This window comes from Pinus tabuliformis, chromosome 3_2 (assembly GCF_031772625.1).
Source record: "Pinus tabuliformis cultivar Carrire ecotype Pingquan chromosome 3_2, CPIR1, whole genome shotgun sequence".
NCBI lineage: Eukaryota > Viridiplantae > Streptophyta > Pinopsida > Pinales > Pinaceae > Pinus > Pinus tabuliformis.
The window spans coordinates 772,176,391-772,464,748 of record NC_142302.1 but is presented as its reverse complement, the minus strand read 5'-3'; the positions used below and the strand labels follow the sequence as shown (position 1 = coordinate 772,464,748).

At 38.8% G+C, this 288,358-nt stretch overlaps 1 protein-coding gene across 2 annotated transcripts; it reads right to left on the bottom strand.

Moving 5' to 3' along the window:
• Window positions 1-86,248: 86,248 nt before the first annotated feature.
• On the bottom strand, window positions 86,249-189,890 carry LOC149182905 (uncharacterized). Of its 2 annotated transcripts, XM_089416996.1 has the most exons (3): window positions 189,316-189,890; window positions 88,768-88,826; window positions 86,249-87,832 (listed from the first exon to the last, which is right to left on the bottom strand). In XM_089416996.1, the coding sequence occupies exons 1-3, from the start codon at window positions 189,571-189,573 to the stop codon at window positions 86,536-86,538; spliced, it is 1,614 nt and encodes a 537-aa protein (XP_089273122.1). In that variant the 5' UTR covers window positions 189,574-189,890; the 3' UTR covers window positions 86,249-86,535. The 2 variants fall into 2 exon arrangements, with proteins under 2 accessions (XP_089273122.1, XP_089273123.1); XM_089416997.1 differs by lacking the exon at window positions 88,768-88,826 and having other exon boundaries at window positions 189,316-189,458.
• Window positions 189,891-288,358: the final 98,468 nt, after the last annotated feature.

The following is a 288,358-nucleotide window of genomic DNA, read 5'->3' as shown; positions in this document are numbered from 1 at the left end:
CAAATGATTCTCGACCGAGTCATCCTTACCTCCTCTGATCACTGGTCAAATCTTCATCCGATGATTGTTGCGACATTGGCATTGTCCCCCCTTCCAAGTCCATCAAACCTACCAGAGGCAGACATTCCCATATCTCAAAGGCTATCATCCAAGTTGGATTGGATGTAGCACAAGGCAGAAAACTTCCCATTAATAAGGTCCTTAGAGCTATGACCTCCCCTTCCCATGTTTCTCCATGAAGTGGTTACCCTACAATTGTCATGGGATGGCTAGTCCTGCTAAAAAGCTAGCCTTTAGGAGGCTACTTGAACTTGAGAAGGTGGACATGATATTCCTTTAGGAAACCCTTTCTCTTGTTGATTAGATCATCCCTTCCCTTGAAGCACTTGTATCTAGTTGACATTTTCATGCTCTTGATGTCCGTAACTACTTTGGAGGTATTGCTTTTGGTTATAACCCTCGGGTTATCAAGCTGCACAATATTTGGGGGGGGGGATGGTATTATCGGGGCCTATGTCTTTTCTTCTGATCTTTGGAGGGTTTTGAGATTGATCAATGTATCTTCCCCCTACATTAATCAGGGTGCATATTGGGAAAATATCCTCAATACTTCATATATGCAAGCTGATAACATCATCTTGGGGGTGATCTTAATTTCTCCATTGGCCATGCAGAATCTTGGGGACACAATGCCCAGGTTGATCCTCTATCTGATTCCATCAGTCTTCTGTTGGAAGATCACCACTTTATTGATATTCCTATGGCTTAGCTCCAACCTACCTAGCGTAATTGAAGGAATGGAGAGGTTACGCTTGCCAGAAGGCTGGACCATTTCCTTATCAAAGAATCTCTTCTAGGTTGATTATCCATGTACAGGCAATGGGTGGGATCAAGAGGATTATTTGATCACTCTCCTATCTACCTTGAATTTGCAAGTGCAGATCGCAAGCCAAAAGACCCTTTTAAGTTCAACTCGACCTGGCTCAAGGATGAGGAGTATACCAAAATGGTCACTGATTATTGGAAAGCACTTCCCCTTGCTCCTGGACAGACTCTCACTAAATATTTTTCTAAAAAAATTCTTTGCCTCAAGCATAAAACAATTGACTGGGCTAGAGAAAAAAGAGTAAGGGATGATCACCTCCTTAATGATATTGAAATTGAACTTTCAAATCTAGTTGGAGCGGATGGTCGGGGATTTGAATCTGCTGAAGCAAAAGATCGTCTTATCAAACTTGAAGCAGAGAGGACCAGAATCCTAAAGGACAGAGAGGAAACACCATTTGGCTTCAATTTGGGGATGATAATACAAAGTTTTATCATCAATTTGCAAATGGTCAATGAGCCATTAATACTATATGGAATTTGGAGGATGATTCTGGACATCGGGTACAATCATTCAATCAACTGGCCACTCTCAGTACCACTCATTTCAATCGGCTCTACAAAGCACCACAAGAAGCTACTCTTGTTGAGATTATCAAAGTGGCAGGTTTGTTTCCTAGATTTGTCAACCATGAAGCTGTAGAGGATCTGATCAAGCCTGTATCTATGGGCGCATTGGAAGGCACCCTCAAATGGTTCGAGAAATACAAGAGCCGTGGACTGGACGGATGGTTGGTAGAATTTTATCTTTCTTTTTTTGAAGTAATTGGCAATGATCTACTTCAGGTTATTGAAGAATGCCGGGTAAGTGGCCGAATGTATGATGCTTTTAATTCAACCTTCATTTCTCTCATACCCAAATCTAACTCCCCTCAGACCTTCAATGACTTTAGGCCCATCTCTCTCTGCAATTGTATTTATAAGATCATAGCCAAGATTATTGCCAATTGCCTTAAACCTATTTTATCTGAGCATATCTCTCTAGAACAATTTTCTTTCCTTAATCATTGTCAGATTCATGAAGCTGTTGGTATCGCTTAGGAGGTCCTCCATTCCATCAAGATCAAGAGGCTCAAAGGTATGATCCTAAAGATTGATTTAGCAAAGGCATTTGATCATACTAGCTGGCTTTACTTGAGAATGCTTTTGACTCATTTGGGCTTTCCCTTAGCTTTCATCCAATGGATCATGTGTTGTATTACCAATGTCTCATATAGTGTACTTATCAATGGTTCTTCCTCTTCCTTCTTTCATGCTGAGTGAGGCCTTAGACAAGGCTTTCCTCTCTCTCCCCTACTTTTCTTGCTGGTCATGGAAGGCTTGAGTAGATATATATCCGAGGAAAAAAGATAGGGGATACTTCATGGCATTAAAATCACCAACGACTGCATTCTTAACCATCTACTTTTTGTTGATGATGTCCTCATATTCCTCTATGTATCGATTGGTGACAAAACTAAATTTTATTCTATCCTTAGATCCTTTTTCTTTACCACAGGCATGGAATGCAATGAACTTAAATTGACTTTGACTGTTGTTGGTTGTTCCCACAATGAAACACACACTTCTCATCAGTGATTTCCTTACACTATTCTCCCATTTGATGATGGTCTTAAATATATGGGATTTAGACTCCAAAAACCATCAATCCATTTTCCCTTATTAAAATGTTGATTTTTGTAGCTCGAGCAAGTACTTCTACACAAGCCTTGTGTCTAGGTGTGCAAAAGTCACATGGATTCTCCTTAGAAAACTTGCTCTAGTGTAAGAAAGTTGTTAATGTAACTTAGCCCAAGTCTAACTTAGGAAAAACCACATATTAATAAGTTGGCTTATTGAGCTAATAGAAACTCGGGAAAAGTAAAGTAATTTACTTTAGTAAGTTTAAATATTAGTTTTTGATCTCAAGTGAGGTGATATCTAATATTAGGCGTTAATCACTTTGAGATTAGGGTTAGGGTTAAGGATTTAGCTCAATATAAATTTATAAAAACAAGGTTGAGGAGAGGAGAAAGACACACTACAACATCACAAGATTGAGAATGACATATTAGTGAGCAATGTGTTGGGCCTGAGGGAGTGCAAAGAGGCTAGAGATCTAGATCTGTAAGAGAGTTTGAGCAGTTATCTAGGGAAAATTTATTGAATCGAATCCAAGTTATTTTATTATGTATTTTCTTAGGGGGGTCATTATCCCAAGATAAGAACCCACGTAAGTTCGAATTTTTAATGAAAAACTTGTTGGGCAAAAATCTATTTGTGTCATTGATTTATTCGTTCTATTTGCTCCATTGATTTTTGTTGTTTTATGAACCTAGCTGTGTGTTTATTCAAAAGATTAATGTTCTACCAAGAATTAAATATGGGTGTTATGTTTGCAGGAAAAATAGCCTTAGTATTAGGGTTTGAACATTGAAAACTGATTTCAGAATCACAGAAGCTAGGTTCGTATAGGATTGTTGGGGTCAGGTTTGGCTGCAATTATACGTGGATTTATTTATTTATTTTTTTAAGAGGGATGAGATTATAGACCATTTACTATACCACATGGTTGGCTGAAGAAAGACAAAATTTTGTTTTAAAGGAGGTGGCCTAGGAGGAGACTTGTGAGAAGGATCTACATGGAAACCAGGTAAAAGGTGAAAAGGATGAGGAGAACGTTGTTCTTTTAGGTCATGTAAGAAAGGGAAAGGGAATTTCCAAATTAAAAAAAGGAAAGGAAGGATCCTCTCATGATGGGAAGAAGGAGATGAGAAAATTCAAGTGCTTTCCATGTCACAAGCCAAGACATTATGCGAGCCAGTGTCTAAACATAAAGAAATACTAAGGAAAGGCACAGGTTGCAACCTCATCAAAGATTGAATATTTTGCACCAAAATTTGAAGAGGATTTCTCATTGGTGGTTTCTCATCTTTCCTGCACTCTTAAAAGTTCCTGATTTGGGGACAATGCATGGTTCATTGATAGTGAAGCACCTCGCCATATGAAGGGAATGAGAGAAGTGTTCCTTAGTGTTTTAGAGATAGATTCAAACATGCATGTGAAAGTTGGTATGAGTACCATACATGCAGTAAAATGGGTTCAAACAATGTTATTCTAACTAGAATCAATAAGATCTCTATTGGCAACAAAGGTATTATATGTCCCAAAGATGAAGACAAGCTTCCTTTCAGTTTCAACTCTAGAGGAGAAATTGTGTGATGTTGTGTTCTGGAAAGGAAAAGTATTCATACATTCAGAGGGAGCTACCCATGAGACAACATTAAGGCTTGGTGTCTGGAATGGTAAGTTGTTCAGCCTACAGGGCCAACCTATAGGTAGATCCAAAGGGATACTGGATCAAGGATCGATGTCAGTGATAGAGATTGAGTAGAAGGATCTAAAGGTTGAGTTGATTGGGGACTCTTTTTGCTAATATGGAAGATGGGAAATAGGCCTCTTCTAGATCTGTCAGAACCATTTGGTATGAGATAACCTTGATGGATGTTCAGGAGCAAGCTCCTAGGATCATGGCTGGAAGAAATAGGTCTTTAGATAAAATTCCAAAGAAAATAGCACATAAGTCTTCTAGTTCAAAGGGAGTAGCTATAACAACAGATGATGTGGTGGGATTGGAGACAAACCCAAGTGGAGGAGGTTCTTCTAGAAATACCTCCATCACTAAGAGGGAGTGGCAATTTTTATAGCTCAGGCGGGTACTTCTACATAGGCCTTATGTCTAGGCGTGCAGAAGTCACCCACATTCTCCTTAGAACACTTTCTCTTTTGTGAGCAAGTTGCTAATGTAAATTAGCCTAAGTCTAGGAAATATCTAATCTTGATCGTTAATCACTTTGAGATTAAGGTTAGGGTTAGGGACTTAGCTCAATGTAAATTTATAAAAGCAAGGCTAACGAGAGGATAAAGACAAACTACAACAATAAAAGATTGAGAGCAACATCTCAGTGAGCAGTGTGTTGGGTCCAATAGAGTCCAAATAAGTTGTAGATCTAGATCCTAAGTAATGGGGGCTTCAATCCCCCTCCCCCCTCCTTTGCAAACCCCAAAAACAAGGCCATATGCCACCTCACCTAGACCCCCCAACTGCACCCAACACAATGTACAACACGTGGGGGTAGTTGTGCGAAGAATATAACATATACCTAACATTCTCCCACTTTATTTATTTGTATACAAGGGGTCGTAGGAGTGCATGATCACATCCAAGGAAATAATTTCAATTGTTTCTCTACACCAAGAGAACTTCTCAGTCCTCACATATTTTGTTAATGAATCTGCAAATGTTTCTTCAAAGTGTCCCCTTTTCTAATAGCACCTTATTGTCTTCAATAATATATCTCACAAAGTGATACTGAATATTAATATGCTTTGCCTTAGAATGATAAGTTGAGTTCTTTGCCAAAAATATTGCACTCTCACTATTGCAGTTTATCCTTACAATTTTTTGTACCAACTTAATACCTGGCCACAATATTTATAACCATATTGCTTCCTTGCTTGCATGAATAGTCACTTTTTATTAAGCTTTTTTAGTTGAAAGTGCCACCATAGATAGTTTCTTGCTCATCTAAATGATTTTTCCTCCAAATAGGTTAAATACATCAACAACAAAGCCTTGTATTTCCAACACACTACCCAATCCCAGTCTTCCTTTGCAGCACAAACAATAACCAATAGTGCTATGCAAATACCTAAAAACCTTCTTTACTATTGTTCCATGCTCGTTATGTGGTTTTGACATATACCTACTTAATGCTCCCACTGCATGTGCAATGTCTCGTCTAGTACATACCATTGCATACATCAAACTTCTAACCGCAGAGCATATTCAACACCAGACATGTCTTATTCTTCCTCTTACGTCTTGGGACACTGATCTGCAGTTAAATTTACACCCATAAGAATAGGGACCTTTATTGGTTTACATTACTACATATTAAACCTTCGCAATATTGTCTTGACATACTTCCTCTGATTTAACCAAAGTTTCATCATTGCCCAATCTCTTTTAATTTCCATGCCCAAAATGAAATTTGCAAAACTAAGATCATTTACTAGTTTACATTACTACATATTAAACCTCTAAAATATTGTCTTGACATAATTCCTCTGATTTAACCAAAGTTTCATCATTTCCCAATCTATTTTAATTTCCATACCCAAAACAAAATTTGAAACGCTAAGAATCCTTCATGTCAAATTTATAGGATAAGTGGGTTTTCACTTCTTGGATGATTTCCTTGCCATTTCCAACCACCAACATATCATCCACATACAAAGCCAAATAAATAATATGATCATCAACTAATTTGAAATATACACAATGATCAACTTTACTCTTTGTGAAGCCAAGTCCCAACATATATGTATCAGAATTTTGATACCAAATCCTTGGTGATTGCTTTAACCCATATAGGGACCTTTCCAACCTGCATGTTAATGCTTTCTTTCCCTTTACTGCAAAACCTTATGGCTACTTCATGTATATTTCTTCTTCTATGTACACATGTAGGATTGTTCCCTTCATGTCCATATGTTCTACTTCAAAATCAAAAGTATCAACAATAGATAAACTAAATATGATAGAAGTTAACTTGGGAAAAGGAAAAAAAAATCTACCAAAGTCAATTCCATCTACCCGGGAATAACTTTTTACTACTAACCAAGCTTTGTATTTCTCTACTTTTCCTTTTTCATTCAACTTCTTCTTAAACACCCATTTGTTACCAATGAGATTTATTCCATCCAACAACTCCACTATATCCCAAGACTCATTTTTGTATAAGGCAACCATTTCTTCAACCATTTACTTTTTCCAAAGTTTTCCATCCTCTAAATCCATTGTCTCCCTAATAGTTCTAGGATCATCATTAGTAATAAACAAAGAAAATTTCGAACATAAATAAGGTAGAGGATATCTTACTGGTTGCCTCTTGAATTGATCTCCTCCATACTAGAGCATGTGATTCTTCTTCTTCTTATTCTTATTTTTTTGTAGAGTTTGATTCATCACTACTCAATAAAAACTCTATCTTTTCTGGTTTTTTTTCCCTTGGTAGGAATCCTTGTTTGACAACATCTTTGATTTCTCTATAATACACCTTGAATATACACAACCTTCCTAGTTTACGTGTTCCAAATCTTGTAACATTTAATACCATCTCCATATCCAATAAAGATACATATTTCAACTTATCTAACTTACCCCTATTCTTGTTTGGAGCATGTACATAAGCATCAAAACCGAACACCCTGAAATGTTTAAGGGAGGATTTATTAATAGTCCATATCTCATGTGGAGTCTTATCATCCAACATTGATGAGGGTGAATTTTTTACCAAGTAACACGCATTATCCGCTACCTCTACCCAAAAGTCCTATCATGACTTGGAAACATTGAGCATGTTCCTTTATTTCTCCATTAGTGTCATATTCATTCTTTCTGCAACTCCATTATGCTAAGGTGTGTATGGAGTAGTCTCCTACCTTGCTATAACCACACTTCTTAAAAAATTCTTTGAATTCATTCTAGCAGACTTATCCACGATTACTTGTCTTCAACACCTTAAATTTATTCTTTGTTTGATTTTCCACAAGAGCCTTAAACTCTTTGAATTTGTCACAAACTTCAAATTTCAACCTGAGGAAATAAATCCATGCATGTCTCAAGGAATCATCTATAAATGAGATATACTACACATAGATATACTACACATATTTACTCAGTGATGGAACAAACATGGGTACAAACACATCATTGTGCACTTATTTTAATATTACCTCTACCCTCACAACACTAAAGGAGAATCTTACCTGTTTTTACTTCCCATATAAACAATTTTCACATAAGTCAAAATATATAGAGTAATTAGACATATCTTCTATCATACCATTACCATGTATTAATTGAAACTCTCCAATATGCCCTTAGTAGTCTTTAATTCCAAATCATAGTCTTTCCTCCAAATATTGTAGGAGTTTATCCTTCTTTAGCTCCACTCTAATGAACAATGGAACTATTGCACCCATTATTAATAGTGCTTCGTAGTATAGCTTATACGGAGTTCCAATCTGAACTCCCCTCAACAATAACTTTGTTCTTTGAACCATCATTTGATTTTCCTTTTCAAACATTGTTTTTACACTTGCATTGCTCATCTTACTTACAAAAATCAAATTTGTGGCCAATCCTGGGATATGTAGAACACTAGGGAGTATTCTAATCCTTCAACTTGTGAGCTTCAATTGATTTTTCCTAATGTTGTGCTTCTATCTTCCAAGTCATATTTTAGGAAAACATCACTACAATCATATCTTTCATACCCGCAAAACCACTCCCTATGAGGAGTCATATGAAAGGATGCCTTGAGTCCACCAACCATGCCTCATGATCTACATGTATGCTTGAAAAAGCCAAATACACGTCATCTCCTTCATTTGAGGATGTTTTTACTTTTGTAGAAGGAACATCATAGATCCATTCTCTTTCTCAACTATTTTGGATCTATAGTGTTTCTTATAATGCCCTTCTTTTCTACATCTTCAACATACCTTTATGAATTTTCTTGAAGAATTAAGTCTTCCTCTAGATTTACATCTCCCACTTGAGGACTTATTTTTATTTCTATAATGGGAGTTTCCTCTTACAAACAAAGCACCTTTTCCCTAAATTTTCATGTTTTTTCAGTCTCATCTCTTCTGATAACAAGAATGAGACTATTTCATCAAAACTTAAAAGTAGTTGCATTACTACCTATGGCAACAACTAAACTATCCCACAAGTCTGGTAACAAACACAACAAAATAATACACTTATCTTTCTCTGAAATATTAATATCAACATAAAATATATGACTTACTACAATATTGAAGGTGTTCAGATACTTTATCACCAAGGCTCTATTCCCTATCCTCAAGTTATACATATTTTTCTATAGGAACAATTTGTTCACCGGGGACTTAAACTAATACAAAGTCCTTAACTTGTTCCACAATGCATTCGTCGTAGCTTCTCCTGAAACATTCGATAATACTAAATCTAATAGACATAATCATATTTTCCTCTTTGCCTTTTGATCCAACTTGATCCAATTTTCTATCGAAATCCTTGTTGGTGCAATATCTAGATCCATAATGATCCACTAATCTTTGTCCACCACCAAATATTTAATTTTCAGCTTCCATATATCAAAATTCTATGCATCAAATTTCTCAATCTCTATCTTTGACTAGTTCACAATTTCCTTTTACTACAAGAATCAATTCTACAGATCTCCCATTGTAACATGGTCTACCACAGGCCTAAGCCAAACCCATTGGCCACAAAAGCATCTCCTTGCAACTAGAACTGCTCCAATACCAAAGTAGGTCTTAATCTCATACAATTAATTATTGTAAATAATTTTTTAATAGTACAAAAAAGATGCAATAACACAAACACACACACATTAACAAATACATTTTACCTTGGAAATCCAAACTTGAAAAACTAGAAAAAAAATTCAATATATTTTTCTTTACAGTATTACAACAACACACACACACACAATGGCATCCATAAACCACCAATACATTTACCCTTTGATTAAAATAAAAACATAATTCCTTAATTGTAATCACAAAACCGCGGGATAAACAACCATGCGCCACAAAACCTCTAAAAGTAAAAACCATGTGTCAAGAATGAATGCAAAAAATCATCCTTTTTTTGGGGTTGTGACGGGGGGGGGGAGGGGAGTGGATTTCAATCCCTATGCTCCACCTACCCTCTACCCAATGCAAAAACCACCTCTCCATGCAAGGTACTCACATAAAAAAGTGTCTATGTGCATTGGATAGGAGGGAGGTAGGGCATGGATACTGGAAGGGTGATCTTCAAAATTTCCCTCCCACCATTTGCTTTGGACTAGCATCTAATCCAAAGCAAATGGGGAACGAAGATTCTAATATTGCATTTCCATCCCCCGTGCCTTGCCCCCCTTTTGATCATTGCATAAGCCACCTATACTATCCATGCAAAACTTACAAATTCATTTAAACAAATAATTATTATATATTATTAAAAAAATCAATGTTTTTTTTTTTTTTCCTTTTTCTCATGTTTTTCATGTGGTGGGGGCAAAGTTGGAATTCTTGGAGAATATCTAGGCACAAAAGCCTCATTTGTGATTCCATATGTATTCTTGGAGGGAATTTCAACCTTATTAGATCTTTGGATGAAAAAAAAGAGAGGGATTCAAAGGTTGGATGCAACATTTGCCTCTTTTGTGGAGTTTATTGAGAGGTTACAACTGGTGGGCGTGCAAACCCTTAATGGTATTTTTACTTGGAACAATACAAGCAGGGGAAACATCACGTGGTGATTCGTTTAGATTGCTTTTTGGTGTCTGAAGCAGTTATGGACAGGTATATTTTCATTGAAGCAACAATTCTTCCCTTGTAATAGACCCTTTCACTTCGAAAGTTTCTAACTTCAAGCCCCAGAGTTCGTGGAGAAAGAAAAAGAATGGCGGGGGGGAATTGATGTGAAAGACAGGAACAAGATGCATACCTTTCAATTATAACAAAAATAATTGAAAGCAAAGATTAAGTTGTGGAATAAGAAATATTTTGAAGGATAAATTGAGTTTGGAGGGTCAAATGCAAGAGATTCAGCAGCGCATGATCCTAGAAGGTCGCATTGCATATTTAGTGCTGGAGGAGGGAGTCATGCTAAACAAGCTAGAACTAAGAAGGAAACTGGATGAAACACTCTGGCAGAAAAAAATCAAGAGTTCAATGGTTAAAAGAGGGGAGAAGAACTCTAAGTTTTTTCACAAATCCATGATACAACATAGGAATTTCAACCAAATTTTTTTGCTACCGGAAGAGATGGATTGAAGAAACTTCAACATAATGAAATTGAAGATGAATTGATTGCTTATAACAAGAATGTACTTACTAAAATTTCTCACAATAGGAAACTAGCTATTAATAGAATTACCACATGCATTCCAAAAATTGTTAGCAAGGAGCATAATACAACTTTGATGAGGATGATTTCATTCCAAGAAGTGGAGGAAGTGATAATGGCAATGTATCAAAATAAAGCACCTGGCCTAGATGGGTACACTTCATATTTTTTCAAGGCGTGTTGGAGTTTTCAAGGAAATAAGATTCATGAGGTAGTAGATGAAAATATAAAGTTTCAACGAATGTGGGGAGGTTTGAATACCATGTTTATTTCTTTAATCCATAAGGCTAGAAAATCTGAAGATCCTAGCGAATTTCGACCCATTTCATTATGCAATGTAATCTATAAGATAATTGTCATTGTTATTCTGAATCAACTAAAACCATTTTTGAAGGCGATTATTTAACCATAACAAACCAATTTCGTGGAGGGTCACCAGATTTCAAATGAAATTATCATAGTCCTATGACATGATTAGCTAGGATTAATTATTACAGGTCCTTGATGCTTTTGGATTCTTCTCGCAGTGGATTTATTGGGTGAGATATCTTATCTCTACACTCTTCTTCTCTATTTTGATTAATGGTTCTCCTTCTGGTACTTTCAACCCATCTCGTGGGCTCAAGTAGGGAGATCTGTTGTGCCTCTTTTTATTTATTTTGGCAATGGAAGGGCTAGGTTTATTTTTAAAACTTCTTGTCTAGAGGGGCTATCAGAGGGTTGCATTTATTTGGTGAAGATATTCTAACGACACACCAGCAATTTGTCGATGACATGTGCCTATTCGGTCAACCTAGCCTCAAAGAAGTGAAAGAGGTTAGTTCTTTTCTTTCAACATTTATGTAAGCTTCATGTATGCTTATTAATAATGAGAAGACAAGTATTTTCATTTTTTAACTGTAAAGAATCATCAATGCCATTTAGCTCTAGTGCTAGAGTTTCAAAGATCCACTCTTCCTTCTAAGTACCTGGGGGTGCCTTTGGTTTTAAATTTGAAAAAAAAATCTTGTTAGTAAGACCTTCTTACAAAGCTTACCAACAAGATTAACAATCATACATTTCGAGCTTTGAATCTGGTTGGGTTATTAACACTTACCAAGTCAGTGCTTCAGGTTATTCTGATTTATCAAATGTCAACCATGCCAATGCCAAAAGCTATTTGGAAGAATTTTATCTCAAAGTGGAGAGACTTCTTGTGGTGGGGTTCCAATAAGGCGAAGAGGCTGCCTTTGGTGGCATGGGATACACTTTTCCTTCCAAAGATGGCTTGGGGGCTAGGTTTGTGTGAGCCATAAATGCTAAGTGTCACCTCAGGGGCTAAATTATGGTAGAAATGGGTGATAGGGTGAAATGAATTATGGAAGTAATTTTGATTGAGGAAGTATGCACCTCTCATGTCGTAGGACGAGATACTCAGATATGATTCGAACATCATTGGTTCGTTGTTATGGATGTGGGCTCAAGAAAATCAAGAGGTTATGAGGAAACATGCTTTTTGGGAGGTGCAAAATGGTGAATTGACCTTGTTTTGGGATGATGCTTGGAAACGACCACCACATTTATCTAAGCGATAAGACCTTAGTATTATGAAAATGTTTACAACTGGTTTGGGAGCTGTGAGGGTTATAGATTATTGGTAGTTAGAGAAAGATTCTACACTTTGACGATGGTGGATATTTAAGGAATATCGGTGTTAAATTGTAACAACAAAAGGCTTCATTTGACTTGTGGCTTAGTCAAATGGAGAAATTCGAATTTACCACATCATCAGGATGACTTGAGTTGTAGTTACTAGGAGTTACATGGCCAAGTCACTTAGTTAAGTCAGTCAATTTGAGTTTGTGGGTTAGAAGTAGAGTTGTGCATGACTTGATTGGTAACATTAGGGGAATTTTGAGGTCTAAAACGGGTCTCCTAAGGAAATTATAAAATAATAGTGGAAATGATAAAACCAGAATAGGTTACATAATCAAAATTTAGAGAGAAAAACAAAAAAATATTTTTCCATCTTGTATTTTCAACTTATCTCCCTATGGGTTTATTGAAATTTTGAGCAGAAACACTCAATGGATGCAGAATTTGATTCCTCATCCAAGGAGTACCCATGTTGCATCATTTCAATGAACCCTGTTACACGAAAAATGAGAAATACATGAAAAACGTTATTGCAAAAACATGTTTTCATGTATTTCTCATTTTTCGTGTAGCAGGGACCATCAAAAGTATGCAACATGGGTAATTCTTGTATGAGGAATTAAATTTTGCATCCAATGAGTACTCCCGCTTGAAATTTAAGTAAAACCTTAGGGACATAAGTTGAAAATATGAGTTGAAAAAGTAGTTTTATTATTTTATTATATTTTAATCTTTTCACTTTTTTACTCCAAAAATTGTGAATCATCTCCCATGGTTGACATCATCATCTTGAATCTTATTGGTTCTAATAAAGTTTATTTTGGTTGTACATTTTTCTTAGGAGGCCCATTTTAGACCTCAAAATTCCCCTAATGGATCTAGCAATCTAGTGGAGTTATAGTTAGTGAAACTCAGTGATTTGAGCTCTAGTCATGAATAGAGTCAATATGAGTTCAATTGAGTAGTTATAAATGTTGTTAACTCACTGATCTCTCAATTAACTATTCAATTTACTAAAAATAACCCTAGTCATACATGTAATTCAAATTGTTTAGTTGAGTAGAGGGAAAAGGCATAATTGTGTTTATTGTTGTATATTGTTGAATTTATAGAATTTGCATGTAGCAGGTGAGGAATTCTCTTGGTATTGCGTAAAAAAATAGGAGTTATTCCTATTCTTTATGAGCAAGAATTTCACAAGGAAATAGGAGGAAGCATGAGGCCTATTTTGGCTAAGTATTGGCCAGATCAGACTCGGGAGGAGATCAATATTGCAATGCAGATTGAGCTTCAAGGATTGAAGCATTAATTGCAATAGAGCTATATTCTCATATGATATAATAAAAATAGAGGGGTTTTTCCCAGTTGGGTTCCCTAATAAAAATATTGTGTTCATTATGGTTAATGATTACATGTGTTTCGATTGTATGTTTTCCTTTTCGCGGATTAGGTATAATATATTTGTGTTTATTGATCTCAGTTTGATTTCATTAGTAGCTGCAAAGTTTGAGTTATTTATACATGGTACTAGAACTATTGAAAACTATATAGAAACCAGATTCCTAATTATCTCACAAAGAAATTTCAAATAGAAAATTTGTGGTGCGGGAATTTTCTTCAATGTAGGAATAATGTCTTTCTATGGATTGAGGCTTGAGTATGCATTGGAGGGAACTTGGAATTTCATAGCTTGGAAATAAAGAATGGAAGCTATGTTGGATGACAATGGACTATTAGAGTACACACAAATTGATATTCCAAAACCAACAGCATCAAATACACAACAACTGGGTAAGTGGAAGAAAGATACTGTAAAATCCAGGAGGATTATCTTGGAGGGAATCAAAGATCATGTGGTTTTAAGTTTGCATGGCAAGCAGACTGCTTATGCAATGTGGAAAACCCTCATAGAGTTATTTGAAAGCAACAATGACGTTAGGAAATTGGCATTGACATATAAGCTCAGGAACATTCGAATGCAGAAAAATGAAACTATTATTCAATACCTACCCAGATTCACTCAGGTCAGAGATGAACTTGGAGTAGGAGAGACAGTGCCACCATATGAGCTTGTGATATTAGCACTCCTTGGTCTTCCAATTTCCTGGAACAACTATCAATATTTAGTTATGGAAGAGATAAGCTCCCAAATTTGGAGAGACTTTGGTCTGATTTGGTGCAGGAAGAGATTATAAGAAACACTAGATATGGAGTCTTATCCATATATAATGAGGAAGAATATTGTGCTCTAGTTGGAAAAGGAAAGAATGCCAAAGTCAAGAAGGGCCAAGGCAAGGCAGAATCCATCCAGAACCATGACAAGAAGAAAGACCTCAACAAAATTAAATGGTTTCACCACCATGAGTATGAACACTATGCAACCAAGTGTCCACATAAGAAATCTAGTAAGGAGCCCGCAACAACAGGAGAAGGATATGTTCTCACATCACAATTCGAGTTGGATTTCAGCCTCATTGCTTGCATGGAAATCACAGTAAGAGGGATTGAGTGGTACCTAGACACTGGTGCTTCATATCATATGATAGGAAATGAGTTCTTCAGCAGTCTAGAGAAGGACCTACAATTACCCATAAGTGGAGATGATGGGAGATATAGTACCAAAGGGATTGACAATGTCACATTTAAGAGGGATTCAGGCTCTCATCTTTACCTAAAGAATGTAATGTATGTGCCTGGCCTGAAGAAAAAAATAGTTTATGTAGTTGTACTTGAAGACCGTGGAGATTATGTGGTGTTTATTAAGGGGAAAGCTTATCTAAAGCATGTTATTATTGGACAAGTAAAACAAATTGGTGTTCGAGTTAAAAATATCTATAAGCTAGAGGTAGATTTCACCATGCATGCAGTTATACCTCCAGGAGTGAGGTGGGGTGATGTAGCGCCTTAGTCCCAGAGTTGAAAAGTTTTGGGCGGGATCCATAGGAGAGTAGTAACAGTTGCAATATACTCTTGGCATGGATCATTACCCTTGTTACAGGGGCCCACAATATTCAATAGTAGAAGGATCAATGTCAGTTGATGTAGTCAGAGCCTGAGCACTAGTTGCAGAGGCTAGTAGCAGTCAACGACTTAGGAGACAACTGCAGCTCAGAGACATAATTGATACAATATTCTGGATGCTTCTTAGTTGCAGTTCTTGCTAGGGAGTGTTAGTTGTGTTACAATACATTCCTCCACAAGAGAACGATTGGAGTTTTGCAGAACCCTTATCTTGACAAGAGGAAGTGTTAAATTGTAGCAAGAAAAGACTTCATTTGACTTGTGCCTTACTTAAATGGAGACATTCGAATTTTCCACATCAACAGGATGACTTGAGTTGCAGTTAGTAGGAGTTACATGGCCAAGTCGCTTAGTTAAGTCAGTCAATTCGAGTTTGTGGGCTAGAAGTAAAGTTATGCATGAGTTAGTTGCTAAGATCTAGCAATCTGGTGGAGTTATAATTAGTGAAACTCAATTATCTGAGCTCTAGTTATGAATAGAGTCAATATGAGTTTAGTTGAGTAGTTGTAACTATTGTTAACTCACTCATCTTTCAATAAACTAGTCAATTTACTAAAAATTAACTTAGTCATGCATGCAATTTGAATTGCCTAGTTGAGTAGAGGGAAAATGCATAATTCTATTTGTTGTTGTATGTTGTTGGGTGTACAGAGTTTGCATGTAGTAGTTGAGGAATTCTCTTGGGATTGTACAATAAAATAAGAGCTCTTCCTCTTTAGGAGTAGGAATTGTGCAAGGAAATAGGAGGAAGAAGGAGGCTTATTTTGGCTAAGTATTGGCTAGAGAAGACTCAGGAGGAGATCAATATTGCAGTGCATATTGAGCTTCAAGGATTGAAGCAGTCATTGTAATATATCTATATTATCATTTGATATAATACAAACAGAGGAGGGGTTTTTCCCAGTTGGGTTCCCCAGTAAAAATATTGTGTTCATTGTGATTGAATGATTGCATGTGTTTCTATTGTATGTTTTCCTTTCTGCAGATTAAGTATAATAAATTTGTGGCTATTGATCTCAATTTGATTTCATTAGTAGCTGCAAATTTCGAGTTATTTCCTTATCATGTCTCAAAGAAATTTGAAATAGCATATTTGTGGTGCGATAATTTTCTTCAGTGCAAGAACAATTTCTTTCTACGAATTGAGGCTTGAGTATGCGTTGGAGGGCACTTCGAATTTCATAGCTTGGAAAGATAGAATATAAGTTGTGATGGATGAAAGTCGAGTATTGGAGTACAAACAAATTGATATTCCAAAACCAACAACTTAGTGGAAGAAAGATACTGCAAAATTCATGCGGATTATCCAGGAGGGAGTCAAAGATCATATGGTTTCAAGTTTGCATGGCAAGAAAATTGCTTATGCGGTGTGGAAAACCCTCGCAGATTTATTCGAAAGCAGCAATGATGCCAAGAAATTGGCATTAAAAGATAAGATTAGGAACATTCAAATGCTAAAAAATGAAACAATTGTTCAATACCTATCTAGATTCGCTCAGGTTAGAGATGAATTTGGAGGATTAGGAGAGATTGTGTCACCATCTAAGCTTAGCATTCCTTGGTCTTACGAAGTCAAAACTATTAGGATTCAGATAATGGGAGAGACAAGCTCCCAAATTGGGAGAGACTTTGGTCTAACTTGGAGCAGGAGGAGATTAAAAGAAACACTAGAGATGGAGTCTCATCCATATCTGATGAGGAAAAAGAGTGTGCTCTAGTTGGAAAAATAAATAATGCCAAAGGCAAGAAGGACCAAGGCGAGGAAGAATCTAGCTAGAACCATGGCAAGAAGAAATACCTCAACATAATTAAATGTTTTCACTTCCATGAGTATGGACACTATGCAACCAAGTGTCCGCATAAGAAATACACTAAGGATCTTGCAACAACAGAAAGAAGAGATACTCTCACATCACAATTTGAGTTGGATTTCACCCTCATTGCTTGCATGGAAAGCACAGTAAGAGGGAGTGAGTGGTACCTAGAATCTGGTGCTTCATATCATATGACAAGAAATAAGGAGTTCTTCAACAACCTAGAGGAGAAGGACCTACAATTACCCATATAGCTTGGAGATGATGGGAGATATAGTACCAAATGGATTGGAATTATAACCTTTAAGAGGGAGTCAGGTTCTCATCTTCACCTAAATAATGTAATGTATGTGCCTGACCCAAACAAAATTTTAGTTTCTGTCGCTATACTTGAAGACCATGGATATGATGTGGTGCTCAGTAAGGGGAAAGCTTATCTGAATCATCTTTCTATTGGACAAGTAAAAAAATTGGTGTTCGAGTTAAAAACATCTACAAGCTAGAGGTATATTTCGTCATGCATTCAGTTATACCTCCAGGAGTGAGGTGGGGCGATGTAGAGCCTTAGTCCCAGAGTTGCAAATATTTGGGCATGATCCGTAGGACAGGAGTAGTAGTTACAGTATACTCTTCACATGGATCATTACCCTTGCTATAGGGGCCCACCGTATTCAGTAGCAGAAGGATCAGTGTCAATTGATGCAGCCAGAGCTTGAGCACCAGTTGCAGAGGCTAGTAGTAGTTAAAGACTCAGGAGACAATTGCAGCGTAGAGACAATTGATTCAGTATTTTGGATGCTTCGTAGTTACAGTTGTTGCTAGAGGATTATTAGTTGTGTTACAGTGCATTCCTCCATAGGAGAAGGATTAGGGTTGTGCAAAACCCTTTTCTTGCTAAGAGGGAGTGTTAAATTGTAGCAAAAAAATGATTCATTTGACTTGTGCCTTAGTCAAATGGAGAAATTCAAATTTTCCACATCAAGAGGATGACTTGATTTGCAGTTAGTAGGAGTGACATGTCCAAGTAACTTAGTTAAGTCATTCAATTCAAGTTTTTGGGATAGAATTAGAGTTGTGCATGAGTTGATTACTAAGATCTAGAAATATAATGTAGTTATAGTTAATGAAACTCGTTTATTTGAGCTCTGATCATGAATAGAGTCAATATAAATCCAGTTGAGTAGTTGTAACTTTTGTTAACTCACCAATATCTCAGTTAACTAAATCAATTTACTAAAAATAGCCCTATTCATGCATGCAATTTGAATTGCCTAGTTGAGTAGAGGGAAAAGGCATAATTGTATTTGTTGTTGTATATTGTTGTGTATAGAGTTTACATGTAGCAGGTGAGGAATTCAATTGGGATTGTGCAAGAAAATAAGATCTCTTCCTATTATTTAGGAGTAGGAATTGTGCAAGGAAATAGGAGGAAGCAGGAGACCTATTTTGGCAAAGTATTGGCCAGAGTAGGCTCAGGAGGAGATCAATATTGCAGTGCAGATTGAGATTCAAGGCTTGAAGTAGTCATTGTAATATATCTATATTTTCATATGATATAATACAAATAGAGGACGGATTTTTCCCAATTGAGTTCCCTAGTAAAAATATTGTGTTCATTGTGATTGAATGATTGCCTATTTTTCTATTGTATGTATATTGATCTTAGTTTGATTTCATTAGCAACTACAAATTTTGAGTTATTTCTACAATTGGCCCTTATTTCCCCAAGAATTTCCTTGGGAAAGTTTTCAACAAATTATCGGAAAGAGAGATATGTTTTTCACTGGATAGGGATATATTGCGCTGGGGTATGAGGCCTATTGGTATGTTTACTTTAAAATAAGCTTATTTCTTCCTTGAAGGTGATACAAGCCTAGAGAAAGAAATAATTTGGAGTAAGATCTGGTATGGAGTTCACTAGCTTAAAATTTGACGTTTCTTATGGTTGGTGGGGAGGCACAAGTTACTCACCTGGGACCACATTAGGAAGAAAGGTATTGAAGGGCCATCATTTTTTTTTTCTCTGTAATATGGCTAAAGAGACTATGGAGCATTTACTTAACTCCTACTTGTTTGTAGAGGAAGTGTGGTTCATTCTTTTATTCATTTTTGGTAAAGATAATCAAAATAGAGAGGGTTTAGTGTCATTTGTAGCTCAATGGAACTCTTCTTTGTTTAAAAACCCCATAGTTAATAGGGCTTGGATCCTAGTGGAAGGTTTTATTCTTTAAAATTTGTGGAAGGAGAGAAATGCCAAAAATTTTAGGGACAAAAGGAGAACAACAATACTTATTAAAGAGGTGATTATACAAAACATAAGAGGAACTCTTATTGTTATCTCCTGGTCGATCAACAATTGGAAGTTAGATAGTATTGAGGGAGGGATCCTAAAGAAACTAAGTCTGGATTAGAAGATTAGCATTCCCAAAGAAAAAATGTCTTAGGATCTAAATATTACATCAAACATTTCTTTCTCTCCTCCAGGGCATCGAAGGGAAGCCCTTATATTATTGGGTTTGGAGGTATTTTAAGATATTGTAACTCTTCAACCTTGAGAGTATTTATGAAGAGTTGTGAATCGACTAGTAACAATATGGTTGAGTTTTTGGTGTTGGAGAAAGGTATTCAGATCATTATTCACGAGTAGTGTTGTTTGTTACAAGTTGACGGAGATTCACATATTGTTATCTAGTGTGTACAACACTTATAAATGGACAACCTCCAGGAAAAATAGTGAAGAGTTTGTAGCTAGAAAAGGTATAGTTGGAAGCATACATGGTTTACTTCGAAATCTAGATTATGTAATAGTCTTGCATTACAAGATATCAGGCAACAAGGTTGTTGATTTCCTGGTGAATTCGGGCTGTAAATATCGAGATCATGAGCTGGATTCTAGTTGGCCTCTCATTAGCCTGGTGGAAGGAATGAAACCTCTTCAGTGTTTGTTGGAAAAATATAGGTCGAACCCCTATGGGGGTGTTATCTATTGGAAAATCAAAAAGGCAATTTTTATTTTTATTATTATTATTATTTACTTTCGATTTCATAGCAATCTTATTAACTTCTTTTATGTATTATTTTATATTCTTATCATCAAGAAACTACCAAAACGTAAATGCATGAAGATCAAAACAACAAGGACATAGGATATAGGCTTTCAGCCAGGGAAAAACCCCTCTCCTAGGGGAAAACCCAAAAATTCTCTTCTCTTCCTTTAGAACCAAATCAAATGAGACAACCAAGACCCTTGACCAAGACAAATACCTCCTCCAATCCACCAAGTTGGCCTCCCAAGATAGTCCTTCCAATCAACTTCTTTAATATTGCATCAAACAAAAAATTTAGACCTACTGCATTAGAATTTTGGCCTTATTGTAGACCTGTGATTTCGGCCTATTCCTACAACCCATAAACTTTCACATGTGGGAGAACAATAGAGAAATTCGACTCTTTTAGCTTGAAAAATGTTTCTTCTTCCTTTTCTTTAGTTTCTTCCTCCTTTGTAGCCTCTTCACACCTTCTTTTCCACTTCAAATTGTAGATCAAACTTCTTTCTTGGATGAATACTCAAATAGGTCGAATTGCACTGCTTTTATAGTCTTCCGGTGAGGTCAAATTCCGTCTATGAGGTCAACATGTCTTCTTTTGAGGCTCACTTGGTGGAGGAGTGAAAGGTGACACAATTTACATGAAAATAATTTTCTTCTTTGATACAATGAGCCCAAGAAGGGTCTTGTACATAATGACAAGGATAATGACTCAAAACACAAACCCTAGAAGCACGTAATGGGTGCTTTGACCTAGAAACATAATCAAATGAGCATGAAACCCATGCTTATACTTATAAACAAATTTTCTTTGACAATACTTCTTCTTTTTCTTTTATTTTCACAAATACATTATATCATGAGCTAGACAACAATTATGAAGACCGACACTAGTTACATTTTCAACACTCCCTTTTAACTAGGGAGGTATTCATAATTATTCAACCGATACAAGGTTGACCTCAATTAGAAATGTTCCAAGAAGAGTACAACAACATACGCAGTGCTAGATACCAAACTTCTAAGATATCATATCAAAGGTCCAAGTGTCAAGGCACTATTTCATGGATCTAGGTGTGATCATCAAGAAACCAATTCAAGGATCCAAGTTTCATTTCCAAGACACTCATTCAAGGATCTAAGACACTAATAGGTACTAAGGTGTCATCAAGGCAACATGCCACTATAGGTACCATCGGGCTACGACCCTAGTATCAATCCAACTGGATATAGATACCATCTAGGTCTCCTTGCCAAGACACCAACCCTCACAGGGATCTGGGTATCATCAAGTTCAAACACTAAAACGGAGCTCCATCAATTCCAAGATACCCTCCCACACCGAGATCTAGACATCATCAAGGCCAAACCACAATGTAAGATCTCAATACCAACTAGGTCAATACGTCCTCCCAAGTACCATGATATGGGCAACTTATGGTACTTATCTCTCCCTCTCAACCAAATCAGATATATCCACCAATTCAAACATGCTTCATCAAATATTCAAACTTCTCAAGGAGAGATCAACACGTCAACTACCATTCATCTCAACATATGGTAGCCTCATGACCCCAATTAATTTCAATATATTGGTTCTTATTATCAATATGCTAACACAATATCTGGGGTCCTCAACTATTCTAATGGAAGCTTCCTTCTCCAAATTCTCTAGTAGCACCAAACTCAACTTCATCATTTCTCAAAATAACTGAATCTTATTCGCAACACATTAATACCATCCATCAGTGGTGCCTTAGCTATTCTCTTATTCTTTTCCTTTATTGATATTTCCCAGGATCATGATCTTTCTCTTAACTATGGTGTATTTACATTTTTCTTCATCAAGCTCCCTCTCAACTTAATGGGATCAACAACTTTATTCTTCCAGCTACACAGGCTCTTTCTTTTGTTGCATCATATCATCGAATAACTTCAACCTTCCAAAACTTCATTTGCTCATATGAAAACAAGGTCACCATTCAATCATTATTGTAAACTTCAAATTCATCAAGGTTCTTGGAGTTTTCTTTTTCCACCATGCGCATTATCATCATAAGGTCATCATCAAGTATGAGGTAGGCATACCTCTTTACAACTATGTGCCTGCAAATCTCAACAACAAGTACAACCGAACACAAAAATATATATGTGCAAGAGCATGAAATTAACTTTATCAATAACATTTTATCACAATGAAAGCATCTAGGGTTATCAATAGTTCAAACAAGAAAATAAACCTTAGATATTCAAAACCTAAACCTTGTTAGGGTCTCAATTGTACGAACACATTTATACCAGGGTTATACTTTTATGCCTTGTACTCTTAGAACAACCTTTGCTAGGGTTTTGTCACAAACCTTAGATATTATTATCAAAACTTTGATATTCAATACTTAAATCATGTTAGGGTTTCAACCATACCTAGGGTTTCATTGTTCATGCCTTATGATCTTTTATCAACTTTTACAAGGGTTTTTTTATAAACCCTGTATACTATCACTAAACACTAAAAATATAGGGTTTTATTGTATGCCCTAGATACCATCTACAAACCCAAAAATAAAATAAAAAAACTAGGGTTTCACCAAAAAGATAGTTATTGCAAGGGTTGATTTAATCTAAACACCCTAACAAAAGAATCTTTATGATTCTATAACAAAACCCTAGAAATGATTGTACCTTCTTATATAATGGAGATATGCTACATTTTGTAACCCCATACATACCTTTTGTTGCTTCTATTTACAAACCTTCAAGGCATTTATTTGCAACAAGTTTCTCAAGTCTTCCTTTTGGAGGCTCCCTCTGAATCTAACCACAATCCTTTCTTCTTTAGAATATATCTGCAATCCTTCTTCCAAAGAAAACACAAGGAAAGGATTATAATCAAGCATAAAAAATAAAGCTAAACAGGGAATCAAAAAAATAATGAAATAAATAAAAAATACTTATCTTTTGTGAAAAGGTGGAAGCTCCCTTTTGATCTTGCATCAATCTAGTTTTCTAAGGGATTTCTCCAACTTATCAAAACAAATCAATATATTTTAAACAAAACTTATTAGATTTATCAACCCTAGAAATCAAAAAGAAATATTGATCCAAGACCTAAAAACAATAAACTATACTATAAGCGAAGGATATACAAGGGATAATATACCAAAATACTTAATAGAATAATTCTTTGACTTTAGAGTCCTCAATTTTGGTCTTCTTTGGTGGAGCTTCATCAATTGCAATTGTATCTTGGTCTATTTCTCTCTTCTTTTTCTTCGTATTTTCAGGACATTGGTTCTTATAATGTTCCATCTTGTGACAATGATAGCATCTTCATGATCCATTTCCATATGAGTCTACTTTTATCTGAGTGCCCAAGGATCTAACTTGATTACCAAGTCCTTATTCATCATACTCTTCATAAGATCATCATATATTACTTATTAAGTACCTGCAAAATTTATTGACAACTACCACCAAGAAAAATATACAGGTATGAAAGCATGAAGACAATTTCATTAATCTATGGAATATTTAGAAAGGAAAACTTCCTAAAGTTTCTAGATCCAAACCCTAGATTTCATGATGTTACCTTTTGAAACATCAACTCTAGGGTTTGAATCTCAAATCCAATTCTACCCTCATTAGGGATTGTTATTTAATATCCATCTATGGTTTATAATCCTATATATTCAAAAATATTCAACAAATATAAGACTACAAACCTTAGAGTTAAAAACATATAGCAAAATCCTAATGCATATTTATATATAGACCTTTAAAATAAAACTTCACAAATGAACATGTTATTTTATATGTACCTTATAGCAGCCTTCATCAATATTACTTAGAAATTAACACATTTAAATATTTTTAGAGTATTAGTTAATCTTCAATTATTATTAATGTTTATGCAGTAATAACAGTAAATAAAATAACACAGTAGACACAAGAATTTTAGGTGGAAAACCCCTTTGGGTCAAAAACCACTGAACGCTTTTCTAATAAATTATTTAATCTTCAGCCCCAACTAAAATGAAAGCAACAACTTCCTAGAATTCTAGAAAAACATTCTTCTCCAACTCCCACTGGAAGGACACCCCAACATTCAAGTTTCTTCAGTAGTCAACTAAATGGATGCCCCAACATCCTAGACCGACCTACCACCTTGAAGTGTTCACAAGGTCCAACCTATAGGCAAATTCATGCACCAGCCTAGCACCTCCATGCTACCCTATAATGATTGAAATGAGACAAGAGTGTGGATTCCTGTACCAGGGACAACGATCCACGATACAACATTATTTACAATGATTTTGACTGAACACCCAATCACACTATGACCTCCAACCCAACCATGACATCATCCCAACAGATACTCCTATACCTCCCAATAATGACTTTTCGACTCTAGGCAGATTGACTCTTTTACAATAATGACTCTTCCAACGATGACACTTTTACAATTTTACAATGATGACTCTTGGCCTTGACACTTCTTCACAATATACGGATGGCTATCATGTCTTCAAAGGATGTCCCGCTGCAATGCTTCCTTTGATTTGATACTTCTGCTCTTGAATTCTTGCTTGAAGTTGTACTTGAATTTTCTTCTACCAACATGCAAATTTTGCCCGGCGAAACCAATCCCAAAACAAAACAAAATGCCCTTCAACTTACCTCTGCCTGCAAAACACATGTAAGTGCATAATAATGAATAAATACAAATACAAATTACAATGCGTACCTAAAGTGTGCTTATCACTTTTGTTGTTGACTTGTTGCAACAGTAGAAAAAGACTCCCACTCTTGATATAGGCCTGGAATCTATGCAAGACTATATCCAAAACTGACCTAAATATATATACAATAAAAATTGATGATAAATCCTAGACTTGTGATGGACCAAGTTCTAAGTACAACAATAGAGACCATTCTATCAAATATGACAAGACAAGTAACATGAAATTACAACATCATATACATTTAGCATACTTGGTGTAGCATCAAGAATATGTAGCATCAAATGTGTAGTATCAAGAATAGGACATCCGAAAAACTAACTATGACATATGGAGACATAGAGATATAACTGAGACCATGTATATACCTACGTTGTCCTGCAAAAACATATGTCAGAGATGATACTCAAAATTCAAATGTAAACACTAATCATACATACCTTACCATAGGAGACTTACCCTTGACTGTTGATGTGTGGTCCTTACTGCAGTGATCCTTGAATGCATGCTTTTTATTGCCTTCTAGGAGCTCAATATTGAATCTATTGTATCTATGTAATTTCGGATCTCTAGGGCCCGAAATTTCGTCTTGAGGTAGCCCTATGAGTCATCTTTCCAACCCCACAGGTCTAATCAAGATTGGATTCTTCAAGAAAGAGTTATGCCCAATATCCCACGATGACCTGATTATAGGCTAGTTCAGTAGAGCGAACTTGTACGAAGTTCCATGTGTCACTGTTGCGACCTTCGGCCCTAAAAACCATACCCAAAAAACTAAAGTTCGTTCTCTTTCTGTCACTATTTACTAAATTTGAATCCAATGCTCAGGGAGAAATTTATGAGGATTTTCCCAATGTCACTAGTTTAACATGGAATACAGGAGCCTACAAAAACCCTAACTTCATCCATCATATCTCCGAAAATATAGCGAACCAAGATCTGAAATTCGATCACGAGGTTCATCAAGATTTCCAATCAAATGGGTTTTAGTTTCAGCTTCGAAAGCTTCGCAGAAAAAAAGTTACAGCGAAAATTCCACGATGACCTGTTTGAAGCCACAAAATCCCTACTAGTGGAGGATATGAGGGTCACTATTTATATGAATTTCTTGAGTTGAGAGGGTCCTCAACAAGTGAACGTTGGAGGGATTTTAGGAGCAAAAAGAAAAGATTATTAATTATTGGCTATTCAATGACCACAACCAATTATGAGTGCCATGCCACAACCCCACAGGGTTTTAGCCCCACTAACTGGGGTTGCTAAATTCAAACACGAATATCTCTCAAACCGAGAAGAATCACGTGGTGTGCCATATATCAACAAAAACATCTTGATGAGTAGAATCCATCTAGAAGATCCTTGACTCATAATAGAGTAATTCGTTAAGTCAAAATTCCCATGCAATATCGGGGTAACCCCTGGTGCTGCTTGGGTTGACATCAATGACAACCACTGATCAACAATCTCCCCCTTTGGCATTGATGGCAACACAAGTACTCCCCCTACGATCATGACACCTCTTCCTACTGCCTTCTCTCCCCCTTTGTTATGAATGGAAAAGGGTAACTCCCCTTGACAAACTATCATCCTGTGGGCCTGTACACACCTCCACTACTCCTTTCTACTTAGTTAGATAAGAGAGAGATTCTAATGAGAATTTCGGAGAATCCCAAGCTTTTGGCGAAGATACTCAAATGCTTCACGAGGTAATGGTTTGGTAAAGATGTCAGTAATTTGTTCCTTTGTGCCAACATATTCAAGATTGATATTCTTTTGGGCGACCTGCTTTCTAATGAAATGATATTTAATCAGAATATGCCTCGTTTTGGAATGCATCATAGAATTCTTAGAGATACTGATGGCGTTGGTGTTATCGCAGAAGGTGGGAATAGGATCATCAAACTTAACTTGAAGATATTGCAAGGTTTGCTTCATCCAGAGAACTTGAGTACAATAAGTTGCTGCCGCGATGTATTCTGCTTTGAAGACTGCTTTTTACTTAACCATGAGACAAGGCAACCACTTAGGTAGAACACTGCTCCACTGGTACTCTTACGATCATCAACACTTCTTGCCCAATCTGCATTTGCATAAGCTTGGATGACCAGATCATTTCCTTTGGGAAACAAGAGACCATATTCCACTATGCCCTTAAGATATCTAAGAATTCTTTTGACAACAATGATATGAGCTTCTTTTGGTGCTACTTGGAATCATGTTATTTTTCCAACTACCTTCATCACATCTGGCTAGGAGGCTGTCACATATAGGAGACTACCAATCATAGATCTATACAACCTTTGGTCCACATCCTTTGACGAATCTTCTAAGCTTAACTTGCAACCTGTTACCATGGGGTCAAGGACTAGCTTGCAATCTTCCATTTGGAATTTCTTGAGCATTTCTTTGATGTACTTGGTTTGATATATGAATATTCCTTTATCTTACTAAGAAATTTGAAGCCCTAAAAAGTATTTTAGTTTGCCAAGCATAGACATTTCAAACTCACTTTGAATTTTTGTGGCAAAGTCTTTACTTAATCTGTCATCACTACTTCCAGAGATTATTCCATCCACATATGCTTCGATAATTTTTAGGTTATCTCGATCCACTTTCACATAGAGATTAGTTGCCAGTGCTTCTGTTATAAATCTAATACAAAAATATATGAGAATACAAATATACCTAGAAATAATAAGATAGAAATAGGTAGAAATGCTTCTTTATTGATCAAACCCTTAAGATAGGGCAACATCGTACAATCACTCCTTAAGGAAGGAGAACACTCCACAAGCCATATGCTTGTTCATACAAAAATCCTTGACATCCCTCAATGGGGAGTCTCTAGCCTCTATATAGGCCTCATATATACAATACCATGGGTCATTACCGTGGTTCCCTCAATACCATCTATCTAATACAATGGGCTTATTACATTATTTCTAACTACTTGTGGTCCGTTACATGATACGGATTAACCACTTTATTTATTACTATGGCCCATCCCATTATTACATTATTCCCTTGGGTACCTCTCTCTGTACCCCATACTATCCCCTCTAGGTATACTACATTCCACCCCCCTTAAACATGTTTCGTCCCCGAAACATAAGAAGAACACAAATAATAAGATCTACTCAAAAGAGTAGTCCACTGGTACCATGCACGTGCATCTAGCCATCCGAGAGAAAGGTGAACCCTCGATCTGGCTAGTGCCTCGCTCACTTGAGATGGAAGTTGACCCTGGCGGCTCTTTTATGTTGATGTGTAGTAGGTGGATCGTCACCCCTCTCTATTTGTCATGTGGGGGTTGTTGTCCTTGTGGCTAATTTGTTGCCATCGTGTTGGTTGTTTTCTTGCGGGGTGATGTGGGTGGTGATATGCTGAAGTTTTAACCAACGGTGTATCTTTCTTTAATTCACCACCTAATGGAGCTTGATTGGTATCTGGTACATGTTGTGGCATCTGTTGTTGTTGCTTATCTTCCAATATTACTTCAACCACGGATTCCTCATCTGATGTATCTGTACCTGTAACATTTTCTGCTTCAGCCTCCTTGGACTCTACTTGTTTTTCTAGTACCTAGTTTGATGTTTGTGTTTGGTTGTCGACCATCAAGGGCTCATCATCTCATGTGTTAGTCCCTGGAACATCTTCTGCTTCAGCTTCCTTGGACTCTACCTATTTGGTGATGGAAATATCCTGTAATGTAATTTTCATTTTTTTATACCAGAGCTTCAAGGATTTCTTCTGCACATTAATATTGATAGTACCCACAGATTCCATCCAAGGGTATCCCAAAACAACATCCACATTAGCCATATCTGAAGCATAAAAATTAGAATGCAATACATACTTGTCCATAGAAACCTTCAGATATTTATAAACTTGCACCTCCTCATTATTAACCTGTGTGTACTCCATTTGTATAGCTGGAATTTGCAATCTTTTTGCCAAATTAACATTTATAAAATTTTGCTTGCAACTACGATTTATAGACACAATGATTTTCTCCTTTTGAATATATCCATTAACCTGTAATAAGGAGATACCAGTAGAAAATAACCCCTTACATGTGTCATTCCCCTGTTTTCTAGTATTAGACCATTTGTCCAAAAAGACTTTTTCAAATTCTTCATTTGAAAATTTGAATACCTGGGTGCCAAGTGAGTTCCACCATATGACAACCTCTTCTTTCAAAGTAAGCCATATGAAACTTGTCTAAGATTTCAGATGGTTTTTCTTAAGATCTTTTATGAATTCTTCAATAGTAGGACCATTATCTTTTCCTGTAAAAATAAGATCTTTGCTAGGTTTTTTTTAATTGGGTATTTTTTCGCAAAGAACCCAGATCTACAATTAGATTCTGCAAATGTTGCACCTGAACGTACAGATCTAATCTGCAACTCACCGCCCTGAAAAATGTCTGCAACACAGCTAATTTTTAAATCAATGATATCTCCCTCATTCGGACTCCAATTCAGCTGATTTTTTATTTTTATTTTTATTTTTTTTAATTAGGTATTTTTTCACAAACAACCCAGATCTGCAATTAGATTCTGCAAATTTTGTACCAGAACATATAGGTATGATCCACAAACTCACAGCCCTGAAAAATGTCTGCAACACAACTTATTTCTTGTATAAAAAAAATAAAAATAAAAAATGAAAAATAAATTCCGCTTTGCTCAAGAAAGTGCTCCAATACCACTTTTTATAAATCTGATCCAGAAATGTATGAGAATATAAATATACCCATAAATAATAAGATAGAAATATGTAGAAATGCTTCTTTATTGATCAAACCCTTAAGGTAGGACAACACCGTACAATCACTCCTTAAAGAAGGAGAACACTCCACAAGCCATATGCTTGTTCATACAATAATCTTTGACATCCCTCAATGGGGAGTCTCTAGCCTCTATATAGGCCTCATACATACAATACCATGGGTCATTACCATGGTTCCCTCAATACCATCTATCTAATACAATGGGCTTATTACATTATTGCTAACTACTTATGGTCCCTTACATGACAGGGGTTAACCACTTTATTTATTACTATGGTCCATCCCATTATTACAATATTCCCTTGGGTACCTCCTTATGTACCCCATACTATCCCCCCTAGGTACACTACAAATTCCTTTCTTGAATCTGTAATACTTCAACTATTCTTCTCCCCCTGAACATGTAATGAAATTGCCATCTTGTTCAAACTACCTGTCTTCCAATCGTAGACTTTGTGTCATATATTGTTGCATAGACTCCTCATCTTCAAATTTCTAGGAGTCGATAATCTGAATTGTTCAGAATAGTGTGTCATTTAACAGACTGTCTTGACTCAAGCCATTAACCGAAGAAGTTGTCGATTCCTCACAATCTGTTACGAATCGTGCAAGCATAATTGTTGGCACCTTATTGTCTTCTTTCTTTTCTCATCTTGTACTTGTTCATCATGTACCTGTTTTCCTTTCCAAATCTTCTTATTCTCATCGTCAAGCCTTTCATTCATGGTTGATTCCATCTTGTACCTGCAGTTACGAGCTATGTGTCCATAGTTATGACATTTGTAACATTCAATGTTATTCATAGAAGATTTCATTTGGTGTCTATCTCGTGATCCTGCAAATTTTCTTCGAAGGTTTTTCCGATAATAGTTGTACATGTCTGGAACTTCACAATCCCTAGCCTTATGTCCAAAATTGTTAGATTTGTAACATTTGACATCATCTCAAATGATCAAATTTGTTGATATTATGTTGAGTTTTGGAATATCCATTTCTGAAGGATCCCGTGGAATTATATTCATTCCAAACATACATGCGACATTCTACAGCTTTATGTCCAAACCTTCCACATGAATAACAATGACCATAAAAGATAGATTGGTACCTAGGAAGAAATCTTCTTCGAGGAATTGTCTTTCAAGGTTCTTCCTGCGAGTCTTGATCTCTTGATTTAGCTGAGAGATCTATCTTCTTGGTAAATTTTTCATATCCATCTTCTTTAATTGTCATAGAAGGACTCGACTTCTTTTCTATTTTTTCTTTGTAACCAAGACCAGTCTTGTTGCTGTATGATCATTGGTTGCTGATGAATTCGTCCAAAGTCTTTGAACTATTGGCGTAGTTTTGATTTTTTTTTTCCATTTTTTACTTCCTTTCATATAGCAACTATTTCAACTTCCAATGCTTCTCTTTCCTTGTTGTTTTCCTTTAATTCTTTCCTGAGAGATTCTTCAATTCGCTTGTATTCTTCAACCTTGATTTTAAGGTTGAGGAAATGTTCTCTTTTTGTCTTCAATTCATCTTCAAGAGTGTTGAAATGCTTCTTCTCGACTTTGAGCTCTTTGATAACCCTGATCACTTCGTTTTGAAATTCAACCTCAGTCATTTCTTCTTTGTCTCCTTCTTCGTCAGGTGCCTCTTGCTTATTATGCTTGTCCATGAACAATACTCTTCCATTGAATTCTTCTTCGTTATCATTGTCTTATTCAAATGAGGAACTATCTTCTTTGGTGAAAAAACTTTTCTTAAACCATTTCTTCTTGCCTTGCTTGTTGAACTTCCTAGGACATTTCTTTCCATTCGCAACAACCTCATTTTTGTGAGGACATTTGGTTGCAAAATGCCCGACCTCACCACAATCAAAGAATATTAATGGAAGTTTACCTTTGAATTTTCCTATACCTATTCTCAATTTCCGCGTGAAGTAGGCGAATTCTTTATCTGAGAGTTCTTCTTCCTCTTCTTCATCCTTACAACTGCAAGTTTTTGCTTTCTGAGTCTGCTTGTCCTTATTATTCTTCTTGGATGCGGAAAATGTTGTTTCTAAGTGAGATGTGCCATCCTCTTCTTCAATCCTCATTTCATATGCCATAAGAATTCCATGCAATTCATCTATGCTAAGATTGTTCAGATTCGATCTATCTTCCAAGATAGATACCTTAGGGTTAAATCTTTATGGCAAGGTTCTGAGAATATTTTGAACAATAATTTTCGTTTCAACAGGTTCTCCCAAACCTTGCAATGTATTTGTTGTTTCATCAACATGATGAAAGTATGCAGCAATATCTTCATCTTCCCTCATTTTGAGTTGCTCAAATTTTTCCCTGAAGATTTGAAGCTTTGCTTGTTTCACCTTTGAGTCACCTGCATATATATTTTCAAGCTTACCCCATACCTCTTTAGTAGCTTTGTAACTCAATACCTTAAGATAAACAAATTCGATAAGTCCACTCATAATAAGATCTTTAGCCTTTGCATCATATACCATATTTTTCTTACCCTGTTCATCTTGGGTCGGTGTGAAGCCTTTGTCAACAATTTCCCATACTTCGTATCTTTGTGCCAGCAAATGAATTTGCATTCTTCCACTCCAAAGTGCATAATTATTTCCATTGAACAAAGGAACTCTATTCTTAGTATACTCCATGATCTCCTTTCAGTTGTTAAACTGTTATTGAAGGAACCAAGATCTGATACCAATTGTTGGAAATGCTGAGAAGGGGGGTGAATCAGTATTCCTTAGTAATTAGCACTTTTAAATCTTTTCAGAGCATTAGTTAATCTTCAATTATTATTAATGTTTATGCAATAATAACAGTAAATAAAATAACACAGTAGACACAATAATTTTAGGTGGAAAACCCCTCTGGGTAAAAAAACACCTACCACTTTTCTAATAAATTATTTAATCTTCAGCCCCAACTAAAACGAAAGCAATAACTTCCTAGAATTCTAGAAAAACATTCTTCTCCAGCTCCCACTGAAAGAATGCCCCAACACCCTGGTTTCTTCAGTAGTCCACTGAATGGATGCCCCAACATCCTAGACCAACCTACCACCCTGAAGTGTTCACAAGCTCCAACCTGTAGGCGACTTCATGCACCATCCTTACACCTCCCTGCCACCCTATTATGACTAAAATGAGACAAGAGTGTGGATTCTCGTACCAGGGACAACGATCCATGATACAATATGATTTAAAATGATTTTGACCGAACACCCAATCACACTATGACCTGCAACCCAACCATGACAGCGTCCCAACAACGACTCCTATACCTCCCAATAATGCCTTTTCGACTCTAGGAAAATTGACTCTTTTACAATAATGACTCTTCCAATGATGACAATTTTACAAATGACTCTTTTACAACTTTACAATGATGACTCTTGGCCTTGACATTTTATTACTCTTTTACAACTTTACAATGATGACTCTTTGCCTTGACACTTCTTCACATTATATGGATGGTTGTCATGTCTTCAAAGGATGTGCTGCTGCAATGCTTCCTCTGATTTGATATTTTTGCTCTTGAATTCTTGCTTGAAGGTGTACTTGAATCTTCTTTTACCTGCATGCAAAATTTGCCCGGCTAAACCAATCCAAAACAAAACAAAATACCCTTCAACCTACCTCTGCCTACAAAACACATGTAAGTGCATAATAATGAATAAATACAAATTAAAATTACAATGTGTACCTGAAGTGTGCTCGTCTATTTTTTTGTTGACTTGTTGCAGCAGTAGACAAAGACTCCCACTCATGATATAGGCATGGAATCTATGCAAGACTATATCCAAAACTGACCTAAAGATGTATACAATAAAAATTGACGATAGACCCTAGACCTGTGATGGACCAAGTTCCAAGTACAACAACAGAGACCATTCTATCATATATGAAAAGACAAGTAACATGAGCTTACAACATCATATACATTTAGCAGACTTCGTGTAGCGTCAAATTTATAGTATCAAGAATAGGACATTCGAAAAACTAACTGTGACATATAGAGACATAGAGATATAACTGAGACCCTGTATATACTTACGTTATCCTGCAAAAACATATGTCAGAGATGATACTCAAAATTCAAATGTAAACGCTAATCATACATAACTTACCGTTGGAAACTTACCCTTGACTATTGATGTGTGGTCCTTACTGCAGTGATCTTTGAATGTGTGCTTTTTCTTTCCTTCTAGGAACTCTAGGGTCTGAAATTTCGTCCTGTGGTAGCCCTTTGAGTCCTCTTTCCAACCCCACAGGTCTGATCGAGATTGGATTCTTCAAAAAAGACTTATGCCCAATCTCCCATGATGACCTAATTATAGACTAGTTCAGTAGAGAGAACTTGTACGAAGTGCAACATGTCACTGTTGCGACCTTCGGCCCTGAAAACGATACCCAACAAACTACAGTTCGTCCTCTTGTTGCCACTATTTACGAAATTTGAATCCGAGAGAAAGTTATGACGATTTTCCCAATGTCACTTGTTTGACATGGAATTTGGGAACCTGTGAAAACCCTGACTTCCTCAAATCATATCTTCGAAAATATAGTGAACCAAGATCTGAAATTCGGTCACGAGGTTCATCAAGATTTCATCTCAAATGGGTTTTAATTTAAGCTTCTGAAGCTTCGCAAAAAAATAAAAATAAAAAATAAATAAATAAATTATATCAAAAATGCCAAGATGACTTGTTTGAAGCCACAAAATCCCTATTAGAGGAGGATATGAGGGTCACTATTTATATGAATGTCTTGAGTTGAGAGGGACCTCAACAACTAAACGTTGGAGGGATTTTAGGAGAAAAAAAAACATTATTAATTATTGACTATTCATGACCACAACCAATTATGAGTGCCATGCCACAACCCTATACGATTTTAGCCCACTAACTGGGGTTGCTAACTTCAAACACGAATATCTCTCAAACTGTGAAGAATTACGTGGCATGCCATATATCAATGGAAACATCTCGACGAGTAGAATCCATCTAGAAGATCATTGACTCATAATAGAGTAAGTTATCAAGTCAAAATTTCCATGCAAGATCAGAGTAGCCCCTGGTGCTACTTGGGTTGACATCAATGACAACCACATATCAACAACTTCTATAAGGTCCAATATTCTTAGCTAGTAGTATACTAGGACTAGTATATGATTTTCAAAGACTTCCTTCCTCCTAGTAGATGAAAATCCCTCGATAGATATTTATAAGTCAAATGATGGGACTCCTCTTTTCTTTATGATATTTGAATCTTCCTCTTGAATCCTTATGAGAGAAATTGACCTTCAAGCTACCTTTTTCCTTTTTCTACTTTACCTTAGTTATGATGCCATGTTGGAAAATCAAAAAGGCAGAAAGATTTTTGTAGAAATTTATAGGGTAAGTTCCTCAGACAGAACACCAAAGGACACCGCTCACAAACAGATCACAGATCAATACAACATTATTTTTTACGTGGTTAAAACCCTCAAAGAGGGAAACAGTCCACGACCTGAGCCAACGCAGACACTTCAGGAAATTTATTAATAAAATAATGAAAATTTACATAAGCTTCTCTCATGAACGGTTGCCCTACAAATGACCCTCCATGCTCTTTAAATAGAGATCATGGACCAATCGGGTGTCCAGCGATGGATCAAGTGTCGGTAATATCGAGAAGAGAATGAACCATCGGATCACTACACATCGTGACCGTCGGATTGCAAGTTACAAAAGTACATAGTAAAGAAACACACTTTACGTAAGTCTACACTAGACCAAGTTATACTTAACTATTTCCTATGTGTCAGAATATCCTAACATCTCCCCTTAAGAACAACTTGGGATATGATTGAAGGATGTACAAATATGACACAATAGGAGAAGGAAGGAGGCATTAGATCCTAATCCCCCTTAGTGACAACTTCCTGAACTCCAACCATAAATCAAAGTTTGGTAAACTTCACCTCTGTGAGAGCCTTTGTAAAGATGTCTGCAACTTGATCATCTGTTGAACAATATTGCACTTCAAGAACATGGTCGTGAATGAGCTTTCTCATGAAGTGCATGTGCAGTTCAATGTGTTTGTTGCGCTGATGTTGGATTGGATCTTTGCATAGTTGAATGACACTTTGATTATCACACCAAAGTGTAGTCGGATGCTGCTGCTGAAAGCCAAACTCTGACAGGATCTGACGAAGCCACAGGGCTTCCTTACTAGCTCTATGGCACCACGATACTCTGCTTCTGCTGAAGAAAGAGAAATGGCACTTTGTTTCTTGCAAGCCCATGTAATAGGTCTTGAACCAATAGTGAACACATAACCTACAGTAGACTTCCGATCATCAAGGTCACCAGCCCAATCAGAATCGGTGAAACCAACCAATAGAGGAGATGCTTCTACACTGTAATGAATCCCAAAATGAATTGTACCTCAAACATAACGAAGTATTCTTTTAGTTGCTTTCCAATGACTTTCATGTGGGTTTTATATAAACCGAGCAATAAGGCCAACAACAAAGGAAAGGTCAGGACGAGTATGGGTCAGATACAAAAGTTTTCCTACAAGTTGATGGTACAAGGTAGCCTAAACCTCAGGGGAAGTACAAGTGACTGAAAGTTTGGCTCCAGACTGAAAGGGAGAAGGGGCTGGCTTACTGTCTTCCATGTGAAAATGGCGTAGAAGATCACATGCATACTTGGATTGGGAAAGGAAAATACCTTCCTTGGATTGCAAGACTTTAAGACCAAGAAAATAATGCAAGTGTCCTAAGTCTGTCATTTCAAACTTCTTTTTAAGGCTGGACTTCACATGGTCTATAAGGTTCGGATTACTACCAGTAAGGATAAGATCATCAACATAAAGAACAAGAATGATAAGAGACTTTCCCACTTTCTTGGTGTAGATAGGATTGTCAGAATGACACCTAGAAAAGCCAGTTTCTAAAAGAAAGCTATCCATTTTGGCATACCATGCTCGAGGAGCTTGCTTGAGACCATAAAGGGATTTCTTAAGCCAACATAAAAGGCTGAAGTTTGTTTCTATAAAGCCACTAGGTTGTTCCATATAGATTTCTTCATGCGAGTCCCCATGCAAGAAGGCAGATTTAACATCCATCTGATGGACTTCCCATTTGAAAGAGGCAACAAGGGAAAGAACAAGGTGGATAGAGTTCATTTTGGCAACAGGGGAGAAGGTTTCAGTATAGTCAATGCCTTCAACTTGTGAAAAACCCTTAGCAATAAGACGAGCTTTATGTTTATCAACTTTTCCATCTGATCCATACTTGGTTCTGTAAACCCATTTGCATCTAACAAGTTTTCGTCCCTTTGGTAGAGGAACAAGATCCCATGTATCGTTTGCCAATAATGAACAATATTCTTCATTCATAGCTACGTCCCAATCTGGATGGCCTGAAACTTTTGCAAAGGTGTCAGGATCATAATTCGTTGAAGCTTGAGACGGTAAAGAAGAGGCTCGATTGCACTGAGAACGTGTACGTTGATGATTTGTAGTATCATCGCAAGAGCGCCTACTGCATTCCGAGTAGCTCGGACCCATTTTGGAAGCTGAGGAGCTGAAGGAGGATCCTGAGAAGGTGGGGGAGGATTTTCATCCTCGTTTTCATCATCTGAAGAAGAAATATTTTCAAAAGTAGAAGAGATAGAGAGAGGTGGCACATCCGCTGAACTAGGCTCGTAGGCCGATATATTTTCAGCAAACTTTACATCTCTTCTAATGATAACATTTTTGGACTTAAGTGGAATAAGTCTATATCCTTTGGCATCTTCAGAATATCCAACAAAAATACATTTTTCACTCTTAGGTTCTAAAGCTTTATGTTTCTCATCTGGAATATGGGCCCATGCTTCACTTCCAAAAACAAGAAAGTGACTTATATCTGGTTTAGTTGAGCTCCATGCTTCTTCTAGAGTGATATTCTTTAAAACCTTAGTAGGAGTGCGATTTATTATGTAATTTGCACAGTTAATTGCTTTTGCCCAAAAATTAATACTAAGTCCTTTAGATTGAAGCATACAATTAGCCATTTCCTTTAAGGTGTGATTCTTCCTTTCAGCTACACCATTTTGTTGTGGAGTATATGGAACAATATGTTGCATTTGAATTCCATTCTCAGTGCAAAATTTGATGAATTTGTTGTTAACATATTCTCCGCCATTATCAGATCTTAGCTTAAGAATTTGATGTCCAGATTCTTTTTCAACAAAGGCCTTAAAGGCCAAGAACATGTTAAATACTTCACTCTTGAGTTTTAAGAAATATACCCAAGTGTGTCTGGAGAAATCATCAATGAAAGTTAAGAAATACTTATAGCCAGAGAATGAAACAACTGGAAGTGGACCACATAAATCACTATGCACAAGCTATAAAGGGGCTGAGACGTGCCAAGAGGCACATTTTTCAAAACTATCCCGATGATGTTTTCCGAGTACACATTCGGAACAAACACCATCTTTGCAAGATACCATTGGAAGACCTGTCACCATATTTTCTTTACATAGATTCTGAAGGGAGCGATAGTTTAAGTGACCAAATCGCTCATGCCAAAGTTTGCTCACTTCATCATTATGAGCAACAAATACTAAGGGAAGATTTGATGACCCAAAGTTGTTAAACTTACACAACCTTGTAGAATCATCAGCAATGCCAGTAGCTAAAATCTATCTAGGATCTCTTAGGTCCTTAATTACAATATCGTGAGGTGAAAATTCAACGATTTTACCTTCACCTGAATGAGTTATTTGATATACAGATAGAAGGTTGTAGGATAAGGTTGGTACACATAATACATCATTAAATTGACCATTATCTATATGAACAATTCCAGTCCCTACAACACTAAGAGATCTATCATCACCAACATATATATTTTTGGTGTTACAATCATTTAAAGAAGAAAAGATGGCTTTGTTTTTGGCCATGTGATATGACGTTCCAGAATCAATGAGCCACTCATGAGAATTAGAAGAAGAAGATAGATTTAGTGCATATCCAGACCGAGATGTTTGACAACCACATGCAGAAAGTGCTATTCCTGAAGATGAAGTTGAAGTTGAAGAGTGCTCCAAATGGATGTTATGCTTCTTCATTGCTGCTTCCAATGCTTCCATCTTCTTAAAGCATTTGGATTCTAAGTGGCCATCTCAATTAAAAAAGTGGCAATGTCGATCAATCTTCTTCCCTTTGTTTTTATTTGCCTTATCATTTTGTTGAAATGATTTTTCATTTTGAGGCTGAAATTGCTTAAGACCCTTGTTTGGTTTAGGACCATTCTTTCTAGGATACGACTTCTTAGGATTCTTTGAATTTGGTTGCTGCTACGCAGCTAAGGCTTTCTTAGAAGAGTTTCCGAGATTAAGAAGACCAAGGTGTAAGAGTTTTTCTTGTTCTCTTATTAAAGAATCATAAAAGGCATCAAAGGAAGGGGACTTGTAGTCTTGTCCTTGAGAAATGAAGGCTTCTCTTGTAGAATGGAAGGTGGAAACAAACACAGAGTAGGCTGGTCCCAACTTAGTAAGAATGGAATAAATAAGGTTACCATCTTCTTTCTTAACCTTAACACCTTCCAAGAGAAGAATAAGGGTCTTGAACTTGGACAAAAAATCTTCAATGGAAGAAAAATTATTGGGGTTCAATGTAAGCAACTCATTTTCGAGTTGATGGGCTTTAAGTTCATTTTTAATTCCAAAAACTTTAGTGATCTGTTTCATTACTTCATTAGGAGTATCAAATTCTGCAATATGGAATCTAAGGTCTGGAGAAATAGACATCCCTATCAACCCACGTGCTTGATCTTGCCTATTTTCCCATTTGGATGCCTTATCTTCATCTTTCGGTTTGGTTTCTTGCCCTGAGGCTATTCTGTAAAGACCTTTACCTCTAAGTAAATCCACAATGTAGGACCACCATTGGAAGTAGTTGGTGCTGTCAAGAATAACTTGGCATGGACTTTCCATTTTAACAGAAACTGAAGCTATAGATGCTGAAACTAAGTGTTCTAATGGAAAGATCTCGAAAAATTAGGATGATTAAAAAAAAAATGGCTCTGAAAATGGCTTCCGGATGAAGAAGTTATGGCTTTTTAAAGAAAAGTTGTTAAAAAATGTCGATGAGGTGCGGGAATGTGCGGAAATGAATGATAATGTTATATTTTAAAAAAAATCTGCCCCCTTTCCAAACTTAATCTAATTAGCTCAACAAAAAGAAAGACTTGAACTCAAGACCTCTATTCTCATAAAGTAGCTTTGGATCAAGTGAGCTAGCTTAAAAGGTTAGTAATTTTTGGAAAAGAGGAAGGGGTTTTTTTTTGTTTGTTTGTTTTTTTTTGTTAGTCACTGAAGCTTTGGGGTGCGTGCTTACTTGAGAAAGCTCTTTTTTGCCTACAAAACAAAAAACACAAAACCCAACATGGACATACAAAAAAAAACAAATCTTACGGCTTGAAGTTAGCTTTAGCCGGAAACTAAATATTTTTCTCAATGTTTCTGATTTTTCGAGATCACACTAAGGCGCGACAGAAAAGAGCATACGCATGAGAAAAATCCTTCCTTTCTATTTCTGATTTGCCCAAATCGCACGAAGTTGTGGGGCAAAGAGCATACGCAGAAATGAAAGTATAGATCCGGTAATAAAAAAATCAAAGAGTTAAATGACCCGAAATAAACAAAGAGAAAATAACTAAAAACTGCAAATAAACACTGTATACCTCCGGATCTTAAAAATGACATAGCTAGGGCTACCAAAAACCTTTTCGCGTCAAACGAAAGGGGTTCCTCACTGGAATAGATGCTCCTAACACAATAGAGCAGTCCTCTCGGCCCAAAAGTAGTCAGAAACAGTAGATCTAGGAAACGATAGTCGGATGAAGTTCTACCGGCTTCAGATTTGGATCACCAATGAATGCGGCCCTCAACTTGGCTCTGATACCATGTAGGAATTTACAGGATAAGTTCCTCAGACAGAACACCAAAGGACACCGCTCACAAACAGATCACAGATCAATACACCAATATTGTTGACGTGGTTAAAACCCTCAAAGAGGGAAACAATCCACGACCTGAGCCAACGTGGCCACTTCAGGCAATTTATTAATAAAAGAATGAAAATTTACATAAGCTTCTCTCATGAACGGTTGCCCTACAAATGACCCTCCATGCTCTTTAAATAGAGAGCATGGACCAATCGGGTGTTAAGCCACAAATCAAGTGTCGGTAATATCAAAGAGAGAATGAACCGTCGGATCACTACATATCGTGACCGTTAGATTGTAAGTTACAAAAGTAGATAGTAAAGAAACACACTTTACCTAACTCTACATTGGACCAAGTTATACTTAACTATTTCCTATGTGTCGGAATATCCTAACAATTTTATTATCTTGATAATTACTTGTGATGTCTTAGCAATATTATTAACTCCTTTCGTGTCTTATTTTATCTTCTTATCATCAAGCAACTACCAAAACATAGATGCATGAAGATCAAAACAACAAGGACACAAGTTATAGGCTCTCAGTAAGGAGAAAACCCAAAACTTATCTTCTCTTCCTTTAGAACCAAATCAAATGAGACAACCAAGACCCTTGACCAATACAAAGACCTCCTTCAATCCACCAAGTCAGCATCCCATGATATTCCTTCCAATCATCTTCTTTAATACTGCATCAATATTGCATCAACCAAAAGTTTCGACCCTACTGCATCAAAATTTCAGCCTTACTCTGCCCCTGCAATTTCGACCCCTTCCTGCAACCCATAAACTCGCATGTGTGGGAGAACAAGAGAGAAATTCAACTCTTTTAGATTGAAAAATGTTTCTTCTTCCTTCGCTTTAGTTTCTCCCTCCTTTCTATCCTCTTCACACCTTCTTTTCCACTTCAAATTGCAAATCAAACATCTTGCTATGTGACTTTGTTGAATGTGGGCATTTGGGATCTTTCAATTTCTTATATACTATTGGGCGGGATATGGAATTAAAAACTATGTAACCCTTTTTGGTGATGAATTCAAAGTTTTTAAATTGCAAAAAAATATGTATAATTTTCATTTTAGTTTTAGATTTCATATTTTATTTCAAATTTTGTAATTAGAAAAATAAATTATTTTATATAGTAAAATGAAAATAGTTGAACATCTAAAAGAAATTGGAATTTTTTTTAATATTATATATTATTTTTTTTCACCCTCAAATGCACAACACAAAAAAAAAGCTAACCAAAATCAACGTTTGTTCTATAAATGTTATTTTTCTAAATGGTAAAAAAAGGTTAAAATAATAATAACAACAAAGTATGCCAAGTGAACATAAGGAAAAAAATTGTTGAAAAAGAAGAAACTCAAATTTTATTAAGTCTTCACAAGTAGAGGAAAGAGAAATGTATCTTGTTTACACAAGATCACATTCATAATTTAAAATCATGGAATACTTTTATAGGGGTTCGATATATGATATCATGGAGGGTTGCATCATTGGAATGTTAATTGTTGAAGATCCACATGATTGTCTCATTTAGATTGCAAAGGTCGTAAAATTCAATAAACAAATGAAGATGTTATAGCAATTGAAGTACACTAGTATGAAATAGATAAAAATTCTAGAGATGGTAATTAAAAACCATATTAACAAAAAGAGAAAAATCAAAGGTCAAAATATAATTCATTGTGGCATCGACCTTTTAAAATTAAAGGATGTTGACATGTCTGTAATTTTCATTTGACAAAGAGAGGAACTCTTCATTCTAGGTTCGCATAGATTATTAAGAGATTGTTTCCACAAGAAATACTTGCAAAATCGGAGTTTAGTGAACCCAGTTATGGATCTAGAAGGCTTTTAACATTTAAAATGGTAAGTATACATGTAGATTTAAATGGTGCACTTCATGATAGTAAGAAGAGTATGGATCATCCACATCTTCATCCAATCATTCATTTGAAGATAATATAAATTCTAATGGTTTTCCAAAATCCATGAGCTAGTTTAAATAGTTGTGTAAAACATTATCTATATCTATATATATATATATATATATATATATATATATATATATATATATATATATACTATGTTTGCGTGGTAACACTAAATGAGTGCTTTAACTTACATATGATCTTACAGGAAGTTACAAATCATTTCTATGTTGTTGGTTTATATGTCTTGATTATGAAGAATATCACAAAATGTCGTAATCATTCATTTTGAGTATAGACAATGCACCAATAATTTTAAGAATTAATTTTTATTCCATTCAATGTTTTTAAAAGTAAAATATTATTTCAAAATAATGTTGTGTTGAAGAATGTAGTTACGATAGGGTCTTCATAATCATTGATGTATTTATAATACTACGTAAAAACATGGAATAAATCGAAATTTTAAATTAGAAGAAGGAAAAAGAAAGGAAATCAACAAAACCACCTAAAATTAAAATCCATGAAAATAGCTCATACTCACATAAATAACATATTTACCATTAGTTACTACCCATCATAATTTAAGTATTTTTGTAAAAAATGGTATAAGGAACAAGATGAAAATAAATATACTTACCAAGAGTTACTACCCATAATTATTTATAGTTTCTTCAACACTTTAATAAATGTGACTAAAAATGAGAATGTGCAGACTTACTAGTGGTTACTACCTACCAAAATTTAATTTGCAAAGAGACGTGCCTCTTGGGCACCCTAAAATCACTATAAAAATACACTTGAACTTTTCATTTTTCACTTCCTTATCACGCACATATCTTCACATGTGGGAAGCAATCTAAGAAAGAGACCAAAGTTTCTAAGGAGCTAAATTTTTGAGACAGGCTAAGTTTTCAACATTGTGATCTCTACCTTCATTTCAAGGTTATTGGTTGAATTTTTGAAATGTGATTACTTGATGAAGATAAAAGAACTATAACATACATTCACAATTAATTACCACAATTCAGAAATAGTGTGTGTATCCATTGCACTATTTTTCAATATGCTATCAGAGCTTTGGTGAAGCAAAGAAGTTGAAGATCACATCTAAGCTTATGCAAGGACATGAGTTGATCTCTGTCTCTCGACAACGCTAAAGATCAAGGCACATTAGATTAGGACTCATATGCAAAAACAAGTTATTTTTGTTCCAAAAGCTATGGCCTCAAAATATATAACAGTGATAACAAGGGGCCAACTTACAATTACTTGTAGTTTATGATAATTGTAGGGGGCACGCAAGTTCACAATAAGGCAAGACATTGATCAATGCACTAAAGAAGTCTATATTCTTGAGAATTGTCAAATATATGAGTAAGCAGCACTTTATAAAGTCCTAATCTAAATTGTTGGCTTCAGGATCAAAGAAGATAGATCAAGTTCAATCCCCTAAATCAGTGTTTGCTAGAGTCTGAGAAACTTTAGGAATGAGACCGAACATCTGTGCATTTGTGGTGTGAAATCAAAGTTCTTCTAAGACCTCATATCTATCTCAGAGGACCAAAAGTCTTGGAAAGTGTCAAGCAATTTCAAGAAGTCGAAAGGTATATCATCAGGAAGTTTAGAAGCCTTTATTTCCTAGATATTTCATGTATCATTAGAGATCAATATGTAGATTGTGCATATGACAATCCAATCGACCTAGTATCTTTTGAAAATGCAACCCTAGGAAGAAGAAATCTTTGTCAACAAGCAATATTTTCTTCGATCTCAAGATTATGGAAAATTTGAAAGTGTTTGTGAGCACACTACAACGATAATAAAAGTTTGAAGTTTAGAGACCTACTATAGATGTCGATTAACCTCAGATTGAACCTTAGCCTCATAGTGAACCTCAATCTATATGAAGGTCGAGAGTCTTCTAAAATAACCTTAGAAAACTATTTGTTTTGGTGACTAGTATATATACTATGTTTGCGTGATAACACTAAATGAGTGCTTTAACTTACATAAGATCTTACAGGAAGTTATGAATCATTTCTATGTTGTTGGTTTATATGTCTTGATTATGAAGAATATCACAAAATGTCGTAATCATTCATTTTGAGTTTAGACAATGCACCAATAATTTTAAGAATTAATTTTTATTCCATTCAATGTTTTTAAAAGTAAAATATTATTTCAAAATAATGTTGTGTTGAAGAATGTAGTTACGATTGGGTCTTCATAATCATTGATGTATTTATAATACTATGTAAACACATGAAATAAATCGAAATTTTAAATTAGAAGAAGGAAAAAGAAAGGAAATCAACAAAACCACCTAAAATTAAAATCCATGAAAATAGCTCATACTCACATAAATAACATATTTACCATCAGTTACGGACCACCAGCGGGTTATTACAGGTGGCATGGTTTTCCTTGATAACAGTGATGAGTCAAACCGACATTCGCGGATAGCAGCCAGAGATGGCTGTCCTCACTGTTGGTTTGACACCTGAGTTTGATAGGTTTTGCCACCTTCGGAAAAAAAACATATTTACCATCAATTACTACCCACCATAATTTAAGTATTTTTGTAAAAAATGGTATACGGAACAAGATGAAAATAAATATACTTACCAAGAGTTACTACCCATAATTATTTGTGGTTTCTTCAACACTTTAATAAATGTGACTAAAAATGAGAATGTGCAGACTTACTAGTGGTTACTACCTACCAAAATCTAATTTGCAAAGAGACATGCCTCTTGGGCACCCTAAAATCACTATAAAAATACACTTGAACTTTTCATTTTTCACTTCCTTATCACGCACATATCTTCACATGTGGGAAGCAATCTAAGAAAGAGACCAAAGTTTCTAAGGAGCTAAATTTTTGAGACAGGCTAAGTTTTCAACATTGTGATCTCTACCTTCCTTTCAAGGTTATTGGTTGAATTTCTGAAATGTGATTACTTGATGAAGATAAAAGAACTATAATATACATTCACAATTAATTACCACAATTCAGAAATAGTGTGTGTATCCATTGCATTATTTTTCAATATGCTATTAGAGCTTTGGTGAAGCAAAGAAGTTGAAGATCACATCTAAGCCTATGCAAGGACATGAGTTGATCTCTGTCTCTCGACAAAGCTAGAGATCAAGGCACATTAGATTAGGGCTCATATTTAGCATAAACAAGTTATTTTTGTTCCAAAAGCTATGGCCTCAAAATATATAACGGTGATAATAAGGGGCCAACTTACAATTACTTGTGGTCTATGATAATTGTAGGGGGCACACAAGTTCACAATAAGGCAAGACATTGATCAATGCACTAAAGAAGTCTATATTCTTGAGAATTGTCAAATATATGAGTAAGCAGCTCTTTATAAAGCCCTAATCTAAATTGTTGGCTTCAGGATCAAAGAAGATAGATCAAGTTCAATCCCCTAAATCAATCTCTGCTAGAGTCTGAGAAACCTTAGGAATGAGACCAAACATCTGTGCATTTGTGGTGTGAAATCAAAGTTCTTCTAAGACCTCAGATCTATCTCAGAGGACCAAAAGCCTTAGAAAGTGTCAAGCAATTTCAAGAAGCCAAAAGGTCTATCATCAAGAAGTTTAGAAGCTTTTATCTCCTAGATATTTCATGTATCATTAGAGATCAATATGTAGATTGTGCATATGACAGTCCAATTGACCTAGTATCTTTTGAAAGAGCAACCCTAAGAAGAAGAAATCTTTGTCAACAAGCAATATTTTCTTCGATCTCATAATTATGGAAAATTTGGAAGTGTTTGTGAGCACACTACAACAATAATAAAAGTTTGAAGTTTGAAGACCTACTATAGATGTCGAGTAACCTCAAATCGAACCTTAGCCTCATAGTGAATCTCAATCTATTTGAAGGTCGAGAGTCTTCTAAAATAACCTTAGAATACTATTTGTTTTGGTGACTAATATTGTTGTGATTTGATTAATGTCTCAAAAGGCAAAGTCATTGGAGCAGATTGTTCTCAATCCTGAACATAATGATTACTTTGTCTAAGGTCGAGGACCTTGATTGTAAAGTGACCATGAGGAGATCATAACATGGAATAATCTTAAACATCATTGACGTTGTCTATAAAGGTCTTGGAGATGCCTGGATACTTTCTTGTAATCAAAAGCCTAGATGCATTTGCAATGAACTCAATCTTGATAAAGGTTTCTATGCATAGCATACCTTGTCTATAAGAAATGGTCCTAGCACAATCTTGTGATCGTATTTCTATCATTCCACTGTAAAAATCCATCTACAACAATGACCTTTGAAGGTCTGGAATTGAGTCCCTTAATCTCATAAGGATACGAAATGATGTCACTTTGAAAATGCTAGCAAAGTCATCCTTTGTGAAATTCTGGAAGACATTAAGAAAATGTCTCAGTTTAGATTGATATATCAGTCGAAAGTATCGTTATGAACCTCATGACAAATGCATGTCTAAAGGAAGAATTGATTGTTTGTTTATGTAGCATCGGATGGTGTTTTAGAATCGACAATTGTCAAAGAGGCTAAAAAACACTAGGAATCCATAATCGAGAAAAGGTTTCAGGAAAATCCACATAGAAATGCCTTAATTAATTAATAATTAAAGTTTTCCTAAGTCTAACTTCAAAAAAATGATTAATTAACATGAATTAATTGAGGAAGGTGAAATTTCTTTATAAACTCACACAGATCGTCTTGGAAATAATCTCAGCCATTGATTAAGTTTTAATCTTGGTCGTTGGAGTCCCACAGGGAGATTATAAGAAAAGGTCGATGGGTAGACGGAGAACACACTCAGTGTGTGAATTCCTTGGTAGATCAAGCTACCCAATTGCAAAGATCAAGCAAGGAAGAAAAGTTCGAGCTAGAAGGACGCACAAATGACACACTAGTGCAGATACTCAAATATCTGGACAGTTTGATTCATTAGTGCAGGTGTTTCAACAGGAGATATTGACTCAGAAATCGAGTAGCAAGTTTCAAAGGGGCAAATACAATGATTAGGAGGAAGATTTCTGGTTCCGAAGAGGCAACAAAAAGTGACTGAAGTATTCCATAACGAAGCTAGCCTAGAACAGTCGCAAGGGTCACGCAGAATTTTCTGACGGGTCGTTGTTAGGGACGCACGACTTTTCCCAGTATAGTTGTGAGTATCACGCGAGTTTTCCCAACACACCCACGCAAATTGTCAGAAGCAAAAATGACCTGTGCAAGGGTTGGACAGCTAGTTTTCAGAGGGAGACAGAGGTTGGGTTTACTTGTGGAGCGAGAGAATTTTCTATCTGAATATTTTTGTCATATTATTGATGATTGGATAGCTAGCTAGGTTTCCAAAGATTGTACTTAGATTTTCATTGTTGCATAATAAAAACCCTCAGTGGTTGCACTGATTTTCCCGCATTGGGTTTTTCTGGGGACTTTTGCCCAAAAATCATTGTCATTTGATGTGTGTGTGTGCTAGTATTTCTCAGTTCCTATCTTTTCTGCAGTATTTATGTTTGGTGAAGAAATTGCAATGCGATTAATTCGATATTAATTAGATTATTAATAAATTGTTAATAAGCTAGGAGAATTAATTTCTAGTTGCTGCATTTCAAGGGAATTTTCACATGATATCAGATCTTGTATGTTTGGCATGGAATAACATCTCAGAGGATTGGGAGGTCTTCGTCCAAGGCATATTGGGACGAGATACTCTTCCTAGGTGGGAAAAGATGTGGTCAGACTTGCGACGGGAGAGATGAGGTGATCTCTAGTAAATAGCTCCATCAATGGCAGCAACAACAAGGGTTCAAAAGGTGAGAAGAAGGAGAGAATTGGCCCTTGCATCAGAAGGTACTAGTCAGGGACAGGGGAAGAAGAAGAAAAAGGACATATCTAAGGTCAAGTGCTTCAGGTGTGGTGAGCTTCAGGTGTGGTGAGTTTGGCCACTACAATACTCAATGTCCTCAAAGGAAGAAGGACAAGCAAGAGAAGCAAGACCAGGCGGCAACATCTGCAGAGATAGACAAATTGTCCTCTAGGCTAGAGGAATATTTTTCCATGTTTGCAATTATACCTCAAGGAGTGAGGTGGGGAGATATGGAGCTATAGTCCCAATGTTGCACATAGATTGGGTAAGGTCCATTGAGGTATATTCCTCATGGATCATTACCTTGCTACAGGGGCCCACAATATTCAATATCAAGATGGATCAATGTCAGTGATGCAATCAGATTCCAGAGTGACAGTTATAGACTAGTCGCAGTCAGTTGTTAAGGAGCACAAAACAGTGTTGATAACAGAGCAGGAGGCTCAGTCGCAGAGTCAACAACAACACAAATTCCTCAGTGGACAATGCAGAGGTTAGTTGCAATCAGATGCACAGGAGACAGATGCAGCATAGAGATACAATTGATTCATTATTTTGGATACTTCTAAGTTGTAGTAGTTGCAATGACAACAACAACAATTGAGAGGGAGTTGTAGAGCAAATGCGTAGTTGGCAACTGTATAGCAGTGTCAATAGCAGCACAGATGCAACATCAAAGTTGCGCAGTGGTTGGTGGGCAGTGGCAGGTAGTCACAATGGCCAGACATCAGCAACATGTATAGAGGGTGATGCAAAGATAAGGTGTTGGAAGCAGTTCAACTCTAGAACACCTTCCTCGCAAAGAGGGAGTGTTATTTTTTGTAACATCGAATGGTGTTATAGTCTCGACAATTGTCAAAGAGGCTAAGAAACACCAAGCCTCCATAACCTAGAAAAGGTTTTAGGAAAATCCACCTAGAAATGTCTTAATTAAATTAACTAACAAGTAATTAATTTTTTCCTAAGTCTAACTAAGGAAAAGATTTCTCTAGAAACTCACACGGATCATCTTAGAAATAAATTCAACCATTGATTAAGTTTTAAACTTGGTCGTTGGAGTCCCATAGGCATATTATAAGAAGAGGTAGATCAAGCTACCTAGTTGTAGAGATCAAGCAAGGGAGAGAAGTTCGAGCCAGAAGGGTGCACAAGTGACACACTAGTGCATATACTTAGTGATCTAGATAATTTGATTCTCCAATGCAGGTGTTTCAACATGAGAGATTGAGTCATAGATCGAATAGCAAGTGTCAGAGGGGCAGAGACAATGACCTGGAGGAAGATTTCTAATTTCGGAGAGGCAATAGCAAGTGACTGAAGTATTCCATAGCGAAGCTAGCCCAAAACAATCGCAAGGGTCGCGTTGAATTTTCTGACGAGTCATAGTTAGGGATACATGAGTCTCCCAATATAGTCGCAGTATCGTGTTGGTTTTCCCAACATAGACGCGTGGATCGTCAGAGGTAGAAATAATCTGCGCAAGGTTTGGACAACTAGTTTTAAAAGGGAGACACAGGTTGGGGTTTGCTTCTGGAGTGAGAGAATTTTCTCTCTGAATATTTTTGTCAAATTCTTGTTGATTGGATAGCCAACTGATCTTCCAAAGGTTGTACTTAGATTTTCCGGGGACTTTTGTCCAAAAATAACTGTGTCATTTGATGTGTGTCTGCTAGTATTTCTTAGTTCCTATTTTTTCCGTAGTATTTATGTTTGGTGAAGAAATTGCAGTGTGATTAATTCAATATTAATCATAAAATTAATAAATTGTTAATCAGTTAGGAGAATTAATTTCTAGTTGTTGCATTTCAAGGGAATTTTCACATTGATGCCACACAATGTTGAATTAGTCATGGGAATTTAGACCTACAAGAAGAACCATAAAGCTAATGTTTTAGTCTAATGACATGTCTATTATGCAATTTGTGGATCATATCACATGCACATAAGGAAATTTTGTGACCTTTGCTTAGATTGAAGTATTGAACATATGTTTTCTTTGAAAAATGTCACTATGTCATGATTGTTGAAGGCATATTTGAAGTATACCTTTGAAGAAAGCCTACGTACTGTGAAAAATATGTTGAACTATCTCTTAAGAATCATGATGATATATTTGGAAACAAAGGGAGAAGTTATCAGAAGATTACCTGATCCCAAAAATATTAAGTTGTTGAATTGAAGAAGCTTGGAAATTAGCCCTGCGAAATCTAAAGATGATTCTTTCAAGGTCACTTAGTTGGCTCAAATATCTTGAGTTCAGAAAGAAAAGTTGGGCCCCTCTTCAAGCTTAGAAGTTCTAAGCCTTTCTTGATAAAGTCATTTGCAAACCCTGCACTATGATAAGTCAAGGACACAAATGACTAAAGACATTGAAGGTTTTATTGTAGAGAAAGTATTGATGTTAGGAAAGATATCTTCCATCTACTATTTAAGAATGATGAATTTATTCTTTGTACATTGAAATGAAGGCCAAGATCTTATGAAAAAAATACTACTACTATAATGATTTAGAGAAAGCATATCATCATTGAACTCTCTTGATTGATTATTGACAATGTTGGATATGTGAAGGGCATGTCAATTCTAGGATTCTGACATTTGATTATGAAATTGAAAATCTAGGGTTTGTAAACCCTAGTAAGCAACAAAATCTTGAATTGGTTATTTCCGCTGAAGATAGAAATCTTAGTTCATGCAAGGAAGATATGACATCATGATGACATTATGGATGAAGTTGATGCAAGAAGGCCAAGATCAAGAGGGAGCTAACATTCTTCTCAAAAGTTGTTCTTCCATGGCCTCCTAGTGAGGATTTGTTAATTTTAGATAACATGTTTTTTTCTTAGGTTAGTTACATCAATGTTCCATGATAGCCTAATTTATATTTCCATTTATTTCATTTGCAATCACATATAGCATTAGGACATTGATGGTAACTGAAGAAGGAACATAACCCATAAATGAAGAAGACAAGCCAAGACAAGAGAACACAAAAATTGGCTCAAGCAAGGGAAAAACCCCAAGATAGGGAAAACCCTTGATCAATATTCCTTATTATTAATATCAAGTGCTTAGCATAGAGAGAGTACAATAATTCTAAGTCAAAATAGACTTGCCAAATTGCAGATAAATAGATGGCCCAAAATTGCAATTATGAAGGAGACAAACTTTGGTTTGGTGTTGCATTGTTGTAGAAGCATGATCTGGTTAAGGTTACATTCCACAACTGTCTCACTTAACATCTCCAAAACATACATATATCTCTGAATCTGAGTATATTGTTGTAGCTTTCATCCACAGGTTAGGGCACCCAACAAACATGTGACAGTCCACATCATCCCACTCAATCTCCTCCAAACTTCCTCCTAACATCTATGGCTAAGCTTCTTCTACCTCTGTTCCAACTTTTTGTTGTTCAGGGCTAATTACTAGCCCCAAAATACCCTTGCGGCACCCTATTCTAGGGTAGGTAAGGCTTGCGGCCTACTTGTTCTTCCTTCTAGGGTTGCAGCGTCATGAAACAGGGTTGTACCACTTCCAAACCACACCAAAAACCTTCCTAAATCTTCCTAGAGAATGTGGTTGCCTTTTGCTGCTCTTCAGGACCTGCAAGAGATACAAAACCCATACAAAATATGCCCAAAATTTGCCTCAGACCCTGTGGTTGTCCTCCTTCAATTATGTGGCCATCAAACTAACCCAAATAGAGCTCAATCTTCCTTGCCTTGACCTCTTCTTGAGCTCACTTGCCTCAGGGATATGTCTCTCATGAGACAATGCACATAGATGAATCCAAATGAGGTTGGAGGTCACCTCTATTTATACAAATCGGTGAGGGTCAAGGGACATGACATTTGGGCTTCATAAGCCTACATGGAGGTGAGGCTGACCTTGATAATTTGCATATGAGTGGGCTTTATTTCAAAAACATATTTTTCCTTATCCAAATTTAGTGATCTTTAGGTCAATTTTGGTCCTCTCGAAAATAGGAATTCAATGCCACAATTATCTTCTTCAAATGAGCTGCCCAAAGTGGAATTTGGCCCTAGTTGCCAATTTTAACAAGATTGCATGTATTGAAGGTTGCCAATGGTTCTGACAACAGAAGGAGAAGTGGAAGAACAAAGCAAAGCTTGTGACAAAAGGATTTGTCCCAGAATCGAGATTTGAAGATTTGAGCTTAAGAGGGAGCAGGCAAATAAGAAAATTTGAAATATTCTTGTCTGTGACTAGAGATGAGAGAATAGAAGATTCTCTGAGTAAGAGGGAGATCATGTTTTTTCTCCAGTTGTCAAGACTTTGAAGAAGTCTCATAATTTAAGAAGGCCCTTAAGGACTCATGTGGAGAAACTATGATATGTTGTGTCAAAGAAGGGGCAAATAGATATATTAAAAAAAAAACTTAGGTTAACTTCAAAGGGAGCTCAAAATGATCACAATAGAATAGGTCTCAGATTAAGAGGGAGTTGGCCACTAAATGTGGTATTGAATTTATGAAGCCTGATGAAATCTTCTTTACAAAAGTTTGATGATGATAGGCAGCGGATTGGTTCTTTAATGAACTTGATATGAATATTTTCTTTACAGTGAATACATTAAATCAGATGAATCCAATGTATGATCACTGAATACTCTTGTGGTATTGCTAATTATTGGTTGAAGTATGTGGCAAACAATGAGCTTAGGTTGTTGGAATAATCTGACTTTGATTGGAATTAAAGTGTTGTCGATAGAAAGGCACATTTGGCAGATGTTTTTGATCAGGATCAACAATGGTTTCTTGGATGAGAAAGAAACAATCTTTTGTGGTAATTAGTATTGTAGAAGTTGAATATATGGGAGCCTATGCAATTTTGTTGTGAAGCAGTTTGGCTTCGGAAAATTTATTTCCAGAATGTTTGAGCAAGTGTTGGAATCAACCATGATATTTTGTGATAGTCAAAGCTACATGGTAGGTCGAAGCAAATTGGTATCAAGTACCACTACATTTGTGACATGGTGCAGAAGGGAGCAGGAAAGCTTCAGTACATCTCCACTAATGAGCAGACAACCGATGTCCTGACTACACCTATTTCTAGAGGGATATTTGTGCTTTTAAGAGATAAACTAGGACTTGTGGAACATGCCTCTCCAGCGAAGAGGGAGTAGTAATTTTCCCTGCATCATGATATTCTTCATGTGTCACTTGACCAAAATTAGGTATATCATCCCCGTGTCAAGCTTATCAGAATTAGGAAGAATGGTTTGAGAGATGATGTTCTTCCTGTGTCACTTCACCATAATTAGGGATATTATCCCTATGTCAAGTTTACCAGAATTAGGAAGAACGATTTGACAGACTAGACAACATATTTATTCTTCATGTGTCACTTGACCAAAATTAGGGATATTATCCGTGTCAATTTGACCAGAATTAGGAAGAATGGATTCATGGACAAAAATTCCTCTTGTGTCCATTGATGTGACCAGAGTTACAAATGTTATCCTTGTGTCAAGCACATTGATCATAATTAGGAAGAATGGTCTGATGGATAGGAATTTTATTATGTCATGTATTCTGACCAAAATTAGGGATGTTGTATTTGTGTCAAGTACATTGACTAGAATTAGGAAAATGGTTCTAAAGGCTAAGTTGTAGCCTCCTAGCATCATCTTCAGGTCTCTTTCTAGAGAGATTTTGTTTGATTGATGTCTCCTTGGTAGACTATGTATATGAGTACCGTGATTGTGAGGTACTGGTTGTTTGATGATGCTGGTAATGTTGATATTGATTTGATAATGATGCTAATCTAGTCTTGATATTTCCTTAGAAAACTTTTCAACTTATTAACATCTTGTTAGACATTATGAAGACATCCATAACTAAGAGGGAGTGTTGAAAAATGTAGCTATGACCAATCTTCATAATCCTTGATGTATTGATAATACTATGTAAAAACACGAAAGAAAATTAAATTTTAAATTAGAAGAAAGAAAAGAAAGGAAATCAACAAAACCACTTAAAATTAAAATCCTTGAAAATAATTTATACAAATGTGAATAACATATTTACCATCAGTTATCACCTGCCATAATTTAAGCAAGTATTTGTGTAAAAGATGGGAAAAGGAACAAGATGAAAATAAATATACTTATCAGGAGTTACTGCCCACCGTCATTTATGGTTCTTCAACACTTAAACAAATATGACTAAAAATATAAATTTGCAAACTTACTAGTGGTTACAACCTACCAGAATTTAATTTGCAAAGAGACATACCTCACGGTCACCCTAAAATCACTATAAAAATACACTTGAACTTTTCATTTTTCATTGGTTTATCACTCACATATCTTTCTCACACACACGTGGGAACAAATCTAAGAAAGGGGTCAAAGTTTCTAAGGAGCTAAATTTTTTAGACAACTTAAGTTTTCAATATTGTGATCTCTACTTTCCTTCATGGTCACTGGTTGGATTTCTGAAGTGTGATAATTACCATAGTTCAGAAATAGTGCTTGTATCCATTGCACTCTATTTTTCAACCTAATGAACTTTTAAATTACCCATGACATGCAAAACAACCAATAGTAGTGGCTTGTTAAGGAAGTCCTTGTATAAAGGTCATTAGTTCAAAACATTGACCTTGCAAAAATTTCATCCATGTTAAAGGTTGGTGTGACCCACAAGCCAGATGCAACTCCTAAATGATTTTGACAACTTAGATGCCCTCGGGTCACAATTTCTAAACCAAAAGGTAGTCCTGCAAGTCATAGACAAACTAACAAAAAAAAATGAACTTTTAAATTATAGAGTGATATGAACATGCATTATATATTGTCATGTGCTTGAAGTGGACAAACTAGCCATAAATGAGTAAACACTTTAGGGTTTATTTTATGATTTTTTTAAGCAGCAATAATTATATTTTATAACCCGATTTAAAGAATGTTAGAATTTGAATTTAAAAAAGAAAAGAGAAGGGGTGTTTCTGGTCATACTCCTTTTGATTCAATAGTTTTAAAAAAAAATGTTGCAATGATAGCCATTGTTAAAAATATAACTTTAAACAAACTCTATATATATATATATATATATATGTATAACCACTTTTTAGTTTAAATATTAATTTTAAAATTTTTGTGGGTTTTTAAAAGTATGCCTTTTTAAAGTCATCCCTCGAATATATTGTAAATTTAACCCAAAAAACACTTTGAACTTTTAAATTTTAGGATTAATTGTAATGTTTTTATAAAAAAAATAGAGAACTAAATAACTAATCAATAAATTTGTTAATGACATAGAAATTAGAATTCCATATCAAGAACCCCGCTTATTGTGTCTTGCATTTATTATAATATATAGTTTTGTTGAAGTCCATAATATGTTATCATCCTTTTATTACCCAAACATACTGATGCATGTTATGAACCTTTTCTTCACATAAAATTTAGGTATTTTAAAAAGTCCCCATTTTCCTTTAACGTCAAAATGCATTTTATCAGTTTGTTGTCGTGGGCAAATTCTAAGTTAAACAAATTATTTGAGAGGAGAATATATATTATTAATCGTTATAATTGGAATGGTATTTGTTTGATTAATTTTATTTTTAATGTTTATCTCCTCAAGATATGTGATATGTCAAGATAGGTGTGTGAGAAGTTATTTAGCCAAATCGATAATTATTAATGTTATTAGACATTTAATTATTTTTTTGCTGGATTCAAATCCCTTAGGAGAGATGCTCTAGTCTACACCAACTCATTTTATTAAAGATGAAATTTATAAATGTGGAGAACCATCCTAGAGTTTCCTCGTGAGACATCACTCTTGTGTGTATTAAAAAAATTATCGATTTTTTGGCAAAATAAATAGTGAAAAATCACGAGTTGAACAATAAAATGAGAAATTTGAAAGTATTAGCAAAATTTAAAATAAGAAAAACTCTATTTTAAGAAAAAATGTGTGATAACTTATAAAAATTACAAGGCAGCATGAAACCCTTTAGAAGTGGTGATGTTAATATTTTATTAAGCTAGTTCTTTTTGCAACAAATGGGAATTGAGAGGGAATGAGCTTATCATTGTAGTAATCCATTGGAGAACTAGACTATTGTTTTCATTGCAATCAAATAATTTTCCTTTGAGTGGGGATCAATTTCTAAATTTCTATTTACCTCTGGTTTATGTATTCTTAGGTATTTGTTAAAATCCCAACTAACCATCTTTTTTAGATTCAAAGCAAGGGTTTTCAAAGTGCATGTTGTTTGCCTCCAATTCTCATTTTTCATGGTTAATAGATTTATTTAGACTTTTTTTTTCTTACCAACACCCTTTTTTGGGTTGATATGTCAAAGGTTTTGGACCCATTTTGGCAATATGGTGACCATAAAGATGGGACAAATAAGTAGAGATTCACTTGTAAGCTATCTGGGTAGACCATCCCAAGAGGGGGTGGTTGAAATACCACCTTACTAAAATCCCAAGAAAGGAGATTGTGATTTGTACTAATTCAATCTTGAGAGCTATGCAAGATGCCCACCAAGCTATTAATGATAATGATAAAAAGAGGGAAGATTTAGTGGCTCTCAAACTTGATGTCATTAGTAGAATAGTCAGATGCTCAAAAACCACGTGCATTGCTAGGACTGTGAAAGTGCAAGGGACTCCACCAGTTCACCTTCTATGAGGACCCCACCTCTCTTTGTTCTAGTAATCAGAAAGAACCAAATATGGGAAACAACCATCCATCCTATGCACGTTTAAAAAAAGGAGAAGCAAGAAGCAAGCAGAGTTGTGAACTGGTCTATTTTTTGGAATATCATACCTTTGAGAATATCAAAGACCGATCCATTTTTTCAATCAACATATGATGTTGTCACCTACGTCACATTCTTTAGGTTTGAGTTCAGGTTCGGTAATGATTAGGTTCGATTTGAGTTTAATTTTTTTGATGAGGTTCGACATTAGTTTCGTCTATATACATTTTCCGTATATATACATATATTAACTTTAAAATGAAATATAGCATAAAATAGTACAAAATCAACATCAATAAGGATAAAAAATGTTATCATGGACTTGGAAACTATAAAGATAGATTACAATCTTGCGTTGTGACATGAGGCTACGAGTTTTGATCTGTCGACATGGTCAATGGCTATGAGGTTCAATGAGGTTCACCAAACCTCAAAAAAAAATATAAGAGGAAACATCTCTAGCTTGAGTCTCAACTATTGGTAGAGAAATAACACTGCCTTCACCTAATTGGAAACTTAATTTAGTTGCTCTTTCCAAGAGATGGGAATGCAAATAAAAAACATCTCCCTAATAAGCTTCTTGACCAGGTGGTCCTCTTAATAGAAGAGACATTTGTCAATAAGCTTTTGCCTGTTTGGAGAGATCATCATAAATGATTGTAGTATGTTGTTTTATGGGAAGGAACAGGGGAAGCATGCATGCTTAGCAAACCATTAGTAAATATTTTTTGTTTGGTTGACGGGGATAAGCTCGTAATGGGCTACTTGTATAAGGCCATGGATAGAGTCAAAGAAACAAACTGATCTTATTATTTGGACAAAGGCACCCTCTAACATGAAAAATACATAAAGATGTTCAAGTTGACTAATAGCCCATAGATCAAGATGCTCAATTGCCCATTCATGTAGCAACATTTGTGATCAACCTTGCTTATGCTTACCCATGTAACTTTGATTTCGATGGTGAGGTTATGTAGGGGTTCCTTACATGTCTTTAAAGGATGGTGCATGATCAAGAAGCTCGTAGAACCATCTATTGCAAGATGGTGATGTATAGGAACACCAACTATTTGGTTTTGACACTTTTGTCCAAGAAAGGAAGATTTTAATGCCAAGCAAGCCATTATAATATAGAATTTTAATTATATGTTTTATTTGCAAGTTAAATCATATTTTCTTTATTTCCTATTTGCATCCATAATGAAATGAAATGTAAGTATTATTTGTTGCAGATGTTTTGTGGATAAATTGCAATGCAAAAGCACCTATATTATGGATAGTTGTTGTGTTAGTGTTAACCAAACTTGTAACACTTTTATGAACCTCCCACATACTTATCACTCTTAAGATTTCTCAAATTTATTATGAACTTCTTATTAGTTATATTTTCAGCATAGAGGAAGATGATGGAGACGGGTCGGGAAAAATCGCGTAAAGGGTTTGGTTAGGGTTTTCTCTGAACCCTGCTGTTGCAGTAACCGCGACGCCCTCCGTTTACACCCGCCTCTACCGCTGTTACCGTCTACCTTATCCGTCGTAACTCTGTCTCCTTCGAGCTCGTAGCTCTTCGCCGAGGTGTTTACTGTGCCGCGACATCCGGTTACTACCTGTGACGGTTCGAAATTTATCCTGCACGGTCCGTTAACTGCAACCTGTCTTTTTCTCCGGGATTCACTACTCCCCGAGGTGTTCGCCGTTCCGAGGCGCAGCTGGCCATGGAGGATCTAGAAGCCGTTGATTATTCAGCCGACCCGCGGGAAGGGATCTCCATCTGGCGAACCCCCGATGCCACATCAGAAGGTATGTTCAACTCAGACTTCTCCGAAAATTTCTCACCGTTTTCGTTCGGTGAACCGTCGAGGACTCAGCCTGTGGTCCTTCCGGATGAACCTCCAACCTGGCCAGCCCTCTCTACACCCCCTCACTCTCCGGCAACCCTCGGTTTTGTCTCCGGCTGCCTAAACCCTAACCCTGGTTTAGATCTCCTGGCAGCTGGCTTATTTTCCCGACCGCCGCATAACCCTTCACTGCCCTCTTCCTCTGCCGGACTCTCGGGTTCCCTTGGTCCCTCCTCCGGAAGCTTCACTTCCGTACCCCCACTCTCGGGCCCCCCTTTTGTTTCTGGTATCGGAGACCCTGCCTCTCATCAGATCCCGGCGCCTTTGAATGTTACCGCTCCGCCCTCAGGTCGACCTCAGAACCTTCCCCCTCCGCGCGGCCCTAAAAGGAAATACAAGTGCTTCAAATCCAAGGAGGACGATATTTTTCTCAGACTGGAAGAGGATATACAGTGGGGAGAAGCGATGGATTTTGCAGATCGGGTCTTGGTCGGACGCATCAGGGGTCGCAGTTACTCGACGGCACGTTTGAAGACTTGGGCAGCTGAAGTTTGGGGCCATCATTTGGTGGACATCCCATTTGTGCAGACTTTCGTGAGGGGATGGTTCGCACTGAGGTTCGCTCGTGCTGACCACACTAATTGGGTTTTGTCCTCCTATTGGCACTTTGAGCATGCTCCTGTGCTCCTTAAGAGATGGACTCCATTATTTGATCCTGAGACAGAGCAGATAGGTATTGGACCAGTTTGGATTCGGCTCCCAGGGTTACCTCTTCAGTACTGGTCTGAAGATATTTTCAAGCGTATCGGTAATGCTATTGGCACTTACATGGGCTACGACAAATCCTATCAACAGACTGGCATGATGGCTTATGCCAGGATCCTCATCAATCTGGACACCAGGGGCGGGCTTCAAGAGCACATTACTATACAGTGGAGAGACTCAGCTCGCAAACAGATCATTGACTATGAGGGCATTCCCTATCGCTGCCGCAGGTGCCATAAAGTGGGGCATCTATACAGGGACTGCCCACTCCTCCGGAAAGCACCGAGGAATGACAAAGATGGAGGGGTCGACCCTCCCCTGGTCACCTCCCCTAAAGTGCATCCTGTACAGACTCAAGAGGTACAAATGCACAATCAGGATGATGGTGTACCCCGGAGCACTCCAGAGGACGCTGATACAGCCACAGTCTCCGCTGCACCTCCTCCAACTTCATCAACTCCTGTGCATCCAGCGACTCATCAAGGGGACTTAGCGAATACGGGTATGTCTATTTTTCCCCCCTCTCTGATATCTCCTGTTTCCTGCATATCATCGGGCATATCACCACTGCTCACATCTAGCTCTGCTCCTCTATCCACTATATCTCCTCCCGCATCACATCTTATTCACTCTCGCTCATCCCTCATTTGCTCCCTTCCACTCCCTCCTCCATTGGCCCCCCCTTTGTTGATCACATCGACCCTCGCATCCCTCTCCATTCAATCGACTCAGACATCTCCTCGATACTCGCTGCGATCCCGTACGAAAGACAGGGGTCTTGACGTCGTTGGTCTCGACTCTGTGAGTGCTCCTTCCTCCCTTAAGACCTCCCGTGGTCGACCCTCCCGCATTAGCAAAGCAAGACACACTGCCGATGAAGAGGTCGCCCTTGGGCGACAGCAAACTATCTTTAGGGCCCTTAGAGCAAAGGATGGCCCTCCTCCCCACCCCTCATGAAGATTCTATCTTTTAATTGCCGAGGGTTTGCTAGTTCAACCAAAAAACTAGCGCTCAGGAGGCTGCTCACTTCGACTCATCTGGACATTATATTCCTGCAAGAAACTCTCTGCTTGGCTGAACCCCTAATACACACCCTCTCCTCCTAGCTCCCTAACTGGACCTTCCATGCTCTGGATGCGTCCGGGCGATCCGGTGGTTTAGCTATTGGGGTCTGCAACAGAGCTGTGGATATTCGGAATTTTTGGGGAGGTAGGGGATACATTGGCCTAGACATTTTCGCTCACTCTGTAGAGAGGGACATTCGTATTATCAATGTCTACGGCCCTTGTACTGACCGTGCCAGCTACTGGAGATCCTTACTGGAATCTGATCTACTTCAAGTAGATAACATCATATTGGGAGGGGATTTAAATTTTTCCCTGGGTTTCTGCGAATCATGGGGACATATGGCATAGGTCGACTCCCTCTCCGATACCCTCTCCAACCTATTAGAGGATCATCATTGGGTGGACATTCCATCTGCTCGATTACAATACACCTGGTCAAATAACAGGAGTGGGGATCAGAGTTTGGCCAGGAGACTCGATAGATTCCTTATTAAGGAGACCCTGTATAACAGTCTCCCCAGAATTCGCCAATGGGTTGGATCTGGTGGCATATCCGACCACCGACCTATCTTCCTGGAGGCAGAAAGCCTTAATCACAAAATCAAAAGCCCCTTCAAATTTAATGCCTCTTGGCTTCAGGACCCCTCGTATATTCAGCTGGTCCATAATTACTGGCAGAACAACCCCATTAGGGAAAATGAGGAACTCTCTGCGGGATTTGTTAGAAAGCTTACAGAACTCAAGCAGACCACCAAACATTGGGCTCACCAAAAGCGCATCCAAGATAATCACACTCTGAAAGAGGCGGAACGGGTCATTGCTGAGTTTGAGGAATCATCATCTGGGACCTTCCCCACCCAGGAGAGCAAGGAACTGTATACTACACTTATTGCTAAACGCTCTCAAATTCTGAAAGAAAGAGAAGAAAGCTGGAGGCTAAGGAGCAGGGCTACTTGGCTCACTGAGGGGGACAATAATACTAAATTTTATCACAAATTCGCCAATGGCCGCAAAGCCATCAACACTATTTGGGAATTAAGGGATGATCGAGGCCACCCTGTTTCATCTCAACAGAACCTGGCCAGACTGGCCACTGAGCACTTTAGAGGTATATATAAAGCTCCTGGAGGCATTAATATCTTGGAGATCATGAGAGTGGCTGAACTCTTTCCTAGATATGTTGAACAGGAAGAGTCGGATGAACTACAGAAGGAAGTATCCATGGAGGAATTGGAGGCTACACTGAAATGGTTTAAAAAAGATAAGAGCCCTGGACCAGATGGGTGGTCCATAGAATTCTACATCGCATTCTTCGACATCCTGGGGAATGACCTTCTGAAGATTGTGGAGGATAGCAGAAGGAGAGGTAGAATATCCTCTGCTATCAAATCCACCTTCATCGCCCTTATACCTAAATCCGATGCCCCGATCTCCTTCGATGACTTCCGCCCCATCTCTCTCTGCAATTGCCTCTACAAAATCATTGCCAAGATTATTGTCAATCGCCTCAAGCCCATACTCTCGCAACACATATCCTCTGAACAATTCACTTTCTTGCATCAAAGACAAATCCATGAGGCCATAGCCACTGCTCAAGAACTCATGCACACCATGCAAATCAAAAAACAAAAGGGAATGATCCTCAAGGTGGATCTATCCAAGGCTTTTGACAGAACAAACTGGTTGTATTTAAGGTTGCTGCTAACTCATCTTGGTTTCCCTTATGGTTTCATTAAATGGACGATGAGCTGCATCACCGATGTATCATATAGTGTATTACTCAATGGGGAAGCTACTTCTTTCTTTACTTCAGAGAGAGGACTTAGACAGGGATGTCCTCTCTCACCTCTGCTGTTCTTGCTGATTATGGAAGGATTAAGTAGAATTATCACATCTGCCAGAGACAGGCATCAATTGACTGGCATCAAAGTCGTGGATAATTTCTACCTTACTCACCTGTTATTTGTTGACGACATCTTGATCTTCTTGAATGGCAGCATTGGGGACTCCACTTCTCTTCATAACTCCTTTCTTCTATTCCAGCAAGCTACTGGAATGAAGATCAATGAAAACAAGTCCACGATCACTATGGTTGGCTGCACTATTCATGAATCCGCCTATGCTACTCAGCGTTTTCCCTTTGCCATTTTGAATCTGATGGATGGAATAAAGTACCTCGGATTTAGACTTAAACCAACTGGGTACAAAATTGCCGACTGGTTGTGGCTTATAGCTAAAGTGGAAAAGAGGCTACAGATATGGTACCACAGATATCTCTCACGAGCAGGCAGATTAGTACTTATCAAAGCTGTAATTGAAGCCACCCCAGTCTATTGGATGGCCCTAGCCTGGATTCCAAAAGGCATATTGAATAGGCTCCAAAGTATTTGCTGCAGATTTCTTTGGAAAGGCCACCAGCCGGGGAGACTATTCGCCTGGGTCAAATGGGATACCATCGCCAAGCCCAAGCGATGGGGTGGTTGGGGCATTAAGAGGCTTGATTTCTTCTCCAAGGCATTGGCAGCCAAACTCGGATGGCGGCTTCTTACCTCAAATGGCCTATGGTCTCGAGTCGCATATGCAAAATACATCAAGCCACAAACCGTTTTGGATTGGATCTGTACACAGCATGGAACTAATCACCATATCTCCAATATCTGGAAAGCGGTCATTGGCACCTTACCTCTGCTACGTGAAGGAATCACTTGGCGTATAAAGGAACGAAAAGCCGTTCGCATTGGGATGGACCCGTGGGTCGGATGTGGAAATGCCCACAGGTTATCTGCTGATCTTATTAGATATCTTCATAACAGAGGGATTACACACATTAAACATATTGGAGATTATGCAAACTCCTCTTTCCTCCAGCAAGCATGGATATCCGCCCAAGCTTTAGAAATGCCTGATCAGTGGAAAAATGAATGGACGGAGTATACAAACGCTCTCACTCAAGCTCACATCAGGCTCACAGAAGGACCTGACGAGATCATCTGGGCGTTCGCTAAGCATGGTATTTACACCCCGAAGCTAGGATATCTAAGGCTCATGGAACCTTATAGGCCCCCGGATATACATCCCACCTGGAAAGCGCTCTGGAAACTTAATTCAGCACCCCGGACAAGATTATTGATGTGGAACATCCTTTTTGACAAAATTCCTACAGGCACCAATCTCATGAAGAGATCCTTTTATGGACCTTTTCGCTGCCACTTATGTCATAGGGCAGAAGAAAGTACTGATCACTTGTTCTTATTCTGCAGCTCTTCTCTTCAATTCTGGCAATCTCTCACCTCTCAATTCCCGCTTTTGAAAAATTGGCAAGGTAACAACCTCACTGAAGCATGGAATAACTGGTGCCATAATCACACTGGGAAATCTATCAACCTACCTCTGCTGGCCTGCTGGGCCGTTTGGACCGCACACAATCAGGCAATCTTTAATCTCAGAGCCCCTCACTGGCCATCTATATTACTCCATACGATTGCTGATTATAACATGTTACCTGAAGAGGATCCCCCCGCCCCACCTCGAATCATCAGACCTGTGCCCATCGACAAATCAAAACCATGGGCTTTCTTCGATGGCTCGGCCCAAGAAGCGGGCTGTGGGGGTGGTGCTATTCTCCATCTCAATGAAAGGCATTGCTTCAAGTTACAAATCAATCTTGGTAGAGGCACAAATAATTTTGCTGAACTGTGCACGGCCAAACACATCATTCACTTTGCTATCCATAAACAATGCAGACACCTACAGCTATTTGGAGACTCTAAAATTGTTTGCAATTGGCTGAATGATGCATCTCATTGTCATGCATTTTCATTAAGACACATACTTGATGAAGCTAAGAGACTGACTACTTCCTTTGAATCATTTGTCTGTCGTCACGTTTACAGGGAACAGAACACTGTCGCCGACCAGCTCTCCAAAGAGGCCGCGCACAAAGAAGGAGAACACTGGTTGATCCAGGAGGAAATCGACGGCATATACTACCAGCACTATCACAGACCTTTTGATGATCATATGGATGTTGGGCTATAAAGCCCACACTTTATCAGTAACTTTTCTGTTTATAGCATGTACATAGATACTGTCTAGACATGAGTTCAGCTCAAATCTTTTTGCTTATATTCAGCATATATATTCCTCTCTGCGAAGAGCATGGTCACAATTTTGATCACTGTCAGTCACACTATTTTTTTGAAAATGCTCCCTGCGTGGAGACAACTTGGTTTTTCTCTTCCTAGAACTACAGTTTTTGAACTCGACAGGCAATGCTGCCTCCATATGAATATGCTTCGGCATCTGCAAAATGTAATTTCTTAATATTTAATAGAAATTACGACTTTTTCCCAGGGGAAAAAAAAAAGTTATATTTTCATCACATAAATGATATGTTTTGGCCACCACAATCCCCCACTATAGGTGAGGCATCATGAAAAAAGTTTGATGTCGAACCCATTTCTACAAAATTAACATGTTGTCTTAGTATATAATGGAGTAAGGGAGGTGCTAACAGTGCTGGAAATCTTTCAACCAAGGGGGGTCTCCCCAATGTGAAGTCCCAATAAGACCTCGCATCGTTTGGAATAGGCACCCCATTTAGAGTATCAACCTAGTTGCCTTGTATTCTTATAGATTTGCCTTGGCTTTAGCTATCAGCAAGAGAGAGAAGTGTGTATGTGCCTTTGCGAAAAGCAAGTGTGTCTGGTGAATGTTCGGTTGCAGGTCTATCAAGGTTCTTCTACTATAGAGGGAGGAGAAGTGAGCCTCTTAAAAGAGAGGTAATAGTGCCACCCTAGTAGACGCGCACAAGCGAAAAAGAGAATCACCTAACATCAAGCAGAATATTCCACATAGATGCAATAATTGTTACAACCATTACAACACATTTTCAATAAGATAAGCACTAAAATAATTGAAATAGTTCAACTACTTTAGTACAGGTGAAAGCAAACATGAATCATAAACATTCACAGAACAATCTTACAAATATTCACAATCCATGCATGAAAACATGTTAGCCATCAGGCTTCAAGTATTAAGTAAAAGTCCCAAGATACATGTATACAATGAACATCACTAGCTCCAATAGTGGAGCATTGGAGCCATGACTTGCTCCCCAAAAGTACTGACTTTGTCTCTTTGATGCCTTATGGGAGAAGCCAAGGTGAAAAGTCTTTTGCTTGTACAATGAGGGTGTATATATAACAAATGAGGTGACCATTCACCTCCCTTGTGACTCTTGGACTACCCTCATGATTGTTTGACTTCTCCATGACTCTTTGACTTCCTACATGACTTTTCACATTACATGGATGACTCTTGGACTTCCACTTTTACAATACATTTTCCAATGTTGAATTACATATTCCATAAAATGATGTGGTAGATGATGATTGATGACATGACATGACACTAGTGACATGGACTGCATGATGACATGGCAGTGTCAAGTCACTCTTTGTTGTTGCTTCCTTTCTATCTTCTTGAAATATGGAACATGTTCTTCTTCTTCCTCCTCCTCATGACTTGAAGATAAGGAGTCTCCAATGTGGTCTTGGTCTTCAGCTATTGTTCCAAACCGATGTCCCTTTGTCTTCTCTTGATGGATCAACTTGTCTTTGCAGCTACAAGGGTATCTTCTAGCATGGTCTCCTTCTCTATCTCCTTCATCATCATCCTATCATGACATAATAGAATACATGTGACTGCAAACCACTCATGACAAGATGACATCAGTGTGATAAACCCGTAGCCTAAGATGCTTCATGAAATCACTTGTTAGGGTTGGAACTGGCGACTGGTTGGGTAACTGACTCAGGGATTGCGCATTTCCAGAGGCCAAGTGTTGGCATTATGATACAGGTGTTGTCCTTGATGGCAACTCACTCAAAGGTATGATACAGGTGTTGTCCTTGATGGCAACTCACTCAGATGACAGATCATAGTGCAGCAGGTCAAGAGCAAAGAATTAATGATCAGAGAGAGGTATACACAGGTTAACCTTGATGAAAGTGCGTATACACGCGAGTTAGCTGAACAAAAAGCACGTATACGTACACACGCAGGTTCACAGAAGGAAAGGCGCATACATGTTGGAAAACTAAGTTTTAGTCTGTGGTATTTGGTCCATGGTATTTTGGTATTGGTCCATGGTATTTGGTCTGAAGTGTTGACCCCAGGTATTGGTTCTACGTGGTTTTGGACCATGGTACTGAGAGAGGCCTAAACCTATATAAGGAGAAGATCATTAGGCCAAGAGTGAAGGGGTGTAAGTGATGAATATCTGATGAAGTGTGAGATCTAGTATGCTAGTTATGGGTTTATGATGATTTGCTTGAACTAAACCAAGGAGGCACCTATGCGGTTGATAAAGGTTGATGGACCGGGATCATGAAGACTAAAATGCATTATCATTATATGGTATGATCATGAATAGATCTGAATACTGACGCATGTATTATCCTTTATATTTTGTGTTCTGGGTATATCTGAAGTTGAAAATTGCAGCGAAGGTATAAGTAATTATTTTCAGATCTGTACGCAGGTTCTCTCTGGTTAAAGCGTGTATATGCGCTGGCTCGACACAGTCAAGTAGCGTATACGTTATGAGATTTGATATTTCATGTTGTTGTTGGTTCTAGTGATTGTTGCAGAGTTTTGGGCTCTGGTCTATGTTCTGGTGATTGTGTTTTGATGACAGGGTTACAGTGATTCAGTTGTTGGATGATTCAGAGATAATGATTGTATTGCAGTGGTGATTGTTTTGTATTTATGGATCCAGTCTGAAAATTTATGAAACGTGGTCCCTGGAAGAAAGGAGAAGGTTGTAGCCTTCTGTAGGTCAGCACCTACATACCAGTACATCAGCTAGTACAAGAGCTAAGGGGGTTGTAGCTCCCTTCCAGGAGAAGCTGGAGAACAAGAGAAGGTTGTAGCTTTCTGCAGGTAGAAGCCTGCGTACTGGTATAAGACTGCACCAATACAAAAATATTGTAAAAAGAAGTTTCTTATTAAAAGAAGATAGAGACGAATTGCAGCAGGTGGTTTTCACCCACATTGGGTTTCCACCTTATATCATGGTGTTCATGTGTGCTTCTTATGTGTGATGATCTGTTCTGTTTTACTGCACCTGTTTACTGTTTATGTGGTTGATAATGTTCTGATGCACTCACTAAAGATCAATTAACTGATTCATAAGTTTATTGGATATACACTAGTTGCATTAAACATGGTTGCATATACACGCCGATTGCCTTAACTGAAGTAGTGTATATGAATCTGATAATGGAAATAAAAAGATTATTGATTTGCTAATATTGATTCAGCCCCCTCCCCTCTCAATATTATTTCCAACAATTGGTATCAGAGCCGGTCCTTCAGAAGAAGCTTGATCGCTTGAAGGAAGATCCATCAGGATGAGTAATCACGAAAGAGAGGGATCCATCAGACCACCAATCTTTGATGGGAGCAATTTTGTCTACTGGAAGATAAGAACCACTGCATATATACAATCGCTTGGAACGGATGTTTGGGGAATCATGGAAGGAGGATATACATATCCATCAACAATTCCTACAGATACAGCAGATAGAAAGCAATATGAACTCAATGCCAAAGTTGTTATTGTCTTATTGGGAAGTTTCACACAATCAGAATTTGTCAAGGTCATGTAGTTCAAATCAGCCAAAGAAATATGGGACAAAATCATTCTAAGCTACGAAGGAGATGATCAGGTAAAACGTGCTAAGCTTCAAACTCTCAGAATACGGCATGAAACTCTTAGGATGCATAGTAATGAAAGCATAACTAAATACTTCCTACGTATAGATGAGATTGTCAATTGTATGAGGAATCTAGGTGAAGAAATTAAGGGAGTTGTCTTAGTTGAGAAAGTTTTGAGATCCTTGTCTGCTAAATTTGAATCCAAAGTGTTTGCCATAGAAGAAAAGGAGGATCTGCAGAAATTCACTATGACGCAGCTTCACGGAATCTTAACTGCTTTTGAGATGAGAAAAGGAGGACCATTAGAGATGAGAGAAGCCGCATTTAAAGTGTCAGCAAATGGAAAAGAAAAACTCAATGAATCAGGATACATTTTAGAAGAAGAATATGAGGTAAATTTTGTCAAGAATCTTGAACGGGGATCTGGAAGGTTCAAAGGTAAGCTACCTTTCAAATGCTTTTCTTGTGGTAGAGTTGGTCACTACGCTGCTAGATGCCCTCATAACAAAGGAAAGATGTCTGAAGAAGGTAATAGAAGTTATTATACTCATGATAAAAGTAATGACTCATCCAATAGTGATGAAGACATTAGACTTCTCATGGCATATGAAAATAAGGATGTAGAAATAGAAGAAGTTACCAAATTAAAAGAATAGTTGGAGACAGTAACCAGAGTAAGGGAGCAGCTGCAAGATGTAGTAAAAGATCAGAGCATAACAATTTAGAGACTTGAATCTAAGATCCTCTCTCTAAAAGAAGATCTTAAAGAATCAAAGAAGCAGAATAAAGAAGCTCTTGAAGAACAAGAACATGAAGTGCTCGAATTAAGGCAACAAGTGGAAGAAGGAAGAAAAGTTGAAGAAAACATAAGGAAGCAATATCTGGAAAAGGAAGAACAACATCAGGTTGAGGTAAATATCTTAAAAGGTAAATTAGAAGAAAAGGATAAACTGTTACGATTTCAAGACAATACTAAGATTTTGGATGATATTCTTAGTAGTCAAAGATCCCCTGCTATCAAAACTGGTCTTGGTTTTTATGAAACTGTTGAAGGTGAATCTAGCTCACAGGGAGAGGAAAGGAATTCTAATACAAAATCTGAAATGATCAACAAGGAGATAAGTGGTCAACCCCAACAGCAACCAAGGAAATCTTTTGTTCCTAACAGTGGAAGTGATAGACGATTATTTCCTCCGATGAATAATTTTGAATGTTATGTATGTCATAATCTTGGACATGTTGCAGCCAGATGTAGAAGTAGAATGGTTCAAGACCGTCACACAGAAAGATCATCACGTTCCAGGTACTTCAAGGGATATTGTTTTGCTTGCAATATGTTTGGTCACAAAGCCATTGACTGCTATAGGAGGAATATGAAACATGTAAGATGTTATGCATGTAACAAGTTTGGACATAAAGTAAGGAATGCAGGAGCAAAATTCGAACACCAAAGCAAGAGGATCATACATCATCACAATTCCAGGTATTGAAGAAGACAGAATTAGAGACAGAAAGATGTGGCATAACTCAGTTAGCTGACATAACAGACACAAGGGAAACTGAAAGTGTAGACCTTCAGTATTCCAATTTGCATACGTAGATATTATGAAGATAAGTCGTGTATATACGCGAGTTATAGGCTGCAGAGTCATGTATATGGAGCTCTGAAGAAAAGGCAGCAGAACAGACTCGGGAAATGGTTCAGTCACTGGTTGATGATGGCATGACACAAGTTCAGGGGGAGCATATACTTCAAATAATGCATTGATTGGCATTATGGTGAGAAGTCTTTGGTGATGATGCTTATGTGGCTAAATGATACATCTTGCTGGTTGGTCAAAAGAATGGTATTGCAGGTTACAAGGCTGGATGCTGATGCTTATGGTGCAAATCATATATGGTGTATGATAGTTGCTGATGACTATCATGGTCTTGATTAGATTGCTAGTCTTTGATTTGTAACCCCACTATGCATGGGATGGATGATGTAATGTTTCTTATTTTTGAGTCATGTATAAACTTTTGGTATATCCCCACTTGGTTGGGTGGATGAGTCAAAAATAGGGTATCCCCACTTGGTTGGGAGATTGATGTATGTATGAGTCTTTAGGAAGTTCACTGGCAATGTATAGAGTCATGTTATGCTCAGGGGGAGCATGGACGGATTGGTACATCATGGCATGTACAAAGGGGGAGCTCAATCAAAGATTTCAGCAGGTACTCAGGGGGAGTATGGACAACAGAATGTATATCAAGGGAGAGAATATCTTGGTCTGCCCTTTGCCCTTGATGTTAAAGGGGGAGAGTGAATTGGTGTGGTTGTTGCCATCAAGTCCAAAGGGGGAGATTGTTGGCATTATGATACAGGTGTTGTCCTTGATGGCAACTCACTCAGAGGTATGATACAGGTGTTGTCCTTAATGGCAACTCACTCAGAGGTATGATACAGGTGTTGTCCTTGATGGCAACTCACTCAGATGACAGATCATAGTGTAGCAGGTCAAGATCAAAGAATTAATGATCAGAGAGAGATATACGTAGGTTAACCTTGATGAAAGTGTGTATACACACAGGTTAGTTGAAAAAAAGGCGTGTATACATACACACGCAGGTTCACAGAAGGAAAGGCGCGTACATGTTGGAAAACTAAGTTTTGGTCCATGGTATTTTGGTATTGGTCCATGGTATTTGGTCTGAAGTGTTGACCCCAGGTATTGGGTCCAAGGTATTGGTTCTATGTGGTTTTGGACCATGGTATTGAGAGAGGCCTAAACCTATATAAGGAGAAGATCATTAGGCCAAGAGTGAAGGGGTGTAAGTGACGAATATCTGATGAAATGTGAGATCTAGTATGCTAGTTATGGGTTTGTGATGATTTGCTTGATCTAAACCAAGGAGGCACCTATGCGGTTTATAAAGGTTGATGGACCAGGATCATGAAGACTAAAATGCATTATCATTATATGGTATGATCATGAATAGATCTGAATACTGACGCATGTCTTATCCTTTATATCTTATGTTCTGAGTATATCTGAAGTTGAAAATTGCAGCGAAGGTATAAGTAATTATTTTCAGATCTGTACGCGGGTTCTCTCTGGTTAAAGCGCGTATACACACTGGCTCGACACAATCAAGTAGTGTATACATTATGAGATTTGATATTTCAGGTTGTTATTGGTTCTAGTGATTGTTGCAGAGTTCTAGGCTCTGGTCTGTGTTCTGGTGACTGTGTTTTGATGATAGGGTTACAATGATTCAGTTGTTGAATTATTCAGAGTTAATGATTGTATTGCAGTGGTGATTGTTTTGTATTTATGGATCCATTCTGAAAATTTATGAAACGTGATCCCTGGAAGAAAAGAGAAGGTTGTAGCCTTTTGTTGGTCAACATCTACATACTAGTACATTAGCTAGTACAAGAGCTAAGGGGGTTGTAGCTCCCTTCCAGGAGACACTAGAGAACGAGAGAAGGTTGTAGCCTTTTGCAGGTAGAACCCTGCATACTGGTATAAGACTGCACCAGTACATAAATATTGTAAAAAGAAGTTTCTTATTAAAAGAAGATAGAGACAAATTGCAGTAGGTGGTTTTCACCCACATTGGGTTTCCACCTTATATCATTTTGTTCATGTGTGCCTCTTATGTGTGATGATCTGTTCTGTTTTACTCCACCTGTTTATTGTTTATTGGTTGATAATGTTCTGATGCACTCACTAAAGATCAACTAACTGATTCATAAGTTTACTGGATATACGCTAGTTGCATTAAACACAATTGCGTATACACGCGGGTTGCCTTAACTGAAGTAGCATATATGAATCTGATAATGGAAATAAAAAGATTATTGATTTGCTAATACTGATTCACCCCCCCCCCCCTCTCAGTATTATTTCCAACACCAAGGTCAGGGACCGAGGCTTGATGTTGTGCAGTACGTAGTTCAGGATGGCCAGGGTCAAAGGATTGCGCAATTGAGGGACTCAAGGACTCAGGTTGGAGGCTTGAGCCTTGAGACTGCACAATGTGTAGTTGAGGATGCATGGGCAAAGGGACTGCGCAATTGAGGGACTCAAGGGCTTAAGCCAGAGGCTTGAGGCTTGAGGCTTGAGACTGTGCAGTGCACAGTTCTGAGGGCTTGGGCTAAGTAACTACGCAGTTGGGGAACTCAGGAGGTCAATCTTGAGGTTTGAAGTTGCACAATACATGGTTCAGATAGGAGAATATGTTGGGAGATTGCGCAATTGAGGGGTTCAAGGGCCCAAGTTTGAGGCTTGAGGTTTGAATTTGCCCAATGCGCAGTTCTAGAGGGAGAACAATCTCGAGGATTGCGCAGTTGTGCAACTCAAGGTGCCAGGTTGGAAGCTTGAGGCTTGACATTGCACAGTGTGCAGTTAAGGCTGACTGGAAGGCATAAATTGCACAGTTATGGAGCTCAACAGTCAAGGTTGGGCTCTGTGATTACGTAATGTGCAATTCCAAGAGGCAAGGTCAGAGCTTGAGGGTTAAGACTGTGCAATGTGCAGTTCAAGAACACTGATTGAGGTCAAGTTGCCCAGGAGTGAAATTTTCCAGATGAGTCAAAGTATGGAATCACTAAGCCAAAGTGAACAAGGACAAAACTGTTGAAATTTGTAACTAGGTTCGGTCTTCATAAATGTATTTAAGATGTACTTATCAAAAGAATGAAGAGATTATTATTATTATTATTATTATGACTTATTAAGGCATGGGTTTCATGCTCGGGTCATCATGTTTTAGGCCAAAGTCCCCATTGAGGACTTCTAGGATTTATTCTGAGTCATTAGAGACATTATACATTAAAAAAGACCCTTCTTGGGCTTTCAAATCATGTAAAAAGAATTGTTTTTAAGTCAAAAATGAATTTAGTCTCCTCCACACCAAGTCAGCCTGAAGAAGATCAAGTTGGCCTCAAGACAAGTAATTTGACATCCCTGAAAGGCTATAAATACAAGGAAGTTCAAATTCATTTGGAGCATCTCATTCTCTCTCACATAGTGCGATTTCTGAAGCTAGAAGCTAGAAAAGTGTGAAGTTGAGAAAGGGCTAGAAAAGGAACTGGAAAGAAGTGTGAGTTTCTGGAAGGAGATAGAAGACCTCAAGATCGAAATTTTGGGACAACTCTCACTCAGTTTTGAGGCGTATCAAGGCAGATCGAAATCTTTCTAGTTTGGTCCAAGTTGTTGCTACTACTGCTACTGAGTCGAAGCTAATGTTGATGCTGCTAGGTCGAAGTTGCTTTGGAAGGGTTATCATCTACAAGAAGGATTGAGGGCAGACTTGGTGTGGAGGAAGTCTCTGTCTGGGTCCAATGTCTTGGATTATTTCGAGAAACTATTGAAGGAAGAATTGTTGATTGGGTTTTCCCTTAGATAGGGGTTTTACCCTAGCTGTCCGCCTAAATATGTTGTCCTTGTGTCATTGTTTTGGTAATTGCTTGATGAACTAAAAGATAAAAGAAGAACATAAAGATAAAAGAATCACAAGTAATTATCTAAATAAGAAAATATTTATGCCTTTCTTATTTTCTAACATGGAATCAGAGCTAAGGTGAAGGAGGAAAAAGGTATTTTTGAGTATCTACTAGAAGTAATCTAAGAGTTTGATCAAGAGATCATATAAGGAGCTCTTATAAGAAAAGAAGCTCACTATCTTCAAGGACAATGTTGAACACAATAAAGAGTGAGAACAAATTGGAAGGAGCATCAAACTACAGGTCTTGGAAGAAGAGGATTGACCTCATTCTTGAAAAGAACAAGGTCTTGGATGTGGTCAAAGGAAAGATGAAGAAGCCTATCAGAGAATCCAGTGATGCAAACAAGGTGAAGTATAGAGAATTGGAGATATTGGCTATGACACTAATGGTAGAAAGCATAAAAGAAAATCTTGTCCCATACATTTCCAACATAGGCCATGCTCAAGAAATGTATGAAACATTGTCAAAATTATTCACTATCAAAAATATTGGTCAAGTAGCAAGCTTGAAGAATGAGTTAAGGACTACTAAGATGACAAAGGATGATACTATGGCTTCCTTCTTCGTGAGGATATCAAGAATTAGAGGTGAACTTCAACCATAGATGAAATTGTACCAGAGAAGGAGCTAGTAATCACTGCACTATTGGGATTACCACCTACTTGGAGTTCTTTTGCTTTAAGTCTCAATAGTTGGAAGTAAGCCCCTACCTTTGAACAATTGTGGAATGCTTGCACTCAAGAAGAAATGAGAATTTCTTTGGTATCCAACAACGAAGAAGAAGCAACTAGGGCGAAACTCCATGTGGGTCATCTTATTTATGGCAGCTGATATTTTTCTTGGACTCCTCTCATCGAGAGGTGTAGGATTGATCTAAAGATCATCTGATTCCGATAAGTATTCATGGAGTTATGAATTTATTTGTGTTATAAGACAATTCGTCAAGGTCGGTCAACAACCAAATAAACCCCACATGTGCTCAACGTTTTAGCATAAAAGAAGATGACTTGATAGTCTACACACACTTCTATCTTGATTTCTCTCCACTTGTCTTGGGTTTTAGTGGAAGAGAAATATAGGAGTGGACGCCCTAGACATTGGAGGAAAAGAGGCTGCCCTAGTCGTAGCAAAGAAGGCAACCCTAAACGTTGTTCTAGGGCAACCCTAACGCTATCCTAAAGGCAGCCCTAATGCTATCCTAAAGGCAACCCTAAACATTGTTCTAAGGCAGCCCTAAATGTTGTCCTAAAGGTAACCCTAAACGTTGTTCTAAGGCAGCCCTAAATGTTGTCGTAAAGGCAGCCCTAAACGTTGTTTCTAGGTATGGTTTAGAGCTACAAAGATGCATGGACAACAAGGCTATATAGTGCTGCAAAGATGCATGGACAACAAGCCTACATAAGTGATGCAAAGATGCATGGACATCAAGGCTAGATAGTGCTGCAAAGATGCATGGACAACAAGGCTACATAAGTGTTGCAAAGATGCATGGACAGCAAGGCTAGATAGTGTTGCAAAGATGCATGGACAGCAAGGCTACAAAAGTGCTGCAAAGATGCATGGATAACAAGGCTAGATAGTGTTGCAAAGACGCATGGACAACAAGGCTACATAGTGCTGCAAAGATGCATGGACAAAAATGACATTGTGACATGGCAGCAAAGGTACATGGTGCTACAAACTCATTGGACAACACAATGATGGGACAACAGCTTGTTGGGACAACACAATGATCAATGACATTGTGACATTGTGCAGCAGAGATACATGGGACATCTAGTATTTAGTGCAGCAAGTTCATGGTGTTGCAATAGTATGGTACATGGGACAACAACAACAACAAGGTGCAGCAAGCATAGTGCTGCAAGCACATTGGGACAGAAGTATGGTACTTGGTGCAGCAAGCACATGGGTGACAGCATGGTGTTGTAGTGGCACAAGGTACAACAGTGCTAAACACTGGGACAACAATGCAACATAAGGTGCAACAGTATGATGTGTACAACATGGTCATAAGGTCCAACATTGTGATGATGGGTGCAACATGGTGCAGTGAGGTGCAGTGTGATGACGAGATGTAGCACAATGATAGGTGAAGGAGTCACCTTGGAGAATCAGTTGAAGCAGCATGTCTTCAACTGATCTCATGTATCATCTTCTTAGAGATGATCTATTCTCTTATCTAGATAAGTCAAAGTGTTGACTTCTGTTGTAAATGTACTATCTCTCTCTCTCTCTCTCTGTGCTGAACTATTGAAGAACATATAAGAAGAATTGATCAAGGGTTTCCCCACATTGGGGTTTGTCCCTGGCTAGCACCACATCTTGTGTCCTCTTGTCTTGGCTTGTCTTCTGTGATTTATGTTTATGTTCTATCTGTAGTTTATTTTAATGTTGATGTGATTGTTAATCTGGAAAAGATATTGAGCTAACTATGAAAATCGAAATAAATTGCTCTAAGCATAGAACATACCTAAAATTAACACAAATGCATACTCTGCGTCTCACAAGAAAGGACACTCCAAGAAGTCAAGAGGGCCAAGAAGGAGGGTTGATATGTCCAAGATAGAATGCTACCAATGCCACAAGATGGGCCACTATAGAAGTGGTTGTCCTGACAATCCGAAGAACAAGAAAAGAAGCAGAGATCAAGCCAATGTAGAAAGATCTACAAAGAAGACTAAGCTCGAAGAACTGGATCTAAGGTCTAGTAATTTTATTTTTTGATTTTTAGTATTTGTAGGTTTAACATATTTTGGAAAAACAAATTTTTATGTCCTTAAGATTATAGGTATACCTCAAGATTAGAGGGAGCCCTCATCAACCTCCAAAGATAAGTATCCTATTACCATTTTCATTTTTAGTTTTCCTTATCTAGTTTTGTTTGCATTAAATACTAATCACATTTCTACTCTTATTTTCCTTGTTTAAGAAAACTTGTTGAAGACTCAAGGCAGAAGGCCTCACAAGACAAAGCATTACAAGGTTTGTTAAGAAATAAGAGGTATGTTTTTAATTACAAGTTTTTTCTCTCTTCATATTCATTCTTGATAAGCTATTACTAACATCTTTGTGTCCACATTTCCCAAATCTTAAAGATTTTTGATTGGGTGATTCATGATTAGATAAATCTACCCTCCTCATATCTTTGATTACTCTTGTGGAACCCTAGAAAGGTTCATTGTGAAAACCCTAACTTAAGGGTATATTGATGATAATGTGTGGAACCCTAGCCTACTTAGGATTATTGTTGAAGTCAAAAGAAAATGTTTGATGCTTTGATGATGTTATGCTTGGGATTTTGGTGTGATTATGGAAACCCTAACTTCTTAGGTTGAATGGTAATGTCTGAAATCCCGAACCTTTGAAGTATTAGTACTTTAGGGTTTGTTATGTTTTGTACTAAAACCCTAAATCATTAGGGTTTGGTGTGTAAGCAAGACTCTTATAATGTCCTAGAAATGAAATCCTCGACTTGTGTGTGTTTGTCTGATCAAACCCTAGTCTGATCAAAGTTTGTTATATGTTTAACTCATTGATATTTGTGTAGCTGGGTTTGACTAACACACATTATGATATCCTTTTGCATGATGACAGAATCTCAGATATATGAGTTGACCTAATTATTGATGGTCATGAGTCCTAGGTTTTAGAACTAAGCCCTAGTCAAGGTTTGATTTGCTAGGATGATAGTATTTGTGAATTCTAGGGTTTTGTAACTAAACCTTAGTAAAAGTCAAAATCTCTAATATATGGTGACAATGTGATAATTTGAGATCTGTATAAGATTGTTGAAATCTGGATTTAAGTTATGATTATTAGGAATTAGTGAAATCTAGGGTTTACATCAAACCCTAGTGGAAGCTACTCATGTTGTTGATGGAGCTGTGATTAGTTTTGATTGTTGAATCTCATGTATGAAATCCTAATGGGAAGTCTAACATATGAATTCTGAAATTGTTAGATACATTGTAGATCTATATTTCTTTGAATTGTTTTTATGGTTTACAATATGATGTAGTAGGGCATGTCATATCTCTAGAAGAAACATTGAAACCCTAGATGTAATGAAAGTTATTATGAAATGCTCAAAGTCTTGATGAAGTAGTCTAGGGTTTATGACAAAAACCCTAGCAAGAAGTTGAAGTGTATGTGTCTCTTGTGTGTAACTAAGTTTGAGTATTTTTTATATCTAAAGTTGAATGCTTCCATGATTTTGATATGATTAACTTCATGCTTTTATAGATTTGGTTGTACTTGTTATCTAAGTTGTGCAGGGACATAATATTCAAAGATGGTGAAGATGTTCGTAAAGTAAAGTTGATGTGATAAGCATGATGTGAATGATGATGATCATGACAACTCTGATGAGAAGGTTAGGATCCATGAAAGATTCTCTGGTGTCGTGGATAAGAAGAAGAACTACCTAAGTTAAGAGGGAGCCTCCATGAAATCTCCCTAGGTTAAGAGGGAGCTTAAATGAAAGAAATCTCCCTAAATTGAGAGGGAGCTTGGATGAAATGGACCTCCCTAGTTGAGAGGGAGCTTGGATGAAAGGGATCTCCCTAGTTGAGAGGGAGGTCATATCATAGTCATGATGGACACCTTGATAAAATAAATTGGAGAATGTATTTTGAAGGGCTGTTGTTATAAGAAAAGCCAGATCAATTTGTGGAATATGTTGTTGCATGAGAAGTAGGAAAGGAAGTTGTATGGTTGAGGAATCTTCTGTCAAGATTCATTTGGAAAGCTCTAAGTTCTGCTATGAAAAGTTGAAAAGCAACATCAAGCTGTTTGTAAGACCCCAGAGATTTGTATCTATTTATGTACATTTGAAAGTTTGTTACTGATTGGGGTTGTGTTTGTACAGGTAAATCTCTCGAAAGTTTGATAACATGTTTTACATGCTTAGAGTTGTTTATTAGTTTGATTGGGAGAGATTTGTTGCTGATCTGTTACCGATTGGAATAATCAGGAAGTTAAGGCTTTGTGTGTAAGACATTGCCTGGGAGGACATTGGCTGGAACTTTGTGTTGATGTCTAGTTCCCGAAATAGGGAGAGTGGCATTGGTCACGGAGCTCTAACCTCATACACACACCCAGATCCCTGGGTTGATGGTTAGTAAGTAAGCCTAATGGTACCTAGAGAGGCTGGAAGATTTAGTCCATCTTAGTCCCACCTGGATGGATTGCCCTAGTTATAGGAATCTAGTCCATGGCATTGCGGTGCCTAAAATTCTTTACGGTTCATGTGTTCTGAGATCTTCCTTGTACTTTACTGATCAATACCTCCCTAATTAAGAGGGAGTGTTGAAATTTGTAACTAGGTTCAGTCTTCATCAATGTATTTGATATGTACTTATCAAATGAATGAAGAAAATATTTTTATTACTAATATTATGACCTATTAAAGCATGGGATTCATGCTTAGGTCAAAATCCCCATTGAGGACTTCTAGGATTTATTCTGAGTAATTAGAGTCTTTGTACATTAAAAGAGACCATTCTTGGGCTTTCGAATCATGTAAAAATAATTATTTTTGAGTCAAAAATGAATTTAGTCTCCTCCACACCAAGTCGGTCTCAAGACAAGTAATTCGACCTCCTTGGAAGGCTATAAATACAAGGCAGTTCGAATTCATTTGGAGCATCTCATTCTCTCTCACATAGTTCGATTTCTGAAGCTGGAAGCTAGAAAATAACAATGTTGAGAAAGGGCTAGAAAAGGAACTAGAAAGAAGTGTGAGTTTCTGGAAGGAGATAGAAGACCTCAAGATCAAAATTTTTGGACAACTCTCACTTAGTTCTGATGTGTATCAAGGGATATCAAAGTCTTTCTAGTTTGGTCGAAGTCGCTGCTCTTACTATTACTGGGTCGAAGTTGTTGTTGATACTGCTAGGTCGAAGTTGTTTTGGAAGGGTTATCATTTGCAAGAAGGATTGAGGGATGACTTGGTGTGGAGGAAGTCTTTGTCTGGGTCTAGAGTCTTGGATTATCTCAAGAAACTATTGAAGGAAGAATTGTTGACTGGGTTTTCCCCTAGATAGGGGTTTTTCCCTGCTTGTCCGCCTACATTTGTTGTCCTTGTGTCATTGTTTTGGTAATTGCTTGATGAATGAAATGATAAAAGAAGAACATACAGATAAAAGAATCACAACTAATTATCTAAATAAGAAATTCTTTATGCCTTTCTGATTTTCAAACAAAAACTTGAGCATGATCACACACTTAGAACAATTGAAGACACATCATTGATCACTCAAAATACATGAACAACATACTTCCCTCAATGCTACGACATTGTGATGGCTTTCCCCATGTGCAACACTAAAGGTACACTTTGCGATGATAGTGACGACACTTGTGCAACAGTGCTTGAAACTTTGGAAATGAGTGTGAAACATCCCTAAATGATAAGAACAACTCATTATCACAAACACTGCCCCTTGAAACAAGCCAAAACTCCACTTTAAGCTAGCGACAATTCCCACGCCACTATTATATGAAACATCAGTTTGTTGTTTCTGGTTTGAATGGTACCAATACATAGCCTGGTTGATTGGTCTACTCTCGTGATTCGGATATCGATATGGAGTTTTTAGATTTTCTTCTGGCGAAGATGTTGTTGAATTGGTTATGGAACATTCACTTGGGATGTCCATTGTCTTAACTGCAACATCTACGTGTGCTGTTTTTTCAACTGAGTTGTCTTCTTGAGTTCTCATACACATTGGATCGGTATTTGTTGTTTTGTCATCAACTTGAATCCCTACATTTGATGCTTCCTTCTTAATAAGTTGTTGTACCTGGTTTTCTAACGACTTCTTGTCCTTTTTAAGTTTCTTAATTTGCGACAGTAATTTTTCGCTATGGTTTTTAAATCGAGAAACTTCTTCATTTTTGTCAACTTTGATTTTGTCAATTTCTTTTTGGATATTTTGTAATACCTTTTTACCTTCTTGAGACAATATTTTTGAAATATCTGAGATATCTTCTGGTGTTACTGAATTTGGTTCTAGTGTAAAATCTTGGAGTGTTATTTTCTTCTTCTTGTAAGAAAATGTTAAAAACTTTTTCTTAGTATTTAGAATCAAGGAACCTAAAGTTTCCATCCAAGGTAAACCCAAAATAATGTCCCCTTGATTGTTCCATAGGGTCTGAACTGAGAATTGTGATACAAATGTATAATCTTCAATGTTTAACTGTAAATTGGCTATGTCATATATTTTATTGCGAAAAAGGTCTAATTCTAATTTTTCAGTTATATTTGACTCTAGATTCACTAGTTGGTTTGTGATTTTAGGTGTTATATAATTTGCATCTTCAGCCAAAGAAATAGAAATAATAACATCTTTTCCTACGAGAGTTCCTTTAATGTTAAATAACGCTTTACCGTCTCTGGGTGCGGTTTCTAGGAATCTTATGGCCTTCATTTTTGTATTAGACTCCATTTTTGCTTCTTGGATATTAAATATTTTTTAAATTACTTTTTTTTAATAATTTTTTTTCAAGAATTTATTTATTTATTTTTTTCTATTATTATTTTTTTTTATATGATATATTCTCTCTCCTTTTTTTCCCTCTCTTTTTATATAATTTCTTCTTTTTTTTCTTTTTTTTGTATATATTCTTTTAATCTATAAAATATATTTCCACTTCTCTCTTATAAAAATCTAATATATATATATATATATATATATATATATATATATATATATTTTAAATATTCTCTTCTTCTCCTTCTTTTGTTCACTCTTTCAATAAAATTTTTATATAATAATAATTTTTTTTAATATATATATTTATAAATTATATATATTATATAATTTTAATTTATATATATTATAAAATTATAATTATATAGAATTTTATATATACTTTTTTGAGACCCGCTTTTCCTTTTATATGTAACTATATAAGGCTTATATAGTATCCCTTTTTATAATTATAATAATATTTTTTTTCTCAGAAAATTTGGATGAGATGTGACTATTGGTACGGTCACAATCTTCTCTTGGTACGGTCACAATCTTTAGATTTGTACGATTAAAATTATTTAGATCACACCTTTTTTCTCCAATGTTATCAAAATATCCTTTTCTTTTAAAATACCATGGGCAATTACCATGGGTTGTTTCTAAAACCTCGGTTAATGTTCTCCACGTAAAATGTAAAACTTACTACTAGTTTCTAAAACCACGGGCAATTACCATTGGTTTCTAAAACCACGGGCTTCTCCACGTAAAAAGTCTTAAATATACTTGAAAAGATTCCCGCTTAGCTTTATTATGCACTTTTTATCAATAATGTAAAACCTTTATATATATATATATATTTTATTTTTTTTCACTTTTTTTTTGTTTGTTCAGAATATATTATTTCCTTTCCTCTTTTTTTTTATATACCCTTCTTTATTATTTTTATTTATTTTTTAAATAGTAGCAAATGGCCAAAGACCTAAAAAATGGAGAATCTCCCAATGTGTGGTGAAACGCTTCAATTATGATAGCAACAAGGTTGATGATAGGTTGATAGCCAAAGGCCTGGTGATCAGCCAAACGTGGCTCTGATACCGAATGAAGCGAACAAAGTTCCTTCTATAAATTAATTATTCCAGAAAACTAGGAATATAAAGATATCCATGAGGATACAAATATTATTTGTTAAATATGTGAATAAGAATAAGAATGAATTGATTTACAATGAGAACGAGAGGCTTGCTTATATATCAAGCAAGTGTCTCTTCATGAAGAGTCATGTCCTATTAGACATGCCTCTTCAACCTAATTACTAGCTTAACTAATTATTATTTATTATTATTATCTTTTACATTATATTTATATTACTTATATATTTTATTTGTTACACATTCAATGTGCTTCGCTCTCCCTATTGGCATGAAATGGTAAAGGCCATCAATGAAGCCCCAAAAGGATACAAGGCGCCCAACTATGAGAAAGCTAGAACAGTGTTAGAAAGAGAAAAAGCTAAGGTTCAAAGAGCTTTGACATGTTTTACAAATAAGTGGGTAGATTCTGGGGTATCTATTGTATCAGATGGGTGGACAAATATTAGAAACCAACATTTGATAAATGTTCTTGGTGTTTCTTCTAGTGGTGCAGTATTTATTACATGTCATGACTCCTCCTCCAACAGTGCATCTGCACAAAACATTGCAGATCTCCTATTGCAATCAATCAAAGATGTTGGTCCGAATAATGTGGTTCAAGTGATCACAGATAATACAGCAAATTGTAAGGCAGCAGGAAAAATTATTGAGTGTACTCATCCACACATCTTTTGGTCTGGGTCCCTGGTTCACACATTGAACCTTTTGATGCATGATATTGTGAGGCACAAAGAATGTGGGTGGATTACTGAGCTTTACAGGAGAGGGAAGCAACTCATTAAATTCATCACAGTGCATACAAGGATAAACTACTTCTATGGCACTTACTCCAAGTTGCAGTTGCTTAAACTTGCAAAGACAAGATTTGCCAGTTATTACCTCACCTTTAGGCGGCTAGTGAATGAGACAAGCTTTAACTAATTTGGTGTGTGCTGAATCATGGGATGAAATTAACACTGACAGAGATGGTGCTAATGTAGTCAAGGACACAGTTCTTGACATTTACTTTTGGTCACAGGTTAAATATGTTTTGCAATTCACCAAACCAATTTATTACATGATCAAGTTTGGAGATTCAGATCGACTAGTAATTGGGGAGGTGTATGAGCAAATGGATAGCATGTTGGGGCAAATTAAATACATTGTTGAGCCTAGAGATATCAACTTGTACAATTATATTCGTGCAGAGGTGGAAAACCGATGGGAAATGCTAAATGTTCCATTGCATGCATTAGCATATGTTTTGACACCTAAATACTATCATTCATCATGGTTTTCAACACTAGCACCTGGGGGGGGAAGCAGGAGAAAACCACACCAAGATCAAAAGGTTCACAAAAAACATATGGCTGCATTGAGTAAAGTAATCCCTAATGAGGAGGAGGCTGCATTGGTATGGAGACAGTTGAGCAACTATACGCTTAACACTGATCCATTTGGGAGCATGCATGGAATTAGAGATCGAGAGACTTTTTCTTCTCTTGAGTGGTGGAACATGCATGGAGGGGTTACTCCACTTCTACAGACTTTGGCATTGCGAGTGCTCTCACAGGTGGTAAACACTTCTTCTGCAGAGAGGTGTTGGAGCTCTTATTCTTTCATCCACAGTGTTAAAAGGAACAGGTTGAGTTTAGACCGGGTAGAGAGCTTGGTTTATGTTCATTACAACTTGTGATTGTTGTCCCATTACTGTGAAGATGCAAAGTCTAATAAAGACCTATTGATTTGGGACAAGAATCTACAGGAGCCCAATTTGGAGGATGGAGTGTTGCGATTAGAGCAATTAGAGGACGCTCTTATTCAGGTATGTCCATTGTGGTATGAATTTTCCTTATAAAGCATTTCTCTAATTCATGTTTTTAATTTTTTTGTTAACCAGTGTTTTTCAATTTTTTGAGCGATTCCAGGATGATGATGATCGTGTTGATATGCCACCCCCACCCCCATCTGGTCCCTTGTTTCCTAGGTTCCATGGTTCAACACCAACAGCAGGGGGTTCTTCTTCATCAATTATAGTGCCACTGCCACAACTTCCACAGGCACCATCTTCTTCATTGCCACCACGTGGAGGCCCGCCACCACGTTCTCTTCGTGGTGGAAGGAGGAGAGATTAGTAGATATATTCACAATTTACTACTTTTGTCATAGATTACTCATTAGACTTGTAGGCTTGTGAATTTGACTTTTGAACCTTTTTTGTCTTGGCGGTGACCAAGTGACATATTTTGTAAACATTATTATTTGAATTTTGGACATGACAAATGTTGACAGTTGCTCACTTGCTAGATAAATCATAATATGCTCTATGTTTTATGTTTTATAATATGCTTAAAAATTTGATGTATGTTTGTAATCGCTAGAATATAGATGGTTGATGTACATACTAGTAACTACAATGGAATCATGGATGCCATATCTATCTTGATTTATGCAAAAATATGCATGTTTTCATGTCTTCTACAACTAATTTGGTATTTGGGATGTTTGTTTTGAGTATAAATGCAAAAAAATATAATATATATATAGCAGACGCTTCGCTTCCTAGATTTTTGGAAGATGACGCTTCCGCTTCCCCGCTTCCAAAAAATGTCCCCGCTTCGTGCAACGTTGATCAAAATTATAAGCATTTCAATCTCGAGAAGTTCAACCTTCCGAAAGCATCATTGTATGATAGGTTTGGCATGTGAAGTTGAAGTTGACACGGTGATGCCATCACAATTTCATGACAGTTCATCCAGCATGGACCTCATCTATGTTTTCTCTGTCATTGCAACCAGAATAAAAGCAAAATATCTCATCTATATTTGACTTTAATCTTGAGTTGTAAATTGTGAATGCTGTGCATCCAGTACTTGCTGTAAAAGTGGCATTCATAAGATAACTAATTGAAAGTATGAGTATGCTTTCTCCTAAATATTTTGCATAGATCAGGGGTAATTTCAACTAGAAACCTTCCGTAAAAGTACTGACACCGCTGGCCTGAATTTGTCTAGAACTAAAGCTCGCAATCTGTTTCACTTTCTGCATTAGTGTTCAGAGAGAACAGCTAATAGCATCCCTTACTGTGATCAATAGATAAGAAGGAAGGCATGTCATGGGGTGCAATCCAAACTATTTACCAAGAAAACAGTCGAAGTTGTGTCCAAACCTTTCTTGATAGACAATGTCATGACTCACAAGCAACACATGTATTTACTAACTCCAAAAATATATACAATGGTTGCAAAATTAATGAAGTGGTGAAAACAAAAGGAAGAAAATAGCCCTGGACTTGATAAAACACCCAGGAAAGAAGAAAGAAAAGACATACGGAAAAGGTTTGCTATGCAGTTACAAGATCAACTTGGTTGAATACATTTGGATCCATGTGGAGTCAACAGTGGCAAATCTTAGTAAAATCTATGTCAAATCAACAACGAATTAGCCTAATCAATCATGATTACAAGATCAACTTGGTTGAATACAATGGATCTATGTGGAGTCAACGGTGTCAAATCTCAGTAAAATCTACGTCAAATCAACAACGAATTAACCTAATCAATCATGATTTGACAATTTTAAATACAGAGTTGAAAAAAAAACAGGCCTCCTATCTCACCCTTTGAGATTATGTACCTCTTTTGCAGCCTTTCTCTGAGGATGCGTATTTAGATGCTTACCTCGTTTAGGAGGAGGTACCAGCAAAGCATGATTGGAATCTTCATATTGCACAGGCTGGTCTGGACCTGTTCCCAAGCCATGCAAGGGGGGAGGTAGAGGCATTCTTGCTTGGCCTGGTCCGTAATCAATTGGAAAATGTGAGAACTGTCCAAGTAGGTCTGGAGCCATGCAGCCCTCTTGTGGTACCTGAGCAGCTGCAGTACCTTCATGAGATAATCCTACATGCCAAGGGGCGAAGGGGTTTTGCTGAAACTCTTGAATAGCTGAGGCTTGAGGAGGGATCCTTTGATTGTTATCCTGGAAAGTTTGTATACCATTTTGAACTGGCAACCCCTCCAAGAAAGTGACCAAACTTGTGGGGTGATATTGAGGATTGTAGTTTTGTTGAGCCCCCACTGGAGATATATGATACGGATACTGCAATGGCATCACTGGCTGAATTGCAGGTTTTGTTAAAATTTGTTTTTGCTGTTGCTTTGCATGCATGTTCTGATGTTCTGCATTGTTTTGGTGAAGATCTTCATAGCATGGCTTTTCCTGTTGCCAATGATGTTGATTGTCTGCATGCAGGTCTAGATGTTGTTCATGAGATGTTGCATGCCTTTCTCCATGGATATATCTTGGATGCTTTTTCTGATGCGATTGATGGTGTGGTTTCTCAAATCCTTGTTGGTTCTCTTGATAGATATCTTGTGAACTATCCCCTGAGTTACCTTCATAACCCTGCTGTTGAAAGTGTGGCCAGTGGTGGTTGGACTGTTTATGATGTATTTGTGGCCTTGATAGCTGTTTCATATCCTGCTGCTGTGTGCCAGATGATCCTTTAGACTGGTTATCTCGAGGTTTGTCATCCCTTTCTTCTGGAAAGGTTGCAGATGTCACTAGTACACCCATAGGGTGAAACTGTAAAGAGTGAGCTTCTGACACGTGATGCTGCTGCTCTGGAGCTTGAAAGGAAGACACTGAAGGAGAGGGAGACAATACCCGAGGTTGTGAATCGGATTGTTTCTTAAGCTGAGGATCTGATAAATCTGGTCTAGCTTTAGGAACATCCTTCTCTTGTGCCTCATTTTTTTCAACTATAGGTTGAAGTAAATCCCAGTGTGTCTCATTTATATGTAATTCAAATTCCATTCTCTTTAGAAATGACTTAAAACAGTGTGGAGCTGCACAAATAAAAATTCCCTCTAGCATTTTTATAGTTTGTATATTTTGAATCCTTTCATCACACCTGAAACAAGTAAAAAAACTTAAAGATTAATAAATCAGAGTCGAAGACATTTTCACAGGAAAGAAAGGAAGAAATGCTGGTGGTTGAAAGTCACTTGATGGGCTATGCACTAGTACTTTGTTCCTTCCCAGAAAGAAAGAAAGAAGCTGCATTAAAGCATGTTTTTTGAGAAGCCATAGGCGTTGGAGGTAGTCACATACATGCAACACTTCTAATTGTCATGTACGGTGGTTTCAAATGGAAACATTCAAAATCAACACCCCCATGAATGCTCACAACATAAAGAAATCTGGTGCTATTACCATAAACCAACCATTAAATTGGATTTGGACATTAATTGTCTTGTGGATGAGCCAAAATCTCTGGATAAAATAAATAATAGAAGGGTCGATCCCAGAAAATTGTTGATGTGAAGGACATGATAATTTATTAATAATGTCCAATCTAGATCCTGAGGATCATATTCAAGGGAAGTTATGTACTATCCTGACAACAAGGGTCCAGCTAGCACAATAACCTTTCAGCTTCTGAAAATGTTTTGGCTCCCAGGCAGAGTTTCTGTCATTTTATCTAATCATTTGAACTAAAAGAGTATCTCTCCAAAGGATGTAAAATGTATGTATGAAATAAATCAATTGCTAAAGTGCACACTCAAACCAATCTTAATTATGATTCTGCAAGATATTCAGACCATGATAGTCAAGTATAGATCATGGAATGAACATAGACAAAGATTATAGAATGTCTAGTTGTAATCTCTGGATCATATTCTCGTGTTAATAATGCCAATTCTACTGCATCTCTTGTTCTGCTATGTAAATACACTGGTTTTTCCTTTTGCACAGATAAATCCACCAAGTGCAACACATTTATTGCATCAGAAATGGAAAATATTTACTATTCACTCAAAGGGAAAAAGAAAAGTATAAGCTTACAAATAACAGCTGAAATCACTCCTTGCACATGTCAAGCAAAAGGCGTGCTCACAAGGACTCTGTCAAAGCAAGAGGAAGATAGAAATAATGAGGTATGTTGCATAAGAACATAAAAATTGGGAGTGAACACTATAGAAATTCTTGTAATGATTTCCAAGAACAATGTATTTCAAATACAAACCAGAGAATGGTTTTTATTCTAAACTTGCATAATGCAACTGATTATAACTGACAAACACTCTTCCCTGCAATTCAGAAGATGCTGACAATAGAAAGATCTGAAAACACAGATAAGGGGCTAAAACAGAAGAAAAAGTCAAAGATCACACCAAAAGGATAAAAACTATGGCACCAAATTTCCTAGACAGGCCACAAATGGAGTACTAAGTACCATAAATTTAGTAATCACCACAAACAGAGTACCATATCTTCTTAGTTCTTGCTTGTATCTAGATGGCATCCTACAAGTAAATTTAGAAGGAAATAAGCTCTCAAAGAGAACTCCGTGAACATCCTACGTGCTACAGGTAAATTTAAATAGAAACAAGCTTCTTTGGATTAAGGTTTAGTTTTCTTGATCCTCTAAAAATCATACAAATGCAAGATATAACGGTGTAAAGTTCAAATCCAAATTAGAATAAAGGTTTCACATTTTCAAAGGAAGAACATTTGTTCCTGAAATATTTCAATGCTCGTTTAATGCCTAATTGTTTGGAGGGTACTGGTAAGATCTCTCTTGCTGAAACAAGTATTCAATAAGTTTGTTTCAATAAAAGGTGGCAAGAAAACACGAGGACGGACATAAGACTGACTTCAACTTCAAAGACATTCCCACAGAAATTAAACCTTTTATTTTTAGATATTAAATCAAGCATGAAATTCATTTGATTGTTGTCAATTCACAAAAACAAACTGTATCTCTCAGGTATAGCTGTTTTCAGATTATTGGAATTCTTGCAATCAGATTTCACTACCTCCACATTTCTGTTGAAAATGTAAATAGTATCGGTCTTCATATTTGTTGTTTGGCTCATGACATTATGTAATTCTTATGTACTTGTCAAAAGAAGAAAAGAAAAATATTGTAAAGATCAAAGAAAATTATTTTACAGCATGGGTTTCATGCTCAACTTATTTTGTCTCTAGGTCAAAGCATTCATTGCATGCTTCTAGGTTTGTGTCATGAATCAAGGTCTTTGTCATTATGTATTAGACCCTTCTTGGGCTTTTTATGACAAGAAAGAAAAATTATTTGTGTCAAAAATGCATTTTGTACCTCCTCCACCAAGTCGGCCTCATTAAGGGGATTCGTCCACACTTGAAGAATATATAAGTGAAGACTTCAACCTCTTGTGCTCTTAATCATCTAAGGTGAGATCTACAATTACTAGTGCAGAAAGAAGTGCAAAGAAAGCTGAAAAGGAAGGTCTTATCATTGCAAGAAAGGAGTCCAAGCGAAGAAGCAGCCCTAAAATTCTCTGTTTTATGTCACATGTGTGAGTTGCAGTGGGTAACTAGGGTTACCACAGGTCCGAGTTGTTGCAGGCCAAAATTGCAGACTATACTAAGAAGGCCAAGGCTTTTGTTTGGGAAACAATTTTGTGGTCAACACTTGTTGACTTGAACATCTTTGTCTTGTTTAAAGGAGATTGGTTGGAGGGCCGACTTGGTGGTTGAAGGAAATCTGTTGTCTTGGTCTTGGTTGTTTCACTTTGAATTGGTTCTACAAGAATATGAGAATTTGGGTTGGCTTTTCCCCTAGGAGAGGGGTTTTTCCCTGGCTGAGAGCCTACACACTGTGTTCTTTGTTGTTGTGATCTTCATGCTTTTATGTTTTGGTAGTTGCTTGATGAAAATAAGATAAAAGAAGATATAAAGTAGATAATAAAGCATAAATATTTCACAAGCTATTATCAAGATAAGAAAATATTTTTACCTTTCGGATTTTCCAACATGGTACCAGAGCTAAGGCCAACTTTTTAGGCAGCTTGAAGATCACTTAAAATGGTTTGTATTGACTGTGCATACTTGTTTTGGATACCGAATTAGTTGAAGAACAGATCTGAGTTAGAAAGTATATTTTCTGGCCTATTCTCGTGTGTGCAACAGTAAGGCTAGATCTTAGGCCACAGTCCTGTAATAAAAGATCGAAGACTGGAAGGAGATCCGAGGATTATGAAGTGATTATAGAGACCGAAAAGAAGTCTTCAGGCAGCCATCTCATTTGAGGACCGAGAAGCACAGTAAGAGACCTATTCCTGTAATAAAAATTGAGATCTGAAATCACAATTTAGAGAAACCGACATGAAGTTTCTCTAGCCTAGAAGTCGTCATCCTAGCCAGCGAAATCACCTTATACAGAGACCAAGGCTAGATATAGCCCCACTGTCTAACAAAGTATGGCATCTCAAAGAGATCTCAAGCCCGCATCTTTTGAAAAGTATTAGACCAATTTTCGTGATCATTGGAAGTCCTAGCTAAAGGGACCAATCTAAAGGAAGAGGCTGGAAGAGACTACAGGTGTCTCTGAATTCAAGAAAACAATAATAGATAACAAGCCTATTGTTGAAGGCAGCAAGACAAAATAAGACCACAAACTGGAAAAGCATTGTAAAGGTAGACCTAGTGTGAGGGGTGAAGTCATCTATTCCAGTGGAAGGATCTTTTCAGGCATTGAAGCTCTAATGAAAGTCTGTTTTGAAGAACCATACATGGCGTTTCTATTAAAGGCAGTTTTGAAAGAAGTCACAACAATCACATTGAAGAAAGTACCACTCTTGAAGACTTTGAAAGAAGTTCTTGAAGAAAAACATCAAGCATCTTGGACCAGTTTGAAGCTAGCCTATAAAGGATCTTGAAAACATTGTCATTGACATCAACAATTGAATGAAAAGTCTATGATAAAACCAATCTAGGATTTCAAAAGAAGATGGTGGATAGAATACTGAAGTCTTAAGACCCCAAAATGAGTTGAATAAATCCCTGAATGATGTCTAAATCTAAGCAAGAACAAGAGGGAGCTTCTTCTATTTTCAAGAGATAAATATTCTGTTTCCTTTCCTTCATTATATTATTGTTGATTTCATATCTAACTTTATTTTATTATTTAACTATATCCTTTCATGATCTCCCTGAAAAAGAGGATTGCAGGTATATTCCAAAGTCTATTCATCAAATATGAAGTCAAAAGTCTGTAGCTAGACTAAGAGGGAGCCTAGAAGGGAGATTTGAATCTTGAAAGAATTTTGAAGAAGAAGCCTTGATTCAGAGGGAGCCTCATATTAAAACTTGGAAAACCAAAGCACCTCCCCTATCTTGAAAAGTAAGTAAAAACAAAAGAGGTACGATCAATTAATGCATTATCATTGCTTATGAAGTATGTTAGGATCTTTACAATTTTCTTATATCCAAAAGACTATGAAAATGTTAGGGTATGAAGATGGCATAGGAATCTAGGTTTTTACATTGTTGAAGATTTTTGGTATCTAGGGTTAGAAAACCCTTGTTGAAACTTGAATTAGAAAACCACTAGAATAAGTGAAAATTGAAACCCTAACTATTTATTCCCTCTTATAAAACCCTATCTCTTGATTTTTTAGGGTTTATAGATAGAATCTAGGGTATATGATCAAAACCTAGCAAGGGTTGAATTGAGTAAACCCTAGGGCTTGAAAGTCAAAATCCCTAGGACTGATGTTTCCGCTAAAAGTGAAAACCCTAATTAGGGTCAGGTCATGGAATATCTATGGTTTGTAACTAAAACCCTAGTAGTATCCTTTGAAAACCCTAGAATGACAAAAATTAACATCATGCTCTTGTACATAAAATTTTGCTTGGTTGTGCTTGTTGATAAAAAATTGCAGGTACATGATTGTATTAAAAAGATGTAAGAACAAGACTAAAGTAAATCTCGTACTTAAGGAAAACGTCATAATGGGCATGATGGAAAGAGGGAGCTGAAGGAACACTGTTGGTATAGAATATGGAAGGAGGGAACTGAATCATGAAGGAAGAATTGATTATGATTGTATGAATATAACAATGATAGTCAACATCAAGTATAGTCTCCAGAAAGAATGAAGTTAACTTTGACAACTATAAATCAAGTTCGATCCTTGGGCACTCTGAAGCATGAATGAAGATTCATATGGAGATGGACCTTGAAGATGCTGATGAAGAGAAAGTTGTCACAATAAGGTAAGTCTAATGTTATATTTATTGTTGGATATCTGATTAACATGCTATTTTGTTACTTGGAATAATATTGCAAGAATACGTGAAGGATGTTAAGACAAGCCCAACATATGATATTTGACAATTATGAAGCCGAGATATTTTTCATCTTGGGACACAAGTTCGTACAATAACTAGGAGATCACTTTCATAAAGAAGTTATTATCAGCTTGAAGTTTGAAAAGAATCAATATAATCCCTTCATTAATGACAACATGAAAGTAACGTGCAAAACTGATGACATGAACCCTATCACAAATGTTAGAAGATGGCTCAATGATGTTCAAAAAGATCAATCTTTGATGACATGACGATGCAAAAGGAAGAGCCTATGTAGCTACTATTACTATGATCTCCACTAAAAGAATAAAGTAGTTGATGTTGGACACAACTCAGTTGAGAAGGAGATTGGATATATTCCCTTTGTGTGTGCAGGAATGTGTATATCCTCCCCGGGATAGACATGATTATCTACTTCATGTGTCATGCACTAGACCAGGACTAACAGTCGTACGTCTAGCGAAGGCCATGAGGAGAAAATGGGGACCGAAGAATTGAGTAAGCATTTGTGACTGGTACTCCTTGGAGATAGAAGTTCATTGAAGTTTGACCTTGATGATGACGAATTTGTACTAATCTATATACCATAAGGTTGAAGCGCCGACCAGATCATGAGGTTGAGTTGTTGTACCTTAGGCTAAACAAAGCCCGTATGATGGTACTTAGGGTTGGTACCTTGGTAGATGGCCTAGATGGTACCAAGATCTGTGTTGGTATCTTGGCAGGTAGCCTAGATGATAACAAGATCTTTGATTTGGTGTCTTGGCAAGTAGCCTAGATGACACCTGGATCCTTGTTGAGTTCGCGTCTTGGAAAGTAGCCTAGATGACACCTGGATCCTTGTTGAATTCGTGTCTTGGAAGGTAGCCTAGATGACACGTGGATCCTTGTTGAGTTGGTATCTAGCAGGTAGCCTAAATGATACCTAGAACCCTATTAGGGTTGGTGTCTTTGCAGGTAGCCTAGATGACACCTAGATCCCTCTTGGGATGGTACCTTGGCAAGTAGCCTAGATGGTACCAAGATAGGTTGATACCTTGGCAGTTAGCCTAGATGGTATCTAGATCCCTAGAATTGTACATGTTGTTTATAATACTTTTCTTATAAGAACTTTTCAAAGTGAGTATTGTCCTTGTACCGGTTGAACAATTATGAATACCTTCGTAGTTAAGAGGGAGTTGAAAATGTAACTAGTATTGGTCTTCATATTTGTTGTTTGGGTCATGACATCATGTAATTCTTACATACTTGTCAAAACAAGAAAAGAAAAATATTGTAAAAATCAAAGAAAATTATTTTGTCTCTAGGTCAAAGCATCCATTGCAGGTTTCTAGGTTTGTGTCATGAGTCAACGTCTTTGTCATTATGTATTAGACCCTTGGGCTGTTTATATCAAGAAAGAAAAATTATTTGTGTCAAAAATGTATTATGTACCTCCTCCACCAAGTCGGCCTCTCCTCTTGAAAAGTCAACCTCATTAAGGGAATTCGTCCACACTTGAAGACTATATATAAGTGAAGACTTCGACCTCTTGTGCTCTTAATCATCTAAGGTTAGATCTACAATTACTAGTGAAGAAAGAAGGGCAAAGAAATCTAAAAAGGAAGGTCTTATCATTGCAAGAAAGGAGTCCAAGCGAAGAAGAAGCGACCCTAAAATTCTCTGTTTTATGCCACATGTGCGAGTTGCAATGGGTAACTAGGGTTACAGCAGGTCTGAATTGTTGCAAGCCGAAATTGCAAACTATATTAAAGGTCGAGGCTTTTGTTTGGGCAAAAATTTTGTGGTCAACATTTGTTGACTTGAACATCTTTGTCTTGTTTAATGATTGGTTGGAGGGTTGACTTGGTGGTTGAAGGAAATTTGTTGTCTTGGTCTTTGTTGTTTCACTTTGAATTGGTTCTACAAGAAGAAGAGAATTTTGGTTGGGTTTTCCCCTAGGAGAGGGGTTTTATAGCAAGTCTGAGTTGTTGCAGGCCGAAGAGCCTTTGTAGCTACTATTACTATGATCTCCACTAAAAGAATAAAGTAGTTGATGTTGGACACAACTCCTTAGTTGAGAAGGAGATTGGATATATTCCCTTTGTTTGCGAAGGAATGTGTATATCCTCCCTGGGATAGACATGATTATCTACTTCATGTGTCATGCACTAGGCCAAGAGAAAATGGGGACTGAAGAATTGAGTAAGCATTTGTGACTAGTACTCCTTGAAGATAGAAGTTCATTGAAGTTTGACCTTGATCATGATGAATATGTACTAATCTATATACCATAAGGTTGAGGGGCCGACCAGATCATGATGATGAGTTGTTGTACCTTAGGCTAAACAAAGCCCGTATGATGGTACTTAGGGTTGGTACCTTGGCAGATGGCCTAGATGGTACCAAGATCCCTATTGGTATCTTGGCAGGTGTGAAAATTTCTAAACAGAAATTCTATTACTACAGCAATTGATTTATTTCACCTACTTATTATTCCCAATAAGTTATTTACGAAATCTCTTCAGTAAATATTAAAATAAATTCTATTGCAGATATCACATCATTATATAGAAATAAACATATGCACAAGAATCAATCACATCAACACAGTTATTTTTGGACAATTGTCCCCGGAAAAACCCAATGCGGGAAAACCAGTGCAGCAGAGGAGGCATTTTATTAATCTTCAGCAACAATCTCTTTTACAGAAAAATTTACATAAACACTAGGAGAAAACACCTTAGACTTTTCTCCAAGAATTTCTGACACCCTGGAGAGTTTCCTTACTCTACTGCGTCAGCCCTGCATCACTCTACATGGCTCTACATAGCTCTGGTCCCTCTCTGCGTTATCCCTGCGTCTCACTGATCTGCATCTCCCTCTGTGTTGTCTCTCAGAGTCCCTGAGTCACTTCTTCTGAGCTCCCCAGACAGCTGCTAATCCCCCTCTTCCTCCACCCTGCAACTCTCCCTCTGACATCGATCTCCTTCTCTTTGACAATCGATTTTCCCTAAGATACTGAGTATCTACTGGTGTGTCTCCAAATGACCCTCATGTCTTCTCTTATACTTTTCCTATTGATGAATCAACGGCCAAGATTAAGTCCCTAATCAACCGCTAAGATTAAAACAGACTTGATCCTCATCTCTTAGAACCTTCTCATCCTTATCTTTATTAATACCCATTAATATTTTTATTTTCTTAAGTTTAGACTTAGGAACCCATTAAAAATATTAATTATTTTAATAACTCCTCAACCGGATGGAATTTCTCAAAACAATTACTGGGTCTTGGAGATCTCGTGTGCTTTAGCCTCTCCTCCAAATTTCAAGGCTAGAGCACATCTGATGCTACCACAAATCAACACTCTCTCTTAGCGAGGAATGTGCTCTAGTAATGCTCCACTACTGAACATCACACTGATCCTTCCGCACCGGTACCTATGTTGATGCTTGGCCTGTTGCCTTACACCATCTTCACTGTTGCTCCTTGTACTGTTGCCCATGACACTGCCATTGCCATAGCTACATCTGTACTGCAGCTCCCTCTCAATCTGTTGCATCATGTTGCCCATAGCATTGTCACTGCTGACAGTTGCACTGCAACTTCTGATGCTTATCCATTTCTGTTACTGAAATGGATTCTTTACCATCCCCATCTTCTCCCTGAAATAAACGAACTTTGTTCTTCCTAGGGCCTTGGTGAGAATGTCTGCCACCTGTTCTTCTGTAGGAGTGTAGCTCAACTGTACAGCTCCTCTTTGGACACAGTCTTTGAGAAAGTGACACCTGCTATCAATGCGCTTTGACCAATCATGAAACACTGGATTCTCGGAGAGCTTGATGCAACTCTGATTATCACACATGATCCTAGTCGCATCCATCCTTCTATTGAATAGGTTCACAAGCAACTTTCTAAGCCATATGGCTTCGCACGAAGCTGTGCTCGCGACCATATATTCTGCTTCAGCTGAGCTCAGAGCTACGGATTTTTGTTTCCTGCACCACCAGGAAGCCATCACTGATCCAATGTTGAAATAGTACCCAATGGTACTTTTCCGATCTACTGAACTTCTAGCACAATCCACGTCAGTGAACCCACTCAGCCTGATGTCATTGCCTTTGGTGTACAATAGTCCATGCTCGATTGTTCCTTGTATATACTTGAGAACATGTTTGGTTGTTGCCCAATGCATTCTCTTAGGTTCCACCATGAACTGACTGAGGGTGTTGACAGCATAACAAATGTCTGGCCTGGTATTGACCAAATACATCAGGGATCCTATGAGCTCCCTGTACAAGGTGGGATCAACATCTTCGTATTCTGATGCATCATTCTTCTTCCTACGTCCTGAATCTCTTCAGGATTTCTGTAGCATATCTCCCTTGTCCAAGGAAGATCTCACCCTTCTGCTGCCAAACTTCCAACCCTAGGAAATAGTGCATCTGTCCCAAATCCTTCATGTCGAATTCTGTGGCTAGATTCTTCTTACAGTCATTGATGAGCCTGGATGAAACTGTCAGGAAGAGATCATTCACATATAATACTAAGACTAGAGGCTCATTCTCTACAACCAAATAGTAGAGATTGGGATCTGCATCACTCTTGACGAATCCCATCTTCTGCAAGTAGCCATCAATTCGACCATACCATGCTCTAGGTGCCTATTTGAGCCCATACAAGGCTTCCTTCAATCTGCATACATGAGATTTTTTCTCATGTGTCTCAAAGCCTTCAGGCTATTCAATGTATACTTCCTCTTCTATTACCCCGTTCAAGAATGTCGTCTTGACATCTGTTGGGTCCCTATAATACTAGTGATTACCCCATTACTATTGTAGTTATACCCCTTATTTATATTGTTGTGCCCCTATTACCCCCATATTGTTATTTTTGTGCCCCATAGAATCCCTCTATTGTTATTTTTGTGGCTTTATATTATTATTGTTAGGTCGGCTGGATTATATTGTGACTCCTTAGACTCCTATATATAGAAAGGAGGTTTTGTCATTTGAATCATCCAAGAATTGTTCATTTATGTAATGTAAAGGAGGTTGCCCCCTCGAAGAGGCTGAATTCTAAGGCGTTGATCTATCTTTTCTATCTTTTCTTGAGCTGGTTTCATAACATTTGGTATCAGAGCTTTGGATTCTAGGGTTTCGCTGCTCCAAACAGGTCATCGTGGCATTTTCGCTATAACTTTTTTTCTGTGACGTTTCAGAAGTCGCAAAAAAAACCCATTTGAGAAGAAATCGCGCTGAACCTTGGGTCCGAATTTCAGAGCTTTTCGCGCGATATTTGCGGAGATATGATCTGAGGAAGTTGGTCTTTTTGCAGACTCCTGAATTACATTCAAAACAGGTGACCTGGGGAAAATCGTCATAACTTTCTCTCTGGGGATCGGATTGAAATTTCGTAAGAAGGTACAGAAAGAGGACGGACTGTAGTTTCTTGTATGCATGTTTCAGATCCAAAGGTCGAAACAGTGACTCGTGGCACGTCGTACAAGTTCGCTCTACTGAACTAGTCTATAAGCAAGTCACTGTGGGAGATTTCACATAACTCTTCCTTGGAGAATCCAATTTGGGTCAGACTTGTGGCATTGGAAAGAGGACACAGAGGGCTACTACAGGTCACAAATTCAGAACTAGATGATTGGAAAGTACAGAGATACATCAGAGGCAATATCGAGCTCCTACAAAGTGAAAAAAGGTGTGTAGATTTTTTAAATTTTTGCTTAAGCTTGGTTTGAAAATTTATTTTGAAGGAATTCAAAGGGCATAGTAGAGCATTATTATCGGTAACTGATGCCCCGAGGAAAGAAAATGCAAACACCTAGTAAGGAACCTGAAAGCTCTAGCATGACTCATGAAGAAGAGGAAGAAATGCTACATGATATATCAAAATTACAAGAACAAGTGCAACAAATGTCCCTTGCACAAAAGGAACAGAATCTAAGATGGATGGTTTAAAGAAAGATGTAGAAGCTAAGATGGATGGTTTAAAGAAAGGTGTAGAAGCTAAGATGGATGTTTAAAGAAAGGCATAGAAGCTAAGATGATTGACGTGGAAGCTAAGATGGATGATTTGAAGATAGATTTGAAGACAGACATGGACGAATTGAAGATAAATATGAATAAGTTGCTACAAGAAATGGTCACTAATGGTGAAAGGGTAGTAAAGGAAACTCATGATGAGAACAAAAGAAATGTTAATCATGATTCCATAGACTCTAATGTTGGATCGAAGACTCACCATATTCCAAAAATCGATATGAGGAAGTTTGATGGCAAGGATCCCGCCACATGGATATTACAGATGGAGCAATTCTTCGATCTCAATAATGTGCAAAACACACAAAAGGTACGTATGGCAACTTTATATTTGGAACCAAATCAGTTTGTATGGTATCAATGGCTTTGCTCTCGTAAACAATTTATCACTTGGGCAATTTTTACGGAAGAATTGATAGCACATTATGAGGATACAAAAAGCAACACTTTTTTTAGCCAATTGATAAGTCTCAAACAAAAGGGTTCAATAATGGAGCACATTGAGGAGTTCCAAAAATTGAACATAAGGGTAAAAGATATTCCAGAGGAGCATAGGATTGATGTGTTCATAGGGTCTTTAAAGGATAATATCCAACATGATGTTCGCCTTTGGGAACCTGATTCATTAGAGAAGGCATTCAGGTTAGCAAGAAAAATGGAAAGCAAAATTATGGCAACCAGGAAGCATACCACTCACAACTATAAAGACGGAAGTGTTGTTGCCCCTAGTCTTCCACAACCTATAAGGTTGACACCACAACAATTGGAAGAAAAAAGAGCAAAAGGGCTTTGTTACAGTTGTGATAGCAAATACACTAAAGGTCATAAGTGTGCTGAGAAGAAATTATTCTACATAGATTGTGAAGAGGAAGAAGAAAAGGAGCAAGAAAGGTCAAAAGAAGAGGATATACTCCAGGAACAAAGCCTAGATGAAGAACAAATAAATCCGACCATATCTTGTAATGCATTGGCGGGAATTACCACTCCTCAAACCATCAAGATAGAAGGACAAATCAAGAAGAAAAAGGTAATAGTGTTGATTGATTCAGGAAGCACCCACAATTTTATTCATTGTAGGGTAGCAAAAGAATTGAATTGCTTCCTATATCCAGCACCAGAGTGTCAAGTGATGATTGCAAATGGAGGAACAATAAATTGCTCTGGAAAGTGCCATAATATCAAGCTATCCATGGGAGAATATGTATTGACTAGCCCAATGCTTTCCATTCCAATGGGAGGTGCTGATGTTGTACTAGGAGTCCAATGGCTACAATCCTTGGGTACAATAGCTTTTAATTTTCAAGAACTTTTCATGAAATTTTCTACGGAAGGAAAGGAAGTTGAATTAAGGGGTATTGCAGGGAAACCAGGAAAGATAATCAGCTCTAATGGTATGACAAAGCTTCTAAAAAAGGAGCAAAGAGGTGTAATTGCACAATTATGTTCGCTAGATGTTTCCACATTGGAATCATCTATTTCTCCAGATCTCCAAAAAGTCCTGGACAATCATTCCAAGGTATTTGAGACTCCCAAAGGTCTCCCACCTATGCGTGATCATGATCATGCTATTCATCTGATTCCAGGAAGTGTTCCTCCAAACATCAGGCCGTACAGATATCCCTATGTCCAAAAAAGTGAAATTGAACGTATGGTTGCAGAAATGCTAGAGGCTGGTATAATTCAACCGAGTCAAAGTTCTTTCTCTGCTCCAGTAGTATTGGTGCACAAGAAGGATGGATCATGGCGCATGTGTCCGGATTATAGGGAGCTCAACAAGCTCACTATTAAAGATAAGTTCCCCATTCCTGTCATTGATGAATTACTGGATGAATTGCATGGATCAATTTACTTCACCAAGTTGGATCTTCGTTCAGGATATCATCAAATCAGAATGAAGATTGAAGACATTCCGAAAACGGCATTTAGAACTCATGAGGGTCATTATGAATTTTTGGTCATGCCTTTTGGCCTTACCAATGCACCTTCAACATTTCAAGGTTTGATGAATTCAATTTTCAAACCATTCCTTAGAAAATTTGTGTTAGTATTTTTTGATGATATACTAATCTACAGCAAGTCTTGGAAGGATCATGTTGAACATGTTGACAGGGTGCTACAACTATTGGAGGAGAAACAATTATATGCAAAAAGATCCAAATGTTTCTTTGGAGTCCAGGAGGTGGAATATTTGGGTCATATTGTATCTCATGAAGGAGTTAAGGTAGACCCTAGCAAAATTAAAGCCATTAAGGAATGGAAAATCCCCACATCCATAAAGCATCTGCGAGGATTTCTTGGGTTGACAGGGTATTATCGCAAGTTTGTTAAGAATTATGGGAGAATAGCAGCACCTCTAACAACATTATTGAAGAAAGATGCATTTTCATGGACTCCGGAAGCAACAAAGGCCTTTGAACATCTTAAAGAGGCAATGTGCCAAGCACCGGTCTTAGCTACACCGGACTTCACAAAAACCTTTATTGTGGAATGTGATGCTTCAGGAAATGGAATTGGTGTTGTTCTAATGCAAGATGAAAGACCCATTGCTTTTGAAAGTCGTCCAATCAAGGGAAAGTTTTTAAGCAAAGCTATTTATGAGAAGGAAATGTTGGCAATACTCCATGCACTTAAGAAATGGCGACCCTACCTAATGGGAAGACACTTCAAGGTAAAAACGGATCATGATAGCCTTAAATACTTTTTAGAACAAAGATTATCCTCTGAAGAGCAACAAAAGTGGGTCACAAAGATGTTGGGTTATGACTTTGAAATCATCTACAAAAAAGGGAAGCAAAATGTGGTGGCAGATGCACTCTCAAGAAAGGATGAGGATGTGGAAGCATTGTTGTGCGCCATTTCTATTATCCAACCAGATTGGATAAACGAAGCAAGGGAGGAATGGAAGAATGACGAAGAAGTGTGGGCACTTATTCGAAAGCTACAACAAGATTCCAGTACGTCTGATACATTTAGCTGGAAAAATGATTCGTTATGGTACAAAGATCGCTTATACCTCTGTAAGAATTCCCAGCTAAAACAAAAGATTCTTATGGAATTGCACACTTCTCCCTTAGGAGGGCACTCAGGATTTTTAAAAACTTACCACAGGGTTAAGAAGGAATTTTTTTGGGATGGCCTTAAATCAGATATTCAAAAGTTTGTGGCGGAATGTTTGGTTTGCCAACAAAATAAAGTTGAAACAATTAAGACACCGGGTCTATTACAACCTTTATCCATTCCAAGCCAACGTTGGGAGGAGGTTTCAATGGATTTTATCACAGGTTTACCCAAGTCTGAGGGAAAGAGTGTCATCATGGTGGTAGTTGACAGACTTACCAAGTATGCACACTTTTGTGCATTATCACATCCATTTAAAGCCAGTACAGTTTCTACTGCATTTATGGAAACAATTCAAAAGCTACATGGAAACCCAAAGATTATTGTAAGTGACAGAGATCCCATTTTCACTGGAAATTTTTGGACAGAATTATTTTCTTGTCTTGGTACTCAGTTAGCTCATAGCTCATCTTATCATCCTCAATCTGATGGGCAAACTGAGATAGTAAACAAATGTTTGGAAGGATATCTTCGTTGCTTTGTATCTGATAAACAGACACAATGGGTCAAATGGTTGCCTCTGGCTGAATGGTGGTATAACACTTCCTTCCATACAGCAACAAAAATGACCCCATTTATGGCACTTTATGGGTATCAACCACCATCCATCACATCATATTTAAGAGAAAATTCTAAGGTTCAGGCAGTGGAACATCACATCGAACATCAACAACAAGTCCTCCAACTCTTAAAGGATAACCTCGTGTTGGCACAAAATAGAATGAAACAACAGGCAGATCAACATCGCAGTGAAAGAAGTTTTGATGTAGGTGATTGGGTATTCCTACGGCTACAACCATATAAGCAAATGTCCCTAAAGCAAGCTAAGAAGGATAATAAATTATCACCAAAGTATTATGGTCCGTACAAGGTGTTGCAAAAGATTGGTACTATGGCATACAAATTGGAGCTTCCTGCAGCTTCTCGATTGCACCCAGTTTTCCATGTTTCATGTTTAAAGAAGGTTATAGGCGACAAGCTCCCAGTTCAAACAATATTGCCAGAACTTGACGAGGAAGGAAAAATTATATTGGAACCGGAAGCAGTCACAGAAACAAGAACTCGACAGCTACGAAATCGATCAATTTCAGAGTATCTTATCAAGTGGAAGAACTTATCCGCTGAAGATTCCACATGGGAGGATGAGAATTTTATGCAGAAGTATCCAGAACTACTCAAGCGTTGAGGACAACACTTTTTTGAAGGAGAGGGGCATGTTGGGTCCCTATAATACTAGTGATTACCCCATTACTATTGTAGTTATACCCCTTATTTATATTGTTGTGCCCCTATTACCCCCATATTGTTATTTCTGTGCCCCATAGAATCCCTCTATTGTTATTTTTGTGGCTTTATATTATTATTGTTAGGTCGGCTGGATTATATTGTGACTCCTTAGACTCCTATATATAGAAAGGAGGTTTTGTCATTTGAATCATCCAAGAATTGTTCATTTATGTAATGTAAAGGAGGTTGCCCCCTCGAAGAGGCTGAATTCTAAGGCGTTGATCTATCTTTTCTATCTTTTCTTGAGCTGGTTTCATAACAACATCCATCTGATGAATCTCCACCCCATCTATGCTGCAAGAGATATCACAGTTCTAACAGATGTATACATGGCTACTGGGGCGAAGGTCCCTTCGTAGTCTATTTCTTCCTTCTGAGCATACCCCTTAGCCACAAACCTGGCTTTGTATTTCTCCACATTGTCATCTGCAGCATATTTGATCTTGTAGATCCATCTCGAACCTACCATTGATCTGTTCTAAGGCCTGGGCACCACTTTCCAGACATCATTCACCATTATAGAGCTATATTCCTCCACCATCGCATCCACCCATACTTGATGTTGAATGGCCTCCTTAAAACTGGAGGGTTCCCCAACCTGAGCTACTAAGGCCGGGTATCTGTCTGGCTGTTTTCGCTCCCTTTTACTATTCCTGGGTGCACCAATGAATTCTTCTGCATCCCGTAGAATCTGTCGGAGTTCCCAGCTCGTTCTTCCTCTGGTAGAAGGCTCATCTGTCAACTCTTCCTCTTCCTCTGATTCCTCTTGTTCTGAAAGAGAATTTTTGGTACTAGTTTCCGCTGGTTGAAGTGGTTTGACCAATGGCTCATCTTTTCACTGCTCTTCAGAAGGCATTTCTCGAGATTTTCTAAAAGCTCTATACCCCATGAACTTTACATCTTGCCGAACTACTACCTTCCTGCTCCCTGGAAGATGGACTCTATATGCCTTAGCATTCTCGCTATATCCTACAAGATATCATTTCCCTGCAATTTGATCTAACTTCTTCCTCTTCTCCTCAGGTATACGGCAATATGCTAGACTACCAAATATCCTGAAATGACTGACTTTAAGTGTCTTCCCGGTGAAGACCTTCTCTGGAGTAATCTTGCCCAATGCCCTATGAGATGTTCTATTCTGGACATAGACTGTCGTGTTGCATGCTTTTGCCCACAAGAATTTTGGCATATCCTGATCATACATCATTGCCCTAGTTGCTTCACAATAGTCATGTTCTTCCTTTCTGCTACTCCATTCTGCGACGGATTGTAGGGAGCTGTCCACTCTCTTCTGATGCCTTCCCTAGCTCAGAAATCGGTGAAGTCCTTGTCAACATACTCTCCACCATTGTCTGAGCGCAATACTTTTATCTTCTTTCATGTTAGATTCTCCACTAGAGCCTTAAACTCTTTGAATCGACCGTAAACCTCATCTTTGGTTTTCAGAAAGTAGATCCAAGTCTTCCTGGAATGGTCATCGATGAAGGTGACGAAGTATTCAACACCACTAAGAGCATTTGTGGACATCGGTTTGCAGATGTTTGAGTGTATCAATCCTAGTACACTCTTGGCCCTATTTTTACTTCTTGGAAACGCTACTTTGGCATACTTGTTCAGAGCACACCCTCTGCATACATCATCTCGTTCAGTACTAAGATCTGGAACTCCTGTTATAGTTTTTCTGAGAATTCTCGTAGCCCCATGGTGCAAGTGTCTCATCCTTTTGTGCCATAGTTCATTCAAATCCTTGTCTCCATTACTGCCTATCAATGCCATTGGTGATTCTAGTTGCAACTTGTACAACTTGTTACTTCTGATTCCAATCTGGACCTTCTTTTTCCAACTTGGGTGCTTGACGTATCCTTTCTCCTTGATGAAGAAAACGTCATAGCCCTTGCTTTGAAGTTGAGATACAGAAAGTAAGATCATCCCCAGTCCTGGCACATGCAGCACATTGGTAGCTTGGAACCACTCTCATGTTTCTGTTTGAAAAACTATAGTACCTTTCCCTACTGGAGTACACTTTGCCTTATTCCCCATGGTGATCTGAAAATTCATTCTTTCTTCCTGATAATCTGAAAAACATTCTCAAATTCCTGTCATATGCCAAGAAGCTCCACTATCTATATACCAAAACCCGAGGAGGCAGAGCTTGCTACACAAGCAACTTCTTCTTCCAATCTAGAAGCCAACATAGAATAATTGTAATTTTTGTCTTGTGCATTCTTTTGAAAATCTACACGAGTCTCCTTGAGTGGATACCTCTGCATCATGCTCCTGACCCATAATCGATTTTCCCTTCCTGTTGTTGAATCTTTCCTCTAATACCATGTGAAAATTTCTAAACAGAAATTCTATTACTGCAGCAACTGATTTATTTCACCTACTTATTATTCCAAATAAGTTATTTACGAAATCTCTTCATTAAATATTAAAATAAATTCTACTGCAGATATCACATCATTATACAAAAATAAACATATGCACAAGAATCAATCACATCAACACAGTTATTTTTGGACAATTGTCCCCGGAAAAACCCAATGTGGGAAAATCGGTGCAACAGAGGAGGGATTTTATTAATCTTTAGCAGCAATCGCTTTTACAAAAAAATTTACATAAACACTGGGAGAAAACACCTGAGACTTTTCTCCGAGACTTTTTGACACCCTAAAGAGTTTCCTTACTCTACTGCGTCAGCCCTGCATCACTCTGCGCAACTCTGGTCCCTCTCTGCGTCATCCCTGTGTCTCACTGATCTGCGTTTCCCTCTGCACTGTCTCTCAGAGTCCCTGTATCACTTCTTTTGAGCTCCCCAAACAGCTGCTAATCCCCCTCTTCCTCCACCCTGCAACTCTCCCTCTGAAATCGATCTCCTCTTTGAGAATCGATTTTCCTTGAGACACTAAGTATCTGTCGGTGTCTCTCCAAATGACCCTCAAGTCTTCTCTTATACTTTTCCTGTTGATGAATCAACGACCAAGATTAAGTCCCTAATCAACGGCTAAGATTAAAACAGGCTTGATCCTCGTCTCTTAGAAACTTCTCATCCTTATCTTTATTAATAGTAAATACCCATTAATACTTTTATTTTTCTAAGTTTAGACTTAGGAACCCATTAAAAATATTAATTATTTTAATAACTCCTCATCCGGATGGAATTTCTCAAAACGATTTCTGGGTCTTGGAGATCTCATGTGCTTTAGCCTCTCCTCCAAATTTCAAGGCTAGAGCACATCCGATGCTACCACAAATCAACAACGGGTAGCCTAGATGATACTTGGATCCTTGATTTGGTGTCTTAGCAGGTAGCCTCGATGACACTTGGATCCTTGTTGAGTTCGTGTCTTGGCAGGTAGCCTAGATGACACGTGGATCCTTGTTGAGTTGGTATCTTGGCAGGTAGCCTAGATGATACCTAGAACCCTGTTAGGGTTGGTGTCTTGGCAAGTAGCCTAGATGACACCTGGTGTCTTGGAAAGTAGCCTAGATGACACCTAGATCCCTGTTGGGATGGTACCTTGGCAGGTAGCCTAGATGGTACCTAGATGGGTTGATACCTTGGCAGTTAGCCTAGATGGTATCTAGATCCCTAGCATTGTACATGTTGTTTATGATACTCTTCTTATAAGAACTTTTCAAAGTGAGTATTGTCCTTGTACTGGTTGAACAATTATGAATACCTCCGTAGTTAAGAGGGAGCGTTGAAAATGTAACTAGTATTGGTCTTCATATTTGTTGTTTGGGTCATGACATCATGTAATTCTTATGTACCTGTCAAAACAAGAAAAGAAAAATATTGTAAAAATCAAAGAAAATTATTTTATAGCATGGGTTTCATGCTCAACTTATTTTGTCTCTAGGTCAAAGCATCCATTGCAGGTTTCTAGGTTTGTGTCATGAGTCAACTTCTTTGTCATTATGTATTAGACCCTTCTTGGGCTTTTTATATCAAGAAAGAAAAAATATTTGTGTCAAAAATGTATTATGTACCTCCTCCACCAAGTCGGCCTCTCCTTTTTAAAGTTAACCTCATTAAGGGAATTTGTCCACACTTGAAGACTATATATAAGTGAAGACTTTGACCTCTTGTGCTCTTAATCATCTAAGGTGAGATCTACAATTACTAGTGAAGAAAGAAGCGCAAAGAAATCTAAAACGGAAGGTCTTATCATTGCAAGAAAGGAGGAGTCCAAGCGAAGAAGAAGAAGCCCTAAAATTCTCTGTTTTATGTCAGATGTGCGACTTGCAATGGGTAGCTAGGGTTACAGCAGGTCTGAGTTGTTGCAGGCTGAAATTGCAAACTATATTAAGAAGGTCGGGGCTTTTGTTTGGGCAAAATTTTTGTGGTCAACACTTGTTGACTTGAACATCTTTGTCTTGTTTAATGATTGGTTGGAGGGCCAACCTGGTGGTTGAAGGAAATCTATTGTCTTGGGCTTGGTTGTCTCACTTTGAATTGGTTCTACAAGAAGAGAATTTTGGCTGGGTTTTCCCCTAGGAGAGGGGTTTTGCCCTAGCTGAGAGCTTACACATAGTGTTCTTTGTTGTTGTTATCTTCATGCTTTTATGTTTTGATCGTTGTTTGATGAAAAGAAGATTAAAGAAGATAATAAAGCATAAATATTTCACAAGCTATTATCAAGATAAGAAATGTTTCTGCCTTTCTGATTTTCCAACCAATGTTGCACAAAGCGGAGATGAAGCGGGGACGTTTTTTGGAAGCGGGGACGCGGAAGTGTCATTTTCCAAAAATCTAGGAAGCGAAGCGTCTGCGGAAGCGTGTGCTATATATATATATATATTTGCATTTATACTCAAAACAAACATCCCAAATACCAAATTAGTTGTAGAAGACATGAAAACATGCATATTTTTGCATAAATCAAGATACATATGGCATCCATGATTCCATTGTAGTTACTAGTATGTACATCAACCATCTATATTCTAGCAATTACAAACATACATCAAATTTTTAGGCATATTATAAAACATAAAACATTTACGCATATTATATAACATAAAACATAGAGCATATTATGATTTATCTAGCAAGTGAGCAACTGTCAACATTTGTCATGTCCAAAATTCAAATGATAATGTTTACAAAATATGTCACTTGGTCACCGCCAAGACAAAAAAGCCTAAAGGTTCAAAATTCAAATTCACAAGCCTACAAGTCTAATGAGTAATCTATGACAAAAGTAGTAAATTGTGAATATATCTACTAATCTCTCCTCCTTCCACCAAGAAGAGAACGTGGCGGCGGGCCTCCACGTGGTGGCAATGAAGAAGATGGTCCCTGTGGAAGCTGTGGCAGTGGCACTGTAACTGATGAAGAAGAACCCCTTGCTGTTGGTGTTGAACCATGGAACCTAGGAACCAAGGGACCAGATGGGGGTGGGGGTGGCATATCAACACAATCATCATCATCCTGGAATCGCTCAAAAAATTCATGCAAAAAAGAACACTAGTTAACAAAAAAGTTAAAAACATGAATTAGAGAAATGCTTTATAAGGAAAATTCATACCACAATGGACCTACCTGGATAATAGCATCCTCTAATTGCTCTAATTGCAACACTCCATCCTCCAAATTGGGCTCCTCTGGATTCTTGTCCCAAATCAACAAGTCTTTATTAGACTTTGCATCTTCACAGTAATGGGACAATAATCGCAAGTTGTAATGAACATAAACCAAGCTCTCTGCCCAGTCTAAACTCAACCTATTCCTTTTAACACTGTGGATGAAAAAATAAGAGCTCCAACACCTCTCTACAAAAGAAGTGTTTACCACCTGTGATAGCACCCGCAATGCCAAAGTCTGTAGAAGTGGAGTAGCCCCTCCATGCATGTTCCACCACTCAAGAGAAGAAAAAGTCTCTCGATCTCTAATTGCATGCATGCTCCCAAATGGACGAATGTTAAGCGTATAGTTGCTCAACTGCCTCCGTACCAATGCAACCTCCTCCTCATCAAGGATTAATTTACTCAATGCAGCCATATATTTTTTGTGAACCTCTTGATCTTGGTGTGGTTTTCTCCTGCTTCCCCCCCCAGGTGCTGGTGTTGAAAGCCATGATGGATGATAGTATTTAGGTGTCAAAACATATGCTAATGCATGCAATGAAACATTTAGCATTTCCCATCGATTTTCCACCTCTACATGAATATAATTGTACAAGTTGATATCTCTAGGCTCAACAATGTCTTTAATCTACCCCACATGCTATCCATTTGCTCATACACCTCCCCAATTACTGGTCGATCTAAATCTCCAAACTTGATCATGTAATAAATTGGTTTGGTGAATTGCAAAACATATTTAACCTGTGACCAAAAGTAAATGTCAAGAACAGTGTCCTTGACTGCATTAGCACCATCTCTATCAATGTTAATTTCATCCCATGATTCAGCACACACCAAATTAGTTAAACCCTGTCTCACCTTCACTAGCCGCCTAAAGGTGAGGTAATAACTGGCAAATCTTGTCTTTGCAAGTTTAAGCAACTACAACTTGGAGTAAGTGCCATAGAAGTAGTTTACCCTTGTATGCCCTGTGATGAATTTAATGAGTTGCTTCCCTCTCCTGTAAAGCTCAGTAATCCACCCACATTCTTTGTGCTTCACAATATCATGCATCAAAAGTTTCAATGTGTGAACCAGGCACCAAGACCAAAAGATGAGTGGATGAGTACGCTCAATAATTTTTCCTACTGCCTTACAATTTGCTGCATTATCTGTGATCACTTGAACCACATTATTCGGAACAAGATCTTTGATTGATTGCAATAGGAGATCTGCAATGTTTTGTGCAGATGCACTGATGGAGGAGGAATCATGACATGTAATAAATACTGCACCACTAGAAGAAACACCAAGAACATTTATCAAATGTTGGTTTCTAATATTTGTCCACCCATCTGATACAATGGATACCCCAGAATCTACCCACTCATTTGTAAAACGTGTCAAAGCTCTTTGAACCTTAGCTTTTTCTCTTTCTAATAACACTGTTCTAGCTTTCTCATAGTTGGGGGCCTTGTATCCTTTTGGGGCTTCATTGATGGCCTTTACCATTTCATGCCAATAGGGAGAGCGAAGCACATTGAATGGTACACCGCAAGCACAAAGAAAACGGACTATCTTTCCATCCACATCATCCCTCCCAGCAACATTAAGGAAATCCCCTATTGTTCTTCTACCTCCAGAGCTTGCAGAAGTACCATGAGGAGATGCGCTACCAAATTTAGAGGTTGCACTTGATTTAGAATGAGTTATTTGTTTCTTGTTTTTTTGTTGTGCAGCCTCCTCTATTTGGATGTATTTTCTTCTTTGTTTAGATGAAATGTTTGGGCAAATTTGTATCCCCATAGGACCCTTTTTATCATCACTGTCCAGCACCCCACAAAGATGCCTCCTCACACGGGTATATGAACCACTATATGGTTTTCCTCCATGACAACCATGAGGGCATGTAGCTTCCACCACCCTTTCCCCCATCAAGTTTGGTCACATAGTTTCACAAGGGTGTTAATGCAGCTTTCCCCTCTAGTGTTTCAGTTTCCCCTTCAGGTTCAACATCATCCCCTTCCTCTTCAAACCCTTCCTCCTCATCATACATTGGGTCACTCATATTGGGACCATTGTCCTCTTATGCTTCTTCCCTTCTATTCCTACTCCCCCTTGCCATCATTAAAACCAAGAGTGGAATGATACATAGAAGCCAAAAGAACACCATCTTGGAATATGGATATAGGTGGTGGACAACCTGCAAGTAAAGGAGCAAGTAGAAACAATGGGAAAGAGTAGGAGAGGGAGAAGAAAAATACAAAAAAAATGTCAAAAAAATAAGGGAGTTTGGGATTTGTACTTACCTCTTTAGCTCTTGTAGATGAAGTCCTCCAAGCTCTTGCTCCAAGCTCCTCCTCCTTCTCCTAGCTCCTCCTCCTTCACTCCTCCAAGCTCTCCTCTCTTCTCTTCTCCAACTCTCATAAACTCAAAGTGAGCAAATGAGGAATGAATGGGGGCTTTATTCCCTTCATTCCTCACCCTAACCCAAGGTGAACCCACCCCCAATATGCAAACTCACCTAAAATTTTAAAAAAATCAATTTTCTAAACTGCGCAGCACTTTTTCCGGAAGCATGTATGGAACCGTATGCTTCGCCCTTCGAAGCGTCGCGCTTCATACGGCCGAAGCATCGTAGGAAGCGCGCTTCGGAGGGACGCTTCCGGAATTTCCAGGGAGCGTCCAAAACAGGCGGAACCGCGTTTCCAAATTTTGGAGTCGCGCTTCCGGGGACGCTTCCTGTACGAATCTGTACGGGATGCGCTTCGGGCATTAGATCCAGGGGGGGGACGTTTCCTGCAACATTGTTTCCAACAATTTCAAATATCAAGCTGCATCCATCTTCTGGATATTTCTACTTGTTATTGCATCATTATTAATTGCTCAATAAATATGGATTTAGCAGTGGATTAATGAGGTTCATCGCTTTTTTATCCCTTCAAGGGTTGGCTTCTCATACACATGTGATGGTTGGTCAAGTTTTCGGGTAGAAGAGTCCCAACCATAGATAGATGCATCGGCAAAATATCAATGCCAAGAAATCTGTTATTAGGAATTTAGGACAATTAACAGCACCACTTAATTATAACATAAAGGTCGCATGATTCTTTGAATAATAACATTTCAAATTTTATTAAATAATTTATCTTCAAAGATATATTCCTAGACATTTTATAAGAAAAAAACATTCCTGTCCAAGGTAAGTTGTTAACCAAGACAATCGCTTTCTTCATACCACTTTGGGAATATGCCTATGAAATATTGGTGTCAAGAAGCTCACAAGTATATCTAATCAGAACACTTTCTACTTTGATTGCAATGGAAGAAGCCCTGTCCAAGTTCTGGGAGAGGTTACTCTCTCAAACAATCATTTGGTTTACTTATCTCTCTCCTAGGGAATTGATAGATTATGAATGCAAAATACTTGCTTCATGATGAATGTATCTGACTTAAAATATCAGACTTGTCTAAACTGTATCAAGAGAGTGTGAAATCCTCTGCCCACACCCAGGGGTGAAGGTGGTTCAATTGTGTGGTGGGAGGATGCCTTTGCACCAACTACATCCTTCCTAAGAGGCTATGGTGGCAAATTGCCTCCATCTAACAAACAGGGCACAAGGCAGTGAAGAAAGAATTGGAGCAGGTCAATCAATGGCTTCAACTCAGCTCTTTGATGAAGAAATACAAGCCAAGGATGCTAAGTTTTGACACTTTATGTTAGTGGATAAAGTTCGGTGAGTCCAAGGATCTCAATGGGCAACACATCTCCAGTGCCTAAAGACCAGGGATCAACCAACAAAGGAACTTTCTGTTGAGAAATCTAGGACAGCTAAATTAGGTGATTTCTCTTACTTTGATAACTGCTTGTCATGTTCTTTTACTTAACTTGATGTACATGTAGTTAGCTATTCTTTACTTGATTATTATAGTGCTCTTTAGTCATCAAACAGCTACAAAACAATGAAGAACAATAAGACAAGAGGACACAAAATGTAGGTTGCTAGCCAGGGCCAAAATTTCTCCTCTTGAGAGGAAAACGCACAAGAATTCTTCTTTTCTTATAGAATGTTCAGATGACGAATTCCAAGACCTATGATTCTTGACAAAAACCACTCCAAGACAAAGTCAACCCTCTTCTTGGAATTTTTCTTCCACAAAGTCAACACCAGTCAAACTTGCCTTCTACCGCTGCAACTTTCTCCTTCAACAAAAAATCTCGGACCTTCACTTCTTACTGCAATTTTCGGCTACTGCAGAAACCCTAGTTTCACACGTGTGGGAAAAATATGGTGATTTTGTCCTTTCTCCTTTGCTTGAATTAGTTCTTCTTCCTTGTTGACTTGGCTTCCTTCCTTGATCTTCCTTGCTACTAAATTCAGTTCCCTTGGCGTGACTGCAATTCGGTCTTGCTGCAGCTTATTGATGCCCTAATTCTTCTTTGCACGTGTGGGAGATCCAGCCCTAAAATAGTCCTTTATACTTCAATTTTTCTTCCTTGTTTTCTCTCTTCTTCTTTGTTGGTTCTAGGTCTTCTCTTGGTAAATCGAACTTTGATTGATGCTACTAAAGTGAGGTCGAGTTCTTCTTATTTATAGGCTTCACATGGTGGTCGAATAGCTCTTCATGAGGCCGACTTGTCCTTTCATGTAGGTCGACTTGTTGCAGCGAGGTTGACTTGTAAAGTTCTTTTACATAATACAAGATGCCCAAAGGGGTCTTACATATTACAATGACTCAATTGACTCCTAGACTTTATGGCAAAGCCTTAGAAGCACGCAATGGGTGTTTGAACTACAAATAAAAATGACCTTGAGCATGAAACCCATGCTTCAAAATAATAATAATAATAAAAAAATTCTCTTTTCATCATATACATAAAATCATGATTACATTTAAGAAGACTAAACCTACTTACACTTTTCAACACTCCCTCTTAACTAGGGAGGTATTCATAATCCATGCAAGGTACTTGGACATTCTCATACTGAAGAATTCTTATAAGAAGAATCGGATTGGCAAGCCATCTCATAAGCTATTTATTTAGCTTATATCAGTGCATCTCATTATATCAACCAACATTGTCATATATCAAGGACGTGACTAACAGCTCTATCTCTCCACAAGAATAGAGCACAATGCTTGGGAGACAATGACTAATAGACACCTTCTCCACTGTATCTCAAGGCACATACCTCATCCTGATGTTCACAACGTATGTCCTTCTAGGACCAATCCCATCTTGGATTAACACAACCTCATGGAATTTCCTCTTCCACTACTCTTGAACCTATTGGATGCCCTACCTCATCCTTAAAGAGTATCAGAATCAATCTTAGATGTTTACCCAATCCTCCATTCTTTCTTCATAACATGAAGACAAGAATTGTTGAAAAATGCAGCAAGAAATTCTCAATTTATTTTGCCTTGATTAAATTGAGAAAATTCAAATTTCCACATTAACAGACAACTTGGATGATGTTAACTTGTGTGACATGGCTTGTGTCACCCAATTTACTCAAGAAATTTGAGTTAGGAGTTAGAGTTCAATTTTGCATGTGTGATTGTTAATTTGTAGCAATCAAGATCAATTATCTAAGGTTGTTTTCAGTGAAACTAGTTCCAACTGTTGGAGGAACTAGTGGAGGGTCAAGTTGTGCAGTGGGACTTTAGTCAAACTCAGTGATCATCCAGTTAACTGATCAATCAGCCCAAAATAGCTAGTGCATGCAAAGAATTCGAGTTACCCAGTTAAGGTGGGGATTCCAAGGCAGTGTAACATTAGTGGTAAACTAGTCTTGAGTGTACAGGTGTTGCATGCAGTCAGATGGTTAGCGTAAGGAATTGTGCAATTCAATTAGAGGAATTTTCTAAATAATAGGGGTTAATTCCTCAAGGGTGTAGGTGTTAATTTTAGGTATGTTCTATGCTTAGAGCAATTTATTTCAATTTTCATAGTTAGCTCAATATCTTTCCCAGATTAGCAATCACATCAACATTAAAGTAAACTGCAGATAGAACATAAACATAAATCGCAGAAGACAAGCCAAGAAAAGAGGACACAAGATGTGGCCCTAGCCAGGGACAAACCCCAATGTGGGGAAACCCTTGATCAATTATTCTTATATGTTCTTCAACAGTTCAGCAGAGAGAGAGATAGTACATTTACAACAGAAGTCAACACTTTGAATCATCTAGATAAGAGCATAGATCATCTCTAAGAAGATGATACATGAGATTAGTTGAAAACATGCTGCTTCAACTGATTCTCCAAGGTGACTCCTTCACCTATCATCGTCTTGCATCTCGTCATCATGCTGCAACTCGCCATGTTGCACCATGTTGCACCCATCATCACAATGTTGCATCTTATCATGCTTCATCAATCATGACAGTACCCATCACTGTACCATATCATGTACCATCATGTGGCATTGTTGCACCTTGTTTTGCCACCATGTGCTTGCTGCACCTTGCTTACCATATTGCTGTCCCAATTGCTATTGCAGCACCATGTTTTGCTACTGTCCCAATTGCTATTGCAGCACCATGTCTTGTTGCTGTCCCAATTGTTATTGCAGCACCATGTCTTGTTGTTGTCCCTTGCAGCACCATGTTTGTTGCTATCCCATTGAAGCATTGTTGTACCATGCTTGCTGTCCCAATTTGCATTGTTGTACCACGCTGCTGTCCCATTTTGCAGCACCATGCTTGCTGTATCAATTTGCATTGTTGTACCATGCTTTCTGTCCCAATTTGCAGCACTATGCTTGCTGTCCCAATTTGCATTGTTGTACCATGCTGCTGTCCCAATTTGTAGCACCATGCTTGTTGTCTCAATTTGCATTGTTGTACCATGCTTGCTGTCCCAATTTTGCAGCACCATGCTTGCTATCCCAATTTGCAGCACCATGCTTGCTGTCCCAATTTTCATTGTTGTACCATGCTGCTGTCCCAATTTTGCAGCACCATGCTTGCTGTAGCTTTCGGTCTCCTCAACGTGCCCAAACAGTCACTTAATTTCCAGTGTTTAGTTCCTCATCTACTCGGCCTTGCAGCCTGCCCTCTCGGCCCTAAATCCTTGGCCCTCCATCCAACAATTCGGTCACTTGAAGTGGCCTGCGACTAGGGCATCATGGACCTGCGGCTAGGGCAGGATAGACCAATGTTTAGGGCTTCTCCATAGGGCAGCGTTAGGGCTTCTTCATAGGGCAGCGTTAGCTCTTCTCCATAGGGCAGCGTTAGGGCTTCTCCATAGGGCAGCATTAGCTCTTCTCCATAGGGCAGCGTTAGGGCTTCTTCCTCCTAGATTTCTCTCACACTAAAACCCAAGACAAGTGGAGAGAAATCAAGAGAGAAGTTGTGTGTAAAATGACTCTCAAGTCATCTCCTTTTATACTAAAACGTTGAGCACATGAGGGGTTTATTTGGTTGCTGGCCGACCTTGACGAATTGTCTTATAACATAAATAAATTCATGACTCCATGAATACTTATCAGAATCGAATGATCTTTAGATCAATCCTACACCTCTCGCTGAAAGGGATCCAAGAAAAATATCAGCAACCATAAATAAGATGACCCACATGGAGTTTGGCCCTAGTTGCCAATTTTAACGGCAGGGAAATAGGAGCTCAAGCAGAGGCAAAATTTGACTAAGTCTAGGTCAGAGGCCTTCAGTGAGCAGAACGACAGGTTATGCACTTGCAAGGTGTGCTCAGTGGAGCAAAGCAATTGTAATACATCTCTATTCATTTGATTAATGCAAGCAAGCATTGGGGTTTTTAATAGATTGCTTTCTTTAGATAAAAATACTTGTTGCATGTGTGTTATTTCTTCTTGCATGTCTGAGATTTTTGTTCTAAATTGTGAATTAATGTCTGCAAAGCAGTAGAGTAGATTTTTGTCTTGTGATTTTGATTAAAACTTCATGAGCAGTTGCAAATCTACAGCCTAATTTCTACATGGTATCAGAGTTGGATTCACATTAGAGCAAGAAATTCGAAGTTGTTTCTCAGAGGTTTGAATTTGAAGATCAGTGTAGCAGGATTTCTTCAGAGCTGAGAAGATGGCCTTCAATGGACTAAGGCTAGAGTATGCCTTGGAAGGCACCTCAAATTTTGTTGCATGGAAGGACCGCATGGAGGCAGTATTAGATGACAATGGATTGCTTGAATATATCAAGACAGATATTCCAAGACCACTAGTAGTTGATGTCCAGGACCTTGAGCAGTGGAAGAAATATGTAGCCAAGGCAAGGAGAATAATCTTGGAGGGAGTACAGGATCATATTGTCTCGAATCTCAACGAACCAAAAAAAAAAAAAAAAACACTGCATTCGCGATGTGGAAAGCATTGACAGAATTGTTCAAGAATAGTAGTGACCATAGGAAGCTGGCGCTCAAGGATAAACTTTGAAATATCAAGATGCAAAAGAATGACACTATACCTCAGTGTCTAGACAAGTTCACACAATGTCGTGATGAACTGGGCGGGGTCGGTGTGACTGTCCCTAAACATGACTTGGTAAGCCTAGCCCTTCTGGGCCTTCCCAAGAATTGGCATAACTATCAATATTTGGTGAACAAGAGGGGAAAACTACAGAATTGGGAATGCTTATGGTTCGATTTGGTACAGGAGGAAATAAGGTAGAATACCAAAGACGAGACTTCATCCAAGGGCGAGGATGAAGAAAATTTTGAATTGGCTAGAAAGGAAAAGAAGGGAAAAGGGAAGAAATCTCAATCCAAGCCAGAATCCAATCAAGGGGGCAAGAAGAAAGATTTGTCAAAAATTAAATGCTTCCATTGTCATGAATTTGGGCACTATGCCACGAAGTGTCCACACAAGGCAAGTAAGAAGAACTCAGGAGGAGCAGGTGAAGCTTTGGCTTCACAGTTCGAGCTTGACTTCACCCTCATTGCATGCATGTCCAGGATAGTGATGGGGAGCATGTGGTACTTGGACTCTAGTGCATCGTTCCACATGATAGGGAATAGAGACTTTTTCAGTGACTTGGAGGAGAAAGATTTGCAAATGCACATCGAGATGGGGGACGACGAAAGGTATAGTGCGACCAGGGTTGGTACAGTCACCTTTCATAGGGAGTCGAGCTCCCCCCTCAGGCTCAAGGATGTCATGTTTGTTCCGGGCCTAAAGAAAAATCTTGTCTTTGTTGCAGTTTTGGAAGATCGTGGTTATGATGTGATCTTCAACAAAGGAAAGACATTCCTGAGACACATAGCCACAGGACAGGTGAAGCAAATCGGGGTTCGTGTGAAGAACCTATATAAGCTAGATGTGGAGGATTGTGTTGCATTGAGCACAAAGGCAGAGAAGGTGCAGAGCCACGATGTTAGTGAACTTTGTCATAGAAGACTTGGCCATTTGCATCATGGTGCTTTGAAGATCATGCAGCAGATAACCATGGGCCTCCCCAAAGGAGCACTTGAGCTGCGAGATGTATGCAAAGGATGTACCTTGGGGAAGTACACAAAATCCTCATTCCATGATTAGGACAGCAAAGCACATGCAATCCTGGAAAGGATCCACTCTGATGTTTGTGGACTTTTCTCGACACTCTCCACTGCCACGCACAAATATTTTCTCATTTTTATTGATGACTTCTCACAGAAGTGTTGGATCTTCGTAATGCGGACGAAGGATGAGACATTCTCCAAATTCGTAGAATTCAAGGCACTGATTGAGAAAGAAACGGGCAAGAAGGTGAAGGCTCTCCGGAGCGATAATGGAGGTGAGTAGGTGTCAAATGAATTTAAAAAAAATTGTGCAAAAGAAGGCATTTGACGAGAGTTGACAGCACCCCACAACCCACAACAGAATGGGGTGGCTGCAAGAAAGAACTATAGCATTGTGGGAGCAGCGAGGGAGATGTTGCATGATCAAGGTCTATCTCTGCATTTGTGGGCCGAGGCATGCAACACAATAGTCTATTTGCAGAACTGGAGTCTACATCAGATTTTGGGCATGATGACACCGGAAGAGGCTTTCTCGTGGAGAAAGTCGGATGTGTCGCACTTCAAGATTTTTGGAGCTTCTATTTACTGCCATGTCTCCAAAGAATCAAGGAAGAAGCTAAAGCCGTCAATAGAATTTGGGGTATTTGTGGGTTACACAGAAACTCCCCACAACTACCGTGTGTACTTGTTATCCCTTAGAATGACAGTTGTGTGAAGGGATGTAAAATTTGACGAAGACAAAGCAATGCGATGCTCTCTTGAGAGGGAGCTTCAGATCCCACCAGAAGAGGAGCTTTTAGTTCCAAAGGAGGAACCTCAAGAAGTTTTGGAGCAGCCACAAGTTGAGGAGCAGAGAGTGGAAACAACCACTCAAGCAGAACCATCCAGAGAAGGCAGAAAAAAGACCAAGGAAGCTGAGAGACTTGTGCAGGATGCAAGGGAGAATGTGGGTGCTCCTTCAAATTAGCGCAAGCAGAGAAGGTCACTAGATCGGTACATTGGCTACATGGCTCTAATGACTGAGCTTGTAGAGATTGAACCATCCTCTTTCGAGGAAGTTGTAGAGCAACCTGTATGGGTTGGTGAAATGGTGGAGGAATATGAATCCATTGTAAGGAACAATGTTTGGGAAGTGGTCCTGTTATCACCCCAAGAAACTCCCCTAGGTTGTATATCAAAGATGCTCGAGGACATTACAAACTCAACAAAAATGTTGGAAAATGGTGGATGAATGAAAGAAATGCTGCATATTCAAGCCAGATAACCACTTCTACTATGCTTAACCCCAGACATGGGTGAACACCCCCAGACTACAAGGCTTTAGACCACCAATTACTCACAGTTTAAGGAAAATGTGATGATGGAGAATATTGATCACACCAGCAGATGCACAGGACCCTGTGATGGCCAGCTGCAACCAGTTAAAAGGTCTGTAAATCTATTTCCTAATGCACAGACAGGATGACAGCTCTCTGGCATTAAAATAACAGAAACCTGCATACAAATTCAATGATACATGCTAGATTCAAACACAGAGGTGGGATGACAGCCCCTCTAATGCTAAACATCAACAGCACATGAATAAATGCATAACAGGCACAGCCTGGAACAAAGAAGAAGAAGTGGAAAGTGAGCAATTAACAGCAAAAGAAGCTTGCATTAGCTGAAAATGAAGACCAGACGCTGCAGGTATCACAGTAGTTACAGTCTCCAGAAGTTGAAGCTTACAACAAAATAACATTCATCCACCATCAACCTCTATCTTCTAGATATATATAGAGGTTGATTACAAAAACACTCTGTTGTGTTAAACGAGAAGGGGTCATAATGGACCACCTAACACATTAGTTCTCAGATATGGGCTCTGCTACATTCTGCCTGTTTTAATGGATGATTTAGACATTCTCTGGCGTTCTGTGATCCTTCTCGGGCAGATGAAGTACTGACTGATACAAGCTCCATAACTAATAACTGCGTTAACTGCTCGAGGTTGTCCTGTTTCCTTCTCGACCATGCTGTTCCTTGAATGCGGTGGTTGCAGATTGAATGTGCCGGGTACAGGTAATTGATCGTTGATGTCCTTCGCGAGCTCAAGACAGTCAAAGGAGCTAAGATTTCATGGCGGAAGTATGAGCAGGCCAGGAATAAAGCTCAGCCGTTGGATCGCGTGGATCAACGGCAGGGATCTATCGGAGGAAAAAATCGGGAGGAAACGGGCGGGGACTAACGAAGGCCGTCAGATCAGGCAGCAGCGGATCCAACGGTCATCGCGCGCGAAAGGTGCGCGGATGATAACGGCCAGGGAACAGGCGGTTTCGGGACGGGCGGTATTCCCCGCACCGCCCACGGAGCAACGGTGGTTTCCGTATGAGGGCGTGCGATCAAATAAAAACACGACACGTGGCGGATGAAAACCGCCGCCCCTGCGGGTTAACGCGCGCGCAAGTCGCGCGATCGGGGCTTGCCACTGCCTCCGATCGTGCAACGGACGGTCAGATGGCGAGGAATATGCACAATGTTTAACGTGCGGGCGGAGAACACGGAGACTGTTAGATCAAGATGCGATCGACGGTGGAGACTAAGGCAGATGGTTAATTACAGAGGTTTCCCACTGTTATGATAAGGAAAAGGTTAACTCGAGGATTGAATGAAGGCACGATGCTTTGAAGAGTTCTGTAAAAGGATGGAGGAAAGCGGGGAAAGAAGATTTTCATGGAAAAAACAGAGGCAGCTGAAAGCAGGAGCGAAGGAGAATATAGGTTTAGGAAGGATTTAGAGGAGAATAGAAGCAGCAAGAGGTTAAGAGAATGTAAGGAAACCGAATGAGAGGAAGGTGAAAACACTGTTGCGCGCTGCTTTTTCAGCACAAACCAGCGACCAAACCTGAATTTGACCTTTAAACACTGAAGTTGTAGCAGAGCTAACAAGTCCCAAGACCAGCAGACAAATTAGTTGTAGGTTCGAGATGGCTCTTCAAGGTAAAGCATGCAGCAAACGGAAGCATAGAAAAGTACAAGGCCAAATTTGGCCAAGGGGTACTCTGAAGTTGAGGGGATTGACTATGAGGAGACCTTTGCTCCTGTAGCAAGGTACTCATCCATTAAATCAATTCTTGCTCTGGTTGCAGAGATGGGGTGGAAGATCCACCAAATGGATGTAAAAACAACATTCCTCAATGAAGTTATTGAGGAGGAGTTGTATGGCAAGGCGATGGGAAATTATTTGTCTCTCAGGGCAAGTATGCCAACGAGATACTTTAGAGGTTCCACATGGACATTTGCAAACCCATGGAGACACCTCTAGTGACCAAATGGAAGGAGGATGCCACTTCAAGTGAAGAACTGGATGCAACTGTATATCGGCAGTTGGTGGGTTCACTAATGTATCTTGTGAACACATGACCAAATATGTGTTATGCAGTCAACCAGTTGAGCCAAGCTATGGTTAGGCCAACCAAATTATTTTGGAGGGCAGCTAAGCATGTTCTATGGTACCTCAGAGGCACTACCCAGTTTGGACTATGGTACAGACGGACAGAGGGAGTGAAGTTATGTGGCTTCACAGATGCAAATTGGGCGAGGACCCCATCAAACCAAAAAAGTACATCAGGCGGAATTTTCAGTGTTGGGTCCGCAGTGATTTCTTGGTACAGCAGGAAGCAAATATTTGTGGCACTTAGCTCGGCAAAAGAAAAATACATCGCTGCCAATCAAGCAGCATGTCAGGCAATCTAGATGAGAAAGATACTTGTTGGATTGTTTGGTCAGATGATGGATCCAACTATGATCTACTGTGATAATCAAAGTTGCATTAAGTTCTCTGAACATCCTGTTTTTCACGATCAATCCAAGCATATTGATATCCGGTATCACCATATACAACATTATGTGCAGAGGCGGATAATGTTGTTGTAGTACATTCCGACAGAGGAACACGATACTGACATTTTGACAAAGGCCTTGTCAAGAGGGACGTTCGAGTTCCACAAATGCAAGATAGGGGTGGTTGATAATCCCTTTCTTGCTGAGAGGGGGTGTTGAAAAATACAACAAGAAATTCTCAATTTGATTTTTCCTTGATTAAATTGAGAAAATTTGAATTTCCACATCAGCAGACAACTTGGATGATGTTAACTTGTGTGACATGGCTTGTGTCACCCAATTTACTCAGTAAATTCGAGTTGGAGGAGTTAGAGTTTAGTTCTACATGTGTGATTGCTAATTTGTAGCAATCAAGGTCAATTATCTAAGGTTGTTTTCAGTTAAACTAGTTCCAACTGTTGGAGGAACTAGTGGAGGGTCAAGTTGTGCAGTGAAACTCAGTGATCATCCAGTTAACTGATCAATCAACCCAAAATAGCTAGTGCATGCAGAGAATTCGAGTTACCCAGTTGAGGTGGAGATTCCAAGGCAATGTAACATCAATTGTGGATTAGTCTTGAATGTACAAGTGTTGCATGCAGTCAGATGATTAGCCTAAGGAAATGCGCAATTCAATTAGAGGAATTTTGTAAATACTAGGGTCTAATTCCTCAAGGAACAACACAAGGAAATAGGAGTTCAAGCAGAGGCAAAATTTGACTAATTCTGGGTCAGAGGCCTTCAGTGAACAGAGAGATGGGTTACGAACTTACATGGTGTGCTCAATTGAGCAAAGCAATTGTAATACATCTCTATTCATTTGATTAATGCACGCAGGCAAGTGTACAAGTGTTGCATACAGTCAGATGACTAGCCTAAGGAAATGCACAATTCGATTAAAGGAATTCCATAAATACTAGGGGCTAATTCCTCAAGGAACAACACAAGGAAATAGGAGTTCAAGCAGAGGCAAAATTTGACTAAGTTTGGGTTAGAGGCCTTTAGTGAGCAAAGAGATAGGTTATGAACTTACATGGTGTGCTCAATTAAGCAAAGCAATTGTAATACATCTCTATTCATTTGATTAATGCAAGCAGGCATTGGAGTTTTTAGCAGATAGCTTTCCCCAAATAAAAATGCTTGTTGCATGTTTGTTATTTCTTCTTGCATGTTTGAGATTTTTGTTCTAAATAGTGAATTAATGTGTGCAAAGCAGTAGAGTAGGTTTGTGTCGTGATTTTGATTAAAATTTCATAAGCAGTTGCAATTCTACAGCCTAATTTCTGCAAGAATGATGTTTCTATCTCTCCCTCTCAACTAGGGAGGATTAATTCATTCCTATAAAAGGAATATACCCAAGCTCCCTCATAACAAGGGACTTGCCCAAGCTCCCTCTTAACAAGGGACTTGTTACCAATAGCAGCTCTTGATGGAAATCATGGTACTATCAGCTACATGTAGGGCTCCTCATCATGTCATGAACTTCAACTTCTTCATCGTGGAGCTGTCTTCTTCTTTGTAGGGCATCGGCCATCTTTTTCATCACTTCCCTTCAACGAAACATCATGTTGAACCAATTGTCATGTCATCCTTCTCTTCATCGGAAAGTGATCTTCTAGTCCACATCCAGCTATCCTTCATACAGCTACCTCTTCCCAGTCATGTTACTTTCCGGATATTTCATCCAATCTCATGAGTACTAGTTGTAGGTGACTTCTACAACTCTCTTCCGGTAGCCTTATTTCAACCCAACCAAATGTTTTCAAAAATCAAAATGAACATCAAATCAAAGTTACCTCTTAATGATGGTCTTTCGTCATGACATCTTCTTTTTGTAATATCAACATCCTTTCACATATTGTATGAATCCATCTCCAAGACATACATTACCAAGGTTCTCCCTTTCCAGCATACTTATCAAGGTATTTATATCTTCTCCATGGAGATGTTCTAATCCTTCTAGTTATCGGATGTTGATTATCTATCTTATCTTGCGTGACAATAGATGCACCTTTTTACAAACTCTTCCTTCACTTTTCATTACTTATTGCTTCCTCGAGATCTTTCATAATTCCTATATCAAAGTTGCCAACCACCTCATAATCTTCATGAGGTCATATTATGTTGATCTCATCTTTTTCAATATGAAGAAGAGTTCAAGGGACACTATCTACTGTTCAAAATTCTAAGTATTACCCGTTAGAAATTTTATTTGTATTCTCTGGTTTATTTCGCCTACTTGTTTAATTACTAACAAGTTATTTAACCATATAAACACTGAAATAAACACAATACAGTCTCAACCATCTACAGATCAACAGCTGAAAGAAATAGACAAACACACAAGTGACACCGTTATTTTTGGACAATCGTCCCCGAAAAAACCCAACTTGGGAAAACCAGTGCAGCAATTCTGAGGGTTTTATTATTAAGCAGCTTTTCTGAGTACATTGGGTACCAAACTGGCTCACACAACAAAGATAAACAAATTTGGCAGTAATACCTCTCTTCGGAAGCAGATATTCGGAAAGTCTGCCCCACGAAACCCTCTCCAGCACAATCTGAAGCACTGTGTCAACCCTCCTAGCCTCTGTGTCAGCCCTCTGAGGCTCTGTAGAGCCTCTCTGGCTCTCTGCGTCACTCCTGCAGCCTCTGCGTGGATGATGCAAGCCCTTCTGGCCTCTGCGCAGTCCCTGCTAGCCTCTGTGTGGCTCCTTCTGCCTCTACGTCTGCCTCTTTGCCTCTGTGCTGGTCTTCTGGCACTATCTCTACCTTGTACTCACTGCCCCTCGCTACAACTCTAATCACTGATTCGATTTCTCTTAACAAACCCCGCTCTAGAAAATGAATGACTGATCACTATGGTGCATCTCTAACTGACCCTCAAGCCTCCTCTTATACTTTTTTCTATTGAGTCTTCAATGGCCGAGATTACATATCTAATCAATGGCTAAGATTAGATTGTTGAAATTTGGTACCGGAGGACAGGTGGTTCCCTTAGGCTTTGATCTTTGGCCTAGGGAAAAGTGTCCAAAAGAATTTAATTTTTCTCCTAAAAGTGACTTTATAATTTTATAAAGTTAAGTCTAATTTTAAAGTGACTTTTATGAAGTCAATGAAAAATTAGAAAGGAAAAGTGACTTTGGAAATAAATGACTAAGTGGGTCTTTATTAAAGTGGGGTGAATTAAAAAATAGAAAGTGAGATTTAAATGAGCATTTAATCTCAGCCATTGATCTAAATCTATTTCAGCCATTGGATTTAGAGATCACCCAAAAGTCACTTGGATCACCCAAAAGTCACTTGGAGTTATATTAAAGGAGGAAAATGAGGAAAAGGTCATTCATTCTTTCATGAGCAGATTGGGAGAAGGAGAGCAAGAGAGCAAGAGAGATTTCTGAGCAGGGAGGAGAAGGAGACAGCAATTTGGCACACATTCCAAGGCAGCAGTTGAGCAGATTTGTACAGCTGATTCAGCACATAGTGAAAGGCAGATTTTTGCACAAAAATCGAGGAGCAGTTTGCTGATTTTTCTGCACACAAAACGGAGGCCGTACAGCATTTATTGCTGTCCTGTTTGCTGTAATTTCCAGATTGCTGTGAGGCACGGGAAATGAGATAAGTTGTAAATTTGCTTGCTGATTTTTCTGCTGAATAATTCTCACTGTAAAAAGGCAATTTTCAGAAATAAAGAAGAGCTCTCAAACTGGTTTTCCCCAAGAGTTGTAGGGGGTTTTTCCAGGGTCAAGTTGACCAAAAATATCAGTGTTTTAATGTGTTTTAATGGCTGTTTTTGATTGCTGATTTTTAATTCTGCAATTTCCAGCATTCTGAAAAATTTCCAGAATTTGTGTTTTCAGCAATATTTATTTTTTCAGTCTGTTAAATGTATGGTTATGGGAATGGGCATTTAACTACATGGGAGAAATAAAGAGAAACTGAAAACCGGGGTGGGAAAACAGAAATTTTTACATGGTATCAGAGCTTGAGTGCTGAAGGGCAGTTTGGGACAGCAAAAGGAAAATTACAATTGCTGATTTTTCACTTAGAAAATTCCAGCAAGCTGATTTTTTCATAAACAGCAGTTTTATCTTTACCACAGTAGTGCTATTTTTCAATTTTAGGACAGCAAGATGTCATTGGGATTGAGGGTGGAGGATAGGTTGGATGGGCATACAAATTACAGTGTTTGGAAGGAGAGAATGCAGAGTATCTTTGAGGAGGCAGAAGTCTGGGATATCATGGTGCATACCGCACAGAACCCTGTTGTTGTGCCCACTGATGTTACTCAGTTGGCTGAGTATAAAAAGAAAAACAATAAGGGTAAGAGGCTGATTCTAGACGGAATCAAAGACCATTGCATTCCTCATGTGAGAGGAAAGAGCAATGCCCATGAGATGTGGACAGCATTGTCCAATCTCTACCAGAGTACCAATGAGAACCGGAAGATGGTCCTGAAGGAGAAGCTGAAGAACATTAAGATGGGGAATGATAGTGCAGCTGGATATCTCACAAAGATTACCAATGTGAGAGATGAGTTGGCAGCGATTGGAGAGGCCATTCCACCCACTGAGTTGGTGCGGATTGCAGTGAATGGCCTCCCCCGTTCATGGTTGAACTTTGCTGATGGGGTTTGTGCACGTGAGACCCTTCCCACATGGGAGAGGTTTTGGGATGATTGTATTCAGACAGAGATCAGGAAAGGTCAGCTTGGGGCAGCCAAGCCAGTTGAGCAGGATGAGGATGTAGCACTGGTGGCAGGAGGCAAGAAAGGCAAAGGGAAGAAGCAGGCTTCCACAAGCAGTGGTGGGGGCAAAGGCAAAGGTAAAGGTAAACAGGGGAACACACAGAAGGATTATTCCAAGGTGAAGTGTTGGAATTGTCAAAAGATGGGACACTATGCAGTTGTGTGTCCGGAGAAGAAGAAAAAGAAGGGGAAGAACCAGGACGTGGCAGCTTCAGCAGAGATTGAGGACTTTGCTGGTCGTTTTGACCAAGAGTTTGCGTTCACTACGTGTGAGTCCTCTAGTGCAGGATCACCTGCCACACAGGTTCAGAGGGAGCATGCTTTTCCCTCGATTAGCGGAGCATCTTCAGGTATCTGGTATGTGGACAGTGGGGCTTCACGTCACATGACAGGAGTCCGTGAGTACTTCTCAGAGCTTTCAGAGAGTGGCACTGATATTGAGGTAGTACTCGGTGATGACAGAGTTGTTAGAGCAGTCGGGGTGGGGACAGTGACATTTCAGAGGGAGTCCAAACCTCCCTTGAAGGTGTCAGAGGTTCTTTATGTGCCAGGGATGAGGAAGAACCTCATATCCGTCTCAGCTTTGGAGGACAGAGGATATGAGGTACTGTTCAGGGGAGGACAGGTGTTGATGTATCCCAGGGACACTCCAGCTGATTCAGCTAGAGTGATAGGTGTACGCCATGCAAAGGTGTACAAGTTTGCATTTCAGCCCCTTTTGGCATTGAGCAGTAGTACCGACAGCAGAGCTAGCAGTTCTGAGCTGTGTGAGATTTGGCACCGCAGGATGGGACATATGTATCATGGAGCCTTGAGGACATTGCGGGAGATCACTACAGGTGTGCCAGATTTCAGTACTGATCACTTTGATACTTGCAGAGGTTGTGCGATGGGCAAGTTTGCCAAATCCCCTTTTCCCAGCAGTGACAGCAGAGCGACAGGGATACTTGATTTGATTCATTCCGATGTGAGCGGTCGGATGTCTCATGTTTCCTTGAGTGGATATGAGTACTATGTGTTATTCATTGATGATCACTCCAGGAGGACCTGGATTTATTTTTTGAAGACCAAGAATGAGGTCTTCAAGCGGTTTCAGGAGTTCAGAGCTCTTGTGGAGACTCAGATAGGTCGAAAGATCAAGTCCTTGAGGTCGGACAATGGAGGAGAGTACACCCTTGGAGAGTTTGTTGACTATTGTGCGGAGGCAGGCATTAGGAGGGAGTTCACTGTTCCTTACAACCCCCAGCAGAACGGGGTTGCAGAGAGGAAGAACAGATCCATCATAGGGGCTGCCAAAGCCATGTTACATGATCAGGGGTTGCCATTGTTCTTGTGGGCAGAGGCCTGCAACACAGTTGTTTACTTGCAGAACAGGAGTCCGCATCGTGCCTTGGGGCACATGACTCCGGAGGAGGCTTTCTCTGGGAAGAAGCCTGATATTGGTCATCTTCATATCTTTGGATGCATTACATACTCCTATATACCCAAGGAGAAGAGGACCAAACTAGAGCCCACCGCAGAGAAGGGTATCTTTGTGGGCTACAGTGAGACCTCAAAGGCCTTTCGGATTTACATTCCTGCACAGAGGAGAGTTGTTGTCAGACGGGATGTGAAGTTCAAGGAGGACAGGGCCTTTAGGAGGTCACGGGAGTTAGAGTATCTGGATCAACCAGACCCTCAGCAGCAGTTGAGTCAGTCGCAGGGATCCAGTGGGCAGGGATCAGGAGGATCCGGAGGTACATCTATGAGGATGTCAGGTCCGTCAGTGAGCAGTGGCTCATCGAGCCAGAGGGGTGGTGCTCCGGGCAGCATGCAGAGCAGTTCACAGAGCAGTTCACTAGGGAGTCCACTGATGGACAGTTTACACGGTACCTCAGCTTCTACAGGTTGAGGTGCAGGCAGGAGGACAGCAGACAGACAGTCAGAAGTTCAGGCTACTGATGATGATGATGAGGAGGAGTTTCATTCTCCGGTGGGAGAAGTGCGCTCAGGGAAGAGGAAGCCCAAGTGGCTTCAGGACACCTTGAGAGATGCCACATCTGTTGCTGAGCCGAAGAGGCCGGTCAGAGAGAGTAGACCACCTGAGAGGTTTTGTAGCTATATGGCGATGGTTACCAGCATCCTTGACTCTGAGCCTTCTAGCTATGAGGAGGCAGCTAGCCAGCAGGTCTGGAGAGAGGCCATGCAGGAGGAGTATTCTTCTATCATGAAGAATGATGTTTGGGAGGTGGTGCCGAGGCCTGAGGGCAAATCCGTGGTTACTTCCAGATGGCTTTACAAGGTAAAGCATGCTGCAAATGGCAGCATTGAGAAATTCAAAGCGAGGTTTGTGGCTAGAGGGTTCTCCCAGGTAGAGGGAGTTGATTATGAGGAGACCTTCGCTCCCGTGGCTCGATATACTTCGATCCGCTCCATTATATCGATAGCAGCAGAGATGGGTTGGAAGATCCACCAGATGGATGTGAAGACCGCATTTCTCAATGGCTTCATACAGGAGGAGGTGTACATTGAGCAGCCACAGGGCTTTGAGGTGCATGGGAAGGAGTCCCATGTGTGCAGATTGAAGAAGGCCCTTTATGGCCTGAAGCAAGCTCCCAGAGCTTGGTACTCCAGGATAGATGCATACTTGCAGGGGATGGGTTTCACAAAGAGTGAGGCAGATCCGAACCTTTACTTTATTGTGATTGGTGAGGAGCCTCTCATTTTGGTGCTGTATGTGGATGACTTGATCATTACAGGTGCAGAGAGACTCATAGAGCACTGCAAGAGAGATCTTGCGGCGGAGTTTGAGATGAAGGACATCGGCTTGATGCATTACTTTTTGGGTTTGGAGGTGTGGCAGGAGGAGGGGCATTTCTTTCTGCGGCAGGGGAAGTATATTGTGGACATCCTTAGCAGATTCCACATGGAGGATTGTAGACCCATGTCGACACCGATGATCACCAACTGGAAGAAGCTTCATGCTTCGGATTCCGAGTTGGTGGATCCCACATTGTACAGGCAGCTGATTGGTTCCTTGATGTATTTGGTCAACACTAGACCAAATATCTGTTTTGCAGTCAACACGATGAGTCAGTTTATGTGTGAGCCTAGGAAGGTTTACTGGGTGGCTGCAAAACACATTTTGCGGTACTTGCAGGGGACAGTGGATTATGGTCTGGACTATAGGCAGGGAGATGGAGTGAGATTGGCAGGATACACTGATTCTGATTGGGCAGGTTGTGCTTCTGATAGGAAGAGCACTTCAGGGTGTTGTTTTGGGTTGGGTTCAGCAGTAGTGTCATGGTTCAGCCGGAAGCAGCAGTCAGTAGCACTGAGTTCAGCGGAAGCAGAGTATATGGCAGCCAGTCTAGCTAGTTGTGAGGCCATCTGGCTTCGCAAGATGTTGTTTGGCTTATTTGGTCAGCCGTTGAGACCTTCAGTGATTTACTGTGATAATCAGAGTTGCATTAAACTCACGGAGAATCCAGTATTTCATGACAGGTCAAAGCATATCGGGATCAGATATCATTTCATCAAAGACTATGTTCAGAAGGGAGCTGTGAAGCTTCAGTATATTTCCACTGATGAGCAGGTTGCAGATATTCTTACCAAAGCCTTACCACGGGGCAAGCATGTCTACTTCAGAGACAAGATGGGTGTGGTGAGGAACACCTTCCTCGGTAAGAGGGAGTGTTGAAATTTGGTACCGGAGGACAGGTGGTTCCCTTAGGCTTTGATCTTTGGCCTAGGGAAAAGTGTCCAAAAGAATTTAATTTTTCTCCTAAAAGTGACTTTATAATTTTATAAAGTTAAGTCTAATTTTAAAGTAACTTTTATAAAGTCAATGAAAAATTAGAAAGGAAAAGTGACTTTGGAAATAAATGACTAAGTGGGTCTTTATTAAAGTGGGGTGAATTAAAAAATAGAAAGTGAGATTTAAATGAGCATTTAATCTCAGCCATTGATCTAAATCTATTTCAGCCATTGGATTTAGAGATCACCCAAAAGTCACTTGGATCACCCAAAAGTCACTTGGAGTTATATTAAAGGAGGAAAAGGTCATTCATTCTTTCATGAGCAGATTGGGAGAAGGAGAGCAAGAGAGCAAGAGAGATTTCTGAGCAGGGAGGAGAAGGAGACAGCAGTTTGGCACACATTCCAAGGCAACAGTTGAGCAGATTTGTACAGCTGATTCAGCACATAGTGAAAGGCAGATTTTTGCACAAAAATCGAGGAGCAGTTTGCTGATTTTTCTGCACACAAAACGGAGGCCGTACAGCATTTATTGCTGTCCTGTTTGCTGTAATTTCCAGATTGCCGTGAGGCACGCGAAATGAGATAAGTTGTAAATTTGCTTGCTGATTTTTTTGCTGAATAATTCTCACTGTAAAAAGGCAATTTTCAGAAATAAAGAAGAGCTCTCAAACTGGTTTTCCCCAAGAGTTGTAGGGGGTTTTTCCAGGGTCAAGTTGACCAAAAATATCAGTGTTTTAATGTGTTTTAATGGCTGCTTTTGATTGCTGATTTTTAATTCTGCAATTTCCAGCATTCTGAAAAATTTCCAGAATTTGTGTTTTCAGCAATATTTATTTTTTCAGTCTGTTAAATGTATGGTTATGGGAATGGGCATTTAACTACATGGGAGAAATAAAGAGAAACTGAAAACCGAGGTGGGAAAACAGAAATTTCTACATAGATTTGGGTTGATCCATGTCATTTAGAACCTTCTAACCCAATTTTATATTAATACCCATTAATATTTTATTTTTCTCAAGTTTAGACTTATGAACTCCGTTAAAAATATTAACTATTTTAATATCTCCTTAACCGGTTAGAATTTCCCCAAACCATTTTTGGGTCTTGGAGATCTCATGTGCTTTAGCCTCTCCACCAATTTTCATGGCTAGAGCACATCCGATGCTACCCTAAATCAACACTCCCTCTTAGCAAGTATTGTGCTCTAGTAATACTCCACACTAAGCATCGCCTTGATTACATGGCATCAGTACCTGTGCTAATGCTAGGCCTCCCCGCCCAACATCCTCTGCACGGTTGCATTTTGTATTGCTGCCCATGGCTCTGCCATTGCCACTACTACATCTGTACAGCAGCTCCCTTTGCATCCGTGTTGCTGCTGGACCTTTCTCCCAACACTGCAGTTCTTTCTCATCATGCTGCATCGTGCCACTGCTACTGCTACTGCACTGCAACTCAGTGACTGAGAAGTAAATAATTGATCCACCCAACTATTGACATCCCTGTCAAGCTAGAAACCCTCCCAATGTTGAAGCTCTCTCTGCCACTATCATGTGCTCCCTCTACTGCATATGTGTTGCTGCAACAACTTTGTGCCTCTCGCACCGCTGCAAACCTCTATGTGCCATCTTGCACTGTTGCAACCTCCTCTATGCCTCTCGCACTGTTGCAACCCTCTCTACGCTGCCTGGGACTACTGCATTGTACCACTCTGTCACTTCATTTGCATCCGCTTCTACCGACATTCGTCATCCTGCTACTATTTCTCTAGGGCTCCCGTAGTTGGATATGATCCAAGAGTTTGGGTACTTCAAGGATCCTGCCCCACAACTCCTGTAGTCCTCTTGACTACAACTCGATGTCTCCCCACCTCTTCTCTAGAGGTACATGAGCACTCATGGCACAATCGTCATTGTCCTCTACCTCCTCCTCTACTTTCGTTGGCGCTACCTTGGAGTCAGACGCCTCTCCCTTATTCTTCTTCCTCGGACACTGGGTTGCATAATGTCCCAGTTCCCCACAATTGAAGCACTTTATCTTGGAGAGGTCCTCTTTCTTCCTCTTCCCTTGCTGCCCCGCAGATGCTAGAGCCGCATCCTCTTCCTCCTCTTTCTTGACCCGGGCTCCTTTGCCACTACTTCCCGCCTTGGTCAATCGTCTGATCTCTTCTTGGCAAAGAGTTGCTCACAGTTCTTCCCAATCTGGAAGACTCGCTTTGCCCAAAATGTTCTGGACAAATGTCTCCCACTCCTCGAAGACTGCGTTTAGGGCAGTCCTCACCATTAACTCCTGATCCAGCATGGCCCCTATGGAAGCCAATTGATCCTGGATCTCCTACAACCTGCTGAGGAAGTGATCTACCTACTCCCCCTTCTGCATCTGATATGACCGCAGGTGATTCTCTAGTAGCATCTTCCTCTACATGGAAGTGCCTTGATACAACTTCGTCAAGGTGTCCCACATTTCCTTTGTCGTGTCCTTCTCAGCAATATGTTGGACCACATGATCCTTGACCCCATCAAGGATTATGCATTTCGCCTTGGCCATTGCGTCCTCATACTTTTCATTGTCAGCTGGGTCGACTGAGAATGCCACGTTTTTCAAGGCGAAGGCCTTGATGCGATGTCTATCTAGAACGGGCAGGATCCTGACTTTCCAGATCACAAAGTTGGACGCCCGTCCAGCTTGTCCTAATCCCTCAGTCCATTCATGGCCATCTCTCTGCTCTCCTTTTCGACTCCTCTGAGTCTCTACTTCCCTCCTAGAAGTTCTCTCTTCTACTCCCTCTGAGTCGCTACTTCCCCTAGGAAGTTCTCTGCTAGACTCCCTTTGAGTCTCGATTTCCCTCTTGGAAATCCGCCTGCCAACCGTCAAGTCACACCTCTCCGATCTCCTATGCACCTGCAACACTGATCTAGATTTCTTGGCTAGAAATCTGCCTAGGTAGCGACTCCCTCTACCTTGGGTTTGCCCCGTTAGGTATTGTTCTATCTCAGCAGCAACAACACCCCACCAGCTTCACTCTCTTGGATCTGCCTACAGCTTCCTATGCTTCAGTAGCTGAAGAACTGAGCCTTTAGGCTCTGCGCAATCCCGGCAAGGCTAATTTGCTCCCTTGGCCAACTGCGTCAACCCTTCTGGCCTCTGCGTGGCTCTTTGTGAGCCTCTTCTGCCTTCCTCAGCCTCTGCGCTAGCCTCTCTCTGGCTCGAACTGATGACGCAGTGTAATGACCCATCATTAATATAGAGAGCACGAGAATATTAGCATGCATACGATGCATGCATATGATAGCTACATATGCATGTATCGCATGCACTGCACTAGTAGCTATATTCTAAATTACTTAAAATATTAAATATCCTGACACTCCTTCATATAGAAAAGTCGCATTCACCCATTAGCACATATTACTTAATGCCTCATGATTAATGAGCGATTACCAATGATATTAAGTTTAAAAGTATAAAGTAAAAGGGTTATAAAGAAAATAAATGTAAAGAATTATGTAAATCCTTAAAAAACAGGTTATATAATTATCTATTGAGAAATTTTAATAAAGTATGTGGATGAATTATTAAAGGAATAAATTAAATCAAAATGAAGCTCCTAGGTATGAACTTAGGACCTTTTAATTAAACATATAAAAATTTTAATCAAAGTAAAATGACTCATATCAAAATATCCTTAAGGAAAGATACGACTCTGCATGTTGAGGAGGTGTCGTTGAGAAGGGAAGCGGTGGGCTCATAGGTGGAGAGAGAACCACCGCTAATAAAGGTACATAAGAAGAGGCCGAGGGGAAAGAAGGGGAGGACTCTGTGTTCTTGGCCTGAGATTGTATTGCTGTAAGTGGAAAAACTGATCCAGGTGCTGTTGGAGGAGGAAGGAGAGGAAATTTATACACACTGCCTATAATTCGGAACTATCGAGCCTTGCTTGTTTTGAAGTTTCTGGGCACGGGGGAACGGTATGCATCGGTTGAGAAGCATACTGGATCGAGTATCTAGGTATATTCGATTTGGCTGGGTGGTTTTGGTCATTCGGTAACGAGAGCGCTGGAGCAGTTCTGAAGCATCCTCACCGCAACATCCGTAGCAGACCAGGTAAGTACTTCATCAAATCCATTAATACGGTTTCACAGTTTCAGTAATCTTTACAGTTTCGGTAATGACTCTTTAACTTAGCACAGTCATTACACGCAGGCCCTCTGCGTCAACCCTTCTCTGCTTCTCTCTGCCTAGGAACAACTTCTGTCACTCGAGACAACTGTTTTTGTTGCAAATTCTCTGATTCAGCTGGCGCCTTCAACTCTCCTGTGATCTGCAACACTCTAATACCATGTTGAAAATTCTAAGTATTACCCATTAGAAATTTTATCTGTATTCTCTAGTTTATTTCGCCTACTTGTTTAATTACTAACAAGTTATTTAACCATATAAACACTGAAATAAACACAATACAGTCTTAACCATCTACAGATCAACAGCTGAAAGAAATAAACAAACACACAAGTGACACCGTTATTTTTGGACAATGGTCCTTGGAAAAACCCAACTTGGGAAAATCAGTGCAACAGTTCTGAGGGTTTTATTATTAAGCAGTTTTTCTGAGTACACTGGGAGCCAAATTAGCTCACCCGACAGAGATAAACAAATATGGCAGTGATACCTCTCTTCGGAAGCAGATATTCAAAAAGTCTGCCCCACGAAACCCTATTCAGCACAATCTGAAGCACTGCGTCAGCCCTCCTGGCCTCTGCGTCAGCCCTCCTGACCTCTGCATCAGCCTGAAACCCTCTGCGTCAACCCTCTGAGGCTCTGCGGAGACTCTCTGGCTCTCTGCGTCACTCCTGCAACCTCTACTTGGATGACACATGCCCTTCTGGGCTCTACGCAGTCCCTACTAACCTCTACATGACTCCTTCTACCTTTGCGCCTGCCTCTCTGCCTCTGCGCTGGTCTTTCGGCACTATCTCTACCTCTCTGCCTCGTACCCACTGCCCCTCGTTGCAACTCTGATCACTTATTCGATTTCACTTAGCAAACCCCGCTCTAGAAAATCGAATCACTAATCACTCTGGTGTATCTCCAACTGACCCTCAAGCCTCCTCTTATACTTTTTCTATTGAGTCTTCAAACGGCCAAGATTACATATCTAATCCATAGTTAAGATTAGATTTGGCTTGATCCATGTCATTTAGAACCTTCTAACCCAGTTTTATATCAATACCCATTAATATTTTATTTTTCCTAAGTTTAGACTTTGGAACTCCATTAAAAATATTAATTATTTTAATATCTCCTTAACCGAGTAGAATTTCCTCAAACCATTTTTGGGTCTTGGAGATCTCATGTGCTTTAGCCTCTCCACCAATTTTCATGGCTAGAGCGCATCCGATGCTACCCCAAATCAACATCTACATGCCTTCATGCATCATTCTAATGGAATAGTTTCTTCTTCTTTCATCATGCTCATGAGATAGAGCATTCAACCATTCGATCTGCAATTATATGATGACATGACTTTATCTATCTATTACCAAATATATACATACTTCTTCCTTCTTTTGGTCATCTAGACTTCCTTCTAGCAGCTTCCTTTCCTTGCTTGAAGATGAAAGTACTTCAACCAACTTGACATGCTACACTTCTTTGTCACCATACCTTCATCCTTTTAACCAGTGGATCCCACACAAGGTGGAATGTAGACTTTCCACGAGACACTTGCTTCTTCTAAGTAGAGATGAACCTTCTAATGAAAATTTCAATGGAGGACCTTGATGATCCTTATTCTGCAAATGCTTCTTCCTAATGATGATGATGTATGATGATCATTTTATCTCCATCTCACTAGATGACTTTCTCCAACCATATCGACTGCTACTTTGGTTGTCCTTATATGCTTCCGATGAAGATGCCATGAGCTACTTCCTTTCCATCATGATGACTGCTTCAACCATATTAACTTCTACTTCGGCTATCCATGAGGTCTATGCATCCTATCATACTTGTGATGCTTTCCATTATGACTGCTAACTACTATATGCTGAAATAAACTAAGTGAAGAAGGTTATCTCAGTCATAATAAAGATCTTTTATTTCCTCCTCCTTTGATTTCTTCTTTTCGGGTTCTTTTTCTACTTCTTCAGTGACATGGGCTTCATTTATTTCCTTTCTTTTCCTGTTGCCCTTCTTGAGTTTAGGGCAATTCCTTTTGAAATGCCCATATTCATTACACTCATAGCATTGAATCTTTTGAGGCTCAAACTTCTTTCGAGGCTCAAACTTCCCAAATTTTCCTTTCTTCCTTGTTGATGTTGCATATGCTTGAGTTGATTCAATTGATCCAACATCATTCTTTTCCTTTAATCTAGTTTCTTTAATCTTGCATAATGACCAAAAATCGTTGAATGGAGTGGTTTCCCTTTTTCCCATAGATGCTTGATACAAAATTCCCCCATTCATCAGGAAGTGCATTCAACACAATGGTGGTCATTTCTCAATCGGACATTACTTCTCCTAGCTCTTGTAGTTGGTCTTTAATCTGAGATACCTTCATGAAGTATGAAGTTATCCCTTCTTCCCTTGAGATTTTCATCTTGTATAGTTCGGTTCTTAAAGATATGATTTCACCTGTAGTGCTTACAGAAAACAACTCCACCAATTTTTCATAGATCTCTTTTGTTGTCTTCAACTTTGCAACATAAGGGATGAGAGAATCCTTGATTGATTCTATGAGGATCCTTTGTGCCCTTATCTCTCCTTTCATGTATTTTGATAATGCTTGAGCTTGCTCTTGAGATGGTTTGGTGATGGAGCCCTTTACATATTCAATAACTTCATTCTCCATGAGAATTAAATCAATTCTCTTCTTCCATGCAAGGTAGTTCGAGGTCCCAACCAATTTATTGTTCTCCTTGCAAAATGAAGTCATTTGATTTGTAGATTGAGACATAAAATATAGAATACTTACTTGTCAAGTGAAGATGCTCCTTGATGATGTCTTCAACTTGATGCCTTCTTGATGATGTTGAAAATAGAAGATGTCTTCTACTAGATGTTGAGAGATGTATTTCTTCAAATATGCTTGAAATATGATCCTTTCTTCAATGAGAGGAAGATCGCCTTGACTTCTTTGATGACAATGGCAATGCTTCTTCTTGCTTCCTTTGAATGTAGAAATGTAGAGTATGGAGACTTCAAGTGTAGAATTCTCCGTTTGAATGGAGGTAGGGTCTTTGTGGTCTTCTTCTTTTTGTGATGATGTGATCCTTGTCCTTGTGATGTGATGGATGGCCCTTCTTGATGCCTTTGACTATCCTTGATGATATCCTTGTGCTTGGCCCTTATGTGTACTTCTTCAATTGGATGATCTTCAAGTTGCCTTCCTTGTTGTTGTCAGCTTAGCTTTGATACCATGTTGAGAAATCTAGGGCAGCTAAATTAGGTGATTTCTCTTGCTTTGGTAACTGCTTGTGATGTTCTTTTACTTAACTTGATCTACTTGTAGTTAGCTCTTCTTTACTTGATTATTATAGTGTTCTTTAATCATCAAGCAACTGCCAAACAATGAAAAACAATGAGACAAGAGGACACAAAATGTAGGTTGCTAGCCAGGGCCAAAACCTCTCCTCTTGACAAGAAAACCCATAAGAATTCTTCTTTTCTTATAGAATGTTCAAATGACAAATTCCAAGACCTATGACCCTTGACAAAGACCCCTCCAAGACAAAGTCAACCCTCTTCTTGATGAATTTTTCTTCCACAAAGTCAACGCCAGTCAAACTTGCCTTCTAACTGCTGCAACTTTCTCCTTCGACCAAAAATCTTGGACCTGCAATTTTCGGGCACTGCAGAAACCCTAGTTTCACGTGTGGGAAAAATATGGTGATTTTGTCCTCCTTTCTCCTTTGCTTGAATTAGTTCTTCTTCCTTGTTGACTTGGCTTCCTTCCTTGATCTTCCTTGCTACTAAATTCAGCTCCCTTGGTGTGACTGCAATTCGGTTTTGCCGCAACTTATCGATGCCCTAATTCTTCTTCGCACGTGTGGGAGATCCAACCTTAAAATAGTCCTTTATACTTTGATTTTTCTTCTTTCTTTTCTCTCTTCTTCTTTGTTGGTTCTAGGTCTTCTTCTCTTAGTAAATCAAACATGATTGATGTTAGTAAAGTGAGGTCAAGTTCTTCTTATTTCTAGGCTTCACATGGTGGTCAAATAGCTCTTCATGAGGCCAACGTGTCCTTTCATGTAGGTCGTCTTGTTGCAGCTAGGTTGACTTGTCTTGGAGGGCCTTTTATGACTCAAATAAATTTCTTTTACATAACACAAGATGCCCAAAGGGGTCTTACATGTTACAATGACTCAATTGACTCCTAAACTTTATGACAAAACCCTAGAAGCACTCAATGGGTGCTAGACCTACAAATAAAAAAGACCTTGAGCATGAAACCCATGCTTCAAAATAGTAATAGTTAAATTTATTCTTCTCCTTTCATCAAATACATAAAATCGTGATTAAATTTATGAAGACCGAACCTAGTTACACTTTTCAACACTTTCCAAGGCCCTTGCCACTAAGAAGCTACTAAAAAAGTTGTTCTCGTGAAAATAATCAATGCAACTTACATTGGGGAAACTTTTGTCTACTAGCTGATTTTTCAATCTCAAGGCCTTTCTAGGGAATCTAGTATGGCCATGCAAACTTGTCTTGAGGTGGCCCCTTGTCGTCTTTTTTAGGATTAGGATACATTATGATGATAGTTGTTAATTCTTAATGAACTTACAATTTCTCTTATGGAGATGACTAAGGATCTCATCAGGACCAGAAGGCTTTCCATATGAATTTTATAAGGCCACATGGGACTATATTGGGCAAACTTGTTCCATGTTTACAAAGAAGCCAATCATTAGGGCCTATTGCCTCAAAATATAGCAAGACTTGTGAGAGGGCTCGCAAGACAAGAACTAGATCAAGGGGCAACACCATGAGGTGGAGGTCCATTGTCACCACAACACACCACCTCCTGCTCTTTAGTGGACTTTCACCACAAGGGAGGCTTCCCAGTATTGGTCACCTAATAGGTATACTAAGTCTATGACCTGTATGTGACAAAAGAATATACTCAAGAAGGGTACTCAACTTAAGGACAAGGCTCAAACCAACTAAGACAAAGCAAAGCATACACTTCAAGAGGCCTATCTAGGGCATTTATGACCTAGGGTTTAATGAATAAGCAAGGACAAAGGCTTACCAAGGTGCATCATACCAAGAAAAGGCTTGATAAAGATTGATTTGATCAACAATTGGGGCAACAGGTGTTCAAGAAGCCCTAAGTTGAAGCCTAGGGCTAGGTTAGATTTTTACTCTAGGGAAAAATTACCTAGGGCTTGTGAGATCAGAACTAAAATGACAAGTCACAAAATTAATCGTGGAAAAGGATGGATTTTGATGCAATGAAACTTAAACCACATGTATGACCTCACTACAAGCCAAGGCACTCCTAGTTGAATTCAACCCTATGCCCTAGCCTAACGGTTTGTCTTGAAGGGTTGAAAATTTCGAAGGTAGGGAGAAATATGTTTTAGAAAAGTTTTTTTATGATGTGTGATCACGTATGTGGATGCCAGTGATTGATCCTTGGGTGATACAGTCTAAGGGAAGCCTACTAATGGAAATATCAAACCCTAGTATGGAGTAAGGGCAAGAAAAATCCTAGTTTTCAAAACCCTAGCTAGCAATTTTTTAGGGGATGAAGTCATGAAGAGAGCTTTCATGAAGGTCATTTAAGGGATATCATATTCTCTAGTTAAAACATGCAATATTGTTATGAACATAATATATAATTAATAAATAGTTAGTATACTGAAGAGACATGTCTTAAAAGACATGACTATTCGTGAAGGGGCAACTTGCCTAGTATATAAACAGGGCCCTCATTTGTAACCAACATCTCTTGTACATTCAAAATTCTTATATAAATATTACTTGTCCTATAATGGATATTTACATATTCCAAATATTTTGAATATTTGTGAGTATATTAACCTTGTTTATTACATTGATATTAGAGCTACGGTTTTTTTATCACCAAGCCTTTGGTCAGGCTTTAGCTATACTCCCAATTTTTGGAGTTTCTTTAGTTCCAATGTCTGTGACGAAGCAAAATAAAGCCTTTGGCCATTAACAAAACAAAAAAGAAAGAAGAAAAAAATTAAAATAATATATATATATATAAACATAAAGAATAAATAAATATATATATATACAAAGAAAAACATGATATATATATATATATAAACAAATAAAACAAAACAATTATAAAAGTCAAAATAAAAAGGCCACATGCAGCCGCTATCACCACTGATTGTAGTCATCAAACACTCTGGAACCTTGTCATGTTGGTGTAGCTGCCAATTTTCTATAATCGTCCATCGCATACATTGTTCGTACCCTGTCATTGTTACCACTACAATTCCCTCTGTCATCGTCGCAACCATTTTGTCACCAACCCCCACTACCGCAAATCCATACCACCATCGCAATTTGCTATACAACCTACCTATGCCTCCGACCATGCAAACTTCCCTATTGTCTGTACCTTGCCATCACGTTGTTTTTGCCTCGTCGTCCTTTCTTCCCAACCGTCGTCTAGTCCATCCTTTGCCACCCCCTTGTGCTGACTGCACAGTAGCACAATTCATTCGCTTCAATTCGACACAGCTGAAGTTAGAGGATTACGAATTAGAATATGGATTCAACAACATGTCCCTGGGAGGAATAAACATTGTATTATGGTTGCAAAACCTGGGGCCTTATTCTGCAAATCACTAGAAACAATTTATCAAATTCATATGGGAAGGAAAAAATATCGATTGTTCAGATTCCAACCTCCACCAACTTAAATTGTATCTTCTTAGAAAATGGCAAAACTAATTAGAAAGGGGGCACTAGTCTACATTCACAGTGACATCAAATGGGGATAGTAGCACCAAAATATTCTCATCACCCAAAGATTAAAGCATTAATCCAAAAATACCACAAGGTATTCCAAGACCTACCTATGAAGCTTCCCCCAGAAAGAAGGATAGAACATATAATCAAGGTTAAACCAAACTCATTACCGATGAATATCAAACCATATTGATATCCTCACCACAATAAAATAGAAATAGAAAGATTAATTCAAGACATATTATGGTGTGGAGTTATTACAAGGAGCAAGAGCCCATATGCCCCAATAGTGTTGGTTTAGACAAAAGATGTATCTTTCAAACTATGCATAAATTATCGAGGCTGAAACAAGATGACTATAAAAAACAAGTTTTCTATCCTATTTATATACGAAATGTTGGATGAGCTCCTTGGAGCAAAATATTTCTGAAAATTAGATTTAAGATCAATATACTATCAAATCTGTGTAAGGTTGGAAGATGTAGCAAAGACTACTTTCAAAACTCATGAAGGTCACTACGAATTTAAGGTGATGTCATTCGAGTTAACCAATGCTCCTGACACCTTTCAAGCAACCATGAATAAGCTCTTTAAACCCTACCTAAGAAAGTTTGTACTAGTCTTTTTGATGACATCCTTATCTACAACAAGACGTGGAAGGAACATCTTAAGCATTTGGAGCAAGTACTTTCTCTCCTAGAAGAAAATCAATTCTATGCAAAAATATCAAAATGTACTTTTGGTAAGGAAGAAGTTGAATACCTTGGCCATGTCATATCCAAGGAAGGAGTTAAGGTGGATTCAAATAAAATCAAAGCAATCATGGAATGGCCAAGGCCAAATAACGTATCAAAACTAAGAGGATTCCTAGGATTAGTGGGTTATTACAGAAGGTTCATCAAGAACTATGCTCAGTTAACAACACCACTATCTAATTTATTGAAGAAAAATTCCTTCCAATGGAGTAACCAAGCAGAAGAGTGTTTTGAAGCATTGAAAAAAGTTGTGTAATATTCCCTGTGAATTGATTGCCTACGGAAAGACAAAATAGCCTATCTGACCCCATAGACTATAGTTGTAATAAAGGGGTAAAAACCCAATTTTTCCAATGATGGGGCAACATTGTGCAAAAATTAGGTCGATTGGGGCAAAAGAGCCCAAAATTGAGGGTCGCTTACACAACCCTTCAAATGAGGAAGCCCATGGAAAAGTCTATAAATAGAAAATAGTTGAGATCAAATCAATCATCCTTAGAATTGAATTGTCTTTGTTTTCTTGAGCTTGGAGCTCTGAGGGTTTTAAGACCCCTTCTCTTTTATTAGTTTTGGTGGAGGTGATCCCACCCTAGCTAATCTTTCCATCTAGTTTCGATGGGTTGATCCTGATTCCCACCCTACGTAGACACCTGTCTTCTCTATTATGTTACAGCGTAATCACTTGGAGCATCTCTGGATTGATTTAGCAAACAAGGAAGGGGAATTTTGTGGTTGGTCTGAGGTTTGATTGAAGGAAAGTAGAAATAACAAGACTCTCTACGGTTTTTCTGGACTTCTTTGGGTCAACAAATTCTATCAAGAAGCAGTGAAAGGCAGCCTGTGTGTCTCAGTGATCACCAAATCATTGATTGAGGGCCACAGTCGCAGGGTCGTAGCCACAGAAACGAGCCAGGACAAGTTATGTGACAAATCATAGTTAAACATATTTCTAAAGTAGCACAGGCCATCAGAAATTCGACCAGATCAGAGTTTAGGTGGCAAATTGCAATGCTAACACTAGTCTATCAAGGGACGTATCTGTGAGGACTTTCGATAGCAATTTAGGGCACCACAACTTGTAATAGGCATAAATTAAGTTGATGTCTATAAGTTTCATCGCAGTAATTATAGGACTATATTTTTGTTGTTACAGAAGTAGTTGTTTTATTTGGTAGATAGTGATTATTGGAAACTTGAGCTGTTGGTATCACATTACCTAGTGGCAAATCGCTATATCTAATTGCTATTGTTAACAGACGGTTGTTAATATGGGATTAGTACAAGCAATTGAAGTTTTCATACTACCTATATTGCCATCTGTCCACTATCGCATTTTAACTGATATTGGAAAAATGTGGGTAATATTGTGTTATTAATGCAATGTATATCATGTTTTGAAACCCTAAGGCCCAAAAATTACCTAGGGACTTTATAGTGATACAAGAGCTATGCGTCCTACTAGTCCGAGGGATTATAATGAAATATAGTTTGTGAGGTAAGAGACCAACACTCTTTCAAATAGAGTGGTGACTTCTCCCAAAGCAATTATGAAGGATTGGAAGGAATTTTGGTTTAGTCCTATCACTGATCTTCATAAGTACCCAGCCATAAAACAAATGCTTAAAGAAGAGAAGGTGCACCCAAGTCAATGTACATGGTTATGCCTTCCTGTAAAGAATGAAAGAGATCAAACTCCCATACCTGATGGTAAGGGCACGCAGCAAGCAGGTATAAGGAATTGGAACGATTTTTGGGCTAGGTACAAGAAAGACAGATCAAGTGATACTAATGATAAGCCCAAGACAGAAAAACAAAGTATAAGAGAAGTTGAAGCAGGGGCAAAGGCACGCTCAAATGATTTTTCATGGCTATACCTTCCAAAAAGGAATAAAAGAGATCAATTTCTTAAATCTGGTGGTATAGACAACGTAAAATTTTCACCTTATGATAGGTTCAAAAAAGGTCTGAGAATGATGAGAAGTCTGAGCAGTGTTTATCAAATAAACATAATCTAGCCAGTAATATTGTGTTTCCATGTTTAGTTGATGAGAACCATGAGTTTAAATATGGGGGAGAAGAAAGAGGTTGAAAACAATATGTAATGTCCCTTCCTAATTATTTTCCCTAAGGTGAGAAAAACAATTTTGTCATTTTTGGCTTAATGCAAATTTTGGTGAAGAAACTTAGGAAAAAGGGGGTCGATGTGCATTTTAGTGGAATGTGGGGGCCACTCACCCACAAATAATACACACCCCTTGGAAGGTAGTTCGATTTTCCTAAGTGGGGGTTGAAATTAAAGATGGGACCCACATGAGACTCAAGGGAGCAAGCATAAATAGGAGAAGAGGAGCAACATTTGGGGCCTTTTGATAATTTGAGAATTCATTGTTGCTTTGGTTGTTCAGCTGAGCTACAACGTGCTGCTTAGCACAAGAGCTTCCCAAGGAGTGAAGCTCACCCTTTCTTCGGTGGACCTCGAGTGCCACCCTAGGAAGGTCTTCCTTTTCATTTGGAGACAGAGAGAGATACGTTCCACAGAGATTTACACTGCCTTGGTTCAGTAGGGACGCAGTAGAGGAGGCCACGTTGTCTTGGAGGAGCAGAGGTGTCGGGAATTGGGTGAGAAGTGTTGCAGGAGTAATCCTTGTCCAATTTCTAGCATAGAGGAGTGAATTTACAACAGGAGAAGGAGCCTAACACTCAGGTCAAAATTTTGGGCTCAAGGCACTACGTCATCTCCTACAAGACTGCGCAGTATTGGGTGTGGGTTGTTTAGGAGCCTTGTTCGGAGAATTGAGGAGTTGGGTTGCTGGGATTTTGTTGGGAGGCTTACTTGGAGGGATTTCCTAGCATTTTGGGAGCAGGAAACAGCGGTTCCATCTACAGGTGCAGATTTCTGGTTTGGAGGAGGGCCAAGCTCTAGGAGGCCGAATTTGGAGGGTCAAAACTAAGGAAAACCCTTTCTGGGTTTTTCTGGCTTTTTGGCAAAGAGTACACTCCTAATTTTACATAATTTTATGGGCGGTTTTGAGGGGGTAAATCAAGGCCTGAAGTCAGCCAACAATGCAGAAACATAGGGCCAACGCAGTTTTTTGGAGAGCAACACTTCTACAACAGTTGGCCATTTTTGTATTGATCACCTGAGGCTTGTAGCTTGCCTTGTGCAAGCCCAGGTGCACCTCTTCCGTGATTATACTTAATGAAAATTGGCCAGTTTGGTGTTTGAGGAGAAATTTTTGTTTTATGTGTATTTGCTGAACAAATTTTTGTTTTGTAATTATTGCATATCTTTGTTATCACTGCAAATTTTCCATTAGGAATATTACACAATAGCTAGTCTGAGAAGAGTGGAAGCAGTGACTCATCTGTAAACAAAAACAATGAGGGCAAATCAAGAACAAAGGGTGGGTCAGAGGAGGAAGAAACAGGGGGCAGGCTTACTATAGGAAGCCAGCGAGTATCCCCAAGTCAGACCACTGTTGGTAATACTTCAGAACTTGTTTATATTGATGGTTTAAGGAGATTTGTTGATTGTCCAAAGGAACAATGGGATTTTGTAGAAGATAAGGATGGTCTTGGCTATATCAGGGAGCATGTAGAAGAGGAGGCTTATCTCAATTATAATGCACAAAGGATATATGAACATGGTATAACCCCCAATCAAGAAGACAATAAGGAGACCAAGAGTACAAGTAGGAAGGAAGAAGAAAACACTGACTCCAATAGGAGAGAAGGAGAAGATACTAATAACCAACGAGAAACTGAGCGTGAAGGGATTCAACAAGAGACAAACAACATTATGATTAGAATGACCAGTCACAGCCCAAGTGACAACAAGAAGAAGCTTGATGTCATCCTAATACACTAGAATGTCATCCTAATACACTAGAGGAACAAAAGCAAGAATTTCAGACTAAATTAGATGAACTAAGAAAAGAAATCTTACATTCTCCAAGAACCCTATTTGGGAATGATATTCCTTTCTCAGAAAGGTGCGGGTACGACCAAACTAAATTCACTTTAGATTATCAATCAGATAATATCTCAGAAAAGAGATGGATGCAAATTGAATGAAATCCCAACAGGTGGTGGGCACTGCCATGAGGCCAGTAAGGAACATTCATTCACTTCTAAAATGAGAAATTCGGAGTCAGGTCATGTTCATAATGCCATTGAAACAGTAGCAGATGTGGCAATCCTAGATACTAACCCTGCATACCAAACTGATGAACGGGTTTTCTGAGATAATCCTGAGGTCTGTTTACAGCTAGATTCACATACTATGAAACCCGAAGGGGATGAACACATGCAGGGAAGCTTTCCTAGTCCTATTTTGTTGGCAAATACCACTTCCTGTTCTCATGCATTAACAGAAGATTTGAATCCAGGTGAAATGCTAGCTGAAATCAATGCTCATGGCTTTCAAAATATGTTAGTACCAGTCAATGAACGTCGAAGGTAAGAAGTGCCCTTTGTCTGGTCTAACCGAAACAGTCTTGCAGAGAAGTTTGAATCTAAAGAGGCTTCCAGAGTTGATGCTCCTATTGCTGAGTTAAGGGAAATTGCTACAAGTGTTGCATTAGGGACCGACATTTCTATGGTTGTAACTATTGGAAAGAATGACAGTGGGACAGAAACAAGAGTTACTCAACAAAATCAAAGGGTTAAGAGACATGATATTATGAATACTGCTTGTCAATCAAACATGGTAATGTTATAGCAGAAGCAGTTGTTAGGCATGATGAAAGTCCTCAAAATAACATGCATATCAAGGAAACAGTTGAAGATCATCTTGCAGAAACAACCGCAAAAGGTTCTATAAGAAATGTTATTTCGACTAGATCTTCTAAGAGGAAACATCTCTCTAATGTTTGTTCAAAGGGTTTTGAGAGTGTTTTCAGTGAATTCTCAGATGTTGAGATCTATAATGTAGATTCTGGAGGCAAGAAACTGATGTGTACAGATATTGTTGATAAAGGATCAGGCATAGGTAAGTGTTGTTCTTCTGATGCAATAGATATTGGTGTGTGGACAAGAAGGAAGCTTGCATCTGGTAATAGGGATAAAAGGTCATTGGATCCATTCTCCACATTACCATATCCATCAACAAGCAATGTGAGTGATGCATCCAAGGATAGGAGTTCACTCAAATTAAAAAGACTATCTAGTGCTACTGCATGCAGTTTAGCTGAGAAAGAACAGAATGTCCAAACTACTGCAAGAGATGACAAGCTAGAAAAAGGATGGAGGACAATAAAATGGAAACAATTGGATGCCATTTTAGCTACTGTGACGAATAACAGTAAAGCATCTTTACCCTTAAACCATACAAAGAATTTGGACAGTACCTTCCTTCCTTCTACCCGAGTAATGAAACCAATTGTAATGCAGTGTGGTAAAGCAAGTGTTTCTTTTACTCCTACAAGGGGATCCTAAAGGGAAGACGGTCACTATTGGTGGAATCCCTTAAGCAAAATACACCATACTTTCAAATGGGTAATTTGTTAAACTTCAACCTGGCAAGCAGTTATCCTTACAACAGAAGGGAAAAAACAAATTGGCACCAAAGTTTTATGGACCATACCAAATCAAAATGATCAGCCAAGTAGCATACATTTTAAGCCTTCCTAATAAAAGTCGTGTTCACAACGTTTTCCATGTATTCTGCCTTAAAAAAGCACTTGGTGAACATCAATCAGTGCAAACAACACTTCTGACTTTAGATGACGAAGGAAGGATTATTCTAGAGCCAGACGGTATCATCTCCATCAAGGAAAAGAAGTTGCAATCAAGAGTAATCAAAGAATACCTAATCAAGTGGAAGGACTTACCAGAAGAAGAAGCTTCTTGGGAGACAGAAGCATTTCGTCAACAACACTCGTCATTACATATGCTTTGAGGACAAAGCATCTTTTCAAGGGGAAGGCAATGTTATATAAAATTAAATAATTTGTAATTAGTAAATAATTAAAGGGCATGATCAAAGATCATGCCCATTCACAAAGAGGCACTCAGGGCTGTATTTAAGCCAGGGCCTCCCACAGTGTAATCATCCATTTTTCAAGTTTATTAATAAAATATATATATAGATTATGTCTAATGTTGAGTTATTCCGCTCCAGAAGTTAGAAGAGGAGTTAGTCCAACACATACAGCCTAAGGCTTATTATAATCAGCAAGTAAGAAGTGATAACTGCCCTAACAACAGCAATCACCCAGTCCCAAAGGCAGAAGAATATGAACCCCAGCAGATTGGTGAAGGATGCATGAATGAAGAAACTGTTGGAACAGGATTAGTCTATGAATCAGGGAATAAAGGCAGTGACTAATGTAGGGTGACATCCCTTACTAGCATGTTAGTTAGCAGACTGCAAGAGCTAAAGAAGGATGTTGTAAAAATTGAAGAGGAGCTCTCATTCTTGATAGAAGGACAAACAATACAACGCCCAAACATGCCATTGCTTGAGAACAAGTAATGTTGGGAAGGGAGGATGTTGAAGTTAGAGAGAAAGTGGTCCAGCTAGATTTGCAGGTGTGCTAAATCTGGCAGGGGACCCATCAAAACTCCACTAACAGCCAGATTCTATTTTTCTCTAATGTCTGACTTAGGAAACATTTAAATTTTCTTAAGTGGGGGGCAAAACAATTTCAGCCCTTGGATCTTTTGATTCTCGCCATTGAGATCAATTGTGAGGCCCAAGTTGATTTGAGAGGGAAAAAGGGCAGCATGGAGCTTAGTACACATCAGATTGTTTGGTGAAGGCTTCAGGAATTAGGGCAGCTTAGCTATAGCAAGAGGCAGGCTTCAGCAGCACGAAAATAGCTGAGAAGAAGGGTGTAACAGTTGTGGGACAGCAGCAGAAGTGCCCAACACTCAGCACTTGCGTAGAACAGGCACGCAAAGGAGGTTGTACGACCTGTATGAACTGCTACAGCGCAGCCTGCACAGAAGGGCCACGAGCTGGATCGATTTCCAGCGTGGCAGAGTAAATTTCACAAAAAAAAAAACAGAAGGAAGGTCTTCCTGCCAAATGTAATTTTTCTTTAAAATTTACTATTTGTTGAGGTTGCCCTAATAGAAGCCACCAAACAAGCAATTTTTACCGTGTTGGGTTCCCTAGGTAGATTTTTTGTCTTTATGGCAAAATGATTGTGTTTTTATTTGTAGGTTTCTTGTTAAATTTCCGTTGCATGTTCAGTTAGATAAGACTCAGCATATTTGTGGAAGAAGTTAAATTTCAATTATTTACTTGTAATTTCTAGAAATTAGTTAGCTGGGTTTTTAGAGAAATTAACATGGTATTAGAGCAAGGCTTTGTATAAAGACCAGTCACCAAGAAAAAAAGAGCAGCATGGAAGAGGAAGCGACACTAAGGTTTGAGGCGCAGTCAGTTTCTAGCCACTAAAAGTGTGCTCAGTCAGCCAGATTTGTGCAAGGGTTTGACAAAAAGTCAATAAAAAAGATGGCACATCATGGGTTGAGACCAAAACATAGTTTGGAGGGAGCCTCCAATTTCTATGCCTAGAGAGAAAGGATGCTTGTGGTGTTGGAGGACCAAGGGGTCAAGGAGTTTGCAGAGAATCTCATGGCTCAGCCACGAGACCCTCAACAGTTAGCTAAACATAATAGGAGGGGTGCTAGGGCAAGGAGGATAATCCTTGAGGGGGTCAAGGGCCATATTATTCCTCTCATAGCAGGCAAGAAGACGGCACATGAGATGTGAACAACACTCTTGAACTTTGTTAATTTTGAGTTAACATGTTCTTTGCTTAGATCAGTTACCATGAGAGCCCATATTATATTTATAATTCTCTCTTTTGCAATCACATAGATCATTATAATAACTGAAGAAAGAACATAAACCATAAATGCAGAGAGCAAGCCAAGACAAGAGAACACAAAATTGGCTCAAGCCAAGGAAAAACCCCAATATGGGAAAAACCCTTGATCAATCTTCTTATTATAAATAGCAAGTGCTCAGCAGAGAAAGAGTACAATAAGTCAAACTAGACTTGCCAAATAGCAGATAAATAGATAGCCCAAAATGTAGTCCTGAAGGAGACAAATTTTCCCAAGTATTAAATTGTTCTAGAAGTATGATCTGATTAGGGTTACTAGTATTCCACATTATCTACCTTAATCTTCTCCAAACAGTCTCCTAACAACTGTGATTAGGCTTCCTCTGCCTCTGGGCCAACTTCTTGTTGTCTAGGGCTAATTTCCAGCCCCAAAATCACCTTATGGCACCCTGATCTGTGGCAGATAAGGTTTGCAACTTACCTATAATTTCTTCTAAGGTTGCGGCTTCATGAAACAGGGTTGAACTGCTTCAAACCAAGTTGAAAACGTGCCAAAGTTTGCTCAGAGAAAGTGGCTTCCTTCTACTGCCCTTCAAGACCTTCAAGAGATACTGAACCCATACTAATCTTCCCACAAATAACCTCAGACCCTGCAGCTGTCCTCATGTAGTTGAGTGGTCTTCAAACTAATCCAAACAGCCCTAGATCTGCCCTTCATATCCACGCTGGAGAACTTCCTCTGCTGTGGCTAATTTAAAGAAAATAGAGAGAGAATGGATGTGCCAAAATGAGGGTGGAGGCACCCCTATTTATACAATTTGGTAGGGGTCAAGAGACGTGTCTATTGGACATGTTGAGCCGACATAGAGATAAGGTCGACCTTGGTAATTTTCGTGTGAGAGAATAAATTCAAAAACCCACTTCTACTTATCCAAATTTGACGATATTTAGATCGATTTTGGTCCTCTCGAAGAGAGGAATCTAATGCCATAATTATCTTCTTCAAAGGAGCTGCCTAAAGTGGAATTTGGCCCTAGTTGCCAATTTTAACACTCCCTCTCAACTAGGGAAAATTCCACCTGCCAATCCATTCATCATCAACTATCATGCCATCCGATCATCATGAACCCTCTCTGAATCTCATCTCTTCTTTGCTCTATTGAACGCTTATATGAATAATAAAGAAGAATCGATCGAGAGTGAGTCACAAGACCTTGCCACTCTCCACTGACAAAAGTCAGTCCACATAACCAAAGGGTGAACTCCAATCGGACTTGATCCCAAGTGATCAAGTTGAAGAAACATCATTCATCCTAGACATAGGGAGTACGGCAATACACAATGCGTCCATCGGTAGTGCTATGGTCCCAAACCACTTTTCCCAACTCATTGGCCAAATGAGAGGTACTTCCCATGTGTCCCAGACTACATGGGTAGGATGATGCAAGAACATCAGCAAGGAAAGAATACATCACATCCTGCTTACAACCACACGTAGGGAAAGGATGAACCGCATCCTACAAAGTTACAACCACATGTCATAACCATACGTAGGGAAAGGATGAACCACATCCTACAGTCACATATCACAATCATCGTAGGGAAAGGATAAACCACATCCTACACGCATGAAAAACACCGAGAGTAGGGAAAGGATGAACCACGTCCTACACGCATGCTAACCATCAATCGTAGGAAGGATCCTACACGTGGGGAAAGGATGAGCCACATCCCACCGACATGTCAACCATAAATCATAGGGAATGAGCATCCTACATGTGGGGAGAGGATGAACTATGTCCCACCGACATGTCAACATATGCCTATATGCATCTCTCACTGGGGTACCCGCAAGAGAAGGTGAACCACTCATCCTGCTCATATGTCATCAACAGTAGGGGAAGGTGAACCACTCACCCTACACATGTTATCAATCGTAGGGGAAGGTGAACCACTCAACCTACACACATGTCATCCATCACAAGGGAAGGTGAACCACTCACCCTGTACACCACGCACCTATAGGGGAAGGTGAACCACTCACCCTATGGTCGCTCATAGCTCAAGAAGTACATCAAACCCCCAGGAGCTCCCAGAGTTCAATGTTCACTCTTAACCAAAGATCCCTTCATATAGGAAATAGCGTCAGGCTGCTCTCTGAAAAGCAAGACTAGATCTCGGTGATGGTATCAGATCATTAATGGGAGCCTCATAGCTTTATCCAGCAGCATATAGATGTATACACAGCAAAATATATTGATTTACAGAAGAGATTTTGTCAGCACTTAGTAATCCTCTGCTTCTTGCATATATTGATGAAAAATGTTTAACTGATCTTACTCCCTCTTATTCAGGGAGACCACAAGCCTAAGCTTGTCTTTCCAGAGTGCAAAGTGTTCATCTGGCAGCCTACTTATCATGAAGTCCATCCACTTTGTAGATAAGCCATAATTCTGGCAGTGCTCTTCCATAAACAGAATGACCTTGCTGTACCATATAAAGTGGTATTTGGTGTCAACATGTGAAACACTGGATTCTCTAAATCCTATTCAGCAATATACAACAATATGTGTGTAAATGACTGCTGAAGGGTTTCCTTAAATTTATGCATTCGGCTTTAGGCTTCAGACTTTAATTTATAAAGGTGATCCTCATCCTCATCATGTGCTCTTTCCATCCATCACGCTGTCAACCGAGTTATCATCAAAACATTCATGGAATCTTTGATTCTAGCAGTGTATCTTGAACTATAGAAAATGGAATCACAGAGACATCTCAATAAGCAGTTGTCCAATGAGGCTTGTCCATAAATCGACTTCAAAGTTTTCATAGCGAGAAATATGACAGATAGGGTGATGATCAAGAATATCAAGGATCCAACATATGTAGACCATCAGCTTTTCCATCAGTCCTTAAGTGTAGGGAATAATGCACCAGGGCTAGGTCGATCATTTTGACTTTAAAAATCAACTCCCTCTTACACTGATAAACGAGAGGGTCATCTATCAGACACCATCTATCTGAGCTCCCTCTGAATATCAAGAAAGTATCCTTGCCTATAATGCAACCATCCACAACCAGCTATTTTCTTCTTAAGGTGATCATCTGACCTTCAATCATGATCTTCCTTCACGAGACAACTGATTCATTTATAAGGAAGGTTCTTTCATATTGAGGCGTCCATATCTATAACACTATTTTCCATAAGATCTTGACTTAATGCAACCCGGATGTCAAAATCAGGGTTTCCAGCTTATTGTACTTATTAAGACATAGAATCTGACATGTACCTTCTTTAAGGCACCTCTGTTTTCACGTTGATGAGGGTAGTCACAAAAGAGACTGGTCCACAGTGCCATGCACTTCTGCTTCTAGCGGCTTCTCAATATAAAAACTTCAGGTGAGCTGCATTCCTTATCAAAGTTGCTGCAGTTTCTTTTAGTTTTGGAACTGTACACAAACTGGGGATGATATCTTCAGCCGCATTGTTAGTGCTTAAGATCTGGCGAATGATGTGTCACTTATTTTCTTCTTTGCTGGAAGACATCAATGCTTCTGAATGATTTGATACTTCCTCACTCACAAATGCCACGGGCCTGTTTATGACAATGCTTTACTATTGCTATTGTCAGTCTGAGAAGAACTTGCACCAGGATGTAAGCTCATGCAATCCACATATTCAACACAGCCTTTTTACTTATCAGCATATTGGACTACACAGATATGACATTAATGATTATTCGAAGCTTCAATGATTTGTATATGAGTACTTGACAATTACTAACATACTTGTGCCATATTATTTCTACTATCTTCCAAGGACTGATCTTACTGTTGCCATAAGTATATGCCAGATACAAATCTAGTTTATTCCACAGGGATCCATTCTAGATGAAATGATTGTTACTGATAGACGTGCAAACTTCCATGTCCAGTCTTCAACAAAATTAGGACAGAGACTTCAGGCCAATCTGAAGAATGAGATCGAAACATTCAACTATAGCTGCTTCACTCTTGAACTAGCACAGGTCGGCTTAATTCTCCCTTAATTGCAAGGCTGCAATACTTACTAACTTTTTCGCAGGGATAAGACAGCCCTTAGTCCATTTTAAGAGAAGGTCAAATGCCCTTCTTCACTGTCTCTGATTTTTAACGAATCCTTAGAGCTGAAGAAATATTTCAGAGCACAAAATTAAATGATTTGTAAAAGTTGATTTTGTGTCTCATATGGACCCTAACCAGGACTGAATTCTTCATATGCTATTTGATCAATACCATGATTCTTCAACGAATAGGCCCATATAATGGCAAAGGAGGAGCCGCAGAGATCATGGAGACTTGTTGACAAACCGTTCATAACACTGTCATGGTCATACAAGCTATAACATAGCTACCACCACTAGTTCAGAATTGTAACTATATATATATGACAAGTATCCAAACTGATCTGTGCATAATGATTGTAATGCCAAGTGCAGTGAGACTATGTGCAATGCCAACTTATTAGAGACCAAATCTTACAGTGATGACACCTTTAACAGAGAGTTTGAGATGCCATATCATCGTGATAACTGCTTCACTGAGATGTCAATGTGTTGAAGTATTGTGATATGGATATCACTACTACAATTCAGAATGATGTCACTGTCCTGAATAGAAAGCCACACCAACATATATGATAACAAAATATATATATATATATATACACTCTGAAGAAACCATACGGTGAATATGGAGAGGCCATACATCAGATCTGAGGGATAATATCAAGCGCAGGGATGTCAAAAACATAGTACCAAAACTGCTATTGTAGAGAATACCCAAAATGCATGGTAGAAAGATATTGCTATTATAGATCCTCAGGATTGGCAAAATAAGTAGTAGAAGGCCTGTCCACGGAGCTTTAGACTTTCTCCTGTAATGAGAATAATCCCAACAAATTTTAGATTATCCAATGCGATTTCTGTTTATCCAGAAGACTAAAATACTTAGAAATATATGCTTGTGAAGAATGGGGTTGTTTTAGATGATGGACGAAAGTAGCCTTAATGCAATCTCAGAAACTAATTTTGAATATAGCCTCATAACAGGGGTCCGTGATATGCTTTAAAATTATGTTATCGAGAGCCAAGATCAGGCTTATAATCCATCATAACAATTGTCAAAAACGAGCCATATAAAATGCAATACAGTCATGAATTGACCAACAAATTGCCATAGAGAAATAAGCCACTGAACAACCCTCTCAATACTCTGTGACAGAGGCCCGAATAGCTTCAGATTTAAGTTCTGAATAAGGTCTTGAGATAGGTCTGGGAAGAACCCTTAATGGTGGCTTTAAAGCAGTCTCAATTAATACAAAATGAACCTCAAGAAAAAAGATCTGAGCTTCAGAAAACTTCTTCAGAAAGATCTGCGAACAACTTCAGAAGAACAGGTCAGACCTCAGAATAAACTTGAATCATAATCTCTGAAATTCAGCCTCACATAAGAGCAGTCATCTTGTGCCTAGCTTTAGAAGATAACTTCATAAGATTTGTGTGACAAAGTGATTGCTTTCTTCCACCCTCTTGCTTGGGTTTGTCCTCACCTAAGCTCTGATACCATGTTAATTTTGAGTTAACATATTCTTTGCTTAGATCAGTTACCATGATAGCCCAATTTATATTTATAATTCTTTCTTTTGCAATCACATAGATCATCATAATAACTGAAGAAAGAACGTAAACCATAAATGCAGAGAGCAAGCAAAGACAAGAGAACACAAAATTGGCTCAACCAGGGAAAAAACCCAAAATGGGAAAACCCTTGATCAATCTTCTTATTATAAATATCAAGTGCTCAGCAGAGAGAGAGTACAATAAGTCAAAGTAGACTTGCCAAATAGCAGATAAATAGATAGCCCAAAATGTAGTCCTGAAGGAAACAAATTTTCCCAGGTATTAAACTACTGTAGAAGTATGATCTGATTAGGGTTGCTAGTATTCCACGTTATCTGGCTTAATCTTCTCTAAACGGTCTCCTAACAACTGCGGTTAGGCTTCCTCTGCCTGTGAGCCAACTCACTGTTGTCTAGGGCTAATTTCCAGCCCCAAACTCACTTTGCGGCAACCTGATCTGTAGCAAATAAGGTCTGCAACTTACCTGTAATTTCTTCTAGGGTTGTGACTTGATGAAATAGGGCTGAACTGCTTCAAACCAAGATGAAAACATGCCAAAGTCTGCTCAGAGAAAGCGGCTTCCTTCTGCTGCCCTTTAGGACCTTCAAGAGATACTAAACCCATACTAATCTGCCCAGAAATAGCCTCAGACTCTGTGACTGTCCTCTTGTAGCTGAGCGGTCTTCAAACTAACCCAAACAGCCCTAGATCTGCCCTTGATATCCACACTAGAGAACTTCCTCTGCTGCGGCCAATTTAGAGAAAATAGAGAGAGAGTGGATGTGCCAAAATGAGGGTGGAGGCACCCCTATTTATACAATTCAGTAGGCATCAAGAGACGTTTCTATTGGACATGTTGAGACGACATAGAGATAAGGCCGACCTTGGTAACTTTCGTGTGAGAGAATAAATTCAATAACCCACTTCTACTTATCCAAATTTGACGATCTTTAGATCGATTTTGGTCCTCTCGAAGAGAGGAATCTAATGCCATAATTATCTTTTTCAAAGGAGCTGCTCAAAGTGGTATTTGGCCCTAGTTTCCAATTTTAACAAACTTGTATCAGGGTACCAATGAAGCAAGGAAGTTGATGTTGAAAGACAAACTCAGGGAAATACACATGGACAAGGGGGAGTCTATTATTGCATCCTACTTGACCAAGTTCACCCAACTCAGGGATGAGTTTGCTAGGGTGAATGAGACTGTTTCAGATAATAACCTAGTGAGCCTTGCATTATTAGGGCTTCACAACTCATGGGATAACTTCCATGACGCAGTCACAGGCAGAGAAAAGCTTCCTGACTGGGAGCGGCTATGGAGTGACTGCATGCAGAAAGAAATCAGGAGACAGTCAAGATCTGGCATTCATGTCAAGCAGGAGGATGAAGAAAATTTTGCCCTAGCTGGCAAGGGGACCAAGGGCAAAGGAAAGAAACATGCAAGACCAGCTGAATCTAGCTCCAAAGGTCAGAAAGGGAAGAAAGATCTGTCCAAAATTAAGTGTTTTCAGTGCCATCAGTTTGGACACTATGCTACCAAGTGTCCACAGAGAAAGAAAGGGTCCAAAAAGGACCAAGTAGCAATTGTTGCTGAAATAGATGAGTTCAATTCCAGAGTTGAGAAGGAATTTTCTCTCATTGCATGCATGGCAAGTTCAGCGTCCAGCAGTGTATGGTTCATAGACAGTGGGGCTTCACGTCATATGACCGGGTGTAAATATTTTTTCAGCCAACTTACTGAAAAGGACCAGAGAATCACCATAGAGCTTGGTGATGATGGCAAGTACTCAGCCATGGGTGTGGGTACTGTCAAATTTGAGAGGGAGTCAGGCAGTCCCCTCTTTCTCAAGGATGTCCTCTCTGTTCCAGGATTGAAGAAATACCTTGTTTTAGTTTCAACACTTGAAGACAAGGGGTATGATGTCATTTTCAACAATGGAAAAGTCTTTTTGAAACCCTTTAACTCAACAGGAGAGGCCAAGCAGATTGGAGTAAGGGTGAAAAGGCTTTACAAATTGCAGTTTGACTCAACAGCAGCGTTGACCAACAAGGTTGGCCGTGAGTAGAACAAGGACGCAGGGGAACTTTGGCATAGACGAATGGGGCATTTGCACCATGGGGCATTGAAGATATTGCAGGAGATTGCCACAGGACTGCCAAAATGCAGCGTGGACCAACATGACGTGTGCAAGGGTTGCACACTTGGAAAGTACGCAAAGACTTCCTTTCCTAGCCGAGACAGCAATGCTGCAGCTATTCTAGATCGGGTACACTCAGATGTATGTGGCCCTTTCTCTTCTCCTTCTCTCATGGGTTATAGATATTATGTCATTTTTATTGATGATCATTCTAGAAAAACCTAGATATTTTTCATGAAGAAAAAGGAGGAAGTCTTCTCAAAGTTTGTAGAATTCAAGGCCCTAGTTGAAAACCAATCAGGCAGAAAGATCAAGGCCTTGAGAAGTGACAATGGCAGTGAGTATATCTCAAATTCCTTCAAGGACCTTTGTGCCAAGGAAGGAATTAGGAGAGAACTCACAGCTCCCCATAATCCTTAGCAGAATGGGGTAGCTAAATGGAAGAACCGCAGTATTGTTGGAGCAGCCAAAGCTATGTTGCATGACTAGGGGCTACCTATGTTTTTGTGGGCAGAGGCATGCAACATAGCAGTGTTCCTACAAAATAGGAGTCCACACAAAGTTCTGGGACGAGTTACACCAGAAGAGGCATTCACAGGAAAAAAGCCTGATTTATCTCACTTCTGCATCTTTGGCAATTTGGTATATTGCCATGTGTCCAAGGATAGCAAGTAGACGCTGGAGCCCACAACTGAAAAGGGTATTTTCATCTATAGCGAGACATCTCAGGCATACAAGGTGTACATTCTAGCACTGAGAAAAACAGAGCTTAGACATGATGTCAAATTTGAGGAAGCAAGGGCTCTCGGGAAGTCCTTGGAGCGTGAGCAACATGCAGAGCAGGAGGAGGAGCAACAGGCTCACAAACAGGAAGGTCAACCAGCTTCTTAGTTGCTGTCACAGCTAGTGGGCGGATTGGTCATACACAAGGATGATAAGGAGACTATATAGACAACCACTCAACCAGTGACTCCAAGTATAGGGAGAAGGATGACCAAGTGGGTCGTGAAGTTGATTTGAGAGGCCCATGAGAGGGTTGGGGCACCCAACACTAGCTTCAGGTAGAGCAAACAACCACAGAGATACTCTGGCCACACGGAACTTATTACAAAGCAAGTTAACTCAGAGCCTTCTAACTTCAGAGGGTGCATCACAGCAGTTTGGAGAAATGTTACTCCATTATGCAAAATGGAGTTTCGAAAGTTGTGCCAAGATCAAAACACAAGACAGTGATTGGATCTAGATGGGTCTATAGGATTAAACGTGGAGTATATGAGATCGTAGAGAAGTACAAGGCCTCGTTTGTGGCCAAAGGCTTCTCTCAAGTTGACGGCATAGATTATGATGATACATTCACTCTAGTTGCCCACTACTTGTCCATCAGGACTATTATTGCCTTGGCAGCGCAGATGGGGTGGAAAATCCACCAGATGGATGTCAAAACAGCGTTTCTCAATAGAGAAGTTGAGGAGGAAATTTACAATGAACAACTAGAGGGGTATGAAACACACAATAGGGAGTCGCATGTGTGCACGTTGAAGCGAGCTCTCTATTGGCTCAAGCAGGCCCCAAGAGCGCGGTATTCGCACATAGACAACTATCTTCTTGGAATGGGCTTCAGCAAAAGTGAAGTTGACCCTAACCTGTACTTTATTGCAGTAGGGGGGCAACCTCTCATTCTTGTATTGTACATTGATGATTTCATCTTGACAAGGGACAAGAAGCTCATCAAAGAATGCAAGACTGATCTTGCATCAGAGTTTGACATGAAGGATGTGGGACTGATGCACTACTTCCTTGGATTGAAGGTTTGGCAAGGTGATGGGCAGATTTTCTTGGGACAAGGCAAGTATGCTCTGGAAATTCTCAAGAAATTCAGGATGTAGGCCTATGGTCACTCCTTTAGTAAAAAATTGGAGGAAGATAGATGCTAATAGGGTAGAACATGTGGATGTTACACTCTATAGGAAGTTGATAGGATTGTTGATGTATTTGGTGAACACACAACCAGATATTTGCTATGCAGTAAATCAACTCAATAAGTTTATAGTAGAACCCACAAGAGTGCATTGGATAGCTGCTAAGCATGTATTGAGGTATCTTAGGGGCACAATTGACTTTGGGTTGGTGTACAGGAGAGTAGATGAAGTGAAGCTGACAGACTTTACAAATGCAGATTAGGCAAGGAGTCCAATAGACAAAAAGAGCACTTCAAGTTGCGTATGCAGTGAGGGATCAACAATTTTTTCTTGGTTCAGTAGGAAAAAAAGATCAATAGCATTGAGCTCAGCAAAGGTTGAATAAATGTCTGCTAGTATGGCAGCTTGTGAGGCCATTTGGCTGAGAAAGTTCCTCGCAAGACTCTTCAGTCAACGTTTGGAACCAACAATCATTCACTTTGATAATCAGAGTTGCATCAAGCTCTCTGATAATCCAATGTTCCATGACAGTTCCAAGCACATTGAAATCAGGTACCATCATCTCAGAGATTGTGTTCAGAATGAGAAGATCCAACTTCAGTATGTCCCTACAACAGTGCAAACAACAAATATTTTGACTAAGGCTTTGCCCAAGGGCAGCTTTGTATTTCACAGAGATAAGATGGGTATTGTGGAGAACCACTTCCTCTATAAGAGGGAGTGTTGAAGTTAGAGAGAAAGTGGTCCAGATAGATTTGGAGGTGCACTAAATCTGGCAAGGGCCGCACCAAAGCTCCACTAACAGACAGATTTTATTTTTCTCTAATGTCTAACTTAGGAAACATTTAAAATTTCCTAAGTGGGCGACAAATCAATTTCATCCCTTGGATCTTTTGATTCTCAGCCATTGAGATCAATTGTGGGGCCCAAGTCAATTTGAGAGGGAAAAAGGGTAGCATGGAGCTTAGTACGCATCAGATTGTTTGGTGAAGGCTTCAAAAATTAGAGTAGCGCAGATATAGCAAGAGGTAGGCTTCAGGAGCATGAAAATAGCAGAGAAGAAGGGCATATTGTTGTGGGACAACAGCAGAAGTGCCCAACACTTAGCACTTGCGTAGAACAGGCACGCAGAGGAGGTCGTCTAGCCTATACGAACTACTACAACACAGCCTGCATAGGACAGTCACGAGCTAGGTCAATTTCCAACATGGTTGAGTAAATTTCAAGAAGAAAATCATAAGGAAGGTCTTCCTTCCAGATGTAATTTTTCTCTAAAATTTTCTATTTGTTGAGGCCACCCTAATAGAAGCCACCAGACAAGCAGGTTTTCCCATGTTGGGTTTCCTGGGTAAATTTTGTGTCTTTATGATGATGTGATTTTGTTTTTATTTATGGGTTTCTTGTTAAATTTTCGTTGCATGTTCAATTAGATAAAACTCAACATATTTGTGGAAGAAGTTAAATTTCAATTTTGGTTATTTACTTGTAATTTCCAAAAATTAGTTAGTTGGGTTTTCAGAGAAACTAAAAGGGGACTATAATGTTCCCTATGAATTGATTGCCTACGGAAGGATGAAATAGCCTATTTGACCCATAGGCTATATTCGTAATAAAGAGGTGTTGTAGCTACTACAACACCCTCCAAAATTTTTGCCTACATTCAAATTTTGGAGCCCCCCTTATGATCATGTCATCTTTCATTTCAAGTCATTAATGTCATGCTCAGTCATGTTTTCTAAGTGTTCAAGTCTTCCCTTAGGAAACCTAAGTATTGAAAATATTTGCTTTCACATGCCTAGCTCTTGATACCTTCATAGCGCACTTCTTCCAAGCAAGCCTTGTGCACTTCTTAAAGACAGTGGAGTGCGCTCTTTGCCACCATGCAGAGCGCACTCTTTGCCACCATGCACACTCTTTGCCATCACGCAGAGCGTACTCTTGCAAGACAAGCAAGCACACCTCTTATTGATAGACATAGCACAGTTCCCAGAGACAGTGACTGCGCAGTTCCTAGATACAATGATTGCACACTTCTTGTTGACAATCAGTGCGCACTTCTTCTTGACAGTGAGAGCGCACTCCCTCAAGTCAGCATTGTCGCACTTCTTAGTAGTAGTGTTCACACTCTTGACTCCTAGTTTCCGGGCATGCACTAAGCGCACTCACAAACCCTAACCCTACTTACATGTCTACTCTCCCTATATAGCCTAGAGCTCATTTCACATTCATCTTTCGCTTTTGAGCTTTGCGCACTTTTGGAGCACAAGGAGCATTCACTCACTCTCGGTTGCAAGTGTGTCGTCATCCGGGTAAATTTCTCAATTGTCACTTTTGCTCTTGCATGTGTCGCTTATCTTGTTAAAAGTACCTTGGCACACATTCTAGAGGTAGCTCTAGTGCACTCTCTTGCATTAGTTGATCCTATCTCTCACAAGAACATGTGTTGGACACACTCCCATGGCATAGCGCACCTTTTGATTGCAATGTGTCATAGCGCACCTTTTGATTGCAATAGATACTTGTGTCGTAAAGACTTGCGCCCTAACTGTTGCACTTGGATATAAGTGTCATTTTGTTGTCGCTTCAATGTATACATGTTGGTTTTGGGTATTGTGCATATTCTTGTCTTAAGATTGATTGTATATTTGTGTGTGATCATGTTCAGGACATGTCATGCATTCTCTTGCTCTCCTCTTTGTTCCATTGATCTCACACTTAGTCAATTTTGGGGATTCTTCCTTATCTTTACATCTTGTGCAAGTTTTGAACATACTTATCCTTGAGCTCAAGTCGTGAGCGCATTGCACACTCCCAAGACCTAAACATCAGTCTCTTGCAGCCTACACCTATGCTCTGCGCCCATTACAAAGCCTCCTTCCGTCGTAAGCGCATTGTGCATCCCTAAGGCACAATCCCTAACCCCTGTCTCCTAAGATTGTGCCCAACTTGAAACTAGTTCTCTTGATGAGCGCATTGCGCATCTCCAAGCCTCAGTCATCATCCCCCGCCTCCTACAAGGCTACAACTGTGCTCTGTGCAAGGCTTGGGCAGCCTAGCCTTCACAAGTGCATTGTGCGTTCTCAGTGAGCAAACTTGTCACCCTTGCCTCTTGGACCTGCGCATTGCACCCAAACTTGTTTCTCTATCCCTTTCCCTTGCATAGTGCACACTCCCAGTGCTTAGACCCTCACCTCTTGCCTCATGAACATGTGCCCTACATCCAAGAAGGCCTCTCCCTTAGTCCTGGCGCACTATCCCATCACAGTTGGCATCTTACATGAGCAAACAAAGGTAGAATAGGTGATTTTGGGATTGATATTGTCTTGCCATGAGTGAACTTCATTTGCAGGTACTATCATCTCAAGCTAGGCATAGGAGAGAAGATCATTCTTTTGAGGAGCAAGTGGTGGCTTCATGTTCCACTATTGGGACTAGTGATGCATCATTATAGTTGTGTATCTTGGAACTTTCACTTAATATATTGAAGCTCTCTAAGACGACACACTTTCATGCATGTATCGTGGATGCAATAAGACTATTCTTTTAATGTTTACGATATATGTTTGTGTTCACATGTATTAAGGACAATGAACTATTTTGCTATCTTTAGTACACATCTTGGTGAATGGTGCTTCTTACTTGTTTTCATGATTGTTGTTACTTTGAGAACTATTTTGGAGATTAATTAACGATCTCTTTTATGTGTGTGTGTGTCATTATTAGGATGGTACTATTACTTTTCTTCTAAAGGCTCACTCTATATTTTTTGTCCGTGGAAGTACCTTATATACATTGCAATTGTATGCTTCACAGGGCTAACTTACTTGCTTATCTCAAAGTATATGTGTGCTCTCTTATGTGTTAATTGCAATCAAGGCAAATCTCTAAGAATAAATGGCAGTCAAGCCTTTGCTCTGGATGGGGCTCCTATCCCAAATGGTGTGAGGTCTAATTGGGACTTCATACCAGGGAGACCTCCTACTGTTGATGGTATCTTGCACCGTCAACAGGAGGTAAAAACCAAAATTTTTGGGGCAACATTGTAGAAAAATTGGGTCGGTTGGTGCCAAAGAGCCCAACATTGGGGGTTTCTTACACAACCCTTCAAATGAGGAAGCTCGTGGAAAAGTATAAATAGAGAAGAGTTGAGATCAAATCAATATCATCCTTGGAATTGAATTGCCTTTGTTTTCTTGAGCCTAAGGCTCTGAGGGTTTTAACTTTTAAGACCCCTTCTCTTTGATTAGTTTCGGTGGAGGTGATCCCACCCTAGCTAATCTTTCTATCTAGTTATGGTGGGCTGATCCCACCCTACCTAGACACCTATCTTCTCTATTCTGTTACAGTGTAATCACTTGGAGCATCTTTGGACTGATTAGCAAGCAAGGAAGGGGAATTTTTGTGGTTGGTCTAAGGTTTGATTGAAGGAAAGTGGAAGTAGCAAGACTCTCTGCAGTTTTCTGGACTTATTTGGGTCAACAAATTTTGTCAAGAAGCAGCAAAACACAGCCTCTAGGTCTTTGTGATCACCAAATCACTAATTGAGGGCCGCAGTCGCAGGAACAAACCAAGATAGTTTCCATGACAGATCATAGCCAACCGAATTTCTGAAGCAGCACAGGCGATCCAAAATTAGGCCATATCAAGAGGGTTTAGGTGGCATATTATAGTGCTAAGTCAAAAGCAGCCCCTCTGTTGAAAATTAGCGAGAAAAGTGATTCCTTGATTTGTGCCTTAATTCAAGGACTCAAAGTCGAGTTGCTTTTTTTGTGCATGGTCGAGTTCCTAAAATTTAGGAGTTTCCCTAAAAATTAGGAGTGCATGAGGCAGTTAACTGATGTGTTGAAATTGAAGGTCGAGTTTTAATCTTCTAGTGTGAGTTAAATTGGGAACTGAAAGCTTACGTGGAGTTAGCCTCATAAATTTTAGGAGGATTCAATTAACTAGTTTTGTTGACTTTTGTTTACTAGAAAAGCTCCAGTTCAATTCCTTAATTAGAAAACTCACTAATTTTAACCATTCGAATTGCCTTTAAAAGGAGGAACGAAGGTGAAAGTTTAATCATTGTTTTGGTGAGCACGAGTTGGTGAGACCAAGCAATAGGAAGCACAAGTTTGTGCATGGAGCTTGTGAGAGGAAGAGTGTGCAAGAGAAGTTTGTGCACAGGTTGGTAGAGGGCAGCAGAGATCAGCAGTCTTGCAAGGGTTTCAAGCTTAGAACAAGCAGGAAAGACAAGTATGTCTTTTTAAATTGAAATAGTTGGATTTTGTAAGAGATCAATTGCTCAGTTTTTGCTATCAATAAAATTCTCATCAAGCAAAGGGTTTTCCCAGTTGGGTTCCCTAGTATAAAAAAAAATTGTCTTGAATTGTGTGACTCTGTTTTATTTCAATTCCTAATTCTGTTGCAAATTGAGTAGAGAAATTTTGTGTTTGTAAGAAAAGAAAGTGTTTTTCATATTGTTCTTGTCAGCAGATCAGAATTTCGTGGAAATTCTATATGGCATTAGAGCGTGGATCAAAATAAAGACCAGCATAAGTGCAACACTTCATAGTAGAAGACACTTCTGTGATAGCCGCAGCCAAGGGAAGCCTAGCGAAGGAGGGAAAAGGGACTGTTTGTGGTGCTATTTTCTCATGACAGCAGGTCGAGTTATTGGAGAAGGCAGCCAGCGAGAAAAGGAGAAGTTCTAGGCTAATTCTGTGCTAGTTTGAAGGTGTTATATCTTTGTTTAGCAGGTCGAATTTCTGTGTGACCTCAGGCTGGACAGAGCTCTAGTTTAGGGCAGTTCTGAGCTAATTCAAGTCTGTTATAACAGCCTAGAAGGAGGCCGAGTATAGTGGAAAGGCAAGGCTAGAAGGAAGGACAACACAGAAGTTGTGGAGGTTTGAGGCCGTGTTGAGGGTTGTTACAGTGGTACAAAAAGCCCTAACCAGTGGGCCGGAAAAACTCAGAACCAAGGGCACAAGACCGAGTTGAATCTCAAGCAGAAGAGTATGTATTTGTCTTCTTAAGTTGTTGTTTTGCTAAGTGGATATTGTTCAGGTTGGACATTGTGTGTTTGGCATCCTGAGAGCAGTGAGGAGGGCTACTAGCAGGTGTCAAAAGGAGCACTAAGTGCATAAATGTGAAGTATTATTAGGTCTGCTAGGAGAGGCAGTTTTAGAGGCCCTAAGTATAGTTCTTGTGAAGGACTACAAGACTGTTAGTAGGCAGGTTTTAGAGAGCTCTCGAAGCAGGATGGCTTACCAAGGGTTGAGAGCAGATCACTGTCTAGAGGGAGCATCGAACTTCATAGCTTGGAAAGGGAGGATTATGATAGTGTTGGAAGATAATGGTGTGGGAGAATTCATGAAGCAGGCTATCCCACCACCACAAGATGCCCAACAATTGGCCCAACATAATAAGAATGATATCAAGGCAAAGAGGATCATTCTAGAAGGGGTCAAAGATCATATAGTGCCTCATATCCATGAGAAGAAGACAACATATGAGATGTACGATACAATCCTGAAGTTGTATCAGAGTACCAGTGATACTAGGAAGCTTGCTCTTAAGGAGAAGTTGAGGAGTATCCGGATGAGCAAGGATGAGCCCATCATCCCATTTTTGTCAATGTTTACTCAGGTACAAGATGAGCTAGGCGGGGTGGGCGAGGTTGTATCTAATCATGATCTTGTGAGTTTTGCCTTACTTGGACTTCACAAGTCATGGAAAGGGTTCCAGGATGTTGTTAGTGGGAGAGAGAACTTCCCAAAGTGGGAAAGGTTTTGGACTGACTACATATAGGAAGAGATCCAGAGAGGAACCATAGAAGGAAGATCAATTATGACAGAGGACGAGGAGAATTGTGCCTTGGTAGGCAAGGGTAGCAAGGCTAAGGGCAAGAAGGGCCAAGGAGAGGTTGGGTCCAATGAGAAGGGCAAGAAGAAGGATCTAAGTAAGATCAAGTGCTTCCATTGCCATGAGTTTGGACACTATGCTTCTAAGTGTCCTGGTAAGAAGAAGGGGGTCGAGAAGGATCATGTTGTTGCATCAATGGAGGTAGATGACTTTTCTGCCCAGTTCGAGAAGGATTTCTCGTTGATAGCTTGCATGGCAAGCTCAGCAGATAGCAGTATGTGGTATATTGATTTAGGAGCTTCCTTCCACATGACCGAGAATAGGAAGAGTTTCAGCCACCTGAAGGAGGAGGACATGCAGGTTCAGATTGAGCTAGGAGATGATGGTCAGTATGCAGCTAGAGGAGTTGGTACTGTCAGCTTTCAAAGGGAGTCAGGTAATTCCCTTCATCTCAGAGATGTTCTTTATGTTCCAGGATTGAGGCAAAATCTTGTTTCGGTAGCCACCCTTGAGGACAAGGGATATGATATCATCTTCAGCAGAGGTAAGGCGTACCTCCAACACTTAGCTTTTGGATGTAAGAAGTAGATAGGTGTGAGGGTGAAGAATCTCTACAAGTTGCAGGTAGAGATAGGTGCAGCCTTGAGCAACAAGGCAAGTAGTGAACAGAGTAGAGAAGTGATGGTTAAGCGAGAGCAGGATAGAGCTCTCAAGATGGAGCCTCAGCCGATATCTCAGTTTCAGTCTAGGCTAGTTGGCAGTTGCGCTGACCAGCAGGTTGACGAAGAGGAGTAGAGCTCGCAGAGTATTGTGGGAAAAAACAAGTCTACAAAGCAAGTTCCGCAGAAGAAAGCAAGGAAGTCTTCTAGTTCAGAGGGAGCGGTTGCAGCAGCAGACAAATTGGTAGTGTTGGGACAAATCTAGGTGGACGAGGTTCTTCCATGAACACCTTCCTCACTAAGGAGTATTGAAAATTAGCGAGAAAAGTGATTCCTTGATTTGCACCTTAATTCAAGGAGTCAAAATCGAGTTCCATTTTTATGCATGGTTGAGTTCCTAAAATTTAGAAGTTTCCCTAAAAATTAGGAGTGCATGAGAAAATTAACTGATGTGTTGAAGTTAAAGGTCAAGTTTTGATCTTCTAGTGAGTTAAATTGGGAACTAAAAGCTTAAGTGGAGTTAGCCTCCTCAATTTTAGGAGGATTCAGTAAATTAGTTTTGTTGATTTTTGTTAACTAGAAAAGCTCTAGTTCAATTCCTTAATTAGAAAACTCACTAATTTTAACCAGTGTAGAAAAAGTCATGATAAAATCAGCAAAGTCTGATTTTTTGGGCTAGCTGATTTTTTGGCGATTTTTTCGAAAACGAAAAAATCAAGATGTTATCAAGAGTCAATCGAAAAACTCATGAAGCCCGCCCCAGCCACGGATAAGTGAGAGAAATGGCCGAAAATCACACTCATTTTGCACTCTTCTTTCTGCCATTCGTCCCTATGGAGAGAAGAGGCGTTTGTCATTGCCCAGGAGGAGGAGATTTACTAGTTTTGTGGTGTGGATTTGGAGATTTGTCCACTGCTCAACGTGAGAGACTCAAGGTGTCGATTTGCTGCTGCTAGGTATGTATTTTAATTTCTCTCTCAGTCTTTGTTACACAAATGGCTTCTTAAATCTTTCTATTAATTTGTTTTTAGCTTATTTTTGCTTAAAAATTTGAATCAAAACATTGTTTAGAATCTAGATTGAATCAAAACTTCAAAATGTTTAGATTGTTTACATGTTTCAAGAATATGAGTGTTCAAGTGAGTGAAAAGAGGCTTAAAATTTAAAATTAACAATTATATTTGTGTTTCTTATGTGATGGGCAATTTTTAATTTTTTTCACTTTTTTTTGTGCCTTAGGTTCAAATTCAAGTTCAAAGTTTCAAACAAAATGTCAAGAAATTTGGACCCTATGTGGGAATATGGTGAACCTGATCCTATACCTGACAGTGGGGGGGTCAATAGACAATATTTGACTTGCAAGTTGTGTGGCAAGCATATGTCAGGGGGTGTCAACAAATCAAAATTCCATCTAGGGCAAACCCCAGGGCAAAATATAGACCTTTGCCAAAATCCAACTCCATAAATCAGCCGACAGGCCATTGAATCATTGATTGATAAAGAGGAGGGCAAAGACAATAGGGCAGAAGTAAAAATACGACTTGTAGGGGCCTTAGGAGTGGGGGGAAGTGAGAGTGGTTCTTCAGCATCACATTCCACACCCACATGGCCCGACCCCTCAGCTTTCTCATCTTTTTTTTGTTCATAGAACCACACCTAGTGCACAACCAAGCATCAAATCGGCACTTAAAAAAAAGGAAAAGGTGAAAGCTGACAAGTTGGTCAGTAAGTGTCTTCTATGGAATAATATTCCTTTCAACATTGCCAAGCCCAACCCATTCTACCAACCTATGTTTTATGTTGTTGTTGTTGTTGGCCCGGGGTACAAAGCCCCTACCTTTGTAGAGTAGAGAGGGCCTCTTCTTCAAAATGAAAAGACTGATTGCACTGTTAGATTGGAGGAATTTAGGGCATTATGGGAACACACCGGATGCACAGTCATGTCAAATGGTTGGACTAACCATAAGGGTAGGACCCTTCTTAACTTCTTGGATAGTTGTCCCAAGGGGACAATGTTTATGCAATATGTTGATGCATCAACACACATTAAAGATGCACATTTATTATGTGAGTTGTTGGACACCTTCATTCAGGAAGTAGGTCCACAAAATATTTTTCAAGTCATAATGGACAACGCTACAAATTATGTTGATGCTGGCAAGTTGCTTCTGGAGAGGTATCCTAACTTGTTTTGGACACCTTTTGTTGCTCATTGTATTGACTTGATGTTGGAGGATATAGGTAATATTCCTTTTGTGAGGGATATTGTTGAATCATCCAGGAGCATAACAAAATTTATACATAATCATGTATCTATGCTTAGCTTGATGAGAAGATTCACCAACAACAAAGAGTTGGTGTGTCCTGCCATTACACGATTTGCCACTACTATCTCTTCAATCTCTGTTGAATTCTATGTGGGATGTGAAGAGCATGTTTATTTCACAAGATTGGTGTGATTTATCTATTAGCTGCAAACCAGAGGGAGAGGGCATATGCAGACTAGTTTCATATGATCAGAGCTTTTGGGTAAGAGTAGAGGAGGTGTGTACCATTTCAAAACCTTTGGTAAGAGCTCTTCAGTTGGTTGATGGAGACAAGCCCGCAATGGGCTACTTGTATGAGGCCATGGATAGGGCCAAAGAAGCCATTCGTACCTATTATGAAGATAAGGAAGACAAGGGGTTAGAGAAACAACAGTTGGTATGGAGAGTGATTGATGAGCCAATGGAACAATACCCTCCATCTACCTCAACCCCACATTTTCTTACTCCTGTGGTTTCAAATTTGATGCCAAGGTGATGGATGGATTCCTCACTTGTGTTGAGAGGATGGTGGCATCTGAGCAAGAACGTGAAGAAATTTCTAAAGAAATGGAGATATATAGGATGGCAGGTGGCACATTTGGTTTTACCATGGCTATTAAGAATAGGACGACCAACATTCCAGGTAAGCTTTCGTTTGATTCAACTTTCACATTTCATAATTCATTGTCTCTTCATAATTTGCTTCAAGTTTAGAATTTCAATGTTTTAACTTTTTTTTATGTTTCTCATTTTTCTTTTAACTTGTAGATGCTTGGTGGACAAGCTATGGTGGCAGAGTACCCCATCTCCAAAAGCTTGTCATTCGAGTGCTCAACCAAACATGCAATTCCTCTGGGTGTGAGCGCAATTGGAGTGTATTTGACAAAAAACATAGGAAAGAGCGCAACAGGGAAAAAAATTCAAATTAAATTTTTGAATTCATTTTAATTTTTTTAATATTTAAATTTTATAAGTACTAATTTACAATCTATGACCCTAATACAGATTGGAGTCCCAACACTTCAATGACATGGTCTACATCTACTACAATCTCTGATTGTGGGTGAGACAACTTCAGAAAACTCCTGATGTGGAAGCCATCTCATTAGACAATATTGATACCATTGTTGCATGGAGGGTTGAGACTGAGAGGCCTGCCATGGACTCAATTCCTGATTGGTTAGATGTGGATCCAGAGGCACTAGAGGCAGAGGAGGTAATAGCTGCAAGGGAGAGAGAGATAGAGGTAGAGGAGGAGGAGGAGCAAGGTTAGGAGGTGGAGGAGGTGACACCATATGGGTGGGCAGCAGCAGAGGACAAAGGCCACCTCTTTTTTTTGCTTTTAGAGGACGACAGAGTCCATTTGTAGCGCCAGGGGAAGGGCCTTATTCCTTTCGAGGAAAAGGCAAAGCCATTCCCTATTCCCGTAAAAGGGGCAAGGCTTTCAGTGATTGATTATTTTATGACATGTAGATGACTCATGATATACATTTATTATATTTTCTGTTGATATTTTGACTCTTGAGAGTTGAGACTAAGTTAGGACTCAGGATTCATGACTTGATTCACTTTTTTGATATGTTATGTAGCACTAGACTTCTTATACATATTATATATTAGCGTTCTTTTCATGTTTGTGTGGAAATGCATTTATTTGATGTTGTGGATACTTTATAGATGCTAAAAAAAAAAAAGAAAAAAATGAATTTTTTGTATTTTTTTAATTTTGCCCATTTTTTCAAAAGCCTCCCGACTTTAACAACTTTTTCAATTTCTAGACCCTTGCCAATTTATCCCTGAGGTCGACTTTTTCCACATTGATTTTAACCATTGGAATTGCCTTTAAAAGGAGGAATGAAGGCACAAGTTTAATCATTGTTTTGGTGAGTACAAGTTGGTGAGACCAAGCAATAGGAAGCACAAGTTTGTGCGTGGAGCTGGTGAGAATAAGAGAGTGCAAGAGAAGCTTGTGCACAGGTTGGTAGAGGACAGTAGAGATAGCAATCTTGCAAGGCTTTCAAGCTTAAAACGAGCAGGAAAGACAATTGTGTCTTTCAAATTGAAAAAGTTGGATTTTGTAAGAGATCAATTGCTCAGTTTTTAAATTCTCATCAAGCAGAGGGTGTTCCTAGTTGGGTTCCCTAGTAAGAGAAAAATTGTCTTGAATTGTGTGACTGTGTTTTACTTTTGTTCCTAATTCCACTGCAATATGAGTAGAGAAATTCTGTGTTTGTAAGAAAAAAAGTGTTTTTCAGATTGCTCTTATGAGCATATCAGAATTTCGTGGAAATTCTACACCATCACACTAGTCTGTCAAGGGATGTATCTATGTAGGACTTTGGATAGCAATTTAGGGCATCGCAGCCTGTAATAGGCAGAAACTAAGTTGAAGTCTGTAAGTTTTATCGCAGATATTATAGGACTGTATTGTTATTGTTACAGACATAGTTGTCTTCTTTGGTAGACAGTGATTATTGGAAACTTGAACTGCTAGTATCACATGCCCTAGTGGTAGATTGCTATATCTAATTGCTATTGTTAACAAACAGTTGTTAAAGTGGTATTAGTATAAGCAATTGAAGTTTTCATACTACCTATATTTCCATCTGTCCATTGTTGCAGTTTAGTTGATATTGGAAAATTGTGGGTAATACTTGTTATTAGCAATGTTATATATATCATTGTCGGCAATTTATCGCTGGGGTCCAAAATTTAAATTATCGACAATATCAGGGAAAATATTTGAAATTATCGCAAAACTTTAAAAAAATACAAAAATAATCATTATTTTATCAATGTTTTAACTTCTAAAACAACATCAACATCAAACAAACACATTGCTACATAAATATAAAAATAAAATTGATATATAAGATGTATAAGATGACAAGTGATACATCAGACCAATGTTGAAAATATCAGTATTGGCAAAATATCAGCGAGGTTCATGAAAACATCTTACCAACAATATCGACGAAAATATCGGAAAATATCGGCAAACATAAAAAATCAAAATTTTCATATTTTTAAACATAGCCGATATTTTCAAAAAATGGCAATATTTAGCCGATATTTTCAAAATATCGTGATATTTTGCCGATATTTTGAAAATAGCGCGATATTTTCAAAACGGGAAATATCGCGATATTTACTCGGTGATATATCGTTTTGCCGAAAATATCACGATATTTTCAAATATTGCCAATATATCGGCGATATTATCAACATTGCATCAAAGTTGATACTGAAATATGATATTTGTCCCGAGTCATAAGATCTAATAGAATGATACAATATCATATCAAAACAAAAATAAATGTATCTCATGAGATGAATCATGGCAATGAAAACAACAAATTTCCTCTTGTTTGCTTGACGGAAAATGGTCACAACATCCTCAACTAGACCAAAAGATTGGTCGACCAAAAAATAAATAAAATATTAAAATTTTGAAAACAACATTTATTTCATGTGCATCTATAGAATCCAAATTGTTATATATGCAAAATTTACCATGTATCACCGAGTGCAAGCCATCTTTGAATCAAAAAAGATCAATAGAGAGGCTCTAAATGGCCTCTAGAATCCAAAGAAAATCATGCTACAACAAATAGCTACGTAACATCAAAACCATTACCTATATTGGGATCCTCCTCATCAAGATCACCCTTTGAGCATTAAAATAAGATAGAAAAAACTTAACATCCTAATCAATGATTTTGCTTGAGTGAAGTGTACATTTTTACTAGGGTCATGAATAATTGAGTTAAGCGTACATTAATACTACAATCATGAAGGAGGAGTTCAATTGTCAATGCCACCAACATCGAGGTACACAAAGGGCTTGGTGATGTTGATTAAATGTTAGTTCCATACCCTCATACATCACAGAATGTAATAGAAACATTGCAATCCCACCAATCCTAAAATCCTAAAAATTGTTAAGTCTGCTGAAATTTGAGTGGGATCTAAAATTCTACTTTCTCCATATGAAATCCAATGAGGTTAAAACCACTCAAAACATCTTGATTTTACTTAAAGAATTTAATATTACCATTAACTACTAGGTTATGTATCTCATGAGATGAATCATGGGAAATGAAAACAATAGATTTCCCCTTGTTTGCTTGATGGAAATAATCAGAGTATCCTCACAGCTCAATCCCCTAACTCACTTTAAAAAATTTGGGTCAAAAGAAAAAAAAAAGGTGTTAATAAGTTGAAATTGACAGAGTAGGGCGATAATTTCAATAATTTCAAAATTATCGCAATAGTTACCTAAATTATCATGATAAATTGAATTTATCGCGATAATTCCAATTCAGGAAATATATCGCGATAAATACCGGCGATAATATCGGCAAGGTGGTTTTCGGCAATAATTCTAATATTATCGTGATATGTGCAACACTGGTTATTAGCGCAATGTATATCATGTTTTGAAGCCCTAAGGCCCAAAAATTACCTAGGGACTTTACATCATTGTTTTAAGATCCGACCGGCTCGGAACCGACTCGGCCGAGTTGGTCCGAGCCGGAAGAAAGATATTAAAAAAAAAAATCAACTCGACAGAAAAAACGGTTCAGTCAGCCGAGTTATAGCATGACTCGGCCGAGTCAGTCATAACTCGGCCGACTCGGCCAGATCTGTAACTACTCGGTCGGGTCAATTCATGCGGCCAGTAAACCCCAAAAACAACGTTTTTTTATATATATTTTTTTAATTTTTAAGATTTTGCTGAGTGTTGGGGACTCCAAGTTGTTTTAAAAATTGGTTAAGTGCTATTTCGGGTCCATTCCCCTCTCCCAAACCCTATTTAACCCACTCTGATCCCTAGTATTTATATGTTATTCATGGTAATGGTAAAGTCTTAAAGTATAAGTGACATTCTCCTTAATCTTCATTTTCATCCTTTTACTTAAATTTTTAACATTACCATGAAATGACTCAGGATGTTTGAGAGTGGTCCCGGCCTCATTGGATTTCATATGGAGAAAGTAGAATTTTAGATTTCATTCAAAATCCAGCAGACTTATCAGTTTTTCGGGATTTCAGGATTGGGGGATCGTAACGTTTCCATTGAATTTTGTCATGTATTAGGGTATGGAACTCGTATTTAATCAAGAGCACCAATCCCTCTATCTACCTTGATGTTAGTGACATTGGTTGTCGAACTCCTCCGGGATTTGCTCCCAAACCGGGAGCTTCTGAAAATGTCGCTCCCGCTCCCGTTTTCGCTCTCGCTCCCTGCTTTCGCTCCCGCTCCCAAGTAACACTGAGCCAAATGATGTTGGCAACTCTAGCAGTAGCTAGTAGTACTAGTCACAGACTTTTGTTGTAGAGGCCATTTCTAGCCTCCTTGGTTATGTGTTCTTGTTTTGATCTCTATATCATCATCGTGTATGTATTGGACAGTGCACTGGGTGCCATTTTGATATAATGGATATACTCATGAGCCTACTCTGATCATATGTTGTCTTCCATCAATATTATATTGCTGTGTGTTTGGAAACATGAACGAAAATCTTTAAAATTATGTTTTTTTATAAAAAAATGAATATTTAATGTATTTTTTACAACGACCGAGTCATTGAAATCGAGCCGGCCAAGTTGATACCGAGTCGGAGTCGACCCTCGCCCGAGTCGAAGTTTTAAAACATTGCTTTACATTATGTCTTCTACACCTATGTTGGCAACAATGGATTTCACAAAACCCTTTGTGGTAGAATGTGATGCTTCAAGGATTGGGATAGGTGCAGTGTTAATACAAAATGACCATCTGATAGCTTTTGAGAGCCGAAAACTCAACAAGGAAAGCCTGAAATCTACATATGATAAAGAAAAGTTGGCCATTATCCATGGGCTGGCCAAGTGGCGACAATACCTCTTATTAGGTAGTAAATTTTCAATATATACGAATCACAATAGTCTTCAATTCTTATTACAAAAGAAAACATTATCAACCGAACAACAAAAATGGATGGAAAACCCTTCCACCTTTGATATGTAAATATTACACAAAAAGGGGGAAAGACAACGTAGTTGTTGAATCATTGTCACAAAAGGATGATGAAATAATAGCATGTACGACAATAATGGTGATTCCTGATTGGTTAGATGAAATTCAAATTGAATATGCCAAAGATCTTGAATCTTATTCCATAATCAACAATTTGGACCAAAATCCAAAATTTGAATGGAAAAATGATATTTTATGGTACAATAACAAAATTTACCTAGTTCCATCTTCAAAGTTTAAAAGGATAGATTTAAGGGAGTGATAGGGTTCCCCAATAGCAGGACACATTGGATTTTTTAATACTATAATGCACGATAATCCTTTTACTGGAAGGGGATGAGTAAAGATATTCAGAATTTTGTCGTTGAATGTGACATATGTCAAAGAAATAAAAAAAGCGAATATCATGACATCGAGGTTGCTTCAACCTTTACACATTCCTAACAAAAAATGGGAAGAGATAGCAGTGGACTTCTTATATCCATGTCTGATAGAAAAGAAGTTAAAATTGGAAACTAGGGCCAAACTCCACATGGCTCATCTTACTTATGACAGCTGATATTTTTCTTGGATTCCTCTCTCCGAGAGGTGTAGGATTGATATAAAAATCATCCGATTCTGACATATACAAATGAAGTTATGAATTTATTTTGATTATGATCAAATTGTCAAGGTCGGCCAGCAAACTTATGTAGGGCTCAGAAGCTCAACAGTCACATCTATTCATCCTCAACGTTACATATAAATAGAATATGACTTGGCCTCATTTGGACACACTCATCTTCACACTTTTCTCTCTCTCCTCGTTGATTAGGTACAGATTTCTAGGTCTCTCTCTCTCCACACATCCGAAATTTCAGGAGACAGAATTTCTGGACAGTTTGACCATGCGTTAACCAGCAACGTTGACCTGTTTGACTATTTTTTTGGGTGAGGTATTTTTGTTTGGGCAGGCTACATTTTTGGGCACAGAAATAGAGGCCAAACATTGACTTTGACCAACATTGACTACAGCTAGGACTGATCGCAAGGTTGGCTGTTTGACCAGATTTCACTGGGTTGTTTTTGGGTTGCTTTGAGGGTTGATTCATCTTGCTGTTTGGAGGCCGAAGTTGGCTGAAGTTGACCAATTTGTTGAGGGTCAAATCTACCCTGCTGAGCCGCGTTGACTTTTCTGGTTAAGGCTCTTTTGCTGCTGTTATAAATTATCAGATTTGTAAATTGTACTATCTCTCTCTCTGCTGAACTATTGAAGACTATAAGAAGAATTGATCAAGGGTTTCCCCACATTAGGGTTTGTCCCTGGCTGGTGCCACATCTTGTGTCCTCTTGTCTTGGCTTGTCTTCTATTGTTTATGTTTATGTTCTATCTGCATTTTACTATCATGTTGATGTGATTGCTAATCTGAATATTGATATTGGGCTAATAAAGAAATTGAAGTAAAATTGCTCTAAAGCATAGAACATACCATTGTTGCCTAAAATTAACATGGTATCAGCACTGAGGTGAAGACAAAGCCCATGCAACAGTGAAAGAGCAATCACCAAAGACAGTTGGACAAGGACAAAAGGTTCAATGGGTTCTGCATCCTACTTCCCGGCTGAAGACAAGCTCCATGATAAATTTGACTATCATGGAAGAAAAAGAAGTGATGGACTATGTGCAGGGTAAAATCCCAGAGCCTCCTTCAAATGCACCGGCTGCTGCGAAGACCAAGTACAATAGGGTTGAAGTCAAAGCAAAGAAGATTATTAGGGATTCCATTGACAAGCATCTGGTGGCCTACATCTCCGAATTGAAGACCTCCAAGGAGATCTGTGACAGGGTGGTCGGCATGTTCAAGGTTAGTAATGCCAATCAAATTCGATTTCTCAAGAATAAGTTGAAGGATATTAAGAAGGGCAAGGACGAGGATATTCAATCCTATTTCTTGAGGATTACTGAGATCAAGAATGATCTACTCTCGATTGGAGAAGTCATCCCTGACAGGGAACTTACTCTCACCACCCATGGAGGACTCCCACCCGAGTGGTATGTATTTAGAACCATCGTCCTCAACGATGATTGAATTCCAGGGTTTGAAGAATTGACGTTGAGATGCATTCAAGAAGAAACAAGAATGGTGGAGCAAGAAATGCCTTCTAATAGAAGCAATGTCACTGCATTCTCCGCTCGTGCCAAAAGGAGAAATAATGCGGGGTCTAAAGGTCATTTCCATGGAAAGCCCAGATCTAAGGGAGGAAGGAAGGGCAGGTGCTTTGTTTGCAATAAGTTTGGCCACTATGCAAGGGAGTGTCCAAATAGAAGGGACACATCACATGATGATGATCACAATCATTCCAGGGGCAACTTCAAAAACAACAATCAAAGGAATGGCAGGTCCAGTGGCAAAGGAAAAAGGAATGCAAGACATCAAGGAAATGGTGGACCCTCCAAGAAATCAAGGAACTCTAGGTATGAAGAATCAAATATTGTTAACAATAAACAAAAAGAGTACTATCTTATATCGGCCCTCTCCACTACCTCTCCTCTGGACACTTTGGGAAATTGGCTAATTGATAGTGGTGCCTCAAGGCACTTCACCGGATACAAGGAAGCCCTCTCTAATCTGATAGAAAAGGAGACAAACTTGGAGATCATCCTTGGATACGATGCCACCTATCCCATGAAGAGAGTAAGGAATGTTACCCTTCAATTGAATCAATGTAACACTATTCATTTGCAAGAAGTACTATATTATATCGGCCCTCTCCACTGCCTCTCCTCTGGACACTTTGGGAAATTGGTTGATTAATAGTGGTGCCTCAAGGCACTTCACCGGATACAAGGAAGCCCTCTCTAATCTGATAGAAAAGGAGACAAACTTGGAGATCATCCTTGGAGACGACGCCACCTATCCCATGAAGGGAGTAAGGAATGTTACCCTTCAATTGAATCAAGGTAACACTATTCATTTGCAAGAAGTACTATATGTAACTGATCTCAAGAAGAACCTGGTGTCCACAGCCATGGAGGACAAAGGATTCAAGGTGGCATTCATCGATGGAAAGGTATGTGTTTGGAAAAGAAATTTTAAAGATGCTTTTACTCTTGAGTTCAGGGTTGACACTTTGTATCAAGTTGGAGGAAGTCCATTGGGAGCCATGTCTTGCGACACATCTCTACAATCTGAACTATGGCACTGGAGGTTTTCCCATCTTCATTATAAGGCCCTTCCCAATGTGAGGCAGATAGTGACAGGTATGCCCGAGTTCAAAGTAGAGCATGAAGGTGTATGTCTAGGATGTGCCAAAGGAAAACTTACAAGGGCACCATTCCCCTCAAGTAATAGCAAGACCACAGATATATTGCAATTGATCCACTCCGACATATCTGGTATGATGCCCGAAAACTCTTTGGGAGGATACTTATATCATCTCACCTTTATGGATGATTATTCTCGCAAGACCTAGATCTACTACTTGAAGAAGAAGGATGAAGTGTTCACCTAGTTCTGACACTTCAAAGCCTTGATTGAAAACCAATCCGAGAAGAAAATCAAGATATTCAGGACTGATAATGGGACCGAGTATGAATCCAATGAATTTCAAGATTATTACAGAGAAGTTGGCATTAAGAGGGAGACTACAACGCCATACACTCCTGAGCAAAATGGTGTAGCTAAAAGGAAGAATCGATCTATTGTAAAAGTTGTTCGTGCCATGCTTCATGATCAAGGGCTTCCAAAGTTTCTATGGGCTGAAGCTGCAAATATCGCTGTGTATGTTCAAAATCGATGCCCTCATCAAGCATTGGACTCCAAAACTCTCGAAGAAATGTTCACTAGTAAAAAACTCGATGTCTCTCATTTTAGAATTTTTGGAAGTCCCATATATTTTCATGTGACGAAAGAGAAAATAAGCAAATTGGGTGCATCTGAGAAGAAAGGAATCTTTGTGGGCTATAGTGAAAATTCTAAGGGATATAGAATTTATGTGGCTGGTCAAAAGGAAGTTGAGATAAGTCAAGATGTCATCTTCGACGAAAATATGGCCCTCAGGAAGATCAACAACCTTCCTATCCTAAGGAAGGACAAAGAAGCTGACACCGAAAATCAGGGTGCAAAAGAAGACGAAAAGATGCTCGATGTTGATGAACCTATGGATCATATTGATCCTCCTCCTCCAAAAGGAGACCCTTCATGGTTTAGGGAGAGTCTCGAACATGTCAAGAGACACATTGCATCAAGGGGGACTTTCCGTGAAAGCAAGAAGCCGAACAGGTATCAAGGATATTTGACCGCCATGAGCATTATCATTCAAAATGAGCCTTCATCATTCGAAGAAGTCGTGAAGCATCAAGTATGGAAGAATGTTATGAATGAAGAATACGAATCAATTATGAAGAATGATCTCTGGGATGTGGTCCCTAGACCCCAGGACAAATCGGTTGTCACCTCTAAGTGGCTCTACAAAATCAAGCATGGAGCTGATGGAAGTGCAAAAAAGTTCAAGGCTTGCTTTGTTGTTCGAGGCTTCTCTCAAAAGGAAGGTGTAGATTACGATGAGATATTTGCACTTGTTTCCTGATACACCACCATCCGCTCGATCATAGCCCTTGCTACCTCGCAAGGATGAAACCTAACATCAGATGGATGTCAAGGCCACTTTCTTGCATGGTTCAATCAAAGAGGGAGTCTATGTGAAACAACTCGAGGGGTTTGAGGTTCATGATCGGGAATCTCATGTATGCAGGTTGAAGAAAGCTCTTTATGGATTGAAGCAAGCACCTTGGGGTTGGTATGAGAGGATCGATAGCTATCTGATGAATCTGGGATTTTGTGAAGATATTGGAAAGATTCGGAATGGTAGACTACAAGCCTGTGACTACTCCGATGGAACTTAACTTTAAGAAGTTATGCGGTAGTGCTACCGGACCTGAATTGGGAAATGCTTCTGAGTATCGTCAACTCATAGGAGCACTGGTGTTCTTGGTGAACCCCCGTCTGGATATATGTTTTGCAGTTAACACGTTGAGCCAATATATGGTTGAGCCTCATCATATACATTGGATTGGTGCCAAGAATCTTCTAAGATATCTTCGAGGCACAATCACTCATCGACTGAGATACACTGCGGAGATGTGAGGCTACATGGTTACTCTGATGTTGATTGGGCTGGTAGTGTGGTGGATCACAAGAGCACTTCTGGATGTTGTTTTTCTTTGGGTTCTGCTTCGATATCCTGAATGAGCAAGAAGCAGAAATCGGTTGCCTTGAGCACTGCCGAGGCCGAATACATTGCTGCTAATATGGCCTCCTGTGAAACTGTCTGGTTGAGGAAGCTCTTCAATGAGTTGTTTGGACATGTGTTGGATACCACCGTGATCCTTTGCAACAACCAGAGTGGTATTCATTTATCAGAGAATCCTGTGTTTCATGATCGCTCCAAGCATATAGATATCAGGTACCACTTTATCCAGGACATGGTACAATAAGGAGCAATAAGGCTCCATCACATTGGGACTGATGAGCAGATCGTTGATATTCTGACGAAGCCCCGAGGAAGGTCAAGTTCTTGGCCTTCCGAGAACGACTTGGAGTCGTGGAGAGACCCTCTTATGAGGGTCCTGTATGAGATGGACATTGAGCTCTAGGAGCTCCGGGGGGCTTGGGGTACTTCTTGGAGCAATGAGCAACCATAAGGTGAGTGGTTCAACCTTCCCCTAGTTGTTCGCTGTGTACAGGGTGAGTGGTTCAGCCTTCCCCTGCGATACCCCTTGGCGACATGTAGACAGGATGAGTGGTCCATCCTTCTCCTGTTGAGACATCCTACCCATGCAGTCTGGGATTCACGGGAAGTACCTCTCGTCTGGCCAATGAGTAGGGAAATGAGGATAGGGACAATAGTACTACCGATGGACGCATCGTGTACTACCGTACTCCCCATGCTAGGATGACCGATATTGATCTGGAATCAATTGGAATTGACTTCGGGTCAGTAAGAGTGGTATGAAACACTCTCTTTTGATTAGAACTAACTTCGGGTTAGTAAGAGTGATATGACACACTCTCCTTTGACTAGGACTGACTTGAGGTCAGTAGAGAATGGTATGATATACTTTCGATTACTTTTCCTTCTTCATAGTTCAGCAGAGTAGAGCAATGCATTGATGGCAGAGATAGTACAGATTGGCAGATGGATTAGCAAATGGAGTTCTCCCTAGTTGAGAGGAAGTGTTAAAATTGGCAACTAGGGCCAAACTCCACATGGGTCGTCTTATTTATGACAACTGATATTTTTCTTGGATTCCTCTCTCCGAGAGGTGTAGGATTGATCTAAATATCATCTGATTCCGACATGTACAAATGAAGTTATGAATTTATTTTGATTATGGACGAATTGTCAAGGTTGGCTAACAGACTTATGTAGGCTCAAAAGCCCAACAGTCACATCCATTCATCCTCAACATTTGCTATAAATTCATGATGCCTAAACCTCATTTGGACATCACTCATTCATTCACATCTCTCTCTCCCCTCATCTGATTGGGTACGCATTTTCTGGGCAGCTTTCTCTCTCACACGTGCGAAGGAAAGGAGGATGATTTTCTGTTTTAGGCATTGACCAATTTGACCAAATTTCGGAGGTTGTTTTCTTGGGCTGTGTTGACCTTCCTTGACTGCAGATTTGGGTGAGGAATTTCTGTCCTAGCAGGCCGCAGATCTGGGCACAAAAACCGAGGCAATCTGACCTCTGTTTTGACTAGCGTTGACTATACTAGGGTTGGCCGCAGGGTTGACTTTCGTTGACCAGTTTTCACTGGACTTTTTCGGACTATTTTGCGCTGATTAGACTTGCTATTGGAGGCCGAAGTTGACTGGATTTGACCAAGATGAATTAAGGAAGAACTCTGCCCTGTTGACCGGCGTTGACTTTTCTGGTTACCGCACTTTTGCTGTTGTCATAAATTATTAGATTTGTAAATTGTATTATTCTCTGCTAAACTATTGAAGAATATAAGAAGAATTGATCAAGGGTTTGTCCCTAACTGGTGCCACATCTTTTGTCCTCTTGTCTTGGCTTGTCATCTACTGTTTATGTTTATGTTCTATCTACATTTTACTATCATGTTGATGTGATTGCTAAACTAGATATTGATATTGGGCTAATAAAGAAATTGAAGTAAAATTGCTCTAAAGCATAGAACATACCATTGTTGCCTAAAATTAACATGGTATCAAAGCTGAGGTTAAGACAAAGCCTAAGCAAGAGTGAAAGAGCAATCACCAAAGACAGTTGGACAAGGAAAAAAGGCTCAATGGGTTCCTCATCCCACTTCCTGACTGAAGGCAAGCACTGTGAAAAATCTGATTATCATGGATGGAAGATGTCTCTTGATTTGACTTTGGAAGAACAAGAAGTGTTGGATTACGTGAAGGGTAAAATCCTTGAGCCTCCTTCAAATGCATCGGCTGCTGCGAAGACCAAGTACAATAGGGTTGAAGTCAAAGCAAAGAAGATTATCAGAGATTCCATTGACAAGCGTTTGGTGGCCTACATCTCCGAATTGAAGACCTCCAAGGAGATCTACAACAGGTTGATCAGCGTGTTCAAGGTTAGTAATGCTATTCAAATTTTATTTTTTAAAAATAAGTTGAAGGATACTAGGAAGGGCAAGGACGAAGATATTCAATCCTACTTCTTAAGGATCACTGAGATCAAGAATGATCTAATTTCAATTCAAGAGGTCATTCTTGACAGGGAACTTACTCTCACCACCCTTGGAGGACTCCCACCTGAGTGGTATGTATTTAAAACCATTATACTCAACAATGATCGAATTCCAGGGTTTGAAGAATTGATGTCGAGATGCATTCAAGAAGAAACAAGAATGGTGGAGCAAGAAATGCCTTCTAATAGAAGCAACCCCACTGCATTCTTCGCTCATGCCAAAAGGAGAAATAATGCAGGGTCTAAAGGTCATTTCAATGGAAAGCCTGGATCCAAGGGAGGGAGGAAAGGCAAGTGCTTTGTTTGCAATAAGTTTGGCCACTATGAAAGGGAGTGTCCAAATAGAAGGGACACATCCCATGATGATGATCACAATCATTCCAGGGTCAACTTCAACAACAACGATCTAAGGAATGGCAGGTCCAATCGCAAGGGAAAAAGGAATGCGGGACATCAAGGAAATGGTCGACCCTCCAAGAAAGCAAGGAACTCCAAGTATGAAGAATCAAATGTTGTTAACAATAAGCAAAAGGAGTACTATCTTATATCGGCCCTCTCCACTACCTCTCCACCGGACACTTTGGGGAATTGGCTAATTGATAGTGGTGCCTCAAGGCACTTCACCGGATACAAGGAAGCTCTCTCTAATCTGATAGAAAAGGAGACAAACTTGGAGATCATCCTTGGAGACAATGCCACCTATCCCGTGAAGGGAGTAGGGAATGTTACCCTTCAATTGAATCAAGGTAACACTATTCATTTACAAGAAGTACTATATGTACCTGATCTCAAGAAGAACCTAGTGTCCATTTCGGCAATGGAAGACAAAGGATTCAAGGTGGCATTCATCGATGAAAAGGTACGTGTTTGGAAAAGAAATTTAAAGATGCTTTTACTCTTGGGATATAGAATTTATGTGCCTGGTCAAAGGGAAGTTGAGATAAGTCATGATGTCACCTTCGACGAAGATATAGCCTTTAGCAAGATCAACAACCTTCCTATCCCAAGGAAGGACAAAGAAGCTAACACCAAAAAACAGGGTGCAAAAGAAGATGAAACGATGTTGGATGTTGATGAACCTATGGATCCTATTGATCCTCCTCCTCAAGAGCCCTCCTCCTCCAAGAGGAGACCCTCATGGCTTAGAACGACTCCCGAAGATGCCGCGAGACATATTGCACCAAGGGGGACTTCCCGTAAAAAGAAGAAGCCGAACAGGTATCAAGGATACTTGACCATCATGAGCACTATCATTCAAAATAAGCCTTCATCATTTGAAGAAGTCGTGAAGCAACAAGTATAGAAGGATGCTATGAATGAAGAATACGAGTCAATTATGAAGAATGATCTCTGGGATGTGGTCCCTAGACCGCAGGACAAATCGGTTGTCACCTCTAAGTGGTTCTACAAAATCAAGCATGGAGCTGATGGAAGTGCAGAAAAGTTCAAGGCTCGCTTTGTTGCTCGAGGTTTCTCTCAAAAGGAAGGAGTAGATTATAATGAGATATTTGCACCTGTTGCCCGATACACCACCATTCGCTCGATCATAACCCTTGCTGCCTCGCAAAGATGGAACCTACATCAGATGGATGTCAAGGCCGCTTTCTTGCATGGTTTGATCAAAGAGAAAGTCTATGTGGAACAACCCGAGGGGTTTGAGGTTCATGACCGGGAATCTCATGTATGCAGGTTGAAGAAAGCTCTCTATGGTTTGAAGCAAGCACCCCGGGCTTGGTATGAGAGGATTGATAGCTATCTGATGAAGCTGAGATTCACTAGAAATGAAGTTGATCTGAATCTTTACTTTAAGGTTGAAAATGATAAACCTCTCATTCTGGTACTTTATGTGGACGACCTCTTTCTGACAGGTGCAGACCCTCTCATTCACAAATGTAAGAGCGAATTGGCTTCTGAATTTGAAATGAAGGACCTAGGATCGATGAACTATTTCCTAGGATTGGAGGTCTGACAAAAGCTAGGTGAAATTTTCCTATCTCAAGGAAAATATGTTGTTAAGATATTGGAAAGATTTGGAATGGTAGACTGCAAGCCTGTGACTACTCCAATGGAACTTAACTTTAAGAAGTTATGTGGTAGTGTTGCCGGACCTGAATTGGGAAATGCTTCTGAGTATCATCAACTCATAGGAGCATTGATGTTATTGGTGAACTCCCATCTGGATATATGTTTTGCAGTTAATATCTTGAGCCAATATATGGTTGAGCCTCATCATATACATTGGATTGGTGCCAAGAATCTTCTGAGATATCTTCGGGGCACAATCACTCATGGACTGAGATATACTGCCGGAGATGTGAGGCTGCATGGTTATTCTGATGTTGATTGGATTGGCAGTATGGTGGATCGCAAGAGCACTTCTGGATGTTGTTTTTCTTTGCGTTCTGCTTTGATATCTTGGATGAGCAAGAAGCAGAAATCGGTTGCCTTGAGCACCGCTGAGGCCGAATACATAGCAGCTAGTATGGCTTCCTGTGAAGTTGTCTGGTTAAGGAAGCTCTTCACTGAGTTGTTTGTTTTGTCTTCTAATTTTAATTAGGTTATTAAAATGAACTTCATGGTAATGTTAAATTCTTAAAGTAAAAGTGATATTCTCCTTTATTTTTCATTTTCATCTTTATACTTAAATTTTTAACATTACCATGAAATGACTCAGGATGTTTGAGAATGGTTTCGCCCTCATTGGATTTCATATGGAGAAAGTAGAATTTTAGATCTCACTCAAAATCCAGCAGACTTATCTGTTTTTCAGGATTTCAGGATTGGGGGGATTGCGATGTTTCCATTGGATTTTATCGTGTACTAGGGTATGGAACTTGTATTTAATCAAGAGAACCAAGCCCTCTATGCAGGGGAGACTCCCAATAATCAAGAGCATGCAGGGTACTAGGGTATGAAACTTGTATTTAATCAAAATCACTAAGGTCATTCAACTATGTAGGAGAAGACTCCCAATCAAGCACGAGACAAGAAATTAGAAATTTTTCGTGGCTGATTTTGGATATTTCTATTTTCGTTATGTGATCATTCATGAGTAAATGTGATGTAAATTTAGAGACTTATAGTTTATGCATTGACAATTGAAAATTTTATCATAATGTAATAAATTAGAATGTATCATATATACTTTATGATTGCACATATTTCTTAAATGTCCTAATCTATATATATATATATATTTTGGAAACGGGGAAACACGAATATATATATATATATATATATATATATTCGTGTTTCCCCGTTTCCAAAATTTGGGGGGGTCACGTTTCATACCCGTGCCCGTTTCGGAAACTCGTACCCGTTTCCCCATTTCGTGCAACTTAGGTAGGCTCAGAAGCCCAACAGTCACGTCCATTCATCCTCAACAGTTGCTATAAATTCATGATGCTTGAGCCTCATTTGGACATCACTCATTCGCTCACATGTCTCTCTCTCCTCATCTGATTGGGTATGCATTTTCTGGGCAGTTTTCTCTCTCACACGTGCGAAGGAAAGGAGGATGATTTTCTGTTTTAGGCGTTGACCACTTTGACTGAATTTCAGAGGTTGTTTTCTTGGGCTGCACTGACCAGTGTTGACCTTCCTTGACTGCAGATTTGGGTGAGGAATTTCTGTCCTAGAAGGCCGCAAATCTAGGCACAAAAACCGAGGCAATCTGACCTCTGTTTTGAACAGTGTTGACTATACTAGGGCTGGTCGCAGGGTTGACATTCGTTGACTAGTTTTGACTGGACATTTTCGGACTATTTTGGGCTGATTAGACTTGCTGTTGGAGGCCGAAGTTGACTAGGTTTGACTAAGCTGAATTAAGGAAGAATTCTGCCATGTTGACGAACGTTGACTTTTCTGGTTAGGGCTCTTTTGCTGCTATCATAAATTATCAGATTTGTAAATTGTACTCTGTCTCTCTACTGAATTATTGAAGAATATAAGAAGAATTGATCAAGGGTTTCCCCACATTGGGGTTTGTCCCTCGCTGGTGCCACATCTTGTGTCCTCTTGTCTTGGTTTGTCTTCTACTTTTTATGTTTATGTTCTATCTGCATTTTACTATCATGTTGATGTGATTGCTAAACTGGATATTGATATTGGGCTAATAAAGAAATTGAATTAAAATTGTTCTAAAGCACAGAACATACCATTGTTGCCTAAAATTAATAGTTACTCAACGTAGCAATCAGCATAACAACCTCCTAAGTAAAGGTGCCATACTAGCACTCTAACCAAGGTCCAACACCCACTCAAACTGAGCCATCCATAAGTCCATGAAGCAACACCAAGAAGCTAGAAAACATGGTGCCCTCCTCGCAAGGTGAAAACACTTTTGAAGTAACGCCAAAAAGATAATAATTGAGGCTAGCAAGGTATCAACAATTTCTCTTTCATTTAAATGCTTAAAGTTGAGACAAATTGTTTCCAAACATTTTAGTCAATTGGGTCTAGCTTGGGTGCTTAGGGAGGAGAAATCTTATCCTCCCTTGCCAGATTCAAACACTTGTGACATGTTTCACTCTTTGTGGACCAATTGTTTCTGAGGTTGTGAGCCACAAGGAATATCTTACTCTTGCTTATGGGTTGGAGAGTGGAGCACTTAGTTAGATATAGAATTAAACCAAAAAAAAAAACACACTTGCACCACTTTTGACAGTTTTCCTCTAATTATGAAAGTCTAAAGCATACCACATTTGTGCACTAAGGGAACTCTTAAGCATGCCACATTTCACTGTTTTGCTCTAAGGGACTATATATATTCAAAGCTTTAATATCGGATTATAATTCTTTTGCAAAATATTGAGTGGAAGCAAAAGACAAGTCAGAATATTAGGGTTTGGAAGACTCATGGGATTCCATGAACTTAGAGCCTCTAGCTTATTTTGTATACGAGGGTTGGGGTTACATATCTGAAAAAAAAAATAGATTTAGTGTATGGTGTGGATATAAAACTTGGGAGAAGATGAATTCAAAGACTTAAAGTCATTCCGTACGAATTGTTTTTTATTGTTATGATTTACTTCTATTTCATACATTCATATTCAAACTATTAAGAAAGTTTAATGTGTCTGTTTCATGATACATTAGATAAAACGAGTTATTTGAATTTCTCTATTCATTTTGTCTCTGTGACTCACACTTATGTTTTCCTTACATTCGAGTCATACCAAGACACGAACATGGCCCTAGCCTAAGTTTTATGATATGAGAAGTAGATCTAACAAGACACTGCAATGATTCTGACAATGTGTATGATATATAAACGATGTCCATGTCCCATCTCTTATTTTAAAAAATTAAACATTTGACATTTCATAAATTTGTGGGCACGTAAATTGAATGCAGAGCAAAATTTTGACCATCATGAATTTTGAATATGACAGGCAATGATGAAGGTCAAAGTCCTGAACTATAGGGGAGACATGGATTACGAAGTCATAACTACTTTGTGATCATTATTTCACCCATAATTTGTAAATAATTTTCATTTTCCTGACCAATGGAACGAACCCTAATCCTCACCTGCTGGTTCGTAAATTCATTCAAGACTATTTCCTCTACTGGCAAAACATGAAATCTCAAGTAGGTATTCAATCACCTCCATTTCAAACACAAGAGAAACATCATAATTGAGATGGGAGGACTTACCAGGCGACCATATATAGCAATGGGCAGATTACAGCGCACGCAGAAATGGACTCTTGCTCCTAGTTGCCGGCTGGACCTTCTGCCCACAAATTTGACCACGCTAGCGTTTGAGCATGTACCGCCCAGCGCTTTTGCTACGGGTAGATCTGCGAGCACGAGATAATCCGGACACGAGACCCTCACATTTTCAGAGGAGGCAGCCGGTTTCGAACCCTGGGCCTCCGAGCTCGAGGGTTTACTCAGACGGATTTGAAGCATCCCTGCTTTCAGTCAATTAACCTGACAGAGTACTCTGTGGTGGATAAAACTGAAAGAATTCTTCCGGCTGCCTGTTAGAATGCATTCATTTGGGAAGATAATGAAACAATTCCAGAAAAAGTGGTAGCGGTGGTTGGATTCAATTGTTCAGAATATGCAGAGAAGGTACTCTCAGACAAAAGATAGCGTGAGCTCCATAGATGGTCAACTGCAATTTGTTTTCTTATCTCAATGTTTTGAAATCCTACCTGCTTTTTCGTTTTGTAGCAAATTTAATATTAACTAAAAACAAAATAGAGATGATATAGAATCCACCAACAACCCGACAGGTCCGTTTGACAGGTTGATGTCTTCGATGTTGGTCATTTCAAAATAGTCAACTTAATGGCAATAAATGCCTAAGATCTGTTGTACCATGTTTCATGCACAAAAACGGGCAATAGTTATACATGGTGATTCGTGAAGGTCAACGGTTTATTGACTTAAGTTTGATTTTTATGGTATAACTTTAAGTTACATGATTGAAAAAGTTGAGGAGAAAAAGGAAAAAATATGTTGTTGTTTTTCTTTCTTTTTTTTTCCAGAAAAGTGTTGGGCAATAGTTATACAGGGTGATTTGTGAAGTTCAACGGTTGTTTATTGACTTGAAGTTTGATTTTTATGATATAACTTTAAGATAAATGATTGAAAAAGTTTAAGTTTTGTTGTTTTTTTTTTCTTTCTTTTTCTTTTTTTTCCAGAAAAGTGTTTGATATGGTTTTTCGGTATAAGTTTTGGTATAGAATAGAGGAAATCGAGGTTCCTAAATATTTGAGCGCAATTGTGCACAGGATGTATGAAAAGGTGAAAGTCAAAATTAGAACTTCAATAGGCATTTCTTAAAGTTTTAGAAGCGATATTGGAGTCAAGCAAGGTTGCCCACTATCTCCTACTCTTTTTGGTTTATATATAGACAAGCTTGAGGAGTGGTTAAATTCGCAATGGTTTAGATATAGACAAGCTTGAGAAGTGGTTAAATTCGCAAGGGGGTGATGGTATCTATTTGGGCAAGTTTGTTATAAGGCTTCTTTTGTATGCAGGTGACTTTATTCTGATTGTTAAACCTATTCTTGGTTTGCAAGAGCACTTACTATCCGTTGAGCATTTTTGAAGAAGGGTGGGGATGCAAGTCAATATTAGCAAAACTAAAGTAGCGGTTTTCTCTAAAAAAGAAAACATAACTAGCGTAAATTCTACTTTGAAGGTAGCATTCTAGAAGAAGTTGTGGATTACAAATACCTCGGAATTGACTTCAACAAAAATCTAAGTTGGGATGACTGTAGAAAGAAAAGAACTTTGGGGGGTTGGAAAGTATTTTATGCTTTTCAAAAAAGGTGTAGAGAGGCAGAGTTATGGGACTGGAAAACCAATCAAACTCTTTTTAGGCTTCTAGTGATTCTAGTGATTCTCTATGGTTGTGAACTGTGGACCAACAGTACATCCGACATGTAGTGAAAACAAATTGAGAAAATTCAGAAGTGTTTAATTACAAACAAATTCAAAATTAAAAGTGTAGTTCCTTATGCTATCTTGTTAAGTGAAATAGGGGTTGCTTTTATTGAAGCAATTGTTATGGTGTGAGTCATAAGGTATTTAAAAAAAAAATGAGCAAATGGAAGAGGGTAGAAATAATAATTGTTATATTGGATTTAGGTTCTTTAGTGTATTTGTGTTAAGTTGGTAACACACAATTAAAATGATAATAGAAATATTGAGATGATGAAAGTTGGTTGAGATATAATTTACCACTTATTTTACCAATGAAAGATTTAAAATCATTATGAAGAAATATTGATTTTCTAGAATGGACAATTTCTACTATCACGAAACAATAGGTACACATTACTTTTGTCTCATTTTGCCCCATCTCCATGGAGTCCCATAGTTTGTCTATACATATCAAATAGGCCCTAGTGCCATATGCACATTTTTCTTAGCAATGAGAAATGAGATCTTCTTGTCACCTACAATATAAGATGTGGCAGTTATTCAAAGGATGGTTCTTATATTGCCAGCAATGGAAACTTTTATAATTCTACATCATCTAATGGACCCGCAATGCATGGAGCTTTTGTATGAACTCTCTAGTATGGTATTCACCTAATGTTTTACACTACCAACAAAATAATTTGTCACTTCAAAGGTAAGTGGAACATATTTCCACTCATAAGTAAAGACACCCTTATTGTTTACAATTATGCATAGGCAACACTGATGGGCATCATTTAGAAATCATTTACCTAGGTTTTATATTTTCATCATTATTTAATAGTAAACCAAAAAACATAGCACGTAACCCCAAAAAAAAAGTAAAAATGTAGTATTCAAAAAAAATCTAGCCCATAACCCATTTTTTTTATCCAAATTAAATACTTTGAAAAATCCTTACCACAAATCAAATAGTGTTTTTATTGGAGTTGGGATTGAAAAACATTTAATTCATTAGAAATATAATTAATATTATAATAATAATTTTTACAATTTAATTAAAATCAAATGTAAAAATAGAGTATCTCATTACAAACATTTTTCCTTCCAATTTTTACGCAATACAATAAAATATTAAGTGATAGAAAAAAATTATATTCTGCCATAAAAACATGTGAGTAAACCCGTGTTGTTCCATTTGAATTGCAAGGTTTCACCAATGTTAGTGCCCTCCCCATTAAATGAACAACATGAGTACCCTGATGGCTTGTCCTTCACCTTCGCTTCCCCACTATGACATCATAAGACATGGTTGACTTGGTCCTTTTGTGGCTTGTCCTTCACTTTCGCTTCCCCACTCTAACATCCCTCTACAGATCTCGCAAGTCTAGTACTCTGCCGATAATCCATGGACACAAAGTTTCTGATTTTTTCCCTTTATGATGATGCTTGTGCTCATGATTCACGTTATTACTTTTCTCCACATGTCTCAAAATCGAGACCCTCACAACATCTTTTTATTTACCTCTCATTCTTGTTTTTCTCCTTATGCAAAGACTTAAATTATGATGGGATGTCACTAATGGAAATTATATTATTTACCTAAGTATCAAATATTTTTAAAGATTTTAATTTTGAATGATTTTTTTTCAAAGTTTAAGAATAAAAATTTCATTACACTTATTTAAAAATCATGCATGAATATAACAACAATATCTAGAAATAATGACAAAATATATGAGACACTTATCCATATTGAAATATTTATTTTTGCAATATTAAATATCATAAATTGGAGTATGCCGTAAAACTGCTTCTGCTTGGCTAAGAGCTCGTCTTCCTCGGATGTAAGGAAACAGGTTAACGGCCCAAGACCCAGAGGCATCTGGCAGGAGTGAAAGCCTGCTCCCTTACGGACCACCAGCGGGTTATTACAGGTGGCGTGGTTTTCCTTGATAACGGTGATGAGTCAAACCGACATTCGCGGATAGCAGTCAGAGATGGCTATCCTCATTGTTGGTTTGACACCTGAGTTTGATAGGTTTTGCCACCTTCGGAAAAAAAAAAAAAAAAAACAACAACAACAACAACAACATTGTTTTATCAACATTTAATGGAATCATTGATTTTTTCAATAATGCCAATGTGTAAGCTCATTATGTTGTTGGTACATACAACAACCATTGAACTTTCTAAATGTCATACTTATTCATGTGTCTTGTAGAGTCTGAGTATTTTTGGCTTGTGGAAAAAAAAAAAAAAAATTGTTGAGGATCCCACCACAAATTGAAAATATTAAAAGAAAAAGATTATTTATATTTTTCAAATTTTAATTTATGGTGTAATCATGGTGGTTATCTAGAGTTTTGATATCACTTTGATGGCTAGACAATAAAACCATACAATAATATCATAGATAAAATGGTTACTCTACAAACCAAATTAACTTAATTAATTATTTGAAAATAAATCATTAAATAAACTCAAAATTATTAATAACTATGTTAATACATGTTTATATTTTTTAATAGGGCTTTTAGAATTATCAAGTGGATGGTAGGGATTTAAACTCCATAGAATAAGGAAGAATATTATTATTAGTAGTATGCACAAATAAAAAGTTAAGATTTGCCTCCAAAATAGCTATGCTCTTTTTTCTTTTCAATTAAATTGATTAATTAAAGAAAATGTCATATTGAGAAGTATTATGGTTTTTTGGGACATATAGTATTGATAAGTCGTGGTATTGTAACAAAGTCTATTTGCAAACATGGTAAAGTGGGGGTAAATCTTCATGTATCTTATTACATATTTTTTTAAATGTATAATATTTTTAATTGTCATTTAAAATTAATTTATAATTTGGTAGTTTTATAATCAGTGGTTTAATAGTTACAAGTTTTTATTTTCTTTAAAATTTAGTAGGTATTTTTTTTGAAATTGTTAATTTTGAATATATAATCTAAAAAAAGAGAATTTTCAGACACTAAGTCTATTTATACATTTAAAATGCATTTTAAATAAATAATATTCAATATTTTTCTTAAAAATTATGCTATCGAATCCCAATGAAAATAAGACAAAAAAAATATTCAAAACAATTATAGTACTTTGTTTATAAACAAATTATGCTATCGAATCCCAATGAAAATAAGACAAAAAAATATTCAAAACAATTATAGTGCTTTGTTTATAAAAATTGTTTATAGAAGCTTATAGACAGATCAAAACAATTATAGTGCTTTGTTTATAAAAATTGTTTATAGAAGCTTGTAGACAGATGTGGCCGAGTTGAATCTATTGGAAAGTAAGTATATATTTAGATGTTAATAACTTAATGCTTTTCAATTCCAATGTTAATAAGATATGAATTCATACCGAAAAATAAAACCAAAGTACGTAATGAATTTAAAAAGAAAAGTCACAGGATTCACTATCTAGTTCCATTGTCTCTTACCTTCGAATTACTTCTGTCTGCATTTATCTTTCGTTCTACAAAGCATCACAATGGATTAAATGCATTTATCTTTCGTTCTACAGAGCATCGTGATGGATTAAATGGCTAACAATTCTTGAGAGAGACACCTTCTGTGTTGAATTACCGCCTTTAAATTTTATGATTGACCTTGTATAATAAATCTCACGACACTTTTACTTTACTGTCGTTTTTCTTCTACCTCGCGGCAGAGTATGTTGTCGGAATTGCAGAGATAAGGTAACTAACAAATCTGAACAATTCGTGTCTTCTAATTAACAATTGAATTGAAGATTCTGCAAAATTTTCGTAGTATTATTTGCAGAAAGAAGGTTCGAGAATTTCTTAGAACATTCTAGGGTTTCAGATTATTGCATTTGCAGAAAAATTCACACTAATATGGTGCACATATGTCATACCTAAACGAAAAGATCAGGTGTAAAAATGTGAATTCAACTGTGGTCATATAGTGCAAAGACATGTGTAGAGGAAAAAGGTAGACAAAAATATGAAGTGAATTGATTCAAAAGAAAAGCCTAACGCCTATTGGCTTAATTAGGTTAGGCTATTGAAATTCATTTACAGGTATGGATTTTATCCAGTGTTCAGAGGTTGAAATTCATTCACAAGTATGGATTTTATCCAGTGTTCAAACAGAACAAATTATTTTCAAATTATTTTAAAGGTTTCTTTGTAATTTTTCAACGCTGGGCGGCCTGGGGTATGCCGTAAAACTGCTTCTGCTTGGCTAAGAGCTCGTCTTCCTCGGACGTAAGGAAACGGGTTAACGGCCCAAGACCCAGAGGCATCTGGCAGGAGTGAAAGCCTGCTCCCTTACGGACCACCAGCGGGTTATTACAGGTGGCGTGGTTTTCCTTGATAACGGTGATGAGTCAAACCGACATTCGCGGATAGCAGCCAGAGATGTTTGTCCTCACCGTTGGTTTGACACCTGAGTTTGATAGGTTTTGCCACCTTCGGAAAAAAAAAAAAAAAAAAACTTTTCAATGCTGGGTATTTAATGTGGACAAAAATCTGGTATGCTTCATGCTCCTATTTTCTGGATAAAAAGTCTTTTGGCCAGGTGTGTCCATAATTTTGAAATGTTTGGAATATTTTCCTCTAGATGATATGATCTCTATACTATCCACATACTTGAATATGATCTATAAGATGTAAATACTGAAATATTCTCTGATTAGGAAACTATCTCTGGCATATAATCTCGCTGTTATATCTATATACAAATCTTTTTTTATTATAATACAATACTATACTACTTTTTCTTCAGAAAGAAGAAAAAAAAACAAAACAAAACAAAACTTTCCAAAAAAATTAAGTGGGTAAAATATGAACTTAAATTTAGGACATATAAAATTTGCCAAAATATACATTTCAAAAAGATTTTACTTATCATTCAATTTTAAGTTCTAAAATTTATCTTAAATTCTCGAGAAATTTTATAAGATTAAAATCTGAAGGAAAATAATGATCATGTCACATAGCTCACAGCATTTGTATTCTCGATTTAACATTGTAAGTATTTTTTATTTTTTTTTTCTTTTTTTTTAATTCTAGTTTTTGGCAGCTTTGTGTCTGAGATAAAAGGTTGAACTTTTTCTAGCATTGATAATATTTTTTCCTCCAATAAGTAGCCACTTTTTTTTATTTTTTGATAAATATATTCGTTTAATAAGAATTTTAGAATTTTTTTTAATAATATTTAAATTTTTTCCTCCGTTTATTCCTTTCATTATTATTTCTTTATCATTTGAATAACAAGGATGATAACAAAATCAATTTATATTACAATTTAATAAGTTTTAATCTATTTCTATATTTACATTTGCCTTTTCTTTCTTATCGAAATGTATTGATACAAATAAGGGTTTTAACCATATGTTTAATTTGTACCATCTTATTTCAGTTCTTCCACTTTTATATTCACATTTTCTTTGAAATTTTAATTTTAATTACATTTGTCGTTTCTTTCTTGATATAGTTTTTCGGCATCACCTCTTTGTGCCTCTAAAATTGAAATGCATTGATATTATTTAAGTTTTTAACCATACTCATTAATTTGTACCACTTAATTTCAATCTTCTAATTTTATGTTGGCATTTTCTTTCAAATTTAATTTTTCATTCCCTTTTAATGCATCTCAATATGCCATGTTTTAATAATATTAGGAAAATGAGATTTTAATAAAATTACTTTATAGAATATTTGAATTATTTTTTTCATGTTATTTTGGATAGTTGTTTCTATGCACTTATATATATATATATATATATATATATATATTACTTTAAATTTTTATGATAATGTGGGTTTAATGCCAATTAAAAATATATCTGAATCTTGGTTTTTGTCACTTTTCTGAATTTTTTGTGCATGGCTCAACTGAATGGGGATGGTTTATTCTATTCTTTAAAGCCCATAAAATAAATCTATTCTTTAAAGCCAATTTATTTATTTATTTTTATCTTCTTCTTCTTCTTTTTTAAGTTGTACTACATTAAATCTTTATGAAACTATCTATTGGATTCCGTTAAATATTTATGAATTTATTCATTAATATATTGAATATATGAGTTATTAAATTGAATTATGGGCCATTGGATTAAGTTAAATATTTATTAATTTATTGATTAATATACTGAATATATTGGTTTTTAATTGAATTATGGCCCTTGGCGGTGCTTGTGGAATGACCTTATAAAGACCAGACATTATGGTGCACAAATGTCAAGCGTAATTGTAGTCATATGGTGCGCAGATGTCGTGTTTAGAGGAAAATGGTAGACAAAACTCTGAGGTGAACTGATTCAAAAGAAAGGCCTATTGGCCTAATTATAAAAAGAATTAAATATGAGTTAAACATATTATACATTTAAAAAAATATATATCTATTCTTAACCATGGAGATTCATTCTCACTTTACCATGGAAATTCTTAACTTGTAAATAGGTTTTGTTAAAATACCATGGCCTATCAATGCCACATGCCCAATATGACACAACGATATGAAAAAAAAAATTTAATTTCAGAGAAGTTAATTAAAAGAGCATAACTAACTTGGAGATAAATCTTAACCCTTGATATGTGAATACTACTATGACTAGCATTTGCCCCTAAAGGTGCAAAGGTACATCGCAAGAATAACAGATTTGGAACTCAATTCTTTTGAAAAACTAAATCACTAAACATTAAAAACTCTTATTTCTAATAAAGTAAATATTATATAAAGATCGATCTTCGTTGAAGACCAACAACTCGTTCCCCAGGCCACGCAATGGGTTTGGCCACTCTAATCTCGTTTTCCCAATTTCTGTCAAAATATTTGCTCACCCTATATCGTTGCAACATCCATTCATTGTAATATCCCAAACGGGATATTTGACTTATTTTGCAAAAATTGAACTCAACCCAAATTTCGCCATTAAATTATCATTCATTTAATAGGAGATTGCCATGTAAAATATGATAGATAAAATGCATGCAATTCCATGAAACAATAGGCAGAAAATAATCTTAGCTTTATTATAATATAAACTGGGGTTTACATGTGGATACAATAAAATAGCTAAGATGGGAAATTGGCCTCAAGGATCTGTTCCCATACTGTGTTGGCCCTCCAAAACTGAATTGAAATATCACTATTGAGCTCTCTTGTGAATTCTAGACGAATTCACCAAGGGGAGATGGATAATGGCCCAATCCCACTGAATCACCCGAGGGTTTCCATCTGTTGGATTGTGTTATATTCTTTCCATGTAGTTAATAGGGGGTTTGAAGGGCACCCGTAACCCCACTTTATGGGGTCCAGGGCAGCGCCCCGGAAAATTTTGGTTTTGGACCATATGTTAGGTTGGGCGGACCCACCTATGGTTTTGTGCATGATTTTCGCACATGTTTTTTGGACGCGATGGTTTTTGGTCCATGGTATTGGACGCGATGTTTTTCGATCCATGGTATTGGATGCTTCAGCATGTATAAATATGTATTGTAACATTGAAAGGAACATAATGAAAAATCAAGCTGGTAGTCCCGGTTTTGGGATCCAGGGAAAAATCTCTGTGCATATGTGTTTTATGGGTTATGCTCTCGCATTGTTTATTTTCTTTGTTTAAGAATTCGTATGCAGGTAATTTCTGTACAGGGTTAAAACCTACATTTGGTATCAGAGCTGTTTTGGCTTCAAGGGGACGCCTTTGTTGCTGAGGGGTTTCGCTCGGGCCTGTGGTAGACCCTGTTCAGTGGGAGATCTGCGAGATCGATTCTGGTGGTGAAAGAAGATGGCGAGCAGTGGAAAGATAGAGATTGAGAAGTTCAATGGTCAGAATTTTGAGTTGTGGAAACTCAAGATGGAGGATCTGTTGGTGGATAAAGATCAGTGAATCGCGGTAGATCCAGGTACTAAACCATCAGGAGTGACCGATGAAGAATGGAAGAAGTTGGATCGGAAGGCAAAGAGCACAATACGATTGTGTGTCTCGGATTCAGTATTGCTGAATGTATCAGGGGAAGTTACGACAAAGGCTTTGTGGGTCAAGTTAGGGACTTTGTACCAATCTAAGTCTCTGGTGAATAAACTGTTCCTGCGGAAAAAGCTGTATAACCTGAGGATGAAAGATGGAGACTCGGTGAGTCAATTATTATCTGTTGATATTAAAATTTTAGATGAAGATAAGTGCATCAGTCTGTTGTGTTCTCTACCAGATTCGTGGGATAGTCTGGTTATTGCAATAGGTAGCAATGCAACTGCTTTGCAGTTTGATGAAATAGTCTCAGCCTTGCTGACGGAGGAGATGAGACGGAAAAATATGGACAACCAGAATGGTGATGCCTTGTCTGTACGAGGACGGTCCCAGAACAGAAACAAAAATAAGTCATCGAGTGGGAGATCTAAATCTAGAGGGAGATCTAAATCTCCAGGAAAACCTACAAAGGTGGTGTGCTGGAAATGCGGAAAGGAAGGGCACTTCAGAAGGGATTGTAAATCTAAAGCTCCTGATAAAGGAAAGGGATCTGATGATGCTCCTTCTGCAGAGGCGAAAACCACCTCAGATGAAGGTGGGGATGTGTACTTGGCTTCTTCAAGTACACATGTAGATCATGAGGCATGGTTGATTGACTCAGGTGCATCCTTTCACTTCACTCCCCATAGAGAGTGGTTCTGCGAGTATGAGAAATACGATGGTGGTGATGTCTTCTTAGGAGATGATAGGAAGGCTAGAATCATTGGTCGGGGAAAAGTAAAGTTGAAGTTGCAAGGTGGAAGGGTTAGAACACTTCCGGGTGTTCTACATATTCCTGCATTGGCCAGAAATCTGATTTCTGTAAGCAAGTTGGATGATGCAGGTGTAAAGACGGTGTTCGAGAAAGATACCTGCAAGATGGTTTGAGGAGCACTGATATTAATGCGGGGAGTTCGGATTGGAACTCTGTACAAGCTGCAAGGTAGCACTGTTGTTGATGGGTGCAATAGTTCTATGGTTCCTGAAAATGGAGTAGAGAATCTAGTGGTCTCTGGAGAGAAGACCATGTTGTGGCATCAAAGGCTTGGACATATTGGAGAGAAGGGCCTTCGAATACTTCATGGTAAAGGTATGGTAGAAGGTATGAATAATAGCTCTTTGGATTTTGATTTATGTGAAATTGTGTATATGGGAAGCAGAATCGGGTGAGTTTCCCCTCTGGTGGTAAGAGGACGAAACAGATATTAGAGCTTGTACACAGTGATGTGTTTGGACCTGTGAAAGTTCCATCACTAGGTAAGTCTGTGTACTATGTATCATTCATAGATGACTTCTCAAGGAATACATGGATATATTTTCTTAAGAAGAAATCTGAAGTCTTTGACAGGTTTAAAGAATTTAAGGCTCTGGTGGAAAATCAGACAGAGAAGAAGATAAAGGTGCTGAGGACAAATAATGGTGGAGAATTTTGCAGCAAGGAATTTGAAGAATTTTGTAAGAAGTGTGGTATAACACGGCAGAAGACTACTCCATATACACCTCAGCAAAATGGAGTCGCAGAAAGAATGAACAAGACGTTGATGGAAAGGGCAAGAAGCATGCTCAGTGGTGCCGGGTTAGGACAAGAATTCTGGGCAGAGGCGGTGGATACTGCATGTTACCTGATCAACAGATCACCTTCATTAGCGTTGGAGGATAAGACTCCACAAGAAGTATGGACTGGTAAGAAACACTCTCTTTCACATCTAAGGGTATTTGGATGTGATGCATATGTACATGTTCCAAAGGAGAAACGAACCAAGTTGGATAGTAAATCTGAAAAGTGCATCTTTATTGGGTATAAGGATGGTTTAAAGGGTTATAAGCTTTGGAACCCAGTCACACGGAAGGTTGTGTACAGCCGAGATGTGTTGTTCAGAGAGGTAAAAGATGTTATTCAACATGAAGTCCAACCAAAGGAACCTGAGAAGATAGAGTTTGAGCCAAAGGAGGAAGAATCAGACTCTGCAGCAGAGGAGGAATCAGAAGATGAAGAGCCACAAACTCCGGCTGTGAGAAGATCAGTTCGAGAAAGAAGGCAGCCAGAAAGGTATAGTCCATCTGCTTTCAGTTCAAATTTTGCTTTGTCTGTTACTGATAATGATCCCAGAACTGTGAAGGAAGCAGTGGATTCAGAGGATGGAAAACTCTGGAAAGAGGCCATGGTCGATGAAATGGCATCTTTGCACAAAAATGAGGCTTGGGATCTGGTGGAGTTGCCGGTTGGAAGGAAACCCATTGGCAGCAAATGGGTGTTCAAGAAGAAGACAAATGCAGAGGGAAAGGTGGAGAAATACAAAGCTCAGTTGGTAGCAAAAGGTTATTCCCAGGTGCCGGGAATTGATTTTGGTGATATTTTTTCTCCTGTTGCCAAGGTAACTTCTATTAGATTACTTTTATCTGTTGCTGCTGCTTTTGATTTTGAGGTAGAACAGATGGATGTGAAGACAACATTTCTTCATGGGGATTTGGAAGAGGAAATCTACATGAAGCAACCTGAAGGCTTTGCGGTGAAGGGTAAGAAAGAACTGGTATGCAAGTTAAAGAAGTCTCTGTATGGGTTAAAACAATCACCAAGGATGTGGTATCAGAAATTTGATACATTTATACGGGGACTTGGCTTCACCAGAAGCAAAGCAAATCATTGTGTGTATTTTAAATTAATTGGTGACCGTATTATTTATCTGGTCTTGTATGTGGATGATATGTTGCTGGTTGGAAATGACAAAGAAATTATCCAGGATTTGAAGACCCAATTGTCCTCCAAATTCGACATGAAAGATCTTGGTGCTGCAAACTATATTTTGGGCATGGAAATTAAAAGAGATCGGTCAAAGAGGAAGCTCTGGTTAAACCAGAGGAAGTATGCCGAGACAATACTCCAGAGGTTTAATATGGAGGATAGTAAACCGGTGAAGGTTCCTATTCCTGTAGGTGTGAGGTTATCTGCTGAACAGTGTCCCAAGACACAAGAAGAGGAAGATGACATGTCTCGTGTTCCATATGCAAGTGCAGTGGGTAGCCTGATGTATGCAATGGTCTGTACTAGACCAGACATTGCACATGCAGTGGGAGTATTGAGCAGGTTTATGTCAAAACCTGGGAAGGAGCATTGGACAGCAGTGAAGCGGGTTTTCAGGTATTTGCGTGGCACTAGTGATTATGGTTTGTGCTACCAAGGAAGACCAGGATTGGACAGAGTGTTGGATATTCATGGCTTTGTTGATGCAGACTGGGCTGGAGATCTGGATCAGAGAAGATCTACAAGTGGGTATGTGTTTAACCTATTTGGAGGTGCAGTCAGTTGGATGAGTAAGAAACAATCTGTAGTGGCACTATCAACTACAGAGGCAGAATACATGGCAGCCACTCATGCAAGCAAGGAAGCAATTTGGTTGCAGAGATTGTGTTCAAGTATGGGGTTAGTACAGGGAGCTATAAGAATAGACTGTGACAGCCAAAGTGCAATTTTCTTGGCAAAGAACCCTGCTTATCATTCAAAGACAAAGCACATTGATGTTCAATATCACTTTGTGAGGGATATGATAGAAGACAGAAAGGTGTTGCTGGTAAAGGTGGACACTTTGAAGAATACTGCAGATGCATTGACAAAATCTGTGACCTCTGAGAAGTTCTCTTGGTGTAGAGAAGCAATGGGAATCTCAAGGCTGAAAAATGACTAAGCTCTCCTGTGGCCTCCTGTGGAAAGAAAACAACAAGTGGGAGATTGTTGGATTGTGTTATATTCTTTCCATGTAGTTAATAGGGGGCTTGAAGGGCACCCGTAACCCCACTTTATGGGGTCCGGGGCAGCGCCCCGGAAAATTTTGGTTTTGGACCATATGTTAGGTTAGGCGGACCCACCTATGGTTTTGTGCATGATTTTCGCACATGTTTTTTGGACGCGATGGTTTTCGGTCCATGGTATTGGACGCGATGTTTTTCGGTCCATGGTATTGGATGCTTCGGCATGTATAAATATGTATTGTAACATTGAAAGGAACATAATGAAAAATCAAGCTGGTAGTCCCGGTTTTGGGATCCAGGGAAAAATCTCTGTGCATATGTGTTTTATGGGTTATGCTCTCGCATTGTTTATTTTCTTTGTTTAAGAATTCGTATGCAGGTAATTTCTGTACAGGGTTAAAACCTACACCATCCTAGGGCTATAACTGGAGTAGAGAACAGAGTTCTGAACCTCTCATACAAGAAGAAATATCAAATCCAAGATGTCCTCTAATGGCCTCCTCCTCCTCCTCTTTTTATAGATTTGATGGAACCCTCTAGAATCACCTATTTTAGTATTATTTTAATCATTTAGTACATTTCCCTTATTTAAAATATTCTTTTTAATGTGGGAAAATGGTAAATTGGCCGCGATGCCTCCTCAAGCCTCTGAAAATCACTTCTATCCATCACATCCTATAGATCTTCTCGTTTTGGTTCCAACGAGCTATTACGCTAAGGTGTTCTGCCAAGTATTCCTCCTGAAATGCCACCTTAAGCATAATTATTTGAGTCAAGCCCATTAATAACTCAGTTTTTTAAAGTTGTTGGAATACAACGAAACAAAAGGCAAACTGTACGGACGATGGAATATACCAAGTGGATGCCATTGGACCTCATAAAAACTCCTCAAAACCCTATGAAACACCTCCTGAAGCCCCTGGGTCCGCTGATGAAGTAAACTTGCACCTGTGGTCTATCTACCTCAGCCGTGAAAGTCCATCCTAACCATGTCGTGAGGAACACCAGAAAAAGGAACATTACAAGTCCTCTTGCCCCAATATTGCTTGCCCTCAAGCAATCCAAACCTATGGACCAGTCTAGTGGCCCGATGCAACTGAGACCAAATGCCCGGATCCCATACAAACCGTTAGGTGAGGCTATGCCTCTGCGTCGACCCACCAAGAACGAATCCCTCGATGCCCGAATCCCAGACCAATCTCTTCCTCAACTTGTCATCAATAAACCCTCCTGGATCCCAATGCCACCAAACATCAATGCTCAATGGAACCTGTTGGGCTATAGCTCCGACTGTGAATGTTGCCCCACTGACTGCGTACCAACTCATCACCTTTCTCCAGTCCAACCCCTGACTCAATCCAATGCTAATCTTGCTCTCCTGATGTTGGGATGGAATGTTGAAGAGTTGTCGACCTCTATCCCACTGCCAACTGGAGTATGTAGCCTCTAACATGTCTGGGGGTCCCTGCTCTACTATGCCACTGACTGAGGATATCACACCATCAATAGGATACCAACTCATGATCTCTCGCCAATCCATCCTGTGGGAAGGATCGGATGCACAGACACCTATATATGTGATAAGTCCCCTATGTTGCATCGTGCCCCACTCACGCAACTCTGCCTGGTCAGTCAACAATATCCATTGAGAAAACCCTGCCTCTCTCCCTGTAATGGGTACAAGTGGCCAAACTGTGCTGCAAGCCCTGTCCATGTACTCTTGGAGAGGGTTGCTCCCTGAAAGTACTATAGCTTTGCCAGCTTCCTGTGCAAGCACCTGCACGTCATCAATGGGTCGGTCCAAAGATGGATTGCCACCATATCAAAAAGATCCACCCCCATCTGGCTCGAAACTCCATGCTCCTCCAGTCTACCAACCTCATGCAAAGCTATCCCGTCAAACCCTTGCACCTCCTGAGAACATGTGTCTGCAAATACTGCCACCCTGCGAACTGTCTTTACATCTTCCTGCTCCTCATTGATGGCTAGCCCCAAGGATGGTTGCTCATCCTCCTCCATCAGGGGCTCATCATGCATACTGTGCATATCATCCTCCTTAGCTGACTCATGCTATGCCATATGTTGCTCCTGCTGAATCATCATTGGTGACTCATCATCCTGAATATCTCCTATAGGGTCCACTGACTGCTCACCATACACACTGGAATATAAATTTGGCCTACTAACAACAATTCCACATGATTTCTCATGCTCCCTAGAGTCATCCTCGTATGACCCCATGGACTCATCCAAAGAAGAGTCCTCATCCTGAGAGATAGAAGGAATATCCTCCTGCTCTACCTCTGCCATCTCCTCTACATCTCTTAAGCATGAGTGGTCAGGTCCCCAAGGTTCCTTGCAGATGAAGCAAAGACCCTTCCTCCTCATCTCATTCTTGCTGCATGGTTGGTTGCCATAAATCCACTGCAACTCTTCTTGGGTCAATCATCTGCTAAACAATCCAATGTTCTACTCAACTAACCTTTCAGCTAGTTCATAAGCAGCAGGTGAAACCAACTATTCTTCCCTCCAAATGGCCAACAACCTAAACTACAACCTCTTACAAATGGCATCATGGCCTCCCATACATGAGGACAACATGGACTGCATGTGTGTCATGGCTATGTTAGGATGATGTTTCCTAATGCTGAAGAAGCATTGGAACATCTACAGGATCAAATCGTCACACTCTAGCTTAAACGTGAGGTCATAAGATCTAACCAAGGCCATAACTTCTAGAATCTCTAGCCTCTTCCCAAAGGTAGGGCCCTCACTGTTATCCAAATCCTGAAAGGTCTCCACTATCAATCTGAAGACTCTCCTCATAAGGACATCACTGCAAGGAGGTATATGTGCAGTCAACATCATGATACTACTAAGACAAGAAGCAATGTTAGGTCCCTATACTACTAGTGTAACTCCTTATTGTTATTAGTACAATCCCATTATTATATTTTTGTGCCCATGTAGTCCCCATATTATTATTATTGTACCCCATAGAAGCCCACTATTGTTATTATTGTGCCCTTACATTATTATTGTTATGTCGCCTCTGATTATATTATGACCCCTAAGACTCCTATATATAGAAAGGAGGTCTTGTCATTTGTATCATCCAAGAATTGTTCATTTGTGTAATGTAAAGGAGGTTGCCCCCTCGAAGAGGCTAAATTCTAAGGTGTTGATCTATCTTTTCTATCTTTTTGTGAGCTGGTTTCATAACATTTGGTATTAGAGCAATGGATTCTAGGATTTCGCTGCTCCAAATAGGTCATCATGGAATTTTCACTATAACTTTTTTGCTACAAAGTTTCAGAAGCTAAAAAAAAACCCATTTGACTCGAAATTGTTCTGAACCTCGAGTCCAAATTTCAGATCTTCTCTCACTATATTTTTGGAGATATGATATGAGGAAGTTAGGGTTTTTGAAAACTCCAGAATTCCATCTCAAACAGGTCATCGTGGAATTTTCGCTATACTTGTTTTTATGCGAAGTTTCAGACTCTAAAATTAAAACCCATTTGAGCCGCAATTTTGGTGAAGCTCGGGCCCGAATTTCAGATCTTGGTTCGCTATATTTTCGGAGATACAATCCAAGACATTTAGGGTTTCTGTAGGCTCCTGAATTACATCCTAAACAGGAGACCTTGGAAAATCGTCATAACTTTCTCTCTGAGCATCAAATTGAAATTTCGTAAGAAGTTTCAGAAAGAGGACGGACTGTAGTTTTTTGTGTATTGGTTTTAGGTCCTAAGGTTGAAACAGTGACACGTGGAACTTCATACAAGTTTGCTCTACTGAACCAGTCTATAATCAGGTCATCGTGGGAGATTTGACATAACTATTCCTTGCAGAATCCAACCTTGATCAGACTTGTAGGGTTAGAAAGAGGACTCAAAGGGCTATTCAGGATGTAATTTCAAAACTTGGAGATCTGAAATTACAGAGTTACAATCGTTTCAGGATGGAGCTCCTAAAATCAAGAAAAGGCGATATGAGGAATTTTGATGGCAAGGATCCGGTAAATTGGATACTACAGATGGAGCAATATTTTGATCTAAATGAGGTGCAACTGTTACAAAAGGTACATATTGCATCTTCATATTTAGAACCGGATCATTTTTTAGGGTATAAAGGGCTTTGTTCTCATAAACCACTTGTTACGTGGTCAATTTTCACTGAGGAAATGATAGCACATTATGAGGATACAAAGAGAAACACCTTCTTTAGCCAATTGATAAATCTCAAACAAAAGTGTTCAATGGCAGACCCTATTGAGGACTTTCAAAATTGAATATAAGGGAAAATGATATTCCAGAGAAGCAGAGGATTGATGTCTCCATAGGGACTTTAAAGGATAACAGTCAACATGAGGTTCGTCTTTGGGAACCCGATTCATTGGAGAAGGCATTCAGGTTGGCAAGAAAAGTGGAAAGAAAAATTATGGCAACAAGGAAGTCTACCCCTCACAACTATAAAGATGGAAGTGTTGTTTCTCCTAGCCTTCCACATCCTACAAGATTGACACCACAACAATTAGAAGAAAAAAGAGCAAAGGGATTTGTTACAATTGTGATAACAAATACATTAAAGGTCTTAAGTGTGCTGAGAAGAAATTATTTTACATTGATTATGGAGAGGAGGAAGAAAAGGATCAAGAAATATAAAAAGAAGAGGATATACACCAGGAACCAACCCCAAAGAAAGAAGAAATGAATCCGACCATATCTTGTAAAGCATTGGCAAGAATTACCACTCCTCAAACTCTCAAGATAGAAGGACATATCAAGAAGAAAAAGGTTCAAGAAGTGAAAGATCACATCGAGAAAGAAGAAATGAATCCGACCATATCTTGTAATGCATTGACTGGAATTACCACTCCTCAAACTATCAATATAGAAGGACATATCAAGAAGAAAAATGTTCAAGAAGTGAAAGATCACATCGAGCATCAAGAAATGAATCCGACCATATCTTGTAATGCATTGGAAGAAATTACCACTCCTCAAACTCTCAAGATAGAAGGACATATCAAGAAGAAAAAGATTCATGTAGTGAAAGATCACATCGAGCATCAACAACAAGTTCTCCAACTTTTAAAGGATAACACCACTTTGGTGCAGAATCGAATGAAACAACACGTAGATCAACATCACAGTGAAAGAAGTTTCAATGTAGGCGATTGGGTATTTTTACGACTACATCTCAAGCAAGCTATTTATGAGAAGGAAATGTTGGCAATACTACATGCACTTAAGAAATGGCGACCTTACCTAATGGGAAGACACTTCAAGGTAAAAATGGATCATGATAGTCTTAAATACTTTTTAGAACAAAAATTATCTTTAGAAGAATAGAAAAAATGGGTCACAAATATGTTGGGTTATGACTTTGAAATCATCTACGAAAAAGGGAAGCAAAATGTTGTTGCAGATGCACTCTCAAGAAAGGATGAGGATGTGGAAGCATTGTTTTGTGTTATTTCTATTATCCAACCAGATTTGATAAATGAAGCAAGGGATGAATGGAAGAAGGATGAAGAAGTGTGGCCACTCATTCAAAAGTTGCAGAAGATCCCAGTTGAAACAATATTGCCAGAACTTGATGAGGAAGGAAAAATCATATTGGAACCTGGAGAAGACACATAAACAAGAACCCAACAGCTACGAAATCGATCAATTTCAGAGTATCTCACCAAGTGGAAGAACTTACCCACTGAAGATTCCACATGGGAGGACAAGAATTTTATACAGAAACATCAAGAACTACTCAAGCGTTGAGGACAACACTTTTTGAAGGAGAGGGGCATGTTAGGTCCCTATACTACTAGTGTAACCCCTTATTGTTATTGGTACAACCCCTTAATTATATTGTTGTGCCCATGTAGTCCCCATATTGTTATTATTGTACCACATAGAAGCCCACTATTGTTATTATTGTGCCTTTACACTATTATTGTTATGTTGGCTCTGATTATATTATGACCCCTTAGACTCCTATGTATAGAAAGGAGGTCTTGTCATTTGTATCATCCAAGAATTGTTCATTTGTGTAATGTAAAGGAGGTTGCCCCCTAGAGTTTCTTTTGGACTGGCGATTAAGGTTCTAGGGTTCAACAAAGAGAGTGACAAAGGGTAACAGGTACCCATGGAGGCACAGGGAGGAGGGAGCTCCACTCCCTCCTACAGTAATGTAGTTTCAAACAGAGGAAGAGGAGGGAATAAGAACAAGCCTCCACAACCCTTGGAGGTCAAGACAAAAAACACTGAAACTTAGAAGGCGGAAGGCAGTAAAACCCATGCAGAACAAGGGACCCACAAAGAATACCCACAAGAGGAGAAAGCGGAAGACAAAGGTAAAGGTACAGAGAATAGAACCAAGATGGGGCCCTGTAAACCCAAGACCATAACTAAACCTCAGGTTATTCTGAATGATCTAGCTCTGCAAGCGCACATGGATCACATGGCAAACTATGCCATCATATGCAAATTTATGGGAATCTGGCTGTCAGAGAAAGCATTATACACCTGGATAAAATACAACTGGAAACCAAAGGGGGAGTTAAATATACATCTTGGATCCAAAGGTTTTTTTACAGTGGTGTTCACGAACATGGAGGACAAAGACAGGATTTTTGAAGGAGGACCATACTTCTTTGCAGCTGCTGGTCTCTATATGCGGCCATGGATGATGAACTTTGTGCCAGAACGAGAAACCTTCACTTCGGTACCGGTATGGATCAGACTCTACTCCTTACCTTTAGATTACTAGATGCCAGAGTCTTTAAAAGCTATAGGCAATAAATTAGGTCATTTCTTAAAGATTTCAGAGGCAACTCTACGAGGAAAATATACCTCCTATGCACGTATATGTGTGGAGATGGACCTATCAGGAGCCCTTCCAGATGAGGTCATTCTAGAAGTCTATGACAAGGAATGGGTTCAAACAATTGACTATGAACATATCCCGTTCAAATGTCACAAATGTCATGAGCATGGGCACCTATCTAGAGATTGTCCTCTCAATAGAAGGGAGGAATACCTAAACACTAGCAAAGGGAAAGATTAGACATGTTTCACCAAAGTAGGAGGAAAAAGAAAAGGAGGAGGAAGGAAGACACAAAAGAACCCTACCGAGAATGATAACAAAACAAGAAGTCATAACAGTTTTGAGATCTTAGGAGAAAAAGAAGTAGATGAGGTGATCAAAAGAATACAGAGAATCAGTTAGCAAAGGGGAAAGGAAAAGTGACCAGCATGGAGTTCACTCAGGAACAGAATGAACACACGACGGACCCTTTGAGTACCATGGAATAGAAAAAGACCAGCAAATGACTCAAAGTGAAAGTGGTGCAGAGGACCAATAATTACAGGAGATCCTGGAAAGGGAGAACCTATAGCTGGAAAAGTTTCTAGAACAAGGAGGAAACCTGGGAATAAACTCCATACCTCAGGAGGATGTGGACAAGGTACAACAGATATTCCTTAACAAGTCACATCAAACAGCTGCAGGAGTCAAAAGAGGACATGATAACTAGGAAAATAAAGGGACTTCCTCAATAGGATTAATAACAGGAAAATTAACAAAAAATCTAGGCAAGAGGAGGGGAAGGAAAAGACAGAAAGAACTACTGTTGGAGTGTGGCAAACTCATGATTGACTTAGGAAGGATGAAAGACCTTTCCAGTTACTCCTTTAAAACCCCACCTCAATGAAAATCACAACCTGGAACATTAGAGGACTAGGGAGTAGAAGAAAACAGAGGAATCTAAGTAATAGGATCAGAGAGGAAAAACCTGACATAGTATTCATACAGGAAACAAAATGCTCAGTGGAGATGATCCGCGACAAACATAGCAAATGGTTAAATAGATATGAATACCTTGAAGTTAAGGCAAATAAATATGTTGGTGGCATTCTCACTCTATGGGATCCACAGAAATTTGGTGTGATTGATGCGGAGGCATCCAGACATCACCTTTCTCTGATTTTCCAACCGGTGGGTGATAGGCAATGTTACATGATCACCAATGTCTATGGTTTGCAGCCAATGGAGGACAAACTTCAACTCCTCACAACACTGGAGGATATGAAGAAGAGATACCCAGCTCTACCCTGGATTCTTGGAGGTGATTTTAACATGACAAAATCACTCATGGAGAAGAAAGGAGGAACTAGGAAACTTGGTAGGGATTTAGTTGCCTTCCAGAACTTCATCACCAATATGAAATTGGTTGATATGGAAACCAACAATGGAATCTTCACTTGGAATAACAAAAGAGGGGGCCCTACCCAAGTAGCCTCAAAATTAGACAGATTTATTATTTCAGAGGATCTTCTTCTCATGGGAAGTAGCATGACTGCGCTCATCCTACCTTTTGGAGGATCAGATCACTGGCCTATCCAATTGGAAGCTTCTCTATTTGGTAAACCAAGGAACTCCCCCTTCAGGTTTGAGAACGCTTGGCTCACACATTCAGATTTCCTCACAAACATTGAAAAATGGTGGAAGGAAGAGCTACACCTTCAAGGTACAAAGATGTTCCTTCTACACTGCAGGCTCAAACACATTAAAGGCAAACTCAAAGAGTGGAATAAAAAGGAATTTGGCAATATCTTCAAAGCTAAAGGAGATGTGGAAAAGAAACTAAAGGAAATAAACCATATTCTTATCACAGAAGGCTATACAGATGAAAGGAAAGAGATAGCAGAGTCACTCCAGCATGAATGGGAAAACAGATGTCTACAAGAGGAAATATTCTGGAGACAGAAATCCAGAGTACAATGGATTAAGGAAGGGGAGAGAAACACAAAATTCTTTCATAGATCCACCATAGCTCACAGAAACAACAACAGAATTGTGAAACTTACAGATCAACATGGAATAGAAAGAAACACTCATGAAGAAATGGAAAAGGTTCTAGTCCAGCATTTTCAGAACATTGCTAAGGAAACCTCAGAAGACAGATACCAGTTTACGAAAAGATTTACTCAGTACATTCCTAAATTGGTTTCTAGAGAAGATAATTACAATCTCAACAGACCAGTAACAGAGGAAGAGATTGAGGAAGTCATTAAAGAGATGCACAATGGGAAAGCACCAGGCCTGGATGGCTTCAATGTGGACTTCTTCAAAACATGTTGGAGGATAGTAAAACAGGATATTCTGGAGGTAGTGGAAGACTCTCGAAGATTTAAGACAGTCTTGAAGGTGCTCAATGAATCTTTCATAGCCTTAATCCCCAAACAAGAAAAGGCCACCTCTCCAGATAGATTTAGACCTATAGCTTTATGCAATGTGGTATACAAAATAATATCCAAAGTAATTGCCAACCGTCTCAAACCACTCCTCCCGACCCTAGTGTCAGAGGAGAAAACGGGCTATGTGGAGGGAAGACAAATTCTCAATAACATAATTCAAGCACATGAAGTGGTTCATTCACTCATTACCAATAAACATGCAGGGATGATAATTCAGATGGACATAGCAAAGGCCTATGAAAAACTGAGCTAGGCATACATAAGAGCAATATTAAAAGCCTATGACTTTGATTACAATTGGATTAAATGGGTCATGGCACTAGTTACCACCGCCAACTGTTCAATTCTTCTCAATGGCTCTCCCTCCAAAACCTTCAAGCCTACTAGAGGTCTCAGGTAAGGCAATCCTCTTTCTCCTTTCCTTTTCATTCTAATGATGGAAGGGTTAGGGAGAGCAATTAGAGCTGCTAAGGAGGAAGGGAGAATTCAGGGTCCGAGACTCACTCAAGGTGGGGACATGGTGACACATCAGCAATTTGTGGATGATACTATACTTCAAGGCACATCCACTGTCAAGGAAGCCAAAGCATTTAAGTAGATTCTTAGTGAATTTGCTATGGCAGCAGGCACAGAGGTAAGTCTTACTAAATCAAAGATTTTCTTTTTCAATACGGATATTTCAATACAAAGAAATATTTCCAGAATTTTGGGATTTCAAAGAGAGTCATTGCCCGTGAAATACCTGGGAGTTCCCCTCACCGACAAACCGCTACACAAGGAAATCTGGGAGCCTGTTCTAAATAAGCTAAAAGATAAGATTAGAAAATGGACAAATAGAGCCCTAAATCTAGCAGGGAGGCTGATTCTAACTAAGGCTATCCTCCAAAGTATCCCTATCTATATGCTATCAACCATTCTAGCACCAACTAGTGTTATTACTAATATAAGAAACATTCAGAGAGACTTTCTCTGGGGGAAAGGTGAAGAAAAGAAGAAATGGGCCCTAGTGGCATGGGACAGGATATGCAAACCAAAGTCCCATGGTGGCTTGGGTCTTCATGACCCAGGAATTCTTAACAGAGTTCTTGGAGCCAAAATCTAGTGGAGATGGCTAAAGGAAATACAAGCCCCCTGGGAAAAACTATGGAAGCAAAAGTATGCAAGAGATTGGCAGGAGAAGAACCTCATAAGAATGACAGGACAAGTAAAAGGTTCTTCAATTTGGAATAGGGCATGGGAGAACAGGGCCCTAGTCCAAAATCATAGTTTCTGGGAGATCAAAAATGGAAATCTGGCCTGGTTCTGGGAGGATAATTAGTAGCAGAAGGACAATATCCACAGTGAAGAATTAGCAGACATTCACACCAACACCATCAACAAAGGATTAAGGAGGGTAAGTGACTATTGGGACCAATCAAGGAACAATGGGAAATGGAGAAGATGGAAACTTCCAGATTACAGTGGAATGGGCATGATGCATACTCAAGCTATAGCCCTTAAAGGTCTGTTAGAAAAGAGGCAAATCTTAAACTCAACCTTGGACGATCAATTAAGATGGGGAAAGAACAAGGAAGGTCTCTTCACCCTTAAGGAGGCCAAAAGGATATATTCAGGGCTTAACTTTCCAAACACTGATAAGACGTGGAAAGAACTCTAGGATAATCCTCATTGGATGAAAGTCAAACTCTTCAAGTGGTTGGTTCAACAGGGCAAGATTCTGACATGGGATAACCTAAGGAAAAGAGGCTTTGCTGGCCCCTCAAGATGTCATCTATGTGTACAACAGGAAGAAATGACTAATCATCTCCTGAATAGATGCACATTCACTACAATACTTTTGAATTGGGTTGGAGAAGTCTTCGAGCAGACAGACAGACATGCAAATGACATCATTGCTACTTTGAAAAAATGGCGGGAATTTTTTTCGGGTAATGAGATCATTAACTCCGCCTGGGCACTGACCCCAGGGTTCATAATCTGGAATGTTTGGAAGGAGCGCAACAACAGGATTTTCAAGGATAAGGTGAGCCCGATGAGCAACATCCTAAAGCTAATCCTTAAACAACTCAAAGAGACTGTTCATATCTTGGAGGTGTCGCTACTGGTAAACCCATATGACAAAGAGAGGCCAGAATCATAGAGAAGTTAGAGCTCAAGGTTAATCTTCCTTAGTGTTCTATGCAGATCAACAAGAATACCTCAGCAGAAAAGGCTTCCTGGCAACCCCCTTCACATGGTTTTTTAAAATTTAACATAGATGGGGCCTCAAAGGGAATCCGGGAGAAGCAGGTTATGGAGGGGTCATGAGGGATGAGGATGAAGTCATCTTCCACAGTTATCTAGGAAAAGCATCCAACAATATGGCTGAGCTCATGGCGATGGAATTATGCTTGGAAATACTACTCAAGTACAACATTCATAATGTCATTATTGAGACTGACTCAGAATTAGTCATTAATTGAGTGAAGCGGATGAATGTTGGCGCTGCACCAAAGAAAATCTCAGTACACTGGCAGCTTCTGCAAGTCTACCAAAGAATCCAATCACACCTAAGAATGCCAAGAACTCTTAGGTTGGTGCATGTCCGCAGGGAAGCCAACAAAGTTGCACACTGGCTTGCCAATGAGGGTGTTTGAAACAAGCATATCAACTTGTGCTGTTGGTGGGAGGAGGCAACGGATGACAGGATGAAGGAGGAATGCTCATCCCGGGCCCTCAGTGACAGGCAACAATATCAGGAAAAATCAAGAGAAAGAATTATACTTCAAGACAACGATGAATAAGTTCACTTCAGACGGCTTATCAGAGGATATGCACTGTCGGTTTTCTAAGGGCGCTTCTAGAAACAAAGGCAATAATCGAGACAGAAGATATCTAATCATAGGAGAAGTGATTCCATGGGAGACGAATGCCACAAAGGCCACCCTTCTAGTTATGTCCTCCTCGGGCAACACGTGGGAGGTCAAAGGAAGATATTACTAGGGTCAAAAATCGCTCGAGATATACCACCGGCTTTGGGCGCCCTATGACCCGAGAGAGGTTTTCTCGGAGGACAAGCGATGCCATTCAGCAAGCGATGTGTGGAGGTGGATGAACAGTGATTACCGCCTTCATTGTTGGGTAAGCCGCAAGAAGATGTGCGATTCGATTTGGTTTGTGGCCGCCAGATCCGGAGAGGGAAGATCAACGACCACCTTTTGGTGTGCAAGTTGGTGGGCTCGAAAGGATAAAACCACTAATGGTTTACCACCTTCATGGAGCGCCATCCAAACCAAAGACGGTTTTAATGAAAAGCCAGCGATTCCACTCAGGAAGCAACACGTGGCGAACAATCGAAAAGGCAAACTGCCTTCATCGTGTGGTATTCAGCGGGCTTGTAAGCCACGCGATATGGACACCAGCTATTGGATCAGAAGGAAAATATCAACGGTCAGCGTTGATTGTGCAACTTAAGGGCTTTTCTACGGGCTTCGCCTCCGCGTGGGTTGAATTTTGATCGCAGGGTTGTTAGAAGACAGATCATCGGTGGGTTTTGGGGAGCGGACTTTGGATCCACTTGCCCGCTTTTGGTTCCAGGGTAGTCCAAGCCTTGTTTCGGTTTGATATAGGGAGGGTTTCATGGGTACTTTGGGTATTTTCACTCTCCCTGAGGGAGAGTTTGCGCCTTTGTGCGTCTGTTGTAACATGTGTAAAATATTTTTTTACCTAAGTTAATAGAAGGACCATCTCTTGCTTAAGCAAAAAAAAGGAGGTTGCCCCCTTGAAGAGGCTGAATTCTAAGGCGTTGATCTATCTTTTCTATCTTTTTGTGAGCTGGTTTCATAACAAGCAACTGGATGCTCCAAAAATTTGTGTTGTATGAGAGCAAGCATGGTTGGTTTTAGAGCCCATACCAAGATCTTCCCATCCGACTGATGCACCTTGGAGAGAAGTGAAGCAAGTTCTTCTAGTTTGAGAATGGCTTTTGTTGTAACTCCCATGCATCTCAAATCTGTTCCAAGTGCATAAATTGTGTACCCCAATTCATGTTTTTTCTACGGCTGCTTGTGTTGTAGCAAAGTAAGTATCTCCTTGGACAATGTTCTGTTTATTGTTGCTGCTAGTTTATTAAGGGAGCTTAGGAATGTTTGATCTATGTTTTGGCTCAATGAGGACAAGAATATTTGTGATAATGAGGTCACTATTTTCTGATTTTGATGAATTTCTCAATGAAGTGTTTTGACAACTGGTTTCATAAAAAAAACCGTTGTATGTGCAATTACATGTAATAATGCCATTTCATTCTCAGGCTAATCAATTTAAAGAAACCACTTCTTATGCCAAAAAAATGATTCATTTCAAACTAATAAATGACATGGGATCAAAACATTCAACGAAGATATAGAACCTGAGTTTTTCTTGACTGTAGGTGTGAATATAGGCTTAGCTGCAGTGATATGACACCTTCAACATGTAGTGCAAGAACTCTCGCAAAATGAGACCACAAACAACTCTCTTCCAGCACTGGGATATATGTTGCTCAATGGAAATTTCAGCAAGATGACAATTTTGCATTCAACTGGCCTGGAAATTCTGTCTTTTCCATCTGGTTACTCTGAATGATATGGTGACAGTGTCCCCATGTACCAATCATATCAACTTGTAGCAACCCGAAAGTGTTGAAGTTGTGGCCTCTCTACCTCCTCCTTGAGATTCGAACCACTGCTAACAAGAAATAACCACGTACTAGAAACTCTACTTTTGAATCAAACTTGAATTTATGTGGATTGAACGCACTTCACACCATGATATTCTATTGGGTTTGAATGCACAACTTCAAATTGCTTTCTACAAGGGTTCAATTTAATTTGCATGCCACTGTAATATTCCTAGGTTTGCACAAGGCAAGCTACAAGCCTTAGGTGATCAATACATAAGTGCCCAGCTATTGTGAATTCGTTGCTCCCCAGAGAACTGCGCTCTCCCCTCAAATCTACATTGCTGGTTGACTTCAAGCTCTGATTTACTCCCTCAAAACAACCCAGAATTTTTTGCAATTTTGGGGATGTACTCCTCTCTAAAAACCCAGAAAAACCTAGAAAGAGTTTTCCCTAGTTTTTACCTGCCAAATTCGACCCCTTGGGGATTGGTGTTCATGAAGATTTGTTCAACGCTCAAGCGTTTGTCAACACAATGGATTGTGCAAAACAAATGATGACTAATGGGCTTGGCCAAACACAACTTTGACCTGATGAATGAATGATTTCCCCCTTTTGTTTTTTTTTTGTTCGATAGTTTTTGACTTCTCAATATTAGACTTATATTCGTCGAATCATTAATAGTCACCAGAGAATTTGCTCATGAAACGACAATTTGTCGAGCATCTGCTATGAAATCCTTCCAGATCCAATAATCCCTGCAAAGATAATAAATCCTTAGTCTTACTCTGAAGTTGATATGTAGTAAAACCCTCAGGCAGGCAGGATGACCAGCTCTGGTACCACTGTAATATGCCAAACGGAATATTTGACTTATTTTGCAATAATTGAACTTAACCTGAATTTCACCATTAAATTATCATTCATTTAACAGAAGATTGCCATGTAAAATATGATAGATAAAGTGCATGAAATTGCATGAAACAATAGGCAGAAAATAATCTCAGCTTTATTATAATATAAATTGGGGTTTACATGTTGATACAATAAAATAACTGAGATGGGAAATTGCCCTCAAGGATCTACTCCCATACTGTGCCGGCCCTGCAAAACTGAATTGAAATATCACTGCTGAGCTCTCTTGTGAATTCTGGACTCAAGGGGAGATGGGTACTCGCCCAATCCCACTGAATCACCCGAGGGTTTCCGTCCTGGGGCAATTGCTAGAGTAGAGAATCAGGTTCTCAACCTCTCATACAAGAAGAGATATCAAATCCAAGATGTCCTCTAATGGCCCCCTTCTCCTATTTTTATAGATTTGATGGACCCCTCTAGAATCTCCTATTTTGTTATTATTTGAATCATTTAGCACATTCCACTTAATTAAAATATTCTTTTTAATGCGGGAAAATGGTAAATTGGCCACCATGCCTCCTCAAGCCTCTGAAAATCACTTCTATCCATCCCATCCTATATATCTTCTCATTCCGGTTCCAAGTATTCCTCTCGAAATGCCACCTTAAGCGTAATTATTTGAGTCAGGCCCATTAATAACTCAGTTTTTTGAAAGTTGTTAGAATGCAATGGAACAAAAGGCAAACTATGTGGATGATGGAATATACCAAGCGGATGCCATTGGACCTCATAAAAACTCCTCAAAACCCCATGAAACACCTCCTGAAGCCCCTGGGTCTGTTGATAAAGTAAACCTACACCTTGACCTATCTACCCTAGCCCCGAAAGTCCATCTTAACCATGTCGTGAGGAACACCAAAAAAGGAACATTACATTCACCAATTTCCTATCCTTCCAAATGCCACATATATGTCTTCCAGTGAATGAAGTTTTGGTTCCATTTTAAAATGGAGATGTTTGACATCTCTGCAAGTTTCAAATCTAGTAAGAAATTTGTTATCAAGACATTTGGTGTTAGATAGAAATAGTCAGCAAGTTTGTTTTGTTTAGTTTAATGGAGATAGGGAAATAGTCTGCAAATTTGTTGTTGTTGTTTTTATTATTATTAAAAGGTTTTTGAAACTGTTAAAAGGGCAGTTTCCAATCTTCTGGAACTTCGAGAAAATTAATATATGTTTTTCGAAGATAAGCGACAAGTTAATTGAAGTTCAATATAATATTCTTGTATGAATAGGAAATAAAGAATTTAATGAGAAGACATATAGTTACTCCATTTTCATTACCTAGCTAACACATGCATATGTATTGACTTATTATGAGATGCACAGTACCATTCATGTGCATTTGACATCAATAAAATTTGCCCCATGGTTTAAGAGCATGAAGTTCATTGTTACAGTTGTAATTTCTAATCCACCATGGCTGGTATTTGTTTGTGCCAAGTAATTCTGTGAAAATGAAACAAAAAATGATAATTCTGAGTCAATCCTAACCTTGGCTTTATTATTCTACTAATTCAAATAGAAATTTGATCGATGGGATTAGAAGTTTTATGGCGCAGTAAAATTCCTGCAATATATTCTACGGGACTAGAGAATGAAAGTTTGAAACTGCCTGGGAGTTGAGAGAAACAAAAAAATTGGATCAGAAGTTTTATGGGTGGACTTGTTTCGCAGTAAAAAAAATTGTGGCATCAACAGCAAGAACTTTCCTCGCCGTGGTCTTGGAGACACATAATTGTGGCAAAAGACGTCATAATTAAGTCGTAATTACGCCAATCACTAGTGAAGAAGGGGGAATTGTACCCAGGTCGACCAAGCGTTTAATTGTTCCATCTTTGTAGACTCTCACCATACTGGGAACCTCGACGACTACAATAGATAAGGAAGACAACAACAACTCCATAGGCACTCGATGTGGGTTTTGGTGTATCTACAACTAAGTTGAGATGAGGTCAAATAAAGTTGCATTTCCTATTAGATTTCCAAGTTGTGGAATGTTGTTCACATAAGGCATCGCACTTGTTACTAAAACATTCCTCTTTCCCAGTACTCAAAATATTGTACTCGGAATTTCTCACTGCTGCTTAATAATAAAAACCCTCAACCGCTGCACCAATTTTCCCACATTGGGATTTTCCGGGGATGTTTTTCCAAAAATAACAGTGTTATATTTTTTTTTGTGCTAGTATTTTCTCAATTTCTAGTTTATCTTCCATAGTATTTTTGTTTGTGAAGATTGCAGTGTGATTAATTTACAGTTAGAATAATCAATTCCAGTTGCTGCAATAGAATTTTAGTAGTGAATTTTTCACATGGTATCTATCAATTAACTGATCAATTAGCCCAAAATAGCCCATACATGCATGGAATAATAAGTGTATACTCATTGAGTGTATAATTGTTGCATGTAGTGAGGAGATCAATTCTTTGGGAATTTCACAAGGAAATATGGACTTCCCTATTGTTTAGGAGCTCGAATTAGCTCAGAATTGCACAAGGAAATAGGACGTTGGAGGCAAAAATTGGCTAAGTGTTGACTAGAGGCTCTCATTCAACAGAGAGAACAATTTTGCTTTTGCAGGTGGTGCTCAGAGCTAGAACATGCAATTGTAATAGTTTCTCTATTCAATTGATTAATGCAAATAGGTTTGAGGGTTTTTCCTAGTTGGGTTCCCCTAGAAATCATTGTGTACTTGTGGTTTTTCTTGTTGCATGTATATGCATGTTGTTCTAAATTGTGGTTTTTGTTCCACAAATTAGTAGAGTAGAATTTGTGTCTCCTTATTTCAGTTCAAATTCTTGAGCAATTGCAATTTATATCAAATTTATACATGGTATCAGAGCCCTGAAATCACATTAGAACCAATATTTTGAATTTGTTCCTTAGGAATTTCAAATTTGCAGCTTTAGTGCGGCAATTTTTCTTCAGATTCGGGAGAATGTGTTTCAACAGACTGAGATTGGAGTATGCCTTGGAGGGTAGCTCGAATTTCATAGCTTGGAAGGATTGAATGGAAGCAGTTCTTGATGATAATGGTGTGTTAGAATATATTAAAAGTGACATTGTGAAACGCCAGTAGTCTGATGCACAACAATTAGCTCAATGGAAGAAGGATGTTGCAAAATCCAGGAGAATTCTTCTGGAAGGTGCGAAAGACTATGTGGTCTCAAATCTCCATGGAAAAGAAACACCATATGTTATGTGGAAGACATTGATTGAACTATTTGAAAATAGTAGTAACCATAGAAAATTGGCCCTGAAAGACAAACTTTGAAACATTAGGGTGTAGAGTCAAGATGTTGGAGAAATTTGGCACAAGAGATTGGGTCATCTCCACCATGGTGCCTTAAAAATCATGTATCAAATTACCACTAGTCTCCCTAAAGGCTTCCTTAACCAGCAGGATGTTTGCAAGGGTTGCACATTGGGGAAATATGTGAAATTTACCTTCCATGGCCAAGATAACAAAGCATATGAAATCTTGGAGTGAGTCCACTCTGATGTTTGTGGACCCTTCTCTATAGAGTCCACAAAAAAACATAAGTACTATATAATTTTTATTGATGATTTCTGTAGAAAATGCTAGATTTTCTTCATGAGGAAGAAGGACGTAGTGTTTTCCAAATTTGTAGAATTTAAGGCATTAGTTGAGAAGGAGACCGGGAAGAAGGTGAAGGCTCTCAGGAGAAACAATGGAGGTGAATTTGTTTTGAATTCTTCAAGGATTTCTATGCCAACGAAGGTATTCAAAGAGAACTAATAGCACCCCATAACCCACAAAAAATGGGGTAGCTAAGAGGAAGAACATGAGCATAGTTGGAGTTGTAAGAGTTATGCTACATGATCAGGGGTTTCCATTTCATCTATGGGCATAAGCATGTAACACAACAATTTACTTGCAGAACCAGAGTCCTCATAGAATACTTGGTATGATCACACTAGAGGAAGCTTTCTCTAGGAGAAAGCCCAATGTATCTCATTCAGAATTTTTGGAGCATTTGTTTATTTTCATGTCTCCAAGGATTCGATGAGGAAACTTGAGCATACAACGAAGTTAGGAGTTTTTGCAGGATACACCAAAACTCCACACAATTATCGGGTGTATTTACCTTCATTGAGGATGACAGTAGCGAGGAGAGATTTCAAGTTTGATGAGGAGAAGGTTATGATATGCTCTCTGGAACGAGAGTTGAGTATCCCACCAGAGCAGTAGCTTCTAGCTCCAAAGGAGGAGCCTCAGGATGATCTTCACGAAGTTGTAGAGAAACCACAAATGGAGGAGCAGAGAGGAGGTCGAGTGGAGACACCGATTCAACTAGAAACATCCAGAGAAGGGAGAAATAGAATTAGAGAAACTAATAAAATATTTTAGGATGTTAGGGAGAATGTGGGAGTCCCTACATCACAGTGCAGGCAGAGGAGGTCACGTAATAGGTACACTGGTTAAATGGCTCTCATGATAAAGCTTATTGAGTCAGAGCCTTCTTCATTTGAGGAAGCATTTTATCAACCTATTTGGGTTGATGCCATGGTGGAAGAATATGAATCCATCATGAAGAACATTGTATGGGAAGTGGTGTCAAGACCAGAAGGGAAATTAGTGGTTGGTTCCAGATGGATCTACAAAGTGAAGCATGCAGTTGATGTGAGCATCGAGAAGCACAAGGCCAGATTTCAACCCGAGAAATCCTCGCAGATGTTTTATGGATGTGGGGATTTTCCATTCCTTAATGGCTTTAATTTTGCTAGGGTCTACCTTAACTCCTTCATGAGATACAATATGACCCAGATATTCCACCTCTTGTACTCCAAAGAAACATTTGGATCTTTTTGCATATAATTGTTTCTCCTCCAATAGTTGTAGCACCCTGTCAACATGTTCAACATGATCCTTCCAAGACTTGTTGTAGATCAGTATATCATCAAAAAATACTAACACAAATTTTCTAAGGAATGGTTTGAAAATTGAATTCATCAAACCTTGAAATGTTGAGGGCGCATTGGTAAGGCCAAAAGGCATGACCAAAAATTCATAATGACCCTCATGAGTTCTAAATGCTGTTTTTGGAATGTATTCAGTATTCATTCTGATTTGATGATATCCTAAACGAAGATCCAACTTGGTGAAGTAAATTGATCCATGCAATTCATCCAGTAATTCATCAATGACAGGAATGGGAAACTTATCTTTAATAGTGAGCTTGTTGAGCTCCCTATAATCCGGACACATGCACCATGATCCATCCTTCTTGTGCACCAATACTACTGGAGCAGAGAAATAACTTTGACTCGGTTGAATTATACCAGCCTCTAGCATTTCTGCAACCATACGTTCAATTTCACTCTTTTGGACATAGGGATATCTGTACGGCCTGATGTTTGGAGGAACACTTCCTGGAATCAGATGAATAGCATGATCATGATCACGCATAGGTGGGAGACCTTTGGGAGTCTCAAATACCTTGGAATGATTGTCCAGGACTTTTTGGAGATTTGGAGAAATAGATGATTCCGATGTGGAAACATCTAGCGAACATAATTGTGCAATTACACCTCTTTGCTCCTTTTTTAGAAGCTTTGTCATACCATTAGAGCTGATTATCTTTCCTGGTTTCCCTGCAATACCCCTTAATTCAACTTCCTTTCCTTCCGTAGAAAATTTGATGAAAAGTTCTTGAAAATTAAAAGCTATTGTACCCAAGGATTGTAGCCATTGGACTCCTAGTACAACATCAACACCTCCCATTGGAATGGAAAGCATTGGGCTAGTCAATACATATTCTCCCATGGATAGCTTGATATTATGGCACTTTCCAGAGCAATTTATTGTTCCTCCATTTGCAATCATCACTTGACACTCTGGTGCTGGATATAGGAAGCAATTCAATTCTTTTGCTACCTTACAATGAATAAAATTGTGGGTGCTTCCTGAATCAATCAACACTATTACCTTTTTCTTCTTGATTTGTCCTTCTATCTTGATGGTTTGAGGAGTGGTAATTCCCGCCAATGCATTACAAGATATGGTCGGATTTATTTGTTCTTCATCTAGGCTTTGTTCCTGGAGTATATCCTCTTCTTTTGACCTTTCTTTCTCCTTTTCTTCTTCCTCTTCACAATCTATGTAGAATAATTTCTTCTCAACACACTTATGACCTTTAGTGTATTTGCTATCACAACTGTAACAAAGCCCTTTTGCTCTTTTTTCTCCAATTGTTGTGGTGTCAACCTTATAGGTTGTGGAAGACTAGGGTTAACAACACTTCCGTCTTTATAGTTGTGAGTGGTATGCTTCCTGGTTGCCATAATTTTGCTTTCCATTTTTCTTACTACCCTGAATGCCTTCTCTAATGAATCAGGTTCCCAAAGGCGAACATCATGTTGGATATTATCCTTTAAAGACCCTATGAACACATCAATCCTATGCTCCTCTGGAATATCTTTTACCCTTATGTTCAATTTTTGGAACTCCTCAATGTGCTCCATTATTGAACCCTTTTGTTTGAGACTTATCAATTGGCTAAAAAAAGTGTTGCTTTCTGTATCCTCATAATGTGCTATCAATTCTTCCGTAAAAATTGCCCAAGTGATAAATTGTTTACGAGAGCAAAGCCATTGATACCATACAAACTGATTTGGTTCCAAATATAAAGTTTCCATACGTACCTTTTGTGTGTTTTGCACATTATTGAGATCGAAGAATTGCTCCATCTATAATATCCATGTGGCGGGATCCTTGCCATCAAACTTCCTCATATCGATTTTTGGAATATGGTGAGTCTTTGATCCAACATTAGAGTTTATGGAATCATGATTAACATTTATTTTGTTCTCATCATGAGTTTCCTTTAGTACCCTTTCACCCTTAGTGACCATTTCTTGTAGCAACTTATTCATATTTATCTTCAATTCTTCCATCTTATCATCCATGCCATCAATTTTAGCTTCTACGCATTTCTTTAAACAATCCATCTTAGCTTCTACACCTTTCTTTAAACCATCCATCTTAGCTTCTACATCTTTCCTTAAACCATCCATCTTAGATTCTGTTGCTTTTTGTGCAAGTGACACTTGTTGCACTTGTTCTTGTAATTTTGATATATCATATAGCATTTCTTCTTCTTCTTCATGAGTCATGCTAGAGCTTTCAGGTTCCTTACTAGGTGTTTGCATTTTCTTTCCTCGGGGCATCAGTTACCGATAATAATGCTCTATTATTCCCTTTGAATTCCTTCAAAATAAATTTTCAAACCAAGCTTAAGCAAAAATTTAAGAAAATCTACACACCTTTTTTCACTTTGTAGGAGCTCGATATTGCCTCTGATGTATCTCTATACTTTCCAATCATCTAGTTCTGAATTTGTGACCTGCAGTAGCCCTTTGTGTCCTCTTTCCAATGCCACAAGTCTGACCCAAATTGGATTCTCCAAGGAAGAGTTATGCGAAATCTCCCACAGTGACTTGATTATAGACTAGTTCAGTAGAGTGAACTTGTACGACGTGCCACGAGTCACTGTTTTGACCTTTGGATCTGAAAAATGCATACAAGAAACTACAGTCCGTCCTCTTTCTTTACCTTCTTACGAAATTTCAATCCAATCCCCAGAGAGAAAGTTATGACTATTTTCCCCAGGTCACCTGTTTGGAATGTAATTCAGGAGTTTGCAAAAGACCAAATTCCTCAGATCATATCTCCGCAAATATAGCGCGAAAAGCTCTGAAATTTGGACCCAAGGTTCAGCGTGATTTCTTCTCAAATGGGTTTTTTTTTAAACTTCTGAAACATCGCAGAAAAAAAATTATAGCTAAAATGCCATGATGACCTGTTTGGAGCAGCGAAACCCTAGAATCCAAAGCTCTGATACCAAATGTTATGAAACCAGCTCAAGAAAAGATAGAAAAGATAGATCAACGCCTTAGAATTCAGCCTCTTCAAGGGGGCAACCTCCTTTACATTACATAAATGAACAATTCTTGGATGATTCAAATGACAAAACCTCCTTTCTATATATAGGAGTCTAAGGAGTCACAATATAATCCAGCCGACCTAACAATAATAATATAAAGCCACAAAAATAACAATAGAGGGATTCTATGGGGCACAGTAATAACAATATGGGGGCAATAGGGGCACAACAATATTAATAAGGGGTATAACTAAAATAGTAATGGGGTAATCACTAGTATTATAGGGACCCAACATTTTCTCATGTAGAGGGAGTTGACTATGAGGAAACATTTGCCCCTGTGGCAAGGTATTCCTCCACCAAATCAATTCTTGCATTAGCTGCAAGATGGAGTGGAATATCCATCGTATGGATGTGAATACTGCCTTTCTCAATGGTGTTTTTTAGGAGGAAATTTACATAGAGCAACCAAAAGGATTTGAGACATATGATCAGGAGTCACATGTGTGCAAACTTAGGAGAGAATTGTATGGTCTCAAACAGGCGTCCCGAGCATGGTACACTCCGATCGATAATTATCTTAGTGGATTTGGCTTCACCAAAAGTGAAGGAGATGCAATCCTCTATCACATTGTGGTATATGGTAAGTTGCTTATTTTTGTTTTTTATGTTGATGATTTAATATTGACAGGTGATGAGCAGTTGATCTACTCTTGCAAAGAGGATATTGCAAGGGAATTTGAGATGAAAGACATGGGCTTAATGAATTACTTCTTGGGCTAGAAGTATGGAGAGGTGATGGTGAATTGTTTGTGTCTCAGTGGAAGTATTCTTGAAATACTTCATATATTTCACATGGAGAATTGTAAGCCTATGGACACACCTCTAGATACAAATTCGAGGAAGGATAATGTCACTTTAAGTGAAGAGGTTGATGCTACCATTTATAGGCAGATTGTGGGGTCTTTGATATATCTTGTGAACACACGACCCGATATGTGATATGCAATAAACCATCTTAGTCAAACTATAGTGAGGCCTACCAAGATGTATTGGAAAGCAACAAAGCATGTGTTACGGTACCTCAGAGGCACTACCGAGTATGGATTATGTTATAGGTTGACAGAGGGAGTGAAGATCCAAGGCTTCACCCATGAAAATTGGGTAGGGAGTCTATCAGATAGGAAAAGTACTTCAAGTGTTATCTTCAGCATTGGGTCTGCAACTATTTCCTCTTACAATAGGAAACAAAGGTCTGTGATGCTCAGCACAACAGAGGCTAAATACATGGTTACAAGTCAAGCAACATGTGAGGCCATATGGATGAGGAAAATACTTGTGGGTCTTTTTAGTCAGGATATGGATCCAACAATGATATATTGTGATAATCATAGTTGCATTAAGCTCTCTTAGAATATGGTATTTCATGATAGGTCCAGCAAATTGATAATCAATATCATCATTTGCAAGACTATGTGCAGAGGAGAATTATGTTGCTATAATACATTCCAACTGAGGAGAAAGATGTTGACATCTTGAAAAAGGCATTGTCAAGAGGTAAATTTGAATTCCATAGGTGCAGGATAGGGGTGGTGAAAAATCCCTTTCTTGCTAAGAGGGAGTGTTATAAAGTGTAGCAAGAGAGGCTCAATTTAACTTTAGCCTTAGTCAAATTGAGTAAATCGAATTTCCACATCATCAAGACAACTTGGAGGCAGTTAACTAGTGTGACATGGATCTTGTCACTAATTTAGCTAAGTAAATTTGAGTTAGTGGGCTTAGAGTTCAGTCATGCATGTGTTGATTACTAAATTTTAGCAATCTAGTTCAATTATTTTTAGTTGTACTAAGTTAATTTACCTCTAACAATTAATAAAGTTAGATGAAGTTCAGTTGTGCAGTGAGTCAACAGTCTAACTCAGAGATCTACCAGTTAACTGATCAATCAACCCATAATAGCCCAGACATGCATGGAATTTGGATTGCCCAGCTGAAGTGGAGGAGACAAAGGTTAGTGTAACAGTAAGTTATACTAGTTGAGTGAACAATTCTTGCATGTAGTAAGGAGATCAATTCCTTGGGAATTACACAAGGAAATAGGGACTTCCCTATTGTTTAGGAGCTGGAATTAGCTTAGGAATGTGTTAAGGATATAAGAGGATGGAGGAAGAAAAATTTGGCTAAATGTTGGCTAGAGGCTCTCATTCAGTAGAGAAAACAATTTTGCTTTTGAAGGTGGTGCTCAGAGATGGAGCATGCAATTGTAATAGTTTATCTATTCAACTGATTAATGCAAAGAGGCTTGAGGGTTTTTTCCTAGTTAGGTTCCCCTAGAAATCACTGTGTACTTGTGGTTTTGCTTTTTCCATGTCTATTCATGTTGTTCTGAATTTTGATTTTCATTCTGTGGATTAGTAGAGTAGAAATTTATGTCTCTTGATTTTAGTTCAAATTCCTGAGTAGTTGCAATTTCTATCAAATTTCTACATTAAATTCTCTCTTCATAAAGGAACATTATGTCTACAATATTTTCTCTACCTTTTGGATAGGTTATGATTTTTTATTTTCACCTCTAAAAAAATCCTTGACACTTTAAAATTTAACATCATTGAAGGGAATCAACATCAAGTCTTGTTGATTCTCACATTAGCAAAGCTTGAGTTTGATCGAAAAAGCCTTCTCCAAGGTCATCCATATCAAGAGTAATTTTAGGTTATGAAATTAACATTAGCACACTCTAGAATTTGGTCTAAAACATGCATTGTAGTGGTGACAGAATTTGAGGTTTCCTCAGAGTTATCTTTTCAAGAATTCCATGTTCATTTCAATGAATCTTAGATAGCAATTAAAAGGATACTCTCACACTCAATTAACCTCTTTCTTGAGCCAAGAAGAATTTGTTAATCATTCATGAAGGTGAAGCAAATTACTTATTTATGGACCAATCAAATGATCGGGAACATCATAAGGTGATACTTTTCCACGAAGAATTGATTCAAGATAGAAGGAGTGCTTTGTTTGCTCTCTCTTCCAAAGTTGCAAAGTATGAGTACTTTCAATTTGCTTAATTAAGCAATCTCACAATCTCTTCGAAGAACTAGAATCAACAGATAGAACCTCGGAAATGGGATGTCAAAGATTCCAAAAGTTCACACTTATGCAATGTATCACTTCTCTAACTATGGCTTCTAATAATAGAGATACAAATAACTCTCTCAATTATCTATTTATGGCTTATAATAGTAGAGACACAAAGAAATCTATTCAATCAACACTAACATACGAAGAATCAATCCATTAATTAGTTGATCCAATGGATATAGAAGAATGCGCTCCAATTTCAGCCAAGGAGCAAGGGGAAGTTGGGAGTGCCTTATCTCTCAACAATGAATGTATTTTCAAGTTTTATGTATTTTGGGATCTTATGTTAGGTATACCACTTGCAAGCCCACTTGGAATATGTATTTTGTAATTAGCCTCGAGATTTATGTTGCACTCATAGAGAAGTGTGACATTTTTTCTAAAATGAATGAATATGTCCCATGTAACTTGCTACATGCTTCAACTGTGGCCCCTGTAAATTAATTCAAATAGTTTTCCATTATAAAATATTAAAAATAAAAATAAAATTGTTCAACTGTGCCCTTGATCTCCTCTCCTCTTATGCATTATTTATCATTAGTTGTGAGAATTAGTTCACAATAGCATAAAATCTCCAACACACCATTGCGTGCATGCCAATGGGGGTGTCCACAAAAGTAGTGACCCTCCTACTAACATAATGCTTGATTGGTTGCGAGGCAATTATGTGTGCTTGCTTGTGATTCCCTCCTGCTTTATGGGAAATGTTGTGTGGATCATGTCTATGATAATAAACAATGAATTATAACTATATAATACATGATGAAGATACTGTGTTTGACATCTCGGTATAGTTTCTACAACTTTAAGGTCTCCACTCCGCTCTCCCTCTCTTATCTCTCCGACATAAATTGTATATGCAAGGTTTTACTTAAATAAATTTCAATGCACATATGAGCATAAGTATTGGAAACTGGGTTTCTAATTTATAGACATAAGGAAATAAAATTGTTGGGTGCTATTGATGGCCTAAAGAGAGGCAACATTTTAGTATTCTAAAGGGAGATTGGGAAAACTTACTCATATCGAGATCTCTATCAAATGTTCCATGTGAGAATTAACACCCAAATATAACAATAAGTTCATAAAAGAGGGTACAATTAATTGTTAACGAAGGTGCCTCATCAAAAACTTACGTTATATTTAATAAAAAAGACAAATTCAAGAGGGAAATATCCTTTACATTTAATATATGAATTATGATAACATTTCCTGAGAAAGAGCTCCAATACATTGATATCTTTGTTTAAGGTTTTTAAGAGACAACCATACGCAATTAAATTTGTAGATTGTATCATGTTTAGATGTTTTTTTTCTTCCAATTTATCCATGATAGGTCAATTTTGTTGAAATTCTAAGGCTAGAGTAATATAATACAATTTTCTGCCAAGTAATTAATTCCTAATGATTTTCAACCAATATTTTTTCCATTGTTAACATTGAATAATTTCACTTCATAAAATCTCAATAGTAAATGCAACGGAAACAATGAAGATCACAAAAAGGCAACCATGCGCAAAAGAGAATAATTTTACCCTGGGAAACCCAACCTTGGTAGAAAATTTAGCAACTTTTCTTAGGATAAATTATTCTTTAAAATGTTTACAAATCAACAATTTGTCTAGAAATTTGTCCAATAATCCAAGTCAAATACCAATCAAACCTAGTCAATTCCAACAACTAGTCAATGTTGGTCAAAATCGAGTCAAAAGTCAACTTTGGTCAAAGTTTCAGCTTGTGGTCAAGTTCAACCCTGCAATCAACAAACAACAATCAATAACACGTGGTCTCCAGTCAAGCCCTCGGTCAACACTATACAAACCATAGTCAAATCTAAGGTTAAACAACTCGGTCAATGCCCAATCAAACTCAGTCAAATATAGGTCAAATCAGCTCGGTTAATGCCAAGTCAAAATTAGTCAAACAAAGGTCAAATCAACTCGATTAAAATAGTCAAACTCATCTTGATTCTCCACACTTGTGGTTGTCTAAGAAATATAAGGGAATAATGCTCTTGATTGGTGGAGAAAATGAGACATCACATCCTCTATTTATACTTGTCAAATGAGGTGAAATTACCCAAGGGGCACACCCCTTCATAAGTTGGCCTGACTTGTTACTTCAAAAATTATTTTTTCATAATTCTTCTAGGTTGACTTGAAAACCATTTAGCCATACGGGAATACCTCCTAATGCTATACAACAATCAAGAAATGTCAATACTAACAATTCCTTCTCTAAGTAAAGGGAGGGGTTAGTGGTAATTAACTTATCCTTGGGAAAGAATTGGTAGGTTTCATAGTTGTTCAAGAAAATAAAACAACATTCTTTGATAATTTCTTTTAAAGTTTTAATGTTATGGACAACAAAAGAGAATGTTATTTATTTGCCCTTGATGCCTCTCAAAAATCAAAGTACCAAATATAAAATTAATATTAAGAAATTTTATGTAATTGGATACTAGTCATTGTGATAAAATTCTTCTATTTTATCATTTTCGAAATTGATTTTCATTTTTATTTCACATTGTGTAGAGAGGAGATAATGGAATTTTTTTCCATATTTAAACTATTGTTAAATTGAGAACGTTAATTGCTTTAGCTTAACTAATCAACATAGATATTCAGTTGAGATCAATAATAAATAATGGAACATTTTATAAAACTAAAGGGCGATGTTCATTTGTTATGCCATTATGTGGCATATAGTGTTTTCCTTGAGCTATTAATCTATCCATCTAGTTGTTTGATTTTTGCCATGATTATAGTATACTTTCACCATTTATTAAAATTGTGATCATTTTTGTAGCAGTGGGGACATGGGCCTTAGGATTTGGAGTGGAAGGTATAGTAGTTGACTAATAGAAGCCCCTTATGTTGTCTTGGTATAAAGGATTGGGTAGTTCCAAGAGGACTATAATGAACCATTACGAAGAGGAGTATAATTGTTTGTTGGACCTCAAGCATTGGGTTAGGCACTTGCATATGCATGTGTTATTTCCAAATTGTCAAGTGTTTTTTTTACATTTTGCACTTTTGGATTTTACCATATCCTAGTTGTCTTTCCTAGCCTTTACCTGAGACCCTCAATTCTATGTGGTTAAGGCAAGGCAAGATCATTTTCAAATTGCTCTGAACCAATGTTGCTTTGATTCTCTACTGCAGGATTATCATTATGCTTACCTCAACAATAAATTTAATATTAATCTAAGTAACCTTATGATTTATAGAAGGGGCATTCTTTGGTATTTACATTCCACTTGTGGTTGAGAGAGACTCTAGCATGGGTTTCACTATTTGCTTGGCACTATTCCAACTTTCTTGTGTGGAGTAGGAACTCACAATGCACAACTTTATGAGGTAACTGATGAATGTTACATTTAATTTAGAAGCCTACAGGCTAGCCCCAAAAGGTGCACATTCTAATTGTAATAATTTTTTATTGGGAAAATTTGTCGCTCTTCCTAAATTACTACTACATTTTCCTTTGTTGACCAAGAATTCATTATGACTGACTATGAGAGTACATACATGACTTTTAGTGTTCCCTTTGCACTATATTGGCTTGGGATATAGGCACTATTTTTCTTTGGTCTTCTACAATGTTTGTTTTTTCTTGTGTGGGCTAGGAATTTGTCATGGATGACTTTGTGAAGTAGATGCAAATTAGATTTTTTCTTTGTTACTTAAACGTTGAGAAGATTAGTTAGGGTTTACTAGTGCCATGGCAAGATTTTTTCATTTAGTTTTATTTGAATTGATTATAATGCATGCATGTTTATTGTTCTATTCTAGATAGAAATATTGCCAAGTTGTTTAGTTATGTGTTCACAAGTTAAAGTTACAAGCTAAACATACTTAGATGTTATTATTAGTTCAACAAAGAAAATTAATTGCTAGAGAAAATAAACCCTAAGATAAACTATAAGTGTGACAAAATTAAGTTACAACATGAATAGGTAATAACCGAGAGTGAATCATTAGAGAGATTTTTATTATGAATCCTTTATGGATTTTGCATCTATTGTCATATTCAATATAAAAGGTTGTGTGTAATCATATTTTGTCATGATGTCTATTGAGGAAAGGTGATGAAGTGCCAAAAACACGGTTTTCCTTTTTCATTAGGGTAGCAATTCTCTAGTTTATGGATTTAGATTGTATATATACATATTTTCTTTTACCTTAGGCTAGTGGAACTCTATTGGAGCCTTATCAATTGAACTAAAAACTAAATCTAGGTTTAGCATATGAACGTAAATATTTTTTGGTTCAAGGTTTGTACTTATTTCTTATCAAAAGCCTAATTAGGGCACTAGTTTTATAGTTTTTTAGAATTACCTTGAAATAGTATTAATTCTAAATAAGAGCAATTTGATCAAGGCTTGATGGGGAGAAAAGGTTGCAAGTTAAGTTGAAAGACTTGTAAACTTGTGTACACAGTAGCAAGTGAAGCATAACATGTTCTTGTCAAGAACAAACTAGAAGCAAGAGAAATAAAAAAATTCCATTGCTTCAATGTGATATTGGCAATCTAAAGCTTTTTGTGCTTTGTCCTTTATGGTGGCAGAATGAGAAAGTACCTTATTATTATATCAAGCAAAGACATGGTCATTTTCATGGCACAAAGGGAGGTAAGAGAAAATTGATATTTTGTTATGGGCTAGGGCACATATCTACTATGAATCTTTTTAATTAGATTTTGCTCCTTATATTTTTTAGCTTCCACTATTGTTCTAAAATGTGCTTGTTTGGATAAAAAAGTGCAATATAAGTATGTAGGTTTTCACAGTCAATCAAGATCTTGGTAATCTTTATGGAAGTAAAAGTAACGTCTTGACACATAATTTACTTCCAAAAAGAATTTAACAAGAAAAAAATATAATCAAAGTAAAAAATTGAATGGAAAGCCACCTGATTCCTAAAATAGGTGGAAGCTAGTGCAATTTGCAAATTTATGTTTCTAAACAACATAAACGCATACCTTAGTGAGATTTGAAAATAATGTCTCAAACTAACATGAACACATACCTTATGGCAATACTTCTAGTTGCTTGCTGGTATACACTATCATATATTAACAAATTACACTTTATTACATATCTCCTTATATAAATACAAGGGCAACTAATTATTGGCGAAAAAGACATTTAGACATATTATTGTCATTTACCAAGGGTTATTATGAAAGTGGTATATCTTTCTTGTGTAGATTTAGTTCCATTGCACTTGCATGACATGTAACTTGTTTTTAAAATACCTTTATTTTTGTCTATGCAGTTGTGATTTAAATAACCTTTCTTATTTTTTCTAATATTTTTCTTCCTAATGACCCCTAGGTTGGCCCACCCTAAGGGGCCACACGCCCAATCGAATCAACAAACAAAGCCTGACCCTGATGGAACCAAGGAGAATTGAACTCACACCTCATGACATAGGGCAAAAGACTTCGCAAGAGCTTCAACCAACTGGGCTACTCATAAGGGCTTACTTTTTCTAATATGAAAAAAAATCTATTTTTACCAATAATATTTGTTTTTAGAAGTGAAGTGTTACATGTTTAATTAATATTTTATTAAATTTCCATTTTTACTTGATTTTGCTATTTTACCAATAAGTGTTGTGAAAAAGCAATCTAATTCTTTCTATTAATATATATTTACATTTTCCATGTTGAAATTTGAATTTTCCTTTCAGTTATTTTCCAACTAAAATTCCTTTAAACATAGGTAACATCAACAATGTTTACCATTTATATATTTGCTAAAGTAATCATTTTTTATTAAAAAATAAATAAAAATAAAAAAAATGTAATTTTTTTCTCTTTTGTAATCATTCTTCGGTACCTTACCAAAAAATGATACATTCTTTGGTACCTTAGCTAAACAAGAGCCATGTGGTGGCATGTCACTGCTTATTTGTATAGATGATTCATATGCATGTAGTTTTTAGTTCAATTAGTTATGATGTTATTTGTGAAGAAGAGAATGAACCTAGAGCTCATGTTCATATATACAAGGAAAGTTTAGACCTAACTAATTGCTTAAAAAAAAGGCCAAGTATTTTGAAACTAATACCAAACTATTCTATTTTAGTTTCTAATTTCAAAGTATTGAATCTAAATTTCCAAGTGTAATTTTACAAATTGCTCTTAATTGAAGAAAAAAACTTGGCGGTTTGATTATATCATTTTTTTTGTGATTTGATTCTATTTTTATTGGTATTTATTTACATGGAATGGGAAAAAACGTTTTTTTTGCAAGAATTACTTTTAGCTATGTTTTTGAAAAATAACATTCGTGTTGTTGTTTTTTTTGTTTAATTGTGTACTGATATTTACAGTTATTAGTTTGATAGATAAACTATTTGCTAAAACAAATAAGTAAACAACTAGAGCAATTTGACATTTGCTTCACTTTGCATGAAATCAACAAACAAGAATAGAGAGTACAAAAGGGTATTTGTTGGTTATTAGTTTTCAGAAGTTTTATTTTCTATGTCATAGTCTTACCAAAGGTTCATGTGCTGCATTGTAAAAAGAATGTACATATGTTGTAATGTTTGGAATAACAAAACAAAGAGGTGATTGAGTCTTAGGACATGGATTGTAGAGCTAGGAATAGAGAATTCATGTTAGGGATGATACAATTTATTGGGCAAAGAAGAAACCTGAACTTGACGATAAGAATTAAAGGTTTAGTGCTCCATGAAGTAAAGGGGATGGTTCATGAAATTAAATGGCATTAGGAAAATATTTAGGTCCATGCTTTTTTGAAATAATACAAGGAGCAAAGGGAACATAATTTATGGACTGATTGCAAGAACAAGGATGTAGTAATAAGGGAGGGACAAAAAAATTGTTCCAAAAGAAAAAGAGGCACTTGGAAGAGATGATGTGGATAGAGTGCTAGATTTAATTTTACTACAGACAAAAAAGATAAATGTTGTATGATTACAATTTCCAATTAATGGGTTATGTTGCATTGTCATTGTAATAGATATGGATAAATAGAATATGTGTTGTTTTGAATATATTTGTGATGCAACCGTGAACCAATATTTTCCTAATTTGTATATTGATTGTGGTTATGATTATGAATAGGCACATGTGTCCTATGGTTCCATGAAAATGTAAATAAGTTAATATAGTAAACAATAGTAATTACAAAGAGTCCCATAAGTGTTTTCCCTAAATGTTTGGTGATATCATAAAAAATTCAATAAATAAAGTTAAGGATCTCAATGATCTATTCAAATTATGAGAGCCTTTGTATTAATGTACATATCTATACCAAAGACACTCTGTTTGACAGAGACGGTCAATGTGTACATTAAGATATTTGTTTGCAAAATACTGTTTTGATAGGCAAACAATATGTGAAACATCAAACAAATGTACTTGGGCCAATTATGTCTTGTAGTGCTTTTACAGGCTTTAGCCTTTATTGTGCACGCGCTTCCATTCCCGCCACAGTGAGCAGTGTCGAGGAGTTGCTGAGAGAGTTCATGAACATTCTATAATAGTTGGTGTGTGGCAGGTGAGGTGGAAGGCCGATGTAATGTGGCTCCAAGCTTCTGTGAGATAAGAACTGTAGGATCTCTTGTGCCACTATGCGAGGAATTCTCTACCCGAAAGCAAATAAACGGCAAGGGATATCAATTCCTTAATGTAACTATTGCCCAAGCTCAAAAGGGGTAACATCATGGAATGTCTTAGTATGACTTCGACAAAGTGGTGAGGTGCTCATTTAGATCTACAGGCGAAATGAATTCCTGAGAGTAGTCCGCAATCGAGAGGATTAGATGGAGGTAGTTGATGCAGCAACACATCTGGTCTCTAAGGACAATACATAAATGTCAACTAAAGTGTATGTGTGGTGCAAAGCCAAAGGGCCATGACACAACCATTCTTTAAAAATAAGAAAGGATGTTCAATGTTGAGCAAAGGGGAAAAATGCTAAATTTATAGAGATAATTGGATAAGGCTTATCCTATTGCAGTTAGGACTGTGGGCGGGAAAACTTGTGATTTGGGCAACACAATTCTACTGTTGTACGATTGGACATCGTACATGGATTATCTACAGGGTTCAAGTGATGTGGTGGGTAATGGAGAGTTGACAAGACATAGTAATAGTTGCATATTAACATAAGAAAAGTAGTGCCAAAATCCATTTACTTCAAGCTTGGGAGGTCGAGCCATATTTGTTTGTAGTCACTTCGAGTTGGTAGTCGCTGGTCGGAAGGTCAGGTATTTGGGAGGTTACATTTTTTGTCAATTTTTTTATTTTTATTTTTTTTTAATTTTTTAATTTTTAATTTTAATATTATTATTATTATTTGGATTCGATGTTAGACTTAATATTTGGTTGATTGTACAATCGGGAGGTCAGGAAGTCAGGTGTTTTTTTGTTTTATTGCAATTATTATATCATGAGACGACTATACCATAGTCGAGCAGTTTCATTAGGTCAGAAAATGCTAAGGTCAGAAAGTCTGGTAGTTTGATATTCAGGAATACTGAGGTCTGAAGGTTGGGTAGTTTCACAGTCGGGTAATACTGAGGTCGGGAGTTCGTTTGGATTATTTATAAAAATCGTAGTCACTCAGTGTTCTAAGTCGGGTGGATGGAAGGTCAGGTCATTTGATAGTCTAGTGGTTTCATTAGTTTAGTAGTTTCATAGTCGGGCATCGTTGAAGTCGAGAGGTCGGTAGTTTGACAATCGACAATGTTGAAGTCGGAGGTTGGGCCGATTATTTATAAAAAAATCCGTAGTGACTCTGTGTTGGTAGTCGGGTGGTCAGAAGGTTGGGTAGTCAGAAGGTCGTATTTCTTTTTTACAAAATGTTTATGCATCTGACTTGTGACTTAAATTTCAAAATACATACATACATACATACATACACACACACACACACACACACACACACACACACACACACACATATATATAAGGCTCTTGTTTTTTATGCATTTTGTGACGAAAAAAAGAAAAAATTGCAGAACAGACAAATAAAGGAGACTAGAGTTTTAGTAACTGACTTTGAAAGCATGAAAAGTACAAGATCAATGTTGTAATTGTCACGTTTTTTTTTTTTGATGAGTCGAACTTACAATCATGCGTTTTTGTTTGTTTTATGATTTTTGTATTCTATCCTGACCTGGAGTAGACCATAGTCAGGTGAACTCATTAGGTTTGGTAGTTTGATAGTCCAGAAATGTTGAGGTTGGTAGGTCGGCTAGAAGTCCGACAATGTCGAGGTCGTCAGGTCAGCCTCGATTATTTATAGAAAAAATTATGGTCAGTTCAATTTTCTGGTCGTGTGTTTGGGCACTCGGGAGCTTGTATTTTTTTTATAAAATTTTCTTAAATGCAACTTGTGACTTAAATCTTAAAAAAACACATTATTTAAGGCTTTTGTTTTTATTGATTTTGTGACACACAAAGGGAAGAAAAGCTTGTTGTTAACATGACAAAAAGAATGAAAATTATTCATTGAATATTTAGATTATAAGTTTCATACCAAATAATTACAGAAAAAAGAAATACAGAAAATTGGATTTGCCTCTATCCAATAGACTATGAAAAGAGTTTACTATGTGCACAATGCCAATTCTTTTCTTGACTCTCAGCTTAATTATTGATATCATAAGTCTATATGGTATATGACACTATAAATTCTTTTTAGAATTTCAGTAACTGTTTCTCAAAGCCTATATTCTCTGACTATTTGTGTTTACATTGATATCTAGTAATACATTTATATCTAGTTACAATTGCGTTCATAGCAAAACACGTGAGACAATTGAATACAAGAACATAGTGTAGCAAGGAAACATAGATTCTCAATCTATTTTAGACTTCTATCGTGCAGTAACATATTCCAGGTTTCATGACAAAAATGGAATGTTCCATTACAATTGCTTTTAAACAAATTCGGAAAAAAATTGTATGTATTGTCGAGACAACAAAGTTGAAGCTATTCGTAAACTTGGAAACAGATTGCTAAATATACAACAAATGTCAAGTGGACAAGCAATGCACATTGTTTTGTGTTTGTCTTTGTATTCAGCTACTAGAAGAACAATTTTCATGAACACTAATCGAGATGAAGAAATAACATATGTTCTGAAAATACCTACTTTGTTAGAACAACAATCTGATAACTCTGGTTTCTATAGTTGCAGTTGTATTTAGAGCTAAATAATTTACACAAATTAATACAAGAACATAGTAATTGACAGAGAAGTTTTTGACAAAATGTGCAAGTATTTGCTCAATTCCTTGTGCTAGCTTTGTGTATAATAAATCTTCTGCTAGGACTCTGGGCATACTCAGTGTGCAACCAAAGTTCAACATGGAATCCACTGTCATGCTGTGCTTCATCTCATAGGCATACTGATTTTCATGGACATATTGACACAAATACATAAAAAGAAACAATAGTGCAACGAGAACTAATGAAATGTATCTTGTTGAGGAAACCTATACAATTGTGCTCAAAAGAATAGTTACTTTAGTGTGCCATATACAATGATAAACATTTTAACAAGAAGTATATGAGTCTGCTATATTATAAGCATTGTGAATGTGAAAAGGGATCAAGATAAAATTATGATTGGAACAATTAATATGCTTGCATTCAATTTATAAAAGCAATTGTTCACAGGTGGAAAAAATCCTCTTGGAACAAGTCAGTATGTTCTTGATCAAAGTTCAACTTTTATTTTTTATTTATTTATTTTATTATTATTATTATTATTATCACAATTGATACGAATTGGATACATAAAGAACTGTCAAAGAACCATGATTGTATCAGGTCGGGACAAATCTCTAAAGAATTCCAAAACAACGATCAAAAACACCCTGAACTAGTGGCAATGGCAACCAACGTGGAACGACGAGGACCTCGGTCAAAGCGCGTTGACCGAGTCCCATGGAGACTACGCGGGAGGTCAAAGTAGCCCTTGGGAGCCCCGGATCGGGAAAAGGAGGTGATTTTTGATGAAATAGGCCAAAATGGGGCAAGCTCGAGCACTCGAACACATGGGGAACCAGAGAACCACGGACGAAAGGCAAAAAGCGCTAAAAGGACAAAGGTAGGACCTGCGCTCTAGAAACCGACGGTATTGATTAGGGTGCCCTCAAATGGTAAGTGGTTTTGGATAAAGGCAGAGCGATTCCACTCAACAATCAACGTGTGGCAAGCAGAGGTGAGAGAAAACTGCTGTTGATCGCGCACCATCAATCGAGCAAGTCAACCGTGTGAAATGTGCATATGACATTGGATCTGGGGGGACCCAGATCGGACGGCTGAGATCGTGCTCGATGAAGGAAGCGGAATCGACGAGGGAATACGCCGCAATTTGTAAAGATTTGGAATTCGTTTGACCACCACAGTGGAGGAAAGATTCATCCATGACGTAACTGAAGAAACGAATCGACGAAGCAGGCTGGCGTGAGTTAGAGGAGGACATGTGGCCACTCCCTGCGAGCTGATGATGATGCCGAATAGGGAACTCCAAGCGCAGTTGCAGAAGGCGAATCGACAAAGGCGGAAGAGGAACCGAACAGTCTTGGAATGGATGGCCTAAAAGCCATGAATAGAGACAGAATACCCAGTTAGTTGAAGTTGAGAAATGGAGAAGTGGAACAGTGAACCCTGAGATCAGGACTGAACACAGAGAGACAGAAAACAGAGAAAGAATGCAGTAAAGCAAAGCAGAAAGAGGACAGAGGGCTGAGCTGACCAGAGGTAGCGTCGAGCACCAGAGGCTTGAGAGATCCGAGCCATCACATCGAGGATCTGTCTGGGCTGAGCACCACATTGGGCTCTCCATTGTAGACTAGAAGGTCACAGAGTTGGCAGAAGAAGAAGAAGTCTATGTACTCAAGTGGCTTGGGGAATCCAAGAACCACCCTGCCAGGAAAACTTGCTTCAGGAGACTCATAGTTAGTCCCTGTATTGTAATTTCTCTGCTTAAAGACACAATAAAACAAGGCCAACACTGAAAGTTGGACTAGAGACGTAGCCCTGGAGGATAGGGTGAACTCCTTATTAAAATTTCTTGTGTCTTTGTGTTTGCTTACTGTATTTCTCTGCTGTCTTTCCATTTAAATGTCTGTGTATTGGCAATCTGATCGATCCGTTGCTTAAATAACACAAAACAAACACTAGCACATGAGTCTGTAATACCTTTAAACAATAAATCTTTAACTGATGTCGCTCATAGGGTGATTATTAGATCAAGTGGTATCAGAGCTCTAGGCTGTAAGGATAGACAAGCTTGTGTTGGTTTAGCTGTGAATGCTCACTAGATCAAAGCTCAAATTAAGAGAAGGAGAGTTGGTGGAAACTAATCCTGAAATTGGGAGAGTCTATCCTCGGAAGACAATGTCAGAGGAAGGTTTTGTGGGGCCAGACCCTCAATTCATAGAAAGTTTCCTAGCTATAAAGTCTATGGTAGAAGAAATGTACAGAGACTTTAGAAAGCATAAGGTTAAAGATTCATCAGGTTCTAAACAAGATAAAGAAGAAGATGAGTCTCACTTCCATGACCACTCCAAAGGAAAGGGGAAAGAGGAAAGATTTCTCAAACCTCCTAATAGCCCTGTGCATAATAAGAAAGCATCTTTGATTAAGTTATATGTTAAATTTGATTTGCCTATATATGATGGAGAGCTAAATACTGAAAAGTTGGACAATTGGATTAGACAAATTGATGTGTATTGCAGGGTACATAACATAGACTCAGACAATAGTAAGATTCAGCTGGAAAGCCTATGACTAGGAGGCACTGCCTTGGTTTGGTGGGAAGGCAGAACCCAAGCTGATATGAAAAGACATGGTAAGACCATCTCTGTTTGGAGTGAATTTGTTTCTGCAATCAAAAAGCAGTTCTATCCATTGGCCTACATGCAAAAAGCCATGATGAGTTGGCAAACTCTTTGATAGTTAAAAGGGCAAAGTGTGCAAGGGTATACTCAAGAATTTAGAAAGAGAGCATTGATGTTGGGTATCTCATTAGACTCACCAGAGACTCTTTTGAAGTACATTGGTGGTCTACACAGCTACATGAGGCATACCATCCTCATGTTTAATCCCACTAGTATAGATGAGGTATCTGTACAAGCTACTCATCTAGAAGCTAGAGGAAAGAATGGAAATCCAGAAGTTGGGGGACCATCCCAACCCATTGTAAGCAAGAGCAAGGAGAAAAGAAAGCAGAAGTGGAAAGCAAGGAAGGCTAACACTGCACAGAAAGCCAAAGTTTCAGGCACTCAATGTAAAAAGGATGGGCATAATGATGAGCATTATTGGATTCTGCATCTAGAGCTGAGACCTAAGAAGTCTGAGGGCAAGAAGAAGAAGATTGTTGCAGCTATTCAGAGAGATTTGGGGTCAGACTCAGGAGATGAAACAACTATAGCAGCCACAGGTATAAAAGGTAATAATTTTGAAGCATCTACTAGCAATTCTACTCAATCTGTTATTGATGAAGAAAATGAGAGAAAAAGACATGAGCTTTTCCATATTCGAGTTATTTCCAAAAATCAAAAGATTGATACTTTGTTTGATAGTGGATCACAAGTAAATCTAATTTCTGAAGCAATTGTAAAGAAATTGGGATTAGCAACTACACCTCACAGGAAACCATACCCATTAGGATGGTTGATTGAAAAAGCACAACTACAAGTGACTAGACAGTGCAAACTCAAGTTTTCTTTTGGGTCAGCATTTGTAGATGAGGTTGAGTTAGACATAATTCCTTTGGATATATGTGGAATTGTTTTAGGAAGTCCTTACTTGTATGATAGAAAGGTTATTTTCTATAGAGCTAAGAACAAGTATCTTCTTGTTAAAGATGGAATCAAATACTTTGTAAGAGCTCATAAGCTCAATAATAATTATACTCTCATAAACTCAGGGCAAATGAAAAGAATTATAAATTCATGCAAACAATTCTTACTGATGGTTGTAAAGGAAAAGAAACCTAATAAAACCAATGTATTTGAGGGCTATAATGCTAAACAACAAGCTGATGTAGAAAAGGTTGTTTCAGAGTATGATGTCTTATTTCAAGAACCTAAAGGTCTGCCACCCAAAAAGGGAATAGTACATGATATTATTTTGCAGCAAGATGTTCCATTGCCTAACATTGGAATGTACAGGTTGTCTGCTTTAGAGAATGCTGAAATCAAGAAGTAGCTGCAGGAGTTGCTCGAGAAAGGGTTCATCAGGCCTAGCACATCACCATGTGGGTCACCAATCGTTTTGGTGAGAAAGAAAGATGGCTCGTGGAGAATGTGCATTGATTATCGAGCACTGAATAAGATAACAATAAAAAATCGTTACCCCCTTCCTCGCATAGATGATCTTTTAGATCGATTGAAGGAAGTTGTTTATTTCACCAAGCTGGATTTGCACAGTGGATACCATCAGGTCAAAGTTGCAGAGCAAGATGCATGGAAGAATGCTTTCAAAACAAAGTAGGGATTGTATGAATGGCTGGTTATGCCTTTTGGCTTAACTAATGCTCCTGCTACTTTCATGAGATTGATAAATGATGTACTCAGACCTTTTCTTGATGATTTTGTTATTGTGTATCTGGATGACATTCTAATTTTTAGTAAAACGTGGGAAGAACATTTAAAGCATGTTAAGGAGACATTAGATGTTTTGAAAAGAGAAAAACTTTATGTTAAACTTTCAAAATGTGAGTTTGGCAAAACATCTCTAAACTACTTGGGTCATATAGTATGGGGAGGCAAATTGAAAATAAATCCCTCTAAAGTGGCAGTCATTGTGAACTGGCCTAAACCTAGGTCTGCTACAGAAGTGAGAAGCTTCTTAGGAGCAAAAAAATATTGGAGGAAGTTCATTTCTAAATTTTCCTCAATTGCAGCTCCCTTACATGCTTTAACAGGATTGAATAAGGTGTTTCAGTGGGGAGGCAAACATCAGAAAGCCTTTGACACCTTGAAAGAAAATATTAGTATAGCACCTGTGCTAGCACTGCCAGATCTACAAAGACCATTTGAGATCCAAACTAATGCCAGTGACTATGCCATGGGAGCAGTGTTGACACAACACTGTAAACCCATATGTTATCATTCTGAGACTTTTAATCTTGCAGTAGTTAACTATCCTACATATGATAAAGAATAGTATGCATTAGTTCAGAGTGTGAAAAAGTGGAAACGTTATTTAGTGGGCAAAGAGATAGTAATTCATATTGATCATCAACCACTTCAATATTTGCATTCCCAAACTAAGTTGTAGTAATCAAGACATTACAGGTGGATGGGTTTTCTACAACAGTTTCATTTAGTCATCAGATATAAAAAGGGCATACATAACAAGGTTGTAGACATGTTATCTAGACCCATTATAAATGCATCTACCATACTTAAGCATAATTCTGTGCTACAAGAAAGCTACATAGAACAATATGCTCAGGATATGGACTTTAAAGATGTATATGCAACTTTGAGTCAAGGCAAAAGAGTAGAAGAATTGGATTATCATATGAAGGACCTACTCTTATATCATTTTGGGAAACTCTGCATTCCACAAATTGAGAGGATAAAGATAATTAGGGAAGCACACACTTCTTTGATATCAGGTCACTTTGGGGTAAGTAAAACAGTTGCACAGCTGCAAAGATTTTGCTATTGGCCGAAAATGAATGAGATAGTTTCTAGATATGTAAGAGGGTGTTCTATGTTGCTAAAAGCAAGCCCAGCAATAGAAAACTAGGCTTGTACACTCCATTGCCAGTTCCTTCTCACCCTTGGGAAAGTGTTTCCATGGATTTTGTTGGAGGACTGCCTAAATATAGGAAAGGTCATGATTATCTATATGTTGTTGTGGATAGGTTCAACAAAATGTGTATTTTGATACCTTGTAATAAACAAATTACAACTGAACAAACTGCAAAATTGTTCTTTGAACATGTATGGGTTCACTTTGGATTACCCACTTCCATTGTATCTGATTGAGACCCCTGATTTGTGGGGAAGTTTTGGTTGAGTCTGTGGGAACTGATGGACACCAAACTAAAGAAAAAAAGCTTTTCATCCACAAACAGATGGCCAGACAGAAGTAGTTAACAGGATAGTGATCCAGTTACTTAGAGGTTATTGCAGCAAACATCCTAAGATTTGGGATGAACACTTGTGTTATGTGCAACATGCTTACAACAGAGCAAAACACTCTTCTACACAGAGATCTCCTTTTGAGACCTATTTTGGTCCACACCAAGGTCTCCTTTGGATTTTTTCTTTGGTAAAGATACCATGGTTGATGGACACAATGATGTGGACAAGGCAACTAGGTTCATTGAACAGATGCAAGAGATCCACCAGGCAGTACAGGAACAACTGGAAAAGAGCCAAGCCAAGTACAAGGCTAGGCATGACAAGCATCGGATGGAGCATAGTTTTCAAGTTGGAGACCAAGTCTGGCTGTATATCAGCAAGGACAGGATGCAAGGTGAAGGTAAAAAGCTAAAGCCTATCAGGTATGGACCCTTTAGGATACTTGAGAAGATTGGTGAAAATGATTTTCGCCTTGATCTACCAGCTTACATGCACATCTACTCAGTCGTAAATGTAGATTGCTTGATATTATTTGAACCTTCAGTGATTGAAGACCCTGAAGAGTAGAGTCAATTGCCTTCTATTGATGACCTGCTACCTGAATATCTTAATGAGTTGTAGGAAGACACAGTGCTGGACAGGAAGGTGAGGACAACACGCAGGGGAGATGTTGAGTACCTCAGGATTGGGCTCAAAGGTTCAAAGCCAAGCAGTGCAAAGTGGATTGAGATTGGACAAGTGAGAAAACAATACCCTCACTTAGTCGATGCTTGAAAACCAACTTTTGGTGGTCCAAAAGCTTTTTCAGTGGGAAGGCTGTGATCCAAATTGGATCCATAAAGAACTGTCAAAGAACCATGACTGTATCAGGTCGGGACAAATCTCTAAAGAATTCCAAAACAACGATAAAAAACACCCTGAACCAGTGGCAATGGCAACCAGTGTGGAACGACGAGGACCTCGGTCAAAGCACGCTGACCGAGGCCCATGGAGACTGTGGTGGAGGTCAAAGTAGCCCCTGGGAGCCCTGGATCGGGAAAAGGAGGTGATTCATCGCTGGGTGAAACAACCCGAAATGGGGGAAGCCCGAGCACTTGGATGCATGGGGAACCGGAGAACCGCGGGCGAAAGGCAAAAAGTGCTAAAAGGACAAAGGCGGGACCCGCGCTGGAAACCATCAGTATTGATCGGGGCACCCTCAAATGGTAAGTGGTTTTGGACGAAGGCAGAGCGATTCCACTCAATGATTGATGCATGGCAAGCAGAGGTGAGAGAAAACCGCCATTGATCGCGCGCTATCGGCCGAGCAAGTCAACCGCTCGAAATGTGTGTATGGCGTTGGATCTGGGGGACCCAGATTAGATGGTTGAGATCGCGCCCGATGAAGGAAGCGGAATTGATGAGGGAATACGCTGTGATTTGTAAATATTTGGAATCCGTTTGACTGCCACGGTGGAGGAAAGATTCATCCACGATGTAACTGAAGAAACAAACCAACGAAGCAGGCTGGCGCAAGTTAGAGGAGGACATGTGGCCACTCCCTGCGAGCTGATGATGACACCGAACAGGGAACTCCAAGCACAGCTGCAGAAGGCGAATCGACAGAGGCGGAAGAGGAACCGAACAATCTTGGAACGGATGGCCTAAAAGCCATGAACAGAGACAGAATATGCAGTTAATCGAAGTCGAGAGACGGAGAAGTGGAACAGTGAACCCTGAGAGGAGGACTGAACATAGAGAGACAGAAAATAGAGAAAGAAGGTAGTAAAGCAAAGCAGAAAGAGGATAGAGGGCCGAGCTAACTAGAGGCATCGTCGAGCACTAGAGGCTTGAGAGATCTGCGCCATCCCATCGAGGATCTGTCCAGGCTGAGCACCACATTGGGCTCTCCATTGTAGACCAGAAGGTCACAGAGCTGGTAGAAGAAGAAGAAGTCTGTGTACTCAAGTGGCTTGGGGAATCCAAGAGCCACCCTGCGAAGCAAACCTGCTTCAGGAGACTCATAATTAGTCCCTGCATTGTAATTTATCTGCTTAAAGACACAATAAAACAAGGTCACCACTGAAAGTTGGAACAAAGATGTAGCCTTGGAGGATAGGGTGAACTCCTTATTAAAATTTCTCGTGTCTTTGTGTTTGCTTACTGTATTTCTCTGCTGTCTTTCCATTTAAATATCTATGTATTGGCAATCTGATCGATCCGTTGCTTAAATAACACAAAAAACACACCAACACATGAGTCTGTAATACCTTTAAACAATAAATCTTTAACTGATGTCACTCATAGGGTGATTATCAGATCAACAATAGATATCCTACCTTCAATAATTGAAGCAACTGGCCCATGCAAATGTGCATACAAGTTCTCACTTGTACACTTTGACATATTGTCAATTGAGAAAATCTTACTTGAACAAGGTTTGTAGATCTATGGACAAAATATCAATGATTGTGATGATTGTTTGAGCCTATTTTCACACCTACACTATGTTTCGATATGTCTAATATGAAAAAAATAGTTGCACAAGTTTTTTATAATTGTTTCATTTGTAGTGAGAATATTGCTACCAATTGCTTAAAACAACACCTGGATACTAGAAACATTGAACAAGAGCAATGTATCAATGATTTACAAGCTTATACTATAAACTCATTACTGCCATATGCATATCGACATATAGAGGAAAAAGGTTTTGCAATACAAAGAATTTGTGAACTATTTGATGTTAACATATATATCTGCAATACAGAAACAAAAGATATTTTCTTGAGATTTTGTTCATCAAACACTTGCTCCAAAGTCTTGTACATTATGTATGTACCAATATCAACTATAATGCTCATTTAACAAATGATTTAACTAATCTAAAAACAAGCAATCAAAGGGTTTAAATGAGCATAACAGTGCACATAATATCATGAAACTTAAATTCCTAATTATAATAGAATTCACAAGATTGAATAGATAAGTTTTGGCTGAACATTTAAATAAAATATCCAAAAATATTTTCAGGTTTTGATACTATCCAACCAATTTTTTTAGTATTTTTTGGAATATCTACATAAGCATAATTTAAATTAAATTAATGATAGTTTCTATGTCATAGAGGAGAGCAAATTTGCCTATATTTGAGTATTTTTATTGCAACGATAAACTAGGAATAAGTCAATCTACAATTTTATAATTTCTGATTATAAAAAGATTTAAATTGCAAAATTTTCATAAGGAATCTGTTGAAAATAGCAACAAGAAATGCTAAAAATAACATTCAGAATATTCCAATTTTAATTTGTCCTTGAATTAAAATTTGAATTTAGTCTCACTAGCTGTTTGAAAAATAATTAATTAATTTATCTTGAGTTAATTAGTTGGTAAAATTCAAACATGAAGTCTTTGTGAAGACATGCAACAGTTATCCCTTTGATTGAGGAAGTTATCCCCTAATTAAGGAGATAAGGATGAGTTGTATTTGAGTTGTAATTAGTTAGCTCATTTAACTGAGTTAAGTCCAGTTAGATTAGTTCCAAACAGTTTGTGGAACTGATTGTGAGTTCAGTTAGTTAATGCATGCATGCATGCAACTAGCGTTCTCTAGATAACTGAATATTCTCTCATAAATAACTCATGCATGTTAGTTCAGACAAAGACCCAGTTGAGATTAAAGACAGGGACATTGTACTATTAGTGGGAGGAATTTTACTATAAAGGAAACTCATCCATGCAGAAGGAATCAACTCCTTCAGGATTGCGCAATTATTTCAGAGGTCAGTGTTGTGTGAGGTGAGAATCACACAGGTTGTAGCTGGAGGACCTAGGAGAAACTGCGCAAGGAAATAGGAGGCTTGGAGGACTGAAGAAAGGCACATGTGTTGTCTATTCTGTCTATGAGCAGCAATGAGGGATTGTACTAAGAGCTGGAAAGCTTGTGAGCTAAAGCTTTGTGTAATCCTGAGATATTTCCACTTGTATGATAATACAGATAACGGGGTTTTAGCCGAGGGTTTCCCCAGAGTATTCTTCTGTGTTTCATGTGTGATTGTTTCTTCTTCTCTGTTATATGTGTTCTAGTTGATCTTGCTCAAAATCGATTAAGCTTCCGCAAGTTTGATTGTAGAAGTAGATTAAGTATTTTGATTTAGTACATTGCATAATCAGTTTAATCTACAGTGAGAATTTCTACATGGTATCAGAGCTAGCTGATCCATAGAGAAATTTCTACATAATCTTAAACAAAGTTATCAAACACTCATTGGGAATCAAACAACACAAGTCATAGAATAAAATCAGAAGCATTTATTAAGTAATTAAAATCATGCACTGACATAAATGCCACAATTCATTACACATGAGCATTGAAAATGGTATTGAAAAAAGTTGGCATTTCAAAATTGATTAAAAACATTCAAGTCTGTAGTCTTCACTGATTTTGGACCCTTTGCACCAACACATAAAGGTCTATAAATACTAAAATACAATAAAATAAAATAGGTCTTGGAACATGAAAATCAACAGTTTTTCTGAAACTAAAGACTGAATTCTAAAATGTTGTATGTTCAATTGAAATTTGGCAGGAAAGCAACGATTTTCTCCTCATCTTCAGAGTCTTCGTAATTGATACTAAGTAGCAGGTTAGGTGCATGTACTTCGACATAAGCTGCCCATTGTGAATATACGTACATTGCAGAGAAATAAATGGGAGGAAATTGATTGATGTTGATTTGACAATTGGAAATTAATCCTTGTGCCTCTTTCTTCTTCCTTTGATATTTGACCTCAAACTTGGCAATAAGCCTGATTTGCGCAAAAGACAGTTGCAGAAAATTTTGGAAACTTTGATGTGTCCAAACTGTAATGTTTTTTATTTCTACCCAGTTCTTGACAACAAGATATTTTGTGGGCAATTTCAATTCTTCTGGAACTACTTCCTTTAATGACTTGCTATTGGATAGGTCAAATTATTCTATAAAGTCTATTCCTTTTTCCCAAATTGATAAACATTGCTCATATGTGGTTTGTATACATGCTCATATTTCTTTTTTTTTTCTCTCTCCTTACAACTTAGTGAAGCAAGCAACAACCTTTTGTCTCTATTAGAAACTCTTGGAATTTCAGTAGATTGAAATTCATTTTCCTAGTCAAGTATAGAGAAAAACTTCCTTTTAATTGATTTGTCTTCTTCTACCAACAAATCAATTCTTTCACTTAAATCTTTAATTTCTTGATAAACCATTGAGATTTTATCCATTTTTTTTATAGAACTTTGCTTGATTCTTCCTTAAAATTAGACAAATTTGTAAAGCTTGATCTTTGAAAATATTGAGACTCTGTGTTGCCTGTTGATTCTCATTCACTTGATATTTAAGAGATTCAATTTCATGTTGCAAAGTTGTGACAATAATGGCATAATTGTTTTCTGCTTCTTCTTTCCAGATGCAGATTTGATCTTCATGTAATTTTCTCAATTGTTGAATCTCTTGTTCATGTTTTGCATTTGCTTGTTCCAATTGTTTTTGAAAATCATTTTGCAGGTTTTATTTTTCTATAGTAAATCCTTGAATTAAATTAATAGAATGTTGTTGCCAATTTTCTTCACTAAACAATTCATTTTTCTTCAAATTTTCCTCCAAAACTTTAATTTTCTATAAATTGTCATCATATGAAGCTGCAAGCTCATTCAAATGATATTGATTGTAATTGACAAAAGCTCCTAAATCTTGGGAAGATTCCTAAGCTTTTTCTTTTACGTCTCCCTGAGCCTGCTAGTTGAATTCAGATATAGTTTCCAGAGTATCATGTTTTCTTTTCTTTGTTCTTTGGACAATTGATTTTGTCTGACTATTAAAATAATAATTTGTCAAAGATGGAATAGTATCTGCAATTGGCTCTAATTTAGAAACCAATTTAAACAAGAATGATTCCCAAGGAATCTTAGTAGAAATTGGTGTTACTGATGCTTGAGGAGATACAATAGATATATATCCACTCTACTATATGATTCCATTTTTTGCTCATTTTCCTTGGCACTGGTTTCAGTAGATACCTATTTTTCCTTGTCCATGGGTGCCACCATTTCTTTGACTTTTGCACTTTCTGGTTTTTCTTGCTCTGTTTCCTCAAGAGAATTAATGAAAATAATCTCTTGTTCAGTTGTTTATTTTTATTTTTATTTATTTATTTATTTATTTTTGGAGTCTTTTCTCTTCCTGTAGTTTCTTGTTCCTCTTTCATATTTTGTATTGATGTGGATTCAACTTCTTCACCTGTGACAACAAAACCTTCTAATTTTTCAATTTCTACTACTTTTCCCTTCTGAGAAATAATAGAAGCCTATGAAGTGAGTTCATTGAAATTAAATTGCAAAAATTCAGTAGACTTTAACTCTTTGAATGAAATGTTGAGGTGTAGAGCCTTTTCCTTTAGAAAATTTGCATACAATTCCTCTCTAAATTCTTGCAATTATCATCTTGATTCACTATGTAGGAGTTTTCCACTTTCAATAGCTTGCTAAAAATCATCAATGCATATAAAAACCACATCGAAAAGTGGTTCCTGATGAATACAATTTTTAATATAACTGACTCCTATATAATGATTACTAATGCAACCTTGAGGATCATAGTCATAACAGGGCAAAGTAAATAAACAAATTTCCTTAAGCTCTTCGACTTCTTTGATTCCATGCCCTTTGTCTCGGATATTAATATCACTAAACTTTATTGGGAAATTAGGCCAAAGTTTCTTTTGCAGCTTACTCAACTTTTTGGCTTGCCCATACAAAACAACTTGATTAGCCACTTCTCTCAAAGCAAGTCTTTCCGGAATATATCGGGGTAGAAGATGGGGACCAACTTCGCTACCAAAAAAGTATGATGTAGGAAAATAATTCTTCAACAAACCAATGACCTATTGATTCTAGGCCTTCTTTCAGATTATCACTTATTCTGGGAGGTATTGTTCCAAACAGGACTTGATGCAAAGGAATCAAAACATAGTGGCAAATATCATAAAAATGGTATTTAAAATTAGACTCCCATAGAATAGGAGCATAATTTTGAATCGGTAGTTGCTGGTCAGATGGGTAATTCCATTTCATGAGGGGAAATGGGACCGAGGAAATAACAACATCTAACAAATAGGCAGACATACAAAAAATATAATTGAACCTAGGGGGAGATGACACTGACAACTTCACTGAATCTATGATATTCTGTGACAACAACTCAGCCTAGTTTAGGCGTTTCCCCTCATTCAAAATGCTATGGATTATTGAGATCCATTTAATTTTACAATGCTTAGGATCTTGTTCCCCATATAATTTGCTTAGCATTTTAATAATAAATCTGACACGCTCTTAAAAATAGCTATTGGATAGTCCTTTTTTCCTTTGAGCTTGAAACCTTTTGCTTCTTCTCTCGACCATTCATCAATTATTGTATCATAATTCTCTTGACATTTCTTCAAGACAATAGTTCAAAAATTATGAAGGAACTCAAAATTAAGTGAGATTTGCAGGGCACTAAGCTTATATATGGCTGATAACACTTCAGATTTCCAGGAGGCTATCACAATTTCTTGATGGTCATATATTGTTCAGGTTTTATGATCCGAATGGAAAATGACATCCACCCATGGTATTCATCCACCCATGGTATGCATCCACCCATGGAATTTACCCATGGTATTGTAAGTGGTATCCACCCATGGAATTTACTCATGGTATTGTAAGTGACATCCACCCATGGTATTCATTCACCCATGGTATTATAAGTGACATCAACCCATGGTATTTACCCACCCATGGAATTTATCTGTGGTATTGTAACAAAAAAATGCTATAAGTAACAAGTCACATTTTGTAAAAGGAAAGATTGTCCACCACAATGTAGCCTCTATAGTTATTATATGTTTTAATAAAAAAAAGTTTTTGTGGTTTTATTTACTATGTGTTCTCTACTTTTCTTTCTGGCATTACAATTTTTCAAATCTTGGGGGCCTCCCCTCCAAGATCCATTTCAATTTTTTAGATCTTGGGGGCCTCCCCCCAAGATCCAGATCAGTGGTATTAGAGTTAGGTTACGATTCCATGGGAATGAGGGTTTGATGCATATTTTAGTTTCAAATTTTTGAAGAAATATTCAACAAACTTCAGGCACATACCATGACCTCTACAAAACACTTTCTTGGGCCAAGCGGGAATAATTTTCCATTTTTTATTTTTTTGCAAGAATTTTTTTTTGGGTGGCGAGTTTGCAGATAAGATCTAAAAATTTTGGTGAAAAATTAAAAAAAACATATCTAGATTCCTTGCGAAAAAATACCCAAATTCAAAAAAAAATTGGCCGAATCTAAGTCCGGATGAGGGAGATATCGTTGGTTTAAAATAAGCTATGTTGCAGAAATTTTTGTAATGGAAATTCGTGGATGGTGGATATCTTATCATTTTTTGTATTTTTTGTGGATAATTTAAGAAAAATGATCATATATTTGAGCTCCTCTAAAAAAATCATCCAATTTCAAAAAACAAATTGGTCGAAACGGAGTTCGGATGAGGGAGATATCATTGATTTAAAATCAACTATTTTTTCAGAACTTTTGTGACGACGGAACAATTGCAACACGAATATGAGTTTCCAGAGTGTCCAAAGAGGGATTTCAAACACATGGAAAGATGCAGAATGGTCATTCTGTTTCCAAAAACAAGTTATAGTAAAGATTCTGAGTTATATTGACTGATTTATGTCCATTTAAATCTGGAGCAACATTTAGAGCGGGTTCCCTTTGGAGACGTGCCCTTCCACCCCGCTTTAGTAGGCACCTACTCCACATTCATCAATTTCAACATAGAAGCATTCGGCTTGGGTTCTTTGGAGACGTGCCCTGCTCCCCAGGTTGTGTAGGCACCTACTACTTCATCAACGGTCATCATCACGGTTATAGGTCAACCACACAAAATCCTTGTCATCGAAGTCCATTTCCTTGGTCGCACACTGTTAGTATCATAGTTGGTCACAAGAATTACATGGTATCTCTATCCTCAGATCTTCGTTTGTCATGGTTATGGGTCATCCACAAACCCATACTTCATCGAAGTCCATTTGTTAGGCCATACATTACCAATATCATAGTTGGTCACAAGCATTATAGGGTATCTCTATCCTCGGATCTTTGTTCATAATGGTTATGGGTTAACCACACAAAACCCTTCTATTTAGTGGCTCTTCATATTCAACAAAGGCTTCTTAGGAGGGAACTTCATGCAATGGGGACCATTGCTTCTTAAGGATGGAGGAATGATCCGAATGGAAAATGAAATCCACCCATGGTATTCATCCACCCATGGTATGCATCCACCCATGGAGTTTACCCATGGTATTGTAAGTGGCATCCACCCATGGTATTCATCCACCCATGGTATTTATCCACCCATGGAATTTACCCATGGTATTGTAAGTAGCATCCATCCATGGTATTCTACGTGACATCAACCCATGGTATTTACCCACCCATGGAATTTACCTGTGGTATTGTAACCAAAAAATGCTATAAGTAACAAGTCACATTTTGTAAAAGGACAGATTGTCCACCACAATGTAGCCTCTATAGCTATAATGTGTTTTAATAATAAAAAAGTTTCTTTGTGGTTTTATTTACTGTGTGTTCTCTCCCTTTCTTTTTGACATTGCAATTTTTCAGATCTGGGGGGCCTCCCCCCCCAAGATCCATTTCATTTTTTTAGATCATGGGGGCCTCCCCCCAAGATCTGGATCATTTTAATATCAGCGCAAGAGAGAATCCACGAAATCATGTCAAAATAGGAAAACAATTTGGCTCTAGTTGCTACTTTATCTAACTCTATTGCTCTGATTGTTTCAAACATTTTTTTCTTTGTTTTAGTAGCCTTTGAACTTCTTAACCATTCCCTTTGCTCAAAGAATTCAAATATCTCCTGCCAGGTCATCATAACCGCTTTTTGTGTCTTGTAGGTTGAATTTAACATGAGTAATGAATCAAAGTTCACTTACTGTTCTGGTCCAACATCCATGCTCTTAATCTTTTCTTTAATAAGTTCTATTTGTTGTTTTGTTATTGCAGATTTTCCCTTTTTTCCCATTGTATAACTTGTAAGAGTAACATAAGATATATCACCTTTGCTTATTTAAAATTTAAAATTGAATTCAAAAATTTCTAAAAGAAATAGCATTATGCTTACACAGAGTGTTTTGAAACTATTGTCGTGTTTCGTTAATTTAGTGGTTCTTGTAACATGACTCAAGAAACGAGCATGCAACTAGAACACCCTAAAATCTTAAATTTGTAGTTGGAGATTTTGCATTTTTTTAGCATTTTAAGATCTGTAAACATTAAGAAAGCATATATAAGTTTGAAAACTCAAAATTTGGAATTGAATTAAGCAATTTGCAAAAAAAATAACATTATGCTTACACATAATTTGTTGAAACTGGTACCGTGTTGTCTCAATTCACTTCTTCTTTGAACAAGAGTTAAAAGAACAACATGCAGGCAAAAGACTTTAAAATCTTAAATTTGACACTAAAGAGTTTCCTTTTTTTTGGTATTTTATAACCTATAAATGTGAATACAACATACATAAGTTTTTATAATTTAAAATTTGAAATTGCACTCAGGAATCTCTAAAAAAAATGAGATTATGCTTACAAAGAGGTTTTTGAAACTAGTACTCAGTATACTTCAAATTTTCCTCAAACAATACTCCAGAAAAGAGCATGCAGGCACAATAACCTAAAATTCCCTGTAAATAGGTTTTCGAGAATCAAAAAATAATTAAATAATTTATGATTGATTTAATAAATAATCAATTGAACGTGAAACAAGAAATTTTGAAAATCTTTATTAAAAAGCGCACTACACACAAATCAACAAAAATAGTATTTTATTCACATGATCAGACGAATCAAAGGTCGGGCAGTCGACGAGTCGAGCATTTTTTTATTTTATGATTAATTTTTTATATCTCAATTTCGACTATATCATAGTCAACTATTCTATTTATTGCATCGATCGTACATTCAGGAGGACAGACAATCATGAGTTTTCTTTGTTTTGTGATTCACTTATTATATCCCGACGTCGATTATACCATAGTCGAGTGGTTTCATAAGGTCGGTTAGTTCGAAGGTCTTGCAATTTTGCGGCCCGGAGGTCGCTAAGATTATTTATAATAAAATTCTTATTCATCCCGACTTTCTAGTCGCATGGTCGGAAGATTGCGTAGTCTAGAGGTTAATTTGTTTAACGTTTTGTTTTGTTTTTGTTTTTGTTTTTTGTTTTTTAATTTATTTTGTGATGCACAAAAGAAAAAAGGCTTCTTGTAAACCTGATAACAGGAATGCAAATTATTCCCTAGATTTTTAAATTATATCTTTCGTATCAAAAAATTACAGAACATGGATCATGGAACTAGTGAATATTGCTTTTTTATTTTGAATCACAAAGAACATTAGCAGTAATACATAGGTTTTTTATTCCTCTTGTGTATAATTAATTTATGCTCATATTTTAACTACAATTGAGAATGAAAAATGACTGACATATGCAATTCTACCTTTAGCTCTTGTGTGTTATTTACTTAATATTAGCAATAAAGACTCGATTACTAAATGTCTAAATAAATTTTTGGATTCTAGTTACTTGAAACTAACGATCAAGGCTAGATTCAGTAATTTCTAAATAATTGTTTACATGTGTCATAGTTAAAGTTACTAATGTAGATTGTGTTTGATAACCACAAAGTAAATTGTTCAGGCAACTAAAAGCATATTATAGACTTGCTATACATAGAACTATTCCTCCAACTAAAATACAAAATTGTTTTGATTTTTTTTTCAAAGCAATCAAAGATATTTTTGCAACAAAAATGCTTTGAAGACACTTGTATCATGTGTAGCAATATTGTAGTGAAAGCAATGAATAAGAACCATATCAAAATAGTAGGGACAAATGAGTAACGAACTTTATGGATTCTGAATCTCTGAACAAAGGAGAGTATACCTAAGATCATCATGTATATCATAGCTATCATGTTTTTCATTGCTTTCCTCTCCGATGGCACAAATTTCCGATTATCCTGCACAATGCATAACTGCAAAATCAACAAGAGGAAATCTATGAACATTGACCAAGTACATGAAAGGAAATAACATTGATAACATTTGTCTTTATTTCAATCAAAATCTTGAAAGAGGAGTAGGAAAATGGAATATTGCTAAATGATTGGAAGATATACATTGTGTCCTTTGTTAACAAAAATCTATTAATAAGCACTATGATTAGGATTGCATAGAGATGCTTTATATGTCCAAGGATCCTTAGGTTGACTTAATCTTAATCAATGTTTTTTTATTATTCATAGCTCACTAATGAAATAACATTTCTATACCTCTAGTTAAATTGGATGAGAAAATAAAAAGAGAGATATGAAAAACAAGGCAAACCTGCAAATTTTGTTATGCTAACAACGAGGGCAATAAAAAAGTATCCAGGACACATGGCGGTTCTAGTATTTGAGAATCGTGAAATTTCCCGCAATGTTGTCAACTGAGACAATATAAACACAAGTCAAACATAACCATGTATATATTGCTTAATATGTGACAAAGGGCATTTTTTCCCTTGTACATGAAAGCATGTTTTTTTTTTTTTTCTTAATCGTTGCATTACAATAACAATAATTATAATTTACTCGATATCAATATTGAGTCGAAGCACATAGGGAGACCTTGTAGAGGCCTAGTAAAAAAAATCAATATATCATAATTCATCTTGTGAAAAAAAGGCCTTAGTATCAATGTAAAGCAAAAAAGTTCAAAAAGCACAAGAGTAAAACATGCCATTTATGACATCTTGGTTTACCTAGAATTGAGTTTAACATCATTTTCATTTTCCTAGTTTATGGATTTAGTGACCTAGTGTAGTAACTTATAAAACTTTGAGATCAATTATCTTATTAACATTAAAATATTAAAACGTGCAATACATATAGACTAGTTTCAATTTCAGAAATGAGTGTATTATTAATTGTATCATGATTATGTCGATACATAATACTGCTATACTGAGTATATCAACTGGCATATGAGTGTACTCAAATATTATTTCATAAAACTTCCCAACAATATTAAATAATAGGTAATAAGTGCTTTAAAAACACATTACTCTTTATCCATAAATTCAAGCTTTCTTGCTCTCTCAGTCATTCTGAAGTTTGAAGTGTGGCATGTGTTTTGGACTGTCATTGACCCCAGTCCATTGATTCACTGATAATATTGGTACAATAAAAACAGGTGGCTCGAGAGAAATTATAGACACATTTTCTGTTATACTTCGTAACTATGTTTTAACATGCTCATTTGACATATGTTTTTGATTGGTGCATTGATGCAAATAACAACTTTTGCCTGCAATTCAGGGCTAAATGAAACTGAATTAATATTGAACATAGTTCTACTCTGCTTAATAAATACAAGGATAAAAGCACTTGATTCAACAATTGAATAACTTTCAACATTTCTGAAGTAGGTGCGTCTAGATATACAATTTTAGTGATATTTTTATCAATCATAATGAGTTCCATATTGTTACTGTGAAAGCACAGACTCTAGAGTGACATGAGAAATCAAAAATAAGAAATCAAGGTACCAATGATTGAGAGATTATTTTACACATTTCTCAATCTCTTGTTTACAATATATCTAAAACACTAAATTGTATATGTTAAATAACAAGTGCTACATAGTAACTATTCCCTGCTGCTTAGCTTAAATATAGGTAAATTAAAGTGAAAAACAATAAAAGAGCTATGTGACATTGGTTATGAGAACTGTCCAGCAGAACATTGGCTATTAGAACTGTCCACTAGAATTCAATTGTGTGCAGGAAAAAAAAAAAAAACATTTCCTTCCAACATTTATTGAGGGTTGATTTACTCTCCAAAAAGGTGTTAAGTAATTTCGAGCAGGATTTGTATATAGATAGGATGATCTTAATCCGAGTGAACTAATTTTGATGTCGGTCTTTGAAGAAATAAAATGAAATCAGATATATTTGGTAGATTTGATCAAATAGCGTCAACAAAGTTTTGTTAGTGGTCATAAAATTCAGTGGGAGATTCAATATTGCGATCAAAATTCACTAGTATATTTGAGATCAAAATTCAGGCAAGTAGATCTACCATTAAAATATAAGATGTAAGCACATGGTTTGATTTGTTAATAGGAATTCCAAAGTGCAGTAGATTTTGTGTGTACACTGCATCCATCATCAAAGTGGAGTAGATTTTGTGTAGACACTGCGTCCATCATCAAGCACTAGATGGGTGGAATGTTTAGTCGAAACATTGTTTCGAAAATTTCTTACAATATAAATAGCTATGAAAGTCTACATTCAATTAAATTAGTTCTTATTTTTTTACACAAAACTATAATTTTTTACATAAAACTAAAAAGATTTACATAGTTTTTTCTGGATTTTTTTCTACAATATAAACAACTATAAACATCTTACATTCAATTAAATTAGTTTTTAAATTTTTCCTAAAATAAAAATAATATGATTGATTATTAAAAACAAACATATGATTGATTATTAAAAACAAACCTAATGTACTAATCTTTAAATCATGAGAAAACTTGATGAAATTTATATTTAATTCGTTTTTAAATTTTTACCAAAAATAAAAAGAATATAATTGGCTATTAAAAACAAACGTTGTTTGGTAATTTGGAATTGTTTAGTAATTTGGAGTTATCCCAAACCTTGATTCATATTCAAATTTATTATTAATTTTTTTTTTACAATTAAATTAGTTTTTAAATATAATATAATTGGTTATTAAAAACGAACACTAGTTAGTAATTTGGAGTAATGGGAAAACTTATTGAAATTTAAAATTTCTATTTAATTCTTATATAATTAAATTAGTTTTCTAAATATTTCCTAAAAATTAAAATAATATGATTAGTTATTAAAAAAAACACATTACTTATTAATGTTTAGTTTTATGAAAATTTGATTTATATTTCAAATTTGAATATTCTTTAAGTGTGATTTTTTTGAAAGTTTTCCATCTTATTTTTTTATTATCTAATTTGTCTAGGATGTGGTAGGGATTCATTGAAATCACAAGATTGACAGATGAACTGGTGTTGAACAACACAAATGAAGATTTGGCCATAATTTTTTTTACTAAAATTCCTATAATTTTTAGTGAAATTGTATTTTATTATTATTATTTAAATTATAAATAAATTTAATAATCCTAAAACATTAATTGTATAAATGCAAAGACTGAAATCTAAGCTATTAAGGTGTTATGAAATTTATGATATCAGTGACATAAAAAATTAACTTTTACCTCGATAAAAGCAGCCTAATTTACATTAAATTTAACACCCGCAAAATCTCTTAAAATCTACTTTAACATATACATGCTACTATCATTTTTCATATTTTCCTATGCATGCATATTTTGTAATGCATGTGTATTTTGTTTTATTATGCATAGTACCAATTACACTGCATGCATTGATTGATGAGCTTATGTTTGCATTTCTATAATGTGCAATATTTTGTGTAACAAATGTCATCTCGACATCCATCCCACTATTCAATTTTTTTTAACAATTCTCTCAGATATGAATTCTTTTAATAAAGATTGAATGAAAATTTTCTTATTGGTAGTGGTATACAAAAATGTTTATTTGATAATAGTCCTAATAAAAAATTTTAATTTGAATTTGAAATTTTGTACCAAGTTACAACCTTCCTAATGTTATGAAACTAGTGCACAAAAAGATAGAAAAGATAGATCAACGACTTAGAAAGCAGCCTCTTCCAGGTGGAAACCTCCTTTACATTACACAAATGAACAATTCTTGGATGATAAAGAGTCTAAGGGGTCATAATATAACCAAAGCCGACCTAACAATAATAATATAAGGGCACAAAAATAACAATAATGGGCTTCTATGGGGCACAATAATAACAATATGGGGGCAATAGGGGCACAACAATAACAATAAGGGATACAATGACAATATTAAAGGGGGAATCACTAGTATTATAGGGATCCAACATGCCCCTTCCTTCAAAAAAGTGTTGTCCTCAACGCTTGAGTAGTTCTAGATGCTTCTGTAAAAAATTATGATGATTTTCCCTAGGTTACCTGTTTGAGATATAATTCGGGATCCTGTAAAAACCCTAACTTCCTTGGATCATATCTTTGAAAATATAGCGATACAATACTTGAAATTCGGACTCGAGGTTCAGAGCGATTTCGGCTAAAATGGTTTTTTTTTTTCTTCTAAAACGTCGCAGAAAAAACGTTATAGTGAAAATTCCAAGATGACCTGTTTGGAGCAGTGAAACCCTAGAATGCAAGCTCTAATACCAAAAGTTATGAAACCAGCTCACAAAAAGATAGTGTTAGGTTCCTATACCAATAGGTTTCATTTTCCATGATTGACAGTGGAAGTGCCAAATATGTTCATCTTTGATGCTGCAAAGGTTCCATATTTTCTATGCAGATACACAGAATTAAAAAAATGTGAAGAGGGTATGCCCTAAAAGAATTATCAAAGGGAAAACAGAGTAAATTGGTCAGAAAGAAAAATAAAAAGGAACCCCAAAGAATGACCAGGAAAGTGGCCACTCAAAATGCCACTATTATCTTATTTGCAATTCCACAATGTGCAAGTATTGCGGTTTATCACTGGATGGGTGGCCCAACAGTTCAATCTGGACCATGCCATGTTTAAATTGATGTCGTAGAATAGTGAAAGAATGTCTGTCCAAACAGCTTAAGCTTGGTAGATGAATAGCTAGGTAGAGAAGTTAAGGAGCCAAACTGCTTAATCTGGGCCCTTAGAAGAGATAAGGGTACATTTAGATAGGAAGGCAATCAAAAGGAAAGAGGACAATCAAGGTTTGCAAGTCTAAGTGCACCCATTCAAAAGGAAGAAAAAATGTTAGGTGTATTAGGCTGGGTAGGTAGTTTGAGGTTGCAGAAGCAAGGTTCTGATTACCTCATGTATTATCAATCAGGGCTCATCTCATCAAATGACAGAAATGTCTTGCTTTCACTTCATTCTTGAGAGATATTAAGTCAAGTTTTGGCTTTCTTCAATAAAAAGAAGCCACATTTCTTGTATAAAATCACTCCTCCACATTCCTTTCACTTCTGATGTCTAAGTTTTAGTTCGTAAACTTAGCCTCTCCCCTACTCTTTCACCTCACAAACTCATATTAACTTCTAATTTTATTATGTAGCTCCCTAAACTATGTTCTCACCCCTATTTTTACAAAAAATCATATAAAAAACCCCCAAAAAATACTAAATATCCTACCCTAAAGCACTATAGCTTTGTAACATAGTTTTGGGAAATAATAGTCCATTTGGGACTATTATGAACCCTTCCGCGTCCTAACCCTGGGATTAATCTAACCTCTGGTTAGGTTAATAGCCTATACCTACTCTTCTACCCATCAAAACCTTATAGTTCCGCCCCTCCGCAGTCATTTTCCCAAGGTTTAATGTTTAATAGTTTTGATAAACATTAAATTAATTGTTATCCACACAGAAAAACCCTTAACTCGCGTTAACCAAAGTTTTTCACCTAACATGGCGCATTATTACTTTAATATTTGGGCAGGTACCGTGCCTAACGATCTGTCGCCTCGCCTACCCCATCCGCCGTTCGATTCCCCACACCATAGATCAGAGGTGGGCGGGCGTTCTTACTCCCCGATCCGCCGGAGGTTAACGTCCAGGGGATGGGCGGTTTCCCTGTCGTACCCCCGCCACGTGTCGTCCTCCCGACATGTTTGGAGGCCCCTCCCCCAATACTGCCTATGCTGAAAAGTGGTGCGGGAGGAAATCGGAAACCACTCTCCGCCCCTGATGTCAGCACCATGTCGCCGCTCACGTCACCTTCGCGTCGACCCGCTGCTGCCCCGTGTCATTGCCACCTCATCTGCATGCGCCCCCACCCTGTCACCGTGTCCTGTGCCACGTCGTCACCCCATCGCCGCTCACGTCACCTTGCTGTACCCAGGACCCGCCGATGATGTCATGCTGACGTCATCGCAGAAAAGCGCCAAAAGCGCAAATATGCCAAATTTTTATAAAAGACACGCGTTTCGACCGTTTTTTGTCATTTTCATTGGTCATGTTGGAGAGCTGCTTATGCCGTTTTTCGTCCGTTTGCGTCCAGAATTTGAATTCGACCAATTACGCCATTGCTGTCTTCAAACTCACGGCCATTATTCACCATTGCACCAGTCCAATTGCCCTCGGCGCCATTTTAACCATGTATTTGCCCAATTTCGAATGTTTGCCCCTGTTCTTGCCATTTTTCTCCGTTTTACATGCTTAAAACCTGCCAATTCCTAAATTCAAATCACTTATACGCCTAAATATTGCCCAAACTCACTCATTACTCTCCCCCGTTAGAAGAAAACCTTGCCAACCCCCGTCCATTCACAAATTCACCGTGGAAAACCATTTTAAAGCTCGGGTTCCCGACAAAATTCAATAACAGCTCGGCATTATCCTTTTCTGCCACATTCCACTCAAAAAACTTAAGTAATTGGGCTGAAAATTATCCCCTTTCCCCTCTGCATTTTGCCCACAGTCTTTTAATCCACAGAATTCATCAAGGAGAAGAGAAACTGGTCTGAAAACTCTGCAAAATTTGTCTCTTTCATCATAGTTTTAGACAGTCAAGACTGTTGTCACATTTAAGCTCAGTCCCCAGTTCCTTTGCTAATCCTCACAAGCAAGTTTGTTCAACCAGTTGTTGCCTTAATCTTTATTTCAAGCATAAGCTCAGAAAATTTGGAATGGCCACTCCAACAGCTCTAAACATCACTCCTATGAATCCACCAAACAAAGAGCTTGAAGCCATGCCCCTAACTGATAAAGATTATCTCATTCAAGATTTGGTTGGGGAAAGGAATCACTTGCAAACCTTCTGCCAGTTAATATTTTTTCCTGAGATTATCTTTTTGTGTGCTGAGAACTATGAGCCAACTCAGAGAGCTGTCAAGTCTCCATCTGGGAGCATACTTTTTCATATTACTCCTGACTCTATCAACCAGATGTTAAACTTCAAACAGACTCAGCTATTGTTTCCTTTCTCTATGAACTACTTGCTGGATGAAGGCTCCAAGCTCTCCAGCTCTGAGATTGCAAGAATTGCCAAGACATTCATGAGGGCAGACCACCAACCTACTGAGCCACCTCCATTCCTATATGTCAACTTCAATGAGGTGGGCAAGCTGCTTGTAGATATGATCTCTTATGTGCTGGGTTTTAAAACAAGTGAGCACATTGATGAAACAGTGTTGGTTCTGCTGTCTGCATACAGCCCAGGACAACCCCCTGCTGTCAAGTATAACTATGCCAAGTTCATAGCCAATAAAATGCATGACCAACTAGTGAAGCTGGATAGGGAGGGAATCTTTAAATATTCGTCATATATCTATCATTTATTCATGTATTACCAGTCTGAATGCTTCCAATGCCCCATCAAGAAGTTGGATTCGAAGGGTGAAAGAAGGTCTGTCATCTTTTGGTCATCAGTTTTTCATGAGGTTCAAAACTCTCCATTTTCCTACTGTGAGTTCATTGACCAATTTGTATACCTAGTCTCTTGTCTCCTAATGAGAACTCCTCCTCCTAGATTATCATATGACATGTAGAAGATCTTGCAGTTGTCGAAGAATTACAAAATAGGTGATTGGTATCTCTACCAAAATCACACTGTCATTAGAATTTATGGTTGTGAGCTCTGTCCTTACAGGCTCCCAAGGTATGTACCAATGAGACTTTTTGCCCTATATTACAAGCAACTCATCAATTCAAATCTCACTCATTTTCATAGTGCCAAGAAGAAAGCTTGCCTGAAATTTAGAGACCATCTAGGCCCCTTTATTATGAACAAGAAAGAGGGTTGGCAAGAGGCTGACCAAATATTGAGGCAGAAGCTCAAGTTGAAAAGGAGTTTCTGGTGGGTTCCTTATGACTCGGATGGCTTTATTAGTGCCAGAAGAGTTAAATATAGGCTGACAGTATATGAGCATTGTAGAGTCCCGCAAATTGAACAATATGCCAACCAAGATGAGTGGCTGGCAGGGACACTAGCTGAGGAGTTTACTCATGAAGAAATTATGGAGAAAAATGTCAAAGATCTAGAAAAAACTCTTGACTTGGATTCTTTTGACCAGGTAACTTTCAAGCTACCACAACAAGTCGAAGAAGGTCCATCTACAGCTCCAGCTTCACAAGCTGCCCAACAACGGTCTACACCAAACAATGTAAACTTTGAAACGGGAACTGATACTGTTACCCGTTTCGTAGAGATAGCTAAAAAGTGACCTGATTTTGAAAATGGGTGATGCAGAACGCACATGTTTTTTCTAGAGCATAGTTTTTGGCACTTTAGTTTTTTTTATGTACATCACGTTTTAGAATGGTAGTGATTTTCATGCTGATTTTAAAAAGTGAGCATTCTGCATCACACTCCTTTTTTAAAAGCCCTGTTTTTTGGCTTTAAATTTTTTAATGTATAAAATGTAAATAATTATTTAGTAAATTTGATAATTTTTGAAGTGGTCGTTTTCTTCACATTTTCTTGTTTTTTATTATAATTTTAAATTTTTTTTCGTGAGGTTTTTACTGTTTTGCATTTTTAAATTAGAAGGTCGATATTTAGACTTTTCAATATTCTACATATTTATACATCCTTAATTAATTTTTCAATCGACATGAAATAATTGTTTCTAAAAAACAATATTTTTTAACAATGGACATAAAAATAACCATTTTTAACATAAATATAACTAAAAAACTACACGTTTTGATAATTTTTTGTTAGAATTGACATGTCAAAATCACAATTTTTATACGATAATTTTAACTAAAAATGGTTAAATAATAGCTTTTTCTATGAATTTCATGTCAAAAAAATAATAAAAATCACTTTTTTTTTTCAAAAAATAATGATTAACTTAAAAATCAATGCAAAAATCACATATTACCAATATTGAACGTATAACAACCCTAATTGAGTGTTTATTCTTCTCATAAAATGTCAAAGTCAAAACATTGCAAAGCTTGATTTACAAGCATAACTTAAATTTAATCAACAATGTCACGTAATCCAAACTCTTCGTCCTCTAGAGTTTCATCATTGTCCTCTTCCACAATATTTTCTGTTTCATTTTGCTCATTTTCCTCTTCTAATGGGTCTTTGATGTCTGCGAAACTCCCAATGTATGTCTTTCCAAACATTCCGTGTAATGGTGGTTGGGGTTCCTTTGCCTTTTTTGCCACACGTGATTCACTAAAGTCCCCTTTCTTCAACCCAATTTCTTGCATTGCATCTAGAACAAATTGAAGAGCATTAATTCTTTGCTGAATGAAATTGCACTGTACTGGATCTTTTTCAATTGCAATGCAATTTCTTCCTTTTTGAAGGCAACATGCTAGTGTTGTACCTAATTTTCAAGCACAAAAGAAATAATGAACTAAATTAGTACAATGACATATTAATTAAAAAAATAACATATTGAAATTCAATTCCATATAATAAAACTTACTTGAGCCAGAAAATAAATCCAAAACCCAATCTCCTTCATTTGAACAAATGTCTATAAGATAGTTAATCAATAACTGTGGTTTTTGATAAATGTTAACTATCTCTCCTTTTGCTTCTGTCTTCATATGTTAGTTTTCTCACAACAGCATCATAACTCAGTATTTGGCTATGACTCTTTCTGTCTACCCGATTAAAAATCATAGACATATGGCTATCATCTTTTGCCCAACTATCAATATGAATGAACTCACAATCATTTATAAATTGTTGATCTTCATTGTGAAGAAGATTTGACTTTTCCCTGTAACATGAAATAGTAAAAGTTAAATTAACTTGTACATAAATAAAATTTTCAACATTAATCAAATATACATTTTAAACGTCTTACCATGTAAGCTGCATCCTTGAATTTGTTTTCCCCTTGAAGCTTGACAATATCATTGCCAATTGTGTGTCTGAATGAAATGTCACAAATCTCCATAATGGTGATGACGTGACTTCTACAAATCCCGCAACCACTTTACTAAAAGCTTGATAATTATAAGGGTCACTATCATAGTCAATGTTTGGAATATTGAAACCATGGGGAATATCTGCAATGACTAGGGCATAATCACTTTTAGGTATGAGTTTAGCAATGTCTTCACAGTCGCCTTGTATTACTTGATATTGAATAGTGTCTAGCCCATTCCAAATGAAATGATTAAGAGTTGGATCAAGTTGAATATCCTTAATACGTTGCTTCCTCATTCTTTCGATCTTTATCTTTTCGATAAAGGTTTTGAAATTATCTGGCACTCCATTATCATCCTTCCTCATCTTTTATAAAATAAACAAATATATGTGTAAGTTATAAATTAAAAATAGTACACAGGTGAATAAAAATGAATGTATAAATCAAGATACCTTTTTAAATGCAAGATAAAAAGATTTTAATGTTGATGTAGAACTTGAATCTGGATAGTTGCGTACGACATCATCCCAACTATCTTCATTCAACAATCTAACCATTTGTTCTTGAATTTTCATGTAAACTTTGTGACTGCATAGATAAATTAACAAAAAGTTAATATAATGATATGTATAACAAATACTACCAAGAACAGCATGTTTTATTTAAAATATAATTATAATCTAGAAATAAATAAAAGTATTTCTAGAAACTTACTTTTGAAATTCTTCAGACATTTCCTCCAATGATAATTCCCCTGACCTCACACGAGATAATATTGTTTTGACAATTTTCTCATCTTTCACTCCTTGCATCGCCCTCCAAGGTGTGATAGTCATATCGTCTGGAAGATGCTTCATTTCAGGAGCTAATTTACTGTTGCCACATATGAATGGCTTAGACTTTTTGACCTTCTGGTTTTTAATGGCAATGTCTTCCCACATGCCAAAAATCTCATCAATCAACCTCCAAACATCTCCAGTTCTAAATGCCAATTGGAAAATGTTATCAACACCTCTGAATAAATCACTATGTTTGTTGCCCTTTCCACCTTTTGAATTGGTTTTCTCTTCAATTTTATATCCTATTTCCATACAACATTCCTTTCGGAACTCTGCAGTAACTTTTGTCCTATCCCCACCACATTTTTCTTCAAATTCACTATGAATAAATCTAACCCTTTGGATGAAAGTCATAGACATCTTATATTCATTATCTGAATTATGATCCCATGCCACTAACTTTGCTTCTGTATCAGATAAACCAGCGTAAATGATACATTTCATTGTTTCAAAACGTGGGTTATTAGGATATTCCTCCATCAATTGTCTTTGAGCTTCTACAGAATGGTTCCCCCCAAGCACATAATAATTGTATTCAAAACATTTTGACTTATCAAATGCTTCTTTGTTGGGAACTTGAAGTGGATCAACAAGAAGCACATAACTAACCACATGAGCATATGGATTGTACCTCATCAATGTCTTCAAGTTGTGAACATGCAGATGATGTGGCTTTCTAACTTGATATTGACATTGTCCTTCACTTGCTTTATAGGTTTGCCTGACATTAAGCTGAAATGTGCGACCACCATCAATTAAGTTTCTCTTTGTCAAATTCTCTCGAATGACATTTTGTTTTGTTTTGATAATGCCATCTTCTAAATCAGCTCCTGGTGTAATGATTTCTCTGCTTTCTTTTGAAGTTTCACTAGGTTCTTGACTGCTGGTAATGACTGCTTCAAAATCATCAACTCTACTTTTCTTGGTCATAACATTCCCACCAGAGTTATTCTTGGGCATTGTTACTTTTGGATTTTTATGGCTCTTCTCAGTTCCAATGTCATCTTCAGTAATGACAACATATGTTTCATCGTCAATTTCAACTTCATCGTTCTCAAAAGTAACTTGTTTACCCTTGCTAGATTTATCCACCAGAGACCTTTTTTTCTGATTCTTTGGATGTAGTTTTGTAGCATTATCAATTACTTCATTTTGCCTTTTTCCCATATTTTCTTCTGACACTGAGTAAAAACTGCTGACAACTTTCATGATATCATTCTCAATGAAATGAATGCCTCCCAACCTAATTGAACAACTTTCAACGAAATTCTGCCAAACAAAATATCATATGTCAATAAAAAACAAAGTTAAAAAATATAGTGAGACACTTTAAAAAACGCAAAATACAAATATAAATAATAATACTTACGATGTTTTCTGTCATCTCATTTACGATTTGACTACACAACTTTGTAGATACCTCGCTCGTGTCATACAATGAATATGATAGTTGGTATTTAACCCTTTCATGTGACTTGGGAGCTTTTGTAAGTACGTAAACAACTTCAGTGTCTGGTACCGAACACATATCTACGACTCTTCCCATCACCTCAAAAATTCCATTATCATTCGGTATATCGATATATAGATATATATTCACATTTGCGCTTTCTCTTTCTTTCACATACCACATTCTTGATGGAAATTTCACCTCTTTCGAATTCTTCCAGTCTGAAATCATCTTCTTATCACTTGAGGCACTTGAAAGATTTGTAGTCATGAGCTCAGGTGGAGTTCGTTCACCAATGTTTCTTTTAGATGCACCTTTATGAGTCTTTGGTCCAGAAAGATTCACTGAAATTCTCTTTGATGCCATTTTCCTGAAAAATAGAAACACATAAATCAGTAAATAATAAAAACATATTAACTTAAAGTAACAACGAAAACATATCATAAATTTTAATCAACAATCGCCCCACCCACCACCCCTCATATTCCAAAAGGACATGCATTAACATTCCAGTGTAAAAAAGTAAATCATGAATAAAACATTTTGCTGGGGCGCCCTCACCGACCCACCACCCCCCCCGCATGGCATGGGAGCCCTCACCCACCCACCCCCCCCAAGCATCCCAACCCCCCCACCCCAGCGCCCGGGCGCCCCAGCCCAACCTGTCACGCCCCTACACCTGAGGTGATCTTTCAACCGCTTGTAGTGAGGTGAGGCACCACCGAACGCTTTCTTTTTAACAATACTAACGTTTATGGGCTACGCCTATTCCAACATAAACTTACTTAGCTTGTGTTCTTATAACCGAATGAAGTGTTATCCCTTATACTTTAACAAAGAACATTCTCAATCATCAATCATGAACAATAAACCGAGAACAATACACAAGTATAAAGGGAGGGGCAACTCCCGATCAACCTGCCCAACAATAATATTATAACAGCTTCTTCAATAATACATCAGCAAGTATACTTGGCAAAACTCCAAGTCTATACTTAGAATAATTTACAACCAAGGCATAGACAGCCTTTACAATACATGTGCTAACTTCTTATGGTAGGAGGGTGCTCACCCGAGACACCAAGAACTCCTCCTTTAAGTTCTGCACAAATCCACCTCAAAACCGTACCTCATCACCTACACCTGACTCCCGGTAAAACTGCGCACTTCTACTGTAGAGCGCATGAGCTATGCGCATCTCCTACTTGTTCTGCGCCCCTTTTACCCCTGTCAATGTGTAGAAGAGAACTGCGTTGGATAAGTGATGCAAATGAGCTCTAGGCTCCTTGTATTATACACATCTCTGCGTATGTTTGGAGGGGGTGTCCAGCCTTAAGGCCGACCCCATAAACCAACTTTCAACGCCCAAACGTGCTCCAACACAAGTCGGCCCCAGCTCCATGTTGTATTGCATATAAAAGGAGGTCGAACACTTAGTTTATTTTAAGTGTCACTTCCCATCGTCGCATATTAATGTCGCATAAGGTTCGGATGAATGTTGCACTTCCGCCCGCCCGTCGCACTTCCGCCCGCTTGTCGCACCATCGTGCGCCCACCGTGCCCGCGCGCCCTCGCTCGTCTACCCGAGTTGTGAAGACCTTACATTCTCCTCCACCTGAAATCGTTGTCGTCCTCGACAACATACCATCTCGGTAGCTCTCCACCAAGATCATCATCAATCAGGATGTCGACCTTTCTACACAAGGCAAACATCCTTGCAACATATGTAGAGACTCTTTCTCCACTATGTCTCGGCCTAATGACCACTGCCACCAAGCTCACCATCCATAATCCATGCTTAGGTCCATGGAAACTCCATCCATCTCATCTGCAACATGCCATTACCTATCAAGCCTGCTCCATATGCTTGAGGACTCATTGCCATGAGCAGCTAGCAATGAGCCCATCTTCTTACTCATCTAAGAAGATGTAGAGGGAGTAGAGCCTGAGGGCTCTTCCTCACTAATCAACTCGATCCATCTATCAGGATCCTCAACCTCCATCGTTTGTAGATAAGCAACCCGGTCTTCCTTCTGGACATCTGTCTTCACATATATCTCATCATCATCATCATCATCTTCCACCAGCTCTAGCCTTCTTGTTAAGTCCAAGATGCTATCTGAAAGTGTCTTGATGATCACTGACTGCTCCGCAAGCTTTGCCTCAACAGTGGACAACCGCTCATTTACTTTTTCCTTGTCCTCCATTTGCATTGCTCCTACTTTACAATCAGGTCTTGTTGCACCAATGGTAGGCACACCAATGGGTACATCTTCTCTTCCATCATATATGTAGAGCTTCTTCAAATGTGGTACAATCATAGCATCGAATTGTTTCATAAATTCCACCCCCCCAATACAGCTTCATAGTCATCAATCTGTGCTATAGTGAAGTCCACCTTCCCGGTCCATTCACCAAGTGTAGTATCCACCTTCTCGGCTACACCAAGAATGTCCATCGGAGGAGAATTTATTGTCTTCATTTGTGCCCTTGCTGGTACAAAATTTAGTCCAATCCTCCTTGCAGTATCCTCGCTCATGAAGTTGTGGGAGGCTCCACTATCCACCATAGTGATCACATTAGTGTCCCCAACCTTCATTCGAACATACGCTAACTTGTTTCTTTCTGGGTCTCTCTTAGAGACTACTTCTGTAGTAGCAGAAGCACCAAGTATCTGCATCATCCCCACAGAAGCATCATTACTCTCATCATCAGACTGTGCAACCGTAGCCACCTTTGGTTTAGAGGGACAATTCTTCACCATGTGTGGTCCTGCACATATCCAACACTTCAAAGGCTTCTTTGTCTTCGAACCATCATCTGCTTTCGAAGCACCATCATCCTTCTTCTCTTTCGGCTTTTCGGACTTCTTCTTCTTGTCATCAGAAGTCTCATCAAGGTGATCCACCAACCTATCAACCGCAGCAAAAGCTTCTTCAAGTGTTCTAATCTTCTGTCTCCTCACCTCATTGCGTGCCCAAGGTTTCAATCCCATAATGAAGTTGAACACCTTGTCTTTTTCTGCCATGTCATGAAGTTCCAAAGCTGCACTTGAATACTCTTGCTGGTATTCTTGTAGGCTTCCGTTTGCTTTATGTACTTGAGTTTGGTCCTTGCTTCCCATGTGTCATCCTGAGGACTGAAGTGGGTCTGCAAAGCCTTCTTCAAGTCTTTCCACGAAGTGATGTCATCAGCACTGCCATTGGCAATTTGGTCCACCCTCCTTCGCCACCACATCTTAGCATCCTTTGTCAAGAACTAAGTAGCTACCTTGACTTGTGTCTCACCATCAATCAGGTTCAACCGCTCCAAGTACTGCTCCACGTCCCATAAGAAGTTGCCAAGAATTGCTGCCTTCCTTGTTCCATCATAAGATTCTGGTTCCTTGACCTTCATATGAGGCATTCCTCCAAATGAATAATGCCCCATGGCCCTCTTCACAATTGTAAGTTCATTCTTTGTATCTTCAAGAGTCTTCTTCAAGTTCTCAATTTCTGCACGACTTTCTGCAAGATCTTGATCCCTTGATTCCTCGACTTCTCTGACCCTTTGTTCGAGTTGTGCACACCTATATTCAGTGTACTCATTTTGTGTCTTGAGCTCATCATTCTGCATTCGGATTTCATCGAGTCCTTCTTTAAAAGAAATCTCCATACTCTCTATCTTTTCCGACATCTTTTCCATGAACCCAATAGTAGTATCGCCATGATTAGATCCGGCCTGAGACCCAGCTGCCATTTCGTCCAGCTTCTTCTTCCTTTGCGATCTAGTCTCGACCATTCAACAATTCCACCGAGTATCCTGCACTTCCACGAGCAACCTTTGCTCTGATACCAACTGTCACGCCCCTACACCTGCGGTGATCTTTCAACCGCTTGTAGCGAGGTGCGGCACCACCGAACGCTTTCTTTTTAACAATACTAACGTTTATGGGCTACGCCTATTTCAACATAAACTTACTTAGCTTGTGTTCTTATAACCGAATGAAGTGTTATCCCTTATACTTTAACAAAGAACATTCCCAATCATCAATCATGAACAATAAACCGAGAACAATACACAAGTATAAAGGGAGGGGCAACTCCCGAACAGCCTGCCCAACAATAATATTATAACAGCTTCTTCAATAATACATCAGCAAGTATACTTGGCAAAACTCCAAGTCTATACTTAGAATAATTTACAACCAAGGCATAGACAGCCTTTACAATACATGTGCTAACTTCTTACGGTAGGAGGGTGCTCACCCGAGACACCAAGAACTCCTCCTTTAAGTTCTGCACAAATCCACCTCAAAACCGTACCTCATCACCTACACCTGACTCCCGGTAAAACTGCGCACTTCTACTGTAGAGCGCATGAGCTATGCGCATCTCCTACTTGTTCTGCGCCCCTTTTACCCCTGTCAATGCGTAGAAGAGAACTGCGTTGGATGAGTGATGCAAATGAGCTCTAGGCTCACTGTATTTATACACATCTCTGCGTATGTTTGGAGGGGGTGTCCAGCGTTAAGGCCGACCCCATAAACCAACTTTCAATGCCCAAACGTGCTCCAACACAAGTCGGCCCAGCTCCATGTTGCATCGCATATAAATGTGAGTTCAACACTTAGTTTATTTTAAGTGTCACTTCCCATCGTCGCATATTAATGTCGCATAAGGTTCGGATGAATGTCACACTTCCGCCCGCTTGTCGCACCATCGTGCGCCCACCGTGCCCGCGCGCCCGTCGCTTGTCTGCCCGAGTTGTGAAGACCTTACACAACCCCCACAACCCTCTCTAGCCCGGGCGCCCTCACCTGCCCGCCCACCCCAACTCTCTCCCTACTCAGCCCGCCCGACCGCGCCCACCCGACCGACTGACCCAGGTGCCCTCACCCACCCCTCTTGGCGCCCTCCCTACCTCTCCCCCAACCCGCGCGCCCCCGCACCCCCTCACCCGCCCGCTCCAACCCTCCCGGCACCCCACCCCTCCGGGCGCCCTCGCCCACCCGCCCACCCCACCCCTCCGGGCGCCCTCACCCGGCCCCCCCCTCGGCACCCTCACCCCCCCGCCCGCCTCACCCGAACCCCCCTCCGCCCGGGCTCCCTACCTGTTCCCACACCCGCCCACCCCGCACCACCTCACCCGCCCGCTCCAACCCTCCCGGCGCCCTCACCCCTTCGGGCGCCCTCGCCTGCCCGTCCGCCCGGCGCCCTCACCCAACCCACCCGCCTCAACCGAACCCCCCTCCACCCGGGCTCCCTACCTCTCCCCCAACCTACCCACCCCGCACCCCATCATGCACCCCTCACCCACCGGCTCAACCCCTCCCGCGCCCCTCGCCCGCCCCCCCGCTCGGCGCCCTCACCCACCCGCCTGCCTCACTCGAACCCCCCCTCCGCCCGAGCTCCCTACCGCACCCCCTCACCCCGCACCCCTTCACCCGCACACCCCGCACCCCCTCACCCGCCCGCTCCAACCCGCCCGCCCCGCCCCTTTAGGCGCCCTCGCCCGCCCGCCCGCCCCCCACACCTCCGGGCGCCTTCACCCGGCCCCCGGCCCGGCGCCCTCACCCGCCCCCCCGCCCGGCGCCCTCACCCACCCGGCCGCTTCACCTGAACCGCCCTCCGCCCGGGCGCCCTCGTGCAGGCGCCACCCGGGTCGCCCGCGCCCTCGCCCGGCAGGTAGGGCGATTCCGGAATCGCCCTGCCTGCCGGGCGAGGGCGCGGGCAGCCTGGGTGGCGCCTGCACGAGGGCGCCTGTCACGCCCCCAGGCCTACGGTAGTCTTCCAACCGTGTCCGGCGAGGTGCGGCACCACCGTACACTTTCTTTTTAACAATACTCGTGCACATGGACTACGCCTTTCCACATTAACATACTTAGTTTGTGTTTCGCAACCAAGTAAAATGCATTAACCTTTATACTTAATGAAGCCCATACACATTCATTATCCAATATGCAATTAACCAGAACAATAACAATTGCACACAAGTATAAAGGGAGGGGCAACTCCCGAACAAGTCTGCCCGATAACAATATATTATGATAATCTTCAATAATACATCATACAAGTGTGCTTGGCAAAATCCAAGCCAACACTTAGAAATATTTACAATCAAGGCAAAGACAGCCTTTTACAACCATGTGCCAACCGTCCACGGTAGGAGGGTGCTCACCCGAGACACCAAGAACTCCTCCTCTCAATTCTGCACAAAACTGCCTTAAAACCGCCCACTGTCAACCCACGTCAAGCTCCGGTAAAATCTGCGCTCTCTATCTCAGCGCATGAGATATGCGCACTTCAACTGCGCCTCTTTTTACCCCTGCTCCAATCGTAGAAGAGAGAGCGAAGTGCGTTGATGAACTTGTCCAAATGAAGCTCTGCGCCATCCAATATATACGCTTGCTTGCCATTTGGTGAAGGGTGTCAAGCCATTAGGCCGACCCCATAAAATTGTTTAACAAGCCCCTGCCTTAACCTTTTGCAAGTCCACCTTTGCCCATGGGCAAAGCCTCTCCACGCTAGGTATAAAGCTTCGGCCTCTTCGCATTATTTCACTAAGTGTTTCGCTGCACTTAGTTCAACCGTCGCATGCCTTTGTCGTATTTTTCTGTCGCACAGTTCGTTGCATTGTTCGTCGCATCATGCCCGCTCGCCGAGTGACCGTGCCCACGCCCGTTTGCCGGGTGACCGCGCCCGTCCATTGTCGAACCGCGCTCGTTCGCGCGGGTAACCGTGCCCGCGCCCGCCTGTTTGTTGAACCGCCAGCTCGCCGGTGACCGCGCCCGCGCCCGCCTGTTTGTTGAACCACCAGCTCGCCGGGTGACCACACCCGCTCATCAGGTGACCGCGCCCGCTCGCCAGGTGACCATGCCCGCTCGTCATGCACGGGGAGCCCACCCATCGTGCAAGGGTGCCCGCCCACCGTGCGTGCCTACCCGGGTCGTGCCCACCGCTCATCTGCCGTGCAAAGAGGTGTTCGCCCGTCGCGTGAAGGGGCGCCCCGCCCGTCGCGTGCCTGCCCGAGTCACGAGGGCCTTACATCCTCCTCCACCTGAAATCGTTGTTGTCCTCGACAACACACCATCCCGGTGGCTCTCCACCAAGATCGCCATCAACCATGATGTGGGCTTCTCCATATGAGGCAAATATCACTGCAACATATATAAAGCTCCATCTCCATCATGTCATCATCTCCATGTGCAAAACTGCCCATGATATGTCAACAAGTGCTACACATCTCAACCATGTGTCAACAACTCATCTCCACACTATATCAATAGTCATCTCAATGATCATCATGTGAACTCATGTCATGATACTCCAGCATAATGTCAACACATCTCTGTACACTTCGCGACCCCATGTCTGAACTAGTTGGGTAGCTAATCCAACCATCACGCCCAATCCATGAGAGTGAACATTCTCATGTCTCCATCAACTGTTTCTCAAACATCAGCCACATCCTCGACTCATCAAGAATCCATAATCCCATGCTCAGGTCCATGGAAACTCCATCCATCTGCAACATGTCATGATGCTTGATGCCAAGCCATCCCTGCACCATCAATCATACCTGCTCAACATGTTTAAGGGCTCACTGCCATGAGCAGCTAACAATGAGCCCCATCTTCTATGTCATCTAAGAAGATGTGGAGGGAGAAGAGCCTGAAGGCTCTCCCTCACTGATCAGCTCAATCCATCTATCAGGATCCTCAACCTCCATCCTTTGTAGATATGCCTCCCGATCTTCCTTCTGGATATTCGGCCTCACATACCTCATCAACATCATCATCATCCTCCACTAACTCTAGCCTTCTTGATAAATCCAAGATGCCATCTGAAAGTGATCTAATGACCAATGACTGCTCCACAAGCTTTGCCTCAACAGTGGACAACCACTTGTTTACCTTCTCCATATCCTCCATCTGCATTCCTCCTAACTTATGATCAGGTTTTGTCACACCAATGGTTGGAACACCAATGGGCACATCTTCCCTTCCATCATAAATGAAGAGTTTCCTCAAATGTGGTACAACCATAGCCTCAAATTGTTTCATGAATTCCATCCCCAATACAGCTTCATAGTCATCAATCCGCACTATAGTGAAGTCCACCTTCCCGGTCCATTCACCAAGTGTAGTGTCCACCTTCTCAGCTATACCAAGAATTCCCATAGGAGGAGAATTCACTGTCTTCATTTGTGCCTTCACCGGTACAAACTTCAGCCCAATCCTTCTCACAGTATCTTCACTCATGAAGTTGTGTGAAGCCCCACTATCCACCATAGTGAGTACATCGGCACCTCCAACCTTCATTTGAACATAGTCCAACTCGTTTCTTTCTGGATCTCTTCTCACAACCTTCATCAATCTCTGTCTTTGAAGTAGCACTCGGGCTCCCTTCACTTGCAGCTTCATCATGAAGATCATCAGTAGAAGAGACTTCTACTACTAAGTGTTCTTGTGTTCGTGAGGTTCCTTCCCCACTTCCTTCTTTTTGCTTTTCCTTAGATTTGATTTCCCCCTTCAAGACCTTGAGTTGTCTTTCAAGGGCTAAGCACTCCTTCTTCTTTTGATTCAAAGCATGTCTTATCCCTAGTCCCTTGAGTTCTGCTTCAAGTAAGATTCCTTCCTTTGCAAGTTGAAGGGCTTCTTCCTCATTCAGGTCCGAGGCCCCTCTTTCTACCAAGGCACGAAGAGCACTCCTCGTTTCAGACAACCTTTTGCCACAATCTGCAAATCCTTGTCTTAATTTCCTTGACTCTTCAAGTATTTCTTCTTCAAATTCTTCAATGGTAGCATAACCCAATTTCTCCAAGATAGACATCTTCACCAAGTCACCTGCAATAGAACCAACCCTTGTTTCACTTCGTGTGAAACGGTTTCCTTCACCTGCAAGAACTGTCACGAGCAACCCTGCTCAAACCGAGTCCTGAAACCACCTTCAAATGCTTCAACACCTGAACCTTGTTCAAGCCTCTACGAGCAACCCTGCTCTGATACCACCTTTACTTCGGTAAAGGTGTGTAGTAGCTTCAATATCCGGATCAGCTGCTCTGATACCACCTGTCACGCCCCCAGGCCTACGGTAGTCTTCCAACCGTGTCCGGCGAGGTGCGGCACCACCGTACACTTTCTTTTTAACAATACTCGTGCACATGGACTACGCCTTTCCACATTAACATACTTAGTTTGTGTTTCGCAACCAAGTAAAATGCATTAACCTTTATACTTAATGAAGCCCATACACATTCATTATCCAATATGCAATTAACCAGAACAATAACAATTGCACACAAGTATAAAGGGAGGGCAACTCCCGAACAAGTCTGCCCGATAACAATATATTATGATAATCTTCAATAATACATCATACAAGTGTGCTTGGAAAAATCCAAGCCAACACTTAGAAATATTTACAATCAAGGCAAAGACAGCCTTTTACAACCATGTGCCAACCGTCCATGGTAGGAGGGTGCTCACCCGAGACACCGAGAACTCCTCTCGATTCTGCACAAAACTGCCTTTAAAACCGCCCACTGTCAACCCACGTCAAGCTCCGGTAAAATCTGTGCACTCTATCTCAGCGCATGAGATATGCGCACTTCAACTGCGCCTCTTTTTACCCCTGCTCCAATCGTAGAAGAGAGAGCGAAGTGCGTTGATGAACTTGTCCAAATGAAGCTTTGCGCCATCCAATATATACGCTTGCTTGCCATTTGGTGAAGGGGTGTCAAGCCATTAGGCTGACCCCATAAAATTGTTTAACAAGCCCCTGCCTTAACCTTTTGCAAGTCCGCCTTTGCCCATGGGCAAAGCCTCTCCACGCTAGGTATAAAGCTTCGGCCTCTTCGCATTATTTCACTAAGTGTTTCGCTGCACTTAGTTCAACCGTCGCATGCCTTTGTCGTATTTTTCTGTCGCACAGTTCGTCGCATCATGCCCGCTCGCCGGTGACCGTGCCCACGCCCGTTTGCCAGGTGACTGCGCCCGCGCCCGCTCACCGGTGACCGCGCCCGCGCTGTTCGCCGGGTGATCGCGCCCGTCCATTGTCGAACCGCGCTCATTCGCCGGGTAACCGTGCCCGCGCCCGCCTGTTTGTTGAACCGCCAGCTCGCCGGGTGACCGCACCCGCTCGTCGGGTGACCGCGCCCGCGCCCGCCTGTTTGTTGAACCGCCAGCTCGCCGGGTGACCGCACCCGCTCGTCGGTGACCGCGCCCGCGCTCGCCGAGTGACCATGCCCGCTCGTCGTGCACGGGGCGCCCGCCCATCGTGCAAGGGTGCCCGCCCACCGTGTGTGCCTACCCGGGTTGTGCCCACCGCTCATCTGCCATGCAAAGAGGTGTTCACCTGTCGCGTGAAGGGGTGCCCGCCCGTCGCGTGCCTACCCAAGTCACGAGGGCCTTACAGCGCCTAACCTCATGCAGGCGCCACCCGGGCCGCCCGGCAGCCCGAATGCGTTCTTTTTAACAATACTAATGTTTATGGGCTACGCCTATTCCAACATAAACTTGCTTAACTTGTGTTCTTATAACCGAATAAAATGTTATCCTTTATACTTTAACAAAGAACATTCTCATTCATTAACCATCATCAATAAACCGAGAACAATACAAGTATAAAGGGAGGGGCAACTCCCCGAACAGTCTGCCCAACAATAATATTATGTCAAGAATATCAGATTTTACAACAAGTGTGTCTTGGCTGAACCAAGTCTCACACTTAGCCAATTTTTTACAAAGGACAGGCCACCTGCCTTTTTACAATATTTCATGCACCCTTGCATAAGAGGGAGTGCTCACCCGAGCCACTCAACCTCCTACCAAATCCTGCATAAACCGTGTACAAGAATCCACTCACAATGGCACTCTTTGCCAACCTTCACCCAAGATAAACTGCGCACTTCCTTCAAGCCTAATGCGCATGAGATATGCGCATTTACCTACCTAAGACTGCGCACTCCTTTACCCCTTTATGCGAAGGCTTGAGCGAATGTCACTTGCCTTAATGAGCTCTCATGCTCATGTATATATATACGCTCTTACACTTTGGGATATAAATCAAAGCCGACATGTTAAATGGTATTATGAAGCCCTTCACATAATATTATATTCCATCGTTGAATGCTTATAACGTATGTCCTCATATCCCTTTTATATTTTATTGTTTTATTATTCCATGCGTATATAACCTCCATATTACATATAATATGTGTTGTCCACATAATACTTAGTCGTATTATGATTTTACATTATTGTCGCATATGACTCCACGGTATCGTCGCAACTAACTCGCAGAAACGTCGCACCGTCGTGTGCGCTCACCCGCCGTGCGCCCGTGTGCCCGTGCACGATCGCCCACCGTCGCCCTGCTGCACGAAGGCCTTACATTCTCCTCCACCTGAAATCGTTGTTGTCCTCGACAACATATCATCTCGGTAGCTCTCTCACCAAGATCATCATTATTCAGGATGTTGACCTTTCTACACAAGGCAAACATCCTTGCAACATATGTAGAGACTCTTTCTCTCACTATGTCTCGGCCTAGTGACCACTACCACCAAGCTCACTATCCATAATCCATGCTCAGGTCCATGGAAGCTCCATCCATCTCATCTGCAACATGTTGTCCATATCAAACCGACTCTTGATGTGCCCCATTCAGGTCCATGAAGCTCTCTCCATCATCTGCAATGTGCCATCCTCAAGTCTCATGTCTTCAAACTTCGGTTTAGTGAACTCGGTCACTCAACCATCTCATCATCATCACAAGGAAGCCTTCTCTCAAGGCTCCTTATAGAGTTGGTGTGGTTCCTCCCTACCAAGGCCTCCACACCAACCTTCTTCCAAGGTTGTTCATTGAGAAAGGAAAGCCAGGAAGTTCCCTCCCTGACTCTCATCCACCCATGTATCGGATTGATGTTGTGTCCTCAAGTATCTGTGCACAGCCTCAATCTCCTCACATGTACATCCAAGCTCACCTAGCTTGTCCTTTGTCAGCTGAAAGTCATATATGCCCATGGCATACCTGCAAAAGTCCACTATCCCGACAGGATCTCTACCCTCATAACCTTCATCAACCACTGCCTTTGAAGTAGCACTCGGGCTTTCTTCATTTGCAACTCCATTGTGAAGATCCTTAGTAGAAGATGCCCCCATCAAGTGTCTCCAAGTTCGTGAGACCTTCTTCTCACTTCCTCCATTCTTCTTCCCAGCCTTTGCTACGAAGCCCTCCAACTTCTTTTCCTTTGTTTGCACAATACTCCCAAGTCCTCTTTGCTCCACATCCTCATGCTTCACATTAGGATCTTTGGGATACAAGATCATAGAATTTATCCTTGGTCTATAACCCAAGCAACTCCTCCTATTCATAGGCACCATCGTGGTTTTTCCTTCAGCTGTAATCAAGAGAATGTCCCGGTCCTCCATTGGCATGGCTTGTGCTAGCTCCATGAAGTCCAGCCCCAACACCATAGAATGATCATCCATGTCTATGACTCTCAAGTCCAACTTCCCGAACCACGGTCCTACTTTCACCTGTGTGTCCTTCAATACACCATCAACTGTTTTAATGGTAGAGTTGATAGCCTTGAAAGCACTCCATTCCTTTTCCATCTTTGTCTTCTTTCCCAAGGACTTTGCTGCTTTCCTACTTAAGAAGCTATGAGTAGCTCCTGTATCAACCAAAGCTGCAAACTTCTTCCCTTTCACGGTTACCTGCACAAAACTTGGCTTCAAGGAATCATCTCCTTCTGTTGGCTTTGTCTTGTGTCTCACCTCAGCAACCTTCTTCAAGAATTCGGCCTCAGAAGTGTCAATAGGCTCATGTCCCCTCTTGACATCCCTCTTAAGGTACTTCACCTCCTTGCTTGGCTCTTCTAGGGAACTCGGTTCCGGCCTAGCTTGACCTGCTTCAAGCTTTCCTTCCACCTTGTTCTGCTCAAGTGCACCAACCAAGTGTCCATTGACCAAGTTCATGGAACTTATCTCCCGAATGCTCTCTTGGTCTCGGTAGTGAGTTCCCAACCTGTCAATGTAGTCGAGCTCTTCCTGCTCAATTACAACAACCTTATTACCAAAAGCTTCTTATTTATCTCTTCCTCAACTTGCTTGATTTCGGCTTTCAACCGGGCCCTTTCATCAAAGAGCTCTTGAAGATCATCAAGTTCCTTGAGTTCCATATCTGCCATGTTATGAGCAACCCTTGCTCACCAGCTCTGACCGAGCTCTGATACCAACTGTCACGCCCCTACACCTGCGGTGATCTTCCAACCGCTTGTAGCGAGGTGCGGCACCACCGAACGCGTTCTTTTTAACAATACTAACGTTTATGGGCTACGCCTATTCCAACATAAACTTTGCTTAACTGTGTTCTTATAACCAAATAAAATGTTATCCTTTATACTTTCACAAAGAACATTCTCATTCATTAACCATCATCAATAAACCGAGAACAATACAAGTATAAAGGGAGGGGCAACTCCCCGAACAGTCTGCCCAACAATAATATTATGTCAAGAATATCAGATTTTACAACAAGTGTGTCTTGGCTGAACCAAGTCTCACACTTAGCCAATTTTTTACAAAGGACAGGCCACTTGCCTTTTTACAATATTTCATGCACCCTTGCATAAGAGGGAGTGCTCACCTGAGCCACTCAACCTCCCTACCAAATCCTGCATAAACCGTGTACAAGAATCCACTCACAAATGGCACTCTTTGCCAACCTTCAGCCAAGATAAACTTCACACTTCCTTCAAGCCTAATGCGCATGAGATATGCGCATTTACCTACCTAAGACTGCGCACTCCTTTACCCCTTTATGCGAAGGCTTGAGCGAATGTCACTTGCCTTAATGAGCTCTCATGCTCATGTATATATATACACTCTTACACTTTGGGATATAAAATCAAAGCCGACATGTTAAATGGTATTATGAAGCCCTTCACATAATATTATATTCCATCGTTGAATGCTTATAACGTATGTCCTCATATCCGTTTTATATTTAATTGTTTTATTATTCCATGCGTATATAACCTCCATATTACATATAATATGTGTCGTCCACATAATACTTAGTCGTATTATGATTTTACATTATTGTCGCATATGACTCCACGGTATCGTCGCAACTAACTCGCAGAAACGTCGCACCGTCGTGTGCGCTCACCCGCCGTGCGCCCGTGCCCGCCCGTGTGCCCGTGCACGATCGCCCACCGTCGCCCTGCTGCACGAAGGCCTTACAGCGCCCCCCCTCGTGCAGGCGCCACCTGGGCCGCCCGCGCCCTCGCGCAGCAGGCAGGGCGATTCCGGGAATCGCCCTGCCTGCCGGGCGAGGGCGCGGGCGGCCCGGGTGGCGCCTGCACGAGAGTGCCCAACCTCGTGCATGCGCCACCCGGGCCGCACGCGCCCTTGCCCGACAGGCAGGGCGAGGGCGCGGGCGGCCCGGGTGCGCCTGCACGAGCCCCGCTCATGGGGCTGAGGAGGGTGGGTGAGGCCGAGGGCGGAGGGTGGGTGAGGCCGATGGGGGGGGGGTGGGTGAGGCGGGCAGGCGGAGGGCGGGTGAGGCGGGCGGGTGGGCGGGTGAGGGCGCCCGGGTGGGGGGGGTGGGTGGGTGGTTGAGGGCGCCCGAGTGTGGGTCGGGCGGGCAGGTGAGGGCGCTCGGGGTGGGTGGGGCGGGCGGGTGAGGGCACCCGCGGGCGGGTGTGGCGGGCGGGCGGGTGGGGCGGGCGGGTGAGGGCGCCCGCGGGCGGGCGGGTGGGTGAGGGCGCCCGTGGGCGGGCGGGTGGGTGAGGCGCCCGTGGGTGGGTGGGGCGAACGGGCGGGCGCGGCGGGGTGGGGCGGGCCGGGCGGGGGCTGTTGGGGCGGGTGGGTCAGGGTGCCCGTGCCGTGCGGGCGGGTGGGTCAGGGCACCCGGTGGTGGGTGGGGCGTGCGAGTGAGGGCGCCCGGGGGTGGGTGGCCTGCCCGAAGGGGTGAGGTGCCTGGGTGAGGGCGTCGGGAGGGGTTTGGGCGGGCGGGTGAGGGCGCCTGGGCCGGGCGAGCGGTGAGGGGGGCGTGGGTGGTTCGACCGGAGGGGTGGGGGCGGGCGGGTTAGGGCACCCGGGCCGAGCCAGGTAGGCGGGTGAGGGGGGACGGGGTGTGTGGGCCGGGCGGGTGAGGGGGCCCGGGCCGGGCAGGTGGGTGAGGGGGGCTGTCAGGGCGCCGGAGGGGCCGGGCAGGCGGGTGAGCGGGGGCACTGTTAAGGCGCCTGGAGGGGCTGGGGTGGGCGGGCGGGCGAGGGGGGGTGTGGAGCACCCACTGGTGTTAAGAAAATGAGGTTGACCGGGCCCACCATGCTCACGATTTTTCATGAAACTAATTTAATATGAAAGTTTTCAAGAAAAAAATTTAACTTACCTTTTAATTGCGAGAATTCTTCGTTGATTATGTTGTTGATAGCAATTTAGCTGCTCCACAAATTCACGACCTCTTTCAACGATTTTCAGAAAGCCTGGATGTGATGTTAGTAATAGTGATAATGAAATTTTAATATGTAAGTGAAGTTACAAGGATGTTTTACTGTACGGTTAATATGGGATAATTTGTTTTACAATATTATAAAGTGAATATTATTGATTTGTTTTACAACGGGTTGAATGTGGGATAATTTGTTTTAAAATATTTTAAAGTGAATATTGTAGTATTGGAAAGCGAATATTATATGGTTTAACTATTATAATAATTGTAGAAGTTGTAGTGTACAATTTTAATTATGATTTCATCATAAAAAAATTTAGTTTACATTTTCCAATAAATTGTAGAACAAAGTAATAAAGGTAAATAAATTTAACAGATTTTTTGGAGGGAAAATATTTTCGCGAAACTTTTTGGAGGGAAATATTTTCGCGAAATTTTTTGGAGGGAAAATTTTTGGAGGGAAAATTTCATTCTTTAAGCTATATAATATCTTTAGGAGACTCTCCATTTGTATCATTCAACATCTTCTATTTGAAAGGGATGGATTGTTCTGATAGTGAAGTTTCGATTTATACACCATCAACTTCTGCATCGCGTAACAACTCTATTCATATTGATGAACATAGCGGGAATTCTTCCACTATGAATAGAAAGTCACTTCTTCCACTTAGTCCTGATTCTAAGGACTATGAGAGCAGCACTGATGAAAGAGGGGATGGAGAATTTCAAATAAATAAAGAGTCACAGATTCCACTTAGTCCTACTTCTAAGGACTATGAAAGCCGCAGTGATGAAGAGCATGATGGTGAAGTTCAAAAGAATAGAGTGTCACGATGTCCACTTAGTCCTAATTCTGAGGACTATGAGAGCAACAGTTTTGAAGAGCATGATGGTGAAGTTCAAAAGAATGGAGGGTCACGGTGTCCACTTAGTCCTAATTCTGAGGACTATGAGAGCAGCAGTTTTGACGAGCATGATGGTGAAGTTCAAAAGAATGGAGTGTCACGGTGTCCACTTAGTCCTAATTCCGAGGACTATGAGAGCAGCAGTTTTGAAGAGCATAATGGTGAAGTTCAAAAGAAGGGAGTGTCACGGTGTCCACTTAGTCCTAATTCTGAGGACTATGAGAGCAGCAGTTTTGAAAAGCATAATGGTGAAGTTCAAAAGAAGGGAGTGTCACGGTGTCCACTTAGTCCTAATTCTGAGGACTATGAGAGCAGCAGTTTTGAAGCGCATGATGGCAAATTTCAAAAGAATGGAGTGTCATGGTGTCCACTTAGTCCTAATTCTGAAGACTATGAGAGCAGTAGTGATGAAAAGCATGATGTTGATTTTCAAAAGTATGGAGTGTCAAAGTGTCCACTTAGTCCTAATTCTAAGGACTATGAGAGCAGTAGTGATGAAAAGCATGATGTTGATTTTCAAAAGTATGGAGTGTCACGGTGTCCAGTTAGTCCAAATTCTAAGGACTATGAGAGCAGCAGTGATGAAGAGTGGGATGATGAAATTCAAAAGATTGGAGTACCACAGTGTCCACTTAGTCCTAATTCTGCGGACTATGAGAGCAATAGTTATGAAGAGCGTGATGATGAATTTCAAAATAATAGAGTGTCACTGTGTCCTCTTAGTCCTAATTCTGCGGACTATGAGAGCAGCAGTGATGAAGGACAGGATGATGCACTTAGTCCTAATTCTAATGAGTATAAAGGTAGCAGTGACAAAGGACATGATGTAGCATCTTCAATAAGTAAGTCACATTTTCAACGTAGTCCTAATTCTATGGACTATGAGAGTAGCACTGGCAATGCATATGAGGAAGAATATCCATTAAAACATCGAGTCAGATTTTCCATTCAGTCCGAATTCTAAGGACTACGACAGTAGCACTGAAGAAGCAGAAGATGAAGAATATCCTCCAAGTCAATATTTGAAAAGCAAGGATGATCATAGTGTGGATAACATTCCTCTTAATGATGATGAAAAGCCTTATACAAATGATGATCAAATGATGGAGATGTTGCCAAGAAACATTGTATCAAGGAGTAGGAGCAGACCTTTTCGTATCAATGCAAGTTGTTCTAGTTATACAAGGGGTAGAGCAGAATATCTGATGAGAAGAAGTTCTATCAGTGCTCTCATTTCAAGTGAATGTTGCCAAAAAGATTGCTTGAAACATATGGATTTCAAATTTGCATTAGAAAGCAGGAAGAGATATTTGTCAATGAATAAAAGCATGCAAAATTCATATTTAGTTGGGTGCATGCAATCTACATTGTCAGGTTATGATTATCATATTGGGACTTTTTTTATCTGTAGAAAAAGGTTCAAAATGTTTCATTCGATTGGGAATTTTCGTCTCTCGAGAATTCAAGAAAATTTGGAAAGGATCCCACATTTTATTCAGAAGTACGTCATAAAAGACAGTTTGGTCCATTATCAAATACTGCAATGTCATGGATGAAAGATTTCTTTTCAAAGCATGGAGAGTGTATGCCAAATGGAGAGACAATACATATTCCAGATAATTTTCAAGACGAGAAATCTACAACTTATACAAAGAATATGCAGAAGGTGCTGAGGGACATGGCCAGTTTATTACATATCAATATTTTGTGAAGGTATGGAAGAAAGAATTCAACAATGTCCGTATTCCTAAGAAGACAAGGATGGGGATTTGCAGTACATGTGCTTCTCTTAAATAAAAAAGGGACAAAAGTGAAGGCTCAGAAAGAGGTAAGCGTTTATAACTTTAACTTTTAAAATTGTATAGTCATCAACTATGAAAACATATTTCTTAATGAATCTCTTTTATGTTGTGTAGATTTAATTGTCAAACAACTTCAGGAGCATCGCGAACAACAAACAAACGAAAGGAAGAAGTTGTACAAGCATCGAAAAAAGTGCTATGATAATCCGAATAAATATTTGGGTTTGATAATTGATGGTATGGACCAGAAGAAAACACTTTTACCACATTTTGTTCGCACACCCAAAAATTTACAGGAGGAAAACTTTATTCAATTTCACTTGGTCGGTTGTATGGTCTTCAATGGGAAAATGTTGCCAAGGGTGTACTTCACAGCTCCAAATATTCATAATGATGCAAATCTGACCATAACTATAATTCATGATGTGATTTCTCATTGGTCTGGTAATCTTCCTGAAGTTTTGTATCTACAATTGGACAACACTTGCCGTGAAAACAAAAATCAGGTTGTTTTTGGATATCTAAACATGCTTGTTGAATTGGGAATTTTTCAGAAGGTAAAGGTTGGTTTCCTTCTTGTTGGGCACACTCATGACCATATTGATCAGATGTTCAGCGTTTTTCAGTCACATTGAGGAGGAAGGAAGTTGGTAGCTGCCATCACTAATTGAATGTATTAAGAAATCATACATGCCAGAGCCTACTTTTGATGTGTTGGAAGAAACTATTGACATGCGAAGGTTTATTCTGGGATCATATGGTGAGGGAAATGCATTGAACAACTTAATGACATTAGCTTCCAACATCAATTTCGTATCAAAAAAATTGATGGGAAAACACTAATATGGGGCAAGAAGTATTCAACTACTACAGAATGGGCACCGTCATCAGGATTGCAATTTTTGAAGTTTCATTCCAGATCATCCAATATTTGCATCAAAAATATTGTTATTACAATCAGTTGGTGAAGTTCAGAATGCACGTAGACAGAACAGGCTAAATATTATTCTGATTGCCTGGAAGAAAATTAAAAAATGTATTAGATATACATATGAGTACTTTGACATTGCTGATTCAG

Excerpts from the sequence above, each read along its gene's own strand:
- LOC149182905 (XM_089416996.1), bottom strand. The coding sequence starts at position 189,573 with ATGCTTCAAATCCGTCTGAGTAAACCCTCGAGCTCGGAGGCCCAGGGT. Across the intron at positions 88,827-189,315 it reads TTGCTATATATGGTCGCCTG|AGTCCTTGTGAGCACGCCTT; the intron begins GTAAGTCCTCCC and ends TTGCTTTGACAG. Across the intron at positions 87,833-88,767 it reads AGTGATTTCAGCTGTTATTT|GTGTGATGAAAGGATTCAAA; the intron begins GTAAGCTTATAC and ends TACTTGTTTCAG.